Source organism: Buteo buteo, chromosome 2 (assembly GCF_964188355.1).
Source record: "Buteo buteo chromosome 2, bButBut1.hap1.1, whole genome shotgun sequence".
Lineage (NCBI taxonomy): Eukaryota > Metazoa > Chordata > Aves > Accipitriformes > Accipitridae > Buteo > Buteo buteo.
Window position 1 is genome coordinate 27,329,518 of NC_134172.1, and position 288,358 is coordinate 27,617,875.

The 288,358-nt window shown below is 40.7% G+C and overlaps 4 protein-coding genes across 7 annotated transcripts; 2 read left to right on the forward strand and 2 right to left on the reverse strand.

Moving 5' to 3' along the window:
* Nucleotides 1-6,542: 6,542 nt before the first annotated feature.
* TFPI2 (tissue factor pathway inhibitor 2) lies at nucleotides 6,543-12,697 on the reverse strand. 2 transcript variants are annotated; one of them, XM_075049410.1, is made up of 5 exons: nucleotides 12,403-12,697; nucleotides 12,108-12,287; nucleotides 11,501-11,680; nucleotides 10,052-10,225; nucleotides 6,543-7,660 (listed from the first exon to the last, which is right to left on the reverse strand). In XM_075049410.1, exons 1-5 carry the CDS (start codon nucleotides 12,482-12,484, stop codon nucleotides 7,560-7,562), a joined length of 717 nt encoding a protein of 238 aa, XP_074905511.1. In that variant the 5' UTR covers nucleotides 12,485-12,697; the 3' UTR covers nucleotides 6,543-7,559. The 2 variants fall into 2 exon arrangements, with proteins under 2 accessions (XP_074905511.1, XP_074905503.1); XM_075049402.1 differs by having other exon boundaries at nucleotides 6,543-7,663; nucleotides 12,403-12,675.
* Nucleotides 12,698-15,471: 2,774 nt separating this feature from the next.
* LOC142040964 (guanine nucleotide-binding protein G(I)/G(S)/G(O) subunit gamma-11) lies at nucleotides 15,472-19,913 on the forward strand. Of its 3 annotated transcripts, none has more exons than XM_075049442.1 (3): nucleotides 15,472-15,551; nucleotides 16,376-16,479; nucleotides 19,589-19,913. In XM_075049442.1, the coding sequence occupies exons 2-3, from the start codon at nucleotides 16,384-16,386 to the stop codon at nucleotides 19,712-19,714; spliced, it is 222 nt and encodes a 73-aa protein (XP_074905543.1). In that variant the 5' UTR covers nucleotides 15,472-15,551; nucleotides 16,376-16,383; the 3' UTR covers nucleotides 19,715-19,913. The 3 variants fall into 3 exon arrangements, with proteins under 3 accessions (XP_074905543.1, XP_074905535.1, XP_074905527.1); XM_075049434.1 differs by lacking the exon at nucleotides 15,472-15,551 and adding an exon at nucleotides 16,042-16,232 and having other exon boundaries at nucleotides 16,381-16,479; XM_075049426.1 differs by lacking the exon at nucleotides 15,472-15,551 and adding an exon at nucleotides 16,045-16,232.
* Nucleotides 19,914-20,105: 192 nt separating this feature from the next.
* Nucleotides 20,106-115,396, forward strand: LOC142040943 (putative acyl-CoA dehydrogenase 6). Its single transcript, XM_075049390.1, has 9 exons — nucleotides 20,106-20,371; nucleotides 37,130-37,250; nucleotides 79,031-79,160; nucleotides 87,338-87,444; nucleotides 93,291-93,458; nucleotides 99,694-99,867; nucleotides 105,963-106,124; nucleotides 106,275-106,425; nucleotides 114,539-115,396. The coding sequence occupies exons 1-9, from the start codon at nucleotides 20,240-20,242 to the stop codon at nucleotides 114,627-114,629; spliced, it is 1,236 nt and encodes a 411-aa protein (XP_074905491.1). The 5' UTR covers nucleotides 20,106-20,239; the 3' UTR covers nucleotides 114,630-115,396.
* A 2,503-nt stretch (nucleotides 115,397-117,899) lies between these two features.
* Nucleotides 117,900-125,705, reverse strand: BET1 (Bet1 golgi vesicular membrane trafficking protein). Its single transcript, XM_075049454.1, has 4 exons — nucleotides 125,508-125,705; nucleotides 122,229-122,344; nucleotides 119,724-119,780; nucleotides 117,900-119,175 (listed from the first exon to the last, which is right to left on the reverse strand). The coding sequence occupies exons 1-4, from the start codon at nucleotides 125,524-125,526 to the stop codon at nucleotides 119,020-119,022; spliced, it is 348 nt and encodes a 115-aa protein (XP_074905555.1). The 5' UTR covers nucleotides 125,527-125,705; the 3' UTR covers nucleotides 117,900-119,019.
* Nucleotides 125,706-288,358: the final 162,653 nt, after the last annotated feature.

Consider the following 288,358-nt stretch of genomic DNA (forward strand, 5'->3'; position numbering starts at 1 on the left):
CGGAGATTTATTGTATCCACTGGAAAACAAAATAGTCATTATTTTATGCTTTCAGATGTCTGAAGGAGGAAAATATTGCTTTTAGGCTTTTGCCAAGTGCAGTGATGCATTTCAAAGCTCTATTAATACTGTATGCTCCCACCTGAGAGGCCAGATAGATAGCTGAATTTTTTATTTCTTTTGCTTTTTGTACATTAGCTGGTGTATGACAGTGCTGTAATGACATGTGGCCAACAAGTTTATCACATAGTGCTCAAAGGATGTAAATCAATATTGTTCCTTAGAATAAAATACGCAGCTTTGACATAGGGCATAGAGTACAGAAAAGGCAGTGGGAGGGGTTTGCTGGAAGGGGCAAGGAAAGAGGGATCCATCGCCAGACTCAGCACCCCGGAAGGCCAGGTCCCATGGTGGGACCCCTCCGCTCACTCCTGCTCTCCTCCCCAGAGGCACCTCCCCACTCCCACCCAGAGTGATGGCCCAGTGCTGCGTCCCCCTCCATGCCTTGCACTTCTTGCTCTGCAACTCTCAGCCCGTGTCCCCAGCAGTGAGCTGCCCGTAGCTCTGCACAGGACTGGGACAGATGTCCTCCCCGAATCAAAGTGAAGCTCCCAGCACAGGCTGTGACTTGCACTGGGAATAGAAATTTCCCCAGGTAATGGCAAAGGGAAGTGCCCTGGCTGTCCAGAAGAATGGACTCAGTTGGATCCTTAGTTTTTCTGTGATGTCCTCAGAAAACTTGTTTGCATGTCCAGCATTACATTGCTCTTCACTCAAGACAGTCACTCATACTCACAGGAAAATTTGGGCTGAAGGGAGCTTGGAGGTCATCTGGCTCATAAGCACCAAAAACACAGTCAGGTCCAGTGTTTCCTGGCTGTTGCATGAACACGGTGCGGGCAGAGGCTGTTCATGAGGGCAAAGCAGGAGGAAGTGCAGTGAGTCAGAGAAGGCTCTCCCCTCCTCCTTCCAGCCTAGGCTTCTCTAGCTGGGGAATGAACATCGCTGCACAACTTGCAAACTGTCTCTCCTGAACAGGAAGGAGCCTGCAAGAGCTGTGACTATTTTATTTTCCTCTGGTTTACCTTTTTCAAGTGGTAAGATAAGTCCTACCTCTCTTTCTGTCCACGGACCCATATGAGTTGTTTTGCAGTGGTTTCTTCATGGGGCTGAGGGTTTCAACAATAAATAGTTTGAGGGCATTTTGTGCCTCTGAGGTCTGGAGCCTCACCGTCTGCAGCTGAGACTCTGCATGCTCCTCCCTAACACCTTTCAGGCTGAAATGAGAAAGCAATAACCTGAGAAAAAATAAAATGAGTTTTTTAAAGAAGAAAACCTCAATCCTAAGTGCTACTGAGTGCTCACTATCACTTTCAAAAGCATAATTCTGTCTGTTGGGGATGGAAATACTAACTACAAGTGCCTGTTCAAAAATGAGGCAATAAAGAGTTGGATGATTCTCTCTCAGCTCCATTGCAATAGGTTTGGAAAGAGCTTCTTTATTGTATATCTGGAGATCAAGATCAGCTCTCTATCAGCATAACTGCAGAGTACAGTGTGTAATCTTTTTCTGGTCTCAGTTTTAAAACGAAAATACAAAATTGAAAAACAAAATGAGGTGAGCTCTACTTCAGTGACACATTTACTTTTTTCAGGTGTTTGTAGCTTTAAATAGTTCTACAAGAATTAGAACTTATTGTGATTCATACTGTTCAGTTTTATTTTAGTACTGCTTAGATTAATTCACACTAGAACGATGCAAAGTTGCTATTACAAGATCAGTTAAGGAACCTAGTTTAATTGCCAGTACAAAAGTGACACTTAGAATAGGTGTCTACTAATGTATAATATATCAGAAGGAAGAATATCCAAACTATGTGATGACTTTAAACCAAACTACGGAGATTTAAAAATTCCTCCTTCAATATAAACCAATCTCTAATTATCTGAATATTGCTTTAGATTTTAAAAGAAGAGTCTTGAAAAAGTTGGAAGGAACAAACCCTGATAAAACCTAATCAAGGAAATGCCTTTAATATTAAAACAGATATTTTCCAGCATTTTTATATAATAGGCTTCCTAGCAGTTTAGGTCCTAATGATATTTGAAGGCATATTGGAGTAAAGAAATGACTTAGTTTCCCTTCCCACCTGAAAGGAACCTATTGCTCCACCAGAGCAAACAATCATTTGCATCATACATCCAGCAACTGTGAGGGCACTGAAATAAAGGTTGGAAATATTATTTGCTTGCACCCATTGATGAACATTGACAAAGAAGAGCTCAGGTAAAGCAGATACATATGCTGCTGCAGGAGAATGCTGCTCCGTGCAAGATTATGTTTCTGCACTTAAAGGAGGTTATTGAAGCCTTTGAACTCGCTCCAAGTCTTGTTGAAATCATGGTAGAGTCCCTCTGGCTGGCATAGCGGGAACTGTACAGGCTCCTTGTGCTCCAGTGCAGCAGCCTAGATCCATGAGAGAGCAGTAAATACCATTTTTCATCACTGTTTCTCATCAGAATTCCCTCCCATTTTCAGAGAAGAGAAAAAAAGGGGAAGAAAAGTCTTGCTAGTCTTGCTACTTTCTACTGGAGGCATTTTTATAAAGAATTCTTTTTTAACATCAGTAAAACTCAAGATTTCTCCTTGTTGAAAACCACTGTGATGATGGAAAGCTTTTTTCTGGTTTGATAATGAGGTATATTTTTCACCCTTACTCTCTTGACTCTTTAAATAGCTTTTATTAGTATAATCTATACTCTTAATCTTGCTTCCCACACACAGAGGAGAAATATATCCCATAGAGAATTGTGTTTGTATGCATTTATTAATTACTATGAGTTTTATTACTGCATTTCATACTAAGCTTTAAAAAAAATTAAACATGCATTGCCCCCTTAGAAAAGATGCTGCACACTTGCTAACCTTACCTCCAAGAAGGCTCACTGAGCAAAAACATTGTAATTCTGCTGGCAGATGTGTGAAAGAATTTAACCTGTAGTTAATGCATCAAGGCCTTTAATAAGGATCTAGCATGAGAAAAAAAATAAGGCTTAATATTACCGTATGCTCACCAGCTTGAAGTTCAGCCCCACCAAGTGAGACAATGTAATGTACTTTGAGTTTGAATTGCATTTAAAACCCTTCACATAAAAGCAGTTATGCACCTAACCAGATGTATCTGGAAGAGCACCCATTTTGTCCATATTGACCTGAAATTATGATCAGCGCTGCCAGTACAAAGGCAACCTTCATTAAAAGGGACTTGGTTTATTCCCATATAATAGATAGAATGTTTTACATTTCATAAATTAGTCTTTAACTTGGCCTGAACTATCTCTCTTCTATGAATAGTTCAGACATGAGCTGGGAATACTCATTTCTCTGGCATTTATTTGGAAATCACAGCTCATGATCACATCAGTCGCTAATATCTCAAACAGCATGCTTTTATGCATCTTGTTTACGTAGGTATTTTTTTAATATCATTGCTGTTCATTAGGCTTTATATACTATGATTAATACCCCTTCTCCTCAGCAATTAAGTAATTCATCAGATGATAGACATTACTGTACAGGACCACCACACACTGAAAAATTAGGCTCACTTCAACAGAAGCAAGTATCTCTGTGCTAATTATCACCAGTGATAGTCTTTCTTTCTAGAAAGATAATGAGGTAGATTTTGCTTTCAATAACACTGATGTAAATGCATAATAATTCTGGCACATCCGCAACGTGATGCTTCCAGATTTACATAGCCATAGCTGGACTGAGTTTATCTAGTAGAACAGATTTCTTGTCCCTGCCTGGATCCACAACAGCTGCCCAGACCCGGAACAGCTGCCCTCGGCTGTATAGCTGACTTCAAGCTTAGCAACAAAATCTTTCACCTGTGATCTGAGGCACAAGTTCAGTGATTTTTTTAATGTGGCCCATTGTGTCTAACAAATAATTTTTTTTTTAAATAAATATTCCGTGCTTTCCACCTCCTCAGCTGACGAGAAGCGATAGAGGAAAGGGAATGCTTCTGGCGGTCAGAAATCTGACTCCAGGGATACAAGCCAAACTCATTGCCGTATTGCTCCTAAAGTATGGAATTGTGAGAGAGGAATTTATTGGGGCTAGTCACTGTTAAATTGAGATGTGGTAAAATTTTGCTTGTCATCATTTAGCTTATCAGAAAAAAGGATGATGTGTTTCCACATGGATTTTTTTGTTTTCCCTTTTTGATACTTAAGATTCCCCTGAAATACAAAGATGAAACCACTCTGCTACTCTTGAAATACTTTACAAAGCAATTCCCTGAGTGTTGCCACAGACTAAGGATGAAGACTCAGCACAGATTTTCATTTTTATAGAGTCTTTGTTACAGTTCTTCACAAGATATCACTAAGAAAAGAACTGGAATTATGGGTTGCAATGGAAAGTTAGAGAGCAGTGATGTTATTTGCAATGGAGTTTAGTTGAATCTGCTTATTTCAGCAACCACTGTTTAGCTGCAGGTATGACTGTCCCATGCAAATCACTAGTCATGAGTGTCAGTGGCACTTTGGCTACGCAAGACGAGATGAACCCAACCAATTATAATCACAGCTTCCCTCCTCTGCAGTAGAAATTTGCACTGTGACACATGATACCAGCTGTTGGACACTGGCTACTATAATAAAAGTTAATTTGCAGGATGGTATGGGCTGCGTTAATTTTCAACGTGGCAAAATGCTAACAGTTGACCCAACCTTGGGCCAGTGTTGTTTCATCAGCAAACTGAAAAAGGAAGTAAGTCATGAGTCATATAAAATGCTGTAGATGATAGAGAATTATTTAGATTAGTCAAAGCCACAGGAGTCTGGAGGTATATTAGAGTAACTTAAGAACATGAAGCTGCTGCACAGTGGCAGCTGAAATTCTCTGTAGCTAAAAAAAAAAAGGAGATTAAGGCATTTACCTGGAAAGACAGTACAATTTATACAAAGTGAAACAGCTTCACCAAGGGACTGAAAGAACCTTCCATGGCCTTGCCTCCCCTCTTCCTCTCCCCCCCACCCCCCCCACCCCCAGTCCTCCAGAATATTGTACAGCCTGCTCACTAGGAAACCCTGCAGGAATTATGGATGGTTTAGGTTAAATTTCTGTGTGATATCAGGTAGATAAGGGATTAAAACCCAAGCCTCTGATATTTCACTGAGTACCCTAGCAGTAAGCCCTTGGACTTTGAATTTTGGTTTTATGCAAGAAAAGAAAGAGCATGTGGAGCAGCCTCATTGCAAAGGGCATCCTGGGTGGAACGTGATCCATCAAGCAAGCTCTTGCTGAGCCCCTGAGGGGGCACGAGCAGATTATTAAACTGTTGGATCCCTTCCAGGACACTAGCTGGGTATCCCATTGCCCAGGACATGTCATGATGTGTGACCAGGCACCCAGTCATGAGACCAAAAAGTCAAGAGAGATGGAACAGCTCTCAGATTTTGGGCTCCCTTTAAATCCCAGGTTCACTGTTGTATCCCACCCCAAGATACTCTTATCAAAGTCAGACCCAGAGAGGTAAGGAGTAATAGTCCATTTCTCAAACAGGTTACCAGAGCTTATACCCCTCCCATGATGCTGTTACAAGATGGCCATCCTCTAGAGTTCAAAACAGTGTTTCAACTGAACTTTGACTTCAAAACAGGCTTGTGGAGATTTTTAAGCCATGGTCAGAAATCTGCAACAAATGCAGCTAGGGTCCCCCAAATGACAGTGCTAGGTATGAAAAAATATTCAGATGGACACTCTGGGCTGCTGCTCTAAGCAGCATGGCTGAAATTCACAGCCCAAGGGAAGGGACATAGGCAGGGTCCATGGGTAGCATGTCCTAACCAATGAGGTTAGACTGACACGGTTTCTGTTCGAAGGCTGGTTACCAGAGAAGAAGTTTGGTATGGGACAAACACTTAAAACTGTGTCACTAGTTACCTGCAATTTTCTGTCACAGAGTGTGCTCACTCATCTGCACTAAGCAATAGATTAATTGAAACAAGGTGTTTTTTTGAGATCAAGAGCCAGAAATGGAGTGGTAGAAAGACTATGGCAAGCACAGCCGACTGCTTTAATTGAAAATCCAGTGGTGAGAGAAAAATCACTAAGAAAAACAAATCTTGACTAGTTTCCCCATCATGTTTTCTCTCCAAAATGGGGATAAAGCACACACCTGAATTTTTCTAACTGAAAGCCAGTGTCATTTCAAGCAAATAGCCCACTACTCACACAAAAGCTCTTCAGATAGATAGTGTAACATCAAACAGGAGACCCAGCAGCAATCAGCTTAACTAAGCACCCCTTTGAGAGCAACTCTTAAGGGAGAGCCAGCCGAGCCATAAAATCTGCTGGGGATGAATGACATCAATGCAATTTACTGGCTTTCTTCAAATGAGACCTTAGCATAAGGAAATGATTTAAGAGACAACTAAACTCTGCTAGAGTCATAATTAGTAAATAATAGGTTCCACTATACATATTGGTGTATACAACTAATTCAGGATAATGACAAAACAAGCTCTCCTTTTTTTCCCCAAAACCATTTTATTAACATTACTTATGAATTCATATTTAGAAAATATTGTAGGTGAAATTAATTGAAATTCAGACATGGCTTAAATACAAAACATAAAAGAAGGTGCAATAATATCACCATAGGCATAATCTACCATAAGAAATACAATAGTGCCTCAAAAGAGGGATTACACGAGATTTGCAGAAGCTTCTGCTTTTCTGCTTTAACAGCCACTGTATAAACACAAATATCAAGATCCTCAGCAGATGTAATCAGCGTAGCTTCATTAAAATCAATAAAAATATGCTGATTTATGCCATACGAGGATCTGGAGTGTAACTTAGCAGAAATTTCAAATGTCATGAAAAAGTAATGGGTACATTTTCATTCTAATACTCCAGCAGCTTATTCATTGCCTTTGTCAGAGTGTTTATCAAAGTATCCCTATTCCCAATTTTCTCTTGTGGGATGAGCCAGATTTAAGTTTATACTTCTTTTACTGTTATGAAGGCTTCTAAAGGCCTTGACTATCAACATAACCGTAAGGGACAGTCTCCTTAATGATAGTACCAAAGTGTGTAAAATGGCAGGGCAATAAACCTCTAAACACACTTCTGAAAGGTTCCTTTTCTTTAGCAAGCAGAGGATGCCAAAAAAAAATCCATCGTAGAGATTTAGCTTTGTACTCTCCTTAGTTTTACTAAGACAAATGATTTTTCAAATCTTAATTGATTTGTAACAACTGAAATATTCTCCCAAGGCAGTAGTAACATTCCCCCATAAAAACATGGAAATCTAAATACCTGGCTTTGCCAAAGTATTACTGCAAAGACAACAGAGCAGAAGAACCAAACTTAGGTTCATCCTTCTTCTATTAAATGCAGTTCTTCATAAAAAGTAAGTTGGAAGTAAAAAGCGGTTCTGAAAGACAGAACTACGTCGGTGTATAAAACTGTGTGGAAACTATCTTACAAAAGAAGAAAGTGGAATCAAAAGGTGTTGCAAACATCCAAGTGCACATCAGCTTTAAGACTTCGGGTTATAAATCTGAGGTTTTTTAATCAGTTTTCTCATCATTTTTCTGCGGAATACATTTGTTGGCTTGTTGATTCTTGGTTTCTGAGTCCCTGCTAAGAAAACAAAGGAAGCAGTTAGCGAAAGAGTATGACAAAACTGTTACTACTCTTTATTGTTTGGTTTGGGTTTTTTTCATGTTATGCTGTTTAAGCAGTTAATCCAATAATAACAAACATATCAGAAACCGTAAAATGTGTTCTGGACACCCTATTCTCACACACTGTAAGGTCTCCAATGTGTCCACCTTTGGCACTGGAGTCCTACTTTGCTGCTTTTTTCCTGAGCAAACATCAAAGTCTTTTCTAGCTGTCCTGCAGTGACAGCAGAACGGAAGTAAACACACTGCTCTATCTGCAAAAAAAATACCAAAACAAAAAAAAACCTATTACTTCATTTCTCTGAACAACAGTGGGGTAAAGTCTAAATGTAACCAGTGGTTGTGGGAGACAAAAATGTAAAATGATTTGGGTTTCTGCACAGAACTGGGTTTCACAAAGAAGCTGCAGAGTAGCCAAAGACAGTCGGGGTTATCTCCAGAAATGCTTATGAAGGCTGTATGAAACGTGTGAGTGCAGTTCAGAAAACAAGTACTTTGCAAATTTGACTGAAAATCTTTGTCTTTATGCTACCTATTTACCAGCACACAGAGCCCCTGTAGCCAGTTCCCAGTCCTTTCGCTGTCACCCCAACATATTTATTTTCTTTTCCAATATAAACTTTTTTTAATGAAATTAATCAGAAACCTTTTCACTCCAAAACCTATAGCTCAATTTCAACAGTAGTTGTATATTTGCACAGGGAACGTCAACTGAATTCAGCTTGAGACTCCAAAAGGTAACATGAAAGATGCTGGGGAGGGAATTATGGGAGTGGGAGAGGAGTGGCTTAAGCTGCCTGAAAGATTTGCTTAATGTTCCTGTACACTCCCAAGCTATAGAAATGAATATGTATAGCTCAACATTAATTAGTACTAATTATGCCTTTAACTATGGGCTTTGGTTGTACCAAGCCTTACTGAACTGTGAAATCCACAAGTTGGTGAAAAAGCTTATAACCGATCCTTTATACTATCTGGCTATCTGGTGCTCTAGTTAGGAGACTGGCAGCATTTCCTTAACTTCTTTCTTCCACGAAAAGAGTGAGGAAGGGAAAAACCCCAGGTGGCTCTGGCTGGCTGTGGGCAGGGGCAGAGCACGGAGGTGAGACGCTGAAGAGACAGTTTCCTTCCTCCTCTCTCTCTGCACACTTAGGCTGGAGCCTGGCCCTACCATTTCCCAGGTGGTAATAGATGCAAATTAGATAATCACGAGCATCTCAGATAGACTTAGCATTCTATTAAAGGCTCTCTTATAATACTAAAATAGCAGAGACACACTCAGACTTGTCACCCACAGAAATATTACTGTCATGACTAACTGGCAGACAATATTTTTACTTCTGAGGACTGTGCTCAGGGTGCAGTCCTTGCCCCAGCCCTGGATTTCCAGCCCAGAACTGAAGAATCATCTCCTGACTTAAGCCTTCTGACTACACATAATAAATACTGAAGTACCCAGACTTTGTATATATCTCATGTTTGAAACAGAGCTACTTTTTGGCTGGTTTGGTTTTGGGGTGGTTTTTTTTCATTTTCAAAGGCAATGTACATGCTAGATACAGCCTTAAATTTTTTTCCCGTTAGTATCAATTTTTTAAGTATTGTGCTGTGTCTGCTTCCTGAGTGCTCTGGGGATCAACATATAATTATGCTTTTCACTCTCTCATTGATTTACATATCAAATGAATTAAACCAGAGTATTAAAACTTGCAATAGCTGGCATGAACGTATGACTGCAGGTAAAAAAGCACAACTGTTTTGACTTACAAGCACAGCCAGTAGCTGATTTGAATAAAACCATTACGAAAAATCAATTATCATTCCCAACCCTTGCCCTCACGGCCACAGAAACGGTTGACTCAGCACAATTGCTGAGGCAGAAATCTTTAGTAATGGGAGTGGGGAATGGGAACAGGCATCAGGGAATCAAGGGAGGATGGTAACTGCTGAAAACGTGAAGGAAAAAAGTAAACTGATTTCACAACTTGCTTTAATCCTACTTAAAAATATCTAGAAGAAAATGATACCTTAATTAGTGTCCATGCTGGTACTGAACAGTTAAAAGACCCATTCCTTGTGGGCTCTAGGAAGTTAATTAGTCTTTTTGTGTGCCCTTCTCTACACTTCATTCAAAAATGGTGTAACCACCTTGCATCGCACTGTTCTTGTCCGAAGGATTTAGTGTTGCATCTCAGTTTTGCCTGCCTTTGAAAACACTGAGTCCAAAATGCAAAAAGCATATGCTTGTAGCAAGCCAAGGTGAGTAAAATAACACTGAACACCTGTTACTGGTATTTGGATTGCTTTACCTGCTTGTGACTGACAAAATACAAAAAACTCTTACCTTTTCTGCAGACATTGTAGCAATCTGTTTCAGTAACGAAGTTATTGGCATTTCCACCACAGCCGGTATATTTGAACTCTTTACATGATTTAGTCTTGCTGTCATAGTAATAGCGAGGCACAGAAGAAGAACACAGTCCTTCATCCTTTGGGCTATAGCATAGCAAGGGACCAGCTTGAGAGGAAAAAAAAAAAAGAAAAAAAAAGAGAGAGAAAGACAAATCACATAAATGTAATCTCTATGCCTGGCTTCTTAAAATGTAGCTTGCAACAAATTTTGTGGCTAAACAGCCCTTGTTCCCATTCAATTGACATGACTGTTACCAATGACTTCAGAGACTTACTACATCTTATTCCTGTGAGTTAGGAATTTGAGAAAGCAACAGACAGTCCCAGAAAATAGGATTACTATCCCACTAGTGAAATTCATCAGCTTTTCCTATTTGTGGTTCCATCCATATGACAGCCAAGATATTTACATAGTCTGGCCAGAAGTCTTATTCCATATATATAGAAATATAACAATTCCAGTGGAACTACCTCTGTAGAGGAAAAAGGCACTGTTTTGTTTATCCTTGCTATGATTTTGCCAGCAAATCCTGCCTGCTTGCAGCAAAAAGTACAAATGCCACCACTTCCCTCATAAGAATCACGTTTCATTTTGCTTCAACCAAATTTTACTTTTCTTGGTGGAAACCTTTTATCAATTTATTGGATGTGCAACAGAGAAATAAAAAATAATTCAGCACTCACCTAAGAAACACTGACAATCTGTCATCAGCCAAAAATAACTGTCTCATCAAGCACTAATAAAGCTTAGGCAGTGACAGCTTTTATACATGCTGGTAGATCTCTCTTCTTCCAAGATCCTACCTCACACTGGATATTAACCTGGTATTTATGACAACACTTAGCTATAGTCACCTGCTCATAATTACCACCTCTCTTCTTTCAAGCTCGTATGGAGAGACAGTGAAGAGTCATGTCAGGCAAAAAACTTTTATCAGAAGTTGAGCTGGCGAGTGCCAAAACCCCAAGCCACCTAACACCATCTCTCAGGCCTGAATTTTAGAAAGGCCCTTCTGCTTTATATTACAATATCACTGCCCCGAACATGACTGCCACTTCCCATACATCTGCCTCAACACAGATCTCCAACCTTATTTCTCTTCAGATTATGCATGTGCAGCTCTCTAGAAGTCAAGAGATCGGTTGGGTGTAGCTGTGGGCATATTTAAGGTCACTGTTAAACTAACACAGCATTTTTGCTCTTTCAGTAACAGCAGAGAGAAGTGACACCTGAAAGTCTGCAGACAATATAAACATCTGCTTCATAGAAGTCTTCAAAGACACCACTGTATGGGTATCCAGAGCAAAATATCAAATAACATATCATCTTCATATCGCTTTCAAACCATCTATTTTATTAAAAATTTGGAACAACCATTACTTTTCTCTGGCAGACAGTGGTCCACACAAGACTGCAAATCTCTGAAGTTGTTGCCATTTCCGTAACAGCCACCATAGATGAACTCCTCACACCTCATCGAGCTCAAGTTAAAGGCGTATCTTTTTAGATGACTCCTGCAAGGTCCTCCATCAGCCTCCATCCGGCATAATTTGGGCACTTCTGCAAACAAAAAAATTTCATCCTCTGTAAAACCAACCCTTCATGCTATGCTCCCCGTACTGAGCACCACGGTAAGTGGAGACAAAAAGCTATTACTGCGGTCGCAGGCAAGTCCCAGCTTGTCCCAGTACCTGCAGTCTTTAATAAAGTGGGATAAGATTTACAGGCGGAATCTGATGCATTAATTAGCAGCTAGGTGTAATACTAAATTGCATTTAAAATACTAATAGTTAAACTCCGCACGTCACCTCTGAGACGGCTCGCCCCGGCTTCTCTGCGTAAAACCGGCATCGGCGAGAAGCTGCGGCGAGCAGCAGGGACAGACGGGGCGGGCGCGAAGCGTCCCGCAAGCGGCGCAGCCTCCCCCGTGCTCCCACGGCCCCCTCCAGCCCCCTGCCAGCCCCGGGGAACCGGTCCCCCGACTCACTCTTGATGGTCCAGCAGCTCTTCTCGCAGTCGTCGAGGGTGAGGAAGTTGTTGGCGTTGCCGTGGCAGCCCCCGTAGGTGAACTCCTGGCAGCTCTGCGTGTACCTGTCGTAGTACCAGCGCGGCACCAGGGCGCGGCAGGGGCCGTCATCGGGGGGCAGCAGACAGGCGCGCTGCTTCTCTGCGGGAGACACCAGCGACGGGGGCTGAAGCCACCTCGGCGGCGGAGGCGGCCCCGGCCCCGGCCCCGGCCCCGCGCAGCCGCCCGCGGGGTCCCGCCGAGCGCCCGCTCCTACCTGTGAGGGTGCGCGGGGCCAGGGCCGCGCAGGCCAGCGGCAGCAGCAGCGCGGGCAGCGGGAGGCGGCGGCCGGCAGCCATGTCGCGGCGGCGGCGGGCGGACGGACGGACGGACGGGAGAGAGGGAGGGAGGGAGGGAGAGCGAGTGGCTGCGGGGTCCCGGGAGCGAGCGGCGCTGCCCGGCCCGCCGGCAGCGCTTTATATGCGCCGAGACGGCTTCCCCGGGCCGCCTCCCTCCTTGCGCATGTGGTGGGAGGGGAAGGGCTGATTCAGCGGGGCAGCAGGTCCCCGGTGACCCGGCCGTCACCGGGGCGCGGCAGGCCGCACGCCTGCGTGAAGCCCGAGCGCCGGGGGGCGCGGGCAGCCCCCTGCCCCGCCGCCGTCGGGGGGGCCACGGCCGCGGGGCGCAGCCGGGGCCAGGTGGGGGGCGTCGCCGGGGCCGGCTCGCCGTCGGGCTGCGCCGCCCACGGCGGAGGGGCCTCCGTCGCGGGGCTGCGCGGAGCTGGCCGGGGTGCGCGGCTGCCGCGGCTGCCCCGTCCCCCGTCCCCCGTCGTCGTCCCCCGCCCTCACATTACGGGATGATGCTCGAAGAGCATTTCCTGTTAATCACGGCGAAATCCGGGACGGGTCACTTAGCGAAAGTCCTCTCCCCCTTCGCCCGGGCCCCCCACGGCGGCCGCTCCCCATTTGGAAGCTCCGGGCAGAGGGCGGCAGGACGCTGGAAATCGAACACGGGAGCCTCGGGCACGGCCTGATCCAGCCGGGTCAAGCACAGGCCGCACAGCGAGTGCCAGCAGAGATAACACCAATCAACCCGCGTTCCTAGTTCAACACTAACGAACTTGAGAAAACCGAGGCAATGTCAGTGGGCTCGCACTCCTGGGAAACCCGAGGGCCTGAATGGATGAAACCTCTGGCTTAGTTCAAAGGGAGCTCGATTTCAGGAAATATCAGGATTTGTCTTATTCTGTAGATTTCAACCCCACCAGGCAATCCAGTGTGATCTGGGGGAGCAGGGGGTGAGCAGCAAACAGCATACTTTCTAATCTATTAGAGCCGTTACATTAATTAGTGTTTACTCCAGATTTAATACAGTAAGAGAGATAAGAGTGGCTGCAAATTAGGCGTGCTCTCTATAGATAACAATAAACTAATCTGATCTCCTATTGTGCTGCACTCCCTTTACAGCAAAGGTGTTGGGCCCCAGTCCTTCAGGCAGGCGCTGCCATCAATGGGATTGTGATACAGGGCTCTGGAAATCTGTGGCCTGCAGGAAAGAAGCCACAGTCTGTATGGGCTGTAAGGAGGAGAAACTTCATAGCACCCTCAGGAGCTGACTTTCTCTCTATGGGTTCTGTGCTTTTCTTAGATCACGGAGGATTATGACCCAGTTTTCTGACATTATTTTATTTTTCATAAAGAGAAGAAAGAGGAGCAAATTTAATCCCTACCCCACCTCCGGGCTCCTGAGAGGATATGCATGGCACCTCTCTGGCTCCTTTTTCAGCACCATTCCTGTTTTTCAGAATCTCTAGTTGCCAAAGGATAAGTGGGTGTTTAGTGACAAAAAAAAATAAACCCTGGTACAGCTCGAGGCATCACCATGGGACACATCAGCAATGTTTTAGAATCTTACAACTACATCTGTTAGTAACAGGTGTCCCCATTTTTAGGGGTTTTGTTCAGCTTATTAAGCACAGCAATAACGCTTATGTCCCTCCAGTAGGAAAGAATAAACAAACAAACAAACAACATACATTTTCTATTTCCAGAAAAAATCAAAAGGCCATCTTTCTAACATTAGAAAACTCTCAAGTGATTTTAATGTGACTAGACTGATGTCCTTTAGTTTTCATTGGATTTTGTTGGAATTGCAAAGCAAGTCATTGAAATACCACTTTAAACAATAGCAGCAATATGAATGCTGTCATGCAAATACCATTTTCCATATTTTCCATTTCCTCTGTGCACACACACATACCAATCAAAGTTTGAGCTAAACCCACGTATCCATCAATGCTGCTGCACAGTGCAGTATTTATTCAGCTGCTCCCTTACTATAACAGCAAAGAAGTTCACTTAGATTAGGTAAGTATCTTTAAAAATATATGAACTAGAGTAAAAGTTAACATAGCAAGTGGTAGAAAGTCCTTTACAAACTGCAATCAGCAGAGCTAGTCATGTCAGCAGGCAGCTCACTGCAGGCTTTCCGTTACAGGGTTATCGGTACCAAACTGCAACTGTGCTTCCCACCCCTAACCACGTTAACCGTGTCCCGGAGCCCACCTTCAGATCACTCCCGCACCCTGTGCCTGCGACCACCACACCACACACTTTCTACCTCTCCGCACCGCAGTGTTTCTGCTCCCACCAACAGCCCTGGCTCCCCTGGGCCCCTGGCCGGCCAGCTCCTTCCACCTCTTTTGACTGGCCCAGAGACCAGCAGCTGGTGGGGTTTGGGGCTGCAGCTGCCAGTATAGATCACGGGGGTGTAGAAGTTGCATACCACAGCTGCGAAGGGGGGGATAATAGCCAGAGGGAGGCAAAGAGGAACTGATGTTAATGACCTAGCTAAAATAAAACAAATACAAACCCCAAGAACGCTATTGGAGCAGCACTGGAGAAGAAAGATGTACCTCTTGCATACTGCTGACAGCTGCTTACATCTGGCGAGTGGAGAGAGGAGGAGAAGGGAGTGTCATTATGGGGAGAAGCCAGAGGTGGAAAGAAGGAGGGGCGACTGCCTGTAGGGACCTTTGAAGTGCCAGATAACAGAAAGACTCATACAGGCCCATTTTAATGGCCTGCAGCTTTGTTCAGTGTAAAGGGTCGTGAATTCTGCCTCCACTAGTATTGTAGGAAAACAGCTGCTAGGATCAGAGATGCTAGGTGCTGTACGAACATGCATGCAGGGATGACCACGTTCCAAAGAGCATGGCACCCTATTTGGGGTCTAGACCTCAAAAGTATATGCAACCACGGGAGAAGAGTTTCCTAGCTTCTTCTCGTGTCTTCTGAACCCATCTCTTCTGTTACAGGGAGTGCTCCATCCTCAGCACCCATCGTAACTCCATGACTCTAGAGACGCTCAAGTGCATGCCAGACACAACAGCCCTCTCACGCAGAGATGCAATTCTGCTTTGCAGAGGTATCTACCCACAAAAGTTGCTACATCTGCCATTGACGGGCTGGCCGCCTGCCAGGACACTTGACCTGAGAGCGGTTCCTTCCCCACTCTACCCTTTAGTCCGGTCCATTCGTACTTGTAACACACAAGTATGGAGGAACGTGCCCGTGCAAACCACCTGCTGCTGCCTTAACTGCTGTGCCGAGGAGCACAGAGCCCAGGGATGCCGGTGGCACAGGCAAACAAGAACCATCGCGAGGGCCAGGCGGGGCAGAAGGAGGTGGCAGGGGAGGAAAGTTCTCACTGCTGGGCCAAAACCCCCGGCCGGCCTCGCTGCCTTTGCCCCACCGTGGTGGCCGAGAGGGAGGGGAAGGCAGAGGCCACCACAGGAGGGTCGCTGCAGCTCCCCGCTCCTGGCCCGGCCGCCCCTCGGGGGGCCGGGGCGATGCGGCGGCGGCGGTGGGGGGGCCGAGCGCCCTTCCCGGGGGCCGCGCCGGGGCGGCCGGACCCTCCCTGTGCGGGCAGCGCCCGTGTCAACGCCCCGGCAGCGGGGCCGGGGCGGGCGGCGGGTTTTAATCCGGTTAGGGGGGATTAGCGTGGCGGTTTAAAGGCCGGAGCGGCGCGGGGAAGGGGTGCCAGGCGCGCCGGGGAGGAAGCGGCGGCCGCCGCCGCCGAGCAGCGGAGCAGCCCGAACGGCACCGTGTGAGTGAGCCCGGGGGCGGGCCGGGGGCGGCCGTCCCACCGCCCCGCCGCCCCGCGCCCGCCCGGGGGCTCCGGCCCCGGCGCCCTGGCTGCCCAGCGGTAACCTTTTGTCCTCCTCCCTCCTTCCCTCGGCGCTTTGGCAGTGTAGACGATGCCAGCCATCAACATCGAGGACCTGAGCGAGAAGGACAAACTGAAAATGGAAGTGGAGCAGCTCCGGAAAGAAGTCAAGCTGGAGAGGCAGCCGGTGAGTGGCCGCGGAGAAGGGGCCCGAGGCTTGCCCGGCCGCCGGGGCGGACGGCGGGGCCGGAGCGGCGAGAAGCCCGTTACTCCCCGGGCGGGGGTGCGGGGGGCTCAGGCGGCGCCCGGGGGCACGTCGGGCGGGCGGCGGGGCCGGGCGGGGCAGCCCAGCGCGGAGCGGGAGCGCCCCGTCCCGCCGCGGCGGGCCCGGCGAAGGCAGGGGCAGCGGGACCGCGGGAACCGCTCTCCGGGAGAGCCCCGGCTCCTGTGGTACGACCGCAGCTTGCCCCGACGGGCCCGGCCACCCCCTCTGGGGCAGGGACCGGCGGCGGCGCCGGCCACGTCCCACCGCCTGCACCGCGTAGGAGCGCCGGTCCTCCGCGGCGGGGGCTGCGGAGCGAGGGGGGAAGGGGCGCACCGCCCCCGGGATGAGGCGCCCCGAGGGGCCGGCGCGGGCCCGCCGGCTGCGGCTGTTCCCGTCGCGTTTGGCACCCCTTGGCTTCCCGTCTCTGGCCAGTCCCTGGAGGCCGGTGCCAGCACAAGGCAGCCTTGCCCGGCGAGGGAGGAGCGCGCCGAGCTCGGTTCCCCTCCTCCGTAAAAGGCGTTGGGATCTGCCCGTGCCGGGCGAGGGGGTGGTGTGCCGGCGGGGAGCCCTGCTGCGGCACCGCTCCCCGTCCCGTCCTGTCCCGTCCCGTCCCGTCCCGTGCGGGACCGCACCGCAGCCGGCCGGGCTGCGGGAGAAGTGGCACGGCTACGGCCGCCCTCTCCCCCCGGCACCGCTGCCCCGCTTCGCCTGCAGTGGAGTGCCCGGGGAGGGGGCAGGAGCCACAGGACTGCTGGTGCAGAGCCGTGATCCAGCCAGCCTCGTCCCACAGGAACATTGTACTTGTAGCTATTTACACTGATTGTTCCTTTCCACAGGCGAAGTAGTTTCCAGCGAAATTTTCGTATTTTTGCACATTTTCTATAGATGAAAGACATGCAGAACTGATCTTGCTCCGCGTTGAAACTAACATTCTTTTTCTTTTCTTTTTTGTATTCTTCATGCCAGCAGAAGCAAACTCCATCTAAATAAACACTTCCAGTTAGCGTTTCTAGTTATAAATACACTTATATGTGGGAATCGGTGGCATTAGTCACACTAATTCCATTGTAGGTGTAGGTGTTTAGCCCCAAAAATAAGAAAGCCACAGTTACGTTTTAGCTGTCGGTTAGGTTTGTTGATTGTAGATGTTATGGTATAGTCTAAAGCTCCAGCAGTATCAAGGGCTCCATGTCCAAGTACTATAGATACCTGTATCATCCCTCAGAGGGTTCCCAAGCAACTGAAATACGCTCTGTAGCATGTACAGCTTTTGATTTTCATGATAATAATAATTAAAAATTCTTGCCTGCATTTTTGGAATAAACCAAAAGCCTGATCACTTTAGGGAAATGGGTATTTTCAAATCACCTGTAGAAAAGCACAGACAACATCCTCAATTTTACCAGTGCATTATAACAGAAATTTCACAGTGCGAATGAAATCTGTGTTGTAGTTGTCACAGTCCCCTGCTACCTGAATGGGTGTAACAGGGATGGGGAAATGGAGAAGCCACACTTCTGTTGCTGCTGAAAGTAAAAAACGTGTAGCCAAAGTTTTCTTGACCCCTTCCTATACTTTTACAGCACAAAGAGGAAATATTCTTTGGAATAATTTCTTGAATAAAAATGTCTGAATGTGTATTTAAGCAGACATTTTTGTCTTCTATGTGAAAAAGATCCTGATAGTGCTGATTGAAGTAAAACAAACCCTGGTCCTGCATATACTTGGAGCACATCTTTGCTATAGCAAAAGGTGCCCCAGTTTGAATGAACAGGGTTTGCGAGGCACAGAAGAGCAAAGCACGTGTAATGGGATTTGTAGGTCCAAATTCTTCATTGCTGTAAGGCAGGCAGAGGTAGTTTAGACCTTATTTTATGCACTGTTTAATTGGGAATTAAGTCTTGAGTTCTTTCTGATGGCTTAAAGCTTAATTTTGCACAGGTCATGCTCCCTTGGTCTGTGGTACAGCAGGTAAATTCATTGGTTCTCTTGCCATAATTTTACCTATGGAGTAAAATATAATTAACAAAGGCAGCAAGGGGCCTTAAATTAGAAATACTAGTCATCTAGTAGCCTGGCCAACAGCTGGTTCCTGCTGCTGACTCTGCACTGCTGTGCCTCTGCAGGGATTGCGGGTAGGAAGGGAGGAGGTGGGGACGGAGCTGGGAGCGTGTCCTCAGACATGTCAGGTATTGGAGCACCTAAGGACAGTTTCTGCTGACACACGGGAGGGAAATGAGAGACACGTGTGGACAAGGATCCTCTGGAGCTGGTGGGATTTGCTTGTGCACCCTCAGGCTCCGCAGACACTATTACTACATGTGCTGCATGTGCTCCTGTCTCAGTGAACACAAGCTAAACCCATTTCTTCTTCACAGACGGATTCTATGCTGACATACCTACATCAGTGCTAGTTTACTATGAACATCATGCAAATTATGTTCTCTCATAACACAATAGGCTGCTTTATTAACAGTTGTTCAAAATAACCCCAGGTAACCTGTAAGGAAATTGTCTTTCCTAGCCAGGTCTTTGCTCCCATTCAAGACGCATGGTTGCTATTACAGAACCGCAAGGTGAGAATTTGTATTACCACTGAAAAATCATTACTGAATGTTTTGTTTGGGAAAAACACATGAAGTCGTAAATACTTTGAAATTGAATTGAAAGTTACTGATCCTGAACCCCTTGACCATAAGTCATGCTTACGCCGAGGGAGAGTGTGATCCGCAGCTTAATAAAACTATATTGGCAAATTGAAAAAAAAGTAAGTTTAACTATGCAGCAACTGCTGTTCTGAGTGGCGTATACATTCCCAGTGACACTCACATGTTCTGTGAATGTCGGGCTGTAGAAAAGTGGAGGGAAGCTGAGTCTGCACGTGCTTAGTGCTGGCTTTGTGGTCAGATCTTTTATGTTTGATGGGAAGGTAAGTAAGAGAAAGAAGGGCGCGAATTCACGGGTTTGCTGTTCTGATGGGCACGGTGAGCTCCGGCCGTAACGCAGCCACTTCTCTGCTCTTTCACTCGAGGTGTCCAAGTGCTCCGAAGAGATCAAGAACTACATCGAGGAGCGGTCGGGCGAGGACCCGCTGGTGAAGGGGGTTCCCGAGGAGAAGAACCCCTTTAAGGAGAAGGGAGGCTGTGTCATCGCTTAGGAAAACGAACCCAGCGCCTGCCACCGGAGCAGACACTCTCGTTGTACCTGTAGGGAGTCACTAGCGTGTCCCCACCGCCGCCGGTCCTTGTTGAACGAGCGCAGGAGCGGATTTCTTTTTTTTTTTCCCTTACAAAAATAAAGAAACCAACCCGAAAGCAGCCGGGACCCGCGTCGGTCGCTCGGCAGGGACGGCTGTCCCCCGCTCCCCGGCGCGGCCGTCCCTCCTCCCGCGGCGGGGACGGCTCCTTTCGCCTCGCGGCGCCCGCTTTCGCCACCCGTTTATCGGTTGCTTCATGGCTATTCGTTGGCATTAAAGGAAACCTGCCTGTAACCCGAGAGCCTGCCGTGGCTTGCTGCGGGGGAGAGGAGCCGCAGGAGGGGCGGGACGGGACGGGGCAGTGCAGGGGCCGCCGCGGCGACCCGCACCAGCCGTTAAAGCTCGCCCGGCCAGGCCGCGGCCCTGGCCCTGGCCCTGGGCCTGGCCGGCGCGGGCCTGAGGGGAGCGGGGCGGGCGGTGGCGGCCATGGCGCTGCGCGGCGGCCGGCGCTGGGCGCGCTTGGCCTCGGCGCTGCGCGGCGGCAGCTCGGGGCAGCGGCACGGCGGGCGCGTCGGCGACACGCCGCGGTACCACGACTTGCGGGCGGCCCTCAGGAAGGTACCGGGGCGGGAAGGGAAAGGGACGGGAGGGGGGGAGGCAAGCGGCGGCTCTTCCCCGCGGCGGGCGGGCCCCGGGGGGACACCCGGCCGCGCCGCCCCACCGCCCGGAGCGGCTCGGGCTGTGCTTAAATAAGTCAGCTTCCCCCTGCCGGTGTCCGAAACGACGCCATGCGTCCCCCGCATGTGACACGGCGAGTAGCGAAACGCTTCCCTGCTGTGTGCGCTGCCACGGGCTGAGCGGGTGGGTTTGGGCGAGCGCGCCCCGTCTGTCAGTGTGCCACAGCCGGGCCCTGCTGCTGTCTGCGAGCTGCTGCCGTGAGGGCCCTCCCCGCCCGCTGCAGAACGGCGGGTTAAGGTCTGGCTGTGGGTGCGGAGCAGAAGGAAGGGCAGAACAGAGCCCGTTTGCCATTGCGCTCTTTCTAGAGGGGAGTAGCGGGAGGTTCCTGTAAAACTGAACCATAAAGCAAGAGGGAAGGAGGCACTTCTGGTAAGGTAACGACACGTGTTAATGGAATGCCAGATGACAGTCTGCAAGTCGTGGTGGTGTTGGTGGACTCCCTAGGTTCCCAACAGGGAGATCAGTGTCACCTGTAGAAGACTGTGGTGTAAGCAAGCACACCTGTCAAAGTTAGAGAATTAGGTGGTTTGGAGGTGGAAAGCCCTGCTGTGGTGCACGTTGTGCGGGCCTGGGGCCACCTGTGTGTGAGAGACATCTGCCTGGATGAACCGATGAGAAAAGTGCTGAACTTCAGTACCTACTACAAGGAGTAAACAGCATTATCATGGCAGCCACACACGAACAACCAGGATGTGCATTCAGAAGTAGGCGTGATGGCGTGTAAGGACTCGTCCCTCATTTACCTGTAGCTAAGTTTACAAGTCCTAGCTCGTGCTGCAGTGCTCTGCTGTAGCTTTTTAAAAGCAGTACACGCTGTATTGCCAAATACTAACACGTTTATGTGACTTTAGAGCTGTGCTCTTGTATCTTTGATAGATGCTTTTTAAAATTACTTGAGGAATCTTATATACTCATGGATAAATCTAACCTTTTCCAAATTTCACCTCTTTCCCAGTTCACTGTGAGCGGAAGATAGTGGAACTGCTTCTGAGTCATGTGATTTTTACTTCAGTTTTCTTTTTAGGAAATAACTTTCACACTTCCAGTGTTAAAACAAGATATCCCAAAGGCTGTTTAATTAGTCAAGTTTTCTGTCGCTAACATGAGGCTTGTTATCCTTGAGCTTTAGCAGTTGTGGTTTCATCTTTGGTGTTATAAAAAAAGAAACCTGAGCAATAAGGAAAAGCGATGCATGGCCAGTCTGTTTCTTAAGAAATTAATTCATTATAAATTCCTGCACCTTCTGCAAAGCAAAAATAAGGTGATGGAAAGGATCAGTAGAAGAACTTGGAAATTAATCCTCTTCTCTCACCTGGATTAATAGTACAGGATTTTGTAGCTAGCACCATAGCGTCAAGTTTGAGCTGAAGCTGTCTGGAGTGAGCCTTTGCTCTGTGTATCTGTGGAGTCATCTGGCCGCTGAACTTGTTCCCTGGCACGCTGCTCCCTGTTACCTGCCTGAGCACTACAACTGCATTAGTGAAAAAAATCAATGTCCTCCTGAAATCCAGAGGACAAGGCCAGACCTTGTGAAGGCAGTAATCTGGATCTGAAGTCCTACTTTGTGTGGATAGGTTAAGGCACATGTTGTTTTGTATCTCAGGTGTTTGCAGCTATGTATTTACAGAGGGATCATATGGGGGGGGGGGAATGTGGCTGTATTAGTGTCTGCTGGTGCAATGTTTGCTGCTGTGCTGTGTGACGCAATGTATTTGTAAAAAAATGCAAATGCCTCCCCCGCCTTGTTTTTATTCCCCCCCCTGCCTGTTGAAGTACAGCTAACAGTATGCCCTACCTTGCTGGGTTTAGTGCAGATAATTGTATCTGAGCTAAGAGGGAATGTGATGTTACATTTATCACATAAATCCCTGTGATGAATATATTGTAGAAGAAATTATGGTAAGAAACATAAACCCGATTTTATCATTGTCCTGTATTTTACAAAATGTTTATATACCATTTATTTTAGATTTTAAGTGATCATATAGGAAAAAAAACCCACCAGTTTTGTCAAATCCAGTCTGATGTTGTTCACCCCAAAGCTTCTAGCAGTCAATGTTTATTTTAGCTTAAGTTAGGCCTGGCCCCAGTGACTTTAGGATAAACTGAAAACTAAAGTCTTTGGGAGAGAATGACTACTCAGGATCTGTAACATGTTTTAAGTGTACCTGTTAGGTAATTTGGGGCACTCTTTCCACTAGCTGAATCCAGATGCAGCTACCAGAGCGATGGGAGAAATGAGCAGTGCAGTTTCATAAGTGAGAACTGTTACTTTTTTGCCTCCATTAATTTTATTTTTTACTCTATTAAATTAATGTATTTTAAATGATCTGTAATTTTCCAATTGTTCTGAGCAGGATGAGGAAGAGACTCGTATAATTCCAGGGGGCTGTTTTTAGCAAGGGTATTGAAATAACCCTGTGAGTGGTTTCCTTTACAACTTCATAGGTCACCACCCTTCCTCTTGGAAATCGAAAACGTAACTTTTCCTTAACTTGTTGAACAATGCTTGCAGTGCACTGGTATCCTACAGCTTGCTGCAGTAATTAAATTATAGTATAACTGGCTTGAAGGAAAAAGGTTTAACCTACTCTGTGTGTGTATGCATAACAGCATGCATATATATATAGAGAGAGAGGATATATATATGCTGTCCATTTTTCTTTTCCTCTGGCATTAGTAGTAAGAAGCTTTGGGAAATAGGTTTGAAAGGATTGGCATATATTTTGCTGGAGTTGCATGTAATATAAATGAGATTTCATTTTATATCCAGTGGTGTCTTGGTCTAGTTACACTATGTTACATCTCTGTAGGATAAGAGGGGTTTCCTCTGTGGCAGTGAGACTCCACCAAAGGACACCATTACCTGATTTGCCACTCTTGGCTTATATGTCATGAGTTTCTGTTTATTATGTATTTTTACAAGAATTAAAGCTGCTTCATGTTAGAGCATCCAGGATCTATTAAATTAAATATTGACATTCACTTTAACTTTCCAGTAAAATTACTGTAAATTAGCTGTCAAAAGAATGTGGCTCTTTTTGACCTGCAAAATACTGAAGGGTGACCACCATTGCTGCTGGAGCACCTTGGATGGAGTTAGTTTATTTATCTTTGTAGCAAGTCATAAAAACCAGTAACAGAATAGCATAGTAGGTTGCTGGTATTACAAATAAATCACTTAAAAGTTAGTTTCTCGCTAAATTGGGAGGGAGAAAAGACACAGCTGAATCTGCAAAATACATGAGTTGCATCTGTAATTTTAAAACCTTATTTAACATGCACCTGAAGTAAAAGTTTCAGGAAGGAGACAGTTAAAAAATGTAACATCAGTAAGGCTCATAGATTTTGCACTGAGTGCCCTTCTGTCCAAGGGAAGCAAAATGTATTCCCAGATTCTGGGGTATTTGCAGTAGCCTTTGTCATCTTGTGTCTGACAGAAACATCATATAAACATTTAGGGGCTAGTTCTTTTGATGGTATAGATAAACAATATCCTTTACTACTGGCAAGAATTTTTGGTGGTAATTTAACAGAGAGCAAATTTTCATAATTGATTTTTATTGTTATTGGAAGGGGCAGCTGGGATATACCGCTGTAATAAGAAGGACCATTTTATAAGCAATGCTCTTATTTGTTACTCAGTGTCAGAGTAGTGCATATATCTGCAGTTGCTGTGCCCAAGCATTGGATTTTTTTTCCAACCCCATATTCATGTTAGAACAAATTTTCCACTGCATCTAGTTAGACTTTTCAATGAGCATCTTTTAATAGGAGAACTGGGCTTAAGAGATAGTTTTGTGGCTTGGGTCTAGCTATTATATTGCTTTATCATTGTCACACCTGCATGGATTAGGCAATATAGTTATGTGCTTCTGACAACTAAAATCATGTCTTAAGTAGTTTATGACTGAGTAAATGTCTGGGGTTTAAACAGATTTTGCCATGACTGTTCAGAAACTGTAACTTTGCTTAAATCTTTATAGGTCACGTTTGCTTGGAAATGTGCAATTAAATCTCTCCCCCTGCCTGTGTACCCATACTGATGAATGTGACATCTTCCAGCCAGCCGTCAGGGTGGTCTGGACATTGGTCTGTATTTCAGCTAGCCCTGCTTTGGACTTTGACTTTCTAGGAGACTTTTTCTTTTTTTTTCCCCTCTGCTTGGGCTTAGAAGGAGCATGAAAGCCTTACATTCAGCTCCAGTCCTTGAAGATGAAATTTCATGGATGAACACTGATAGATTACATGAGGAGATTTCCAGGACACTTGGTGTGCTTAAAATTATTTGCTGTCATGCAGCCAGGCTTGTGCAAAGATCACTGGTCACTAGCCCTGGTAGCACCACCTGAGCTGTATATTCCCTCAGACAGGTTTTTAACTTCTCATTAAAAAATAAGGGCATTAGTTTCTCTGTGGGAATAAGTTAGGACAAGCTTAATAATTTTAGGTATTTCCAGAAATGCCATTATATCTGCAATCTGCCATTTTATATATGGCAGCCTTCAAAATATGCCATGTAAACTTGAGATTGGGCAAACTGGTACGGGCTGCATACTGCATTCCTGAAAGTGCCAGAAGTGTCTGAAATAGTGAGATGCAGAGACCCTAAGGAGAAGGGAGGAGTGGGGAAGCCAAGTCGTTGCACTTGAAGCTGCTCTTCGGTGGTGGATGTTCCGCTCCCTGCCCACGCTGCGTGCCAGGCTGCCTGGGGGGAATGTGCTCCATGAAAGCTAAACGACAGAAAGGCTGGAGTATGGAGTGTGTTCTGATGCACTCTTGACCATGCCTGCTGGTGTCTGGTCTCTGGCACTGCTGCAGAACTGGCCAGGTTTTGTCTGTCACCAGGAGCCTTCTTTCTCCTCTGTCAGTATCACCCAAACCTGCTGTGGACAGGAGGCTGGGTTGGAGAAGTGCTGTGGTGTTTGAGAGTGGAGCTGCTCTTCAGGTAGATTTGGGAGGGTTTCTCGGGAGCAGGTCCTCTCAGACCCATTGTCACAAGTATTGCTGTTAGAAGCATGCAGTGGGATAAGCACAGTGGTGTATGTTGTGATTGCATTCGCAAAGGCAGAAAACGAAATTAGATACTCCTCTCTCATTCTTGAGAAGAAACCAAACTTTCCTGGGGAAGCTGATAAAATCCAGGAGAAAAATCACCTCATTTGGAGAGAAATGTGGAATGTTGTATTTCAGTTTAGCTTTCTCCCAGCCATAAAAAAAAAGGCAGAAGGAACTAGAACATGATGCTGGAGCAATACAGTAAGTAGATCCTGTGTAAGCTTCTTGTGGTTCAGATGCCAGTCCAAATCTTTAGCTGATGATTCAGTATTGCGAACTAGCAGACCTTCAATGAGGTCAGCTGTTTTAATCTGTGAGGACACCCCAAACTTACTAGGTGCTTGGCTGATATGGTGCTGAGCATAGGTTAAGTGCCAGCACATATATAAACTGCAGGTCTGTGGTGGGTCTCCATCTACAGTTTGGCATGTGCAGAGCCATTCTTTGAATAGCTCTAGAGACTATTTTTTTCTCTTTCAGTGATGCAAGACAAATAAAAGATGAGGGCAGCAACAGTTAGGATCAGTTCCTAGGGCTGAGTATTTTCTGGTTTAGGTAAAGGATTCAGTCATGATATGGGCCTCTTGGCCCATAAGTCAGTAAACCATGTCTTATGTCCAGGACTACTTCTCTGGGTACAGGTGTGACAGCATAGGTATCCCTGTCTGACTGTGGTCCAGTGATGCACTGGGAAGTCCTAGAAGTACGACAGGAGACTCTGGTTGCCACTTGTGGTCCTGGTTGGTGAAAAAGCTTCAGTGAACATTGGAAGCTCTGCTAATGGAGATGGATGACTTGAGGAAGGAAATCCATTAGTCCAGACGAATGGTATAGCCCAGCCAGCTCTTGATACATGGCTTAACAAAACCAATCTCTCCAATGGTTACCCAATTTTCAGGTTGCGCTTCTGCGTAGGTACTGCATTAAGTCCTGAGCCCTGTGATGGGCAGCAGTGTGTGCATGGCAAAGATGGATAAACTGCAGGGGCACATGCCTTTGAAGTTGGATCCCATCATATTATTCCATGATGTCCTAGTACCTTGCAGCGGAGAGGTGGCCTGGGATGGTGGGGCCACAGTGAGATAACTTGTTTTGTTCCTGCAGGGATGTAACCTAGAGGCAAAAGCAGGATCCAAGCCCCAACATCCCAACCTCTCGTGGGCATTGCACTATACCTCAGCTCCACATCTCTGTGTTGGAAAGTATGAGTTGCAGGGGCAAAAAAAAAAAAGCTTCACTTGCTCAGTTCTGCATCACTTTCACAACTGGGTACAAGTAGTCAGATCTCCCAGCCATCCTAAAGGCTTGTCTGAGATCAGCACCTAGACTGACATGGGACACATTTTTGCTCTTGTAGGACTACCCTGGTTTGAATGCAGATCCTAGGAATAGCCATGCCCTCGGCACTCACTTGTTCTCACTAATTCTGGGTTCCCTGTATGCCAGGCCAGGAAATAAAAAAGGTATTTGCCCATTATATTGTGACTGTGTGGTTTGTGCTCATTCTGGTTCCTTCTGGGGAAGGGGATGACCCCTCCTGTTGAAGGCCAAGTTGATTGGGACAGTCCCATGTGGGAGTTATTAGATATGTTGTTATTTGTGTGTATGGGAAGATTAGTGATAAGATTAAAATCTGGGGGTTGGTGCTGTGCACAGCCTCACAGGGCACCTGGAGATGTTGCTTTGTTGCCAAATAGAAAGAATTGTGCTTCTTATGAACAGAATTTGTGGTTGCTGTGGATGAGTCTGAACCCAGTCAATTGATGTCTGGTTGGAGGTTGGAAAGGGGATTTCTTTGACCTATTTTTTCCCCTACAATGACATCACGTGCACACATGGTTCTTGTCCAAGAAGAACACAGGGCCCCACATGGCTTAAAACCCATGGTGTTGAGTATCGAGTGAGAAATGCTCTTGATGGCATATTGCTTTGCCCTTTGCGGTATGGTTGAGTGGAAGATGCAGTAGATATTACAGGCAGAGAGGCAGCTTAAGTAAAATACAATCTGCATGGGTTTGAAGGAGAGAAGGTGAGAAATTCCATGGAACTAAACACAGAACTGGTTGCCTGATCTTGGGAGGCTTTGCAAATGTGTTCCTATCCTTATCTGCTGGAGAACAGATTTCAGTATGGTAGCTGCAGTTCTTGAAGTCCAGAGTGGGAAGCAATTTGGGGATCTTCCCTTTTCTTTCCCTTTTCTGCCATATTCTTGGATAGGGTAGCTGAAGGGGTTGTGGTTGGGAGTGTGCAGGGACTGCCAAGTCACTCAGGTCTGTACAGGAGGGATTTGCCTATGCAACTGTCCTGGGAAGGACATAGGGAGGGAGGAGGGGTTGGCTAGGATCACGTGGGTCCCTCCCCAGCTGGAGCTGGTCTTCCAGCATCTTATTCCTCAGGAAAAGGTTAAGCTGGGCTCAGCTCCTCCTGGACTGGATCTTTTATTTTCTTAGTATGGTGATGATGTGTGCCCTCTGCTCCAGCAGCCGGGCTCCCAGAAGCACTAGCAGCTGCACAGGGTGGAGGGGCAGCACATGCTTCTGCACTCCTTGGTGGACTTGTAGGTTTTTAAGTTTTTGGTAAGCGTTGGCAGAAACTTTGTGGTTGATTCAGGATTTGGGTTTTTTTGTTTCCTGAAGTAAAAATGTAGCCAGATGTATGGCACCAAAAGACTTGCAGTATTCAAATTTCTGAACCAATAGTCAGCTTTGCTTTATGTATTAGGTATGTTGCGAGGAACTGTGTTGCAGTGAAAGGGAAGAAATGCAATTGATTTAAACAGAAGTGTGTCCAGTTACTACCAAATGAATAGACCAGGCAAAATTGCAGAATAATCATAAAGTGCATGCTTTTGTTTCTGAAAATCAGATTTTGTAAAAATAGATGAGGACAGGTACGTTTTATTATATAATGAGATGCTGCCAACTCTTATGTTATAGGGTTTTTCCCTCCGCTAGTTTTTTTTCCCTTTGAGAAAGGGAAAATTTCATTTAGTAAGAGTTTGTTCCTGTATTTGCTGATCAGCACAGTCTTTGGTACCCAGTGCTGTAGCAGATTGCATGATTCCTTTTTTGCCTGTGGCATGGCTTAATTGAAGGTACAAAAAGGAATTGTGGTGCTCTAATTAATAAATTTTAGATACATGTCGTCCCATTTCAGCCATATATTTTCCAGCACTCTGGAAATTTTTCTGGTTTTCTCTTATATGAGCCTACTGAATATTGGTTTTAAATCCACTGAAAGCTTCTCTGGAAGCTCAGCTCTGGCCACAGTTATGTGCAATGGCAGTGGAGAAACCCAGACGTGAGCCAGGCCTGTTCACCCTTGCTTTGCAGCAATGAACAGAGAAGTAGAAGTATCCTAAAGATACCCGAGGTGCTAGTGATGGTATGTTACCTGCGCCTTTGAACCAGCTTTATAGTGCTAAGCTGGAATGACTTTTTTTTCCTCAATTCTTAATGTACAGCCCATTGGGAAAGGGAAAAGGGGAAAGCTAAACAACCTGAAATCCGTGTGTGTTTATGTCTAAATGCGTACATGTGCACAGAGTAGATTCAGGAGGGGTTGGTTATATGTAACATACGTGATGCAGTTGATGCGTCTCTTTATTCTGTCAAGTGCTTAGTACATTTACAGGCAAAATAAAAGATCAGCAATGCAGCGCATAGAAAAAGAGGGTGGTGAGCATAAGTGCCTGCCATGGAGCCCATGCTGAGCCAGGTGCTTCAGTGTGGTCCTAACCTTATCTCTGTGTAATCTCACCAAGGCAAGGTTACTGGCAATTCGTTTAAATAGGGTAGGTAGAACCATTATTTTGCTTTTCAACATTTGTTTAAGGTTTTTAGGTGTGGATTTTTTTTTTTAAAAAAAAAAAGGAGAAAATATAGTTGTATTTGACTTGGCTTTCTTTTTTCTCCTCACTGATATCTCCTGGCTGGCTTGAAGTGTCTTTTCATCCAGCAGGTTGTTTTCACTGGGCTGGTCACATCTTGTCGTGCAGGCGCCATGTAGAGCAGTTGGATTCTGCACATGAAATGCATGAAAAGTTGGGGAGACCAAAATGAACTGAAGGGCAAAGGCAGCAGAGCATGGTCTTCTGGACCTTTTCAAGAGGCGGGCATTGGCAACCATCCTGCCTGGTGTATGAGTGTCTGGCGTGTTCTTCAAAGTTCATGAAGGAAGGATGAGGTTTCGAGAGTGACTTTCCTACCGTCTCTTTTCAATTAATCCCGCGAGCACTCATTTCTTGCTCAGCAGTGTTTGTTTAGTGTTCAAAAAGATGCTGATAAGAACAGCCCATCCCACTGTTTAATACCATTCATTTACCCTGGGCTTCTATGCAATTGCTTTTTAGTCCATGAATTTCAGTCTGTGCATCTCTCCTCTATGGGATGTGCTTGGGGTGATATCAGTGAGCTTGTTTATATGGGCTAAATCAATCACATTTTGGGTTAGACCTGTTAGTCCTCAATTATAATGGGGAAAAATGTAATCAAAAGAGATAGAGAGTAAACCAACTATACAACTTGGGGGGCATTTTTTCCTTCAAAGGCAGTAAAGGCTTTTAAAAAAGACATGGATATGTGTGGTAATTCCTCATTCATTTTAGGTTTTCATGGGGTGAGGGGGTGGAAACAAGATTGAAAATTCTAAATAGAGTAGCAAAATGTTTTGAAAAAAATGTTTCCCGTAATTGTAGAGAAATATGGAAAGAAATCAAAGCTGTCTGAAATTAAAACCTTTATGTGAAAGTTTAGACCACAATGTCTAGATTCATTGCTACTAACTGTAAAGTTTTAAGTTAGACAGATACTTCAGTACTGTTTTGCCCTGCTGTTTCCTCCATATTCCATTTGCTGCACTCACATTATTATTATAGTATCTTGATGATGGCTTGAAAATATTGAGGCTTTACAAGGAACTGCCATCTAGATTATAATTTTATAGCTTGTTGGTTTGGGGTTTTTAAAATGAATCATGCTGCTTTAAAAAGCTTAAGTCAAAATTACTTCATTTTTGTTCTTTATTTTAATTATCTAGATATTCTGCTTTTAGGACTTTTTTTTTCTGCCAACAGTTTTTCACAAGGTCATGAAATGAATGTCTACACTTAAATTGAACTTTTCCAGTTCAACCATGTATCATTGTGGAAAACATTTTCTTGGCTTGTTCCCAGCAAGTCTGATGACAGCTCAGACTACAGAAGTTTCCATATCATCATTGAGGCCCAGTCCCAAATCCCATACTCAGATAGGCCAAATTCTTCAGTGGCAGCTCTTGTAGACAGTCATTTGCCCAGGTGTCGTGTCGTACGTTTGGCTGGGTAGTCAAGTGTGAATGCAGACTAAGAGACGCAGATGGTATCCAAATGCCAAATCTTCCATGTTGTGGGCAAGAGGGAGACTTGACTTACTCATGTAAAGGGGAGAAGTGTTTTGGCAGCATCTAGGACATTTGCTGCCTTAACAGGACCCTTTATGTAGTGGTGAGTCATTTTTTTTACTTAGATCTCCTAGGTGAGTCCTAACCAGTAAGACCATGTATGTTTTTATAAGAGAAGGAGTGAGGGCTATCCCCCTTGTTTTAATTAGTATATGTAGGGAAATCTTCACCCTGTGGTGGTGACACATCCTGGAAGAGGAAGTGGTAGGTTGCAGCTTTGCTCTCTAGATCACTTCAGACCTCAGAAGCTGGTAATGTTGGATTTTCATTGCCAGAAGAAAGTGCACTAAATAACTTTGTGTGAGCAGGCAAGGTTAGCACTGCAAGGAATGTTTTCTGCTTGCTGTGTGGTTAAATCATCTTTGTGCGATGGGGTTATTTTTAACCTGTTGTGGTCTTCTAAGTCACATACTGCCTCTGCTTCTGCACATGATGTCATTGGAGATCGAACGATTGCCTCTTCCACTGGGGTGCTGACCGCAGCAGGTCCAGGCTCGCCACCACCAATCTGGGTGGTCCGGGCATTTGGGCAGCTTCTGGATTCTGCTAGGCTCTCCTAGTATGTGTGATGGGGACTGGAAGCGCAGGAGCAGCTGCCATCCTGCCAGCGCTGGAGGGACCTCGTGAGTGCAGGAGGGACAGCAGGACCCTGCTTTGCCCACCATGTGCCGGTAGACATCCTCATCATTGAGGTGCCATGGCAGAAGTGTTGGTCTCTCCACAGCCTCTCTAGTAGGTAGCAGCTACAAGGAGCTGACCTCCTTCTCTCACGTGCCTGGACTCGCCCTGGTTCTGTCCTGAATGTGTTTCCACATCCCAGTCTCCTTCCCTCCGCCCTTTCCCTACTGGGAAAGGATTGGCCACCAAACTTTGTTTAGGGCTTTGGAGGAGTTGTGAGGGAGTTGAGGAGGGCCATGGCCTCCAAGCCCAGGAGGAGTGAGAAGAAACAGGGGATATATGCTGGAAAACTCATTCTGGTGTGCTTGGGATGCGTGCCTCAGGGGGACCCAAACGGAGACCAGCGTGTGCGAAATGAAGAGCTGCTGTTTGGATGTATAAGCCCCCTCCGGAGGAGCAGCTGAGAGGACCTGCACGGGCTGTGGTGCGGTGGCTGGTGAGGAGCTTGCCGGTGGGGTCCTGGCTGCCTTGCACCCATGGGGTGGGTTGTGGTGGTCAGGTTTGGTAGCACCCATGGGTGGCCCGTGGGTTTGACCACCTCAGCTCTGCCTTGTGTCTTGCTAAATGCTGCCTTGTCCTCAGCACCAGTATCCCTATGCTGCCGAGTTGTCTCACAGTGCAGTCGTTGCTGCAGGTGGTTGTGAATAAAACTACAAGGAGAAATGTTGTTTTGTGGGCTGTTAATTATTTTCTGGTGTTGAAGGCAAAGGGCTCTCTGGCCTGTTACCTGCTTCCTTTCAAGTCAGTGTTATGCTAATGGCTAGATATAACCACTGAAGAACTGTCATTAGTGGTTTGTTGCTTATTTATTTGCTTTTTTTTGTTACATTAAAGATCCCATTAATTGTGTCATCTTTCGTTACTATATTAATAGAGCTGAGTTCAATTACTGTAACTTGATTTAAGGAAAAAAAATGCTCCTCATAACATCATATGGTACAGTTAAAGTGGCACCACTAAATCAATTTAATCTTCTTAATACAAAATACCTTTTTCTCAGACATTTTCTCTTGCTTTTCTAGTAAGTCAGTCTAATCTCAGCTTAGGTATAACTCAGGAAGCTTTAGTAAAAAATTTCTGTAATTTTGTAAGAATTCAGGTTATTGTTTTCTTTTCAAGACTTGTCATCTTGCTAATTGTGTGCTGAAATATACTACCACTCTACAGTATTATAAGGGATAGATGTAAGAGGTATTGTGTGTAGAAGTGGTATGGCCTTTAATTTCTGATTTGAATTGCTTGGTAGAAGGTAAACTTGGTGGTAAATAATGGAAAGAAATCTTTAATTGCTGTGAAGGAGCACTCTGAGTACCCAAATTAATTCAATTACAGTTTCTACTGTTGTAGAAATAGTGTATTTATTTTAGAATACAGTGAGAATTAAATGGCAATTGCTAATTATTCTGAGTAGGTGTTGATACAATATCAGCACAAAATACTGAGCATCATGTGAAAGAAAATCCCCAATGTGTGTTTTTGTTTCTTTTCTCATTTAAAAAGTGTCCTAACTTCCAGTAGAATATAATCAAAATGTGCAACTCTCTGGTAATGTTTTGGGGAGATATTTTCATTGCTCTATTTTAGAGAGAAATTAGAACAATCTATAACAAAAAAAATCTGAATTTCTGTCTCTATCCTCCCCCCAGCCCTGCCACCCCATTTCCTGGTTCCTGGGCAGGAAGCTACAGGTGCTGTTTTCACAAAACTTTGTCAAGACTACTTGAAATAAAAACACTTCTATTTTTCTTACCATCATTCAACACAAAGCGAGTTTGTTGGCTCGATCAGTTTCCGACTGGGCAAATATCCAGAGTGTTTTTTGAAATCATTCACGGCTGATACTGGCCCTGAAGCCATTCTTTCAGAGGTTCCCCAGAGAGCAGCCTGAGCTCTTGCTGGGATGCAGGCTGAACCACGGGTGCCTCTAGAGCCAAGTCCTTCAGGTTTGCATCTTCATGGTTTGGATGAAGCAGCCTGAGAAAAACACCGATCCCATACATGAGACTTACCCTTGCCGTTAGGAAAATAAGTTTCTGTTGTGCTTTACTGGTACTTTATCACCAGGTGGAAAAGATATATGGCTCCTAAATCAACTTTACAGTCCAAATGCCACTGAGATTTGGCCAGCTAGATCAGGTGGAAAGATTTCCTTCATGTCTGGGAGTATCTGTCAGATAACATCTGTAGTATGCCGTGTTAAAATATTTCTGCTGAGAGGAGTTTTAGGTTTTGTTATAGTCAGTATCCTAGTGATGCAAGTCTAAATGCTGTCACCTGTGATTTCCACATTTCTCATGATAAAGCATATAAAAATAAGCAGACCAGCTGCTCACCTACTGCCAAAAGCTTGCTTCTGTATATTTGTCAAACATGGCACGTATACCTTATGATTTAGGTTAAGGTGCCTGCATAATTTTTTGCCTGCAGCTCTTTGTGTTTCCTTCTAAAAGCTGTGTGCATTAAAAAAATTTAAATTAATGCAAAGTTAATTAGTCAAGATTGAAATTAATTCACGCGTGAAATATTTCTCTGGGGGCACAGATGTGAGGAAGTGGCCAAAGCCAAAGGAAGGGACAAATTAAATGGTTAGGTATGCAGCATTATTTGACCTGCATCCACATAAACCTGTCTTGAGCAATGTTTTAAGCACACTTTCTGTAATTGCATGTGTTCTTCCAGTCTTTGGTCGCTTGGCCTTTTGAAAATATCTCTATTTCAGTTTGCATTTATATGAGGGGATGATAATATCCAATAATCAGTACTGAAGCATCAGCCAGTTGACCAGTGCTGCAGTTCTCCAGTGATGTGGGTTGTGTTTGTATGTGATAGTATAAGGGGAGATGTTGCCCCACATCCCCTCTTCCATCCAAGCCATCTGCCCTTGATTCCCCCACAGCCCACTCCTCCCCTCTGACTCTCTGCAAATTATCTAAGGATGTGTGTTTTCTGAAGGTTTATTTTGAGGAATGATACTTTTAAAGGAATGAGATTGCATGCCTGAAAGTAGGTTAGTTTTGTTTAGAGTCTTATTTATGATTGCAAATGGCATGTGTGATTTTTGCAAACAATTTGTGTCTAAAGTGTCAAAAGCTTTTGACAGAACTTATTTAATTTCTCTGCAAAAATACAGTTTCAAGTGGATGGTCCAGTGGCTAAGAAACAACTGTGGATATCAGTATCTGGACTGTGGTATTCTTTTTTTCTTGTTTTTCTTGAACCTAGAGGCATGCACTGTTTGTGGTTTGTGCAGTGAGGCTGTCTTCATTTTTTTGTTGTGTCATGCAAGGAAGATCTTGTTTTACTTGACATGGCAAACTTCACCTGGTAATAATTAAACTTCGGCTCTGTTAAACAATTTGAGTTTTACTGAAAGGCACAGGAGCAAGCAGGTCATAATCTGCAGAAATGATGTAAACCCACTTCTTTAATGCCTTAGCTATTCTTCTGACTCCGTTTAACTTCAAAGTTAGCTTTGTACGTAGGCTGTGAACCATTTGGCCCAGTACCAGCCATAAGAAGCACAAAACTCTGTTAGTACATTGACTTCGTACTTTTGCCAAGATCCATTAAAACACTGGGATAACTTTCTCTATGTACTACGTAACCTCTTTCAGGCATTTCCCTGGATCTTATCCGATGAGCATTACCAGATGTTATTACAAACAGTCAAAGAGGTGTTTCACCACCTGTAACTCAACATTGGGGGTCAGCATCCTAGAATCTGAGCATCTAGGATATGGGAATATAGAAGTTAAATGTGGGCTCTCCTAGATACTGTCCTGGTGAGTATTTTGTTACTATTGATCATGAGGCCTACGTTATTCAGTGTAAGAGAGGGAGAGAGATGATAATTACTGAATGAGTTGAACATTCAGTATATACATTTCTCAGAATTTGGTGAGAGAAGTGAAAAAGTGATTTTCCTGTTACCAACAGTGAAGTATCCTTATTTCTGTGGCCAGCTGGGAAGCAGAAAGCAGCCATATATGGGCTGAAATTCTCCGAAGAATGTGCAATAAATAGATAGTTCGGAAGAAGGCTCTGCAGGGTCTCATGAGCGCAGCAGTTTGGGAGGGAGAGGAGTCTATTTCCAGCTCAAGAAATAGTTAGCACCACAGGACTTGTTTATTTAGTGTGGAGGAAAGACTAAGAGGAGTAAGTTCTTAATAAATTCTCTCTTTATGAAACATTTTACCAGTAAAATTGTGGTCACAGATTAAAGGCATCAACTTTCTATTGGGAACTGGTGTTTGTTTTGGTGAGGTTTGGTTTGGGGGAAGGAGGGTGGCTTTTCTGTTTTGCATTTGGACCCTCTTGTTTACGTGCTGACCCAGGTGCACGGCGCACTTGGCAGCATGGCAGAAGCAGCCTGTGCCAACCCCTGGTTTGGCTTGTGGAGGTAGGCAGGGCTGGGCACTGTACAGCTGAGTCCTTTTGAGAGCTATTGAAACCGCGTCTGCCTTGTGCCAGGTTGGTAGGCATGGGGAGGAAGAACAAGGTGGCAGAAGCGTTAATGCCTGGTGCACCCTGCAGTGTGGGGCCCTTTGGCACGGAGCCGGCTCTGTCCGGGAGTTAATCCCAGGCTTAGAGGTCAACTCCAAAACTGCAGATTGCCCATTTCGCTCCCTTCCCAAGGCCATGGAAATCTGGGATTTTGTGGGGTGAGATGTCCAACGCTTGTGCTCTGAAACTCAAAAGTGTTGCTGAATGTAGTGGCTGTACTCCAGATGTGTTTTGCTGGCAACAGCTGGAAGGGAAGACAGCAGCCTGAATAGAGGAAGGGCAGTAACCAGGCAGCTTAGGACATTGACTTTTGGAAGGTGTGCGGCAATAGCCCAGTCATGGGTTGCCCAGGGGCTAGACTTGGAAATGCCGTAAAATCTGGAAGAAGACCAGATTTTTCCAGTATGTGTTTTGTCAGATCCTAGGGAAGTCTAAATGCAGACTGGACGCAAGTGCCCTGAACAGAGCTAATGTCCTTGAGAGTATTTCAGGCAAAGGGAGGGGAAATGAGGTCTCTCCTGCTTGCCTGTCTTGTGTACTGTGTGTGGTCATCGTGAAGGGATCATTAACCTTCTTTGGCAAGATCCCTCTGAGGACAATCCAGGTTTCCCTTCCTGTCACTTTCTAGAAACTGTACCCAGAAATGTAATAAATGATGAGGGGGAGCTTGCCACTTTCATAGGTCTTGAGAGGCTTAAACCAGCCCTGATGTCTTCCTGTTGTAGTAGTTGTAATTGCTAAAAGAATTGTTTATATTTGCCTCATTGCATCTGTTGTAATAGTTGTGGGTGGGTGGAGAATAAGAACATCCAACATGAAGTAAGAAAATTAGTGTGTTTTCAATTTTCCCTGTACAGTTTTTTTTCTTTTTAAATTAAAGTTTTTAGACAAAAGTAGTCAAAGGTGTTTCTGTTGGAATGTCTGTGTTAATAACTTTTCACATTTATTTTTCAAATCTAGATCATTGACAAGGAGATTAATCCTTTTGTGGACAAGTGGGAGGAAGAAGGACAGTTCCCAGCACATAAAGTATTTAAAACCCTGGGACAGGCTGGATTCCTTGGTGTGGATAAGCCAACAGGTAGGAGAGTGTATAATTCCTGGGTATTAATGTTGACAGTGATAGACTCATGACATTATCTCAGATTGCTTTTGCCCCAGATCAAAACATGGTTCAGAATTCAGTGTAAAGTTTACTTATATTTCTCAGTCACAGGTGTGCTGGTTACCAACTGTGCAAATACAGAAAATAATGTTGCTGAGTGCTGAAGTTGACATTTTCCTAAATATAAATGTTAAAACCATGTGTGACTGTTATTTTAAAGACAGTGAAATGAATGTCACTTCAATTTTCAACATTCAATCTGTATAATGACTTTTCTTCTGGATTCAGACACATATGGAATAATCTCAATCTTCATTAAAGAAAGTTTGAAGGCATTGAAAGTGTTGTAAGGTTTGCTTTATTATACTTCCTTAACCTGTAACCTCTACATCATTTTAATGTATTCTGTCTCGTCATTCAGAGGATGAGGTTTGTGTGGCTTTTGGGCCATTATATCCTAGACTGTCTTTAAAATGCACTATTCCAGCCCACAGAAACATGTACAGAAGAAGCAGTTGATGATATACACAGCAAGAACAGAGCAAGTTTCATCTGTACACATATATATTGGTGAGGAAAAAAGTCAAGAAGTCCAGAGGACTAGGAGGTGTTTCTGCTCTTCAGCTAAAATACCTATTCCCCTCTTTCTTTGTTTGTATGGGATGTAATTTATACTTCTTTTCTTTTCAAATGCTACTGTTATGTGTTCTTGTCAGAATTCTCTGGGGTTTTTTCCCCCATTTTCTTATTTGTGGTTAAAACTTTTAAAACAAAAGCAGGTTTGCATAGGCAAACCTTTAGCAATTGTGGTGAATTCAGAGTGGCCCGAAGTGACAATGTTTGAAAAGTTAACTGCAGATAATTGTCTATATGGAGCAGCTCACACAACCTTCGCTGTGCCGCACCACATCATTATGTTGCTAAGGGACAAGGTTTGAACTGTGGAACAAATTATGTCTTGTCACCACTTTCAGAAGAAATTTTTCCTCTTGAAATGAACTTTCTTACTCTTGTACATTCCAGTGTGAAAGGTTTTTTCTCTAGCTGTTCAGCTGTTGGAGCTTGCAGAACTGTTTAGCTGTGGTTGTCCAACAAATCCAATTAGGTCAGAGCTGGTATTTCTTTACAAAAATGCTGACAGTTTGAGACTATACTTAAGATCTATTTAAAGGACAAATGGGATTACTGGGGGAGGGAGAAAACCACCTCTACCTTCTGCTATAATTGTTTGACAGGCAGATTTGAAATGTGTCACAGTGGGGTCTCCTTCACACTGCTAGTATTCATGTTGGTTGTAATTATGGTGCATTGCATTGCTGCCAGATTACAGCCCTGTCTTGTTATGTTCATCTCAGGACATGCAGAGGCCTCGGCTGGGGTAAGGAACCTCGGTGCTGAGCATGCTGCTCATAAAACATTGTGGAGGTGGGAACTTTGTGTAATGCTCACAAAATAGCTAGGACGAGAAATAACTGGAGTGAAAACTAGCGAATAAGGCACTTGTGGAGGCAAAGATGGGTACAGAAGGTTGCGTGCACTGGCTACACTTGTCATACCCATGATTAATAATATTTTAGCTTTCGCTTTGACACTTGTATCTAGCTGTTAATCTAATTTGTTGGGCCTCTGCAGCTGCATTTTATAAAAGCTGTAAAAAAATGGATAATGCTCTCAGCAACATGTGGTCCATCTCAGTCCATTTTCTGGATCAAGGTATTTTTGGGTACAGAAAGTGCACCAACTCCCCGGAATGTGCTGCCTTTGCAGCATTCAGTTGTGCAACAGAATGTTACCAGATCCAGCTTTGCTCTGAAATGGTATAGTACTACCAGGTACATTCTGAAAGTCCTGCAACTTTCTCATGATAGTAAGTGAAACAGTCAGGTGTGTAACAGCGCAGTCTCAACAGCAGGACTTTGGCAAAGCCTGAAATTCTTTATCTTCTACGCTTCTACAAAGTGCTTATGCTTGCTGTATGATTAGTGTGTACTGGTAGTAGTAATTAAAAATAAAACTAAGAGGTATACCTTTTATACTCTGCTCAGCCACTTCTATTATTTACCTGCTGTGTGCAGGTCTTAAGAGATTTGAGGAAGCCAAGAGCAGCCGGGAGTTTTGGAGGGATGTTGGGGGAGGTCTGGAGAAGAGAGGTTAAGTGGATTTGAGGAGAGCAATTGCAACACAGAGCTATGTGAGTAACAACCTGCCCTACTTTCTCTTTCCAGCACAAACCAAAATTATAATTATCATGTTGTATCCCTTCAATCCCAGATCATAATGCATTCTTTTTAAAGGAGGATGAATTTTTCAAGTTAAATCACTTCAGTAGCAGCTGCAATTTTGAAATATAAGTTTTTCTGAATTTGTTTTCCAAGGTTATTCTGTCAACTACAGGGTTTTTTTTTCCTGTAAAATTAATTTTGAAGCTTTCTGATTGGGCAGAAACAGCTCACAAACTTGTTTTGCTTAGATAGAAGGAAACATCTGTTGGAACTTGGATTTGTTGAAACTGGACTTTTTCCTGTGTAAACACCATTCCCTTTATGAACAATGAGCTGCTTAACGGGAGTCAGGTTTTTAAAAGAACGTGCCTTACATGTGTCCCTTATCATTGGAAACTTTCTCTGTGTGGAGAACTGATTTGGGGCACTATTTGTATTGCAAAGGCTCCATCAATTCCCACCATATGCAGTTGTGAGCTACAAACTTGTCAAGGTTTTTCCTGTATATTTTTTCGCAGTTGTTTATGATTGTAGCCAGTATTGGCTGTAGTACAGTAGTTCAGGATGTTAGTTGGAGGTGTCCTGTAAACACTGTGGGCAAGGCCCAGCCATGCGCCCATAATGGGAGAATCTTTAAGATAGACAGTGGATTTAACTGACTACACTGTCTGGTCAGTCCTCTGCCAGAGAAAGATTCTTCTCTTTGAGCCATTTCTCCGCTCGGGTATTCCTTACATGACTCAAAAATAGTGCATATGCTGGTTTTCCTGGGGAAAAAGTGTGTGTTGTTCTGTTATACTAGGAAATTCTTCCTAATAGTAAAATACACGCTGAAAAAGTGAACATCATTTATGCATAAAAAGTGTCTTTTTGCTCTATGCAGAATGTGTTTTACAGAATTGCTCAGTTCAGCCTGAAGTATTTAGTTTGAGGGGGAAAAAAAGCCCCAACGTCTCTATATACTTATTATTCTTCATTTATGTTTACTGTGTGTTTCTCCTTAAATTATAAAGTTTCTGGGCTATTGAGGTACTGACAGTCCCAAAACTAAGGGCAGAAAATATTAGGGTAGGCAGCAAAAATATTTTAAACAGTCTTGGTAGTTGGCCATTGTCTGTTTTGCTAAGGGAAGTGGGCAAGACATGTTCTTTGGAGCGTTTTATGTGCAGATTAGATGAGATACTGGAGTAAAAGCTGAAAAGGTCTATGTGGTCATTTGTGATCTTATGGTTTATGAATCAAAGCTTTGGCTATTGCTAAATTTTAGGACGTGTTGCCAAAGACACAGGCTCAAAATGTACTGTTATGTGCCTGTGTATGCCAACGCAGATGATTAAAAGTTGGTTTTATCAGCTGATGCAAAAGTACACTAATCCTCCTGTAAAGGCTCAGGGGAAGCAAAGAGGAGGGGAGAGAAAGGTTTGTAAGAGGGCAGTGTCTGCTGTCCTGCATATTCACATAGCATCGCTGTGAGACATAAGCAATAATGATGCCTGCTCTAGTTATTTCATTAGTGTTTTCACTGGCAGTCCTGTAGGAATATTTAGCAGAATGTATTAGCATGTAGAAATAATTACGACAGATATGTCCAAATAGTAACCTTCACTTATTCCCATCAAACTCTTAGCAGTGCACTTGCAGAAATACGTTCTTAAATATATCAAGAAAATCAGGAAACTATGTGGTAAGACTTGTACATGGATGGGAAAGTACAGTTTCACACTATCTCCTTCCCCTACTGCTGGGATATATGCTGGATATGGGACTGGAGAAAGTCATAAGCAGTACATTCTTGTCACTTGAGACAGATAAGCATCTGAAGAAACAAACCAAATGTTTCAAATGATTGATTGCACTGCAATTGGAAAATGATGCAATATCTTTCCTTAAGAAAGCCTGTTTATTGCTAGTGTATCTGTGTCGAATGTGGGAATATAGATCTAGACTATCTTTTAAGGTTAATTTTGTTGTTTTCTTCACAAGTTTACATTTTTCTGGTAAGGTGAGACCTCACGAGAGTTTGGTAGTGGAGAGTCACTTGGAAAGAGTGTGGGGGGGTTCTTTCTCTTTTTTTTCCTTTTTCCCTTTCTGTAACACTAAGCCTTCTTAATATATGGAATGACCAAAAGAAAGACCTGGGAGGAGCAGTGAATTCTGTCACTAGAAAGGGACTTAGTAGTTCAGGTGAAACAGGGGTTTATGGCCTCCAAGAGTAACTGAAACAAACTTTTTCAGGTGTATGTATGGATAGAAGGTAAAAGGAATATATTTGGTAGAAAAGAATTCATTTGCCCAAAACCATTTCTGTATGGCAGGAGTGGACCAGCTGCAATGCTTGAGCTTGGTTTAGTACATTAGCTGAACTAATCGCTTGATCTCTTTCTCTCTTACAAAGGAGTGCAGTAGTAGTTAGTTAATAATAGTTGTGCTCTAAAAGTTTGAGAGAGAAGCCATTGTGCCACGTTTTCAGGTACCAATGAGCTGGTAAATCAGCACTCTGAAATGTTTACCAGCTATGAGATATATCTGGTTTGCCATCAAGAAATAACCTCAATAAGCCTCTAAAAAACAATAGACCAAAATTAGTCACCGCTTTATTTGAATCAAATTGATGACAAAGTTAGTGATGGATGGCAGTGGTTTGGAGACCTTGATCAGATAAGCATAAGAAACTTCAGGTGCTTATCTGACCACCTCATTTGGGTGGATTGCACTGAAATCTCAGGAAAACAGGTTTTTATATGTGTAGATATAAGTTCTGTGTGGGTGAGACTTTTTTTCCCTCTCCTCTTATGAAATGCTGACAATTCAAGTCCTGTCTAGCATCTTGCAAGTGCAGGATGAAATGCAATTGAAAATGGTAAGGAGGAGACAGTTTGTTTGCTGCACTTCACAGATCATCAGATATTTCTGATGAGACAAGGACGTAAGCACTTGAGTTCATCTTTGAGATTTCTTGACTCTGAATATGACTTAGAAACATGAGTGCTTCATTCTTCATGGATGGTTAGGAATTGCAGCAGTACCTCTGGGAATAGCTTGTTCAGCTATCAACAGCAGTTTTGTAAAACACTGAGCGGAGAACAGACTTACTGAAGGACAGCGAGTCTTTGTGGAAGAGATAATCTTCCTTTAAATGTGTTGTCAATAGAAGGATCGGATTAGCTCCTGGGATTCTGCTTTTGTAGTTGAGATAAGGCAAATCCTCACACTTGTGACTTGTAATGCAGGACACAGCAGTAACTCATCCAGTTCAGGTATGCATATACCAATACCTTACAGGTAGATTAGGAATTTCTGAAATCTGGTATGTGTACCACTGGTAGTTGCAGGTTATGTCAAAACAGTATTGAGAAAGAAATTAAAAATTCCTCTTTCCTGGAAGAAGTTAGAAGTGTCTAACTGGGAACAAATGCTCAGCTATGTATGTGCAATTAAGCACTTGAGCTCTTGATGCTCACTTCTCCTCTAGCATACTTGCCAGGCCAAATTTGCTTCTGTGTATCACAGGCTTCCCACAAACTGGCAGATCCATGTGGTGTCTTGAAGCTGAGGAGGAGAACTTAGTCTCCACTTGTAGCTAAGAGACAGTTAGAAACAGCCGTCCCTGTTCCATCCCCATTCTGCATGGTTTGCAGGGTTGTGCTCCAGGTGGTGGGGGAGAGTCCATCCTTCTCTTTTGTACTTGATTTTAGGTTAAGCATGCACCAACTTGAGTGCTTCGTATGAGGCTTGTTAATGAGGTTTCAAGGTTGCACAAAACTCTGTGTATTCACATACCAGTTATGTGTCTTTAGGGGAATGCAGTCCAGAAATAAAGATGGAAAAGCCAGGGAGGAAAAGTAAAGATACAACTGTGATGTTGTTGGAAGGTCACACTGAAATGGTGTCAGAACAAGAACCTTGGTTTCCAGAATCCAAACTATGGTCTTATCTACTGCCTAACTGGTTCTGTCTTTTTTTTATGTACTAGTGCCTCAAGCTTCAGGACAGACAAATCCCATCACTAGCTAGAGTTTTCTCTTCTCCCTAATGCTGAAGTTGCAACAATAATAGTTTTCTTACTTCTATAAAAGAGTGAAAAGAGGACCTCCATACTGCTCTGAGGTCCAGGTGCTGAATCAGGAGCCATATCTAACCTGTGAAAAAGAACTAATTTGACTAGTTGGCACTGAGCTGGACCAAAAGCCAGATGGTGTTTCTTGATATACCATCATGATTAAACACTGAAAGAAGCAATCAAGACTCTTAGTAGTATCTTGTGATCGTTTCTTTGGAGATCAGCCTGTTTCAGAAGCTGTGGACTAAACACTCTTAGATTGAGTAGAATACTTCAATTAACTTTTGTGACTTGTTTTATCCTTTTGTGGGGTGTTCTTGTTTTTGTTTTCCTCCTGTTCCCATGCTTCTGAAGCTCTCTGTATATAACTGTGGTTTGAATTTCCTTCAGTTTTGTGAAAAAAATTGTTGGGTTTGGGGGTTTTTGAAGAGGCAAATTCGGCAAAAAAACCCAAACTGATGTTCTTAAACTTATAATTGTGAATAGGAAAAGAGTACATACTAAAGAGAGCAGCTGAATAGATTAAAAAAATGCAAAATATAACACCTGAAAAGAATATAGGGGTTGAGACATTATTAAGTAAGACATACTCTTTGGGAGTTTCCATTAAAGGTATTGAGTATATCCTTGTACTTCTGTGGATCGAATAGCAAGACTGTCTCTTGACAGAACCTGGGTGAATGAATGAGCTTATACTAAAATAACCTTGGTATTATAAGTCTCCTTAATTTACACATAACTGTCTTTTCCCAGTCTCAAAAGTTTGATGCTAGATTCTTGACATCTGTCATATACCCAGATGGCATAATCGGAAAGCTTTTTGAAAGGTATAAATTCACCTTTTATGCTTTGAGACATGTCAGTACACTGAGTGTGGAGAGCATGGGAAAATTATGTTTCTGAAATGTAGGCTTGATTCTCTTTTACCCACTCACTTTTGCATTATTAACTGCTGGGACTGAAGGTTGATTTCTTTCCTGGGGCTGAAATGGGGAAAAATACTTGAAACGGTCATTCTGAGGTTGACATGGAAAATCTCTGAAGAGCTGTTGACTTGTCAACGCTTGCAGATCCCATAGGTCAATAACCAAATCACAAACTTTGAATGACATATGGCTTGAAGAGAAGGTTAACAAGATTGCAGTAAGACTGTGTTGTTCCTAGGTAAGTGTTTCTATCCCCAGCATTTGAGCAAGATAAGAAGCTGGTGTCCAGCCTGCGCAAACCAGAACACGTGTAGCTGAATAAGAAATGAGGAAAGAAAAAGACAAGAAATGTGTTCAATTTTGGTTCTCCTATTCTGATCGAACACTTCTAATTCCTAGTGACCCAATTCATGCAAAATCATAAGCATCATTAACAATCTAATCCCTGGAGATCTTGCATAAGCCCTTTAGTCACTCCAGCATCTGTAGGGAAGTTCAAAGGTCCCCATACCAGTGAAGTGCCTTTTCGTAGAAGTGAAAAACAGGTCTTTACAATATCTGTCTCTGTTTCTGACAGGTGGCTAACTTTGCAAGCCACCTTTGTAAATCTTGTCGTTACCCTTGCAACACAACTGTAGGGCTTCCCCTGCTGTAAAATGGACTCTGGGTGATAGCTTCAATCCTTTTTGGCATTTACCCCAGAAAGGAGGACAGGCAAAGGCACGGACCCAGTATTTGTGAATCTGCCTGTGACAGGCAACTTGCTTACAGGATAAGTAATGCACACAACACTTAATGACTTCATATGCTACACGGTAATAAAAAGATGTCAGGAAAGGATAGCAATATAAGGAATTTAGCTCCTTGGGGCTTAATACTTAGATAAGGTTAGAGCTGGCCGTTTGCAGCTCTCTCATTTGATGGACTGGAACAGCGAGTTTTGAGGTTAAGATGCAGAGAACTGAAATTGCTGTGGTTTTAATCATGCTGTATTGTGTGGAATAGATACCACCATTTCACAACAAACCTGGAAGTTAACCATATCCAGTTATATAGAATCATAGAATCATTTAGGTTGGAAAAGACCTTCAAGATCATCGAGTTCAACCATTAACCATGCCCACTAAATCATGTCCTGAAGTACCCTGTCCACTTGGTTTTTGAATATCTCCAGGGAAGGTGACTCAACCACTTCCCTGGGCAGCCCATTCCAATGTTTGACAACCCTCTCAGTAAAAAAATTCTTCCTAATATCTAACCTAAATCTCCTTTGCCTCAACTTGAGGCCATTTCCTCTTGTCCTATCTCCAGCCACCTGACAGAAGAGACCAGCACCCACCTCGCTACAACCCCCTTTCAGGTAGTTGTAGAGAGCGATAAGGTCTCCCCTCAGCCTCCTCTTCTCCAGACTAAACAGCCCCAGTTCCCTCAGCTGCTCCTCATAAGACTCCAGGCCCCTCACCAACTTGGTTGCCCTTCTCTGGACACGCTCCAGCACCTCAATGTCTTTCCTGTAGTGAGGGGCCCAAAACTGAACACAGCACTCGAGGTGCGGCCTCACCAGTGCCCAGTACAGGGGAACAATCACCTCCCTGCTCCTGCTGGCCACACTATTTCTGATACAGGCCAGGATGCCGTTGGCCTTCTTGGCCACCTGGGCACACTGCTGGCTCATATTCAGCCAGCTGTCAACCAGCACCCCCAGGTCCTTTTCCACCAGGCAGCTTTCCAGCCCCTCTTCCCCAAGCCTGTAGCACTGCATGGGGTTGTTGTGACCCAAGTGCAGGACCCGGCACTTGGCCTTGTTGAACCTCATACAACTGACCTCGGCCCATCGATCCAGCCTGTCCAGATCCCTCTGTAGAGCCTCCCTACGTAGGGCTCATGTTTATACTGCTTTTATGTCTACTTTGATTTCATTGTTTACCCTCATGTAATACTGACATGCACATCAGAGACTGTGTGATATCCTCTAGTAAGTGAAGGAGGAAATGAAAAAAATGGTTTTATTCCAAAATACTTCTAAAGTCTATTAAACTGGTCTGAGAAATATTTGGAGCCTACACTCTGGTGTGTTGGCACAACCATGTTGAAAGTCTTTTATAGGCTTAGTCTAAGTAATGCACTGATTTGTAGATCTGTGGTCAGTCCAAACAATCAGTCCATGTGCCCTCAGTTTCTCAGTTGATTAGTAAATGTTAAAAACATGTGAATTGTTTCTGAAGTGAAGATATCTTGGAGGCAGGAATGAGCGATGTTTTAAAACTTCAAAACTTGTTCTTTTGACTGGACGATCTGACCAGTGCAACTGTGTGGCTCATTTGTGGGGAGGCAAGCAGGTATTTGGTGCCATCATAACTTGAATTGCATTATTTACGGTGTGTTTTGCAACTCTGATGATTATGTAAACTCCCAAGTGGGGTGTGCAAACTGAGCTGGAGGCTCAGGTGTGTGTTACTGCTCTGTCTAGATGTAATGCATACCCCGTATGCAAAAGTAATATTCTGTCCTGCATAGTACTTTATAGTGATAAGCATGATTGTATATACATTACAAATATATATATATTGCAGTAAAGTATGTTTCATTTTATACATATATTTGTATATAGAGAGAAGGAATTTTTGATGATTTTTGTTCTTTTAAACCTCTATAAAGCTTTAAGGAAAGAAATATTTATCTAGTCAGTTTGGTCAAATGCTGCCCACTTGTTTGGTTTTAACATATTTCAAAGGCCTGTCCCTGTTTTCTGTGCAAAGTTCACATTTCAAATCTTACTATTTAAAGTAACACTGCTGTAGTCCAGTGCTGAGATACCATAAGCACTACTCAGGAGACTTGGTGCAATGGGGAGGCTTTCTACAGTGAAGACTCCACTACTACTTCTGTCAGACAGTTGCCACTGCTGTGGGGTTTGCTGGTGGGAAAGCTGCTTTGAGGTGCTCAGAGGTATATGCCTCAAACATCTGAATATATGGAAACCCACACTCAGATTTGGAGTTGGCAAGAGATTCGTGTTTGTCCCCCCACACATGTGGTTCCTTCGAGCAGAGGACAGTTGTCAGTTTGTGACCCAGCCATGAAGCTCGGTCTGGGGAGCACCATGCTGCCTGGTGCACCTTCCTGACCCCAAAGCTTTGGCAGACAGAGACTACTTGTCCTGGTCGTCTTTTAGGGCTCTTGCTGTTTCATTCACAGGGATAAACAAAAGTGATAAATGTAGTATTTTAAGTGCTCAAGAATGTATGGGTTGATTATTCACAGATACTGAGTAGTTCTGATCAACATTTTTTATTCTTTCCTGGATTCATTTTTTGATAATTTTTTTTCCTCTCTCCAGAGGAATGATGTCACATTGTGCCTCCATTGGATGAAAAAGGAGCTGTAAATTAGTGTTCAAAACCATGCCACTGAGATTGTCACCCATACCATCTCCCTACAGCCTCAGACAGCCGCACATACATACAGCAGAGGAGAAGCATGGGCTCTATGCTTCTCCTGTGGCGCTGTTATGAGAAGCAGTGTCCCGTTCCCCAGCATCGCTCTGACATTTGTTGGCAATTACTCAATTCCATAATGCTTCCCAGGAGCTGAGGTGTTCGGCAGTGCCTCGGGACTGGTAGTCTCCCGGGGGTGGCCGGGCTGAGCTGTGCCTGGAGCTTGGACTTACCAGAAGGAAGTTATCTGTCTGTCTGACCTGCAAGTTTTCTGTCCCAGCCAGTGGTCAGGGTTCTTGCCCGACACATAAAATTATCTAATCTGGAGTCTTCTGTACACCACTAGATGAGTAATCATTATTTTGGTTTATTTTCACATGAATAAGGATTATTCATGGGTCAGAGAGTCTTTACAATTAGGTTCATCACTCTGTTCCTAGAAACCATAAATGGTCTGCCAAGCAGACAACTTCTCAGCAAAGCACTTAGATATATGCCTAAATGTTGTGCTTTAAGAAAATAAGATGTGAGAGTGCCCTTTGCTAAAAGAAGAAATAAATCTGGAATGCAAGTTTATCCAGTCTTTTTAAATCTATCATAAAATAAATGTTTGGACTTTTTCTCATGGACAGCATGTTCCTGGCAGTTGACAGAGTCAACCAGAAAAGCTGGTGCTCCTTGGCCTGTCAGCTACTCCTCAAAACTTTGATCATGCAGCACAAGATACCTTTAGCCCTTTTATTTAAATATATGCTTAAATGCATTAAATGTCTGGTCCTACTGGTTTGGTTCCTAAGGGACATGGCTGTGAACTGGTTGCCACTTGGTATCAGGTAGTCATACTTCAGCTGTTTTTCCTAATGTAATCTATAATGTCCAAGGAGAACACCGCAAACATTTCCTGCAAACTGTAATCCAATAGAGAGGGAGCATTGATAAGATATGATGAATTGATAGCTGTTTTTCTTAGAATTTTGAACGAAAGCAAGGGAAATTCTTTGATTTGCACTCAAGTTTTTCAGCTTTTCCTTTTTTGTGCAGCTCAGGACCAAAAAAGAATATAAGTAAATGTGCCTTTTTGACGCTGCTGAGGGATTGGTTTGTTTGGTTTTGGCAGGGGGATTATTTGGGTTTTTGTTTTGGTTTGGGTTTTTTTGAGTCTGCTTAGGTAAGCTCTCTCTGCAGACTAGCATCAATATCCTGGAAGTTTTGTTTATCTGGTCTCTTGTATGTTTTAAAAGAATGGTGCAGAGATCATCTTTAAGTGGAAACGCACACAGTTAACATTCAGGGCAAACTGGATCAGGTGTCACTGCAATCTCAGTGAGGAATGGGTGTACAGTGGAATGTAAAAACAAAGGATGGGAAAATATCACAACTCCAAGGCTCTGAAACAATATCAGTCTTTAGGGGGGGAAGGAGCACTGAGCAGGAGTGGTCGATTAAGTCTGCTGGGCAGAGTTTGTTGCAGTCTTGCCTCTGTGGTGTGGTGCCAGTGAATTCCGAGCAGCTGTCTCAGTTATTTTGCAGCTGACCTTGCTGGTGGAGGCCTTGGGAGGAGACACATTAGAAGTTTATTGGGGCAGAGGTTGGGGAGTGGGCATGGGATAATGGGTTTCGGGAGGAAACAGGGAGAAGAAGCTGCAAGACTGTGTGAAGATTTGCTAAACACTTTTATTCCAGGTGTGTTTGGTTTTGTGCTGTCATTTCAAAGTCATGATCATCTGGAGGCGATACAGCTTCACCCTGTTTGAAGAGAAGAAAACAAAAAATAGGAGAAGTCTGTGTCTGTTAAAAAAAAAAAAATCATGAAAAGTAAGGCTGAATTAAAATTTCATTTTCTTATTGTTTTCCTTCTCTCCACTCAAGAAACCCTTTAAATACTTTAATCTTCTATTATTTTTTTTTTCAGTAACATAAAGAGCTTGGAGTCTTTTTGGAAATCAGGGAGTTGTTAAAAAGTATCTGTTTAAGTATTTGAAGTGTTGGCCAGCTGTAAAGGACAGTGTGACAAGGAAAGTGTTCTTCTAAACACCAGAGTTGTGCATACACTGAAATTTAATACCACTTTTCTGTTTTACAGAATCAGTTTTGAAATCAGACTTCAGTGTCACGTTTTTCTTTTTTTTGTTTTGTTTTGTTTCTCAAGCAGATGCATGGGAGACCGTTTGGGACAGACAAAGTATTTCTTTCAGGACAGTGGCATCTCATGAAGAACATGCATGTTTTTTATCTTTCTGCCTCTCCTGGGGTAGCCTAAAAGAGCTGGTTTCTCAGTCATCTCTAGTGCAATAGCTTTTGTTTTCCGTAAGACCACAAACCTGTTCTGTGGTCTTGTCTGCTCTGGGAAATGTCTTCAGTGCTGGGAAGCGGGAGCCAGGAACATGGCAAGGCTCTGGCAGAGGGGAGGGACTTTTTTTGCATAGGACCTTTGAAACACTATGACCTGTGTATGTGCACTTTCCTTGAGCCTGTGAAGCTGGCAGAAAATGTGCACTTGCCCAGAACTTCAAGCGTTTACAAATTAGCTTCATTTGTACAGCTGAATAAGGAAACGAAGGGTGGAATTAATGGAAAAATTTCCTTGAATGAGTATCACAGGGACAGGTATTTGAGTTTTTTTATGGCATCATTAACTGGTTTAAAAATCTCTGAAGGTGACTTTAGTCAGCATTTCTTCTGTTTCCTATTCTGTACGTCAGAGGAAATGAATGAGACTGTTTGGCTCACCCTCGCTTTACTATTCAAGAACTGGGGTCTCTTGGTGAGGTGGAGGATCAGTGAGTAATAAGCCTGCTGAAAGGAATTATTTTTTTTTCTTTTTTTTTTTTTCCCATTTTTACATTATGTATAACCTGTGAAACTCATCCCGCAGAAATCACAAGGAGCAAAGTTTAATAGGAATCCAGAAGCTATTACATACTTTTATAGATGGTGGGACCATCCACAGTTACTTCAGGGAGAGTAATTGTATTTCTGATCATCAGCTGCTCACTCACTCAGCTGGTGGATACACCATTTCACAGCTTCTTATACTCTGTGGCCTCTGCTGGCTCACTTAATACCCCCCTGAAGAGCACATCTAGCCCTGCTCTGTGTGCTGGGGTCTAAGTCTGGCAGGGGTAAAGTAGCACATAGGTGGATAGTAGCAACTAGGTGGATTGGAGCTTTAGTCCCAGGAAGAGGTTGTAGTTTTATGCCAGAAATCTGGACTTTACCTCATGACGTTAGTAACCCTCTGGGCTGAGATGTGGTATAGGAAGTTGGTCACGTCAACCTGCCTGAGATCAGAGTTCGGCCTTTGGTTATGGCAGACGATGCTCAAGGGTGGTTTGTGCTCCTCTGGGTGGAGTTTAGGGCTTCACTGAGATGAAAGGTGCAGTCTTGGTGCTTCGGCTGGGCAGCATGGGTACCACTGTGTAGTTGGGGAGGATGGCACATGGGCCTGAAGAGCTCTAGAAGAAGGTCCAATTTTCTTGACTGAAACATTTCTCTCTACCTGTTGACCCATGGGGAGCTTTGCAGCTGCGGGACTGTGATGGAAAGGGTTGAGTGCTCTTAGCCACTTGAGAGCTATGTGGTGAGCCCCATCTGAGGCCAGGCTCAGGTGGGCACCTCATCAGAGCCCTCTCTGTGCACTGGTGGAGAAGGAAGATGGCATCACCAGAGGGAAGATGACATCAGGCTGCAGCTAGCTGGTCCAGAGCTGCTAGGGGTTCAGGTGGAGCATGCCAGAGCCAGGGCTCGTGTGGGACGAAAATAATCTCCTGGGGACCTGCTTCTAGCAGGAAAATATTTGCTCCAGGCTCAGTTTTGTCAGGAATGAAAAGCTCAAGTAATTAAAAAAAAATAAAATACCACAATGGATATTTCAGCTTTTCAGGATACTCCCCCAGCCCAGGAGAGGAAGTTTTTAATTTTTGCACTTCCCTCCTTCATATATTGGAATGGTTATGATCACATTGTTTACAGGTCATGACTATCCATATTTGTTTCTTAAACCTTACCAGTTGTTTTCAGCCATCTCTGTCTACTCATGTTTTCTCACTGAGCCTCTTACCTCTTTCTTCTTGCATTTTTTCCCTCACTTAAGAGGATTCAGGTGGGTCCTTGTGTTACTTCTCTAACCACTGCTATTTGTGGTTTCTTCTTTTTTTAATTTACTTTGGAAGGACTGAGGGTAATAAAAATACTTTGCGAGAAACTAATGAAATTCTGGATGTAAGGGAGAAAAAAAATCATCTTATATGGTCAGATATTCTTGGTATTACTAAAGACCTTAAGGTCCTGAAGGCTGAGAAAACTGAGGGCTTTTTTATCATCTACTTGCTGTGGATTTATTTGTAAAAACCAGTGCCATTTAAAAGAAATTTAGACAGATGGACTTTACTTTGTGGGGGAAGCTTATTAAAGATTAAATTGCGTAGTTTTTCCTCGAGCTGGTAAAATGTTGTGTTTTCTTTACCTGGTCTTTTGTTTGTTCTTGCTCAATAACCTTTTAAGGAGTTTTATTTTGGAAGATAAGTAGAATACCTTACTCCTTCGGCATTCTAATAGAGATTTGCTTTCCAAGCTCAGGCTAAATCCTGGTATTGTGGAAGTCCATGTTTACAAACCAAAACAAAAAAACCCTCTGAATCCATTTTACTGGCTTTTTGGGCTTGCTTTGTTTTAGATAGAATACTGAGGGTTTTTTCCCCTTTTCTTCTAAGGGAAGCAGAACGGGAGCAATTTGCTCTTCTGTAGCTGATGGAAAGAAGCTGTTCGCTGAGCTCATCACTCTCAACGAGTCAGGAAATTCTTTCCAGTGTGTCCAGATGCTTCCTGTGCACAAGGCTGGTGTCATACTTGGCATGTGATAAAAAAAAAAAAAAAAAAAGAAAAAGAAAAAAATCACACTCAGACTGCTTTTTATTTTGTATTTAGCCAGGTCCTTTGGCACCATGGAGGGAGGATAGACTTGCTGGTTGAACAGTGTCACTGTGCTTGGGGTTGTTTGGAAGAACAAAAAGGAACTATGTAAAATGTAATAATCTTTTTTTTTTTAGCTGTTGAAAGCCTCCCTTGGCTTTCTTCTCCATGCCACCTGTATGCTGTCCTCCTTGAAGTAATAGACTAACTCCTATTCTGCATGTGTCAGGTTCTGCATTGCTAAAAATAGTAGTTACAGCAGCTGACTATTGTGGCAGTGCTGCATTTCAAAGGGGGAGGAGAAGATGTTGGCATCTTTGCACTCTGTGGGGGATTTGAGCTGACCACGATACGTCCTCTGACCCCTTTGTAGATTGTATTGTCTTCTTTACATGCCTCTGCATGGGAAAAGTTGTGTAAACCATATGTCCTGGTTTGTGTTTGTAAAACCTGTGGACTGGTGGACCTGTAAAAGAAAGTATGATGCACTGCTACCTTTGGACAGGTCTCTCCTGGATTTCCAGTCACCACGCTAATGAGATGTCTGGATAAACCAGATTCTCTCAAGGGTAAAAGCAGTTTCCTATGCTTTCTCCTTATCTCCTTCTGAGCACAGTGTTGGGAATCCCATCCCCTGTCTCTGCCGAAGTCGTAGCTGGATGTCATCAAGTCCCATAGTCCCCGAGGAGGATGTGGAGAGAGGAGAATACAAGAGGAAACAAATACCAGGAGGAAAATTCTTTAAGTAGGAATCATTTCAACAGGAAATGTTCTGCTACTTTCGGCAAACTTGCTTTCTAAGTATTTTCAAGATGGTAATTTCATTTTATTCTAGTTTTGCATTTATTTCTTGCTACTGAGAATCCAGTTTCTTCTGTCCTAGAATAGAGATGTGTATTTTGGTCTTTGAAAACCTTGTCTGCTATTACAGATCATCAGCTCTGAGTCACCAGCAGATCTTTAATGTACAGAGAAGGTGTTATGAGTTCTGCTGGGTGGTACTTTTAAAACTGAAGGAACCCTCAGTTTTGGAGATGCCCACTGAACGTGCTTGTGCAAACTGATGTGCACAAGAACTGACCTGGCCCATAGACTCACTGCACTGTGTAACCCCTAAGCAACTCCAGGGATTTCAGAGTTGCACCTGTCTGTGATAGACCAGAATCTGGCTGTCGCAGTTTCGGTGGTGCTGCCTGCTAAATTAGGGGAAGGAGGGAAAATGCCATTTTTCTGTTTGGAGAGAAGAGAAATAGAGTGGAACAAAATTAATCGGACTTTCTCTGAGGATATTTTTCAAGCAGTTTAGCTATATGTCTCAAACATAAAACATGTAAATGTAGAGAATTCCAAAATCTTCCAACTCTGATCTTGCTAAAGCTTTAACAGGTTTTAATTGCTCCCAGGTTTAAGGCAGGTGACTTTAAAACAATCTAATATTCCAAAACTAAAAATAGGAGATGATTAACTGGAGATTTTTACCATTGCAGCCAGTGACCATTATCTAGATCTGTAGCATAGTGTGGTTTCTGCAAGGAAAAGTGTGGAGCCAAGTGGGGAGAGTGGAGAGGGTGGGGCGTGCTATGATGTACCTTGTGCCTGCATGATAGGCAGGAGACAGCATCATGAATCAGGAGACAGCATCAGGTCTTCTGTCCTACTTGGGAGTTGTCTGGGGCTCGTGCCGAGTACTGTGGATGCAGCTGCCCTTCATGGCTTTAAAACGTTTTGCCTGGATTTGGGTAGATTTGTGTTTGTCCTTTGGTGTGCTGTGGATTGTCTTCCACTGATGGATTTAGTGAGGAAAAGCTGGATGGAGAGTGGGTATGTTGACATGGCTGGTGGTTTCGGGGGGTGAACCTGCCCCCTTGCTTGCCACCGAGTGCTGTAACAAGCTCGTCTGTAATGAAAGATGGAGACAACCTCCAGCAGAAACTTTCGGTGTCCTGATGTGGGGCTGGGGCAGCACCTGTCAAGGGTGGTGATCTCTAACATTAGTTACTATCATCCCCTTTGCTGTCTTTTGAATGAAAATGCTAATAGTGCTTAAAGGGAAAAATTTGTTGATATGTTAAAATAATTTTCCCTTCCTTTCAGTATTTTATTGATTCAATGGGTAGTAGTGAGCTGTATTCTGTAAATGCCTCCACATGCTGAATGATCTCATTTTCCATGTGGGAGTATAGAATAAACTTCAGAACACAAAAGATTGCATGAAAAGGTGGCATTAATTATACGAAATTACCATCAGAAGGCAGATTATTATACAGAACATTCTTTTTGACATTGTGAAACAGCTTTTAATTTAATATTAAGTTTAATCTGACAACACTCAGAAATAACCACAAAGCCCTGCAGTTGCGTTTCTGGCAAGGGAATATCCTTAAAGTTAGTTATTGAAGCATACTAACAGTTTTTGGGGGAAAAGGAGTTTAAATATAAATTCTGCTGAATAATAATGAAGAAGGGCTTAATTGAAATCAGTAATTTTTAGTCATAACATAGCTCGGTGAGAAAAAGTGGAATGGAACAATACCCCAATTCTTCTCAGAGTCCCAAGCTGTGAAGTAGTTAATGTCATGGACATGCAAATGTAAACATAAAAGTTTGCAAAAAGAATAGGTTGACTTTAGTTGATGTATTGTTTAAAAAGAAAGAGGAAAATTTATACAGCAAATAAGAGGATAAATCATAACTTAATGTAGATAGCAGGCACCAATTTGTCTGTGGTCACAGTTGCAAAATGCACAGTAAAGCAAACACTGGTGAGGTAAGGCTTGTGTTTTGCAATTATCCCTGGCTTTGGAGCTGCACGAGCCCTTACATGATTGCTTTTTATCTCTATTTATGCCAGAGAAATACCGGCTTATTTTAAAAGGCAAAAAAACAACCCAAGAGCTATGCTTGCAGGGTTATGAAAGTGGGATGGAAACTCTCATATGGTCATAATTAGTTTTGTTTGTGCCTGGAGGCCACCACTGTAGGCAGGGCCCATGATGCTGGGTGGTTGGTAGATGCCCACCCCGAGCTTGTTGCTGGCTTGAGCCAGCTGCCAGGAGGAGGCTTCACAGCTGGTGGCTGAAATGCAGAGGTGACAAAGGCAGTCTGGAGCAGAGCCAGAAACTGGACCCTAGTTTTAGGAGGCTGGGTAGCTGTAATGAACATGGAAGATGGGAAATTCCTGGTCAGGATGGTTTGTATTTACCTTCAGAAAATCTTGGGGGAATTACTGGAGTCAAAGCCTTGAAAGACCCCAGCAGATGAACCGTGCAGAGAAGTGCTTACCTCCAGCATCTCCTTACATACCTGCTCAGCTTCCCCTCTCCCTCCCCATTTTTTTCTGTGTTGTTTTTCAGTCAAGTTATTTTTGTTGAGAGTGGTTAATTTCAGAAAGATGGGGAATGTTTTTAAAACATTAAAAGATGTTCTTGCTGCTCAGACAGTGGGCTGTGAAATCACTTGGCAGGGGTGTTTTTATTTCAGCTGACCCTGGAGACTCTGAAGGATACCACAAATGCATTTTTAATGGTCAGCTGCAATTTTACTCATAAGTAATAAATTGCAACCAATCAGAGCATCATTTAGGGCAAAAAATAGCTCAACGATATGAAATCATTCTAAAGTGCAGGGCCAGATGAAAATATTGATGTTCAACATAGGCTTTGAACTCATCATGTTTGTGAAGATGGGCAATAAAAAGCAAAATCAAAGCACTGCTTCATTAGTTTTTGTGCGAGATGTGTGTCGCAACCTGCTCTGCAAAGGACACAGACTTGGGGGATTATAGTTAAGCTCGTTTTCAAGATGATACTCCGCGAAGACCATATGTCAGTGTTTTATCTTGTTCTTGCAGCAGTGCTTTAAACACTCAGACTGCTGGCTGAGACTCTCAGATAATGGAATATAGCATCCCTGTTGCTTACTTGGACCTTTTTATCTGCTTAGGGCTGAGTATCACCTTTGTTTAAATAACTTTGTGCAAGATAAACTTTCAAAGGCCTGAGTATTGGTTATTGTCTTTTTCCTATTGAACATCAATGGGTTTGGCACGTATTTGCAATTCTAGTTTTTTGGAAATTGAGCTTGTAATGAGAAAAAGGAAGTGATATGATGAATATTATGCTTCCTCTTTGTTTACTTTCTTAGCGTACCTTTCCTTATTTCTAACAAAGCCTCCAAGCTGCCTTGAACTGCATAACCAGCTCAATCGGTCTGCCCTAAGTATTTAACTGCTGCAGCTCTTTCTTCTCTCCCAGAACGATTACGCTGGTGCAATGCAGAGTAAGGGGGGAAGCAAGACAGGTGGCAAGTCCTGCTTGCAGTGATTTTAAAGGCAATATCCTCACTGACTTTAATGAGCCCTGGATTAAAGGGCAGGAAACGTCTCCTGCAACTTCTCTGTAACTGCGGGAAGCTCCCTGAGCCACCCATGGATGTGCCATCTCTGGGGACAGGCAGATATCACCATGGCCCCTTTCTTGTCCAGAACAGCTTTTAAAGTTTGGGCAGAGGTTTAGCTGTGATGACATAGCACTGATGCTACCTGGGCTGCAGTGGTGGTTGTTGGGAGGGAGGAGGGTGCTGAAAGCTGTTGTTATGAAGCTGTGATGTGTTTTAGCTTGATTTCCTAAAAAAAGGCTCTTACATTATTAAGTGCTTAGTTTCCTTTAATACTTTTGGATGTTACCAAGCTGAGCCAAGCATAATTCAAGGTCCCAAAGATAACTGGTTCCTGCATGTCTGAGAAAGTCGTCAACGGGTGAGAGGAGCGAGGCAGGAATGAATGCCACCAAGAAGAGAAACACCAAGAAGAGAAGGTGGTGGGAGCTGAAGTCGTCTGCTTTCTTGGCCCAATACCTGTCTTACCTCCTCCCGTGACACCAGCTTGGGCACCTTTGCGTGGAGCTGCTTACCGTGTGCGCTGCCTCTTGCCCGGCCCCTGCCTGAGGGTCTGGAGGGGGCAGCTGGTGGTACAGAGCCCTGAGGAGCACAGGGTGGTGGGAGCAGAGCACCTGGAGCTCTGCTTTTGGGACAGGATTTCCCTTAACGTGATGGCAAAAGATACCACAATCTAATTCTTCTTCCTTTGCTGGGTAGCCAGGCAGAGTAATGATCATCACTGATGCCATAAATATTTATGGAAAAAACCCCTCCATCCTATCTTTGGCTTTTACTGATGTTTTTTATCCTCACTGTTTCTCTGCTTATTGTCAAATTACCCATCTGATTCATTTTTCATCATGTGAACTCCTCACTCTGTGCTTGTGGGCTACTGTAATATTGCATATATTCAGGTTATTGTGAGAAGAGTTATTGTGCTATTTTTGGAGGAGTGCTTTTTTAGTATATATTGTGCACACTGGTAATAGAGCGTTTCTGTATTGCTTTGAGATAGTATGTTACTATTGTCAATTTTTTTTTTTCTACGTTAGCTACACAGCAATGAAGCTTTTTTGATACTTTAGAAAAGGTTTCACTGGTTTGTTTTTTCTAAGGAAATCTTTATAAAGCCATTTTCAGTAGCTGTGCTTTACATACTCATGCATTTATACATATTTTACACAGCCTAAATATGTTAAAGAAAAATTAAGGGTCAAGCAGAAGCTCACAGATCCAATTAATGAGTTCTAGTAAATGCCCTTCAATCCTTTGTGCATTGGGATTGGGGCATGAAAAAACCTCTCCTGATGCTTATTGCCACTTATTGCTTCAATATTTAATTAGCATGGCTTAGTCACTGTAATTCTCAGTGAGTTTTTAAAAGATTTAATTTGAAACTAATTGGACTAATGCACTGACTATTAATTACCCAGATGTAGGAATGGTAGGAAGTCAGTCTCTGTGAAGACACTGGGTGTGGTTGTAGGTCAAGACTGAAGCTCAGGTGTGGCTAAGTAGACTTAGGGAAATCTCTCCAAGTTTCTCTCTACCCCTTTTTGTCATCTGTAGAGGGGGAAGAGGTGAGTGGCATAACAGCCTTGATGCTGTGCTTGGCGTTTGTCCTACAAGCAGAACCAAGTAAGCCCTAAGCAGCAGTCTTCAGTCACGTTGTCCGTAATGTGGGCAGTAGTGTCAAGACATGTTGCTGACATGTGTATGTGCATACACTTTGTATACACGTGTGTCTTATTACACGTATATGTGTGTGTGTATATGCATGTTAAGACACATCACAAAATGTCTCAAGTTGAAAGGGACCCATAGGATCATTGAGTCCAACTCCCTGACCCTCGCAGGACTGCCTAAAACTAAACCATATGACTAAGAGCATCATCCAGACATACATATGTTTTCCAAGCTTTAAAGAAATGTTAATGAAAAATTTTTATTTTGCCACGAATTTTAAAGAGCAAAACAATTGCATTGCATGTGGAACATCATCTTTTTTCTGAGGCCCTTTCCTGACTGAGTTTACAGGTATGGGTGATCTGTGGGGGAGGCCTTATTTCTTACAAGGTCAGGGTGGTTTGTCTTTGGCTAGTAGACATACTGCTAGTTGGAGATGCTTGTCTTGTTAATCAGCAAGTGAAATTTCAGTGAAGTGTTACAAACTTAAGTTTTGCATTCTCGCTACTGGGTAGATGGATATTACTGTAAGTTTGCAATAAATGTGTCATATTGAAATTTGACAACTTGCCAGTTTGATTCGAGTGAGGAAGCTTGCTGCTCGTGTTTTATAACTCTTGCAGTTTTGTGTAAGCATTTCTTAAGCAATCTCAATTGATCATGAAGAGCATACACCTGAGTCTTCTTGCTAGGTCAGAAACAATGTGAAGTGGAGGCTCAGATCTCTGTTTTAGAAGAATAAAAAGTAAAATTTTGAATGTTTTTGTTCTGGACTTTTTTTTAACATTTTCCAAAACGATGCTGCCCATGGTTTCTGCTGATAGGGTAGTTCTTGCCTGTGACTTTAGTCCAAGGTCTTACATCTTGCTCAGTGTTCAGACGTGACTTGTTGGCAGTGGATTTGCAGATGCAGGAAGCATTGCTGTGGTGTGCTGTGCAAATTCCGCCTGGCTAGCTGTTCTCCTACATACCTGCAACCCTGCCAGGCAGCAAAAGGTGTGGATGGCAGAGCAGAGAGCAGGCTGTCTGAGGGACAGCTCCGCTGCTGTGGGGTCTAGTCATGTAGTGACATGGGCATTAGGCTTTTCTGTCCATCGTTCTGTTTGAATGGCAGCATGAACATCTTCCTGATTAAAACCAGTACAGTAGTAACTGTGATGGGAAAATATTAGCAAGACTTTTTTCTGCAAGTTTACAACTGTTCCTGGTGTGGTGGCAACACATATTTTGAAATTAATTACTATATGGAGGGGTGCTCCACGTTTTGGAGACCCTCAGCTGCTGTAAATCACAGCAACACAGTGTGTGTGTTTGTTCTTCACACAGACATCAAAACTGTGGCTGCTTTCACATTGGTCTCCCAACCTACCTGTATGTTTTCCTCATCTCAGGAGGGAATGAAGGAAGCAGAGCTGTCTTCTGAAACATGTGGGAGATCAGGTGTAGCTATTTTCATGTTTCTTGGAGGAGCTGGAGGCTGAACAACTTGAGTCTGTAGCAGGGAGGGTGACTGCAGTTTCTGTCACCCTTCATATTTAGGAAAAGGAACAGTAAGATTTTTTTTTACTTGCAGTAGAATTGGTTATTGGATCTCCATTTATTAGCTGCTCCAAATCCTAAGTAGTGACTCAGGATATTCTTAAGTGAGGTGTCTATTAGTCAATTATCTATAGTTAATGCAGTATACGTTATTGACCAGGAAAGGTGAGTTTTATGTGATTAAAAGGTTAGAAACAACAGATCCCTTTTCCTGGCATCTGCCATGTCTAGTGGTAATAGCAAGAACTTAGATCTGGTTTCAATCTTTTAATTCAGTCAGCTTAATTTCTTATGCTGCTTTTGTTTTTGCCAAATAAAAATATTGAAAAATTACCTTTTGTTTTTTTTTTTTACATTCTGCCAGAGACAAGTTTATATATATTCTTGATTTCAGACTTTTTTTTTTAATAAACCATCTTTCCATCAGCAAGAGAGACATTTTTGAAAGCTGTTTGTGTTTGACTGTTGGAATAACTTCTTCGCTGTGGTGCTGGACTGCTTCTGCCAGGAAAAGACCTGAGTTCAGTAAGTAGCACCAAACTGTGTTCTGAAGTTTGCAGTTATCCTTCATGTAAGTGCAAGCAAAATTTGATCCCTTCTTTATTTTAAGAAGTTGATTTCTCTCCCCTTTTTGCTACAAGGCTGCTTTCTGCAGCTGTTTACCACATATGTTGCAAGGGTCATCACTGTAATTACTGGTGAGAGCTCAAAAAAGAGGGAATCTACCTTTCCTGTGTTTCAGAGAATTTTCATCTACAGCTCTTTGTCCAAACCCAAAATTAACTGCATTTTTTACCAACACTGAGACAGATTTGGAATGGGAGCTCTTAGCTGGGCATATCTTGGCCTGAAAACTTTTGGCAAACTAATGAGTTTAGGGAAGAAATGAAGAAAGCTTGAAGGATTGATTTGTAGGAGCAATTAAAGAGCTCAGTAGTTGAGCTAGGGAGTGATTAAAGGTATGTGATTACAATGTATGTGTCAGGCATAAACGAGGAAAGGAGGAGCTGTTTAGGACAGTGGGAGAAAAGGAGAAATATAGCCTGAAAAACTGCCAGCAAATAAAACTGAGATTATTATTTACCACCAAAAGTTGGAAACCTTACTGCTGGAGACATACCAATTGTATTAAATGGCTAGGAGAAGATACGCAGCTGGGACTCACTCTTCTGGAACTCATGGGATTCTTTAATTTCTTTGATTCTTTTATTCAGATTTAGTGGCAAGCAGGGGACTGCTTGAGCATGTCATCTGACTTCAGGCTTAATATGGGTAATTAAGTTCCATGCAGTAATTAACTGATCAAAACCAGTACTTGTGTATAAATTAGAGAAGTAGGTTTCAGCCTGTGGCCTATGGATTGCCGTAGGTGACTTCCAAGATGAACACAAGAAGTTAATGTGGACAGCAAACTTCTTGTCAGTAGGCTCGAATATTTACTGTAAAAAATTATGTTGCTGAAGGAGGGGGATAAAAACCCCAACAAAACAAAGAAATCAGTAAAGATACTGTATATGTCTGTATATGCTTTAAAAGACATCAGACTTCCATTTTTGTAGAGGAATGGTCAGCACACTATTTGGCATGATTGTTATAGTGGTTAGCTGTACTCATTGATGAAAAGCTGTGTCTAGTTTCAAGACTCAATTTTGCTGTTTTCAGCTTCTGGCTGTTGGATCATGCATTACCTACATTCTCCTGAACCATTACTTTGGTCATGGAGTCAAGATAACAGCAGGGAGACCAAAAACTACCACAGAGGTATCAAAAAGTAACATACCAATGCAAGTTTACTAGCAAATATTTGACGGGGTAACATCTCAAGCAGTTTTCAGGCCAGATCAGGTAGCATCTTTCATTTTTGGAGCTGGTATAGAGCGGGTAATCTCATAGTGTGTGCTCTGGCTAATGTGACAGAAATATGCTCCTGCCTGACCCAGGCTGAATTTTTACCATGATGGAGCTGCTAAAGCACTGACCTAGTATCAGTGACTGGGCCGTCCTGGCTTCTACTAATCTTCAGTGGTGCAACTATCTATGATGCTTTGTGTTACGATGCTATCTAATTTTTTTTATGATTTTTTTCAGATTTTTTTAAAAACCACTGACAATTAATTCTCTCCATATATTTTTTTCCATTAAACTCAGGAAATGCTTTAAAGGTTTTGCATTTGAAAAAACAATGAAATAACAGTGCAATGAGTCATTTCAAATCCAGTTTTCATAACTTAGCATAGGAAGTAAGTCAAGATAAAAACAGAGGAGGTCCTATGGTCAATATTAATACATATATATGAAATATATAAGTAGGAATTCAAGAAATTAATATTCTTTTATTTATATACAGACTACTTTTGCATTTAATATATCTGTAGAGTTACTTGGCTTTATTTCTTATGTCCTCAAGTCTTTATTATTTAATCATCAGTAAGAGCATCTGTCTTTATAGATAAGATAGATATAAATAAGTCTCTTTTCAGTGAACAGTGTAACAGTATGAATAATGAAAAGGGAATCAAGTTGGTATTGACAACAGGCAGTTCATCTTCAGATTCTTCATAAATTTGTTCAGAGAAAGTGTTTATTAAACAATTTCAAATACATGTTTATAAGTTAGTTCTCTGTGAACAAACAGACAGAAAGACCACCCATTTCTGACTGCAAACTATTTGCTATGAACATTTAAATCACATATGTAACTTCAGGTATAAATTATCATTAGTGAATTCTGTTGTGAGTTTTTGTTTGTTTGTTTGTTAATGTTTTGCTCTGTTTCTGTGTAAAAGAAACCTGGCTCATAGTATAATTGAAAGTAGTGAAAAATGTGAAGTCATTTATTGTGAAACTAATGAGGAAATAATCTTAGCTGTAAACAGAAAAAGATAAACAAGAAAAATATCAGTCTGTAGTTTTCTTGTTACTCCCTCTAGACAGCTTGTTAAGTCACATTGAAGTTCAAGAGTATATGCAATGGGAAGACTTTTAAAGTAAATTTTGTTGAACAAACCACCAAAATTGGTGTGATTTTGTTCATGTTTGCTATTCTGTCATCTAAAAGACCCAAGTAGGGTTTTAAACGGACAAATCTGAAACTTCCTGTATAGAGTTTGGATATGGGACAGGAGGTTTTTCATATTCATCTAGTTTGATTTTGCATTATTTGGACAGTCCTTCTGTTGTGGTTAGTGGCACTTTATTAAAGAGTGTGTAGCATGGCTATTAGCATTAGAAAAAGGGAGGTTTTTAAGTGGAAGCATACCTTCTTGTCACAAAGGTTCTTTGAAAGCTGATGTAAATATTATAAATACATTTAAAAAAAAAAAAGGAAAGACAAGTATTCTTCTAAGAATTAAAAGTAGGGACCCACTATGTTGTGCAGTGAGACAGAGTAAACACTGAAGTATACTGTAGCATAATTTAAACCATTCTGCCACTTCTTAGTACCAGTTACTTCCTAACTCTTTCTGTTGTGTTCAGGCAGTTGTGACTGTATGGCTGTGGGATGAGGAAACAGGAGGAGGCAAATTATGCTTAGGTTGAAATAGCAGCAGTGCTGCTGACAGCAGGATGGTGTGCTGGTCACAGTGCTCCAGGAGTCAAAAGTTCTCCACCTGCTGACTTCTGCTTGCAGAAGGGGCAGTGGTTCATACTTACTTAGGGATAATCTGTTATCTTCAAATGAGTCTTCACAGTGGGATGAAGAAAATGATGGTCCCAGCTGGTAAAAGTCCCAAATTCGTGTTTGGGGTGGCAGTTTCTGCAGGGCTGTGTGCCCTCACCCTGCAGTTAGGTTTGTCCTGTGTCTGCCCATTTCCATGGAGGCCACTTTTTATACCAGACAAAGTTATGGGATGGCAATAAAAAAGCTTAATCTATTAAAGCATGCAACTAGATGCCTGGCTGAAAAATTGGAAATGCAGAAAAGATTTTTATTTTTTTAAATTCTGGATTTAACTTAGCAAGAAGATCTCAGTGGTGTTCATATCACCTCTCTGGACAGTGGACACTTGCAACTCCTCTGCACCTGAAGGCTGGTTTCCTCTGGAGGTCTCCAGCCTGTGTCTTGCCCTGCCGGTGTTTGAGGAGTGCCTCTGAGTTTACTCCAGGCAGTGGAGCTGGGTTGTGTTTCTCCAGGGTCCCCAAGGCTGCCTCTCAAGCAGCCTTCTCTTACTGTTTGTTTTTATCAAGAGGAATCTCCAGTTAGAGCACATACCAAGTTGGTTGTGAGGATTCATATTTCCTTCCACCCCTTGCTTCATTGAATTAGGTTTAAAAATAAAATACTTTTATTCTTAAACTTCCTTCTCCTTTGTTTTGTGCGATGGAGAGCATCACTCTTCCCATCTGTCTGCCTGCCTTTCCCATGCACTTCCCTGAAATTACTCCTCCATTGTGTTCCTTAATTAATTACACTCTTCCCAGCTTCAGGCTTTTTTTCTCCTTTGACTTCTTCAAGATTGTGGCAAAATCCCGTAATCTGTGTATCAAGAGACTTGCTCATTATACCTCTGTTAGGTATCTTGCAGCATCTACTTTGCCATAGAGACCATAAACAACACAATATTAAATTGCAGGCAGCACATCTTTTTCTAAATTACTTTGTCCTTCCACACCATCCTCTTCCATGCCTTTTACCAGTTTTGTCAATCCTGCTGTCATCATTAAAGGGAAAGAATTTTTGTCTTTTTACGAAGTAGTAAGGCATTTTAAAAGAAAGTCTGTGGTATAATATCACGGCTTTATTGCCTCACTGGCCATTTATTTTAAAGGCATACAAAATGCTTCTGTGCTTATGCAAGGAGAAGAGAAAATGAAGGTAGATGAGTGGGTAAATGAGGAATAAAAGGTATGAGTGTTTGGCCCCTCTCTTTCATATGATGTTTTCTCAGCAGGAAGGACCTGATAGCAGGTAGTAAACCTGTATCTCCAAAGTGAAACCTGACCATCAAGAAATGGGGACAGCAGCGAGGCAGTGTGGGGAGGTGAGGACTTTTTGCTCAGCAATCAGCAGAGCACAGCAGTGTGGCTGTTGTTGACCACAGTTGAGAAACCTAGCTAGAGGTCAGATTAAAAAAAAAAAAAAAAAAAAGAAAAAAAAGAAAAAAGGGTCAACAGGGAAACGTTAGGGATAATGAAATTCCAATATGATTAGTTTTTATATAACCTTGTTGTTGCACATTCTCCATTGCTGGCAGGCTAAACAGAGAGGTCTCCTGATCCAGCTGTAAAATCTGTATGAATTTGTTTTGGCTTTTTCCATCTTTTCTGTGTTTGTAATCAACAAAACAATCAGATCAGCAATGCCCATTCACCTCACTAGGACATTCCAAAAGCATCCTAAATGTGGCAAAAAAGAAGATAAATCTTCACTAGCATAAGGAACAGGGCTGGGTGATGCACAGCACCCAAAGCTGGGTTTACACTGATGACCTTTCAATGAGGGAGAAATGAGGAAGCAGTTTTATCCCAGGTCAGGATGGGAAACACAAACCAGAGGACAGGATTTGCCTGAAGACTCATCCTGGCTCTGTAAAGTCAGCATGGAAGGACACACTGAGAGGTAGAAAACAACAAAAATAAAAATCATATCATTCATCTGTACTTGTCTTCAAATAAGAGTAACCGGTTTCTTAAAGCTCTTCATTCCAATATAGTAAAATCTGTTAGGGTTTTTTTCTATTTTGCTGAAAGTTATTTAGCAAAAAGACTAATTTTTGTGGAAGCTGGCAGGCTGCACACATCTTTTCATCTTGCAGGGCTCGATTAAACAGGACTCCAACAGCACCAACCACTCCAACACAAAATCCGGAGCAAGCCAAATCTTGCAGAGTGAATTGCAATTAAATAGCAAGTGGGAGACATTTTCTAGTGGTAAAATATTAGCCAGGGTAACCTCAGTCTGCAGCACCAGAGTTCCCACACACAGGAATTTCCCTAAAATGGTAATAGGGTGGGGTTTCTTTTGTGGTTTTTTTTCCTCTTCATGGCAATACTTCTAACACATAAGAAGAATCTGTGCAATAAGGAAATGTATCTGATTCTTTTGTGTAAACCTCCTTAAAATGCAGGGAGTAGTGACTTGGTTTGGTTTAAAAGTGTAATTGCCAAGGTCTGTGTTTTAGCATGCTATCTAGATGAGTTTGTGTTTGGGGCATTTTTCATGTCTTGCTTTAATTGATCATTTTCAGTTTAGTCCATACTTTACCAGTGCTATTCTAAAATTTAGAAAACAGCATTAGCCACAGTCACAATGTGAGGATTTCAAACAAGAAAAGACCGTTCACCAACACTTGGTGTTGTAAGACAAACAGATAAACTTTAGCTCAGTTGTTACAGTTACCATGTTTGCATGAATGTGAGCAAAATAAATGAGCTAGGTTTTTTTCCTTTGTTTCTGGTGGGTTTTTTTTTGGAGGAAGAAGATATGCATTAATTCACATTTTACTTCTTTTATGTCCCTTAACTTGAAGTGGTGAGGCTGTAGCCTAGGAGATGCTGTGATCTTTTCCAGATAGAAAAACTTATCTCACTTTTTCCCCCTTTTTTTTCTTTTCTTTCTTTTTTTTTTTTTTTAATGGAAAGAGTATTTCAGCTTTACATTTGAGGAATAGTTCATGTAACTTTCCATTGTTTCAGTGAAATATAGCATGGTCTTAAACCTTTATTGCTAATTTGAGGCCATTCAGTATTCAATAAATGATGTTTTTGTTCTCTCCTCAACTATTTTAAACACAGAGTGAGAGTTGAGCATAAATTCATGTCTTTGGTGTGGGCTTTCTCGTTCTTTGTGGCTCAGTATAATGATGTAGTTGGGAGAAAGAAGGCACAGACATTGCTGTTTTGCTCACTGTTAATTTAGAGTTGCTGGAATCGCTCAATTTGGGACTACCTAATGCTGAGAGATCCTATAAACTGGATTTTCATTAAGCATAATGAGTTAGCAAATAGTCGTAGTCTTTAAAAGAAGGAGAGAAAATATGATAATAATGCAGCACTGAAAGGATATGCAGTATGCTCAGCATCGTGAAGCTTATGAGATTTAATACATTTATTATAATTTCATGTGAGACATTGCAGAAGCTTCAGAATGGGTCACTGATTAAAATCTGTGGCTGCTTATATATCACTTTGCTGCTTCTGCATCTAGCTCTGGACTTTCATCATGCTAACATTGCTGAAAAAGCTGCTTCCCAAACTTGAACAACTGATCTGGCTCTTGGGCAGTTCATGAAGACAGTCTGCAGTCAGTGTGGGATTGGTGTCTCTGCCAGACTAAGGATATGCAGAGATATTGAATGTGCTATGTTTTTCCATGGGTGTGAGATACAACCTTTATACTGGAAATTTATCTTTAAGCCAGAGCCATTCCAGGGCAGACGTGCACATCTGCTGCCTCTCCTGAGCAATGTGGAAAGCCCACAGCATCTCAGCTGCAGGTAAACTCCAAAGGTCCAGTAGCAATGGGCTCCTTGTGTGGTTCAGAGGGATGATCCCTGCATGCCCAGTCACCTCCCGTGTCATGCACTGCCCATAAATGAGCAAACAAGTTCAACCCAGCACCTCTCTAGGGTGTCTCTGAAATACTGGCAAGCTTATCAGTCAGCTCTTTGGAGATGTGGCTTAAGAGTAACAAGGAGGTGGTGGAAAATATTTCTCTCTCTGAACAGAAATAGTGTCTAGGAGACCATGGGAAAACAAAGGATGCATCAGCAACCTTAGTAGAGTGGCTACACAGTGAGCTGTCTAACCATGATAAAAGGTGCCTGTGGTAATAAAATCTTGAGTTCCCTTTCTTTCAGCCCTGTGCTACTGAGTGGGGTCTCATGGCCACAGAAGCCTGTTGTGTTACAGCTGGATAGATGAGGGCATGTGAAAATGAGGCAAATATTTTTGTGACTATTGGATGTGTTTCTAAAATAGTGCCTCTTATGAGATGGAAAGGAATGTAACTCTCAAAACACATACCAAAAAGCCTTAATATATTAACATAATTTTATAATTGTGTGTTCTGTTTCTGGAGATTATTACACCTACATACCAATAAATTGACTGGGATTTTCTTTTTTATTTCAGATGTTTCAGTTACTCATTTAGGAACAGTACACACAACACTATAATAAAGCCCTGGTTTGGGGGTTGCCAAGCCTATCACATTTTTAAAATTGTTTGAAATTAGATGGATCTAATGGAAAGTACATGGTACAAGACCAACTTAAAAAAAAAATAGTAATAATATGTAGTTTTGCCAAGTACTTTTTCCTCTGTGAAAAAGCTACCTTTCCTTACCTCATCCTCCCCATTTTCCATCTACTTGTAGATGTGTGGGAGAGGTGTGGGAAGCATGATGACTCTGGAACATTTGTCTCGGGATGTGGAATGTGGAGAGGACTCTAGCATCACTGGTATTTTTCTTTTGATTTGAAAGGAAGGTGTATTATTGGCTAGATTACTGAGCCATGAAGATACATAACTCAGGTGCTTGGCAACACTTCTAAGATTATTTTTCAAATATCTCCTGGAATAATTTATTAATTTCTGGGAAGAAGGATTTTTTTTTCTCCATATATATGAATTTGTTTTGCTGCTTTTATTTTCAAATATGAATATTTAAATCTCAGTTTGAGAGCCATCTCATAAGTATGAATATATACAATACAATATATATGTTAATATACTTTCCCTTTCAGAATTACTCAGCGTACACAATAAAATTTAATTCCTTTGAAAATTTACTACGGGACCACATATTCAACGTATTCTTTTTCCTGAAGAATACTTTTATTGTTATGTAACTCTAGTGTGATATTTTAAGAACAAGAATTTGAGATGTAATTTGTTGTATAGCTACTTATAAAAAAGCAAATGACTGAGATGAATAGCCAGCCTTTGAAGTCCTTGGAGCTCCTGAGTGGTAGCTGAATGCATGAATGTCTCTGCCTGGCTTCCTTAATGGTCCGTAAATAGCAGAGATAGTATTCATGATTGGGAGAGGTCTGACTTTAGCTGCAAGTGTTAATATGGTGAGTAGGGCAAATACACTTTTGGTGTAGACTTTGAGTTGCTATGGCCAAATTTGTTTTCTATTTCTGTTGTAAAAAAATACAGTTAAACTGTTCACTATATGTAGGAGGTTCTTTTGAAGACAATAATCTTGAACGGGGAATTTGATTTCCAGTATGCTTTGCACTATACTGAAAATCCTTTCATTTGTGTCCAGTACTACATATAAGGCACGCTCTCCAATTTCAACGTAAATAAAAATAGTGATGTAGCGTATTTCACATTGGAGGTTGCAGTTCAGATTAGAATCCTGTTGTGTTAGCTCTTCTACAAACAGAGAGCGATAATCTGTTTTATGGTATGGTACGGCTGAAAAATCTTAAGGGCAAGGATGCACACAGAATTATAGGCAAAAATGAGAACTAAACCAGGTATTTTCAGCTTTAGAATAGTGCTTAAAGTGTTTGTCCACACTCCTTAATCTGAATAGAAGTTGTCAATGAATTTTTTTTCCATTACAATTATTAAGAATAGAGCAAGCATGAGAATATGTCAGTTTTACTGAAATATCTATTTTGCTGGAGAAAAAGAAGGGGAAATGCATTGTATTGATACTGTGAAAAATCTTCCGTTTTCATCCCAGAAGGGGATTTCCTTTGTATGTCTTTGGGGAAAACAAACAAACAAACAAAACCAACCACAAAACACTGACAAAAGAATACAATTTCATATTTTAAAAATATTCAGAATATTGCAAAAAATTGCATTTTTATTTGACTTTTGTTCCCAGTCTGAGATCAAACTCATGACGTTTCCTGGAAAACTGAAAATTTGGGGTTTGTCTTAAACAGCTAACCACACTCTATTGCTCAGAAATAGGGATGCTTTTTTTATCGCTTTGCTTTTGCTAACTCAGAGTGGTTTCAAAACCAAGCAGATTTCACAAACAATAACAAAATACGGAAGATGCTCTCCTTCGGTCTCAGCTGTACTCAGGAACTGAAACATTTGGAATGCTCCAGCAGTGCAACAGGCTGTCCGGCAGGGTGAGGGCTTGGGAGTTGCTGGGGACGAGGAGCTGTGGAACTGGAGGTCCCAGCTCTGCCCGTGCTGATGGCTGCATCAGCTTGTGGATGCAGACATTGCCAGCTGAAAAGAATCCTGCCTGTTAATACTTATAAACAAGGAAATTGCCTAATGACAGAGAGATGTGCTTCTAGCTGCGGCATTAGTTGATAGATGTCTCTAATAATTTGTTTGCTGTGACCATGCTAAGAACATGTTGATCTGTAATGTGGCAGGTATTCTGGGATGGCATGGCATGGTTTTTTTCAGTATCTGACCCAGCTTCTCAAGGACTTAAGGAGTCAGGCACTGGAAAATCATTTGGTCCTGTAAGCCTGTGCTGATCAGAAATTCCTGTGGAAGCCTCCTGCAGTGTGCTTCTGTTTCGAGTTTAGTGCTACTGAATTAAAACCCCTGTGCTAGCCAGGCTAGCTCCAGAGCATGTCCAAAGCTCATTTAATTGTTCACTGCACACACATTCTAAACCCCTTTTTTTTCTGGAATTTATTCAAAACCAGCATTTGTGAAGTTTCTACCCCCATGCCCACAATTTCAGTTCTCAGTTTGTAACTCCATTTGGAGATGGCAAGTTTTGGAACTTGTGATCTAGTAAAATTTATCCCTTTGGGTGTGACATCTTGAGCTAAGTGGCTAAAGTTTTCCATGTCAGACAAATGTGGATTTCCAACAAGCTATTTATCAGCTTGGACTGGAATAAAAGATCTTGTAGGGAAGAAAGTTAAATACAGCTTTCAGCTGATAAATAGTCAGCCTTTGTATTAAATCTTAGCATAGAAATTTTAATAAGTAGCAAATGTAATAAATCTGTTTAATCCCTGAATTTCTTCCTATTTCAGATCTTGATGTCTTTTCATTCAGCTTTTAAAAAATCCTTACCAATATACATACTTGTATACAGTCCTGTTACTCATCTTTTTTTCTCTGTTGTGCTTAAACTGGAGAATGTTCTTTGGGCGCTCTCTGTAACCTGTTGATAAGTCTATTCCCGTTTTCTTTCCCTGTTCACCTGTGGGATGTTGAATGTCTGTACATAACTGTAGATTCCTTATAATATCTATTTGTGTATTCATGCTTCAGATCCTGTTGGAGGAAATTTGCCGCGATGCAGAGTAATGTGAACTCTTTGCAGTAGTTTGTGCTAATTCATGTGAGAGGAAGAGTCTTGAATAGGACCACCAGCAGCACATAAAGATTATGTACCCACTTCATTCTTGTACAGGTGTGAGATTAATTGATTTATTACCTGTTCAAAATCAATGAACATGTTTAAAAGAAGCTAGCTGAGCAGCTGTACAGTTGTTTTCTTGGGAGGAAGAGGACATTGTATATGGGGCTGACATGCCTCATCAAGCCTGAAGGCAGATTTCGGTGCCTCTGAGGGCTGATTCACAGTGGTGTCAGTAGGACCGCCTTGGACACGCACCGTGTCGAAGGATGTTGATGTAATGTTGGCCTGTTTGTCAGAAGGGTGGCAGCCTTCAGGCTGGAGAGAAGCAGTATTCCCTGCTGGATGAGCCTGACTCAGAGAATTAAACTGAGCATCCAAAAGCAAATCTTAAACCAGGGAAATGTGCAACAGGTTGTAGGAATGTATATGTTCAGTGTGTGTAAGGAGGTTGGCAATTGTTGCTGATTGACTGACTTCAAGCAGCTGGGGGGTTGCAGAGGTGATATTCTTGAAACCTAGGCTATGGTTTGTTTATGAGCTTGTCTGAAGAGAAGCCCTGTGAGAAGTAGCGTGGCTTTGCCACTGAAGCTCAGGGGGTGTGATGTGTTCAGCCTATACACTTCTTGACTCATTTTTCCATGTGGTTTTTTTCTTGTTTTCTTCGTGCTGTGGATTTAGTTAGACTGACGTTTTCAAATGTACAATAATTGAGATCTGTACTTTTTAACCTTGAAATAAAAAAAAGTAGTATGGTTTAACTAGGCTTCTGTGGAATTGATGTTGGGTCAGAGCTGAGGGGGAAAAATAATCTCAGTTTAAAAGCAGGCAGGAGGCTATTGAGGAATCTGTGACCAGTGATTGCACAAAGTTTTTCTCTGAGTTGGAGCTGACTCAATAGCTGGTGCTTGGGACTGTGTGCAATCTTGGATTTTATTTTTTCTTTTTTTCTTTTTTCTTTTTTTTTTCTTTTTTTTTTTTTTTTGCTACTGCATCTTTTTACACTGTTAATGTTTCTTGTGTTGCCATGTGGACATTTTATTCTATTGTACTGTGCAGCTTAGCTTTTGCTTCCCCATAACATTGTTTGAATACAATTTTGGGGGTTTGTGTGATTTTTGTTGTTGGTTTTTTTTTTTTAAGAGGTCAGATATCCTTCTGAGTTTGAAGATTTATGTAGATGTGATTGCTGACTTAGATGGCACTTGGTGACACTCCATAACCATTTAGAAAATAAAGAAAACTTATGAATTTGTGAGGGTGGTTTTTGGAAGTCAGAGGGTAACAAGTGCAGCTGTTCTCAACTAGTAATTTAGAATATACTGCTCTGGCTTTCTAAAGCAGTGTCCTATACAACTTTGAACCCTCTTTAAATGTGTCCATGCTGCCCCCAGCTAGGGCCAGTTCTGCATGGTGCATTTATCTGCTCAGTGGCAGGCACTGCCAAGTTCTTACTTGGCATTTTGTGTTGTTTTTATAGGTTTTTTTATCTTTACACTCTGGTGGAAGTTTCTCCTGTATTTTCCAGTGTAGCTCTGTCTTAATCTAAAACAGCGCTAGACAGATCCAATCACCTTACTCATCTCAATAAATTTAGTTTCTGAAGTAGCAGCCGTGATAACTTCTATAGCAATGAGTGTTGCAGGAACACACAATTTGCACTGTTAATTGCTCAGAGGTTGTACTTGTGCTGCTAACTATGTATGTTTGAAAAAGTATGAGCAGGCAATCCATATTTTAATTTTTCCAAAGAATACTGGATCACAAAAGTGATGTTACAAGTAAAACTTTGGTTAGCAGAAGAGGTCCTTATCTGCCTTGGATTTTTTGGATGAACTAGGGAGTATCTGTGAGAGATCAAGTACTCTATGTGGTTGTGATCTTTCTAGGATCAACCAAACAAAATTGTAAAGCACTATAATTTTTCCTGGTTTGGGACAAACTTTCAGTCAAACTGAGGGAGTTTGATCCATCCGACTAAGGTTATCTGTTAAGGGGAACTTTGCATCTGGTACAAGGGTTTTATTTGTTTCTTTTGGGGGTTTTTTTTGGTTGGTGTGTGGATTTTTGGTGTTTTGGGGTTTTTTTTCTGAATTGATCCGGGGGAAATAGCCAAAAAATATGTATGTGTTCATCTCAACAAGACTAAAGTAGACTCATAGTGTTTCTGTTACACAAAAGGAGAGTATTTTCCACTACACCCAGCAAGAAGCAAATAACCAAGAAGACAGGAGGTGTTTTCTGAGCTTGATCAGCCTCAGCTTTTCAGAATGGGTTCATGGGAAATTATACAACCCAGAGAGTACACCTTTGGTAATTCTTTAAAGTCCTTTTATATAAAGAGGAGCAAAGGTATTACAGTAGGATGTCTATACTGTCCTGCCTGATAACTTTTGAAATTATGTAACTTCAGGGCTCTTTGTAGTCCTCTGGAGCTGAAATTCTTGAACTGTATTTGAGTAAGGTTTGAACACTTACATTTTCCTTCTGTTGATTTTAAAATTGTAGGCTATGATTAAAACTGGCAAGTAGCTCTGTCATCCTAGTCTCAGATGTAGGAGTCTCTCAGACCTGTCTTCAAAATGGGAGTTGAATCATGTTTTATGTGTCTTTCTAGTCACTAGAAATAAGAACACACATTTGTTTTTTCTTGTTAGGTGCCAATAATAGAAATAACACTGTGTGATTTCCTTTGGTGTAGATACACTTTCTGTGAACTTTGGAAGCTATGTAAACAAACAAGATAATTTATATAAGCATTTAAGATTGAGTTACCTATACGGCTGTATTGTGTTTTCATCATTACTTTTTCCAAGCTCACTCACATTCTTAAAACCCTTTGAAGATGCCCTGTTTCACCTTGGTTCAACTCACTTAGACCCTTTTCACCACAGATGTTGTCATTCCCACTGACAGCTACTAGATGGGGTTCAGAAGCAAATTGCAAACAGAGACACTTCTAAACTCTTACAAAATTTGGACTAGAGACTTCAAGCCTGTCTCATCATTGAACAGAGATTAATTTGAACAGGGAGCCTGTGGCTGAACAAGTGACAAGAAACATGTTGGTCTTCATGAAAATGAAACGATTGTATCAAAGACCTCAGCTTCTCCTTTGCCTTTATAAGTCCTTTTTCACAGACGTTCTTTGCCTTTGTTTTCCCAACTGATCTCAGCAGCGTTTCTGTTTTGACATGTTGCAGCTGAAGATCAGATAGTCCTGCTCTTTCATTTGTATTTTTGGGCATTGTCTCTTGTCTGCCTATATTCATATATAAAGGTCCTGATACCCTAAATTGTCAGATTTAGTAGAATGTACATCTGCATCCTTTAAAAATGATGCTTTTTAAAATTTGCTGGTTTCTCTTGGACTCCCACTCCACTGGCAGTGTCACAAACTTAACATGTAGAAATAAGCTGGTCTATATAAAATAAGGAGGGTTGGTTTGGGGGGTTTTGGGGATTAAAATAATATGGTGGTGGTGATTAGTAGAAAAGCACAGAGCCAATGTAAAAGAAAAATAGGTTAATATACTGACCATGGTGTGGTGGGTTCACCTTGGCCAGCAGCCAGACATGCACCCAGCCACTCGCCCACTCCCCCTCCTCAACAGGGCAGGGGAGAAAATACGATGGCAAGGCTTAGCTGTCGAGAGAAAGTCAGGGAGACCGCTCACCAGTTACCATCATGGGCAAAGCAGACTTGGCTTGGGGAGAATGAATTTAATTTGCTGCCAATTAAAACAGATTTGTGTAGTGAGAAACAAAGCCAAATTAAAACGTGTTCTGCCCATCCTCTCCACCTTCTTCCCAGGCTCAGCTTCAGTCCTTCATTCCCGAGTCATCTACCTCCCTCCCCACCCCAAGCAGCGCAGGGGGATGAGGATGGGGGTTGCAGTCAGTCCACAGCAGACCCTCTCTGCTGCTCCTTCCTCCTCACACTGTTCCCCTACTACAGCGTGGGTCCTGCCCATGCTCTGCAGTGCAGAAGCTTTATTTATGTGCGTGTTCATGTGTTCTTGCTTTGGGCTTTGTAATTTAATTTCTTTGTAAAAGAACCTAAAATCAAGCAAAAGATAAGATATCAAATTAAGCCATTTAACAGCTGGAAGTTGTGCTATTGTCAGCAAAACAGTAAAAATTTGAATCTAGCAGAGTTGTCTTTTTCTACCCGTTTTGAATTGTGAAAGCATTAGTGCATTAGACACTCTGCCTAGTTTTGCCTTGCTTTGTTCTTTTAATATTTCTTGCAAATTAAAGATGGAAATGTAGCCAAACTGTTCGCTGAAGGTCACTCATCTCATTTTAAAGTTAAATGAAATGAAATATTAAATGAAATATTTACCCTAGAAATGTTTTACCTGTGTATATTTACAAATAGCTTGTTATTCTTTTTTTTTTTAAAAGCAATAGATCTGAAATGGATTTAGTTCTTTTCATTTTATGGATTTTTCACCAAAAATTATATTAGGCATGGCGTTAGCTTTTCTGAACGGACATTATATTGACCTATTAGCATTACCTTATTGTACAGATACTGCCAGGTGGTGGTATTTGTTGATGAGACTGGCGAACACAATCTTCCTACTACCAGCTTATTCCCTTATTGCAAATAAGGGTTATTCCAAAAAGAGTGAGTCTTATTCTAAATAAAAATTAAACATTCACCATCATTGCTGCAGCAGGTGGAAATAAGAACAGCCTAGTGGTTTTGTCTCGGTTAAAGAGCTGAGTCCTGTGGCATGCAGGGTGATGTGCTCAGACCAGTCCCAAAATAGCTGGCTGGAGTGCTGGCAGCGGGGCTGTGAAAGCCAGGCTGCCACCATGTGCTGGGGAAAAAAGAAAGCTGCATCGGTGCTCAGAGCCAGCACTGCCTGCTATTGTTGTGTGTGACACTGCTGGCGGCGTGTCTCGGTGCAGAGATCCAGTTCTCCAAAGAGATGGGACCCAACTGTCTTTAGCCATGGCATAAGTTACCCAAATTACTTGGGGATATAGCTGCACCGACTGCATGGACAAGTGAATCTCTGTTTTGATCAAGTACTTTGGGTTTGAAAGAGGTGTACCCTATAATCGCCTGTCAAACCACTCACATTTCTCCATGAAACTCTTTCTCCTGGGCTCCTGGAACAGAACTGATGAAAAGTTAGGTGTTGTCTGATTAATGTTTTTACCATTTGCTTCTGCCCTTCCTGCCTGTCTGCATCTGTGGTTGTTTCTTGCATTATCTATCCCCAGATTATAAAATCTTTGCAGGGTGCATCATCTCTTTGCCTGGTGGGGCTTCTCCCCTCCACCTTCTCAGCTCCTAAGGCTTCATTCTGATTGTTTCCTCCCTTTGGTAGGAAATTCCTCCCTTTGGTAGTTAATCACTTCGAGAGCTGGCCTTTTGCAGCATTTTGTTTTTAAAATGTACCACTTAGTAACTAATCTCAAATGAGAACAAGGCAAGCCTGTTATACTACAATTCATGATATATTATTATATGAACAAAGAATGTAAGCTGTACGCCTGCATAAAACTGTCCTTCTTTGGGTCAGTTTTGTGCATAGCATTCCTCCTGTGAAGTTGCTTTGGGTGAATCAAGAGACTAAGGTTTTGATTTGTGAAATTAAGTGAAAGACAGAAATGTAACTGCTTGGTAGACAAAACCAAAGACAAAATTAGTAATAACTGTAGTTTGGCAAAAAAATGATTGACATTTAAAAAAAAAAATCAAATGGAAAGCATTTGAGTGGTGCCAGAACTGAGGTTATCTATTATAACTCTGCTATAGTTTCATATAAAATTAGCAAAAATTCTCTCATACCACACATCTCTAAATAGCCTTGCCTTTGCATGCACATACATTCCTTACTGTTCCTCAGACCATTTATTTATTGATGGAGGCTTTGTGAAGGCAAGAGAATTGGATTATATATTATGCTAAATGCATTGCGATGTTACTGTTGTTTCACTGTACTGATTAAACTCCCAGTAAGAATTTTAACCTTGTGTATATTTTTAAGAAACATTCATTATTTTCAGGTAAAAGTTTGGAAAAGTAGCTATTTTTTTAATTCTGACAATCCAGACTATTCAGGATGACGGAAGGAGAAATGTTATTTGAAAATTGAACTTCACACTTAGCCTTTTCTATTTGTGTTTTCCTTTCTTTCTGCAGAAAAAGGATGCACAAAGACAGTTTTTGTGGGTTTAGGAAACAGATGATAGCACACCAGGCCCTGTGTTTATATGCACTGTGGTGTTTTGATTTTTAATTAATGGTGTTTTTTGAAAACTTCAAAGGAGGTCAGTAGAGGGGTGAGCTCAGATAGTGTTTGATGTCAGCAAGTGAAAATGGAAGAGGGTTGTCTGCCCCTTACTGTGTGTGTGAGGGGTAGGGGATTGTATCTTTTTTTTTTTTTTTAAACTTTCATAGCTGGTTTTCAAAAGAGTTAAAAAAAAAGAGGAAAACGCTATCTAATCAAAGCTTCTCAGTCAACTAATGACGTCCAACAGTCTTTCTCTTTCTCACCGTATTTCCTTTGGACTATAAACTGTTTAGTACAGCTAGAAATTACCTCATCCATCATAGCAATGTAGCCGTTTTCTGTGTTTCACTGCATGGTGGGTTTATCAGCACTGGGCATGGGAAGGAGATGAAGAATAATATCCTCTGTAATTGAATTTGCAGATTGGAATGTGGGGAGGAGGAGCGGCCCATGCTGGCACCCAGCCAGCACCCGGGGTTGTCAGCTGCCTGCTAATGAAAAATGCTTTAATGACTGCACCGACCAGGTGCCAGGATATGAAATATGCGTGTTCGGTATCGTACTTGTGTCTAACATGGATTTTGAGCTACAGCAGTAACTTAACATAGGGGCACTTGGTCTTGCTTTGTGCTGACTTGACTGCTGCGTGTGAACGATGAGCTCCACTTGAGTGTCTTGGGGGGAGAGAGTGAGTGTCAGGCATTATCTTGGAGAAATAAAAGCACTTCTTACCTTGTGGTGATTTGTTCATATGACCTTGCTGTTAGAAAGCATAATTTTGCCTTCTAATGTCATTTTCAGCAGCACGTCACTTTTTCCTGTGGTTTCAAGTAAAAGTAATGATGCCACTTAGGGTATTCAGAGGTGACCTGATGTGCACATGGGTAATTAGAGCAGGTGTAATTTTAAATTCAGGTTTTGTAAAGAATAGTATGACATCATTTTTCTGAAAGGAAAGCTGATAATTGTCCAATATTTAAAAATTAGCAGTGAAATTACAGTTGGCAAGTCCTTGCAGTAGCAATATTTTTTTTTTTTCTTGTTGCTTATGCCAGTCTAGAACATGAGTGTCATAGATTTGTTTTTTTCTCAGAATATGGCGGCATGGGCTTGGACTTCTCCTATAACATTGCAGTGGCAGAAGAGCTGGGAAATATCCGCTGTGGAGGTATTCCTATGGCTATTGGAGTGCAAGCTGGCATGGCTACTCCTGCTCTTACAAGGTAATTTTCAGAAAGTTTGGTTTAGCCTAAAACCCAAATTGGATTGTGTTTAGGCATAAAACTCAATCTGTATAAGAGCAGGAAAAAACATGACTGTTCAGATTTACTGTCTAGTTGCTCTTCAGTAACACCTGAGGAAGGAACCTCCTTTCTACCACTCTCAGATAGTTTGGTTTAGAGGAGAAAATACTTTCTTTTTTTTTCTTAATGTTAGAATATTATATATTAAAACATAGGCCTTGTTTAATAGTAGATTATATGTTTACAAGCACAGAACCTTGGTGCCACAACCAATAAAACAATTTTAATTCCAGAATTCCCTTATTCATGTTTGTGTTTTTTCATAGCCAGATATCCCAGTGCAGTCATACTAAGGATGCATTTAGTTGTAATGATTAGGATCAGTCTAATTCTATTTTACAATTTACTTGCTTTTTTCCAGCTTTACAAGGTGCTCCTCTCAGACTATGACTTTTCAGAAATAATGATCAATATTGGTGTAAATCCTAAAGTTGTAGCACATGTATCATGCTTCCTTAATACGCCCACTCCGGGCAATTACTCATTTTGCTTTTTTTTACCTGCTTGTGTCAGTGTTCCCCTTTTATATCCCTTGCTATCATTGAGGCTCCTGCACTTTCTGAATCTGTTTTGCTGGTTTTTTTTTTTTCCTCTGTCAATAAAAGTGGCAGTTACCAAATTGTTCATGCAGTAGTTTCAAAGACATTCTGTGTCAAAACAGCAGTTTGCAAAACTAGAAGGACGCGACAGGCTGGATCAGCAGTTTTCCCCTGGAATATGGATACACCTAAAATTCTGGAAGGTAGTAGTGGGGATTGAATTCAAATAATGATTATGAAGTCAGGAATTTCTCTGCACAAAACAGATATACAAGAGGGGAACTTCTGCACAAAAGAGCATTTTAGGGTTGGGTTGTTTGTTGGTGTGGGGTTTGGTTTGGTTTTTGTTGGGGTTTTTTTTTCCCCATTGTGGATGAAAAGGCCTGTAAATCCACTGTAGAGTCTGGAATGTAGGCTCTGTTCCCTTGACATCCATTTATCCTTCTGCTAGGTATGTGCAATGTTGGAAGTCTCAGTCATGGCAAATCTTTCTAAAAGTTTTCTTCTCCTTTGTGTAATACACCAAAAGCTTGCTGAAAGCATGGAGTTCAGTATGTCTGTTGCAACAGTAGCTTGGTTATAGTCCAACTGAGAATAAAACTAGTATTTTAAAAGACTTCAGAAAATAGTACCTTGCCCGCATGATAGCCTTTTATTCCCAGGCATTTTAAAAAAAGCTGTGGGTAAAAGAAGATGGGATTTTGTTCCATTGCCATTTTTTGGCCTTCCTATACTCTGTTCTGCTGTAGTAAAGCAGTGAAGCTACATACATTTGTGCTAGTGAAATCCTACAGTGGATGTGCTTGGAAAGTAAAGGTTAAAATGTCGTTAACATGATGAAATCTGTAATTGAATTTGCATCTGTATTAGTGAACTTTTCCTCCACTGTTAAGTCAATTCCACTGACTAGTTACACAGTACAGTGTCCCACTCTTTAAGATGTAAAAGTGAAACTTGATACTGAAAAGAGAAAGCTGGTTGCTACAGGAAATTTTGCATGGGTGCAGCTTTACTTCATGCAGTATAGTGAGAGGGTTAACTGCTTGCCCTGCGTCATGGATTCAAATTACATGCACAACCTGAATGGTTTCTTTGAAGGTATTTGTGTACTGTGGTGATCCTAACCAAGTTCAAAGAGATAATCCAAATTTTGCGTCTTAACTATGCATTGTTACACATGATGCATCAGCAATGCACAAAGTAAACAGTAATATGGGAATCAACCATCATCCCCTAAAAAACTTATAAAAAGAAGTCTGGAGCCCTTTGTTGGCTTTCCTAACTTTGGGCTTTATTCAGCATTCATCAGGCATGTACTGAGTGCACCCGAGAACCAACTCAGTGAACGTGATAAGTCATGAAGATGCTCTGCCACTATAAATTGGAGATGTTCCCTCAATTAGATATATAGATAGTGCAGTAGTTTGAACAGATGGATACATATATGCACATGCATGTGCGCATGCACAGGCACAGAGCTTTTAAAATTTTCATACTTTGGAAAAATAGTCTTAAAATATCTAGAGTCAGGATGCCTCCTGATGCTGTTTTTGCAACTTCCATGGGTTTCTTGCTTCAGTGACAAGCTGTTGCAAGGCTCAGTTTGTGAAAGTCATTGAGATATTTGATAAATGGGAAGTACATTGTAGTAACAGTTTCAATTATATAAATAATAACTTTTGAAAATGTTACCCGTATCTGTTTGCCTGTTCACTGTTCCTGCCCCTTTTTACTTCATTCTTTATGATGTTTGGTTTTTTGGTTTTTTTTGGTTTTTTTTTTACAACCTTCAGAAAGTTATATTCATGGTCATACTTGGAAACAACCCTGCAGATTTTGCTTTATATGCATTTCTATTGTGCAGACACATATAGGAGAAAACAGTTTTGTTTCACTTGAAGATGCCCAGACTGCTCCATTTCTTTTCCCCCAGTTTCTTGTAAATGAAGCAGTAGCACTTTCTAAATTTGAGAACTAAATGCAAAATGTTTTGTCAGCAGTGATCTGACCTTTGATGTATGTGGTTCTGAACATAACTCTCTGTCAGGTCTTTCAAATGAATTCAGATATAATACTTCACTTGCTTTCATGCTTACAATTCGGGTGGAGGAAGCAGCTCTCAGCTGAGGTAGTGAATGAGATACATTTCCCTGGGCTTGTAAACAAAGCTATAGGGTGACACATCCATAGTGATACCAGATCAGTGTAAAGCTCCTTTATCTCGGCACTAGGCAGTAGATGTTCCTTTTCTCCGCCCCCTGCTATTATTTATAGGAAGACGGTAAGGATAATGATTATTTAGTGGGAAGAGAGTGCTCTTCTATTTCATCAGCTTACTTGTTATTGATTCTTTCTCCACCCTGAACAGCAGCATACCTGAGAATTAATGTCCAAAAAGTTAGTTTTACTGTCTCTTTTCCTGTTTGCTGTAAAGGAGAGAAGCTGCAGCTGACAATCACAACAGCAGTTTTGAAAAGCAGGATCATCCACCTGATCGCCTGAGAAAAGGGTGAAAATGAGAAGGGGTCATTCAAGAGCTGAGTGGCTTTCCCACTGGCATAGTGTAAGGGAAACTTGGTTTTGTGCTTCTTCAAGAACAGACATACTGAGTTTTCTTGCTCTCACATTTGGTACTTAATTTGTATAGTGCACATAAGGTAGGCCAGGTCTTGCCCTGAGCCAGAGCAGAGACTGTTATAGGTGCAGCTTTCAACACATCATTAATAAAAGTATCATTAAGCATTGCTGTCATGATGGCTAGTTATGTTGCATCCATAGACAGTTGTGCTGCTTTATGGTTTTGAATACCTGTGAGGGTCTAACCTGGCCAGAGCCATACAGCGGGGCAATGTGAAGTCAAGTAGCTACTCCTGAACTAGCTTTCCTCAGAACAGCTTCACACTGTTCCTGTAAGTTTGAGGTTTATCCAGCTCCTGATGACAACTTGGCCATGCTACGGTGGCAGGTTGTCTGGTGGGCAGCCTTGAGGTCTCCAGAGCTGGCGTGGTAGCAGCAGGACACCAACCACATGAGGAGCTCTTAAAAACTGCATGATATGAAGAGGGTAATCTTTAATATGACTCCTCTTTTACAATACCTGCATTTTAGTGCAAAATGCATTCCTAAATAAATAAAATATTGATGTACTCATTCTTAACCAAAACCCTTCAGGTAGTCTCATCTGCACGAGGTAGTCATACCCATCAGGTAGTCTCATACAGGCTTCTCATATGTATTCCTTTCAGAACATAGCAGTAGTTCGAACTGAAAAATTTATTTCATAAAATCTTCAAATAACTGAAGCTTAAAGGCTTGATAAAAACTGGGAGCCAGAGCACTTTCCTTAATGCTTTTTTTCTTATGCTGTCTTTCACAAAAAGTAAATAAGTTTTCTAAATGTGGGGTTTCTAAACTCCCATGTTGTCTTACCTTGACTGAAATTAGGGACTCAAGGAGAGGAAGCTGATTGCAGTGTGGATTTGTTTCAGTCCAGGTTATGTAAATTACTGAATTTAATGAGGCTTGCTTCCATACTGCCCAAGGGTGCTTGCTGCTGTTCACCACGCATTTCTAACCCTTTCTGTGCCTGTAAAGAGTATCTCTTCCCTTTTTGTTTTTTTCCTTGCTTCTTTTCCTGTATCTTGAAGATCCAAGGAGTACTGCTAAGCTAGACCTGGACTTCAGATGGCAGGATGCCTGTGCAGGGCTACAATGAAGCAAAAGTGTGGCACGTGGCTGCTGCATTATTAATAGTTTGAGTCTAGGAGCAGAACAGAAAGACAACTGGGAGAAATTCACCTCTTGCTAGTATGTAAGAAGGAAAATGACAGTAGGTTAGAGTTACCCTTTTCTTTGCCTAAAGGAAATCTTTATATTCCTAGGAAGTCCATGAGTAAACTATTGTGTCATCTTTGAGATACTGTAGAATGATGGATAGATCATCTGAAAACTTATCTTTTTTTTTTTCTTTTTTTTTTTCTTCTTCTTCTTTATTTTTGCTTTGGTGGTGAATAGTGCTCAAATGTGTGAGCTCCAGTGCAAGAAAGCTTGAGTTGATCAAACGCTGAGAGCCGTGTTAGAACTGCCTGCAGCTGTTCATATTCAGAATTTCAATTTGCACTTAATAGTGTATCATACTAGTGTATCTGTCAGTTCTACTCGAACTTTTCTTATTAATTTAATTAATTCACTTCAGCTCAGCTTTTTGCCCCAGAAGAAACAGAAGGAAGATCTGCAGTTCTACCAAGATGAATATCAGCCCAATTAAGTCAGAATAGTGATTTGTGATAGACATATTTTCATTCAATGTAGCAATCTAACCTGTCAGAAGCCAGATTTTTATATATATTTGAGATGAATAAAGGCGACTTCAAATTTCTAATTGGCAGAGCACATAAACAGAACTGTGTGGATCAAGGAAGTGTTCTTACATCTGTATTTTGCCATGGTTTTATTTTCATCTTACCCACCATTTAAAAAATTGTATACCGTTGTCATTTTTGTGTTTGGATTAATGACATTCCACCAATGTTATTTATGAAGTGCGGAGCAAGAAAGAGTGGACCACTTTCATGCAACTCTTCATGTGTCAGAATCTCACACTTGAGGATTCTTGGTTACCCAGCGTCAACAGTTTATTGACTGTAGACTCATGTGTATGTGTATACATACACACATGCATGAAAATATATTTTAGAGCAATGCTAAGGCTGCACAGTTAATCACATGGGAAACTATGCTCTGGGGTATGGCCCCGGCCCAGAAAACAGACATGCTCTGGCTCAAGACAGACGACCAGACTATGATCTCATTGCGGAGTTTTCTAATTCTGGAGCTGTTAAACTGGAAAGACGTGGGTATTGCATTTATGCAAACCCAAGATTTTGCTGGGATACATTTAAAATAGGTAGAATTTTACAGAAACAACATATTTCTAACACAATAGCTAGTTGCTTGCTGAGCTGCGTGTCCTTCTTGCAAGGCACGGAGACCCATGATCTTCTGAAGATAGTGTTGCCAGACTGTTTTTTTAATTGCAAAATAACTTCTTCTGTAGCCTCATTTTTGGGAAGAGCTGAACCGTTTTCTGGAATTTCAACCAACCAAACAAAGATATCAAACCAAAAACATTATTCTGAGAGAAGTTCTTCTCATGGAAATCCTCTGTTGAAATGACTAAAGGTTGGCAAAGTTTTAAGCATCAGAAAGCATTGCCAAAAATATCTGCTAGCTCCTCTCATAATCTGATTTTTCATGTTGTTGATTGGGGTTTTTTTGTTTAATGAATGTTCAGCTGGCCATACTAGATCATGTCCCAAGGAAAGGAAAAAAAAAAAAAAAAATGTACATTGCATAACAGAGCAGGGGACTTTGTCCCAGTATGCTGGAGGAAGGAATAAACACTCCAAGCTGGCTTCTTGTATTTATTTGGGATTGCTGCCACGATTATCAGCGGGGACAGGACTAGGAATTGAGCTCCCTGTGTGCACGAAGTGAAAGTGTCTGCCAGCTTCCACTCTGTTCTCTGGCCGTCCCATGTCCTTTGACTGTTTTGTGTCAGGGTTGGAGTGGAGAAGAAGGAGTCTTAGCTAAAATGGCATCCCTCCTTTGGAAGTACTGGGACATTGTTTTAGGAGGGCCCAGGTAACTGCAGCCTGCTTTGGCAGCCAGCGAGCCTAAGATGAGTGGAGATGCTGACCTGAGAAGCCTCATATCAAAGAGGAGACTGAGGAGGAACGTGACTTTTATGGATTTCTGCTCACAGAAGAGACATCTCATGACCCGAGGAATTTTTTAGTCTAGCACAAGAGAGTTTCAAGAACTAGACCATGAACTCACCATTCATGCTGAAAGACCACATCAGTGAATGTTAATTAGGACAAAATCAACCATGAAATGAGGTGGACCATGTTTTGAATCGATGAAAGCACCTAAACGTTGGAAAAAAAGAGGGTGCCTCTTAACTGAATTGAAATATGGCCAAGTGAATTTTTTGTGTTGAAATGCCATCAACAGTTTGCTGTTTCCCTTTTTATTTTTGTGGGGACTAAAACAATGGCTGGGAAGAAGCACTAAAGGATTTTACTGTGTGATTTAAATGCAGATGTGAAATATTAACAACATAAATAGAGATATTTGCAGAGGGTGGCCATCGCGTGTCATAACTTTTCAGTCACCACTAAAATCTGGCAAAGAGCTGGTGCAAAAGTCAGAAGATATACAGACAGCAGGTCCTCCATCCTGGCTGACTGCGGACTGGTGCAGGAGCATTGAGGGGAAACCCCAGGGACTATGTTTGTTTGGATCTGATAGCTCTCAAAACAACAGTCATAAAGATCAGATTTGGGGCATCTAGACCACACTTTTCTGTGGGAGTACGATGCCTGAATACTTGTAAAAGCTGTGTTGTTTGGGGGTTTTGGTAGTGGGGGAGGGGCTGCAGGGCCGGCTTCTGTGAGAAGCTGCTAGAAGCTTCCCCACCTCCAAGTCGGACCCGCCTCTGGCCCAGGCTGAGCCCATCAGCAGCCGTGGTAGCGCCTCTGGGAGAACAGATTTAAGAAGGGAAACCTGCAGCGGAGAAGGAGGTTGGAATGTGAGAGAAACCCCTCTGCAGACACCAAGGTCAGTGAGGAAGGAGGGGAGGAGGTGCACCAGAGGAGGGGATGCCCCTGCAGCCCCTGGTGAGACGGCAGGCTGTGTCCCCCAGCCCATGGAGGGGAGCGGGGGAGCAGATGCCCACCTGCAGCCCGGGGAGGAGCCCACGCCGGAGCAGGGGGATGCCCCCCAAGATGGCCGTGACTCTGTGGGAAAGCCTGCGCTGGAGCAGTCTGTGACTGAAGGACTGCAGCCCGTGGGAAGGACCCATGACGGAGAAGTTCATGGAGGACTGTCTCCCGTGGGAGGGACCGCACACTGGAGCAGGGGAAGAGTGTGAGGAGTCCTGCCCCTGAGGAGGAAGGAGCGGCAGAGACAATGTGTGATGAACTGACTGTAAACCCCATTCCCTGTCCCCCTGCGCTGCTGGGGGGGAAGAGGCAGAGAGAACCGGGAGTGGGGTTGAGCCAGGAAGGAGGGAGGGTTGGGGGGGGAAGGTGTTCTAAGGTTTGGTTTTACATCTCATTATCCTTGTTTTGATTTGATCTGTAGCAAATTAATATTTTTTTTCCCCAAGTTGAGTCTCTTTTGCCCATGACCATAAGTGGTGAATGATCTCTTCCTGTCCTTGTCTTGACCCACGAGCATTTCTTGCTATTTTCTCTGCTTCATCCCACAAGGGCCGAGGGGGAGAGGAGTGAGTGAGCGTCTTAGTGGTGCTTTGTTGCTGGCTGGGGTTAAACCACGACGCTTGTTAAAATGATTATGGCTGCACTTCTGGTGAAGGCTCTGAATCATAGCTTTGGAGGGTATCTATTCTGCCCTTTGGCTCTGGGACAGGTTTTACCTAGTCATAGGAACACTGATTACTGTGTGGGTAGAACAAAAGTTGTAACTAACCTGTAAATAAAGTTTACCTTCAAAAGCTTTTAATAGCCTATCTTTTTCATTATATTGTTGCAGGTTTGGTTCTGTTGAGTTGAAAAAACAGTTCCTCGTACCAACTATAGCTGGAGATTTTGTGGCCTGCTTGGGAATCAGTGAAGCTGGAGCTGGGTCAGATGTCGCAAGTAAGTTAACCTAGCAAATCGCCAATTTTAGATAGCCTGGTATTTTAGTGGAAAGAATCTGGTTTCCCTGACCCTTCACTTTGCCACTATCATTTGTAAGAAATACAAAGGAAGGAAAGTCTCATGTGGTAAGGGCAAAAAGTAATCTTCCAGGAGCAGTAATGCATGCCTCTGACGCATCAAAAAGCAGTCGAATTGAATGGATTTGTCAGTGAATCAATAGCTGTAACCCTGTATAGGCTGAGCACAACAGATTAATATGCAGCTGTCATGCTGGCCCTGGATTTCTCCTAATGTTTGTCCTGCTGCTGCCTCCTGTGTTCCTGAGCTCACCACTGGCAAGGAGCACTCCTGTACCTCCTGTAGTTGCACAGCCACTGTCAGTTGTGCAAACCTGCAGACGTACACGATAGGGGATGTGGCCTGTTCAATTGTACTAAAACTTGCACTTCCTTAAAACAGACCTCTCCACTGAACGTGGGCAAATTGCAGAGCTAAGTCTGTTCTGACAATGATGGCATCACTTCCACAATGGGTTCCTCTCACTCATTCTTACCTCACCTCAGCCCCTTGCATTGTTCCTGTGCAACAAAAATGAACTGGTGATTGTTTTAGTTAGAGCTAATGAAGAATTTGCCATGTCATATCTATTAGCTCTGTGATTTAATTACTTTGCATGCAACTATTTTTCTTGGTTTAGTGCAAGGATATTTTTAAAATCATGGACAAATGAAACTATTATTCTAAGTGCCTGAGACAGTATATAATTTGAACAATTAAGTTAAAACAGATATTGTAGAAAAAGTAGAAGATATCTCATCTGACTGTGAATCGTGGACTTCAAGGAAAAGGAAATGACAAGAAACCACTTTTAGAGGTTTTGTTGTTGGGCGCTGGATGGCTAGGTTGAACACATTGTGCTCTTACAAATTACTGAGACAACATCTTCCTGCAGACAAAATTGCCAAATTCAACAGAAGTTTTTTGATCAGCAGAGTCCTATGTCCATCTCCTTGACCAAACTCGTGGTTTTCTCAAGATAAATAAATAATTATTCAGTGTTAGAGCAAGGGTGCAGCAGGTAGCTTTCAAGAGAGTTAATGGGGATAAAGAAACAATGAGACTAACTCTTCCTGCATGATCCGTTGCTGGTTTCTTTTCTAGTTAATTGATTTTGTTCAAATGAAAAATTCCATAATTTTTATAGCCTTGTTTTTCATTAAAATAATTTGAAATTTGAATGTTGTTAATGTAGGAAATACAACATAATTTATTTTAATTAATGCCTCTCAAGTTTAATTAGATGATTATTAGAACTTTCTAAATATGGTTTTAATTTTTTGATGCACTGTTCCAGATAATAAGTAACATAAATATTCTTTTAGCTGCATGTTGTTTATCATCTAGTTTAATTGGTATGATACACTTGGATTAATACAGTTAAAGAGAAATTTGGAATCAACTAGGATTATCTGATGAGCCCAGAGTGCAGCTGGGAGGCAGACTGCAGGATGAAATGATGATACTTTTTCACCTGTCATGAAAGATCTGATCCCTGGTATAAATCCAGAAACCAGTTTACAGTGCTTCTAAAGGATAATTAAATGGACAACTTAGGCATGAGCGGTGCTAGCTTGTGTTCTGAGTAGCACTGGTTTGCACAAGACAGAGAGAACATATCTCCAGGTGGCCCAGCTTTAAAGTGGACTGAACTGCATGAAACTGCGCTTGATACTTCCTTTGGTTTCTCATGCTATTGGGATGTTTGTCTCAAATAAGTGAAGCGGTAGTAAAGCATAGGAACTGTTCATATGTGAAGGCTGGGGACATGCTTCTGCCATGTCAGCCATTATATTTTAAACTGAAGAATGACACAGCATAAGGTGTATCTAGCATTTCCTTTTGCCAGTTCCAAAATTTCTGAAGGCGGTGTGAACACAGGAAAATGTTTCTCTGCATGAGAAGTGAAAGGTGCCTGGAATTAATTTATTCAAAATTTAACAGAACAAAAAGGACTGTGTATATTAGTCTAATAAAAATTTCAAGTCAATTTGAAGGAGCACCTGTCTGCTTTCAAATGTAGTTGTTGTACATAGTATTGACCATGCACAACAAAACTAGCAGAGGTGACTTGAGAAGCAGAACAGTACAGACCAGTTGGTATAGAAAGAGTCTGTCTTTAATTTCAGGATTCTTGGTACCACAAAGCATACACATTTGTGTCGGGTTTAATGATTTTAGCTCATTCTATCTCAATACTATGCCGCAATTTATGTAATGTTTTGCTGATAGTCTGGGGGGGATATTCATGTCTACCTCTTCAACATAGATATCTTGCCCCATTTTGTCTCAGTGGATTCCAGTCTTTCTGCTTTTCTGGGTTTAGGTCATCTTTTTTGAGCACAAAAAACCAAAATTGCACATGGCGTCTATAACAGTACAAATACTTCTCCAACTGTAATAGAAATATTACCCTCTGATATGTAATGTTACACAACAGTTTGCTGGCTTGTGAATCTTGTGATTAACTATGCAGATCATCTTCATTAGTGGTTTGCTACTGAAACATTGTAAGATACTGCAGTCATTACTTTGTGCGTAGGCACTTGTACTTGCCATGTTGAATTTGAAATCTCAAGATCATTCCTTTCTTGCTGAGCGATACCTCAGTTATCTGTGTTGGTGATGTCTCCCAAGTTTGTGTCACCAGCAAATTTCATTAGTGTATTCTTACTCTTATTTTAAAGATAATTAATGGAAAAATTCAATAGGTTTTGTCCAAAGGCTGATATCCAAAGGGCAGCTCCAATAGTACCCTCCCTGCATGTCAGGACTTCCTCTTTTAAAGCAACCTGATGCAATTTCCCTTTGCCAGGTTCCTTACCCACATTTCCACTTTTGTCCTTATCTTTTCAAAATTTTAACTCATAGTTACCTGTTAGCATCAGTTTTAGTTTGCTTGGGTCCAACAGCATTTTTCCTGTTCTGCTTTTCTCTAGAAAATCCATTTTCATCATAAATAAATCAGGTTGGTTTTAAATAAGGTACCACTGGTAAATTGAATTATCTTTTCTTTCCAAATGTATTCTGAGGCTGTGCAGATTGCCAAAACCAACAACCGCTGTTTTCACTAATTTTAATTTCTGTACAGTCATTCCTGTAGATGTCTTGCTTTGTCAGTTATATTGTGAATCTTTTTGTAATCTCCTGTGAAATATTTCTGTAGTTTTGAGGCGTCCTCTATATGCCTCATGTTTTTTCTCATTCCCTTTTCGTTTCTGTGGCTGAAACATTTTTGTTTGCCGCCTCAATCTTCTTCAGTTTTGTTGGTTTTCATCTGCAAGATTTAACTTAGTTTGACCTGTGGCAGTTCTTACCTTCTGACCTCCAAACTGTAGCTTATTTTGATGATTAATCTCCTTCCTTTCCTTAGGCCATCTCCTGTTTTTTTGAAGTGATTATTCATTCAGTTAGAATTGAAGCTACTTCATGCAAGTTTGGTTTGTTTTTTTTTTTCCTGTGCTGAAGATGTAAATTCCATATATGCGTTCTTTGTTTTTTACTTTAAGGATATGCATTGCCTGTCTTTGATCATAGCATTGACCTTAAAAGTTGAAGCCAATCTTGCCTTTTGTCAAATCTATTTAGGTGCGTGGCTGGACTCAAGAGCACAGTGGAGAAGAAAACTTGAGGCTCAAGTATGTTGTGATTTGAACGGTGAAGTGACCAGCCCTGATTCCTTATATGGCACTAGCTGTAGCATATGCCCTTCAATGATGCCTTGTGGCCTTTCCTAGAAGGGGCCCTCACAGCATGCTCTGTAAGTTGTTGAGTTATAGGCACTACAGGGACAGTGGTATGGACCTGCCAAAAATGAGTTATGGAGCACCCACTGAAGTAGCCATTTCCCAGAGCTATGCTCTATCAAGGAGAATAATTACAGTAAAATATTTCAAATTATTTTCATAGCCATATCGCTGACACTGAGTGCACTTGACTTTAGTAAATTGTTAAGTAGGTTTTCAAAGCCTGCTGTATTTTGAACATAAAACTTACTTACTGACTTGATCATCTTTCTTCTAATTACAGCTAAAGAGAATCAACTCTTATTAAGTTGATTTTAAATAGTTGTTTCTCAAGTGTTTGAAGCAAACAGACAACCAGCACATGGGGAAGTACTTGAACGTTCCCATTAGTAAGGCATTTGTTCTTTAATCTGTATTTGGGTGGTTAGTCCCCTGTGATGCCATGCTTGCAAGAACTGTTTACATTTGTGATAACATCATAGTGCTCATTGTTCCTCTGCAGACCTTCCATGGGACCTCTATCTAATCTCTTTAGTAGCTGTTCCACAACAAAGGGATGTGTGATGTAAATCCCTGCGTATGCTCCCATCCTTTTCACTCTACTTCAGTACAGTGTCGTATTTCTTGTTCTTGTGTGTCCTTCATTTATTATTTAGTCTCCATGTACATGAGATTGTCCAGTGTCTGTGTCTGTGTATTATGAGCATCAGTACTTTAGATTCCTTCAGTTTGTTGGCCTTCATTATTACACAGATTTCATATCAAGTCCCTTGGACAGATTTGGCATAGTCCTTTCATTGACTGACTAGCTATATGGCCACTGTGTTTATCCACAGTAGTACTATCTCTTTCCCTTGCCATTCATCATTATCTGCATGTAAGTTCCTTTAGCCATAGCTATATCCAACATTCCCTTGTCTTATACCTTATACAATTTTCTCCCATCATTTTTCCCCAGTTCCTTCATCAAACAGACTTCTTTTCAGCCATGCTGGCCTCAGTCCCAGTTTATCTTGTAAATGAAGATCAGATACTTGGTTTTGCTTTGTTTTATATTTAGAGCCTTTGGGAAGAAGGTTCGTGTGCAGATTGAGGTGGGTGTGTATGAAGGTATAACCAGCTGACTTAAATATGCCTGCTCACTCCACTTGGTATCTGACTCCTACCCTCCAAGTCTACTCCCTCTCTCAGTAGGTGGGCTCTTACAGACTTTATAGTCTCATTAGATTTACAGGTGCTATTAGGGGGGTGGTAGGGTTCTCTTATACATTCACCTACTTATAGCTAGGTATCTGCTGAAGAGTGTTCTTCACTTGGGGTTTTAGTTGAGGAAGTTCAATTGCAGGGGAAAGAAGCCAGCCCTTTAGAAATTCTGCTGGAGTGTAAATAATAACTACTGATTCACTCCAGCTGTCTGTTGCAGCTAGGGCTGCTTGCAGTGTGATGTGAACACTCGTGGATTAAAATAAGATTGTTTTTTGCCAGGGGGTATAAATAGCAGGTGTTCAGAACTCCTTCATGTACAGACATTCTTAGCATTTAGACTTGGCCTTTTGAAAGTTTACTAGCTTTGAATTTATTACGCCATTCTGACCAAGAACATGCAGGAAGTGCGTGTATGTATATCTTTATGCATACACAGATACTGACGCTTATGTTTGTTTAAGTCAGGACTGTGAAATTAATGGCATTCTGAGTGACTAACGTGCATAGTAACAGAAACATGTAACGGATCACCTCAGACTGAAATGTTTCTGGCCCGTTTCTGACGACCAAATTTGCTTAGGGAAAGTTTTCTGCTTTCATCCACTGGAATGGAGAGGGTGAGAGAAGCGGTCTGGTTTCCCTCGCTTGCCTTCCAAGGGTTGTCCAGATGGGTCTGCCTTGTGCAGCCTGGAAGGATTAGAGGACTTCTGGGGTATGAAGGGAGAACCAAATATTAGTTGTCTGTCTGAAAGCAAGCAAGTGACTCTACCAGTCATACAGGGACCAGCTTACTCTTCAGAAGAATAACCCTTCATTTCCTATGTTTTGAAATAGATATCAAGACGACAGCTGTGAGAAAAGGCGATGAATATGTCATAAATGGTGGTAAGATGTGGACTACATCGGGGTGTCAAGCAGACTGGATGTGCCTGCTGGCAAACACCAGTGAAGGACCTCCCCATCAAAATAAATCTCTCATATGTCTGCCAATGAATCTACCTGGTAATAACAGAGAACTCTTTGTCTTCTAATTTGTTTTCATTGGTGGTTTTGTGTATGCCCGGTACAAGAAGGAAAGGTGTTTGACAGAAAGGACTGCACCCATAAACACTCTTCTAAGTTAGGTGTTTCACTGTCATACAAAGTTGATTCTGAAATGCATTTGCAGGCTTCCACAAAAAAGTAAGGGACAAGAAGAAACAAGAAGGAAGTTAAATATTTTGCAGACTTCAGCTTGTGACTCCCAAATAATTTTATGTGAAGAGTCCTTTTCACCAAAAATAAATTTATAAAAGTTGTTCAGATACATTTGCATGGAAATATTTCATAACCTTCTGTGAGAATGAATAGACAAGTCAAAGCCAAGGACAAAATTAATGCCTCAAAGAAATAATTAAAAATAAGGCCAACATTTTTTTTTAAAGTTATAACATCCAGTGTCTTTCAGTTTTGGAGGAGTTCCACAAAACTTTTATCTTGGTTTTCTGTCCCCAAAAGGCATGAAGACACAAACAGTATGCAAAATAAATAACATATTACCCTATTTACATAGATCTTTGCTACATATGAACTATATGTAAAATGTTCTTAAATTATCTTTCCAAAATAGTGTTAAACTCTTTCCTGTTTTGTATGAGGACTGGGGAGCAGAATATATACTTCTTTTTTCAATGAATGGAGAAGTATTTTTAAGCTTGCTGTCTTATTTCTTCAGAAAATATTGAAAGTGATTCTCAAACATGTGAAAATAGAAAGATAGAGTTTAGAGATTTCAAACTTGGGAAATACCTGCCAAACCAATCTTATCCCACATGCCAACACCTGCCTCTCAGGAGCCCATGGGCAGTATCTCACTCTGTTAGGGTGGGTTTACTGACCAGCTGTATTGAATACTAGAAGGATGCAATGCTGTGCTGTGATTGTATTGTGTGGATGGTCCTATCTTCCTCCCATAACCATCCTCCACCACCCAACCTGGTGGGCTTGCTGAAGAGAAGTGCAGGCATACCCAGGGTGCTTCATGGCTGTGCTCTGCAAAGGGATGTTTTTGCCAGGGCGCTACTATCATTATCAGTTTAAATTACAAGAAGAGTCTGTGAGTTAAATGTGGGCTGGAGTGAAAGTTTCAAAGATCTTGGAAGCAGGGATTTGTTTTTGAAGACAACTAGTAATTTGGGTGAAGACATTGAAGAAATACATCCTGATCTAAGGGTACAAGTTTCAGTGGTACAGTCTACATGGTGTCTGTTCCTGAGTACTGCTGCAAGGTCTGCAGACTAATGTGCTGTATGCATAAAGGACATAATTCAGAGAGGATACAGTCAAAGTGATGTTGGCAAGGATCTTTTGCGGTTTTAACACCTGTTCAAAAGTTTTTAAACTTTTTTGGTTTTCACTCTTAATATTTAAAAATTTATGTAATATATTAATTTATTTAATAAATAATGTATAATCTATTTTAACACATTTTAAATATATAGTATCTATTTAATATATAATAATGTATATTAATGTAATTATATATTACTAGAAAATATTTTTATTCATTCAATTTGGAGTATTTTACATACAAAATATATGTCATTATCAGCATTTCACACATAGGGACACCACCATGGCAGTGAAGTGAAGGTCCATATGTTCACTTAATGGGTCAGACTGAGAACAAAACCCGCATCTCCAATGTTGCAAAAGAGCGTGATGAGAGCTACGTAAGGGAAAGTCTTGTAAGTGAATTTCAGTATGGAATAAGTCAAGCAAGTAAGTGAGTTGCCCTGGGAATTAAGCAAGTTCTGAGTGCGTTGTGAGTTTCTGCAACCTCTGCTCATGCAAGACGGGCTTTGAATGGAAACTCACAGAAGGTGGACCTGAGCTATTTCACTAGTTGTTGACTTTGTCCTTATTGATAAGTGATGAGCGAACATGTAACTCAGAGCCAGAATCTCCCTGAACTTCCAGGTAAATTCACTTTTCAGCCATCTGCATGAAGTCCTCCTTGTGATTTTTCGTGAAAGGTTCAGAGCGCAAATGCAATATTACTTCTCTGAGATCAGTTTTCCAAAAATGACAAAGTAGGCCAACCCACTGTTTAGAGGCAGATTGAATATATAGGAATCGACTTGGAGGTTTTCAGCTACTTTGCTTATTCCAAAAAGACAGGTGAGTCATTGTAGCTTTAGGAGGGATGTCATTAGGTCACACAGCCTATACACAGACCTTCTTTACCTGCAGTAAAAGGACTTTGAGTAGAAAAATTGCCTGAATCTCCTGAAGCTGACCTGCAGAAGTGTAGAAGTCTTCCTAGAAACAAAGATTTAACTCTGCAAAGTGTATATGCTTCCATTCTTCTGTGTGGTACAGATACTGACCTCCAAAATGGTCACTGTACCAAGATGGGTGACCTTTTGAAATGAAGTATTAAGATGGTTGATTGTGCTCAATGGGTGGGTCATATCAGAAGTGAGATTTCTCAGGAAGACAAAGAGGAAAAGTATGGAAAAGGCTGCCATTTGACACAGATGTGAGGAGGAAGCTCCAGCTGGTTTGATACATCCTAAGGATGTCTGTCTGCCAGAGATTGTGCTCCTTGGAGGGCAGCAGAGAGGGACTGTACAGGAAGTGTCTGGAGGACGTTGCTGAATGATGCACTATCAGGCGTCTGTAGACGTATGTGTATCAAAGCTCAAGAACAAGTGCAATGGAGAACGAGTGTGTTATGTCTGACTTTACTGCTGCAGTCACCAGCCTATATGGCAGGGTAAGGAAGGGATTCAGGGCGCAGCAGTAACTTATTCCTTACTAGCAGCTGGAAGGACATGGGAGACTAGTCCAGCATTTTTCATGAAAATATTGGTTTGTACTTGTATAATGTGGTGATAAAAAAAAAAGTTCCAAGTCTGAAAGCATGTTACTAACTACAACTAGTAGTTTATTGGAGACATGAAGTAGGATTTGCTTCTTCTAATTTTAGGTGTGTACAGTGTCCTGGGCTGAAGCAAAGCATGGTCTAGATTTGATACTGTTGAGTAGATTTCTCGTAAAGGGAATTTGGATAACGGCAGTGTGGATTCATAGTAGATATCCGAATTAGGTGAATAGTCCTCATACTAATGATGTCTTAAAAAAAAAGCTGAATTTCTCATATGATGAAAGAGAATCTAACAAGTCGTGAAATGTCTATATGCAAGATATATAGACAAATGACTTACAGCCCTAATCTGGTAACTATTTGTGCGCTGGTTTGTCCTCCGAGTCCTCAGAGAGCACTAGGGTAGATTGCAAGAAGGAGATAATAAAGTGAAGAGCATCCAGGAAAGGGGAGAGAGCATGTTTCTCAGGCTGCAGTTTAAAATGTGCTTCTTTCCATTTGTAATGGCACTAAATGGTGTCAGGGAAGAGTGACTGCCTTTCTCTCAAGATAGAATATAGGAAATAAAAGACATTGTCAGAAAGCTGGAGGAGCGGGGGAAAATGAAAAATCAAAGATACTTGGGAAGAACTGCCCAGGAAGAGGTATAGCAATCTATCTCAGTGATACTGGTGCAAATAGCACAAATGGCTCTGTTAGAGTGATTTTTAGTAAGTCAGGGACTTGGCCTTGCTGGATTGAGATTTGTGTGTTATTGGATGGCTTGTGGTTTATTTAATACAGACAAACTCCAGGAGTTACCTGGGCAGATGATTTCTACTGCTGCTGGTATTTTTTAGTATACAGTACCCTTTGTGAAGAAAATGAAGATAATTAAACTAAGTAAAGGAAGATTTTGATGCCCATATTGTAGCCAAAGGGATGATTATGTATCATTGTCTTCAAAAAAGAGGAAATGTAAAGTATGTGCTAGCAGCAGAGAAGGCACTACATGAGGCTGATGCAGTTTTGCCTCCCTCTGAGTGAGAAACATGAATTAATCTAAGAGCAAGTGAAACTGGTAAGGCACAACAAAGCGGGAATGCTGCTGGATTCAGGAAACTTAAACACACAACCCAATCTGGAAGAAGTATGGGTAACACATGTAGCTCCTCTAACCAAACCTGTAAGAGCTTTCTTCAGTAGTTGTTGTTTTGTGTGGATCTGGGGGAATAGACAACAGGATTGATTTAGCAATAAAAAGAACTGGCGGCAGTTGTACTTTTTCCAGCAGAGTCCTTAGTAAACCACCCACTACCGAGCAGTAAGTGCATTTTCATATGGGTGAGGAGCAGTGATTGCATAAAACCAGCTGGAAGTAGTCTGAAGACATGATCTCTGAGACTCTCAAAGAAACCAAGCAGCAATATTCCAACAGGAAAAGATGTTCCAGAAATCATTTGGGCCTGTAAATGGTTCAGTGTGTGTGTTTGTTTAGCTCTGATTTTAATACAGAAACAAATGACAAATGCTTTTTTGGCATGACTGGGTGCAAATTGCTGGATAATTTTCTATCCAAGAGTCAAAAAATTTTTATACAGCTGTCCTGATTTTCTTCCTGCATTGAACACATATCAAAGCAAGTATTCCTAACACATAATCTGTTTAGAGATTGGCTGGTGGAGAAAAGTCTTGAGTACAAGGTGTGGAAGTCTATGTGGACCTTATTCTGAGAGCAGTCTTGGCATTTGGAAATAGTGTCAGTATTTCATCTCTGTGGAGAGATGAAACTTTCCATAACCTTATTCAATGCAGCCAGAGGGAGTGAATTTGAAGGGAATGACTGCCAACTTCTTCTGCTTGCAAAACCAAAGTAATTTTCACATGGCTGAAGGCCTCCTGTTGGTAGAAGTTGAGGCATCTATATTAGTTCAGAAAGAGATGTTCACCGAAAGCCATGAAGGGGAGCAAGGTACAAACAAGTACAGAGAGGGACCACAACAATTTGTGCGGTGACTAAGCCGTGTTAGAGAATAGTAGAGGATTGGAAAAAAAAATAATAAAGAGGAAAATATTACCAGAATACCTCCTCATCGCAAAACTGGTTAGAGTACTATGTATGTGGGTAGTAAAATGTTTGGTTTTCTGCACAGGCATATATGCTGATTTGGAGGACTGTTTTTCTATGTATATTTACTTGGCAGATGTAATCAGTATGTTTTGCACAAATCCTCATACCTGGTTGTTGGCCTCAGTTTACCTCTGAAACATTCTTGACTTCCATCCCAAATGTTCACATTAGCCCCAGAACAACAAGGAGGTAAAAACTGAAGACAAAGGAATTGCCACAAAAAATCAGTGGATGTCTATTAAATTCTCATGGCACAGTGGTAGGCCACGCTTGTATCTGAACAATAGCAAGAAAGAACATGTAGCTAGGAAAAAACAAAAACAGGAAGGAGTCCTACCTGATGCGACTAGGCTGCTGAAATCTTAGGTGGCCAAACCTGAAGGAACTGGGTTCATCTCTAATAGACCATTGCATGTGGGATCAGAGTCAGTGCTGTGTAAAGAGAGGTCTTTGGGGAATTAAACCCTCTTCACAAGCATGTCCACGTGAAAACTCAGAGGAATGAATTGAGATCATTATGAACCCTTCTATGACTACTTAGATGAACTAAACAGTATTGTGTAGGCCATCATAAAATACATAGTTTTAACAAAATTTGGAGTTGATATGGAATTGTTGGATGTTTGTAGCAGTTATGAATTTGAGTCTAATTTTTTACTATTAGGAAAAAGTGGTATGGTGTGATTATAAACTTTGTCTCCTACAGGTACCAGAAAAAATAAGGATAGGCTAGAAAAGAGAGGATAAATGTGGACAAGAGGGAAGGAAGAGGATTTCCAGGAGGAGAAATTCTCTAGCTGCACCTTAAAACATAGCTCTGTTTTTGTCATTATTTCTCTACTGTTTCACAGCAGTGCAGGTACTCAGCAAATACTGCTAAATTGAATTCCAGCTTTTTATTATAGTGCACTAAAAATGAAACATAAGCAAATAAATATTGCATTGTTTCAAGATGTGCATGAAGTAAGATTATTACTACTAGTAAACAATTATTGTTTGGGGACATAATCGAAAGTGGGACTTTTACAATTACAGTTTCTGATTTGCTGGTTAAATAAAATGGAAAAAGTCTTAAAAATACAATGTGGGCCATTTTGCTCTTAAATTCCAGAATACTGTTGGGTTTTTTTCCTAAAGGTAGGTTTCACTGTAGTCTTGGCATATACCTTCACTTCTGTAAACCTCGCTTTCTTAAAATGCTGTACTTGTACATAGTGCTCCTATTTTTTGTGACCTTTCTAATACCCCTTTTTCTTCAGGCATTCATGTTGCTAAAAAGATAGACAAACTGGGCATGAGGTCATCAGACACAGCTCAGATCTTTTTTGAAGACGTAAGGGTCCCCAGCAAAAACCTCATCGGTGAGGAAGGAAAGGGTTTTACGTATCAGATGTTGCAATTCCAAGAAGAGCGGCTGTGGGCAGTAGCCACTGGTAAGTCATAATTTGTGATTCTGGAGCCAGCCAGGGACACGGGTCACCCTTTGCATGACTAACAGCACTTTCCTTTTATTGTAAATTCCAAAACCTCTTACAATCTGTTTCTGAAGTCTGTCATAGCCTGGATGCAGACAACCTTCCCTTTCTGTAGGAAAACTTGAAATAGAATATATTTTATGAGGCATCACAGAGGCTGGGTTTGCCTTGTTTCTTTTTCTTGGTGCTTTTCTGCTGATAAGAAAATACGGTATCATGTTATGTCTGCTACAAATATAGCACAAAGGCTATCAAAATACTGGCACGAAATAGAAGGACAGTGATTTTTCCTGTAGCACAATAAGCTATAATGTTTATCCTGGATTTTAGAAAATTAACTTAGTGGCTGTGTAAAGAAGTGACTCTTACAGGATGTAAGAGCTTTGTTTTGCAGTTCTGTTTTACCTCCGTAAATTTTGAACGTAAGTGGTACAGCACCAAATTCCTTCCCCTGAAGTTATGCTGTCACAGAGTTCCTGTTACTCTGAACTCAGGCCGTACTCGAATCCATATATTTGAGTAACATGGATTCTGGATATTCCAGGTAACCACATCCAAGTCTGGATTGTCCATTTTCAGTGTCCTAACCTTCCCCCCCACCCCACAGTGTTTGCTTCTTCAACTTAAATATAAAGTGGTTCACTGTGAGAAGATTGGTCCTCTTTAAGTTTCAGGGTTGTATAAATAATCTCACCAAATTTGTGCTCCTGTGCATACCCCGTCTGTTGCTGTCTGTATGTGGCTGGGGAATCGGGTACTCTAAGAAGGGATTTTCTGATTAAGTGACCAAATAAAAAAAATCACTCCCTGTTGTGGGTTGATCCCAGACTAAATATTTTAGAGTTCAAAAGCTTTACAAAAATCTTTGGTTTGGGCTAAAATTCTTAGTTCAGCCTGAGATAAACAGTAAAAGTGAGAGTAGTTTTAGCAAAGAGCAGGAGGTTAGACTTGCAAGGGGTGCCACGGCAGACTAGGACAAAGAGGAGACATGGTCCTACTGCTGGTCCTGTTTTATTTGGGACGTACGCAGACTGCAAGGACATGCATTGTACATTTTTATGCTCAGTTTGAAGTCTAAGTTAAACAAAACAATCAGAAACTTTGGGTTGCAGCGATACTCCTCAGGCAGCAGAGTAGCCCACGACATTAGTCATGCCCCAGGCAAAAGTGACGCGCACTGACAGCATCAAAACACAAAGCCTGGCAGGTTAGATCACTCCTGTTAAAACCACTGGCAGCTTGGTACTGTCCAGCCTTGCACAACCGCCTGGCAGTCACCGTGCTCTGCCAGGAAGTCAGACACCAGGTTTCAATTCTTCTTTTTGCCCAGAACCAACACAGCAGGAGCAGGCGAACCCTCCCCCTGGATGAGCGGTCTGGGAAGGGCATCTTCGCTCCCCCCACCATGGCCAGGCAGGGGCCATCAGGGACGAAGAGCCTTGAGCTCACCAAGGGGAGGGAGCTGCCTCCTGCAGCGTGCTGGCCAGTGTGTTATACCTTGCTAAGCCCCCTGGTTTTGCTTTTGTCCGCTATCTGATAAAAATGCACAAAAGCACTGGGACCAGGGGCGAGACCCATGGTTTGGGCCAAGTTGCAAACTTCAGAGGTAACCAGTAGTGGTAAACAAGAAAAAAGAGTAATCGATGCTCAGAAGGGAGCCAGGTGCTTGGTGGATGCGGATTGTTACACCACGACATCTAGCTGTTAACTTCCAGTCCTGCAAATGGTTTTACCTATGTTCAACCACAAGTGTTTTGCTGAAGGCTCAGATGTGCAAAACTATGGACGTGCCTTCAGTAGTTTTGTGCTTAGGTCTGCACGTGTAACCCTAGTCCTCACTTCTGGCCCTCAGAAGGACATTTCTGTTCCTTCCCAGTTCATGACTATTTATGTGACATTGAAAATCATCAGTCTGCTTTTAAACACTTTAGGGACCAGTCCTGGTATCCTTGCCTTCACTGCTTTCTAAAACTTGGAAGAGGCAGTTGAATGCCATTCTTTTCTCTTTTTTCTTTTTGGGTGTTGTTTTGTTTTGTTGTGTTTGGGGGGTTTTGTTTTAGTTTTTATGTATTTTTAGTATCAAGTACCACGTGCTTCAGCCTTCTCTCTGTTTATTAATTATCTTCTTTTGTGGCCAGATTTCAGAATGTGTGGGGAGTTTTCTTCCTTCTTTACCTTTTCTTTTCTTTTCTTTTCTTTTCTTTTCTTTTCTTTTCTTTTCTTTTCTTTTCTTTTCTTTTTTTCTTTTAAAACAAATTTTCAGTCAAACAGATTTAAAATATAAATGGAAAACTAATTTCCTGGAATTGCAAAATCTCGTCACAGGTGTGGTCTTTTGTGCCAAGTGACACGTTACCAAAGGCATCGGTAAAAGTCACTGTGTTTCTTGCTTCATTGAAATAGAAGAGCTGCCACGTATCTCTCCCATGTTGTGACACTTGGTAAACACCATCCACTTGTGGACCTGTTGCACTGATCACAGGAAAAGAATGTTGCTATGGCAAGAAAGCAAACGGTTCTTATGTGAATTGCTTAACTTGGAGGTAAAAAGGGAGTTCAGTGTGTGTGAGAGAGCAGAATGGCACTTTTCTAATGACTTCTGTCTGCTCCTGTAGTCTCAGTTTTATGAGCACCATTGAGTCATGGCCAGTAAGCAGGATGACAGATCCTCTGCATGGGCAATGTGTGTCCTTAAGATACAGATTGCTTGGCTTGGAGCTCACTGCACATCTCACTAGAGAGTGATCAGCCACAGCCTAGGAAAAATGTATTAACTTCCTTTTGTTCCGAGAGGACACATAGCAAGGCAAAGTGTGTTTACAGTGAGCAGAAGTTTCAAGTGGAAAAATGTAAGTTGGATGGAAGTATGAGAAGAAGATTATTCTGCATCTGGCACCTTCAAGTGCTTTCACAATACTCAGCTGTGTGGTAGACTGTGCGTTCCTTAGGCTGCCCTAGAGTGACATTTCCTGCACGTGCTGTCAGTTGAAACCCGTGGGGCCAAGTTTGTCTGAGGATGTGGAGAACACTGAATGACAAAAGAGGAAACAAATATACAGAAAGAAAAAAAAAAGTTCAGAGAGGAGTTTCACTGTTAAGAATGGCATTTCTCTGTACTTATATGACTGACCAAGTATTGTGTGCTGTTAGGTTGTATAAGGCTGTTGGCAGTCATGGTATTCGTGATATCCTGCGTTTCATTGCTGTTTGCTGCACAGCTAAGCTTTGCCATGTTAGCTATGCATCACAGAATGGTTTGGGTTGGAAGGGACCTTTAAAGATCATCGTGTCTCATCCCCCTGCCATGGGCAGAGACATATTTCACTAGATCAGGTTGCTGAAAGCCCTGTCTTGTCTGATCTTGAACACTTCCAATGGTGGGGCATCCACCACCTCTGGGCAACCTGCTCCAGTGCCTCAGCACCCTCATCTCATCATCATAGAGAATTTCTTAGAATCATGGAACAGTTTGGGTTGGAAGGGACCTTAAAGTCGTCTAGTTCCAACTCCAAAACATTCTTCCTTATGTTCAATCTAAACCTACCCTCTTTCAGTTTAAAACCGGTGCCCCTTGTCCTTTTACTACAGGGTCTGGTAAAAAGTCTCTCTCTGTCTTTCTTTTAAGCCCCCTTTATATATTGAAAGGCTGCAGCAAGGTCCTCCCGGAGCCTTCCCTTCTTCAGGCTGAACAACCCCAATCTCTCAGCCTTTCTTCATAGGAGAGGTGCTCCAGTCCTCTGATCATTTTTGTGGCCATCCTCTGGACCTGCTCAAGCAGGTCCATGTCTTTTTTGTACTGTGGGCTCCAGAGGTGGATGCAGTACTCCAGGTGGGGTCTCACCAGCATGGAGTAGAGGGGCAGAATCACCTCCTTTGACGTGGTAGCCACGCTTCTTTTGATGCAGCCCAGGACTGTCCTTAGAAGATTTCCTCTGTTTATTTCTGCGTGCTAATGGCAGTTCCAGGAATAAGCTGAAGGGTGGTGATGGCAGCTAAGGAAACAGGAGCGTGGATCAGCTGGGGCAGGAAGGAGGCAGTGAAGCAGAGAGGGACACACTGTGAGAGCAGTTTTCTCAGGTCCCCCACTCCCAGCCCTGATGTGTGGTGACAGCCTGAGCAGAGATGGGCCAAAACCCCTTCATGATCTTCAGCCCTTTTGCAAGCAAGACCTAAATAGGTGCTGTTCTCTTCCTTCCCACGCAGCCCTGCTCCTGCATCCTCTTTGCTGTTTCCCGTCTCTTCTTTCCCTGGTGTTGGATGCTGGGTACCACATGAGTCATGCTGGAGCACCTTGCTCTGACAGACCAACACAAGACTAACCCTTGTCCTTATCCCTCCCACCTCCCTTCTGCTCTTCTAGCACTGTCATGTACTGTTTAGTTTCTCTCCCAGAAGCTCAGACTCAGCTGTATGCTTCCCACGTATTAGTCCAGGGGCAAGGGACCAGAAGTCCCTAGGAACTTCTTGCTGTTTCTTTAGCATCTTTCAAGCTGGAGACCGCAGACACACAAGTGAAAAAGCTGTTAGTGTTATACATGCTACAGTGTTGTGTTACATGGTCCTTTGGAAGAATAGGCATGTTCCTCTGTGCAAGAGGTGTCCCTGAATACAGCAATTTATTTTCCTGTCCAGAAAACCAGCATTAGGGTGGCAGCATAGTGTATTAACACAGAAGAAATGAGGACATTATTGTATATGCTCTTTTGAAGAATAAGCATTGAGGCTAGTGTTTGAGAAAGGAGGGGAAAATATTTAAGGAATGAGAAAAGTTGATCACATTATGGAATGTGGGGACAGCATGTGAAAAAGAGTGCTCTGCAGAAGAACTGGTGAATGATCATGGCAGGGGGCAATTGGTTGGATGCAGAGTCTTGCATATGAGAGCAGTATAGGGATGACGTTTAAATAGTGGTGAACTTGAAAGTGATGCAAAAAGGAATATGGCAGCACACCAGGTTCCTGTAAGGCACTGTCATGCGAGTAACTGGCAGGTGGGAAAAGGGATTTTGTCGTAGTCCAGGGCTTGGTTGTATTTTGCATTTCAGATTCAGAGTTTTGTCATTTAGATTCTAAATGTGAATGGATGTGGTTATGCATATTTTGAAAAGAGAAAATGTGACCCTTCTCATACAGATAGATTTGTGAACTCTCTCCCTCTCCCTACTGCTTGCCATAGTGGCATGGGCCCACATTTGCCAAATGAAGTTCTCCACAAATTCAGCACCTGCTATTATCCTAGCTGAGCTGCAAGAGACTGGTAGCCTAGCCCTTCACTTCAAGGCTGGTTTGCCTTGGCAGCAAAACTTTTCCCTTTTCTTCTTGTTTAAAACAGGGTATCTCTAAGTTTGCTTAAAAAGTAGCAGCGAACTATTTCTCTTGCTTTAAAGCAGTGTCTGCCATCTTTCTTGCCCATCTTCTAGCAGTATCCTATTTTGATTGTTTCCATTAGAAACACTGTTTAGCATTTACTAAAAGTGGCTGTGAATCTTAATGTTTTTCCCTTCCTTTCTATGCTGGGATCTGATCACAGAATGCAGACGTAATAAGCAATCTGTTGGTGTTCCTTGATCTCTGAATACGTTTCTGCCTTCTCCTTGAAAGCTTCCTTGAATTTGAATTTCTACAGCATTTCGCAGTGAGCATACTGTCTGCGTTCAGATTTTCTTTTGGGATTGTAACAGACCTTCAGGAAATGGGTAGCATGGAAAGCAGGAGTTGCCACAAGCTTTTTCTAGGGCCCTGAGTTTACATACTCATCATTACATAATGTGTTCTATGACTTTCCTTCCCTCCTCTCTGCCCCTCTTCACTCTCCTCTGAGTTTTGGTAGTTGGGGCTCAGGTGAAATAGGGATAAAGAGGTCTTCAAGGTACAAGGAAATACCAGGCATTTTTCAGAATTGAAACTGCACCCAAACTGAGCGTATGGAATAATTTACTTTAGAAAACCAAATGTATTGTCTGTACAATGTGAAAAAAAGATCTTTTTCGACAAGAAGAAAAACAACAGATCTGGCTAAAATGATGTCTTGTTCTGTGCTTTGCTTCTTCAAGTCCTGACACCGCTGGAAACTGTAATACAAGAAACTATTGACTACACTCGCCAGCGGAAAGTGTTTGACCAGTCCGTCCTGCACAACCAAGCTGTGCATTTCCGCCTGGCCGAGCTGGCAACTGAAGTGGAGCTCCTTCGCTCGCTGCTGTACCGTACTGTGGGTGAGCTCCCACATCTGCCTTCCCAGATGTGCTTCTCTTTATGCAAAGAACATTGTCAGGCTAAAGGAACATGGGGAGGTGATTGCCAGATGTGATCAGTGACTGTGTGTGTATAAGTGTGCTTTTTTATTTCTTCTTTTTTTTTTTTAGCTCTCTATGTGGAAGGCAATGATGTGACAAAATTTGCTTCCATGGCTAAGTTAAAGGCAGGTCGTCTGGCCCGTGAAGTGACTGATAGCTGTCTCCAGTTTTGGGGAGGAATGGGATTCACCAGCGAGGTTCTGGTGAGCAGGTTTTACAGGTAAGCAAGTGGTGAAAATAGGAAATGGCTTTACTGAAATTCGGCCTCTTAAATGTCCTGCTAAAAGATCACCCACTTGAAAAGGGCACTGGCTTCTAGCCGGCATGAATGGTTTTGTTCCACTGAATGGCGTGTCACTGATGTACATTGTGGATGCAAGGGCATCCACAGTCCCATTGACTTTGGGGTGACGTGTGAGTGTAAGGATGTAGGCTGACTATTCCTTTGCCAAATCTTGGCTTTGCATTGTGTAGTTTGAACTACTTACAGCTTAGCTTGAATGTCAGGTGAAATAAGTAAACTCCATGTTTTCCCTGATGGTCCTCTGGTACCTGCCAGACAATAGGACAAGGGAAAAAAGGGGAAGCCTACCAACAAGTGATTATTTTTCGCTTTGCTCTTTGTTTGCTTGTAGTCTTGATTACAAGAACAGAACTAAAACAAAACAGAAGACTTCTTCCAAAACCAATGAAAGTCAGCTTTATCTTTTTCCCCAAATATATGTGTGAAACTGGAGTTCACCATTAGGCTCCTGCAGTAGTCTTTTCTGATAGCAGTCTCCACCTGATTAGTCACACCAGGTACCGTGTGAGTTATGCGTATGAGAGATGTAGCTGCTTCCAGCAAGTTGTTAGATCATTAAAATGGTACAGAGGCCTTTTTGCAAATGAATTGAAGTCCCTTCAAATTTTACCATATATCTACTTAGAGCAAAATTCTCTCTAAGCGAACAGTTTTCTTGGCAGCTGTTAGGAAAATTCTGGCCTCGGTGTTTTATATTCTGTAGAAGGACCAAAATGGAACTAGCATTTTCTTGCAGTAACAGATTTCAGTTCAGCCCTTATATATATGATAACTAATCAAAGGTTAGCAAAATCAGCTAGTGGTTCAGTTAGTTGAAAGTTTTGGTAAATATTTCTGTATAAAGTGAGAGCAAAACACTTGAAAAAAAATCTGTAAAAAGCTTGTTTCTTTTTAGTAGATTGAATTACTTTTTCTATTGTTCATAAACTGCTATTAAAAAGAATGCCATTGTGGTAGGTCAGAAAGATCCTCAGTCTTTTTTGATTTGTGGATTCCTGAAATTTTCTGGTGAAGGTACAGACAGCTATATGGTGGTGGCTTTAAACCAGCTGTCAATATAATAGTTTTTATTAGTTATTTTTTTCACAGCATCTTTATTAGCAGCTAATGGTCTGTGGTGATGCAGATGCTAAAAGCTACTGCAGTAGGCACTCTGAATAAAATGAATCCATGTCTTGAAGTGCTTACTGTCAGTGTAGTAATGTGTACAGATTAATGTGCATGTGCTTTTATATAGCTTTAATTTGTCTTTAGATTTCCTAGCCCAGTATATTATTGCTAACTGTGGGCAGGGCTTTTCTATGTGAATTCCAGAGTGGTTTCTAAGTGCACCAGCACAGTCATATTTTTCCTGAGAAGAAATCCAGAGTATTTCCTATTGGTATTAACTGTGTCAGCTGGCTAAAGGAACATATCTTTCTGCCTCTAAAACAAACACTGATATAAATGAGGCTAAAGGTGGTGTGATATTTATACTCTAAAATTTTTCTATGAATCAGTGAAATTTCCATCATTGAGTAACCATAAGCTCCAGAAAGAGAGAAGAATAGTATTACCTAAATAAACAATTACAGGTTCAAGTCAGAATCTGTTAATCTGTAATGATAACAACTGACTTTTCTAAAGTGCAGTATTCTCTAGAAGGCATAAAGATAGCTGTTTCACCATGTAGGTGCCTACACTGGGATGGTTTTATATATGCAAATGTCTCATTTTCAGTTGTAGGAATTCTGAGGAGAAAGGGTTTGGAAAAGAGTTTCGAGCCCAAATATCAAAGGGTTTAATAGAAAAATACATGTCAATATAAAAAATAATAGAACTTTCCAGACTCTACCTGACTAGTAGGATTCTGGAGCAGGAGAGCGCCAGACTGGAGTTGTGTTTGTTTATTTTTCTCTCCCCTGTATGAAATGCTTCAAAGACATCATGACTTAAGAGGAACCAATTATTGAACAAATCTACATGAAAACCCCAGGTTGTGAGAGATCACAGGGAGGAAAACTTTTTGTGGCAGTATATTGCAATTTTTTAGACTTCGTGAGTTTTAAAAAAATTCGGGTGTTGATCTATATATTTTAATGGTAATTATGTACACTTCAGTTGTTATAGGAAGAATTTGTCTGGCCTTCTTAAAAAAGTTTGTTTTTTTTTTTTAATTTAAGCTTGTTTCTAAGTACTAACCACTGTGCCTAACTCCTGCCAGTTCTTACAAGTTTTATTCTCGTGGGGTGTGATGTGGAGAATGCTACCATTTCTTTACTTGCTGCATTGTGAAAGACTTGAGAAAGCAGTACGAAAAATATTGATTGACTGCTCATGTGAAATAGATAAAAGCGTAAATAGCATTGCAAATGCACATAGCTGCATAAGAAAAACATTTCTTTTTCTTCCCTCAACTGTCACCTAGATACTGCAATATGAAGTTTTATTTGTAATTCAGGATAGTTAAAAATCAAACTTCTATGTAGTTTTAAGTGGATTTTTTTTAATAAGTAATGCATTTCCTTCTAAACTATTTTTGTATTCCTCACATGTTTAAAAAGTCAATTGAAATATTTTATTTGGGTTCATTCTTTATTTCATTTTTTGTATTCTTTCATTCTTCACAAAGCATGTCTAAACTAGAATGAGTCTAGACAATTGGGGTTTTTTTTATCAGTCTTTGTCATAATCACAATTTATGGTTGTACGAAGCGAAACCTATCAATTTCTGCTGACAAAAACAATTTGCTTTGAAGTCAGTAGCTAACTGTTGGGACAAGACTTAATAATGATTCCTCAGTCATCTGTGAAAGCAAATCCGCAGTTTCAACCTTTTTCTGCAGGGGTTTTGAGACAGATGCCTGTCTTTGGTTGACTTTTATGAATACCTCAAAACGGAATTTAGGAGATGAAGCACATGATGTCTAGCTCTAATATGGCAAATCAAAGTAGGTAACTGTACAGTGATGACTTTTAAAGCGGAGCTGTGCTCCAGAGCAGGGCAGGGTGATGCCCACTCCTGCTCAGCTGTCCCTTCAGAATGCCCCTTAGGGGAAACAGGCAGCGCCATGCGAACGGGCAGGCATGGCTGATGGTGCCTGGGCTGTGCCAGCCTGGCTGGAGGCCTGCCACACTGGGTGGTATCAGCTCAAACTTCTCCCTCTAGATCAGAGGCTCCTTTAGATGCTGCTTAATTTGGACAGCCTATAAGCACTCTAGCTGAGTCTGAAGATGGAAGAAGTCACAAAATATTAAACTTGAGGGTACATCAATATATTTTGTGGAGAAAAATCTTGCCCATAATACAACTTCAAAATAGTAAGTGTGAGAAAAAGGGGTAAATGTTTTGTAACCAAGTGCAATTTGTGCTGAAAGGAAGCAGCGTGTAAATGGCCTTCTGGGAAACAGTGATACTCCGAGACACATAAACCTTGGGAAGGATTTACCAAGAGCCTCCTAACCAGGGAAGCAGGGAGCAGCATCTCTGAGGGACCGCTGCCATGAAGCCAGGCTGTTAGGGAAAACCAGAGTCACCAAAACTTGCTTTCTTCCCCATGTCTGACCAGCACTGACCACTGCTGGAAAAGGGAAAGAAAATGACTTAGTTTATTTTCTCGGGACTTATAAGTTATGTGAAGACATCTGTATTGAAGATAGATGGTGCAGCTGGCTCCTCTCAGGGTGTTTGTGAAAAGAAAGGGTTTTCTAGATCCCAATGCCATATGGCTTTCAAGAGAAAAGTGTAGCGTAGAGTGGCTCCCTGAGCAGGCACAGCTTCTCGGCTGCAGGTAGTAAATGGTGGTGGGATGCACAACTGCAAAGACCATCACATTGTATCAGCTTGAGGCTACAGACAGATGTAGCATGCCATTAGCTCCAGCCTTAGCGCCTGTATAGCACGTTACAAGGTCAAAAGCTTTCCTCTCGCTGTGAGGTAGGTAAATGTCCCTACTTTGTGGCTAGTGAAATCGCATGCAAGGGAGAGCTCGGACTGGAGCAAGGACTCAGCCCTGATTTTCAGGATAACTGGGACCAAAAGGTTTACAGGCAGGGTGATGGACGTGGCTTTGCTTGTGCAAAATCAAGGGCTTAATGGTGCTCTGGATGCGGAGGGATCAACACCAGCCAAAAGAGGAACATTAAACTGAAGGACTATACTGGATTATACTACTCAGGAACACATTCAGGCTGTAAATAAGAGGGTTCCTAATCATTAGAACAACTTTGTTATGTGACAGCCTTCAAATTAGGATAGTCTAAGATTAAAGGGACCTTGTTTTTTCTCCTTAAAGCAGTGCTCGATGCATTTCTGAAGGAGGTTTTATGATGGAGACGGGAAACTTGATTTGACAACATGGAGGGTCCTTTTTGTTCCTTTTGCTGCCTAATAGGAAATTATTGATAACTTGGATTGAGTTGGATGGGTGCGAAGGGCTCCTCACCCTCCCTCGTAAGCGCAGTTTTTTAAAACAGCTTTGAAATTATTTATGTTTTTTTGAATCCATCAAAAAGTGGATTGCTTTTTAACATTTACATCTCTTGATTTGGTTGAGTAGAATAAGTCTTATAATCTACAGTGGATGTTTCAGATGCATGGGATTTCCTGAATGAGAGGAAACTCTTTGTAGGGAGTGCTTTAGGAGGGGCACAACACAATGGTCAGGATTTATCTCTTTCATGGGGCAAACTCCCACTCCCTAAGGAAAACAGCATTCAACAAGCAGCTAGAAGTTTGGTCCCTCAAAATGACACCTTTACATAACTGTATGGTGCATTGCAGGCTGGTTCCTCACTGTCCTTGGTCAGGGCGAAGCCATCGCAGGTTGGTGCTCACCTCAGCAGGGCTGCAGGTAGTGCAGGACGTGCTGCTCTGTCACAGGGGCAGCAACAAGGCGATGAAGAAATCAAAAAGCAAAGTGTTGCTGTGCCAGATCAAAGGCATTCCAGGGGTAGCCTACCTAAAGCAATAACATTCTAGTATTTATATATATTAAAATATTTATATGCTGTATTAATAATGCATTATTGATATAATATAAACTATCAAACCATAAACTTACAATAAATAGCTGATAACACAAGCTTACTTTACTACGTCATCTTCCCCAGCTTCCTCACAGAGTTCCTGGCAGGATAGTTAGTCCTGTGGTTTTGTTTTCTTAGGCTGAAAGAAAGTGTCTTTCCCAGAAGGGGACTGCTGGATTAAAACCATTTGAGTCCTTTGTTATCTCAATCCTCTTAAACTAGGTGAAACCTTCTGTCCTGTCTCCCCAGAGAAGAGATTGGCATTAGTCACCTGCCTGTACATTCTGTAGGAAATATTCCTTATCTCACCCATAGAGACAAAATTACAATCACAAGCAATTTTGTAAAAACACACACACACACTCACACACAAAACATAAGTGAAAGGTGTTTTGGTTTTTTAAAACATATATTTATATGTGATAGCCTGACATGTCTGTCACATACCACCAAACCACTGCCTATTTATAACTTCATATAAACAAGCCAGATGTGTCGATTCCTGCTGCAAATGGAGGATTTTTATCAGTGTATTGGTTTTATGTGGCAAGGTTTTGGTAGCGGGGGGGGTTACAGGGGTGGCTTCTGTAAGAAGCTGCTGGAAGCTTCCCCTGTGTTCGAGAGAGAGCGAGCCCATACCAGCCGGCTCTAAGACGGACCCGCCGCCGGCCAAGGCCGAGCCAATCAGTGATAGTGGTAACGCCTCTGTGATAACATTTTTAAGAAGGAAAAAAAAAGTTGGGATGCGGAAACAACCGCTGGAGAGAGGAGTGAGAACATGTAAGAGAAACAAGCCTGAGGACACCAAGGTCAGTGAAGAAGGAGGGGGAGGAGATGCTCCAGGCGCCAGAGCGAAGATTCCCCTGCAGCCCGTGGGGAAGACCCTGGTGAGGCAGGCTGTCCCCCTGCAGCCCAGGGAGGTCCACGGTGGAGCAGATCTCCACCTGCAGCCCGGGGAGGACCCCACACCGGAGCAGGTGGGTTCCCAAAGGAGGCTGTGACCCCGTGGGAACCCCACGCTGGAGCAGGTTCCTGGCAGGACCTGCGGATCTGTGGAGAGAGGAGCCCGTGGAGCAGGTTTTCTGGCAGGACTTGTGACCCCGTGGGGGACCCGCGCTGGAGCAGTGTGCTCCTGAAGGACTGCACACCATGGAAAGGACCCATGCTGGAGCAGTTCGTGAAGAGCTGCAGCCCGTGGGAATGGCCCACGTTGGAGATGTTCGTGGAGGACTGTCTCCCGTGGGTGGGACCCCACGCTGGAGCAGGGCAAGAGTGTGATGAGCCCTCACCCTGGGGAGGTGAAGCAGCAGAAAATAACGTGTGATGACCGTAAACCCCATCCCTGTCCCCCTTGTGCCGCTGGGAGGGCTTGGTGGAGAAATCCAGGAGTGAAGTTGTGCCCGGGAAGAAGGGAGGGGTGGTGGGAAGGTGTTCTGAGATTTCGTTTTATTTCTCATTACCTTACTCTGGCTGATTTGTAATAAATTGAGCTAATTTTCCCTAAGCTGAGTCTGTTTTGCCCGTGACAGTAATTAGTGAATGATCTCTCCTGTCCTTATCTCGACCCGCAAGCTTTATGTTATATATTTCTCTCCCCTGTCCAGCTGAGGATGGGGGAGTGATAGAACGGCTTTGGTGGGCACCTGGCGTTCAGCCAGGGTCAACCCACCACAATCAGCATCACAGAGGAGTTCTGAGGATTAATTACTTACTGTTGCTACAGTGCTGTGAAGATGCAAGATGCTAAGCATTGGCAGGGGCTTTCTGCAGCTCAAAAAAGCAGATAGCACCACAGCACGAAGAACAAGTAATCTACCATTGTTCCAGCTCTGCTGCCTTCAACAAGGCCCATAGGAAGATGAGGAATCTTCAGGTTATTGAATTAAGTAGAGGTAGTTTAGCAGAACTGTCTCAGTGGTTTGGGTTTTTTTTTTCTTCTCCCCAAAGGAGAAAATAAATTTCTGAAGAAAACCGCTTAAGGTTGCAGTAGTTTGCAATGTGGCTAGCACAACGAACTTAGGCAATACTGTTAGGGATGACTCAGTGATATTAATGGCAGTTTTTAAATGAGTGTGATTAGAAATATCAAATCAAAAGTAAATATGCTTAGAGCAACCATTCATTTAAAGCAGAGAAGCTTTGTATACTATGTAAGACTATACTACTATATAATACTATACTATAATACTAATACGGATTATGCCAGATCTCACGTAGCCATTAGGGAGACCAGGATGCTTGTTGGTTAAAAAACTTGAATGAAAATTGTACCTTCTCCATATAATCCTCCAATACTTCATGTACTGATTGACTAATATTCTTTTTACCATGGAGTTAGGGGAAGTTAAATGCTGCAACACTTTTTGCTGCTGCTGGCCCTCCAAAAGCTCCCTCCCCTCCTAAAATTCAACTGCAGGCTTAGGCACCTACAGCTTTGGCAAAGGAACAGCAGGGATGTTGCGGGAAGTATTGCGGACCATCTCACCAGGAGGAGGCAGTGGATGAGGTGTTCTGCAGACAACTGGCATTAGTATGTGACGTGCAGGTAATTTAAGCAGGCAGTCCAGCAGAAAACCTTGGGAAGGGCCTGTGATGCTTTCTATGCCAGTCCAAAGTGGTAAGACCTAAACAGAAGTCTGTATGGAGTTCAGCTGCAGGAGCCCTAGCTGGCCTTAAGCAGGGGCAGTTGTATGCTAGGAGAGGTTTTAACTTATTTCAAGATGAAAATACAGCACTACACCAAGTTAAGGTTATTTTTTAAAGAATCTGAAAATTGGACGTGCCAAATTGTGTCTTAAGCCTTTCGATTTTGAATTAGCAGCATCCCTGTACACAAAAGGGTATTTATGGTGCTGACAACAGATTTGTCCACACGATGTACGTACTTCTGTAAACAAGGGGTTTCAATATAATGAAAGCAGCTCCATAATAAATGCATAGAATAAATAGGTATGTACAGTTCTGTACTTGTTCCATCAGTATGGCATGCAAATGTCTAAATTTACTCTTCGTATTTCTACAGAGACTTGAGATTAATGTCAATAGGAGGTGGCACAGATGAAACCATGCTTTCCATCATATGCAAATACATGGAAACACTTCCAAGCAAGTGACGCATTTCCACTCTTCCTTGAAAATTAAGAAAGCAAGAGCATGACTTGTACTGCACACCGAAAGTAACAGCCAGTACGTTTCAAGGATTAAATAAGTAGAAAACGTAACAGTAATTTTGCCATTGAAATGCTTGTCAAGTTCTTTAACCATTGTCATTCTACGTGTTCTCCAATGTCAAGTTTCTGTTGATACAAAGCAGTCTGAAATCATGTGGCCTCCTGCAAGATTTTTTTTCCATTATTTTTTCAGTGAGTTACTGCTTTGGGGAGTCTAGTGATCCACACTAAGCACCTAGCAAAAATGTCTTCTTTAATCAAGGTGTATCTACATTTTAGAGCATCTAAGTTGCGAGCTAAGAAACAGAACTTCCATATGGATACAGCTATGATTTCACTAGTAGCTTAATCTTATTTCAGTGTAGCTTTGCTTTCAGGATTCATAATTAAGGCACAAATTATTCCCTGCCATATTAAAACACTGGGCCAGTGATTTTGCTCTCAATTACAAGTACCTTCCCTATCTTATGCTTTTAGCAAGTACTCATCAAAATGAGCTCTGTCTTCTTTGCCAAGTTCACATTGACTTGTTCTACACTGTCATGGATGTTTGGTGATGGGAGTGGGGGTTGATTTTTATTTGTAGAATTCTCCAAACAACTGTTTAATTGTATCTCAAGCTTTTGGAGGCCTGAACTTCAGCAGTAAGGTATTATGGTTTGTGTGTAATTAAAGAAAAATGTTAAAAATAAACACATTAATATGAAAAATGTGTGTAATTAACTCTTCTTAAAACAGCCATTTAAGCCAGAAGAGACAGCCTGTATTATTGCAAAAAAAAAAAAAAAAAAACTTCAGTGGAATTGTCCTTGTAATCAAATGGAATGTCAATTAAGCATTTTCTAAGGAATCTCCATGATACTTCAAGGTTAACAGTTTGATATTTAAAAGATGAAATTTCCCTCCACTTGGAAGTGATCTGCATGTTTGCTAGATAGAGTCTAATTTACAGTAAACTGAGAAAAACAATATATAAATATTGTGTAAAAGTTACAGACAAAAGATTGCAAAAACAATAACAATTGCAGTATTCTTACATAGCTGCTATTAACCGCAACTTTGTAAAAGTACAATTAATGCTACTAGTATTTTCCTATCACTCCATTATGTAGTGTATTTTATTCTGCAAGGTCATACAATGGCATCCTGAAACCTTGCTATTTGTGAATCTTAAGTCCTGTCAGAGTAATACTTTTCTAACAGAAAATGACCAGTAAAGCAAGCACAGATGCTGAAGAACATTCTAAGGCTGCAAGGCATGGTTCCCACCAATTGCCATTCCCCTTCCCCGAGTGAAGTATTCTCAAAGCAGTTTCACCTTTACATAAAGTCACCTTAACCATTCTAAGCAAACTTGCAGGATTCCAGTTCAGATTTTAAACTGAACATCAACCTTTTACTGGAATTGAAGAAAGGGAAATGTGCTACATCCTGTAAAACAACAAAACCATACAGAAATGTCACAGTTTTGAGCATGTAACTTCTAGTTACATTTCAGACACATTCATGTTAAAAGAGCCTAATGGAGCTCTGTTTCAGCACTTAATTAAAAAAGCCCTTGTCTGTTTTCTAAGAAACATACAGATGTAGACGGTTGGAGGCTTTGTATATTCCTTGTGCTTAAGCTTTATCTCCATTTCCTGCCCTATTTAGACAACAGCAAAAAAAAATTTACAACCCTTCTTAAATGAAGAAACACAGAAAGGAAGACATAGGCTTAAGATCTTTTCCCCCAGTTCAGTTCCCCTCACTCCTCCACACCACTGAAGACTGGGGGGAATGGGGGTAAAAAGGAAGACGACCTAGTTCTTATTCTCCATTAATTATTTTTTAATCTGGTTTGACATTTAAAATGAAAATCCTGTTGGTTTTATACATGATCTGAAGGACTGGTAAAAGATTTTTACCAATAAGTGCTCTGTAAGGACTTACTTAAGGCACCCTAGCATATTCTTCAGAACAAAGACAGGAACTGCAACGACCATGTAACTAGCTGCATCTACCCATTTTTCTACTTTATATTAGGTAGGTAGTTAAAAACTTTTCCATTTATTGGTATGACAGATTAATTGCTAAAAAAAAAATAAATCTCTAGAAATTGTTCAGATACTGTCATGGTTTAACCCCAGCCAGCAACTAAGCACCACGCAGCCACTCACTCACTCCCCCCCCACCCAGTGGGATGGGGGAGAAAATCAGGAAAAGATTTTTGAGATAAGAGCAGTTTAATAGAACAGAAAAGAAGCTAATAATGATGACACTAATAACATGACAGAAGTAATAATAAAAGAATTGGAATATACAAATGATGCACAGTGCAATTGCTTACCACCTGCCAATCAACACCCAGTTAATCCCTGAGCAACGATTCCCCCCACCCCCAGCCCCCCCCAGTTTACATACTGGGTGTGACGTCCCATGGTATGGAATACACCATTGGCCAGTTTGGGTCAGCTGCCCTGGCTGTGTCCCCTCCCAACTTCTTGTGCCCCTCCAGTTTTCTCTCTGGCTGGGCATCAGAAGCTGAAAAATCCTTGACTTTAGACTAAACATTACTTACTTAGCAACAGCTGAAAACATCAGTGTGTTACCAACATTCTTCTCATACTGAACTCAAAACATAGCACTGTACCAGCTACTAGGAAGACAATTAACTCTATCCCAGCTGAAACCAGGACAGATACCATGTTTAAGAGCCAGAAAGGTACTTCTCAAAGATGATCCAACTGTCAGGGGAGATATCAGTAATTATCATCTCACTTGTTAGGTACCTTGCACTCCACTGTCTCATTAAAATTATAGAAATGCATCAATTTTGGATGGCAAGCTATATACTCTTGACCAGCTTTCGGAGTGCTGTACTGGTTTAACAAGCCTAGCAATTCTCATCTAAAGACAATGCATCATCCTGGTGTTAGTACTTAGATGTTATTTGTAGAAGTATTGTAGACCTTTTAACAGGCAAAGATTAAATAGGCTAGAAATATTTGAGCTTTAATTACTTTTACACATTCTGTGTGTTCTGTATTAGGTGATTTACACATCGTATTTCCATTATATATGAATTTTAACATGAAAGAAATGTAGCATACCCCTCCATTTCTTATTTTAATAGTGGTCCCCACACAAGTAGAGCCCCTTAAATGCAGCACCATTTCCAAAAAATACACTGGTATTCTACAGTAGAAAAGAATGTATACAAACAGCACTAGCTAGAATACTACAGGACACTTTATTTGTCAGTTCATAATTAGTTATTAATGGTAACACATTACACAGTATTTCTAGAAAAGTTTTTCAAAAATTGTAGATACAACTCCAATATTTAGGAAACTTAATTTTTTGAATGTTAAACTCAGCAATGTAATAGCTTCAACTATTAGAAACTATCTATCTGGTGAGCCAAAGCTAAGTCTTCAAAATAAAAAACCTTAATATGACAGCACCTCCAAGAGGTGAATCATAATATAAATTCAATATAAAATTCAAAATATCTGACCTCATGTTTCAGACATCATGCAGTGTAAATTTAGGGATCATCACAGATTGAAAAGTAAACATATTAAAAGTTTAGTGATTCAATGGAATCATTAAGTTTTAGATACTTTAAATATAAAGAAAACATTTGTACTGTGTCCATATTGGTTGATCCCAATGACCAAAGGCATTTGCTTAAAAGAGCAGATGTGTAAGCATGATTTGTCACATTTAAATAACAAATTAAAAAAAATAATCCAGTTTTAAGTAACTTCTTCTCCCCAAAATACACAGTTTAAGCTACTTAAACACATGCACTATAAGACCTATCCACAAACATAACTTTTGGGGGTACCACTATTACATTTGTTAGCTTCAGGCCAGTCTTTTAGAAATCCACAGATAAAACCAATATAGGAAGATCCAAGTATTCTTCATGCTTTTGAAACCTAGAAATTACTGTATGCCTGGAACTGGAGCTCTAATTTAGAGCATGGCCCAGAATGAAAAGCAGAATGAAAGAGAAAGCCTTGTAATTCTGTAATTACTTCATATCCAAACAACCGTTATTTTCTGTATTTTTTTTAAATCAATTCAAAAAACTATTTTCCCCTAAAAAAGCAACCTACTATGATAGCAGTTTTTGCATATTTACAAATAATCCCCCCAAAACAGGGGATGATGGGAGAAATTCTGATACATTAAGAAAACTATATATAACATCGCATTAATAGTTAATGCAATTTACAACAATTTCACTGTGTTTTATCAACAGAATATGCCACTTTAGATCAATGTCTTCATTAAGACTGGTTTATAGTTGAAATTACACAATTTAAACCGAAGGTAACATGCATCACCTCAGTTTAATAATCCAGTATATTACAAAGAAAACAAACAATGCAAAGAGCATCATGTAGCATAACAGCTTTGTCTGGCTTCCCCTGGAGAGTGTTCTCAGTCTGCCCATAGTTGCACCTAGAAGTCCACCCGTAGAGTCAAAATCGTTATCCTACATTTAAAAAAAAAAAAACAACAACACACAAAACAACAAAAAACATGTTACTCTGAGAAAAGAACCCCTAAAGCTTGCTAAGTGTAGTTTTTCCTGTTTTTTCAAATTTTCCAACACTAAAATTATTTCAGAGGCAGTTTCTGAAAATTAGCCAGGAAAAACTTTCACCCATCTACCCAGAGATACTTTTTTCCCCCAAGCCAAAGCAAAATATAAGCAAAAAAGGCATTTCTGACTTCGCTATCTTGTGCTTCCCTCTTCTATTTTTAAATACAATTAAATATAAAACTGCCTTTTTCATAATACTATACATTTTCTAATTGAAAACAAATAGTCATATCTGAAGTATAAAGACCTTGCTTGTGCCTTGGAAGTAAATGCATTTGCACATCTATCTTTTTGAACAGAAATACTGCTGCTGAATTAGTCACACAGTCAACAATAAGCTGTCAACATTTTAATACAAATGTTCATACTAAAAGAAGGAATGCTTTACTAACTTCTTAATCCTGCCCCATATTTAAAGTTAGTGACTAAATACTTACCATTTCTGATAACATTTTATTTTGGTTTTTAACTTCTGTTCCAATTTCAATGGAAAGCTATTAAAAAAACCAAAAAGTCATCAGCTACACATAGATTAGAGAAACCAGTCTAATACACATGACATGACTAGCATTTCCCCAGCTAAAATGTGAAAACAGTACCTGGTATTTTCAAAAAAACCAACATGCACAGTATTCTGTCAATAACCCTTAGGAGAGCCTGGGCTTAAGAGCAGCTCCAAAGTGAAACAGGGGAGAACCCACAGAGGCTTCTTATCAGCACACTGACCTTGAACTCCTGAGCTGAACTCCTACAAGGGAGGGAAATGTGCTCCAGGCCCCTATGCTTTGGATTAGCCAAAACCCATGTGGTTTTTGTGACACAACCTAAATCTCGTTATTTCTTACTGCTACATTTCACTGCAATCTATAATCAAGTCAAGAGTGGATCTGATCTTACATGAGGCTTCTAGGAAGATTATCTGAAGACTATTCCATACCCCAAGATTATTACATTGCACTAAAAGATGCAAAGGCTTGAAAGAGCACACAGTCTACTCCATGGGGCACTATCAACTGCACTGTTGACACACTGATTTTGAAGTGTAACATACCAGAGAAGGAGACCAGAAATGAAATTCTATAAAAAAGGTCAAAGCTTTTTCTACCCCTTAACTTATTCTAAATTATTATTCTAAACCTAAGGTTTTAGATTCTATTTGAGGCTAAACAAATAACTTCTAAGCGGTAGCATTAGCAATAGGACTTCAAATGAGTTTGGGCCTAAGAATTCATTGGCTCGTACTACATATAGAGAAACAGCACCTATTGCTAAGAATGTATTTTACAAAATCTTAAGTTGTTAAGAAAAATACACCCACGCAATTTTAATCATAGAGCTGTCTTTCAGTTAGACTTGCTTGATATAAGTCCTCAATCTCTGGAAGGAATCAGAATCATTAAAACAAACATCTCTTTCAGAGGATATTAGCACACTATTTCTAAGAGCTGTTTTCACATTACAGATTTATCTGGAGATACAGCAGAAACTGATGAGCCACAATGGTAACACCAAAAAGACATAGTGCATTTTCTTAAATGAGACAGTTTACTAAAGTCAAAGTTTCTAGTTTCTGCAGGGACAGTAATTCATTCTGTAGGACAGTAAGCTGTAATACCACAGCTGTCCAAGATTAGCAAAAAAGGACACCTTTAGCTTAAAAATATAATTAAAAGGACAAATCAGTTATACAAATGAATGATTGTGCATTTTGGCTGACAATAACTCTTTATTTTATTTGTATTGGGTTTGTGTGGCAAGGTTTTGGCGGGGGGGGGGGGGGGGGGGGGAGGGGGCTACAGGCGTGGCTTCTATGAGAAGCTGCTGGAAGCTTCTCCTGTGTCTGATAGCGCCAGTGCCAGCCAGCTCCAAGACAGACCCACCACTGGCCAAGGCCGAGCCCATCAGTGATGGTGGTAGTGCCTCTGAGATAACAGATTTAAAAAGGGTAGAAAAACCTGCACAATTGTATCTGGAGAGAGGAGTGAGTATATGCAAGAGAAACAACCCTGCAGACACCAAGATCAGTGAAGAAGGAGGGGGAGGAGGTGCTTCAGGAGCTGGAGCAGAGATTCCCCTCCAGCCCGTGGAGGTCCACAGTGGAGCAGATATCCACCTGCAGCCCGTGAGGACCCCAAACCAGAGCAGGTGCGTTCCTGAAGGAGGCTGTGACCCCGTGGGAACCCCGCGCTGGAGCAGGATCCTGGCAGGAACTGTGGGCCCGTGGAGAGAGGAGCCCACACTGGAGCAGGTTTTCTGGCAGGACTTGTGACCCTACGGGGGACCCATGCTGGAGCAGTGTGCTCCTGAAGGACTGCACCCTGTGGAAGGGACCCACGCTGGAGCAGTTTGTGAAGAACTGCAGCCCGCGGGAAGGACTCACATTGGAGAAGTTCGTGAAGGACTGCCTCTCATGGGAGGGACCCCACACTGGAGCAGGGGAAGAGTGAGGAGTCCTCCCCCTGAGGACAAAGGAGCAGCAGAAACAACGTGTGATGAACGGACTGCAACCTCCATTCCCTGTCCCCCTGGCTGCTACAGGGGAGGACGTAGAGAAAATCGGGAGTAAAGTTGTGCCCAGGAAGAAGGGAGAGGTGGGCAGAAGGTGTTTTAAGATTTAGTTTTTATTTCTCATTATCCTACTCTGATTTGACTGGTAATAAATTAAGCTAATTTCCCCAAGTTGAGTCTGTTTTGCCCATGATGCCAATTGGTGAGTGATCTCTCCCTGTCCTTATCTCCACCCTCGAGTTTTTGTTACATTTTCTCTCTCCTGTCCAGTTGAGGAAGGGGAGTGATAGCAGGGCTTTGGTGGGCACCTGGCATCCATCTAGGATCAACCCACCACAGTATTAAATTTATCTTTAAAACTAAGCCTACTGCTTCACTGGTCCATATAATTTAATTCAATAAACATGATGATATCACTATAATTAAATACTTACTGATTTAATGGCACTGACTTTTGTACGCAGACTTTCTGTTAACCTCTCATTTTCTTCTTCATAAACACTGTATCCACTATTGGTATAGCCATAGTTACCAGCAGGTGCTCCATCGCCTATGAACACAATAGTCAGTAGTTACAGACAGAACACACCATTGGAGCAAGTGCTCTTCACATGTTGAAAAGCACTCTTTCAATTTAAAAATGCATTTCCTTAATGTCACCCTTGGCAATCGGGAAGAGGCACTGCATGCTCCTGAGACACAAATTCAACTTTTGGCAAACGTGTAAGTTATCTTTCAATATGCAAATCAAAGAAGGAAAATTGAGGAATGGCTGTAATGTAAATACTATCGAATTTTTCCCCAGATAGTGTTTTCAGATTACTTCTATGGAAATCAACCTAGGCATTACATGGAGATGTGAAGGAAGCATTGAGGCCACTACACAGAGTGGTAAACCTAACCAATAATAGGAAAGTTGAGATCATTCTCTAACAAATACAAATACCACTTGATCACACATTTAAAGGAGAGATCACATGCACTTAAAGGAGAGAGCATACTCCGATCCTTACACGTTTCTCTACAAACAAGACCTCAGACCAGAAGCCAGGCCTCTGACCAGAACACTGCCATTTCTGCCACCATTCTGCAGTTCTATTCTCACTCCCGCCTTTGCTTTTTGGGCAATGGAGCTTCAGGACTGTTACCCAGACAACTGACCCTGCAGAGTACGTAGGGCAGAAGGGAATGAAAGCTCCTCAGCTCCACACATTCACTCAGCTCCAACCTCTAATAAAGATCTCCTACAGACAGCCACTGGACAGCAGCATGGGCACAAGAGAATTAAAGCCGTGTCCAGTCTAGACAAAAATCAGTCTTAGACCTCAAACCTAAGATTTGAAATGAAAGAAGAGAGGCCAAGACTGAAAAAGGCAAACAGAAAAGAACTATTATAAGCTTTGTGATAAAGATCTTACTAGATTAATTCAACTAACAAACCAGTTATAACATTAATCAATATTTATATGGCTAGTCAGAATGCCACACTAAAATTGCCTGAATGCCTTTGGTTAACTCCTCTTCAACGCACTTTAAAGATTTTTGTGTTTGGGTGCCTTTTATCTTTTTGAGGAAAAAGGGAGAGAAGAGAGACACCAACTACATTCACAGATAAAGCTCTGTATCAAACAGTTTCATTGTGTGCTTGGCATACATAAGATTTTAAAAGAGAGAATTACAATGCTACTTTGACAACAGGTATCATTTTATATTAAACCATAAAGCTGTTCTTTAAACCTACGTAATGACACTTTTTTTAAGTTTGTACTTGTAAATTGTTTTAATGTTATTCTATAAGTTCGGCTAATGACAAATTCTCAACAAGACTGGGTGAAATGTATGTTTCCATTTCATCCCACTGGGAGTCAAGAAGTTTTTTTACCCCCGCCTACATCAAAAGTACCAATGCCAAATACAGAAAGTTGACTAAAACAACATCATTTAGAGAGTCAGGGTTGTTCTCACTGTGTCTTATTTTACAAATGCATCTAATTATAGTACTTCCTACCAAGTGATGCACAATTTTGAATAAGTTTATAAGTTAATATACCACATAGCTTCAGGCCAAAATACCATAACTATGATTCTTACATAGACTGTGACATAGCAGATATGAAGAACTGCCCCAAAGCTTTTAAACAGGCACAGCTGCTTATGTATATGGAATAGAAAGCACAGTGAAGAAGCCTGGCTACAACTGTTTACAGGAAGGACAGAAACTTCAGCATGGCAGTTCTATGGGCTGTCTTGCAACACAGATCATTGACATGTAACATGGACATGACCATAACATAATCGCAGGGTAAAAAAGAAGTAGCAGGTAGCTGGTGGCAACTGCAGAAGTATTGGTGCCCAGCTTCTATTTCCAGCCTACTAAATAAAAAGTAACTCTGGACAGTTGAAATGTCACGGCAAAGCAGCGAATTTTACTGCAGCTGAAAACAGACATTTAAGTCTTCTGCTTTACCTTCCAGCAGATTTTTTAAGTAGTTTCAGGATGTGCCTTAAGGCACTCTTTGCCAGAGACATGCTAAAAGAAGGCATGCTCTTTCCCCTGCTCTCCTTCCATAAACATCCATCACTTCACTTTTTCAGAAGCAGCACACTGAGCTGGATGGCCTTCAGCGTAACCCCTCTCAGTTCATAGCCAAGAGTGAGCTGTTAGTCTGTCAAAGAACAGGATAGTAGACCTATGCATTATCAAGTGCCTACCTTTTTGTGATAAGCATCCCAACACCTCTCTCGATCTAGTAAGAGGCGTATCCAAGACTTGTTTTATCTTGTGAAAAGATATTACACAACACAAATCAGAAGTGTAGAAGTAAATCTAGGGTGGTGTTACAGACACACCTGGTTTAGCCATATGGCATTTACTACCTCCTAAATACTCACTTTCTAGGAAGAAGTACCAGAACTCAGTCATAAACTTCTGAGGCATAAACATTACCTAAGCTTTACAGTGAGGTCACAGCACCTACCTGGTTCTAGAGCATGACATGGGAGTTCAAAGTTTCTTTATAGTCATCAGCGTGACTGCTGGTTGAAAAACGAGGCCTAAGCTTCTCAAAACACTCAACAGAAACTCTGCAGAGATTTCTGCATTTGCACCAGATTGCATTTGTAACAAATTGACAATAGTAGGGGTTCCCCCCCCACCCAAACATAGCAGGAAAACACACAGAAGTACCAAAATTAAAAAAACAACTCGGAATTTGTAAAGGACATGCCTCTGTGAGAACCATTCATGAACGCAGTTAACTACAAATCCCAGTGCTCCTCTGTAAATCCAGCTGAGCTAGAAAGGAAAGGGAGACAGAGGCGCGGGCCACGGCTCTTCCCACGCGAACCTCCCGGGCTCTGCTGCAAGCCTACACCCACCGGCACAGCCCCCCCCACGCAGAGGGCCCAGCCCCCACCCCCACCCCCGAAGCCCCCACCCGGGGACGGGTCGGGCCTTGCCCCGTCGGCTCTCGGCAGCGGCTCCCGCAGGCCCGGGCACGGTCTGCCCCGACCCGCTCCGCTGAGCTTTTCACCGCCCCTCCCTCTCCGTTTAACCCTCCAGCACCAGCCGGGGGGGGGGCACGCAGCCGCTGCCCGCCGCCGAAGCCCCGCCAGGCCGGGCGGGGCGGGGCGGGGTGGGGTGGGCGCCGCGGCCCGGCCCGCTGGGCGGCTGCAGGCCCCGCCGCCGAGGCCCGCCCGCCCGCCGCGCTTACCCAGCCCCGCGCGCCTCATGGCTGTGCCCGGAGCTGCCGAAGGAAGAGGAGGAGGAGGGTGGGAGCGGCTCCCGCGCCCACAGCGCCGGAGGGAAGCGGGGCTCGGCGGGGCGGCCGCGGCCCGGCTCTGGCTCCTCCGGCTCCGGCCCAGCCGCCCGCCTCATTCACCCGGCGAGCGCCACGACAGCGCTCCGCGCGGCCCGCTGGGTACCGCGAGCTCCGGCGGGGCGGCCCGCGCGGGGGCTGACGGGGGCTGTAGTTCCGCGCCAAAGGCGGGGCGGGGCGGGGAGGCGGCGTCGCTGAGGAGAGGCCCGGCCCGGCCCCGGTGGCGGCGGGCGGGCTGGGGACGCGTCCCTGACAGAAGCCGTCCCGCTCAGAGCCTCTGGCTCCTCCAGCCCTGGGGGGCACCGGTCCTCCGGGCTGGAGCACGGTGTCCCCGCAGCGGCCTGAGGCGTCGAACCAGCGTGGCGTTCGTCAGGGGGCAACGTGACAGGCCGTTCGGCCCCGCCACTGCCCCTGCGCCCGGCTGGCCCCGAAAATGGCGTGGTGTACTCGAAGCGTACGCTTCAGGGGAGCGGGACTGTGGGACGGCGGTTTCGGGGGGCAGACGAAGGCGTCAGGGTAGCACGGCGGGGGAGCCCGGCCGCCGCTGGAGCGAGGGCCGGCAGAGCGGCTTGCTCCCCCCACAGCCACCGCCCCGCGGCTTCAGAGGAGCAAGTTCTATTAAATACAACCAGCCGCGAATTTACTCAATACACTACCTGTTCCAGCTTGCATTAAACTTTTAAGAATTGATCCCGAAAGGCAAAAAGAATCTCGGCTTTCGTTTCAGGACACCGTCAGTATGTTACCATTTTATGGTTTGAAAAAGAAAGATTCTCAGCTGTTGTAACAGTCAAAAAATTAAAATTCAGTGCTGAATGGAGCTTTACCACCTTTTTTTTCCCCCCACTGCCTATTGAGAAGTAGCAGGAATGCTACTGCAGCATACAGCAACTCGAGTTGGAAACCTGCAGATTTCATTATTATTGAATCTTCAGTTCTCTGAATGATTTAAATTTCATTTGCAAGGATAATTTCTTCTTTATTCTTTAATCCCTTGCAATGCTTCACCAGAAATGGGTTTCACCTGCTTTTATTAAGGATGTGACTCACGCTGTATACCAGTGGATTGAATTTATTTCCCAGGATGATACCAGAATGATTTATCAGTACTCCAGCATAAAGCAAACAAAATCATGGAGTCCATTCAGAGTTTGCTATTTCAGGTGTGGCATCCACTGGACTAAAGAAGCTGCACTGGCTTTTCCAATTATGACATGCTGCCACAGCATTAATTGCTTTGGTATTTGGGTTCTGGTAGGAACTAAGACACTCAGTATTGGACCAAGACCCACTTGTATCATACGAGCTATATAAATGCAGACCAAAGGTCCTACTTTAATGAGCTTGCAGTATAACAGGAGTCTTCATCTAGGCAGGTGAAGTTGTAGAAGGAAGAATAAACCAGCTCTTGTCAATGAGCAGGCCTGTGCCCTCCTCCTGACATCCTGTGTAATTGCTGTAAGACACCACATATATCTTTTTGCTGTGGATAAAAACACAAATAATTGCAGCGGTTTTTTTCTCGCTACTTGTCAAAGTTCAATTGAGATGTTAGTCTTCTACCAGCCCAACTTTAAGACAGACATTGAGAAGCTGTTGTTCATTTATTTACTTCTCAGTCACATCTGGATGCCTACATCTCAAATAGCATTATAAAGAGTAAATTGAGTATAATTTAGAAACTGGCCCTTTATTTAATATTTGATAATTAAAGCAGCTTATCCAAAATTTCGACTAAGGCATTAGTTGCACATACAAAACAGAAGAGAAGGCCAAGGAGAAGAAATGAACTGCGTAACTGTCACCCATACTGCGCAGTGTGAAGCTAATCTCCGTGGGATTTTGTCTGGAACGCAGCAATTCTTACAGGAGTTTGCAAGCTGCCATCACTGATGACTTGAGACTTGATTTACATAATTTCAGGGAAATACGTCAGTTGTTTCAAAGAAGGGAAAAGTACTATCACCAGATTAAAGATGCTGTTCATGCTAAACCCATCTGAAGTTCACAGATAGGCTCATTTCTTACCTAGGACAAAGAGGTCTCTTAATGGATTACATGCTTAAAACAGCAAAATTCAGATGCTGTAAAATTTAGAGAAAATTAACAGATTGTGAGAAAACCTTCTTCATGAGTGCTTCAGATTTGAACTAGGACTCTCTTAGAAGCAATATCCTCATCAAACACACAATTTTTGAAGGAGGGTTAGGGTGACAGTCTGTGCAGTTACTGAATAACCAGAGAGTAAAATTGAGGCTCCAGGAGGCAGTAGGAAAATGTCTTTTAGTAACAGCTGGGCTCAGTCTGTCATTGATATGTATCATTTTATTTACATTTTTTTCTTCATGCAGTATCCAAGAAAATGATTACATTTGGTGGCATTGCTATATGAAAAGATTATTGTTTACTGTATTTGCTATTCTATGTCACTCTTCCCCCCCCATGACTCTTCTTCCATTTTTCATTAAGTACGGATTTATACATAACAAGGTAAAAAAAGTACATCTCCCCACTAGGGTTGTAGTTATAATTCACTGTTAAGGGGCTCATTGTTCATTTTTACTTAAATTTTCTGTAAAATAAAATCCCAATTAGCCACAGGCAAGGTGTTCACAACTCATAGTGTTTATATCTGTAATCTGCTTATGATGTTTTGAAATAACATATTGAGCCTATATGCAATTTATAAATAGGACATTTAATTCTTCACAGTATCTTACAGCAAAGCATGGAAATTATACTGACTTGATTAATGTTCCAAATCCATTTACATCGTATTGAATTTATGTTTTTTTCATAGACTGAAAGTGCCTGGTAGAAAAGTTAATTTTATAGTTCTCCTGACATTACAATAATGAAATCATGATTGCATGTGACAACAGAGGCTGGACATAGAGGTCGACTGGTTATCATTAATATTCACTACGTTTATGTTGTATTTCCATTGATTGGTTTTATTCATATTAAATAGTTTCACAGAATGAGTCTGTGAAATAAACACCATTTTTCTGTTGACGTGGTTAATTGTACTCCTCTTGGCTTTCCGGCCCATTCCTGGCAGCTCTCCCACACAGAGGCCATGCCTTAGGCTCTCCAGCTTTGTAAACCAGCTGTGCATGGTTAGCAGGTGTGGCTGCAGCTGTTCCTTAGCATCTGCAGTTCTTCCTGCCAGGAAGCCTGAAGGAGTAGTCAGCAAGTGGTTTTAAGATGACTGACTCATCAACATTTTGTTCATCAGTGATAACATATAGGAAGAAAAAGCACATAAAAAAAAATAAGGACGTATGCAGTCTGCAAGCTTATCTGTCTCGACCGTGTTTTTATAATCTTTTAATAGTAGCCTACTCAGGTGTGTCATTGTCAGACACCCTGCTTAGGCAATGTGTATGTCAGTCTCTTTTCCCCAAAATATTAATGAACAATTACTCCTTCTTATAAAAAAACCCCAAAACAACAAAACCCCCATATCTTTTATAAAAGGGGTGTTTCACATGTCCTACCAACTGTTCTACCACTGCTACCATTTTCTGGTTCTCTTTACTGTCTCCCGTTAAACTAGATTAATACATTTACATAGCAAACAGCCCATATATTTGATTAGTAGATTACTCCATGACTCCATCGCAAAAGCAATAAAAAGGAAAAAAAAAACCAGGGAAGCTGTCCAAAAAGATCCTGTATAATCAAACTTCCAACGCACAACTGAAAGCCCAGGAATCTTATTAACATGATAATAATAATGACGTGATTATCACTGAATTTTTAAATAAGTAACCAGAATGTCAATGTTCTTACATGTTTGATAAACAGGTTTTCACAGTCGTCATGATTAACTTGCTACTTTCAACAATTATAGGCTGTGAAAACAGCCTAACAAGTCACAGGCATCATTAGAGAGTTGAAAAGCTGATATTGCATGATATTATGTTAGTATCAAATATTTCAATCACTGTTTTTTTAAGCAGTAAGCTTCAATCATTAAATATTTGCTAGTTAAATCTTGATCCGTTGTGCAATTAAGTAACAGCTGACAAGACATATCTAAGTAAAACTAATACATTAACCAAATAGAAGCAGAGCTAGATCACAGAATATTTTTAATTAGGATTCAGTATCTTCAAAAAGGAGTCATGTCAGCATCTTTCATCAGTATCCTTGTCACTTAATATCCTGGTTTATTCTAAGGCTATTTAGCAAATGAGAGCCCTCAAAACGCTTCTATGCCAGCGAACTCAGTCAGATCACAATATGTTTCCTCCCATATTTTGAAAGCTGACAAAACTGACACTGGACTTAGGATGTCATCAGCCTTCTTCCTGGTTGTATTCTCCAAATGGCATCCTCATGAAAAACAGAAGTTGCCATGTCAAACCACACCTTCCGTAAGACTTTAAATAGGGGGCTGATCACAGCTGCTGCTCATTGCCACCTACACTGTCAAGCAAAGAATCAATCATCCTAGTCACAAGTGGAATAGTATGTGCAGTCATTATTCAAGTTCTTTAATGATGAGAACATATGTGAATCACTGCAAGTACTGACAAAGCTATCAGTTTCACCCATCAGAATGATTCAAAACGTTATTAAATACCGTCAAAGAGAACCATGGCTGTTTCTGGTCTTAATGCATTTCCATCATAGATGGCAACTTCTTTCTGGGATAGTAACGTTTGGAGTCATCTTATCTGCCAAAATAGCCTTTTATCGTTTTTAAAGATAACAAGAAGGTACTTGGACAAGACTCTGGGAACTCCTGTTATCTTTGATAAAACCGTGTTGCTGGGAATCAGGGGAGCTTCCTTGAACATAGGCAATTGTCCTCATCCATGCCTGGTCATCCGAGGCTTTTCCATACAGAGATTCAAAGGATCATTAACATTTTGTACCTCTAAAGACTTCCTATCTCATAGCTTTGCGTGTGTATATGATTACAGGTTGAAAAATCATGTAAACTCCTAATAAGATTTTGCAACTCAGCAAATGTGCTTAGAACAAAATTTACAATGTGTATTTACGTGAAGTTGTGGCTGTAATGCATTCCATGTTATTTACTTGTTCCTGATTTCAGTATCATCTCAGTTTTTCCAGTCACAGTAAATGTAATCCTGAGGGAGGCCTCAGGAAGCTTGCTTGGTTGGTCAGACACGCGTCAGCAGCAAAGGACCAGTGAGGGGAGGACAACCAACATGTATGGTTGCATCAGCAGGAAGTATCTAGTAAGAAAGTACAGTCTTTTTCACTTTTACAGCACTTATTAACAGTGAAGGCATCTTCCTCCTCACTTTGATATAAGCTATGTTGGGGAAATACTGAGCTTTATATAAGTCCATGGATAATGTAATTATTATTTATTTGATTGTTGTTGCTAAATACTGTGATTCTGTTTATTCTTTCCTTTAGTTACTTTTTAGTAGCATAAGCTGCTCCATCTCTTGTTTGATTCTGCAGGGAACACACCCAGAAATCTCTGCTGTATTTTTATAGATTTCTTGTCAGTGCTGTTAAATTACATTGAAATAGAGAAGGAAGGCTATAGACACAACTGCTGATCTCCCTCCTAAATTTCATTACGTAGGGCTAGAATCAAAATTTACTGAAGTCATGGAGAATTTTTGTATTGACTTTGGATCAGGTTATAAATTTTTATTAAAAAAACAGCTCTGCTGATTCTTTGTCTTCCAAGTAGTGTATGCTGTGTAGTCTATGAATAATTCCAGTCATGATTTCTTTCTCTAATATTAAGGTACCATTTCTGTTGTCAGCTTTGACTGGGTAATAATATCAGCTGAATGAGTGATAAGAATTCAGAGCCATTGCAGCAGCCTGAGCATTAATAACTGTAAAGTCTAAAGAGGAGGACTAATACATTTAAAATAAAAAGCGGAAGTCAAAGTAATTTTTCATTTCAGTAAAACAAATGTACAGGATGAATGGAGCATACAGTTCCAATGCTTTGTAAGATGCAATTAAACAGTAATTTGATGATTTGCATTGTTTATTTTGGCCTTTCAGACATGTGGGAAAGGCTTTCACCAGTGACAATAGAGAATTCAATAAAAGCAAAGCATTTAAGCACAATGAATTTCAGCGAGGGGAGAGCTGTTTTGCAGACTTGTATCTAGGCAGAGCATTTTACTGCAGCACATTTCCCAAGACAAATGGGGCAGACATCATCCTTGTTTCCTCGTCCAGCAAAGCAAAACTGAGAATGTGAATCAAGATTCCTGGATGCTAGAGCTAGCTTTGTGCTAGCTTTGTACTTGGCCACTGGAGAGTTACTTAAAAAAAAAAGTAAAACCATCATGTACTTCTTTAATTCTCTTTAGTTTTCTCATAGGTCAACAAATTATGCACAAAACAATTTGTTTGATGACTAATTTGAGAAGCTAATGCCCGAACATAAATCTGCAAAAGCTCTTGCAAGTCCCTTGTTTTCCAGAAAGACCATTACAAATAAATTACCCATTCAAAGCACCTTTATGAAGATCATTTTCTTCATCTGTTGCATGGACTGCAGCAGCAGGGCTAATTACCTGTACTGGATGGAGCATGGTGCTAATGGGATGACATGGCTCCCTGTACTGTGGTGGCTCATTCAGAGTTTACTTGTGTGTTTCTGCAGAGCACTACATTATGCCACAAGAATATATATTTAATTTCTGTATTCATATTATTTGCCAGATGCAGTGTAGCAACTGGGAGGAAAGTGTAACATTGTTCTCCATAAAGATGCATCAATGCACTTCTAAGAAAAAGCTCTTTTAATGTTCTGAAAATCTGAGCACCTTATCTAGCTTTTAATGAAGTCAGTAATAAAATTTCATCAATTTTTATGGCTGAAGTAATTATAGTGTGGAAAGGATCATTAATTATAGTGTAGAAAGGATCATTATATTTCAGAATTAAGTCATAGGTTCTTTTCATGGTTTTCTGTAAATGTAGATAAAAGCAAACTTGCATTATGTTTTATGGTATACCATGAAGAAAGATTTCCTCTCCCACAACCCATTCACCAACAGAAGTAATCTTTGCTTGAAAATAACATGAAAAGGCATTGTCACTTGTACGGTCAAAAAGGACACGATATATGAGTTAGAATTAAATGACAGTCTACACGTTTATGCCACCACATACAAACATCTATTGTGGCATACATGCCATACTTGTAAACCCATAATTGGACAATAACCAGAATCCTCTGTCCCTTTAGGGATCATGTTAGGCAGAAGGTCTGGGGAACTGCCTGAAGGATAAAAAGGTTTCTACCCTGTTTAACCCCAGTTCAGGTCCACCAAACCAGCATCCTGTTGTGGATGTCTTGAGGTCCACCAGCCTGTGTCCAGTGGTGGGTTACTCCTTGGTTCAAGGTCCACCAGCTAGTACTTTGTTGTGGATTGGATCCTGGTTTACGGCTCAAAGGCTTCCCAGACTGCTCTTATGCCTTACCTCTGAGTGCCGGCCTTGGCCTGATGGAACTCTATACCCCCCTGTTTGACTTGTGACAAATTAAGCAGCTATCTTATCCAACACATTTTCCTTCCCTTTTATGCTTTGCTACGGAGGCCTTATTCAGCTTATCCATCCTAGAAAACACCATTTTTATATCCCTGCTGCTCAGATGACCACCATCTTGAATAATTGCTATCTTTAGTTCTACATAGCCGAGTAAAGATGGGTTGGTATCTTTTAATCCTTTTACCCAGGAAATCCAATTATTTAGCTGAACCCCCATATCCAAATCTCTTTCCTGATCCTGAATGAGGGGAAAGGGTCAGGTTGATGGTTTCTAGAGACTAACTTTCCCCAGAAGGGTTCAGGAAGGATGGAGAGCACACTATACACAAGTAAACTGTACTCAGAGTGATGGTCCTGAGTTGAATCCATATGCTACATGATCATTCTAATTAATTATACTTCAATTGGAAACTCATAAAGCTAAAATGCAAATGTTAGTTTACTACAGCAATGCTGAGTGTCCATATACCCTACTGATGTAAAAGAAAACGTAAATAGCATATCTGAATTTCATACTCATGAATCCTTATTTATAAAGATAATTTTTCTTTAAATGAGATTACTAGGATAACCTCATATATTAAAAATAAAAACTGTTATTCAGTAAGACTGTCTTTTAAGTTATGTATTCCATATATATTTAAAGGCTATGCTTTAGTAATTACTAAATGAAGTATTCTGCCAGTGCCTCAGTCAGCATCCCTATTTTCTGACAGGATACATGGCCATGGATCTAGTTTCATGAGCATTTCTGATGGCTTCCTGCTGAACAGTACAGACCAACAGTAGAGTCAGCAGTATAAACTTCAGACCACGTTCCTCCTTCATGGATCAGCACTGACCACAGTAAAGGTAGGGATGATTCTGGCCACATGATTCTGCCTTAGGAAATGCAGTTCTCTGTATCTGGACAAATCATGACCAGCTGCAACGTGACTGACTGCATATTGCTTTAGGCTATTTCCAGAGATTACAGTTCTTAAGAAATTAATAGAAAGAAGTCTGGAAAAGACAACAAAACCAGACAGCAAACAAGGTGGGTCTGAGGCACCTGGCTCTCATGTGTTGCATTTTGCACAGCTCGTCCTGTGCCAAAGCTCAGACTGGAGAGGCACTGGAGCCACTGCTGGTGTGCAGTTGATCTGATGTAAGTCTAACATATCCAGCGTGTGCTGTGTGTGTGCAAGTTCAACATGCTTGTGCACGTGACGCTGGCTCTACCGCTCTCGGATCTGACTCATGCTCTTAATGAATCGTAGGAAACACAAAAGATCCTGGGCCAGGTCCCAGAGAAAAATCTTGGTGATCTGCCAGGAGAGCAGGTCTAGCTCTAATTCTAGATTTGTGCCTCCTAACATGGTGGCACATGAGAGGTGAGATTCAGTGTAGGCTCACAAGCTACTGCCTGGAGAAAGGGCAGTATTTCCTCATTTCTCCTGCAGCACACAGTGCAGATGCCAGCTCAGAAAGTGTGGCTAGAAAGTGATACACAGGATGGAGAATGAGGATAATTGGATTCTAAACTTTCAGAATAAATTCTGGGATGAAGCCAAATCTTTAACATCTCTGTTCCTCTGTTTCCCTGTCACTAAAACATTAATTTCTTGCCAAGGATGTTAAGAGGCTTATTTAATCATTTTTACTAATATGCTCTAATGGCTTGAAATGTGGCTTAGGAAAGAAGAGTATTCTTCAAAGTCAGTGGAAGAAGAATATCCATTCTTTGCATTACAGTAGCATCAAATAACCCAATCCACTGTGTAAATTGTATAGGAAGACACGATTCCTCCCTCAGAGTCAGTGGGAGAGGAATGATCATTTTCTGTATTACAATAGAGTCAGATGATACGTATGTATATCTTGTAAGTTATATACAAAGGCATGATACCTGTCCCAGATACCTTATAACCCTTGTAACTCCTGTAGTATCTATTATGTTGTTGTGAGTATTACATTTTCTGCCCCATTTTAGCAAAGAAGCCATTTGAAGGCAAAATAAGTAGAAGTACAAACTTAATAAAAATGGATTAATATAATATATAAAATATATTAATATATGTAAGTTTTTAGAATAAATTGGAAAAACTTTTTGTTAGAAATAATGTACATCTTGGTAAAAGAAGCTGTATGTTTTCATGGTGCTGCACTGGATTTTCGAGTTTTATGAAAAAAATATGGAATGTGCAGACAAGTTTGCAAAATCATGTTCACCCATATCACCAAACAACTATACATGAAGAGCTTTCATGTGAGGCTGGCTGTTCAAGGTCATGATTTATTATGGACTAAATGCAAGTTCTGTGTATGCACTTACACTGCTGGTAATGAGAATCTATTCTAGGAATCACATAATTTATGGAGCAAAAGTCCATTGTAAGAATTGTCAAGAAATATTTGACACCTGTCACCCTTCAACCGATTTATAATAAGAACTTTTTAAAATTTGGACAAAGATAGTTTGGGTTAAAAATAGGTAGATGTGCTGCATTGTATTCTACCAATTGATTTTGTCAAAGCTTTCTCCTGACCTTTCCTGCATCCCCCAAACACAGTGATTGTCAGAAGGGGGGAAATTCATCTCTCCCTTATGGCCCTGAGTGGCTGTACTTCCAACAGGGAAAGAAGTAGTCGGTAACATTCAGGAGGATCCCTGCACCCCGACATGCCAGCCGGTGCGAGAACTGAAGCACCCAGCTGCCAACGGGTGGAGAACTGAAGGCAGAGGAGATGCACCTTTCACTGCTGTCTCAGGCTGGACTTCTCCAGCATCAGCCTGGGTGATTTATGCCTGCTGCTCCTCAGGTGCCCGGGATAAAGCCCGGTGCCCCAGGTGAGCGCACGCACTGCCCTCTCGTTGGCCAAATCAGACAGCGGCCTCAGTGCTGATACCGAGAGAAACCAGGAGCAGAGAGGGAAGGAAGGAAGGAAGGAAGAAAGAAAGAAAGAAAGGGGTGAGGGAGGGACCTTGCGAACTGCCTGGGGTGTAGTCAGCTCCAAGCTTTACCGTGAGCAATGAAGGTAATTAAATCTTTCTCCTCTGTTTTTTCTCTGTTGCCTAAAAAACTTAAGAACTTGCGTAAGAGCTTTCCCTCCACCAGCCTGTTATTATGGTTTTTTTTTTACTAGTCAGGTATTTTCAGGATACTTGTGGGAATTGAAGATCTTTAAGGCCATAACCCTTCTCAGATTCGACAGCACTTAGCTAGTGCTTGTGTTCAAATGGGTTCGGGGGACTGGAGGCAGTGTGACTGGGAAACAGATATCCTCCCAATAGCTGGGCAAGACTCCTCTACTGGGGAAGTGGAGGGAAAAAAGGGAGAGAGACTTCCTTAGGCTGGAAGAAAATATGTGGGGAGGCAGAAAGAACTTAAAGCCTTGTGTATGGTCAGTACAATCACACAAGCAAGGAGGTTGTGCTGTGTAGGAGGCGTCCTAAGGGAGCTGAGATATTCAACCGTCCCTACCTGACAGAATTCTCAAAAGACGTTGAATCCTAGCTGGACGGTCACACATGGCATAAGGGATGTGAATAACTTAGGCGCCTGCACATGAGAATATGATCCTTTGTGGTTCACTTTTACCACCTATTAGCTAAGAGGTTAATTAGATGAGTTGTTACAGCTTAACTTTGAGGTTCTTCAGTGAACTGTATTATATATAACTGGTTTTCAGGAATATCCTGTGTGAACTTTGATAGCAATAAATTCTAGACAAGATTTTTAAAATAGTCCAACTGTTCATCTTCAATCTTTTAAGACCTTATTTTTCCTAAAACTCTGGACAATATAAACTTAAAGTCAAATTAAATTGTTTACATATACTGTGAATGATCAGCAAAACAATTGAAACTCTTACTGGGAGACCATAACACACTGACGGTTAAGATTTTATTTAATGGAATACTCCTGAGGATTTTAAATTACATTTAAGAAGAGAATATGAAAAGATTGTTTTCTTTCCAGAGCTGAATTATTAGTAGGTTTGTACTGAGTTGCAGGACATCATTATTATTTTTACATCAGTAAGGCCTTTCTAACCTCAATTAGCAGGAGACCAGAAGCCACACTATGAATCTTTCACTGAAATGCAGTTGTCAGCTATGTAAATGGCTTTATAAATGCATCCCCAAAATGGTAATGTTTTATGCAAATTAACCTGAACCACAGTGTGCAAGATGAGAGGTGTAAGAAATGATGGAATTAACTCAGTGGTGTTGGGAAGCATCATTGGACTCCACCTGAAAGGAAAAGCATCACTTGGAGAATCAACTGAGTTCCACCAGAGGGGTGAAAGGAGACCTAGCTAACGGTTTTCAGAAGTGCTAGGGTAGGTGGAGGACATTTCTCCCACTCAACCGTTTCCCTTGTAAAAGTATTTTTTCATTCTCAGAGTGTTTCCTCTCACGTAAAAAGAAGCATAATTTTAAATATATGCTGACCTCCTGGAAAAACCCTAATACAAATGGAAATAGATTTAAAATTAAGGGTAATGTTTCACACTCTTTACTGGTAGTTGGCTCTTGAAAAGGCTTGGAAATAAATATAAGAATCCTTGAAACCATTCACTTTGAGTTATTTGAGAGCTGGCAGCCTGACAAAAAGAAATATAAATCTTTTTCCTTCCTTCACAAGTCCCAAATATTTGCTAATATTTGGTGTTTTATCCATTATATTAAAGACTCATCATGAGCTCCTGCTCTGAATTTGCTTTAGCCATTGATTGTTAATGTCTTACATACTGTCATGTAAGACATTATTACTCGATGACTTTAGTAGGTTTAAGTCAGTAAAAGCTGCAATTGCTGCTCCTTGGACAGTCTTTATTTTGCCTGTGTTCATACAACTCAGGGAGAATTTCTGACCCAAGAGGTATTAAAGGAAGTATCAGTATTGACCCTAAAGAAGGCAGAATTTCAGTCCTGAAATCAGAATGAATAGCTGAAAGAGGACCAGAAAGCTGTCTGCTGTGAAAGAGATTCAGGTGTTAGGTTTTAGCTTGTACATATGTAATAGTATAGATTAAAAAATACATCTTCCTCAATTCTAACAGTCATATTTTTCTTCTGTATAAAATAGGGACCCTGTCCTAGATGCTTTCTTGAGGGTTTTATTGATTCTTTTAAATTTATTGATTCAAAAATGCTGATAACCTTTTGTTAAATGAATTATAGTTTCTGTCAAGTTAAATGAAAATAGCAAACCATGGTGATTTTAGAAGTTGGCAATCACAGTGGCTTCCCCCCCAAAATGTAAGGCCAGTGCCGCTTAATAAGCTGTTATTTTTTGTACAAATTAGTTTCTCTTCTAACTTTATTCTTTGCATTTTAATGAAATTGCCAGTTCACTGTTACAAATATGTCATGTTGATGCGTTCTTTATCTTCAACCTTGAAAACGCTCAGATAAAGCGAGATATTGCACCAAGTACCACAAGTTATTTGTAACATTAAAATTTCCCTAAGTATCAAAAATGTATATGACAAATTGATTAAAAAGTCTCCAGGTGAAGGGGCTTCAAAGGTAATCTGTGCAACTAAAAACACAGACCACTTACTGATAAAGTAAAAATAAAGACTGACAGCTTCACAGAAGAGATCAACTTCACAGTTAGTCTACAAGGCTTGTAGATTAAGGCTTGTGGGGATGATATACAGTGTGATGTGCTCCACACTGTGATTTGAACCTTGACTTCTAACAGCAGTGTGAAGTTGCTATTTATAGTCTGTAATAGGTATACATGTACTGTGATAAGCATGGGGATTTTATTTTCTTTAATCTTCATCTTGTTGCCTTGTCTCTCAGTTAAAAAAACCCCCAAGGATAAAACAGCAGAAGGAACGAGCAAAGCAGCTAAACTAGAAGACTGACAATAAGGCAGTGGATAATATTTATACATCTGGGTCTGACAGAGCATAACACAACTATAATAATCACTAGAGGCTTCTGAGATAGCTGTTTACCATATCCAGGGTTGGTCATAATTAAAGGTACTGTTTCTGATGATGCCACATACCATACACAAGTAGCCCACACAAGAGGCTGTGCTGCTTAGGATGAGTGTGCTGTTCAGAGTGGAGTAATGGGAGGGGGTGACTTGTGGAGGCAAAGTGCTAACACAGTGTATGGTGTACAGCTATGAGGAAAGATGACATTTAGGAAACAGAGGAGAAATGAACAGCCCTTTTTATTTATTTACTTATTTTTTAATCCTTTGGCATCTAGCTTTGTCAAATATCTCAGTTTCTGCTCAAACCTACTCTTCATTCCCGGAATAATTTTTTCTTCCCCTGGAAATCAGGCCATCTCTGAACTATTAACTTTTAGTTCTAGGAGTCTGGAAAAATTTCAGTCTCTACATTATACTGAAATATTTCTGATTTTTGTTTTAACATACAAAACCATCTGTTACATTTCTGAAGGTAAGATCATCATATTTTATTTTCTACTGATACCACAAAATCAGAGAGCCTTTCTGAGTGGTCTGAGACTCAAAGTTAATGACATAATTTTTAAGAGTCCAATTGGCACACAAGTCGTGATTCTGAGCAGAATCGAGACAACAGAAAACGTAACATTTTTATTTGAGTTTCATGCTTTATAGCAATGGCTATCCTGTTCTACATTGCTGGAGACCAGAAATAACTAATGATTTCAACTACGGTGAAATCATTCCACTGTAGTAAGGGATGTGCCAACTGTGTTTCAGACTGTGGTCTACATTTACTTTCTGGCAAAAGATTTTAGAGATTGGTAGGCCTTTAGCAGATGTGGCAAACAGCAGATTGGAAACTGAAGCTATACCCATGTAAACTAGACAAGGTACAGCTCTTAGTGGAAAGGACATTCAATAGCACAACTTACTTAGCAGCATGGATTAAGTTAGTTGAGACTTGATAGTCAGAATTAGGTGGCTTTACTTGACAGTTTAAATAGAAGTTAGGGCCTTAATGACATAGCTACTATAGCTTCAGTGTGATGACCATTTAATTCCCTTTGTGCTTGCCTGTGTGAATCTGAAAAAATAGACGGTTTTGTAGAGGTGATAAAAGGGCATCAGTTCAGCTTAAACTTCTAAGTTCCTTATAAAAATTATTCACAGAATCACAGAAGGGTTGAGGTTGGAAGGGAGATCTTGAGGTCAGCTGGTCCAACCCCTGCTCAAGCTGAGTCACCACCAGCAGGCTGCCCAGGACACCATCCAGACAGCTTTTGAATACCTCCAAGGATGGAGATTGTGAATCGATTACCTTGTGTCTTTCATTGTTGCTTAAAAATATTCTGCAGCAGGCTTAACATTTTTGAGAAAGCCCCCAAGACAATTTTGACTACTTCAGAGCTGTGATATACGCAATGATCACACTGCTCGCTGTACAGAGGGGTTACCTGAGAGTCTGCGTTGAGATTCATGTTTTCCTGAACACACCGGAATGGTCCAGTTATATCTTAAGTTCAATATTTGCCTCCCACTGTGTTTCAGTTGTGTCACTGAGAGAAATCTGCTGAGGAGTTTCATGGACAGTTATAGGTTTTTATGAGTTTTCAAATTACATTTCCAGTACAGCCTCTTTGTCAAACACAACAGCTTGCTGACAGCATTCACTGCTTCATTTCAAACACTCCACTTATCGCCTGGTTTCTGCTGGATGCTTTCCCTGTCTTTTACAAAAAGCTTCATCTGAGATACCAAGCAGCTTGCTTAGTACTGAATATATATTAGTCAATACGGTGACAAATAACACACATCTATTACACCAGACAAATCTGCAAATGAAAAACTTATTTAGCAGCAATTTCTTATAGCATCAGGAAATAACACTGATTTTAGGGCAGAGTATTTTTTCGAAGTGAATGAATAAATAACCCTTTATACAATTCTATCATATATAGTTAATTCTATTTTATGCTTTTATTAAACTATGTCAGTTGGGTTTATCATTGAATAATGGCACATTAATAGGGAAAATAAGACTGTTAGGCTGTTCATTTGTTATACAGCACAAAATTAGAGCCCTTTTTCTTTCAGTTGACAGATTTGGACCTTTTATACTGTGTGTATAGTATCCTAGCAGGGATGTGTCTTTTTATACCTCACAGAAACAATTGTTTAATTGCCATTTGCTAACTACAAAGATCCATGTGGTCAGTGAAAGTGTTAGGAGTGAAAAACATGCTGAAAATTAACAATCACATTTTTTCATGTGCTTCCTATTAAATAAACTGGCAGAACTGATGCACTACCCCAGACCAAAGACCAAGGGACAAGGTGGAGTATTCAGTGGTTGTGTTGGCACTGAGCATTTAATCACATTCAGTAAGAGCTATGAGTATGCAGGTCTTTGAATTTGCACAAGTATAATTCTGTGTTCCCTTGTACTATCACACACAATTAGAAATTGATAGCTAACTGCTGCAGTCTGACTTACAGAAAGTAGAAGATAGATAGCAATACTGGACCCAGCATCAGCAATGGGAGAGCAACAACAACCTCACAGTTACTGCGAAGGAGGCTCTGGGAGCAATTTCTGTGCACAGAATAATAGGGCTGCGTATGTTCGCATACCTGTGCCCTATACATTCAGCAGTATGCAAGCCAGCATTTGCATGGCTTTATGTCCAGCAATTGGAAAGTATTTCTGAGGCTATGGTCAGGTCACTCACAACAAACTAATAGATATAATTTAGTTTTGCAATTACATTTAAAGATAGGGGGAAAAAAAATTGATCCGGTAGTTGCGTAAGTAGTAATTAGATTCTATTACCAATAATCTGTTGTAGTTTTATAAATTATTAAGAGAGAATTAACAAAAACTATGAAAAATCTCTTTGAGGGCAGTATTCCATAAGAACAAGGCAATAATAATTGTGTTTAAGAAAATGAAGACCTCAAAGAAGATCTATTTGCCTATGGAGGCAAATCCAAACTGGAAAGTTGAAAGGATGTGTAACTACAGAAGTACTAGAGAGTGCTAAAAAGCTACAGACAGAAGTAATTAGAAACCTAGGTGGAAGAAGTAGCCTAGACAGAGGAAAGAAAAAGTTAATCTCTCCATCTATGCTGAATAAAGATTTTTTTACTGCTACTTGATGAAAAAGCAAAGATATTATTTTCTCTGTTAATATTTAGTATCTTACTATTGCACATATCAGAGATATGAATAGATGTGTAATTAGAGTCAGCTAAATGTTGGTTTTCTGTGTTCATTTCCATTGTCTGGTTTTTAAATGTCCATTTAGTGCCTGTCCAGTAGATTCAGGAATCATAGCTGGTTTATTACTTGTTTCTGCCTAAGGCCCAGGCTGCAAGTCTGTCTCCTGTAGTTTACAGAACCATTGCATTATGCTTCTTAGTGTCAGTCTTCCACATGCAAGGGCAATTAATCTGTCCTGAGACAATCTAGGAGAAAATACGTATTTCATATATATTTGAATATCTAAATAAGTGGTTAGGAATTATTTTGTCAGAAAGCCCACTGCTTTTCTCAACAGAAAATGTAAATTGTATCTTATTTCTCTAGGGTTCACCACTTTTGAGGCCTTTTTCAAATATTTTGTAAAGTGTTAAATGTCTGTTCAAGTTTACTCTGCACAAGAATGCTTATATATTATTACACATTAAGTGAGTGTCCAAGTCTTCAGATGCTTGGAAGGCTGGAGCTGCTATGGGGTGAATTGGTTCTTCTTCAGTACTTGCATAGGCCAGGCTGCTGCTGTGTCTGGATCATCTTGCAGTCCTTAACGTTTTCATTCACAGTGTCTGAGTGATGCAAGAAGCACTGCTATCTCTGCTTTGTGGGTGGAAAATAAAAAACTTAAAGTTTAATTATGGGCATTTAAAAAAAAAGTTTATCTATCTCTGAAAGAGGGAATTAGGCAACATTTAGCCCTGAAATCCCAAACCGCAATCCCAAGAACCTCTCCATAGCTTCTATCTCATAATGCACACACCTAAACTCATAAGCCCCTCAGTCTTCCAGACTCTTAAGTCCTCCCACACATACCCAGAAGCATTTCTGCTTGGACAAGGCTGACCAGCTCAGCATCTTTCAATTTAGAGATCAGATACGTAAGATTTTTGGTGCATGCAGATACACAGCCATGCCTGGGCTGTGCACAAAGGCTGTAGACCAATGCAGCAGCAGTGCTGCTTCTTATAAATAAGTGGCTTTTTTTTTTTTTTTTTTTTTTTCAAATAAGACCCAACAAGTGAGAGCTCTTGTCAAATAAAAGCAGAGAAAAATGTGGCTGGGATAATACATCTGGTATAAATTTCACTGGCCTGGCTTTGCAGTTCTGGACCCTTCTTTCCAAATCCACTTTGGACAAATCAGCACTGCTGTGGCCAGCATCAATAAGTTTTCTGATACTTTTTCAAGCTTCAGGAGGTTAACTCAAACACAACTGAACTTCTTGTGCCTCATCATCATTTATTCTCCATTGGTCGACAGCCATGAAAAAAATGGATAAAAAAAGCTTGTCTGGTTACGGGCTGTGAGATTCATATGCAGGAGCTGTACATGAGTTAGCATGTGTGTATGTGTGTGTTTTGATGACTGATACATACTAAGGCCTGCAAAATCCTGACTTCTGAAAGACAGAATGGACACTGAATAATGAATTTGGGTCTTCCTTCCTTCAGTGAAGCAGCAGAGTGAGCTCAACTATTTGGTAGTCTCTTGTTACTGTCGTTCCACAATGGCCTTTTTTTTTAATGTTTCGTATTTGTTTTCCTATTTATGCTGGTGACTAGTAGCCAGTACCCTGACTTGGCTAGTTCTGTTGATTGCTGTATGGAATACTTAATCTCATTTTGCCACTCATACCTTTTATAGCAAACCTAATTTAATTACTGATTTTTTTTTTCCTCCTTTGTGTGTTTTTTGCCTTGGAGTGATTTCTGGAGATGTTTACCAGTAACTCTGATTTCTTTATTAAAATATCATTGCTTCTTCAGTAACTTGAAAATATTTAGCTAATATATGAGCTTGCAAAAAGATTCCTTCCTCTCACTTTGTTCTAAGCAATTCTTGCTAATATATACAAAGTTTTTGCTTGTGGACTATAAGCATATTTTTTGGTATTCTGACTTTCAATAAGCTGAATAAAAAATCTGGAGCAATCATTATAGAGATAGCAGATTTCACTGATGAATAACTGAGTTGCTAGAAGGGTGAAATCTTAGCCACACTGAAAAAGTCCCCTAGATGTATAAGTCCCCTCATATATAGGGGTCATTCCAGTTTGGGGTATATGCCAATAAGTCAATGTGATAAAAAATTGGGCTTTCTGGCTTGAATGTCTAAGGACTTGAGAGCTCATTTTTTAAAAAATTGGGTATTATGAAATATATACATAATGATAGCCCAAAGTTTTAATGGAAAAAAAAAAGCTGCTAATTAGAATCAAGGACAATATAACTTCTTACAAAGTCAGAAATATTATACACCACAAAATTAAATACATATTTCTGTCAGACACTGAAGGAGAGTAATGTTTCATTAATTTGGCTGAATCTGCCCATTTTCAAGTTCTTTCCACTTCCTTCTAACCAAATAACTTATTTCAAATTTGACAGTTTTCTATATTATGATCTTGAACACCCTCCAAAAATTTGTTGGCAGATAATAAATTTTAAGTCACGTCTGACTCAGAAGGTGTTTTTCTCTGGTAAATAAATGTTTGTGTCTCTGGGTAAGAGAAGTTCAGAAGATATGACATTTGTGAAGAAAAAATAGGGAAAATAGCTGCTAAAAATCATTCTTCCTGGCTATTTACAGTATCTGTATGTTAAAAATAGCTGCTCTTTAGGCTACCATATGGATAGTCTTCATTTTCAGAACAGCTGTCTTTAAGTTTCAGAAACACAGAAGAAAAGGTATTGGAAGACCTTTCAGAGATAGTGCCTTTGTTTTCTGTCAGATGACTGACTCTAAATGGGTGATGCTATTATAGAGACATCCTCCTGTAGATCTAAAGTGTTGTAGAAATACCAGGTGGGAATAGGAGCTGATTTTTATCTTTAAAAGAAAAAATGTGTTTTTTCATGTAATTCAAATGAGAAACCATTAAAGTATATTCTAGCTGTTGGGAGTTTGGGATTTGTGTGTGTCTGTGTGTATGTTTTATGAATCTATAAAATAGCCTGTGCTTTTCCTTTGGGTATTATAGTCCATGTTTATGATTACTGAGCTTATTTACTTTCTAATCAATGTGCTAGTCACTTCCAAAGTGGTGGCTATTAGCAAGTCACTATGAGCTAGCAGCAAGTAAATTAAATAGATGTAAAGAGCCACATGGTTCCTCATTTGTTTAGAACAGTAGCTCTGCAGGGAAAAGGTGCAAGGCTTAAAGAAGCACTGACAAGAAGTAATTTTGTGTAATGCTGGAAGTACCAAGTTTGCTATGTTTGCCTTCCTCAACAGCTCTGAATAGCGATGTATCATAGGTAGCTACATTGTGATTATCTGGTGACTGTGCTATGATTGCATTTCTTTTGCAACAGGAATACGTGCAAAGTTAAGTGATTAGTCTCCAGACCGTTTCCTAGTGTCTAGGATGGATACAGCTGGTTGTAGGTGGGGATTTTCAGGGTAGAGGGGAAAGCCAAACACAGCTTCTTTTTTTTTCCCCTCTTCCCCCTCCCTCCTTTTTTTTTTTCCTTCCCTTCCTTCTCCCACCCCGCCACCCGCCGGGAGTACTGCTTCCCTCTGGACTAGCAAAAACTGTTGTAGGACAAATGAGTTACTGCCAAATTTCATAACTTGCAGTCTAGACTAGATTCAGCTGAATACTAGCCATAGTCAGGTTTGGCTCTAGTGTCCATTGTAAACAAAAATCATACAAAATCTGGACCCATGTTTTTAGTGCTCACAAAGTTCTGTTGTAGCCTGAACTGATGGGTTGGTTTATGGCTTCATAACTTGACTAATGTCTACGGTATGTCCAAGTAATGTGTTGGTGGAATATTATTGGCAGTATCTGGTATGTGTTCTATGGATGCAGTAAGCTAAGGCACATAATGTTCAAATTACTTGTTCAGGCCCATTTGAAATGTCACAGGGAAAAATAGAATCAAATCCAGAAATACTAAGTCCCATCTTTTATCAAATAAACTGAATTGTCTGTGAGTAGGGAAGAAAGACAACCTTCAAAACAGTTTTTTTCTGGATTGCTTGAGTATCATGTCTGCTGTCTTTAATTAAACTGAGATGTTAATTGTGTGTGCCTTCATATCTTAAGATTTCAGTAAAAACAGTAAAGGTGAATACTGAATATAGGGTGAGCAGTTCAAGTGAAAGCTTGCTAGTGAGGCTTAACTCAGGGTATTCTGTTACCTGGCTTTTCCCAAAGTCTTCATCTCTTCTTTTTACCACTTAGCTGAGAATCTTTGTTTAATATCGTTGAGTAGATAGTAATAAAAAATAAAATTTGGCTTGGAAATATACACCCCATGAAATTTCAAGCATGCAGAGGCATGCCTGCAGTCAGACATGCCTTCAGCAAGCAAGGAGTTAACTCTTGAAGAGATATGATTTCATTTGCTCTGATCAACAATAGTTGTGAATCGACTGTGGTTTGGGGCCTAATTAGGTGATTGTTATTTGCTTAATGTGTTAAGGAAAAGTTAGTGATACATAAGAGAAGCTTCTGTTGCTGATCTCAAAAAGCATGAGTAATTCTTAAGATCAGCAGTGGGACCATGGCTGACTCAGCTGTATGTAATATCTATAAACCTGTTAGCAAAGCAACAAGCTGATGAATTATTCTGGAGAGAACTCGAGGGGAAAGTGATTTCCTCTGTCATTAGTCAAGACAGAGCAATGAATGTGGTCTTACTTTGATTCAGTGTCTCTGGTAGACTGCAGCTTTTTCATTGACCTCTATCATCTTCTCCTTCAACACCTGCTCTGTGCTTACCCCACCAGCCAGCCGTGAGATAGAAAATGCATAGGCTCTGACTCTTGTTAAAGCAGAGAGCAATTATAATGCATTGGATAGTTTGGCAAGGCAGAAGGAACAAAATCAAAGGTAACTTAAGGCTAGGGGAAGTCCAGCAGGTGTGGTAGAAGCTTGTTTTGACTGGGAGCCTGAATAGAGGAAGGGATGGGTTAGGGAAGCAGAACCACTGCTCCGGGCAGAAAATGGTTCTTAAACTGCCCTTGAATACAGACCAGCATAGGGTAAGCATTCCCATGGTGACATTTAAGGAAGTAGAATAGAGTTCATCATTAAGAGAGACGTTTTTTATCCCTTTTCTCATTTCGGGGGCAGAGATGCATAAGGCTTTCCAGAACTGTGAGGCAGGAAAAAAAATGAATTGGGAATCAAATACTTTCTGCAAAGTGCATCAGCTTTGATGGATACATTTTCCACTATAAAAATACTTAAAATTAGAAATAAATAGATTTTTTTATTATTATTAAGATCTCTAAGTATATCAGAGTATGTTCCACATCTGAAGGACCATATGTCTTTTTGGCTATAGAGATAATAACAAAACACATATATGTTATTTTTAAATCAAGAGGAGGTATACAGATGCTAGCATTCAAATCACACTGTCATGACCCAGACTGGACAGACCAGGGAGTTGTGTTTAATTCGAAATTCCCTCGGGCTAAATTAAGGTGAAATGACACCAAGCGATCAGTTTAAGATTTTATTCATGACAGAAGCAAACTTAATTGGGGAGGCGTGGTAGTAGGTGGCAGGGTTTCTCAGAACAGGAATTGGCATAAGACTACTTCTGTAAACTGTGTAACCATAAACATCAATTCAGGGAATAAGGAGATCCCTCCCGTTGAGTCAGGAGGTTCAGAGCAGACCCCCTTGCTTTCTGGACTCCTCCTCAGAGAAGGGCCCAGGGGCAGCTGGATCCACTCTTAGTCTCAGACTTGGTCAACGGTTTATATCTTGAAACAGATGAGGTGTAGGGATTGTGGAAAACGAAAAGGAAAGAGAGAAGAAGACAGAGAGAGAAAGGAAGAGAGAAAGATTTCACTGGTCCTGGGTCCAGCGTTGGTCCAGTCAGCCGAGGGGTCCAGTCCCGGTGGGCTTGCACACCCAGGGCTTCAGTTGGTGTCCTTTTATCATCCTTGCCCCTCCTTCGGGCGGGCACCCGAACTCCTCTGGCTAATGAACAGTTTGTGAGCCTTTGGGCTTGGGGGTTGTTTGTGGAGTAACTTCTCCTTCCCTGCAGACCATGGCCGCTGTTTGATCTTTGTATCAGAACAGCTTATCAGAACAGGGAGCTGCGCACCCTCCAGCACGCCCTCCCCCTCCTGTTGCTGATGTCTGAGCTGATGGGCTTTTCACCTTGGCTCCTTGCTGTGCAGGGTTTGTCTTTAAGCAGAACTTGCCCCACCATGATGTTTGAGACATTAACTCTTTCAGTCTCTCACACACACTACTTGAAATCAGCATGCATTTAGATCGTAGACTTACGTACTCTGCTGAAAATTAATGTGTTTTAGCATCCTCACTATAATTTTTTTGTAGGTACAAAGCTGGTTTGTGTACCAGTATTGGACAGTATGGCCTGTTGATAGACTCACAGAGCTGGTAACTGGAATGTTTTTATTTGACTGAAGAACAGTATGTACTAGCCTACTGTGCTCATATCAAGGAAGTAATTTTCTGCATCTGCATGGTCAGTCTTTAGTAGTATTTATCTCAATTGTAAATGCAAAAGATTTTGCTGTTTCTTCTGTTGTAATTTCTTCTCAGCAAGCCTCAACTGAAAATTATAATTTAAGACTTCTTACTGCACAAGGTATTAATTCTCATAATATTTGGTGTTCTGTCAAAAATGGAAAAGTCTCACCATGAAGACTTTTACAATAAAGACAGTTATATCTGTGTCCTGGTTTCGGCTGGGATGGAGTTAATTTTCTTTCTAGTAGCTGGTATAGTGCTGGTTTGGGTTCAGTATGAGAAGAATGTTGATAACACACTGATGTTTCCAGTTGTTGCCAAGTAGAGTTTAGACTAAGTCAAGGATTTTTTCAGCTTCTCATGCCCAGCCTGCATGAAGGCTGGAGGGGCACAAGAAGTTGGGAGGGGGGACAGCCAGGGCAGCTGACACAAAATGGCCAAAGGGGTATTCCATACCATGTGACATCATGTCCAGTATATAAACTGGGGGGAATTGGCCTAAGGGGATCGCTGCCTGGGAACTAACGGGGCATCAGTCGGCGAGTGGTGAGCAATTGCATTGTGCATTACTTGTTTTGTATATTCCTATTCTTTTATTGTTATTACTGTCATTTTATTATTGTTATTATTGTTATTATTATAATTATTAATTTTTTCCTTTCTGTTCTATTAAACTGTTCTTATCTCAACCTAGGAGTTTTACTTTTTTTTCCTGATTCTCTCCCCCATCCCACTGCATGGGGGGAAGTGAATGAGCGGCTGCGTGGTGCTTAGTTGCTGGCTGGGGTTAAACCATGACAATCTGCAATTTTCAATTCAGTCCCACCAGTATCAGATAAATAACATATTTAGATATCAATTTCAATGCTATATTAATGCAGATACAAACTGCTCAGTATAAAGAAATGTTTTCCTTGCACTAGAATCAAACTGAAGAGGAACGTCTTTATCTTCAAGGGTAAGAAGGCTTTTTTGCTGTGAAGCTTTGGAAGCTACATGCAATTGCAGCATGAACTGTGTAGGCATGGCTCTTTCAGGGTGAGTTCTGATGTCTCTTCACAAGCAAAGCTCTAACTTAGCCACCCTGCCAGGGACTGTTTTGGTGACCTGGACTGCTGTAGTTTGTGGAACATGCTTTGGGAATATGCATGTGTTAAGACTATGACTTATTTTTTTGGAACTAGGGCCCATCTTCTAGAAAATAAACATGTTCATACTTAATGTCTGTAAGTAATGGAGTATCCTCCTGTCTTTAAGTCATTTCAGTGTATTTTTGGCAGTGCTTGTCATGCATTATTTCCAGTCTAATCTTGTTTGGATTTGGTGTACGGTCTCTAGAGCTCATCAGTGTCTCTTAAAGATCCATCTGCTTTTCTACATTTGTTCAGGTTACCTTTACGTAAATGAAATTACCTTCACAGCATAGCTTCATGACTGTTAAGCAATCATCACTGCTTCCCCCTCCCCACTGTTCCAAAGTAGTCATGCCAGATGTCAGCCTGTTATTGCTTTCTTAGTGGTAACACATACCTCCATGTTGGCTGTGCAATGAACCTGTCAGGCAAATGGAGCCAAGTTAAAACCATCTTTCTTTTAAATTTAGCTATTGTCTTTTAACTAGCCTGCTTAAAAGTGCCTCACAGTGAAAACTTGTATTGGGCCAGAAATGATTGCTCAGCAACAGGCAGGAGGGCTTCTTTCAGATGCAGTATGTCGTGATTTAACCCCAGCCAGCAACTAAGAACCACACCACTGCTCACTCACTCCTCCCCTCTCCTCCCTGGTGGCATGGGGAAGAGAATCGAAAACAAGTAAAACTCGTGGGTTGAGATAAGAACAGTTTAATAATTGAAATAAAAAATAAAATAATAATAATAATCTTAATGAAAATGAAGATAACAAAAAGAGAGTGAAATATAACACAGGCAAGACAAGTGATGCACAATGCAATTACTCACCACCTGCTGACCAATGCTCAGCCAGTCTCTGAGCAGTGATCTACCCCCCCTGGCTAACTCCCTGCAGTTTATATATTGGACATGATGTCATATGGTATGGAATACCCCTATGGCCAGTTTGAGTCAGCTGCCCTGGCTGTGTCCCCTCCCAACTTCTTGTGCCCCTCCAGCCTTCTTGCTTGCAGGGCATGAGAAGCTGAAAAAACCCTTGACTTAGTCTAAACACTACTTAGCAACAAATGAAAACATCAGTATGTCGTCAGCATTATTCTCATACTAAATCCAAAACACAACATTATACCAGCTACTAGAAAGAAAATTAACTCTATCCCAGCCGAAACCAGGACACAGTACCAGCTCAAAACAATGGGGAAGTAACAGCACTAGTTTGCTGCCAGAAGGCATGCTTTTCGGGCACAGAGGATGATAGTGTTTTTTTCTGAAAGTAAGTTGGACAAATCAAAAAACAAACTACAAATCCAAATTCAAGACTTCCCACAGGCTCATGTGAGAGCAGAGCTTCATCAGTTTGTACTTATGTACTCTTTATTACCTCTAATGGAGATAACCCTCTACTTGGGCAAATAACTTCTTGCTTGGCTATCAGCATGGGTTGTGAGGTAATCTGGTTTTTCCTACCCTTACCCCTTCTTTTCTGAAGCATGGATTGCTGTGAGTCATCATCCGGGTTTTCTAGCTTTCTAAAGGTGCCTTGCTCGAAATCTATATGAAGGAAACATTTTTGATTGGGCTTACTATTCTGTAATACATGTAATCCTCGACCAAAAGCATTGGGTTGATTGTGCTCTCAGCAGCTGTTTCATCTGAACTGCACTTTCGTAGACATCACTCTTGGGTTGATTCTAGCAGTTGTGAGATAAAGAAGGGAGAAGTTCAAGCAAAGAAGTAGTTCAAATATGAAAATATATTTTTGAAAGGCAAACTGATTATTTGCAGAGTTCATGATCACACTGTGGCCAGCAGAGTAAAAAAGCTACTGAGATTAATAGTTTCGTCCATACTGTACCAGATGATAAACAATTTGAATGTCTCTGGGAAACAGCCCTTTGTGGCTGTCTGTTTTAATGAGCTTTCAAAACAATTGCCCAAGTTTCCATTTCAGATGCTAGAAAGTCTTCAACTTTACTGCCAATTGAGGCAAATCCGATAACATTAGGTTAAAGCACCCTTGAGATTCTTTGCTGGCTGACAAAGCTGTTTGTTAGTATCTGTTTAGAGTACAAACACCCGGGCTGATTTTTTTTATTTTTTTTTTTAATCTAAATGCAAAGCACCAAAAGCATAACTAAAGGAGGTGGGTGCTCAGCATCTTGGTAAGCCAGGCCTATCAAAAGTGTACAGATTCATTAATGGCTTATTCTGAGTCACAAAACACCATTTTATAGTGAAATGACTTTTTTTCAGTAAACATTAACTAGATGTAAATGTGTTCTGCTGTGGTTGCAAAGTATGGGACTTGAAGAGGTGGTCTTGGTAGTCAAAAAACTTGATTCTTCAAAAAAGTTTAAAAAACTCCGTCTAGTAAATCAATCAAAAGATAAAAAGGGGATGGGCAACAGGGAAGATCAGTGCAGTCATGCAGCAAGAGAAATACCACATAAAGAGTGTTTATACTGCAGACCTGTGTGTACAAAAGCAGTGCTCAGTTTCCTCACCAAATTCTTTAACTGTATGTGTTCACCTCCTACAAAAGTCATTACAGTATTTCTTTCTAATTCTACAGTTGCTTTATATGGAAGTTAGCAAGGTAAGTGAGGCTAGCAGAGGCTGTTTTAAAAAAGCAGTCTTTTTCTGTAGCTGCTATAGACATAAATACACACCAATTCCCATCATCACGCAACCAAGAGCAGCATGAGCTGTGGACCTTATACAAATGCACTGGGTACTCTTGTGGGTGGGTGGGAGGGAGCTTTGTCCTCATTGGGAACTAAAAGGATATCCGGTGTCACTCCACTAGCAGCTAAAAAGCACATCTAAGTCCCACCTTGCTTTACTGGTTCAACTCTGTCTTGAATTTGAACAGCTGCTTACTTTCTAGCTGCACTGTGAAACAACGAAGTAGGTGTGATGCCAACTTTAAAGACTAACTCAAGTTGTTTGTACTGGAGCACTACCGTATTTGTAAACTCAACAGAACACATAAAATAGACAGCTCTAGTCCAAGATCCTGTATCCTCTGTTTCTGTCACATCTTGGAGAAGTTGTTTCTTGACTGATAAGTTAATCATTAAGTCCTGCTCATTCAGCTCTTCAGTTATGTGCTACAGGTGTCAGGATAGCGGATTTCTGTGATCTTGTTTGATGCTTTCTGACACATACCAACTGAGGCATCTTAGAAATTATAAGCCAAAAAAGAAAATTTAGGGTCTTAAGGGAAATCATCCATTCAAAAGAAAAGTGGTATTTTAATCTTCCACTTCTTACAAAATAATGAATGTTTATTTAAAGATTCCTCACAGAAATTTAAGCAAATAAATAACTGAAATGCTCCACAAATAAGAGCAGAGATTACAGGATTTCAGCTGCATGTAAGCAAATGATTTCCATGCATGTGATGACTGCCTAAACAAACAGGCACTTAAACACGCAAGTGATAATTATATATGGTAATGTCTTGTTCTTATCTACCAAATCACGTATATTGCATGTGTAAGTGCTTTTTGTGTAGGAACATATTTGTGTAACCTCTGCCTAGGGCATTTTTCTCTGTCTTCTCTCAGCTCATGGGAGAAGGTTAATTCAGCTCATGTCATTGGGTGCTCGGTGCCTTCTGCAGCTTTTGCCCATTTGATTCAATTTGCCTATTCTTGAAAGACTAAATTTTCAACAGAATTTTACGAATTAGATAGTGAAGTTCCCATTTTTAATACTTTTTGTAGCCGTCTTTTAAAAAGGATAATTTCCAGTTTTATTAAGAATTAGAGAAAACAGAGAAGGAAGAATCGGAGGTGCAGGTCCTCCACTGAGGAGTCAGGGCACACTGTACTGTCTCCACACAGAACAGCATTACCCTCCTAGGTCTGCATCTACATTGTACTAGTACTTTATTAAATACCCTTCTCCAGCCTACCTCCTGCTTCTGGGCAATGAGAACTTCAATATAGACTTTGCTTGAAGAGCTCTTGCGCTAGCATTACATCACACATGGACTGCCTAGTTGCTCTGGAAATACTAGTCCATGCAGTGTATCCCTTGCACACAGTAAAATGTAGGCTGTTAGTCATGAAACAGATCAAAAGTTGATCTGTACTGCAGTTTTCTCATTTGAAGAAAAAGCTTTAAGAATGTTAATTTTAATGTTTCTCAACATATATCGTTTCAAATGAAATAAAGTCAAGTAACAAGCCTTCGAATATGTGATAACACAGAGCAGGAGAAAAGTGAGGACTGGGCAGGTATGGTGGTGACTCTGCTATTCAGTAAAGGAAGATCTGATGCTGAGCAGTAGGTGCTAGTTTCCTCACTTTTAAACCTCTTCTTTCATATTGGGCTAAATCCATAACCTTCTTTCAAAGAGTAGTATTAACTGAGTTCTTACATAGCTGTACAGTAATGTGTAATGGACTCTTCCATCCTTAGGGGAAAGTCTGCTTTAGTTTAAGAACTGCATCTCACCTTGAACTATTACAAATTAATGAAGGGTCTAACTTTACACACAAACAAGCCAGATAGGTCCTGAGACTCTTCAGTAGTCTATCGTGGTTTTTACCTGGATAGAGCTCGCTCTTTCTCCCCTGCTCTCCCCTGCCGATCTCTCATCTTAGTGATACTGGTAGCTTTCTTGATGTGTTGTTTTTGGAAGTCTTTGTTAAATCCTGTGCTTGTAAACTAAGAAGGCTGTCAACCCAGTGTGCCTTCTGGTCATGTTCTCACAACACTTCCTGTAGTTCAGCATAACTTCTAGGAAGACAGCATTATAAAGCATGTATGCAAGATCTTTTATCAGAAATTATTATACTGGAGTATTAATGTTTCCACATCTGTCTTGAATCACTTTGTTTCAGTAAATTTGAACTGAAGGAAATGAGTCTGCATAAAAGGGGATTCTTCTGTCCTGCAGAGAAATCCTCTTTAATTTGAATGTTGACTGTGGCTTGGTGCCAGTACATCAAGCTGTGTTGCAGCGCAATAAAGTATAAAATAGGACCTTAGCTGTATGAAATTGCTCTGGCCTCTTCCCCCTACTGCATTGTTCTAAGAAAACTGAATGTGGAAGGAAACTAATTAGTAAGGAGAAATGCTGGAGGCTGGCTTCTCTGGTCTGTTAGAGCGTTTCAGGATGTGCTTCTCCGGATAGGGGACAGCTGCTCCGTCTGCAGGAACCGCTTTCTTCCAGCAGACGTCTGCAGAGAAGGGTAACCCAGGCCCATGCACCTGGTTCTGTTGCAATGTTTTATCTTCCCAGGTGCTTCATAGTACAGCCAGCAGAGTGAACAGCCTCAGAATAAAGAATACTTTACAACGTCTGTCGTTTTAGCTAGCCAGAGAAACCTCGTGGTGGTATGCATGTTGTACATGTTTAACTGGAGCAGTTACATCTTTATGTTCTCAGGAATATATTTAGGAGTATTTATCCGAAAGAACCGCTACATCGAATGATTAATTATGTAATGCCTATAAATGTAATTGCCAGCTATATTTTAATTAGGCATCTCTTAACCTCATGTTTCAAAATGAGTGTAGTAATCATTGCATTACAGGTTTTTTCCCTTTATATAAGATGCTACCTAGCCTGCAACAGGCTTTATTGATTGAAAAAATACTTCCTGTAACAAGCAACAGCTTGGCATTTGTAGGCATGTAGGAGATCCAGGTTTAATTCCATATCTGAAGGTCCTTGGTGACTTGAATCAGTCCTAGGTAAGTGACCCAATTTCTGGGCTATTTAGGAGGTACATGGAATGATTGTTTTGGGGGCCTGAGGCTGAGAAATATTTGATGTCACTTTGCGTGGGGGAGAGGAGGAATACTCTGAAAGGAGCTCCTGTTTGCTCTGAAGCAGAATAACTTCCAGATACCTCCCTGCCTTTCGCAGGACAGATTCTTCTTTTGCCTAATTCACCTAATGATTCTAAAATGCTGGGATCTCTGAAATGCAATTTTTGTCCATTCACAATGATAAGAAAACTACTACTAGATCTTGGTAGCAGTTATTTGCATAAAGACTTGGAGTAAGTGAAAATTTTCTCAGCTTTGAGATACTATTTCTGACAGCTTACAATAAATCTCAGAGAAATGAATGCTTATGTTCCTGCAGAGGTCTCATACTATTTGTCTTAGGAAGCATGAGTTTGTCATTTTGAACTGTATAGCTTCGGCTTTACTTAGCCAGATTCTGTGCAACTCTAGGGAATACAAAAATGTTGGCCTTTCTTTGATGCCAAGATATAAAAGTGACAAACTGGGAAGATGAAATAACATGGATTCAATGGAGAAAAATATCTGAGTTGAACTTGTCCAAATTCTAGACACTGCACTTGATTTGTTACTGTGGCTTATTTTAAACATGATTCCTAAGTAATGTTTGCATTTGCCAATGAAGTTTATTCAGCCTCGAAGTTAACAGCACAAAAAATTCCAAGGATCATTTTTAACCTTTATGTTAATGTGTCATTGCTGCCAGATGGAAGCCACCATCCAGTGGAAAATATTTGCTTATAACAATTCAAGATCAAATCCTAAGTCATTATAGCAGGCCTAGAATCAGTGCACAGCTGGAATGTGAGCATCGCTGCCACATGCTGAAATGTACGGAGGTGGAAGAGCAAGCCAGGAGGGTGTTGCTGGCTTCTCACCAGCCCATTTTGCATCCAGTGTGATCTAGGCATACCAGAAACCTGGGGGCTGCTCTCAGAATTTTCTGCTTGCAAATGTATAAGCACTTGAGACAAAGTAATTAATGGGAGACTAGAACCCCCCTCTGTCTCAAATACTTAATGCACCACATTAATACTACTTAAATGCCAGAGACTGGCACTTCATTTTTTGCATCCTAGTAACATGAATTGTTCCTATGCTTGCCTTCATTTTCTTGACTCTTTACCTCTAAGCAGCACAAGAAAAAATTGATAGTGCTTACTACATAGCGGGAAGAAAGGGCGTTTATGTGGGTAGAGAAAGCCTTGAAACAAGCCACTGTTGCCACTGTTTCAACAGAAAGCAAAAAACATTTTGACATGTCACATCAGCACCTTTCAAAAAAATTCAGTTTGATAGTTTAAGAAATATTTACAAATACTGTGTCAAAATAAGATTGTTGTAACAATAGTAACATATACGTTGAATATTAGACTCTTACTTAATCTCCTTGGGTGTTCATTGAGTTGAACCATCCCAAACAAAACAGTAACAACTTCCCCACCCCGATATAACTTCCTTCTACCTCGCTACATTCCTCGTGTCATTTTATTAAAGAAGGAATTCGATAGAGAATGGGAGGAGGCAGACTGAAATCTGTCTTCTAATATTTTGACCAGGGATACATCTACTACTGATATAATTTGAACACAGTTGAATTTACGAATTTGCCTACACTGGAATTTATTTATTTGTTTTCCTCAACATTGAAACTTGCACTATGTGATAAAATGTACAGTAAATAACTGTGCTGGTTTTCTGATTTTTTAATCTTCTTTTTCCTCCAGTACTCAGTTTTGTTTGAGTACTCAGTTTCATTTGAACTAGGATTCTACTACTGATAACCTTGACTGCCAGCAAAACCTCCCACTTAGGCCTCTGCAAATAGTGACTAGTGACATCAGCTTTTATTTAAAGTTTAACCTAGGAGAGCAATCTACTTCCTAGTGAAAACTGAAGGTAGCATCAGATTTTTCCTTGCTGATAATAGCACCACAAATTGTGTTAGTCTAGTCTTTATATAGTAAAGTTTTGACTTTTCCAGTAGCTGGCAGATGATGCTTTCATGCTCGAGTCATCTGTTTAATCTCAGAGCTTTGTTGTACTAGGCAAATGACATTGCAAAAATCTTTCTGTAACGAAAATTGGAATACTAGCTGCTACAACTACAACCTATTACCTAATTGTTATTAAATGCCAACATGCTGTGGTGACACCTTGTTAGATGTGATGCGGTGTTGTACACAGCAATTACCAGCTCTCCACTTACTTTTTCACCAGCTGGGACCCAGCTAGGAATATAAGTTTTGCTACTGTTTTCCCAGCAAGAGAGTCACCATCTTGACATCAACCTGGCTTTCTCTGATCTCCTCTCAGGCACTTGAGTATAGAAAGAGTTGCCTGGACTGTCAGTCTGAGAGAAAGGAACTTCTTACTGTAACTGCTGACCCAGGAGATTATGACTCAAAAACTAATAAATAGCTAGACCCGATTCCATCAGCTTTGAATCTGGTCATACAACATCAATCACCTTTACATAGCTTATAAATGCATGTTTTAAGAGTAGTTTCTGGGCTGTACTTGTGGAAACTCAATCAGCAGTGAATTAAGCCCCTATCCCAGTCTAATCAGCCGTACAAAGAGCAGGATGAAACCAGACCCCGCTGGATAGGTCTCACAGTGAGTTAACTGCTCCCCTCACAAACACCAGCACCCCTTCAACACTGAAACAAAACACATGTAAATCAGCTGCAAAGTAAAGTCAAGGTCAATAACATGGACTAACTCCGTTCAATGCGCAGCTCATCAGCAGTGTATGCCTGTTTCAGCTAAAAGTGGCTAAATAAAGAATCTCACCAAAAAAAGCACTGAGGGTGGGGAAAAATCCCAGCTTTGTCATTCTCAAGGCTGTAGGCTGAGATGCCATCAAGTCCAGACAGGAGGTAGCCCATGCCAACACATGGTGGAAGGAGAAGATCACCCTGCTCTTTTTCTTCTTTCTCCTATTAGTAAAATGGCTATGGCTTTCTCCACGTGTTCAGGCTGCCTGCAAACGCTGCCCCTTGGATCATGGCTATCTTGTCAAATATTGCCTTTTGATAGTGTTGAAAGTATGGGTGTTGTGTATGGAGTCATCCAAGATATAACGATTTAGCAGGTACCATGGCCTCTCAGGTGGTAGGTTTGGATGTAATGTGGCTAGATGGTGCGTTTGCCTTGAATCTTACTGCATTCAGTACTGGTGCTATAGTCCCTTCCCCATGATGCAATCTTCCCTTTCAGGTTTCAAATGCAATAACCAGATTATGAGTATTGTTTCCAACCTTAATTGATTTAATTTTATTAGTTTAGCATTAGCTCTGGATCAGGACCTTGCTGCAGTACTCTCTCTGCTATGCTTCATTTAATTATATTTAATGCAATCTCTTAGTTTCCCCAGAGGCTAAATAAGCCTGCAGCCAAAGACTCAAAATCAATACAGGGGGCTATTCTCAGCCCCTGTGTTTTCAGGTAGGTCTGGAAGAGCCAGGCTTAAAACATGCCTTGCATCTACTGTTTAGTTCCCTGTCTCTCCATAGTACTGCATGAGCCCCTAACCTGGCAGCAGGAAACCAACCCAATTTAATATGAAGAAATTATTCTTCCTCTCTGTATAGCTAATAACCTGGTCTGGTACCTGGTTTTGCTGTTTTACCTTCCTTTGCACCATTTCTTCCTGCCTGATCATTCTACATTCAAACGATTATTTTAACTGAAGACTTTAGTTTTATTTGAAACGTCTGCAGGAGACATGCATGGTACTGAGCACCTCCGCAGAGCATGTGGGTGTTCAGTTAAGTCTCATTTCCACATTTATGAGCTGTAATTGTTAGTTTCCTAACACTACTTACTAGATGTGTCCAGTTTATCAGTTTTCTTTCCATTCTCCAGCACAAGTGGAATTCTGCCATTGCCAGTAAGTTCCTATGTTTGCCACCATTGCTGTGGCTCCATTTCCCATACAAGAAAAGATAGTTTTCATGCTCTGGGGGCTATCCTGCTGTTTCATAGGATACTTCTCACAGAAGCCCAGAGATGCCTCCTCCAGCAAAAGAAGTATTGCTGGTTGCCTACAGGTAGGGTGAAAAGGGCAAGAGAGCAACTGGTTTGAGCTGAAGACAAGGGAAAACAGTACGAGGAGTAAAAAACTGACAGAATCTGATACTGCAGAAATTTGCACCCATCTCTCTTTCCATATCTGCTTTTTTAGAGGAGCAACAGCTCCTATTTGCCTATTTTTACTGCCTCCACACACACTCCCTACAACAAAGGAGTCCTGAATTGCAAAGTACGTCTTCAGGTTTCACTGCTGGGCATGCTGCAGGAGAAGGGGATCACTGCGAATGAAGCTTCTCAGGAACAAAGCAATTACCAAGAGTGTACAAATTAGCATTTCCTTAAAAACATGGAACATCTACAAACATGAGAGGTGTGAAGACTAAGTGGGGATGTGACTGGAGGTGAAGGGAAAATATAGATCCTCTGTCCTTGCTGGGCCAGATGCTCAGAGGAGGGCTGAATTTCCTCTGCTTTGGAGAGAACCTGGCTTCCTAATATGTCTCACATGTCACCGTCTTCTATTTTTGCAGGTGGGTTTGGTTCAGTAGTAAAAGCCAACAAGGGACTAAGTAAGAGTCTGGTTAAAACCTCTCTCATCCAGAAGAATTACATGTTCCTCTGGATGTTTCTGTAGCGGTACCAGGACCCTTTACCCATGCTTCCATTAGTATAAACCTGTAATAGCACATTTCACACAGAAATGCCAAAGGGTTTCATCAAATTAGCTCTATGGTTTTGCTGAGATGTACGCTAGAGATTTTTTTGTAATTAAAGCTCATTGAAAATGTTCCAATGAAATTATTTTCTATTGGATTATGTATACTTGCAGCATTACAATGTTTCCTTTTATTTCATCCCAGGAACTCAGGGAGCCTTGAGGGAGAAGGCTGCCACATGGTGTAGAGCCAACCTTGAGCACTCAAGACGTAGCCTTTCTCCAAAGCAGAAAGTCTTAAATGGCAGCCCAAGAGGACTTGAACAAGACTGCCAAGGCTGCAAGTGTTCTTGGCTGCATGGAAGGAAACCTGAAGGCAGAGGCTATGGGAAAGAGAGATCACTGTCATTTTGAAAGGCTGAAATAAATCTTTTGCAATTCTTCTTCTGTGATGACAGATTGCAACAGTCTTTCTGATTAAAAACTACTTTTTTGTTTTTTCTTCTGGAACTTCAGACTTCTTTATTCCAGCCTACCCTCCTTCTCTCCTCATACACAGAGGAGTGGAGGAATTACCAATGTCTTTAGCTTTTCCAGAATCTCCTGGGAAACATAGGATATAGCCAGCAATAAAGGCCAGCAGCTGTTATCATTGCTTTCTGTTATGATAAGAATACAGTCCCCGACACTCTCATTTTTAAAAGGCTACCTCCCTTCCATAATGTGCTTAGAAAGTTTCTTTTAATAAATGGATAAGATTAGTCAGTAATGATTCTTGGACTGAATTGCCTTTGGACTAGCAAACCACTTTTTTCTACTGGGATTTATTGTAGGAATGGGGGCTTTTAATTTGCTAATAGGTGAATAAAAATGCAAATTTTTTTTAGAACTTCAGACTCTGTGTGTATGGAATCACACTGTGTTCCTTCTTCAAAGAGACATCACGTAATCCTTGCTTTCTTCAGATTCAGTAGAGTCACTCATGACCTTACATCAACTCTCAGAGTATGTTGTGTCACTCTGCTGTAACTAATATCATTAGTACTAATCATGACCCACAAACCCACTAATTTTTACTAGAAGCAAGGAACAATTATGCATTTGAAAGCCACTGTGCTTGGACATACTTTAATTATCCTGTATATTCATATTTTTCAACATCAGCATCTCACTAATGTGTCAGTTTAAAAATACTAATCATCATACTTTTATTTAAGACCTACAGCAAGCCAAAGTTATAGTTGACTGTTTTCAGGTGTCTGCCAGCAGCTCCAATAATTATAAAGAACCAGAACAGCAAGCCTTATTTATAGACATCAATTCAAAATAAGTACACAATAAGGAAGAATTATGACTTTGAGAACTGCTGCTTTTAAAACCAGCTATGGAAGCATAACCTACTGCTGAAATGATAAGGTAGACTCATGAATATATTGTATGCTATATGGCTGAGCTAAAGTCAGTACTTGGAAATCATTATCTTTTTAAAGAAATGCTACTTTTGGAAAGAGAAGTTGCCTGAACAATCTTTAAAACAGGCAACATATTTTCTTTAATTCCTTTATAACTTCTGAACCAAAATGTTTGTGACTGAATCCTGTTTTTCACTGTCTTTTCTTTAAAGACTTTTATGCCATCGTAAGAAAACATTTACTGTGTTGTATGTGAGAAAAGATTTGCAAAACAAATGAAAAGACTTTACAAGTGTGGGAAGTACGATACAGAAGTATAGAGGCAATAGTCAAAGTCATCCCAGTGTAGTAGTCATGCTTAAATATATGCTGAATTTTAAGCAGATAGATTAATTGGATCAGGATGAAAAGTGGCCTACGGAGTGAGTTTGGAATGAACAAAGGAATTCCTAACCTCTTCATACTGTTTGTACTGTAAGAGAAAGCCATAGCAATTCTCAAAAAAATGACATGGAAAAGGAAACACTAGCAGAATCTTCTTCTTTGAGCATTACACAGCACAAAAATGTTAGAAGTCCTCCACCAGTAGGTATATGGAATACACATTTGTTTCGGGTTTCCACAAAGCTCTGGAAAGTGCTCAAGAAGGTGCAGTGGAAGCAAAGCAAGGTGAATAAAAGAAATCATGAGGGCAAAGCATGCTTAGTAGTACAAAACATTTAAAAGGTGGTGAAGTATATCATCATGCATTTAGTGAACAGGTTTTCGTATTAAAATATACTTTGCAGTAATGACTGCAGCATTGCTAGAGGGATATATTAGCATTAGACTGATGAGTTAAAGGTAAAATGAACTTAAAAAAATATGACTGGCTATTAAAGAGCAAGATACATAGGAGGAAGGAGTACTAAATTGCCAGATTGACATTCTCAGTCATCTTAACTGGAAGCTTAGGGAAAGAGACTCTTATACAATGTAACAAGGTAAATTGCAGTTTATTCACTGACAAGCATTCAGGTGGGAATTTTTTTGAATAACAGTTTATTCAGTTTAGAAGTTTGGAAGACATCTCTTTATTAGGCTGTAGGGTCTTTGATTCTCTTATTTGTGCAATGTACAGACTGCAAAATCATTGGTTTGTTCTTACAACTGAAAGTACCTCCTTTTCTATTTTGTTTTTAATGTTTCTGATAGCTGTTAGAACCATTCGAGGTTTTTTTCTGCTTCTTGAGACACTGAGATCAGAATTTCCACACTGTCTTGTCTTTGGTTGTTTTTTATTATGAAAGGTAACCAGAGTCGTTTGGATACCTCCCAGGAAGTTATTTCACAGGTTTATGAAAACTCAGGTAGAGCTGAGGATCTCCTCTCAGTAAATAATGTAACTGCGCATGGCTGTAGACAAATAGGCACATGGGCTTGAATCAAACACTATTGTCTTAAGCATAGAATCAGCTGCCAAGGTCCCTGAGCTCTGAAACTAGCAGCAGCTTTCGTCTTGCTTAACTTCAGATATAGCACTCACCATCTAAGCTAGTTGTGCTAAGCTCGGTTTATAGTCAAGACAATTAGGCACAACTGGGCCATGTTTCAGCTGAACTCTCTTGGCATCTACTGTGAGATGAGAAAAGTGGAGCCTTCCACCCTAGCGAGGAGGTTGCACTCTGTACTCTGCTTCCTGATGTCTGTTGGCTCAGATACATCTAGTCCAATGAATCACAGCATCATTTGTGCCACCAAGTAGTTAGGCCTGTCCTCATGTACAAGTTAAAGCTCTAATTAATGAGTCATTGAAATAGCTGACTCTCCTGTATCAGGCTGGTGCCTTTCATAGTCCTGTAAGATTGTGCCTGAAAAACCTGATGTCTTGAGGACAGGATATCAGCAGAGAGCCTACCCTGCTGTGAGAGGGGTGATGAGGGAGAAAGACAGTCTGGATCTCCCTGGTGTTTGCTGTGAGACTGATGAGCTACACACAAATAGCACTCTGCCAGCTTTCTGAGACATATGCCCAGGTCATAGTCTGAGCACGTCAACAGGATGTCACAAGGTTCATTGGACCAAGGATGAAGGCTCTGACAACAGTCAAATGCATACTATAAGTGTACTTCTGTGCCCTTGACTGAAACGTTTAAGCTCTGAAATGCTCTCTTCCACCTTCCCTGAGACATTTTAGGCAGCTTTGACATGTATTGATTATTATTTAATTCAGTTTTATTTTACTTTGCTGCCAATTAAAGCCTTAATTTATTACATAGCTGTTCTTGGTGTATTGTTGTGGCTCCTTTGTCATCACTTGTATCTGATAAGAACTTCTACTCATCTACTTTTCATTAGAAGGACAGGTTTTGCTTGTTTTAAATATAAAAGTGTTGGGCATTCAATGAGACAATGAAGATAACTTGGAATAGACCATGATAGGGTGCTTGATGGTCTTTATTTTGTCTGGCAATCTTGGTATGTCACTTTAAAGCTTTGTTTTATTGCAAGATCACAGCAGAACACTGCAACCTTCTGTATAACATCAGTCATAGGACTGATCAGTATTAACTCCTTATGATACTAGTACATCTGCTGTCAAAATATCTGACAGAATTGATCCCATTTAAGATTGAATGATGTTCCCAGGCAACTTGGGGCCATTACAGACTTTTCATTCCCTTCTCTATCAAAATAAAAACATGAATAGTTAGTTGAGAAGAAAAAAGAAAAATGAATGCTTGTCCTTCTGAGAAGAGAATGAAAAGGCAAACACCTGATATAGGCTGATTTAAGTACTGCAGGATGTCAAGACATATTGATATGAGTGCATAAGAACCTATATGGAATGCAAAAGAAGGAATATTTTTGTTTATCAAGGGCTAAATTTTTTTACTTGAAAGAGAAAACCCCTGTAAGGATTAAGGAAGGATGGAAAGAAAATGCAACTCTGGTTACCTTATGTCAAGGAGCTTAAAGGATGTGCAGATGACAGCTCTTTAAAAAATGGTTTCGAGTGACATTTTAAGCATCCATTTAGGAGTAAGCTAAGAGAAGTACCTGACATACTTTATCAGATTAGTAGCCTAAATCACTTCTCATCTTTAAAGAGTACCTTTTCTGAGTTATTGATAACAAAGAGTTTAAGGTATGTTTCAATCAAAAGTAGGACATATTTTCAGAATTTCTATTGTATTTGTCAGTGCTTGCTGAGCAGAAAAACTTCTGCTCAGGAAAACTGCAAGCAGACTTAAAGCAAAGATTTGAATTAAAGGACAAAATAAATAAGGAAGGAGGTGCTATGTGTCCTCAGATTACCAACCATTCACTCTCTGATTGCTGAAGAGAACCACACCTTTAGTTCTGTAAACTCTACTTCAAATGCAAAAGTCATAGATGATAACATTTCAGTTTAATGAAAGAGCTGGAAGTCATGAAGGGCCTTGGTAGTCTGGAAGCAGGTTTGTTTGACTGCAGTGTCAAATGTCTTTTGGTTCCTATTGTGTCATATTCACAACTGAATGTAGTTTGACTTCTCTCTGTAAATTCCCATAGCACATTTTTTTGTGTGCATTTGTCACTGTCAGTGCTTGGTCTGATTATATAGCAGTCCAAGACAAGTATATTCTCCATCTAATTCTCCCCCTCATGGACACTTCTGGTAACGGGGGTTGCCTTAGGAAGAACTGATGTTTTTCTCTTCCATTTATTTCAATCTCTGTTAGCCTTGACATTGGTCTTCTGCTTATTATTCTTCTATTTCTCTAGAGAAAAAAAAAAAGGTCTTATGTATTCCACCTTGAGTAGTAAGCTTTTCTCAAATAAACCCACATTCATTGCTAGTCTTCACAATTCTCTACTTGCAAATGTGTTGGGTAGCCTTTTCCCTTGCATTTTCCTTCTTGTTGTTTTTGTCTTCTGCTAGGAATTTTTAAATAGCTTATCTCTAGTATCCTCTTGATTGCATGAGACTTGGATTTGTGTCTTGAGTGACTTGAAAATAGCCTCATCTTCTAGAACTGATACTATATAAGAACTCTAAATGGGGATTTTTCCCAGCTGTAGCAGATGTGTGTTTTCCTGACTGCTGCTCTGCCTGTTCATTTTTTATTAGGAGGGGGAATCAATGTCCCTCTAGGTAATTTCTTTCACTTTCTTTAATAATTAAACCTTATGTTGAAAATGATGCAATTTCTCCATCAGGCTGCTAGCTTTAGGATGGAGCCCAAGAAGTGAGAAATGGTGACATAGCACATTACATTTCACACTGACTGCATCACTTGAATGTGTGAAGTGTCTCTTGCAGACAGCTCAACTTTAGCAATTTTGCAGTAACACTTTTAATGCCAGACTGGATTTTCTCTTTCAGCTTTTCTAGGAAGTCTTTCCATTCTGAAGTTGTACTCCTTGCTTTATTTTTCCTGACATCTGATTTTAAGCTGAATGCCCCTTTGTGCTCTGGCTGTGACTGCAGCTCTCTAGCTGTCTGCTTCCCATTGCCTCACTTCTCCATGGATAGCTTCAGGCACAGTAGTTAAGTCTTGCAAGTCAGTAACTTTACTTCTTACTACAAGAATCCTGAATGTCAGATTGCTCCTCAAATAATAAATAGCAGCTGGTCCCTAGTGCCTGCTTCAGGCCAGTTAATTTTATATTTCCCAATACCCTCCCTGTTTATCTCCACTGAGAGGCCTCTGTTCAGAGCAAGCTAAACCAGCCTCTTAGGTGAGATTTTGAGAATCAATATTTACCTTTTAATTTGAGAGCCATTCTTCACTAACACAGTGCTCTGTTGTTTTGTTGGGGTTTTTTTCCTGTGGGGTGTCATAGGGTCAAAGCTAATGGGCTTTTGCTGTCTTTTCAGAGCTCAATTGTAAATATTCATCTTAGTCCACAACTCTACAGTTCCCTGCAGCAGCAGAATCCAGAAGGGATATTACATACATGAGGATATTAATATATTTTATGCATTCCATTATGTTGACTTTTTAATGGCAAATTACTGATGGACTGAGGATGCATGTCACATGCACATTCTTTAGGGTAGTATTCATACCTATAATACCTATTATAGGTAATTTACACATTTTGTAGGTAATATAAATATAGGTAATACCTAGGACATTATTGATACCTGATACCTATTACTGGACCCTTTCAGCATGGGAAGGTGCCTTTCTGTGCACCCTGGCTGCTGGGCACAAAAACCGGGGACAGCTCTGCTGTGCTTCTGACCAGGGCAGTCTGTGGGGCTGGAGAAAGGGAATGGGCAGTGGGACTAGATCCCTTCCCTTTCCCTGCTCACAAGCTTCCCTGGCCCACGGTGCAGTGGCACAGAGCACCCATATGGTACGTGATCAGTGCACTGGATCAAGCCCGAGGTACAACTAGGCATCCTCTTTTCACTGCATCTGACAAGTCTCTGTCCAGTCTAAGGTAAACAACGTATGGCAGATAGCTGCTCATTGTGTGCATGTTATACTGCTTCCTTCTCTGCAGGTGAATCCATGAGCAGATGCAGTGCTGTTCTGACTGTGAGAGAGTATTGCCCATGGTGGTACTAGCCTGGGAAGGAGAGAAAGGTCTCCTTAGCAGGTGTCCTTTCCAGTAACACACCTGGGGTCACACAAGCCAGATCTATTGACAGCATCATAGCCCTTATAAGATCTCACTGATACAAAGCACTCTAGGACAGAGATGGTAGTCTTTACTACTTGCTGAACATCATGAGGCCATGAATTTACAGCTCATAGGTGTTACCTTAATGTAAGGAATAAATCAACCAGTTTCTACTTTCTATGATGTTATCATTCAGCAGCTTCTCATTACAGAAGGTTCACAGTACTATTTGCACAGGTTGTCATCACTAATCTTTGCCTCTGTGTGATGATTCATTGTCTAGCATTTTTTGTCTTTTGTCACTAAATAAATTTTAGGCATGGGTGAAAAACTCAGTGATGAATTAAAAAAAAAGGCTAATTGTACAATGGTTCCCAAAAAGCAGGTAAAAAGCGTACTTAAAGTACCTTATAGCATTCTCAGATTACCTTGTAAAGACTTCTTTTATCTTTAGGAAAACCCGTTACATCATCTGTGTAGAACATTTGGATTCCTTAGAATGGAGAAATGTTACTTTCTTTTTTCTCCTTGAGTTGACTGATTTTTCTTATTGTTCTCTAGAGCAGATTAGACAGAACAGAGAGAAATTTGATTATATTCTTGCCCTAAGCTCAGTCTGCTTCTGTAGTATTCATAAGAACAAATGATTTATGCATAAATGTGCATGAACATTCAGATTTTAAAAAAGAAAACCTATCCTAGAAATTTGATGAACTTCAGATTTTCATCTGGTAAGTCATAAACAGACTGTAGAAAATCCTTTATATTCCCATTTAGGCAATAGCTAATCCTCCAGCTTATTTAAGGTTATAGTTCTGTCAGAGGAAAAACTATGCCATGCTTATAGAAATAACAGGTGGGTGAGGTTCAAGAGCCACCCAGTGGTTTAAATTGCCTGCATATACCAATCAGAGACTTGTTAGAGCTTGGGAAAAATCTGGATCTATCCATCAATAGGAAAAAGACCAAAAATGAGCATATAAAACATCCATAGCTAATAATTAATTAGACCCAACTCTTAATACCTTGAGAAAAAATGATACTTTCCTTGGTTCTTAGTTAAAATGCAAGAAGCAAGTCTATTTTTCGTACAAACACACATAATGTGTTAAGATGCCACATCAAGGACCTACCTACATACACAGTTTTGGGCTTGTTTTTGACTAGGTTTTGTACTCTGTTTTATCTGTGGGTGGCTGACTACAGCCATCCTTCAAATGAGTTTTATCATTTTTATGTCTACCAAGCTGTCTGTGAGGCAAGTAGCAGGGCTGCAGACTCTGCCCTGAGTTCTCCATAGGGAATTCCTGTTACTGAGAATTCTGCTTCTCTTCTCAGCAATCCATTTCTCCTCAGCTTCCCCTGAAGTGCTCAGACTGGCAGAAGAAAACAGGCCCAAAAATGTTTCAGTAGGCGAGAGAATGATTAACCGGTAACTGTACTGAGAGACATGAAAGAAGCCCATCATTTATCCTAGTGAGATAATGCCAAACAGTATTAATCATGGTGCAAGGACAATATGGTTCATTGGTCACTCTGAAATACAAGAGATTTCTAACCAAAATCAATTATGACAAATTTGTTAATATTTGAAGTTTTTAAGTGTTTCGTCAAGCTATTTATTTTCTATGGATTTTATTTTGCTCAGATGTCACAATTGTTAACCATACATTATAGAACCTCTTGCTCCTGCTATGATAGTTTTCATTTTTTCCTTTAAATGAACAGCATTTCACTGTACCACTAAGCTAAAACAGTGTCCCTAGAAAAGCTTTTCTCCCTCCTCCTAAAACTAGGGTGTGAGGGAGAGGTAGATTGTCTCCCCACTCAGTTTCTTACAATCTCTTGTGTTAGTTATGCAAAGATGAATGTTCTGAATAGTTAAATAGTCAAAACTGATATCTATCTTTCCGTGGAAAGAATTTATTCTTTGATAAATCAACTTTTTTTTCCTTTAAAAAAACAAGAAGAAAAAGTACGACAAGGTAATTCTAGGACCAGCTGAAACCCTTTCCAAAAAAATGAATTGTTGTGTAGTGATCAGATTTTTCTTCCTTGTTCCTTATGCAGTTTTATGAACATCATTAAACTTTTATATCCATTGCAGATATTGTCTGAAGAGATCCCAACTATCTCCATGGATTAAGTAAACTTTGAGAAGGACACTAAAACCTCAAGTGTTCTGGAAATATTGAAGTTGTATTAACTGAAAAAAAATGTCATTTGTTTTGCATCTATGATTCCAAGCAAGTACCAGTTTATCTTAGCAAGCTGCACTTCCTTATTCACTCAAAACCAGAAATATCCAAATAATTAAGAAATTACAAAAATGGGGGAATGATGGGAAAAGGGGGAAAATTAAGTCCAAAGAGAATAGGCAAGGATAATAATTCAAAATATGTATTTAAGTTAAAAAAATTACACAGTGCTCTCTCACTATAAACTAGTCAAGGATTTTGTCCTGCTTCTAGGAAGGGCTGTCTTTTCATAGATGCAATAATAATAAATATATTTTATTTTCACTTGAAGTTGGCAAACATTTACAAATATCTTTTTCACTCTTCCTAGTTATTTAAATATTTGTAATAGAAGACCTTTAGTACAGTGGCCCATTATTTACAAGATTGGTTTGCCAAATGTTTCAAGTCTATGCAAAGTACTAAAACCTGCTTAATAAGAGGACCATAATATCACACAGATTATGTTACTTCAATTTTCACTGGACATGCCTAAACATATTACTCTTTTTTGAGAATAAATAGTTCATTTCTTCCATAACGTTGAGTGAAAATGTGATTATAGAAGTGTTGATACGATCCAGAAAGTACCAAGAGTGATAGCCTCCTGTGATAGGAGCAGTTCTTTGCTGAATGCCTAGATAAATGCCTGGTTTTGGACAGATAGCTAGCTATACATTAATCAATATAGCTATGTATCTCTCCAGGAGCTAGGATTTAGTGCTCCCTTAAAATTCATTTTGCACAACAACTTGAATGAAAAACTTATTTTTCTTTTGGCATCACAGGTTGCTCTTGGAGATGATGTATGTTCGGATCTGAGGTGAAAATAAGTACCATTTGCACATATGCCTTGCCCTCTCTGTGGGGGACAGCAGACTGTACAGTTATGGGCCTGTTGTCAGCACCGCAAAGGGGCCAGTCTTGCAGACATCAGTGGAACTGGCTGGCTCTCCAGCAGTGAGAGATGATTTTGGATTGGGAGCTCTGCTGCTGATTAAGCCTGTGGCTGTACTGCAAGGACAGAAAGGGAACACCCATCCTTCTGTATAAGGCCTGGGAATGACAGAGATTTCAGGTGTAAATAACATCAACAAACAGTACTAAAAATGCTGTGTTTTCTTTGATACATAATTGCAAAAGAAGGACAAGAGACAAGATGCAGTGGAATGTAAAAGAAACGCTTTTGCCAAGAAAGGTCATAGTCATCATGATGACCAGGTTCTTTTGACACATTGATATGCCTGCAAAGCTAGCTGTCTTCTGACTCCTATTATTCTGCTACCACCTGGTTTTGCTTTTTTTCCCTTAATGTAAATGTTTATGCATCTCTTAATCTCTTTTAGTCTAAAAAGAAAAAAATCACAGCATGTCAGTGTATTAAGAAAGGGTCCATATGTTCATGAGCATGGACATAAAAAGTTCTGTGAGAGTCTCAAGTGCTCTTAGGAAAGATGATTTTACTTCCTTTTATTTAGATCAGGACAGACTCTTCACGTCTTTAGTCTGTAGCAGCAATTCTATTAATTTCAATGGGGCAAGATAGCTCTTACCTGTGCTGAACAATAAAATACTTCACCTCATTTTGCTTAAAGTCCTTCTTCCTTTGTGTGCTTCACTATTTACAATCTCTCACACAGAAAACCATGCTAGTAATACTGCAACAGAATTAAATTTGTCATCTGCCATCTCTGATTACCAGAGCTTAACAATCAATCTGAGGGTTTTAGTTTGGGGTTTTTTTGGAGATAGACTGCTCAAGGTCAGATACCAGAAGGAATGAAAGCACAGGAAAAAAAAGCTGTGTGAAGAAACAGTTCCTGGGAATGCTTTTGTTGAAAATAAATATAGTCTCATACAAAAGTTAAGACCTAGGAACCTGATCTAATCTCCTGAAATGAATTTGAGATTCTGAAAGGACTTTCTGATGATATTACACAATCATTCACACTTCTGAACCAGGAAAGCCTCAGAGAATCTTTAAAAATATTTACTATCATTTTCTTATACATTGTCTGGATAAGAAATTCCTTTTAATGAAACCCATCAAGTTTTAAAACACAGAAAACCAAACTCTTTTCCCATTGGATTTCAAGTTGGATCTTTCAGAAATTGCAAGAATTGGAGCAAGCCTATTCAAGTCAGCAGTGGTTGGTGCACTCGTTTGGAAGAGGCCCCATTTCAGATTGCTCCTTTGGACCTGAGTGTGTGTCATGGGCAGAGGAGCCTCAACATTCTGCCTATTTTTAGGTGTATGTATCTGGCTTATGCCACAAACCTTATCCTAGAACTGAGAAACCTTTGTAAGGTAAATTAAAACCTGTTATTATTAAAAGCTATATTAAAAGGTAAATTAAAGCTGGACAGGAGCCAGCAATGTGCATTTGCAGCCCAGAAGGCCAACCATATTCTGAGCTGCATCAAAAGAAGCCTGGCCAGCAGGTCGAGGGAGGTGATTCTGCCCCTCTACTCCTCTCTGCTGAAAGCCTACCTGGAGTACTGCATCCAGCTCTGGAGTCCTCAGCACAGGAAAGACATGGACCTGTTGGAGCAGATCTGGAGGAGGGCCACAGAAATGATCAGAGGGATGGAACACCTCTCCTATGAAGACAAGCTGAGAGAGTTGGAGTTGTTAAGCCTGGAGAAGAGAAGGCTCCAGGGAGACCTTATAGCAGCCTTTCAGTACTTAAAGGGGGCCTACAAGAGAGCCGGAGAAGGACATTTTACAAGGGCATGTCATGATAGGACAAGGGGTAATGGTTTTAAACTGAAAGAAGGTAGATTTAGATTAGATGTATGGAAGAAGTTCTTTACTGTGAGGGTGCTGAAGCACTGGAACAGATTGCCCAGAGAAGTGGTGGATGCCCCATCCCTGGAAGTGTTCAAGGCCAGGCTGGATGGGGCTTTGAGCAACCTGGTCTAGTGGAAGGTGTCTCTGCCCATGGCAGGGGGGTTGGACTAGATGACCTTTAAAGGTCCCTTCCAACCCAAACGATTCTATGATTCTATGAAATGTCAGTGAACTAAATCTATTTTTATAACAAAAAGTGTGGTTACAAAGAATTGTCATCTTCTGCCAAAATTCTCACAGCTGTAATTAATTTCACTTTTGAAAGAGCTGAGTGCAGCTCCCATTTACATTATCAATTATCAATTAGTATTTCTGCCTTACAGCTTTCATTGTTCTGGCCTACCACATGCAACCAGCTATCATCACAGCTCAGTGAGTGCACAGCCAGTCTGGCTTCTATGGAGCAGCAGTGAGTAACATAATTATTATTATTATGAATGACAAAATATCTACCTTCCTATCTCTATATTTAATGATGCAGCATTAGCTGTGGGCCTTGTCACCCCTAAAGAGAGACAAATATAAGAAGTGCCTATATTTCATAGATAAAATTATTTAAGACTTCCCAAAGCTTCATTAGCACTAACATATTGTCTATGTTGCATAACAGTATAGAGGTGCCTAATCTGCTTTTAAGTGAGACACCTTAAGTACTACAAGGCGTATGGTGTTGCGCTCAGTATTTGGATAACATACGTAGCTAAGTTGACTTCAATGCTTGTAAAACTCAAGCTGACAGCTCATTTAGGGGATGCCTTGCAGTTCAGCATAACAGGTAGGGATACCTTTACTGCAAACAGAAAATGAACATTCACAAATCTCATCAATATATGAAAGATCTTGTACCCACAGTTCTTTTTAGCAGGCACTGTATAAACAACTGGAAAACTCTTTAGGGGAACTGTTTTAAAAACTGACATGACCTCCAACAGTTAAAAGTGCCCAAGATAGCAGATGTCATGTCTGTAGTATAAATCTGGTGAATGAATCAGTGGTGGTGCTGCACTGCCTGCTACAGACTTTGCCAAATGCAGACCTGGGGCCAAGGGCATGTGATGCATTCAATATGCCACCCTGAATCCACAAGGAACTACTGTCTCAAGGGTACCCAGCTTCTTCCCCACATGGCTCCTGCCACCCCTGGTAGAGGAGCCAACCCAAGAGATGGCAAAGCTGCTGCTGCCTCTGTCACTACTCAGCTGCCTCCTTGCAGCACAGGCTCTGGAGGCAGCCTCCTAGTGCACTGCTGTGCCTACAGCTTGGTCCTTGCCTTCTCTGTCCAGATCTTGCACCATGGTGCTTAGTGGTTTTACCTTTTAGAACTTCACTTTTAAAGCCCCCAGCACATTGCAGAGCTGAGCCTCAGCGAATGTGCTCAGACTTCCTTTTCTATGAATGATGCTGTGCAGGCTAGTTGGTCTTAGTGAAATACTGGAATAGTCAACTGATCTGGAAATGCAGTGTCTGGCAAAAGTTTCCTATTCTTCATTCATATATGCTGTGCCAGCAGTTTGTGAATGGCCCTCATATCCGTCAGCAGCAGCGGAACAAGAACGGAGGAAGACAAGCCCCGGTTGCTTCAGAGGGACCTGAATTTTGGAGGGGTGCATTGCAATTGTGGACAGAATGGCTGGGGAGGAGAAAGCAACTAAAATAATAAAAATATAATTCTTTTTCTTCATTGATACCAATAGCACAATAATGTAGCTTTTAAACATCAGGCCTCAAACATAAGTGTTTTCTTAGTGTTTTGTTCAGGACGCTGTGATGACAACTGAAAACCAGGATGCTTTATTCAGCAGTGGAGAATTTCCCTTCTAGTCATATCAGAATATTTTTATTATTAAGAACAAGTTTTGTCACCATATGAATTCAATTTGGAGTAGAAATGGAGACTCTTAATTTAGTTTTTCATTTGTGGAATTACAATTCCTTTGTATTCCATAGCTTTCTCCCTATTCTGTTTCTCCCATATTTTTTTTCTAGTACCCTTAGCTTCTAAAGCTAAAGCTAAGGTGAGTGAACTTCAAACTTTAATTTCTTCTTGAATTTTTCCTCTTCTCGCAGCACCCTTGTTGAGCTGCAGCCCCCTTGTTGAGTCACAGCCCTTTAGGATCTAAGTCCAGCAAAAGAACTGCTCAGAGAAAAGAAAAGCATACTATAGTTTGTGTGAAGAAAAAATGAACTTTCCATTCCACACCTTCCATCATAACCAGGTCACCAGGTGACATTTGGTGTAGTTCAGTTTAATTTCTGACCAGTGGCCTGGGGCAAAGTTGCTAGTATTAGCCCCCTTGTCACAGCCACCCAGCACAGGAGAGATCTCTTCTTTAGCTTGTTTAAAATAAATAAACAAATAAAGGCTTCAGGGTTCAGTGCACCTTAAACCAACCAAAACACAGACCTGCAGGGAGCAGTTTGGCTGTAATGCTTGGTTGTGAGCTGGGTGGGGAGATAGATCCTTCCAGGAACCTCGCCAGCATGTTGTTTGTTGAAGCCCCGGCAGCCAGGAGCAGGGGAACAGTTACAAGATCCTCAGCAAACAAGGCTTCAGGGAAACTGAGCTTTCCTACAGCTCAAAGTGCTACCTGCACCTTAGTGCCAAGAATGTGCTGTCAAGATGCTGAATATCACCATCCTGGTGAAAGTCTTTCCTTTCATTCAGCTACAGGTTTTTTTGGAGAAGCTTCTGGGAAAAATGCCAAATGCAAATATTTGCACCCTTCCTCACTTCCCTTCAGTGCAACAGCTGCAAAGCACAGCATTTTCCAAGACATGCATGCCTGTTTGCTAAGCTATAATCCTGACTGACTCTTTCTTCTTTTCCTTAGTTATCAGCTCAAGTTTAAAAATGCAACTCATTCTCATTCACATTAGTCTTCCACCACTCACGGTCCAAACTTTGCATGGCACTTGCAGGGAATGAGGACATGAAGTGGCATTAGCTGTCTGCCTGCAGCTGCGTAATCAGAACCAGAAATCCTCTCTTCTATGCTCATCTGCCTCATCCCCACCCCCTGCCCTGCTACAGAGATAGTAGAGGTCGCTTCCTTCAGCTTTGCTGTGTAGTTTTGCCTTACTGGAGATACTTTTGTTCCAAGGTATTTCATGTGCTCTCCTGGCTTTATCCCTACTTCCATCACCTTACTTAACTGGCTTCAGTTCAGACCATGGCTTTGCATACAACTCCCCAGGCACTGCTCTGGCACTGCATGGACATGCCACTGCACACTGAGAACACTACTGCTAGCTCAGGATGGGCGGGCAGTATCTGGGCAGAAAATGGAGTGGTCTGGGAAAATTTTGCTGCTAGCTAAACATTTACAGTCTCACAGGTGGCTTCTCAATATTAGGAGTGAAAAGGAAGAGGCAGAAGGGACAGCAAACATGAGCCAAGGTATCCCCAGAGCAAGGCCATGCACCAGCCTCTAGCTTGCAGCATGGAGGGGGCTAAAAAGGTGGCAAGTGCCCTTGGCAGAGTCCTGAAGCCCAGGGACCCCACAAGGTGAGCTGGAAGGGAGCATGGGAGCTGGGACCAAACCCAGAGAGCCAGCCCAGCCTACTGCTGAAGCATTTCTCTGGTACTGTAGTTGGATGCCTTAGAACAGATTTGTTAGAGAACAATAATTTATGCCTCCTTTCACATTTTGAGAAGTCTGTTGTCCTTTACTATCTCTGCTAATCCAACCTATCTCATTTGGTCCTTACAATATCACCTGTGAATGTGTTTATATGCTGCCTCTATTTCATTCTCATTTATCACTAAAAATCCACTTCCTCAGTTTCAGTTCAGCCAACATGAATCACACCATATCCTCTGGCAGATATTATTTGGTCTGCTGCAGCAAAATAATGTTTTTTGGAAGAATACAGAAGACCCAATCTATAAAGCATTTTTGTGGTATCTGTGTTGATACAAGATGACTGAGGACTCAGTATAAGAAATTGCAGCAGTCACTTAACCTGAAAACACCTCTGCCTTCCTGCTACATTTAAAGTACTGATTTTTAGCTATACTGATATATTTTGACACCAGAGTCCAAGAAAAACATCATTTAAAACAAAGAAAAAAATAAATTCTCTAAGATGCCTAATATGAATGACGTTAAGTTTCAGAACAGCAGCACAAAAATTTGAACAAGTACATTGCAAAGGAGATAGCTTGCAGAATTTCTTGCTGTCAAAGTAGGCAAAGCACTATTTTAATACTATAATGAAAAGGGATCTCTGCAGCAGCTTAAATGTAGCCCCAGGAGAGGGCTGTTGTTATATGCAGCTGCCTTCTAAAAACCACCCTAAGCCAGGCAGGAAATGTCCAGGCCCTTAAACAATGACATGACAAGATACAGGGAATTAGATAGATACAGAGCAGCTGGGCTGAGTTTCCTACCTTTCCACCCGGGATCTTGGAGCAAGAATGGAAACCTTCCACAGAATTGCAACAATGCTGGTTAATTTTTACATGTTTCATCTCAAGAACAACTGAAAAGAGACTTCAGCTCTGTTTTTTCACTTAGGTAACAAAATTGCCAGATTGTGCATATTCAGCTAGTTACTAAAAAATATTTCTATTAACAAAGGAGCTAGGGAGACACTGAACATCACTACAATACAATGTGTATAGTTTTAAATCTAGCTTATTCTAAGTGCTTCTTTTTCAAACACATTGAGTTTTTCACTAGCTGCCTAGATCTATAGATACAAGAAGGAAAGAGCCTGTTTCAAAGTGACAAATAATTTTTAAAAGACTGCTAAAACACAGGCAGAATCCAGTCCTGGAGTCAGATATTCAGCATCTGAATGAGGCTCTTCAGCTCCTTCATAGGCTGACTCATGCAAAATCAGTATACTGTAAATTTCTGAGAGATGGTGGTCTTAGCACATGAATCCTAATAATAATGTCTTATTAGGACAGACAAATCAATGTGTAGAAAAAACTTGACTAATATATTCATTATAAAGTGAATGCCGTTTTTAAAAAAAATCCTTTCTAAATATTCAGTTTTAGTGACAATGTGTATTGACATTTAGAAGAATAAGTTATTTTTAAGCAAGGTCCCTTTTGGGTTTCCCTTAATTATATGCGAGCTCATAAATTTTATTACATAGAGACAGGAATCTGTGGCTTCTATGTATTACACAGATGTGGGTGTAAAAAACTGTGCTGAAAGTTTTGAAATTCTTTCGGACTTCCAGTGTTGTAAATTAGAGAAGAATTCAAGAAAGAAAAAAATGAAAGCCTTAAGCCTCTAAACTTTTGCGGAGAGTATGGTTTGGCCATTAATCAAAGGAACCGTGGTAAAAGGAGGAGCTGTGAGAATGCTGGTGGTTGGATTAGGGACTGCTCTTTCTGTTGTGCTCTGACTACTTTTATGCACTCTCTTTGAACATGCTTACCAATATAACCTCCTGTCTGCAATATTACTTAGGTATTCAACCGGTTTGGCTGGAGCACATACAAGGAAAGTGAGCTTCAAACCTGTAAACATTCATACCAGAAATTTGACATACATCCAAAGCAAAACAGAAGCTTGAATGGCTTGTAGCTTAGACAAAAACCAGCATTTTGGCTATCTGATAGAGACCCAGAATATATACATTCATATCAACTACTGCATGACTATTTTTGAAAGTGAATGCTTGAGGAAATTACAGCCTACTACCCATTTGTATAGAAGGTTAAATTCCACAATAAATGACTTATTGTGTATTATTCACCTAGATCTAAACAGTGGTTTAGAACTGCTTATAAAAGGAAATTCACATGAAAATACTTACATAATCTATTGAAATCTCATGAGAGCAGAGAAAGTTGCAGCTATATTAATATTGTATATTCATTAAATGGAAGGACAGGACTGACAGCCCTAGAGAGAGAGAGAGATTTGCAATGAATAATTCTTTCAGAATTAAATGTGCAAATTAGAGCAATTAAACTATAAGCCACTCAGACACATTTCAAGGCTAAATGTTAACACCCTGTAGGAATAAGAACAGCCTGGCTTGCTGAGAGTGCAACAGGGTTTCTCAGATTGTACATCATATAGGCCTAAAGCTGATTGTTCTAACATTCTCTCTCGTGTGACTAGATAGGAGCCTTTTCTTTATCCACCCCTGTTAAATCTACAGTAATTCTACATAAGGCTAGATAACTTTAAGAGGGGACTAAGACATTTCTTAAAGCGAGATATAATTTCCTTTTGTTCTTCCTTTCCTCCTCATCCATCCTTATAGCCTATCAGATCACTCCCTATGGCCCTGGATGTTTCTCAAAGTAATTCATTCAGCCTTTGCTCTGCTTTTCAGTCAGCCATTGATCTGCTTACCTGCTTTCCAGTCTGCCTTCGACACTCACCTCTTACAGCCTCCAGACTCTGGAGGCACTTTTTTTCCCTTACTGTCTATATAGCCAAAGTCATAAAGTGCAGTAGCAGTTAAGAGGGCTCAGTTCACAACTGCAGTGCTCAGATTGCTCACTGCAATGAAGTGCCTGATGTGCTGTGGAAGAAGTCGGAAATAAGAAAAGATATGTATCACCTAACTCAGTTTTCAAATGCAAATACGAACAGCTTAAAAATGGTGGGATTAATATTAAAATAGCAAAAAGGGAAAGGAAAGTTTTAGGGATGTTCACTCTGATATTTCTCTTCAATGAAACCATGGTTGCTACTTAACATCACTGGCTGAAACTTACACTGAAACACAAGTATTTTAGGTAAAAGTCATGATGACCTTAGTCACCTAGAAATTAATGAAAAGTTGTAGTGGTACTAGTAGCTATTAATTAGCATGAGTAGAATAATGAGCTTTCTGGCTTTCTGATTTTTTACTTTCTGCTTGATATCTTTGTAAAGGGCAAGTAGAGGATGGCAATATGGAATAATGATTATTAATTTCTTTACACTTTCATAGATTACTCCATTACTCTTTGCTTGAAAAGAATGTACTGTGCTCTGTTCTGTCCCAGGAAAGTAGGACTGCCAATGATTTTCTATTTCATCCTAGCAACTGTTTACCTGACCAATACAGCAATTTGTAGTAAAATAAAAACCAAACAACTTCCTCATTTACAAATGGAAAATTGCCAGGTAAATTTTAAGTTGAAGAGCTAAGATAAGAGGTGACTTCAACAGAATCACAATTTTTAAAAGGGTTTTCCTACAAATCAGAAGTTTTCCTGTCTACTTTTGTTCTGCATACTTCACTGCCAATATAAATAGCAGAAGTAGGCATAAAGGTCAGTCAATATGCTAGGGAAGTATTAGTGATCTTTTGTTCTACATTTTTCTATTGCTTTATGAATTATAGGTGCTAAAACAAACAACAGGAGCCTTTTTTTGAGGCCACATCCACAAGTCTGGAGATCCACCCATCTTCCACTGAGTTCAGTGGAATGACTCCCATTTCCATCGGTGGGTTTTGACTCAATATTCCTTGCAAACCTGATTTCATTATTGTGAGCTTATAATTTTCAATATTCACATTTTCTCTGCCTTTTTTCCCATCCAGCCTTCTGCTTTTGCAATTGTATATGCCATCACTTCTCTGACTTTACTAGAAAGTCCTCTCTTGATACATCCTAATATCATGTTTGCTTTTTTTTACTACATCACATTTATGACTGTTGATTATCTTGTGGTAAACTCACGTATCTTGATCTTTTTCTGTTTGCTGTTTCCAACTAATGAGCTTCTCCCACTTACAGCAAAAACTTTTACTCTTAAATTCATGGCATTGCATATAGCATTGTTACATTTAATTTCATTTCTATTATTTTTGCCCTCTGGGTCATCTAGTTCTTGCAGCAGGATACTCTGATGTTCATCTATATTCCTAGAATCTTCCACCTTGTGTTATCAGCCAGTTTTATTCCCTCATTTCTAATGGGTCCAGGGTCATTAATGAAAACAGTAAATGTGCTGGGTCACTATAGGATTCTGTATCACAAGGGTGCTCTGGATGAGCTCTTTTTTTTGCCAGTCTTGATTTTTCTCCTGCTATGCTGTCAGCCTTAATTCCTTGAGAAATGCTGACAGCTACTTCCTCCAGTCCACCAGCTGCATTTTCTTTCTGTGAGTGGAACTGTCTGGAAGGTACCAGAGTCTTGGTTGGGGTTCTTTACCAGAAACTAGATACCATAGAGACAAAACAGAGAGTCTGATTTGGCTCTCAAAAGTTCTGCATTTTTAATTCAAGTGAAAGAAAGAGTGTTTGTTTGTAGCATACATGCTTATTTGCCATCCCTTACTTTTGATGCTAAACAATACAAGCCTTTTTTCTTCCTGACAGTCACAAGCACTGGCTTTATATAAAGATTGACCTTTACTTCATTACTGACGATAAGCAAGCTCTGAATGTGTGTTTGCTTGGCTCATAGATACCCACAGGGACTTCATACAAAAATAGACTGTGGCTCTGGAAATTGCACAGGAAGAAATGAAACATCTAACTTGAGGTCTTTTGATTTTACTTGCTAATCTCCAGGGGGAGGAACCCCTCTCATCTCTTCTGGACAGAGAATCAAAGACAATTCCTCACTTTGTATATGAGAAGGTCATAAAAGCTGATTAACCCAGCCTGAAAGCCCTAAAATATTCAGGAAAAAAAATAAGGCTGGGTGGGAGACACCAAAATTAATTTCTGGTTGAAAAAAAGAAAAAATAGTCTTGAAATATTCTGGATTTTACCATTCCAGAATGGAATACCTTGATTTTTCCACTTTGAAACAGCTTTTAAACTTTTTTAAAAAACATGTATATTGTAAAATATTGACTACTTATTTTGACTGTTTTTACAGCTTATCTTGATATAGGAAGAACTGATTTATGATGGAGTCAGATTTCACTCATAGATCTTGTTTATCTACAGATACACCAAATCTCTCTTTCTTGTGTACAGGAGGAACTGATAAAGTAAAGTCTTTTTTCTGCTCACACCAGCAAATGCCTTTAGGTCATGGTTCCACCTAAAAGCCATTTCCTGAAGTGTTTCTGAGATCTGGACACCAAGGTTGGCTCAGGCCATAACCTGAGGCTGGGGCTGGAGGTAGTTCAGCTTTGGAGCCTGTGGTCTCCTGCTTTGTCACCTGCTACGCAAGGAATAAACTCTTCAGATCTCCTACTACAGCTGTATCCATAAGCACTCCTAACCTGCTTCCACAAGAAGTGTTTGTTGGAGAGTGGCAGTAAAGACAGAAAGGTCTCAATTTACCACAAAACTGAAGAGGGTTTAGCACACACCTTTCCCTCTTGCAATACAGTCCAGGCCCTGTTGCTAAACAGCGATTGATAAAAGCATATACACAACTTCATCTGCTTTTTAGTATGAAGCTTCAGAGCTCTCGGTGGAAAGCATGAAGTCACTGCCTGATGCCACTGCGAACAGTGGAAATTGTGTACAGTCACACGTGGAGGAATTAAATTAAAAAATTGACATGCCGCAACCTTTTACACAGCCAATAGAAAATAGGCTGTTAGCAGAAAGGACAGGCTGGAGATGATAAAGTCAGTCAAAAGTAAAAGTGGTTTATATGGAATTGAAGTGCAGGGGCATCACAGTACCAGTATTCATAAAAGGCAAGTGCTTCTTACTAAGACTGGTGCTGCCATAAGGAGACACTTAATGAGAATTCACTGCCATGCTGAATTCTGTGCTGGTCTGGTTTAGTGCAGTGCTAGGAACATAAATCCTTTTGCTTAGTCTGAATTTAAACAGGTATTTTATCATAATTTTGTCTAAAGGGTCCAAATTATTTAACAGAGAGATTAAGCTCTGGGACACAAACTGTTTTATGTTACCAGAAAGGGAAATTAGGGAGTTCTGGTATTATATGTTTGTTTTAATTTTCCTTGAGGTCAAAACCTATATCTAAAAATATGCTTTTGTTGAAGCACAGTTTTGGAGTGAGGCATGAACTCCTTGTTGGTTTTCCGTAGCCTACAGTATGCAGGAAGTCAGATTAGATAATCAAAAATGTCCCTTTTGAGCTGTAGCAAACCTTAAAACTGTCAGAATTACTCTGTAGTGCCACCTAATGACACAGAGAGGTTCACGTGAGATCCATTCTCAGGATGCATAGCATGAAGGTCTGCAATACACAACAATCAATACTTTATGGATTCTACAAATATCTTTAAAATGTGTTTCTCTTCTAAAATGTATGAAACCATGTCCTTTTTATTCAGGTAGCATTCAGAAATACAAGCAAAACATATGTGCAAAAGGAAACCTTAGGTATCTACTATGTGCATAATAAACAAGCTATTAGTACTTTACCTTCCTGTTGCATACCTGCAAAGCTTTATAATTGGCAGCAAGAAAAACAGAAAATCCTCTTTAAGACATAGATCATATTTCAGCATATGGAAAGGAAGGCTTGTAATAAAATACTAGTAAAAATACTCTGTCCGCAGGGAAAAAAGGCAGATGTTTTGTAACATTCCTCTGGGATGCTGAAATTAGCTGTATTCAGAAACAGATACTTTCCATTAAAAATCTGTCAGCCCTGGGAATTTCCCTTGTTAACCTTGCTGGGAAATGTGTCATGATGCCTAAGTAACTACTTTCAGGCCATAGCAGATAACCAGGGTAATTTTCAGATGCTTGTGTTTGGTGTGGTACATCATCAGCTATCAATACTACCATCACCTAAGGAAACTGAATGACTTGAAAATATTTTGGAGTTAATTTGGTTATTTGTCTTTTTTCCTCTGGGTTCTATAGATTTCTTGACCACAAGAGAATATTTTTTGTCACAAAACTGGTCTTCCTACATAGAGTATGATGTGCTGGAATCTGTGCTGAACTGTGAGTGCATCCTACTGTGGTGTTCTGTGGTTTGAAACTGTTTCTGCTCACATAGACCATGTCTAAGAAGCAGCTGCTGTGACTGCTCTTGCACTGGCCAGCTCCTGTCGCTACACTATTCTATTGTATTTTTAATTTTCTGATTTGTGTGTGCTTCTTGATGTGGCCTCCTTGCATAGTCAGGGCTGTGGACCAGTGCTCTTGCTGGACTCAGGGGAGCAGATTCTCCAGTATGCAACAATCAAGTTGGAGATCCCTGAACAAGTTTCCAGAAAACAGGTATATCTGCATGATGCAGCAAGGCATCCATCAGAGCTGTCAGCAGCTGCCCTGAGGTCAGAATTGCCATGTTATTATATAGCTCTGTATTGGGGCCACTTCCAGAGCAGCTTATTCAGTAGTAGTTGGTCTAGTTCCAGCATGACCTGTGGAACGCCTGTGCTTCAATCCATGAAGACAGTGATGTATTTATGATAGGATTTTGTTGGCATAATTAGATGCCACCCTGAAAACCTTTTGAGAGCAAAATATTCTCTGCCAGCTAGTCATCTGATTAAATGGAATTGTTAACCAATCGAGTTACGAGCACTTAGAGGATAATAAGGTGGTAAATCAAGAGCTTAAATGTGTTTGTCAAAAACAAACACCGTCAAACCAGTTTCTTTCTTTACAGGGTAAATAGCTTAGCAGGAAAGGTGGCAGTAACAGACATTATACATTTGAACCTAAGAAGAGGTGCTGGTGATGCGGTAAAGAGGTCTGAATTGAACAGTCATAAAACAGATGCACAGAGAGCAGTTTGTAGCAGAGTTTGATGTCAAAATGGAAGACTGTCTCATGTGAGGCTCCACAAAGGTACAAACTGGAGTCACAACTGGTTGATATTTTCATCAGCAATCTGGATAATGGAATTTAGAATATGATTTATAAAGGTTTTAGCTGAAACTAAGCCCTGAGAAAGGCTTGGAGAACAGGCTCAAAATTCACATGATGAGACATGGCTCAGAAGCAGCTAGATGAAATAAAGATATATGTAAATTACTGCACTGAGAAATAAAATGCTAATGAAAATCAGCAAATGTTAGAACCAGATGCATGGATCTATGCCGGTCCTCTGAAGTCAGGAAAATTCTGCCCAAGAAACCTGCTCAGGCTCCTACACAGACCGGCTAAGTGCTGGCCAGTGTTAAAAGAGGCTGATGTTTGAATTATTGGACAAACGTGTACAGCATTTGGTATACCTCCAAATGAAGGAAGCAACAATAAAACGCTCGATCTCTGTGAAGAATGAGGTCATAGCCTGTGTTTAGATAGCCTTCCAATATTTTATTAGTTCAGTTTTGACAGAATGTTTGAGAATCTAAGTCAAACATCTCATCTGATGCTAATTTCTCTTTGCTATGATTGTTGGAATGGCAATTCTTATTCACTTTATCAGCTTGATAAGTGCTGCAAAGAAAAAAAAAGAGAAAAAAGATGAAAAAGAACTAAAAAAAAAATTATTCACAGTCCTCTTTCCAGTGATTTTTTCTATTGCTGTTCCTTCAGTTCAAGGTCTCATGGAAAGTGATTATGTAAATGCCAAAATTTGTTACTCAACAGATTTGATCATTAGTAAGTTCAAAGTTACTTCCTTCTTAGTCACTTCTTATGATGGTGAATGAGCAGAACTTGTTACTTCTTATATATCAACGGAAGTGTTTCCCAAGTGCCAAGCATTTCCATAGGCACAGTACCTACTGGGAGCATTAGGATTACACATGCTCAACCATGTATAAGTAGAATCAAAGGTTTCAGAGCCTGAATTAATTTGACCTTCTTTAGGGGCTCACCAAGTGGGTGCTTCTGGCTGAACTAGAAAAGAGATGAGGATTTGACTCATCTGACCTAAGTTGGATATGCACTTTAGGATGAGGAGCACTACACTGGAGTCCAATGAGACCAGTTTGGTCTGTGTTGGTTTTAAAGGGATTCCAAGGTAGCTAGTTCAGATGTAGATACTTGAGGTTAGGTGGAGATGAATCCTATCCAGGCAGACCTGGGTTATCTGTGAAAGAATCAGAACTCAGCTGGAATTTTCAGGATTAATCAGTAGAATATTTAGTCCTAAATGGAGCAAGTTTTTAATGAAAATAATTTAGAATCATTAAATATGGTTCCTATGCATAAACTTACAAGCCAACACAAACACATCACTATAAGGACACTATCAATAAGGGCACTGCATCATTTTGGTAGGCGATATCTAAATTGACATTTTCATACATGCTCTGCTGGCTAGAATTTCTAGGGAACTCTAGTCTTTATTGCAGTAATATGCAATATATAACTATAATGCAATTTCAAAATTTTAACACTTGCTACAGTTCTGTCACAGAGCTATTTGAAACAGTAACACTCTGAGGGAGTGATTAAGTTTAGCATAAGAAATCATTATACATGAAAGATCTGTTTGTTGCCAAGCATTCCCTTGTCAACAGTGAGTGCTCTTTTCCAGGTCTCCATTAAAATAATGGTGACTGTGGTGGAAATGGTTCTCAATAGTCTCAGACATTTGCTTAAATGTACTGATGACGAGTTAGAATGAAATTGAATGAAAGTAGTAAGTAGCTGGGAATAGAAAGATAAAGATACAGAAATCAACATGGTGGAAGGGACAACATTTCTGCAGTCAGATAATTATTGTGTTGTCCATATAAGTAGCCCTCTCCTAAAATCTATATCAAATGCCAGAAGTTGCCTCCCCATTGTAATTGATGACCTGTTGATGCATTGTTGAAAAGTGAACAGTCTTTCTAATGTTTATTCTAGCCAAAATATCACCTTGATTTGTAAATGTTGAAGCTTTAAAAAGCCCTTAGTATTAGTAAACCTTAAGACTCAGAGGACATGATAGCTCCCAAAGCTTCAATGTTCATTGGATGGAAAGTGATGGGAAAGAAATATTTAATTTGATTTCACAAAAACTTTTAAACCACAGTAGTTTTTTATGACGTCTGGGATTCAGTGATCCTGTTAAGGAAACCCATCATATTTTATATTAACCAGTTCCCATTTTGTATGGTAAATTCCTACCTATTATATTAATTTTCAATTTGATGTAGCCAAATTCCTTTGGTCCGCTAAGCTAAATAATAGTTTTGTTGATTAATTAAAAGCTGGTGTAAGTGTTTTCCATTGTTTTGTCTCACCTTCCCCTCCTTCTGTGCTTGCTTTTGAATAGATAATTCCTATAAAACCTTTTTATCCCCTCATTCCTCATTTTTCTTTGAACAGCAGCCAGTCATCATGAAGATTGACACTGTTTCATTAAATTGTCAGTGGTTATTATTTTGTAGATGATTTGTAAGACAAGTGGAAAGGCCAGATAAGCTTCATTTTCTTTGGCATACAGTGTTTTTTCACTGGCATATAAATGCTGCTAATCACCGTTTAAAATCATTCATGATTTTTCATTCATCTGTAATTACCATTTTAAAAATTAGATGCTGTATCAATAAGATGCAATAAAAAGTTACTACAACCTTTTTTGGTGCATTAGAGGACCAAAGCTCGAGGGGAGAGAAGACTAGTGTGGCTGCATTTCATACATTAAAAGGGGCGAGGACAATTTGTTTTAGGAACTTTCTGGAAAAAGATCATTCTGAAAGGAATAAAAGTCTCGTCTTTCATATAAACAAATTATTGTTTCAACCAAGCCATCCAACATCATTACTATAAATACCATGCCATAGAGTAGCATCTAATTAAACCAAGTAATCCCACTAAATTGTGTTCATTTTGGAAATTGTATTGCCACAGCACAACTTCCTAATTCAAGTTAAATTACTTTAATTAATGGATTTAATTTTGGAAACATTCAAAGTGAGTGCTGAATCCTTTGAGATTTATGCCAGTTTACTTCATGAACTTTGGTTATTCAAAGCTTGATGAGCTCAAACTTCAGTTATTTGTAATTGCCTTTTCCATGTTCTGGAAGCTACGGAAATGTTCACCATAATTACAGTGGGCTCAAAAGAGAAGAACAGAAGGGTAAGACGAAGTACCTTTGTCCTGGAAATGGGATGGGTTTCTCAGTAGACGGAAGCTGTATTCTTATATGTAACCATTTGATGTAGGACCAGCTATTCTCCCACTCCCTTCTGGGGTCTGATTGATTAACATCATTACCAGCACCATGAAATAAATGTACTGAAACAAATTGCAAAGAAACACTTTTAATGGAAAAGCAAGAGGTCTAAAATAATAGCAATAAGATCACGACAGTTACATACTTATTAATCAGGCTTCATAAAGCAAAAATAATTTAAAATATCTTTCTTGGAATCCTACCATTTGTGTTTCCTTTGGGTAAAGACAGGATGCCATATCAAGGCTCAAATGTTTCTGCAATATTCTGCAATACCATATCCTTGGCTGCATCAAAAGAAGCATGGCCAGCAGGACAAGGGAGGTGATTCTCTCCCTCTACTCTGCTCTGGTGAGACCCCACCGGGAGTACTACGTTCAGCTCTGGGGTCCCTAACATAAGAAAGACATGGACCTGTTGGAGCAAGTCTAGAGGAGGGCTGCAAAGATGATCAGAGGGCTGGAGCACCTCTCCTATGAAGACAGGCTGAGAGAGTTGGGGTTGTTCAGCATGGAGAAGAGCAGGGTCCAGGGACACCTTATAGCAGCCTTTCAGTACTTAAAGGGGGCCTACAAGAGAGCCGGAGAAGGACATTTTACAAGGGCATGTTGTGATAGGACAAGGTGTAATGACTTTAAACTGAAAGACGGTAGATTTAGATTAGATGTATGGAAGAAGTTCTTTACTGTGAGGGTGCTGAGGCACTGGAACAGGTTGCCCAGAGAGGCTGTGGATGCCCCATCCCTGGAAGTGTTCAAGGCCAGGTTGGATGGGGCTTTGAGCAACCTGGTCTAGTGGAAGGTGTCCCTGCCCATGGCAAGGGGGTTGGAACTAGATAATCTTTAATGTCTCTTCCAACCCAAACCATTCTATGATTCTGTGATTCATATGATTCTATGAATATTTTCGTCTTCACCCAGAAGGTATAAAAAGCTCATTATATGTTCAGAAATACAGGAAATGGATTAGCTAAAAAAAAAAAATTGTGCACATTTTCACATATAGTAAATGGCTTTGGACACTGCATTCTTTGCAAAGTTCAAAAAGAGTGAAAAAACAACAGTAGATTTTCTCCCAACTACAAAGGGGACAATGAGTGTAGACATTAAATAATTTTGTCTGCACAGTTTGAGACTGGGAGGAAGCCACCACAAAGGTTATTTCTGTTGCTTTTCTGACACAGAAACAGGGAAGATCTCTCAAGAAGTATATTTCCTGGAGATTTTCCCTCAGCATAGAGGAAAGAATGCAGTCTGATAAATCAATTATTTTTGGATTGTGAGTTGTCAGGCTTTTTTAGTCCAACTTCATAAGTCTGTTTCATATGCTACTTCCTTTCTAATTTCAGATCAGTGAACAGGTTGTTGATTTGCATGTTTAAAGTTTATTCTCCACATAGCCATGTGCTTAGAGCACACATACATAAAATGGTACGTTACCACAGCAACACATGGTCATGGCTGTCCTTGCAGAACTTTAGCTCTATCATGAAAGCCACTTGCATTACATAGTTTAAATTACAGAAGATAAGACAATTTCCTAGCTTTCCTATCATGGACCAGAAGAAGCTGCCATCCATCTTGTGATGTATAGTGGCTGCTATGCTTACAGGGATGTCATGATTTTTCTGCATGTTCGGACACTCTTTGTCTTGTTCTCACATTCAGAACAGGAGGCTATGGTCATCAAAATGGAGCAAACCCCTGGAGTAATGCATCTCACCAGCAACAACCTCATAAACAACACACAGAAGAAACAGGCAAAAGCCTCACTAAAAAAGACCTCACTCATATACCAGATCACAAAGGAAAAACAATAGGAAAAAGACACAGGTAGAATTTGAAGCTGTTTGTGTAACTCACCTAGCTTTAAAACTTATTGCCAAAAATTAAAACACTGCCAGTCTTAGGTATAAGAGGAATTGATGTCTGTGTTATCCCTCTCCACATGTAACTTGTTGGCCATCTAGAAAAAACAAGTGGATTTAAAACTAATAGGTTGTTTTCTGAGTTTTGGACTTTCGCTTTGGCTGACTGAGCTCAGACAATTTTAGGGAGATAGGAATCATTGGACTAGAGACCTGAATAATGCCCAAAACAGCACAAGTGGTTGTAAAACTGCAGCAAGTGGATATGCCAGAAATCAAGTGACTTCTGTACTGTGGAAAGCACAACAAATACTGACTAAAGGCCCCTGGTGCTTATTGCCGTCTAGAGAAAGAACTGACCAACACCACAACCCTTCCATTTGTTGGGTTGCCAAGAGTGTCATCAGGAACATAAAAGTATGCACAAGCATAGGCATTTCCAATGCAGCGTGTGCAGCACATCTCAAAAACTTACTGACAGCAGGTATTATTCTTATGCCACTGCAGCTTCAGAGTCTGGCTAAATACTTTAATGTCTGGCTAATAGGGGAAACCCTTATCTACTGTGATATTTTACTATGAAATTGATGAGAAATCCTGATCCACCTGGCCATAAAAAAAGGTTTGCTCTTCAAGTTAATGTGATATTTAGTCATCAAGAAAATTTCATCCAAAAAGACTGAAAAGGGGAGAAAAGTTAACACAGAGGAGTAATAATAAGAATCCCAGCCAGTGAGATCTACAGCCAAAACCGAGCCATAACTTTTCTATAGATTATAATTGTGCCTTGACTTAATCTGTTGGTAACAAATTGAAAAATAAGGACAGTAGATAAATGTAGAGCATGAGGATTTAATAAACTGATCAGAAAGGCTTCTTCCAGTAGAATGGTGGTGTAGTTACACATTTACGTCATTGTAACCCCAGGTGTTTCCATGGCATTTCTCCCATTCCTATGAGCTCCTTCCCAAACTCCAGGCATGATAAAATTCTCACAGAAACACATATTTAATGCCTTTGTCTGAGAATCACATTCTTTTCTTCTGTATCTCAGCAGAATAAGAAAGATTTAACTACATTTTCATATAATGCATCAAACAAAAAGGAATACTAATTTAGTCTTGTTCTTCTGTCTAGTCAATATAAATTCCAGACAAAGATCTCATACAAACATCCAGGGCATAAAAGATCTGGAACTAACAGAAACTTGAAAGCATAGTGGAGACTTGGATCCATCTTCATATCCTTTTTCATTCCACAATTGAGCAAAAATTTGATATTTCCACATGAGATGAAAAATAATTCCTTCAATCACATGTTGTCTTTCATAGGGTCAGTCATTTCTGACTTATACAAGACAACAAAACATGTATTTATTAGCTTTTTACAATGTTTTCATATAACATGGGAAGGACTTAAACTTCATGAGCATTTCAACATGTTTAAAAGCATTAAATTTGAAAACAAGAAAACAAAAGCCATTTAAGGTGTACATCCTGAGCCAAAACTCTGCTGAAGATCTCTGGCACTCGGACTACTTCAAGAGCAGCTCCCAGCCCCTTCTGCAGAAAAGTCCCAAAGATAAGCCCAAAGAAGTTTTAGTAAGGACAATCACCAAATGTGATTCAGACAGATGGAGTTAGGACAAGCTGGAGTGGAATGGCCATGGTAATGAATATAGAGTAGCCACCATGTGCCAGCTGCCTATCAAGGTCTGGAATTTTCAAGGAACTGAAGTGAGATACCCACATTTATTGCCCTAGGCTCATGTTATTATTGCCTATGGCATTATTAAAGCAAATACCTTTCTATGGTGATCACTATTCCTCTTTACTGACAGGGAAAGACAACCCAGTGTGACTAGTATCTTAATTTAAATAATAATTATCCAAAGGTCAGCAGGATGAATTGGGGCCAAAATCTCTACTTCTCCCTCCGCCCCCCCCCCCCCCCCCCCCCCCCCCCAGCATTTTGTTAGGAGTTGAAGGGGAGATTTAAAGGTAAAAAAATGAAGAGGGTTCACAAAATTTTGTGGAAGAGCCCTCCTGTACATAAAAGACAACACAGAAAAAAGCTCAAAGTTTTTTGTGGTAAAACTTGAATACAAGACAATTAAGTTCAGAATTTGGCATAATGAAGGTGGAAGTGGTTTGGGGAGGAGATTATTTACTCAGATTCTAAGACACGACAGGCCAGATGGGACTAAGTCTGCAAGAGAGGAATGGAAAACAGGAGACCAATGCAGGAAGTCAGAGAGGTAGCCATGTAATTCAAGCAATCAGTTTGATTTTTGCAGCAACAGTTTGAAAGCTTTCACATGAGACAGAGTTGTTTTATGCCAAAGCCAAAAAGAAGACCGTGGGACTGCAAAATTCAAGATGTAGCTGTTTGGGCAAAAAAAGAGGTGCTGGCCTTATGTTCTGAATAGGGAAAAAGATATTTTGGATAGGACTACAGTTCTGAAAGATCTCTAAATGCTTTTCACATAGCAAAAAAATCCCACAGAAATTATCTATAAGAAGCTTTCCACAGGGATAGACAGCTAGACAGGTACTAGACAACCTGACAGGTCTCAACTATAATCTTTTATTCAGACAAGCCTTTGTTATTTCTATCCCAGGATAAAAGCAGCAGTGGTTTCCAAGCGAGGACCAAGCACAGCACTAAAGATTGCAACTTCTTAGGTCTACATAAGCCCTGGAGGTAAGCTGAGCACAACTTCCACAAAAGGTGTACAAGCCATTTCCTGTAGTTGCAGAAGGTGCTGGTGCCTCGAATCATTTTTTCTGAAGTTCCACTCAGGCAGCATTTTGATTTAGGGCTTATGGACCTTCCAACACTGCTTGTGTCAGGAGTCAGTGGGAAGGACCTAATCCTTCTAAAATAAATCCAAAGGAAATAATTTGCAGAAGCCCTCTATGAGGTGAGGCAATTGATCTCTAGACAGGTTTATTTCAAACATAGGCAGCTTTTACTGACAGGTGTCATCCACATTCATTACAGCAGCATTTCAAATGAAGAAGCTGAAGAAACTGTCAGCTGCCATGGAAGAACTGTAAATGAAAGCAAATTCAGAAGTCATATTAATGAGAATGTCCATTTGGTCAAGTGCCTCAAACACATGTACAGTTCTTACCAAAGAAGAAATTCTGTTCCTATTCCAATATAAAAATATGAATATAGTGTTTTGATTTGTAATGCACCATCATAAATTATATTCTGTCTTTCACTGGTGTAGATCAAGATCAACCACATTATAAAATCAATATTATTAAATGCAGAATTATTCAGAGTATATCTAATAGTATTCTTTTTTGAAGACCACATATTCCAAGGTAGAAGCTCTTCTGGCCAAATTTTGAGATCTGCAATGGAGAGTACCAGCATTTGCTGAATTAGTGCTATCCAGTCTTTCATATTCTTATGGCTTAATGAAGCTAGAAATACTGCCTTCAGTATCTAAAGCAGTTCAGCCTTGTTTTTATGGAATCATGTCTGAGTTACTTTTTCCTGAAAGAGTTTTCTGGTTCTGCCATGAACACATTCAAAATTAGATCATATACCTGTGGCCTGTTCTGCACCATAGACGTGTGTCTTCACATCCTGGCATCTTGTGTCAAGATAAGAGCTCTTGCCTCATCCACTCTGTTTGAAAATTCACATGCAGAGACATACGGCTTCCAAAATAGAACATCTTAGCATCCCTGCCCCATACCTGTGGCTTAGTTTCTACTTAAAACAAAGATTTGATTCAACCTTAATTTAAATGGAGGGTGTGAAGTCACAATATACTGACTGAATCATGCTGAATCCTACTTTTGTCGTATGAGATGATGTTAATAGGGAACTGCAGCTTCCCTAACCTCAATGAATTCATGCTTGTGTACTCCAAAAAACAAAACTCCTGAACAATTCACTAAGTTTTTTTTTTCATTTATATCCAATGCAGAGGTGTATAGTCATTATCATAGTTTTCTAACAAAATAGATTAAATTGCTAAAATGCAAAGGAGTAAACTGAAGGATGACACAACCATGAGATAAAAATCTCCTAGCTATAATATAGAGAGAACTGTCAGCTTCACAAGGCATATGAAATCAATTTATAAGATTGAATCAGACGTTTTCACGTGAAAAGGGAATCAGAGGAAACTAATATGGTCCCCTTCATCACCATAAACAAAAGAGGTAATTCTCACACTAGTATGGTGTTAACCCCCTCCCACAGCAGTTTGTATCTCTGCTTTTTATTAGGTACTATATGTCAAGTATTGCTTAAGTTCTGTCACATTTTAGAAGATCTGACATCTTCACAGTGATTTTATCCCCCTCTGCCAGATTAATGAGATTTCCAGGAGAGTTTAGGCTCTAGAGTGGTATTTACAGCAGAAGAGTCAAAAGTTAAGCATTAATTATTAGTCATGAATATTTAATATAAGTGCTTTTAAAACTATTTTTAATAATTGAATTCATTAAGGTGTGTGGATGGAAGACATTTTACCAATGGAAGGCCACAATTTAACTATTGCCTTTTTTTTTTTCAGATAATAAAAGCATGGTCAACTGGCATAAATCTTTCCTGTATTCTATAGCTGCCTAGGATCAGAAGAAGGAAGCTCAGGATAGCATACACGCCTGCTGCTTCCCAAAGATTTGACTTGGTCTTTTTTTACCACTGTAAAGCAAAACCACCAACTAGTTAGCAATGCTATTTCCAGAGGTACCCTTGAGGTTATGCTTCTGAAGACCAACTATGCCTGCATATGCTTATGCTGGAAAAACTAATGAAGAAGTATGCAAATAGCAGATGAGCTTTAATTAAAACAGAATAAAAAGGAAAAGTAAAATTTTAATTGGTGTTCTCATGGTACGGTGGCAAACAAAATTGATTTTGTGAACCGTAAAGCAGTTGTTAAAAATTCCTTACATTTAAATGCTTTTCCAGTTCTTTCTCAGTTAGAAAGTGAATGAATGTATTTTGGTCTTTTTGGAGTTTTTATATACCATTCTTCTTCTTCTTTCAGTGGTCCAAAGTGTGAAAAAGCATGAAAAAAAAAAAGAAAAAGAAAAAACCATAAAGGAGATAGAAAGATTTTTTTCCTCATTTTTCCTAAAAATGATTTTTTTCATGGAAATGCATTTAAATAAAAAGTTTCCTGGTTTGGGGTTTGATTTTTTTTTCTTGGGAGAGGGGAATAATTTCATTCAGGAAACAGTTATGAAAAGATTTGATTAGATGAAATAATGTTTCTTTCAAGTCCATGGATTTTTCTCTGTAAATAAGACATTATAGGTCCTTTGCTGTGCAAATACTTCATGGGTGTTGTGTTAATGAGTTACCTCAGAGATATTTAGCAGGCATATCTCTGCTTTGTGGGATACCTGGTAATTTTGAAAGTTTACCTTTTGTACTCAGTGATACCAATGATGATTTAAAGCATAGATTAGTGGAGACACTGAAGAATAACTGCATACTGCACAACTGCATAGGCAAGGCTGTAACAAGCAAGTTGAAGGGGTTGATTTTCCCATCTGTTCAGCACATATGAGACCACATCTGGAGTGTTGTGTCCAGTTTTGGGCTCCCCAATACAAGAGAGACATGGATATACTTTAGCAAGTCTGAGGGAGGGCCACCAAGTTTATTAGCTGGAGCATATGACATATGAGAAGAGGCTGAGAGAACTAGTTTCCTTCAGCCTTAAAAGGAGAAGACTACAAGAGGATCTCACTGATGTCCTCAACTACCTGTTGGGAGATGGTAGAGAAGCTGAAGCCAGACTTCCCTGGCAAGTGCCCAGCAGGAGGGTAAGGGGCAACACACACAAGGGTTGTATGTGTCACTGCCACAGGGCTTTGTGCTGAAGCTTGGATATGGAGAGCTTCAGAGGAGAAAGTCTAATGACTTTTCATAAAAGCTGCTTTACAAAAAGCAGAGTTGACCTGTGAGGGACAGGTAGGAAATCGGCATTGTCTAACTGCAGTTAAGTCTCTTTGAGTTTCAGGAATCGCAAAGACGATACTAGAGGGGGTTTTCTTTTTAAACACTCCAAGTTACCCCTTTTCCCAGTTTCTATCATGCCAGGGGTTTCTAACCATTTTGCATCAGTGGATGGCTGTTAACCCTCTGAATTTCCTCACTAAACTCTATGAACCCTTTTCAGCCCTTTTCACTGAAGTCACTACAATGCAATGATGATTTCATATTTCACCATTTACCTTCACTGTGGTCTACCAGCACACCATGAACCAGAATATGCAAATCTTTCCCTACATGGTATTTAGGCAATAGGGCTCTACTCAGTCGTAGTTTGTCAAATTGATTGAATACTCAGAAAAAAAATCCACACCTATTTATTGAAACCAAAATGCAAATTTTCTTTCGCATTTAGAACTCTTTGTTCTCGTTTTCAAAAGCATTCATAGCAGTGGATATCTATTTGCATAAATGTTTCCCAAAGGGGTCATGAATATTCATGTGTGTATATGCCTCTATCTTGAAAGTTCTTGGGAGATTGGAGGAAGACAAAAAATTATTCAGCCTGAGAAAAAACAAAATCATGTGGCTCTGGTAATGAGTCACAAACTTACCAACTACAAACAGCCAAAATGGTGGTGGGAGCTTGTCTGGGAAGCTGAAACTTCTCCTACACATCATTCATCAGCTTCAGAAAAGTGAAGTTTATCTGTAATGATAAACAAAGACAACAGCTAAGTTAAAGCACTAAGCTGCCACTTACGACAATTTTCTTGCTCCTTTATTAATTGGAAGGAGAAGTGCTGAATACCCACAGCAGGTTTAAAGCTGGCCTTCACCTGCAACTTTCAGCATGACTGCTCCAGAGGCCAAAGAAATATCCCTGTGATCAGTCACCAATGTTGGGCCTATTCACATGCTCAGGCATGGACAACCACGGAGCATGAGCAAGTCTCGATCTGGAAACCATGTTGCCATATACATGTCAAGCTGTGTCTGTGTGATCAAATCCATCTGAAAGACACAATTTAGTAGATGTCTCCAGTCATGTGCAAACATGTTCAGATAGCTTTGAGATCTGGGTCTGGATGATTCTTAAGCATCTGGGCATGCAGGCAGAGCCAGGACATGACCATTTGCAGCACATAGTCCCAACCTCCTGTACCTGCAATACCGTCATTTTTATAGTGGAGGTTAATTTGCTAATGAGGTTATAGTATTCTGCTGCAATTGGTCAGGTTGAGCTGAACAAAGAAGTACCAAGCATGTATACACTTAAAAGTAACATATGAAAAATACAGTGAGGAAATGGCTTGTTGTTGTTTATTGCTGCCACTGCTCTCTGAGTTTTTACTTTTTCAGTTCATCATCCTGGATAAAATTATGCCTGGAATACTCAATTCTACTCCCATTAAGTTGGCAGCAAATCTGCCATTAAGTGCAGAGCTGGATGAAATTCCCTAATGGAGAGAATTTTCCATGGGAAAAATGTCATTCTGATGCAATCAGTTTGCCATCTAAAAGCCCCTAGTAAGATAGTTCCTTCTCATCTCCCATTTCTTGTACTAACACCTATCTTCTCCAGTTTACCCAAGAAGGTGTTCGATCTGAACACCTTAGCAAAAATTCCCTCAGACAAGTAAGATGCCAATATGTATCTATAATGTAAGTTACCATATCACTGACATCATTATCTTGGATTTAAATGATTTTTCACTTTAACTCCATGTTTTCAATTAACCTTGCTTCCAATTGGATTTAAAAGATTTTTCACTTTAACTCCATGTCTTCAATTAACCTTGCTTCCAAACTGTGTTTTAAAGCAATGTATGATATTGGAACTAGATAAAGGTGCCCAAATCACTTTATCCTCTTCTTAAAAACAGCTACTGCATTTGTTCTTCACCAGATATGTGCTACAGCTCTGACTTGGTAGATCTCTTTAAAATCTTTGCTGTCAAATCTATGTTTTTATTGTAGTCTTCCAAATTCTAGGCTGGAGTTTATCCAGTCACACTGGCATAGGCACAGTGGATTCCAGAACTTGTTCTTCCACCCTGTGAGTGCTTGTTCCCTTTCTTACTCCTAGCCTTCATCCCATCCTTTGCCCTTCTGCCCACTGAAACTGAGGTAAAGCATTCACTTATTCTGGGTTCATAGACTACTGTTTATCCTATACCATCCTACATGGAGAGAATTCTTCTTTCACTCCTTTTAAATCTAGATTGCTAAAGAACCTCTTGCTACTTGTTTTAATTCCATTCACAAATCTAGTATAGCTTGATATTTGGCAACTTTCCCTGTATCCATATACTTCTATGACTGTTTATAATCATCCTCACTTAATAAAACATAGCTTAAAATAACACCACTGAACATTGACTCAGTAACTGAAAATGAAATCTGTGGTCTATAATGTTCAGGATATATCTGGAACTTAGCATTGTTAGTAGTACTTTTTTCTCCAATTTGTGTCTGAAAGTTTAGAGCTTCCTTTAAAGAAATACTTTGCAGTGGCAGTTATCTTTCTATATTAGCACTATAGCTAGATCTATCTATAATCAGAACCAGACACCTCATATGTCCCCAGGAGATCCTTTCTTAACAACACTTCCCTAAATTAATTTTTGCACACACACAAAATAATTGTTTTATCTATGTAATACCTTTTTCTAAATATTGTCTATCATAGTAGTAATATGCAATGCTAATCCACCTTTACCTTTATTTTCTGAAGTTTACTCTCTGTAATAACTATTCCTTTCATCATTATTATTATTCTTCCATGTATCTTTTATCCTTTACAATATCCATTTTCATGTTCTTCAACCCTCCAGCTCTTATCTATGTTCTCCAAATTTATGTATGAATTTCTCAGTTGATTCTTATTGATCTCATTCAGCTTCCTGGCCAGATTGTGTACAGTCCCATCTCTGTAAGTATAGTTTATCTGACTGTTTCTTCTATTATTAGTTTCTTTCTCATCCTTTCATCTTGTAGAGTTTCTTTGTCTATTTTTCCTTTATCTCCTTTCACTGGAGATTTTTTCTGTATTGTAAAAATGTTCTAAGAGATCATCTGTCTTTCATATTCCTCTTGTCCTAGTTTAAAACTCATTAGGTCAATTGTGTCAGCCTTGAGTTCAGAAAAATATTCTTCCTGATCGGGTGGAGTCAGCCCACTGAGCTCTTCTTGTGAATACCTCGACATGTGCAAATATCCACAGGTCTCTTATAGCACTAATTCATGAGCTGAGTGTCCATAAGTATATTTGTGCCAAAACACATTACCCTTGATGTACTCAAGTGGGTATCTAGTGGTTAGTGTCATTTGTCTTGATGTGTGTAACACTAGTTCACAACGTTTTAGTCTTTTAGATTGTGAATAATAGCACCCTATAACTAGAACAGAATAGCATAGATTTCACGTTAGGTTATACTGTTACTACTGACAGGTTGTAAGAATAGTTATACTATGAACAACAAAACTGATAGAGACCTTGTGTCCCCTCCACTTTGTTGGAATAACTGTGGTTCTTCCCACACGATGGCCCTTTGTTCCAGTCCCAGTGTTTCCCATAGCTGTCTCTTCTGTACCTCTGCTTTGTCCCCAGTTCCCTCAGTTCTTTGGTCTGTAGCACCTTCTGATGCTTCGGCTCCTTTTGTGTCATCCTAGCTGCCTTTTCTAGCCTGTTGGCTGGCCAAGAGTCAGTACAGTCTGCAGGGTGTCTGGAAGTAGCTTTGTACTGTTTGTATGTAGTAACTGACTGTGGGTTAGTGCCTGGCAGAAAGGATAACAGTGCGTTCCTCTTCCTGGTCCCTCAGAGAGGGCACCAATTAATTTTTCTTTACAAAGCCACCGATTCCAGTGAAACTTTTCAGATGGCATGGAAATTTTACTTATTTGACAGCTGGGGAGTCAGACAGATGGGAAGTCCATGTGATTGTACAAGCCTCACTTCCTTAGGAAACCAGATTAAAAATAATAAACCAAAAATCAGAAGAAAAGTAAAGAATGCAGAGTACACACAAGAACAATTTTGAAAATAAATGTTGAGTTTTTATAACTTTCAAATTGATTTTTTTCAAAATTTATGCTCTTCAGTTTTTTTATTTTTTTATTTTTTTTCATTTTTTTCAAATGCCAAAAAACTTATGGAGAGGCAGTTCTGGGTTCAGTTCAGTTCTGGGTTCAAGCACAGACTCCTATGTTCCTTGGGCATCAGCAGGCAGAATTTGAGATAACAGGAAGGAGAGAGACAGGGTAGGAATCACTTGTTTGTACAAAGAGAGGGCTGTAGACATGTTTGAAGTGCTCCAACCTGACCGTCAACTATTGCCCCTGAAAGGCATCCTGTAAGTCCTCTGTTGTACGTGCCAGCCCTGTGCTCATGTCTCAGATTCCTTAGCGTGTCTCAAAGTAAGAAGTAGGCGGCTATATTCAGGTGACCAAATAGAGCCTTCATGTTCAGCAGATATTGAATGTCACACCCCTGTATTGTAACCATAATTGTTTTCCCTTTCTCTATGTCTTCTCAGAACCTCTACTCAGGCTCCAAATTGAAGGAAGTACTAAGCTGGCATTGAATGAGCTGTTTTGATGGGGTCACCTGAGTGCTCAAATACTACAAAATGAAGAGCTATGTAACTGTAATTAACTGACATTAATTAAGCTGAATGTTGACATTCTGCTTAGCCTCCTTGTTAAAAATAATATTGACATTATTTCTGCATGGGATACAAGTGTAGCCTATTCATTTCTATAAACAGTAGCAGTTGGGGCAGGAAAGTCTAATTTACGACTAATTTTCTACATACAGAAATGCCTTCACAAATTGATCACTCTTCAGTATCTATTTCTGCTTCCTGTTATTTAAATATCTCATGAAAAAATACTCAGAAACAGTCTATTTACATTGCTGTTCCACAGAAAGAATGATCATACCTGAGGCCACATAAATTACAGCCGATGGAGAATTTTACACAACTTTACACTGAAGGGTTACAGCACATGAAGAAAGTACTGTTATTTGTTAATTCATGTCAAATCTCTTGAACTGGTTTAGAAGAGAGCAGACTTTTATCTTGAGCTTGTGATAAGCCAGATTCTCAGAGGTCAGTATGTTATGGAAATACAGACACTATCTTCAAAATAACAGCTTTTTGGATATCTATGGTGGTGAGGACAGAATCACTAGGTGTCTATAATAATAAGATGATTCAAATGTTTCTCCTCCATCTTCACTCAAATTCCATTCTGCAGCACTGGTATTTGGAGAGGTGTTTTTACTTCCTTCCGTGACAGATAATGTTCCTATATTCTTCACAAAGACTGGTATTGTCTCTGATATTTTCATTTGTTTTGGTATTTGACTTAGTCAGTGTTAGAGCACAGCAGAAAGCAAGCAAGCTGATATAATATGTATTCAATACAAGCTAAACTTCACTCTAAGGAAAGTCTCCTGATTTTTCTTGCATTTTGATGGTGGTACCAAAATTAATATCCAGCACCATTAAATAATTTCTTAGAAGGTAACTGGTTATTTTTTTGAGAAGCATGTAGCATTAAAAATCAATTAAACAAGCATAGCTAAATTTCAATTGTCACTGCATGTTATACTCCTAAATTTTCCACACAACACAGATATTGCTCCTATTAAAAGCAAATAGGTTTCCTATCAGAAGTATCATTGAGGGAGATTTAAACATGTTGAAAACTAACTGTTCACACTCAGGATTTTAGCATCCTAACAGAAAAAGGAGACATTTCAGGATTTGGCACACTGGAGATTTCTGTCACTGGGAAGTGGCATAAGTCCTCTCTTCACTACTTTTGATATACTTTTAGGGATCTTACATGACTGTTTTCATCCTTATGAGATCACTCTCCACGTTAATCTTTAAAAACAAAAAATGATCCCAAGGATAATGTTCCTGGGGCATACCACTGGCATACCACTAGTTTCCAGAGTTAACAGACCTCTGAGGTAAACAGGAACTCTTAGAGTTGTTTCAGGCATTCTGTCAGCACACTGACAAAGAAAAGACTTAATCAGTTTATCTTTGATTAAAATTAGGAAGCCTTAAGTTTGGAACACATTTGAGCTAATTAATGACCAAAGAACTACTGAAAACATGGAACACTAATTACTCCTCTACAGTTTATCAGGCACATGTTAAAGCTCTCTGTATATGCTTCTAAGGCACATAATCTGCAAAGTAGATGAGTTTCAGTCCATTCATTCAATTCAATTTTCTTCACCAATTTATTTTCTGCTAGATTAGTGAGAATCTTAGAAAATTAAACTTATAAATACAAAAAGGGCTGTTTTACTGACTGAATACTTCCATATTCTAATGCTTTCCTTGTAAACATATTAGAATTGGAAATATGCAACTTCTGAAATAGAATATTTCCTTTCCTTGTCAATTTACATATTAACATTTTATCTTTTTTTTTTTAAATGACACTAAAAGTCATTATATGAACTTTCCCTAACTTCTCATCAGGAAAATTTAAAAACTACTTCTATGTAAAACTTTTCTCTAGGGAGAGTTTTGTACACTTTAAAGCTTATTAATCATAGATATCATGGGGAAAAGGGATACAAGAGTCCTTCTTGCCTTAGCTGTGCTTGGCTTTCACCTGTTCACAAGCTGAGCCTCAAACTGAAAAAAGAAGGAAACTGAGTATAAAAATTTCATTTTACTTCTTCCCACACAAACAGCTCTGAAGGAAAAGTTTCTGTCAACAAAGCCCGTAAGTTAGTTTGTTCGTGAACATTTATTGATCATAGGAGATAGTCTGCTATCAGTGTTCATCCTTTGGATACAAGAGCCACCATATTGAAGTATATTTGGCTACATAGTCCCTTCTATTGCTTTGGGTATTTTTTTCTTCTTAATTTTCTCCATGATTGACTTGGAGAAATACACTTAGGAATTTATCTTAATTCATCCTAAGTCATTATTCTTTCCCATTTTCAGCCTAATGAAAGAGAACATGCTTTCTCTTTCTAAGCACATTTGTCTTAGTTTATAGCAGGGGTCCTGCTATAGTCCTGTGGGTCTTAGGAGAGAAAAAAGAGATTACCTAGGACTGTAGGCAATGTTGGCATATCATCATTTAGTTTATAAATAAAATTTGTTAACGACAACTTTGTTTCCTTCTTTTTTATGTAAAAGGTAGAAGAGTAGTTTTCTCATTCCTCTGTATTTTACAGAGCATAAAGGAAATTTCTCAGTAACTTCAAAGACTCCAGGAGTCTGGAAACACCTGAGGAGGAGAGAAGAGAAATGCGTTGGGCTTGGCTAGGCAGAAATGCGCTCTGGAACTGTACATTTGAGATGCATGTGGCTTTCATTAGCCCATAAGCTGGATCCAGCATTTACTAGGATTGAAAGAGGCAGAACTAAGCACAAGGGACTGAGCATCCTCTGTCCCCTGAGATTTATAAGAACAGAGCAGCATGGGCTTATAATGCTATTACTAAACTCTTATATAGCTCTTTGCTTTTGCACAGTCTAATATGCTTTACAAATGAGGTTTGTAGAAGTATCCCATTTTTATACGGCAGAAATGAGGTACTGGAGTAGCAAGCCCTGGAATAGCACACAGGTTTCCTGACTCCTAGCGTTTTGATCCCAGCTTGTGATTAAGGGCTTAGAAAATGCAGCTAAAGTGGAGAGAAGCTGCTAAAATTGCCCAGATTTACTGTAGATAAGCAGAATTTATGAACCTAACAGAGAAATCCCCATCTTTTCTATGGAACACTGGAGGAAAAGACCATGGATCCCTGGGGGGCATGCTTACAGCTTATTTTTCTAAGGCTACGAGGTCTCACACACCAACAGTTTTTCTCTCCACGTGCATTTATACTTGTTCCTTTGAGCGTGCATGTCAGGGTTCTGCATGGGCTGGTGGCTCCGAGGGCTGGTGGCTCCGTGGGGCCTCCCTGGGAGGGCAGGGCAGGGCAGGCCCTCACAGCCAGGCCCTGTCCCACTGCCCCAGCAGAGGAGCAGGGAGGTAGGAAGGCAGCCAGGGCTGCCACAGCCCTGGCCATCAGGAACCTCCCTGGGGATGGGCCGAGGCCAGGCTGGGACATCAGCCCACAGGTGTGCCTGGGTCTGGCTCAGCAGGGCCCATGGCGGGCCCAGGCCTGACTGCGACGTGGCGGGGCTGGAGCTCAGGGATGCCGCCAGTGGGGCCTCAGGTGAGAGCAGCCCCCGTGGGTCGGGGGTTGGCCCTGGATGAAGCCTCCCCACCACACGTCTAGGAGCCTCTCCCCAGCTCACAGAAGAACAGGGTCACCCTGGGCTGCATCAGCGCTGAGCAGGCCCTGCCCTGCAGCCAGCCCCAGAGGGGGATGTGCTCAGGGCCTTGACAGCACGTTGCCAAAAAATTCCTTACAACAAGCTCACTTTTGACTCCAAGAAACAACTTCATAACAAATCTGAGACAGGGCCAAAATGTCTCCAGGGCAGCAGGGGCCCTGCAAGCTGTGTGGGCCTGGCCGGGAGACCCTTGTGCCCTGAGGACAGGGCCCTCGGCGGGGCAGAGCCAAACAGGCCCATGGCTGTTGCTTGTAGAGAAAAACCTCATCAACCTTGGAAATACATTAGAAAAATATGAATTAAAACTGATAAAAATACAGCTCAGGCACTGCTTTTACAGGTCTCCCACCCTAGGTGACACTGAAGTTATAAAAGCACAGTGACAGTAAAGCCTGCATATAATTAACTCAAGAAGAGCTTCTTCACAGAAACATTTGGATAAGCACTTGTAAAATATCATGGTCCCTACAGTAGGGGACAGTACAGAATATAGCGCTGATTTGTGTAAATTTTCACTGAACACAGTAAAAAAACCCTTGTCTTACAGATTTCTGTTGTGACTTGGGGAGACCGTAGGCAGTTATATGCAAATGAACTGGAGCAATCTGTGCTTGATGGAAGACTGACATTTATACTTTCAGCAGCTTTAAAATATACTCAAGGGTTAGAAGTATGTAGATACCTGATGAAACTTGCTTCTGCATCAGTACAGATTAATAGCCAGGACCCAGCCCCTGCCTGAAAGGAGAAAGCTAATATGAGGGCCATGCAATCATTCATGTTTCCTGTACAAGGTTCATCCTGAATTTTTTCCAGAATGCTACAAAACTTCTGTTGGTGTTATCATTGCAAGGGGCAGGATTTATGCCCACATACACACAGAGGAATCAACAGTCTGTTTTCTTCATACCCTGCAATCCTGCCAAGGCACCTAAGGAGCCTGGTAAACAAAAAAGCTAGTGGAAGAAAGACCAGTTCCTTGCTTTGACTCTGAGCTACCCTGCCATCTCCTTCTGTTTCCTGACAGCATGTCTCTAATAAAGATCTGCTGCCAGAGTTTTCTTCAGTTATGTGATTTCAGGTGTCTGTCCACAGCTAGCTTCTGCAGTGAAGGTGGGCTTTTTAAAGTTAACAGAACCTGAAGATGAGACCTTTAGTGGAGATTTGTTTTATGGCTGGTAAAGACCAGGTGCATGAGACCAGAAAAAGAGTAAGGACCTTAATTCTAGTTAGAGCACAAAGCAGAGAACAGAGAGGCTTAGATTTTTATCTGTGCTTTCAGGATAGTTTTGATTTTTGTCCAAAGATTTTTAAAGCTGAAATCAGTGGTTTTGTAAGTTTTACAAGCTTGTACAACTGCTAGTTCACAAGGGCCATTTTGCCTTTGGAAGGCAGGTCACTGATAAGATCCAGGGAGTATTAAAGTGGTTAATTAATTATTATAAAAACTGTAGTCCCCTGAGTATACTGCATCAATAAGCAAAGGAAGTAGTCCATTAGATGTGCTTGTGTTGCAGCATTTGGAAAATTCTGCTCCTTTTCCAAGTAAAAAGTTCAGAGTAGACATGCATTCATTGCCATAGATGTAAACTAGCTACTTCTTGCTCTCAGAAATACTTTGGGACTTAGCTCAGTTAAATATTTTTGTTCTTGTTTCTACAGGCTGCTTATGTATAAACCACTGCTTTTAAAATATAATTCATCAGCATTAGGAGTTGGTGATGTCCTATGGGTATATGAACACGTGGGGGAAAGATTTTGACTCTCTATCACAGATACAAGGTGTGGACTTAGATAATGTTTTTCAATTTTCTGTCCTTAACACTGGGAAAATGCTTATTTGCTCACAAGAATGTAATTTAGCAGAAATTAATTTATTTTGAAATGTTTATGCGATGTTAGGCTGGCTTTCAGACATTATGACTTGATAATGCTGTTCTATCAAAAGTGTCTTTAAACCATTACAATGAAAAATCAATTTATTCTGATTTTTGTGGTGGGATAGCTGGGTAGCTAGCAAATAATGTGAGATTACAAAGTAATCCAGGCAAAACACTTTGAAAGAGATGAAAATTTCTATAGAAAAGAATTCATTTAAAAATGTCAGTAATACAGGGAGGGTTTTCCATTGTAAAGATCTACGAATGCATTAGTGAAGATGCTTTTGTTAATAATGTTACCGTGGTCATGAACGAAAGCTGTTGTGTGTATATTGGGTAAAGATTAGAGGAAAAATGAGATGCAGAAACCCAATCTCCTAGTTGAACAGCAAAAGCAGAACATACCAAAATAAAGAAATAAGACTTCAAGCAAAGCCAAGCTGGCCATATGGTGCAGTAATTTAAAACAAACTAAAAAGGGCAAAAACATTGTTTCAACAGGTATTTGTAAAGGCAGAAAGAATCTACTGGCAGAACAACCATGGAAATACTGCTGGAAGTTTTTTGCTGTAGGAGAGCAGAGAGGAGATCAGCGAAGGGAAGGGCTTAGGGTGGAGATACTCCTGGTTTGGTCAGGTCTCTGCTCAATATAAACAGCAGGCTAATTGCAACTGTCATTCCTAGTTTAAATGAGCCTCTCTGAGCCTTCTGACAGAAAAGTGATAATGGTATTCATGAGACAGACACAGGAGGAATGAATAGCAGAAGTGGCAGTAGAAAAAACAGAAAATCCTTATTTCCAGAATTTTTTGTTCAGTGCCCTGTAAGTAACAACTGTATCTGTATACCATTGCCCATTTTGTGGGCTGAGAACGTTTGGTTATTCCACAGAGAATTTATCTTACTTCTTATAAGTAATATGTGAAAAGATCTGCAGATCCAGGTAACAATATTAGAAGGAGTTGCTGCAGATTTTAGATGACTGATTTACTATCCATTTGAGACCATCAGATCAACCAATTAGTCTTGGTCTTGCAATTTAAGTATCAGCTGTAGTTGAATCATTCAGTAATCATTACAACAATCAGCTGATATATTCTAAAAATAGCAGCACATATTCCATAATAAATTCCAACTTTATCAGTGTCAACTGCATCCTAAATTGGAAGAAAATGAAGCAGCTTAGCTCTCAAGACTTAATCATTATCTAACCTTAGAGATATCTAACCTAAAGCTTCCTCCTTGAAGCTAAATTTTGAAATGAAGACTTTTAAAATTACTTCCCATCAAAGCATCTGTTTACATGTCTAGCTGCAGCTGTGTGGATGGTGAGGGGCTGCAGCAGAGACACGTCCCATTCCAAAGAGCTCCTCTGGGTAAGGGTACCGTGTGAGGCCAACTAGCTGCTTCTGCCATGTAGGTGTCTGCCAAGACACACATCTTCAGTGTGATCCTGCCTGTAGATAAATGTCTATAGTGCTCCATATAGTAACGCTCCTTTGGCCCCCAACAAAGCAATTAAACCAAGGATAGGAATAGAAAGCTCTTTTTAAATTTCTGCTTCTCAGCATTTATGAACCAGGAACTGCAGGTGAAAATCTAAGGATTGTCAACATTCTAATATAAAATACGGAACAAAACATCTTCCTGGGTTGGAAGAAACATAAGATGATCTCACGTATTGTGAGGTAACCTGAGGTAACTTTCTGCTGCTGAAGCTACCTTTACAACAATGTGCATAGCCTGACTTCTGATCTTTCCTCCCACATATTCCATGTTGCAATCTTTCCATGTTGCTCTTCCCTCCATGCATTTAGTTCTTTTTCTTTGTAGGACAGATTGTAGGTGCATTTAAACCTGAGAGCATTTCCTTCAGGCACATTTCTTAGAGGAATTTTATAGGTGTTTTTACAGAATCACATTACTTAGCATGCTCTAAAAATATAAAAGTTGGGTAGTTTCTGTTCAGTGCAATGGTTTTCCCAATCACATATTCTTTGGACACAATGAGAGATTGATCAAAACTGGACTGATCTCTCTATTGTTGTTATTTCTTCCTCTTTTGATGAGAGTTAGCTTGACAAATTCTAGACAAATTACTTCCCTTTGGGTGGTTTGTTGAACACTTCTTACTTATATACTCCAGATTCATATAGGGTTTGCAGGCAGTTTTACTGTGCAGTTCTTCCTTACAAAGTCCTGAGTGAAACCAAAGTCTGTCTCAAAGGCATTCACCATGATCTCTGTTCATGGTCAAAGGTGCAAGTATCAATTTGGGAAATATGTATTTAAATAAAAATTAAAAACCCCACAGAACTTAATAAAGTTTATACAATTTTAAAGTTTGTAAATATATAAGCTTAAAGTTTTAAAATTTGTTTTAGGTACTACAGAGGATGTGGTGTATTAGTCCCAGATATTCCATACACCCAATCTGAAAATATGGGAAAGGTCTGAAAGTCTTAACTTGGCATTGTACCTCTGGCTTTGGAAAATTCACCACAGTAGCTATTTGGGGAAAAAAAAAATGAAGTAACACCATCAGCCACTTGGTATTTTTTGCTATTAAAACTAAAGATTAGATTTATTCTCTGTTTCAGCATCTCCAGATGTCTAGTCTTCTGGGAAATGAGGCAAGGACTATGACCTTTCTACTTTGGAATTGTGTCAGAGAATTTATCTTCCAAAGCCTTCATCTTGATTAGAGCCAGAAAGAAACCTCCTGGGAAAACTCTTCCTTGGAGTATGCTGAGATGCCACATTCAAAACTGTCAGCTGAGCTGGTGGAGGCTGATCCAGGAGTGTCCCAGGGAAGGGGCATTTGGAGGCACCTGCCATATGGATGCAGGAGACTGGGACCACAGAGATCTGTGTACTAGTGGAGGAGAGCTCTAGCTGACAAAGATGCTTTCCTTCACTGCATGAGAAATGCCAAGAGGGGAAATTGCTTCAGATCAGGGGTTTGGATGTGGAACAGATCTGAGTGGGATTGTTTAGACAGAAAAGATGAGAGCAAATTCAGAGTTCAGTAAACATCCAAGAGTCAATGTAGCATCTGCTGTCTGTGCTACTCTTCTCAGAGAGAGAGAGAATTTACAGGCCAGAAGGGGAGGGATCCATGTCCCTTGAGGCCTGACTCTGGGTACCTGGGTATCCATCACACCCATGTGCTTTGTTTGTGTCACACTATGGCCCCCTTCCCTAATCTTTGCTGTTCACAGGGGCTGTGAATGCACTTTTCTACCCATGAGCTCAGCCTCACCTTAACTTTCTGCCAGGCTATGAGGGACCAAAAAGATGCTTTCATGAATCATGTCAAATTAATATGATCTAGAAGCCATCTCAAGGCCTGCAAAATGGTGCCTTCCAGATTATTTGAACTGTTTGTATGGCCAAACCGATAGCTGAAAAGATCTTTTAGGCAGGATATCATGGAAGGATCAATATTCAGGATTCTATTTCCTGGTAGTTTAACACAGTTTCAGTCAGTAAGATCAAGGATCCAAATTCAGTTTTCATTTAAAAAAGGAAATCCAGATGCAGACACAGATGTGTAGATGTACGTGGACATATTAATTTAGCAGCTTTGCAAGTCTTTACTGTTCTAAGGCATAAGTATTCTAAAGGCATTATTTCTGGTAAATCTATTTGACATTTTGGGGGCTCTTTTTCATTGTTTTGTCATTAAGACATGAAAATAACTCAGAAAATTCATTGGTTTATGACAGCTTAAGTGCATAGAGTAAAGAGTGCCATTATAAGTTGATAAACAGTAGTGTAAATAAGTGTATTTTTCATCAAACAGTCCTTTTCTTGTGGCAACATTAGGGATCATGGATAATTTTATTAGACTTTTAAAATGATTTATTATTTTTTAAATCATAAAATTATGAAAGAACAATATCAATATTTGTTTAAACCAAAAGAATAAGACATCAGAAGGATTTTTTTTTAATTTAAAAACTTAGATTTGGATAGTAACTTGTTAGACAACAGTACCAAACTCTTCATAATAAAAGCAGTTTCTACCATGAAGACTGTATCCTTTTTGATGCCATACAACTGATTCAGGGGACCTATGAACATTGCAGATCCATTATGCTTTCTTCATAATCCAAATACAAAAGCATTTCCAAATCTACCTTCGTGAAACTCTGTAAGAAAGATAATTTATACTAGAAATCACATACAAACTACCCCTACATTATAAAAACTAGGTAAAAAATCTGCAAAGAAACTTCAAAAAAAAATGTATCCATTATATTTGTTATATGATTGCTCATATTCAGTGTTTGCCTGTTACTGCAATGTTTACATTTAGATTCAACTGATATATTTAAAAAAGGTATTAACATTTATATTTTTTTTAATTGCTTAGAAATATTAGCCAAAGCAAATATGGGGGTTTTTTAATGTACTGTTGTGCTTGGTGCACAAAAGCAGCATCTCAGCACAGCTCTAACATTTCTTCAAAACTCTAATTAGAGTCATTTCCTGCAGACTCCTCAGCATGCTGAGCTTTTCTTGTAGCAAATTAGGCACAGAAGTTTTAGGGTGTATAAATGGGAAATCAATGGAAGCTCCTGACCTAATTATCTTTTAAGGTATGGACCTGAGAGTTTTCTGGTGGGTCCGTGACAAGATGTTCACTCTCAGTTCTCTCTGTTTTGGATGCCAGTTTGAGAGGCAACACTTCCATTTACAAGCTGCAACTACTTCAGAATGGTAATCTTTTACCTTTGTTTCATTCTTATCAGACTTTCCACCATCACCTTTATCTCCCACACTGTTTTTCTAACTTTTTTGCTGTACTGTTGAAGTGTTTCCAACCTCAAAAAGTCACAACTATAACTGACTTTCCTCCTTAACCCAATACGGTTGATAACTTTACCAACTGTAAAGCTTTACAAAAAATATTGAATGATTTTAAAAGTATCATCTAGTAGTTACATATTTTTTACCTTGAAATTTGTTATTTTTATTTAAAATATGTGTTTTGGGTAGGATACCTGATTCACTTGTTTAATGCTTGCTGTGACCCTCTTGAAACCTCTTCCAGGCTGCATGACCTGCAGGGAAAGTTGAGCTAAGCCAACAACCACTATTGCTCCTACAGACCAGGCAAGCAGCTATTTAGGAAATAAGATAATTCCAGGTGTGTGGGGACCACTGCAGGTCTCCACACTAAATCTTTCCGGGATTGCAAAGGTACTACCCATGTGGCATCCCATCACTACCATGGCCCATCCCAAACTCTGTCACCACATCATTGGACCCTGTTGGAAACTGTTGCTGAAATCCTGGAGGCAAAAGATGGGTGGAGTCATGGTAGGACACAAAGAAGAGATGGAGGCTGAGCATGCTGCAAAGCCATGGTGCTCATGTGAAGGAAGGAATGAGGGAACGTACAGTGAGAATGTGTGAGAGACTGAAAGAGTTAATGTCTCAAACATTGTGGTGGGGCAAGTTCTGCTTAAAGACAAACCCTGCACAGCAAGGAGCCAAGGTGAAACACCCATCAGCTCAGACATCAGCAACAGGAGGGGGAGGGCGTGCTGGAGGGTGCGCAGCTCCCTGTTCTGATAAGCTGTTCTGATACAAGATCAAACAGTGGCCCTGTCTGCAGGGAAGGAGAAGTTACTCCACAAACTGCTCATTAACCTGATAAGTTCAGGTGCCCGCCCGAAGGAGGGGCAAGGATGATAAAAGGACACCAGTTGAAGCCCGGGGTGTGCAAGCCCACTGGGACTGGATCCCTCGGCTGACTGGACCCCTCCGCTGACTGAACCAAAGCTGGACCCAGGACCGGTGAAATCTTTCTCTTTTCCTTTCTCTCTCTCTGTCTTCTTCTCTCTTTCCTTTTCCACAATCCCTACACCTCATCCATTTCAAGATATAAACCGTTGACCAAGTCTGAGACTAAGAGTGGATCTAGCCACCCCTAGACCCTTCTCTGAGGAGGAGTCTGGAAAGCAAGGGGGTCTGCTCTGAACCTCCTGACTCAATGGGAGGGATCTCCTTATTCCCTGAATTGATGTATATGGTGACACAGTTTACAGAAGTAGTCTTATGCCAATTCCTGTTGTGAGAAACCCTGCCACCTACTACCACGCCTCCCCACTTCAGTTTGCTTCTGTCATGAATAAAATCTTTAACTGATCGCTTGGTGTCATTTCACCTTAATTTAGCCCAAGGGAATTTCGAATTAAACATGAGTCCCTGGTCTGTCCAGTCTAGGTCGTGACAGAATGTTACAAAATGAAACCTTAACCCCAAATAAACAGAAGTCATGGTATGCGTACCTCTTCTGCTCTGCCTTGTACACAGTTCCCAATGACCAAATATCCTTGTCCACTTTGTCAAGCATTCCCCATAGATTTACCTAAATTGAGTTCCCTTTATTCCTTATTCTACCCTTCCTGTCCACAAACTACAAAGGAAGTTCTATCAATGAATCAAAAACAAAATAAAGAAGGAAAGAGAGGAAAAGATGCTGAAAGGTCATCTCATGGCAGTTTTTTCCAAATAAAAGACTCTTTATCAAAAGTAAGTAGATTTTTGTGAAGAAAGATTTGATTGTTCTCCAGTGAGGCTTTGGCTTACTTAGAGCGCTCTTACTCCATGACTATGCATAGATCCCAATAGATCCCAATTCATCAGGCTAACGAAAGGAACTATGTAAAAATAAAGAGCAAAACCATTACATTATATCAAATTAATAAAGTCCTCAGGTTTATTTATCCTGGACAGTTTAACCATCTTTCTGTCAATTGACTCCTAAGGCTGATTTGCCTTGAAAAGCTTAAGAGCGGATACATACTTCCCATCTATGGTTATTCACAGTACAAACTGGCATTTGACCCTATGGAAATTAAAATGTGGCTCCTGAAATTTATTGCATTAAAGCAAATGACAGCATGTAGGCTAATGACAAGTTGTTAGTGATTAGGTCACCTCCAGAATAAATTGTTTGGACATGGAAATGGTTTCTGTGCTGTTCTCTTGACAAGAAGCATATAACAGAAAAAGTGACACAAAAATATATTTGGAGGACTAATTTCAATAAAAATTATGGATACGAACAAGGCTAATTGGTAGTTTGCCTCAGGCTTTAACTTCATTTATGTATTAATGAGAAATGATCTGTGTAGATGTTACAATCTATTAGATTATAACAGAAGTAAAAAAGTATCAATGGAGGGGAAAATCCAACTGTTTTTCTGAAGCTAACTTGTTCCATACTGGTTGCTACAGATTTGGACATCTGTGGAGAGGAAGAAGAGGGTAAAAGCCAATCCAGTTACTCACAGTTTATAAATGCCTCCTCAACAGGTGCATCACTAATTGTAATAAAAAAAATTTCTATACATGATCATTTTATTTTCAAATATTAACAGCCAGCAATAATAGCCAAAAAGACACAGAAGCTGTAAAAGCATTGCTGCTCCTAATGTTCTTGCTTCCATCAGCCTGTATTCAAGAACAGGCTCACATGCTGCACTACTGCTGCAGCACAGGGACAAAACAGCAGGCAGTAGGCTGAGGAATAGAGCAACACAATTTTTTCCACTGTTATCATGAGTGGGAGACCAAGCTCTTGCAGTTGGATGATGAAAAAACTGCAAAAAGACTAAAAAAGCCTACTTTAACATTATCTATGGGGAATACTGGTTAAATATGTGTGAAATACCTAGGAGACATGGACACACTGGAATGCAAACAACCTGTCTATGTAAGACATAGTAGGCCCAGAGGAGAAAAAAGATTAACCAGCTGTTATGGAAATACGTAGGCAGACAATGGCTTTACATCGTGGGAAGATGAAGGCATACTTGAAGGTTGCTCTGTCATCAGAGCTGAAAGCAGTATGGTGGTGGGCGTGACATTATCCCTGTCCCCAAATTTCGGGCAAGTCTGAAACAGGCTCTGGGTTTGTTGCCTCTAGAGAAGGGACAGGAGGGCACCTTGAAATTAGTGTAGTCTTGGGAATAGTAATTGCACTCTGCATTCCTAACAATTGTTTCAACAAATAAATGATTAAAATATAAAATATATCTTCATTTGGGGGGGAAAAAAGCCAAGTATTTACATCCAAAAATATGGCTACAGTGCCTTAGAAGTGCTGTATTTTCTGTATCTTGTGACTTGCTTCTCAGATTTTACACTGAGGATGAATATCTTCCGCACAGAATTGTTCTAAAAAGGGTGACAAATAACTGCATCTCACCAACCCATGTACAGATTTTGTGAGTCTAGACCTCAAATCCAATTGCATTTCATTCCTGTCTTTCTGTCGTGGTTTAACCCCAGCCAGCAACTAAGCACCACGCAGCCACTCACACACTTCCCCTCCCACCCAGTGGGATGGGGGAGAAAATCAGGAAAAGAAGTAAAACTCGTGGGTTGAGATAAAAACAGTTTAATAGAACAGAAAAGAAGAAGCTAATAATGATAGTGATAACACTAATAAAATGACAACAGTAATAATAAAAGGATTGGAATATACAAATGATGCACAGTGCAATTGCTCACCACCCGCCGATCGACACCCAGCCAGTCCCCGAGCGGCAATCCCCCCACCCCCACTTCCTCCAGTTCCTAAACTAGATGGGACGTCCCAAGGTATGGAATACACCGTTGGCCAGTTTGGGTCAGGTGCCCTGGCTGTGTCCTGTGCCAACTTCTTGTGCCCCTCCAGCCTTCTTGCTGGCTGGGCATGAGAAGCTGAAAAATCCTTGACTTTAGTCTAAACACTACTTAGTAACAATTGAAAATATCAGTGTGTTATCAACATTCTTCTCATACCTAGCTCAAAAACATAGCACTATACCAGCTACTAGGAAGACAATCAACTCTATCCCAGCTGAAACCAGGACACTTTCAAACTGTAATATTTTGGTTTGGGCTAGAAGGAAAGGTTTATTTCACAACATAGAGATCATTCTTGGCAAATTTTAGTATGGTAAGAGTCCAAAATATTCAAACTTAAGGCTAAGCCAAAATTGTTTTGATTTCAGCTGCCGTGAACTGAAAAAGCACTTATCAGCTTGGTTCTATTACAGATAGCTAATCTTTTAGGACAGTAACATTAGAATCTTGCCATGATAAAATTACTTTATTGAGGAATGCAGGAACAATCCTTGACTTCAAATGTCCTGCTTTTCAAGGAAAACTCCAATATATAACTATTCACTGAAAAATGTTTCTGTAAGGTTGCTTTTTTTGTCATCGTATATCTTTTGTTGCTTCCTTGCATGTTTGGCATGTTGTAAGCAAAGGGTTGCAATGTCATGAGCTTGAAATGCCCATATGTCTTCCAAAGCTATCATTCCTGTTTCAAGTATGTTGTTTCCATGGTGAATGACAAACAAAGAGGCCCAAAGACAACAGCAGAAGAAAAAAATACAATTGGATGTGATTTTAATTGAAAAATATTTGTGTATAAAAAGTTAAGTGGATGATGGCAAAAGTAGGTCTTTATGTGCTAAGCTCAGTCCATGTTCTGTTACTGTATCTGTGCAGTGCAAGTCTGTCAGGACTTGGAAAGTATGTCTACAATAAAACATGGAAAGCAGAAATACCTGAGCTGACAGACCTGAGCTGATTTCTGAAGCACTAGAAATAGCATGTCCATGCTTCTGTATATAGCAGATATACCATGGCAGAGATGCTTGTTTTCTAAGGCAGGAGCTCTAGCACCTGGTTATGAGGGCAACTACCTAGTTTAATCTAACCATACAGACAGGGTGAAATTAGCACACAGGCACGAGGAAATGTTGTCACTGAGTTTGCATTTCATTTCGTCTTCTGAAGTTGACAGTGTTGATCACTACACCCAGAAAGGCACAGGAGGCAGGAAATACTTTGGCAGATTAAGTGGTTTCTGAGAGACCTTCTTCGAGGGCGATTTTCAAGTATTGCCATAATCTCCAATCACGTTACATCAGTCACACCAGTCTTCACTTAGAGCTGTGTGTATAGCGTGTACAGACCATTAACATTTGTTTCTTCAGACACTACAGATTCTTATTCCTGAACAGACCCCACCAGGTATGTTTTGGCGAGTCTTTTTATTTTCCATTCTCTTTTCCTACCTGTACCAATGTTTTCCTGCCTGCAGGCAGCTTTCAGATGAGCTACTGCTACAAACACACTACTGTGACCTTCTTCCTGGCCAAATGCTAATCAGATTTTCTCAGTGACTGTGAAGACACTATCACATTGTTGCTGGAAAAGTTTACAGATGGTACAGACAGATAGAGTGGTAAATAATGCTGTGGATCATTTGGTAAACAGGGCACTGTCAAATGTGTTTTATTACAGCCAAAGTCATGCCACGACAACAAAATAATGTAGATTGCACTTGCGGAGAGAAATGGCTGTGAAAAGAGCATTGTGGTCATGGTGTACAAATGTTTTGAGTGTAACCAGTTTTCGTAGCACTGTGACTACGAGCGCTAAGAGTCACTAGGATGCACAAACAATTGAAATCTTAGAAGTGGTACTACTGACAAGAGCCTGCAAAGTGCCATCTCTGTGAAATATAGCATATCCCAAGCACTGCTACTATCAGCAACCACCAAAAAAATTTGATGTGGGATCCTGTTCTCTAGCAGCTGGAGATTTGCAGAAGATTTTTCTGTTTTGGCTGCAGAAGAGTGAAGGTCATTATGTAGTAGCACTGACTAAATGTTCAGCCTCTTTAAGGCACATAACAGCAGCAGTTCAGGAATATGCATGCTGCCAAAGAGACTATCCTTTAGGTCACAGCAATAGAGGTTAAGGCTAACACAGAAGGTAATAGCCATCCATAAAAAGAGTTGGTGGCTTTATTTAACTTTAAAAACAAACTTTTTGCTACCTGACATATTGCCAGTTTGAACAGAGAGGCTAAGGACTGTTTGGTCATGACTGACTTTCAGAAGCTGTTGAAGCGTCTTGTTTCTCCAATTCCAAACTAAATTAATGATATAAAATTGAGAAGTGCAGCAGAGATTGAAATGAATTGATAACTACTCTATTCCTAGAGTTTTGGCCTCATGAGTGATATCGATTATACACAAAGTGACTCATTATGTGCATTAGATTTCCCACAGAATTTCATAGAAAATATCAAGCACAATGTTTACAAGCAACAATAAGTTTATTGGCTATTTTTGCTTGGCGATAGATGAAATCAAATGCTTAACTGAAATCTTTTAGTTCATAGTAATTAAATACAAAATATAAGAAAAGAATGTTCTTGGAGAGCCGGGAACAAAGGCCAGTGACACCAGTAAAAAGTTTTCTCACCTGAGTGGTCTTTCAGTCAGCTTATGCATCGAAGTTTGTGTGTGTGTGTGTGTGTAGCCAAAACATGATACTTCATCTGGCAAACCTCTTATTGGTATTAGTGAGATCTTGCTTGAAGAAAAACTGATTTATTTGCCTCTTGATATTTTGCCATGGGAATATAGTCACTAATCAAGCAGAAACCATCTAGCTCATTTCAGTGATACGGTTGTTGGGCCTCTGCTCTAGGAGGCAAAGAAATACAAATCCTTGATAAATCATAACCATATTGTATAAAGCAATTTGTTACTGGTTTTTCCTGTAGGCAAATGCAGTTTGAACTGACTGTTTCATCAAGGCACATGAAAAACAAAGCTTTATCTTTTAGAAAAGGAAGCAGTTTTCATTGTTTTATTGTTGTTGTCCTTAAAGCATTTAACATCACTACACACAGCGTTGTTCTGATCTAAACTACCTTAAAGAGAGGCTTTGCACCTGAAGCACTAGACGGGTTCTTTGGAGACCTGGCTTTGCCAGAGACTTTTTGTGATGATAGCAGACAAATGAGAGCCAAAGCCTGTTGAAGATGGACAGAGGAAAAGGTCCATTTCAATGAGCTAGGACATACAAAGACCTTGTAGCTTTTTTCTTTTACTGGGAGACTCTGATTGCCATGGTCTTACCTTCTAGTATTTTGGCACAGTTCTCTAAGTTTCCTATACTATGGTTGATGAGGGAAAGCAGTACTATGACATATTGATGTATTTCTGATTTATGTTTAACCTTGGAATAGCGACACAAGGAAAGATTTCTGTTCCTTTGTGATCCAGAAGGACTGGTGACCATGAGACCTCCAGAGCACAAGCAAGTTTTGCAGGTAAATAACTTCATTACTGTATTTCAGTAAAGCTTGCAATACAGACCTTAAAGCTAGTAAGTAGTGAAATTGGTAATAAACCATTTCAGTCATAACTCAAGAGATTCATGGGATAAGTGGACTGTCTTTAGTAGGTAGGCAGTAGAGGCATTTATCTCTGTTCTGGCTAGGCCAAATGGCTATCTAGTGAAGGATGGAGTCCCTGACAGAAAGAACTGTTCCTGAGTGCTGAGAGACTGAGGAATTAAACAGTGTTGATTATTGGTAAAATTTCTCTAACAGATGGAAGGCAGATAGCTAAAACCTTAACAAGTAGATGGCAAAAGAAGAGAAACCTGGAGTAAAAATACTGTAGGAAGACTAGATAGAGATATTTATTTCAGGTACAGCCAAGGGGCACTTTATTACTTATCCATTCTAAAACGTAGCTTCATTCAGTCAAAAGAATTACCTTAAAATGCATTCCAGTGCTTGGAATGGAGTTTCAGGTCATTTGGCAGAAATGGCCTGAAGCTTTATTTCACATAGCAGGGTGACAACCATTACCAACAGAGAAATTGAAATAGGGATAAAACAAATTATAGTAACATTATTTTCTCATGTTTTCTGCAATTATTTTTGTTCCCATCTTAACCAGCTATATTTTAGAGCAGTACCAGGAGGTGTACAGTGACTTAAAACAGAAGTCTACCTGTATTCCTACTTCACCTGAAAGTAGCAAAGCTCAAATCACAGAACATATGCCTAAAGACAGATTATAAGCAGCATGTTTTCCACAGTTGAAAGGAGCAAATATTAATCACAGACCTTGGTGCGGTGAGTTTGCACCACATGGTGATGTAACTACTTTTTTTTATGCCAGTGCTTCATAGTGATTCCAACCTTAGCGCAGGAGCTGGGAGATGAACATCCTCAAAGCAAGGGAAGCTTCTGAAGTTGCTGTAGCAGCCTGTTAGGGTACTGATGGTGATCTCTTGGGGAGGGAAAAAAACCCTCTCATTGTCCAGTAATTTAAATGAAAAGACCACGGAATCACAGAACCACAGGTTCGTTGAAGTTGGAAGGGACTTGTGGAGGTCTTCTGGTCCAAGCCCCCTACTCAAGCAAGGCCACCTAGAACTGGTTGCCCAGGACCATGTGCAGATGGTTTCTGAGTACCATCTCCAAGGATGGAGACTCCACAACCTCTCTGGGCAACCTGTGCCAGTACTCAGTCACCCTCAGAGGGAAAAAGTGTTTCCTGATGTTCAGACAGAACCTCCTGTGTTTCAGTTTGTGCCCACCACCTCTGATCCTGTCACTGGGCACCACTGAAAAGAGCCTGGCTCCATCTTCTTTGCACCCTCTCTTCAGGTATTTATACATATTAGTAAGATCCCCCCAACCTTCTCTTCTCTAGGCTAAACAGTCCCAGCTCTCTCAGCCTTTCCTCATAGGAGAGATGCTCCAGTCCTGTAATTATCTTCCTGGACCTTTGTTGGACTATCTCCAGTACATCCATGTCTCTCTTGTACTGGGGAGCCCAGAACAGGAACCAGTACTCCAGGTGTGGCCTCACCAATGCTAAATAGAGAGGAAGAATCACCTCCTTTAACCTGCTGGCAACACTCCTCCTAACACAGCCCAGGATACCATTAGCCTTCCTTGCTACAAGGGCACATTGCTGGCTCATGTTCAACTTGGTATTCACCAAGACCCCTAGGTCCTCTTCTGCAAAGCCATTTTCCAGACAGACAGCCCCTAGCCTGTACTGGTGCATGGGGTTGTTTCTCCCCAGGTGCAGGACTTTGCATTTCCCTTTGCTGAACTTCAAGAGGTTCCTGTCTGCCCACTTCTCCAGCCTGTTGAGATCCCTCTGGACAGCAGCATGACCCTCTGGTATATCAGCCACTCCTCCCAGATTTGTGTCATCCATACACTTGCTAAGGGCACACTCTGCGCCTCATCAAGATCATTAATGAAGTAATTAAACAGGATTGGATGTAGTATTGACCCCTGGGGTACAATGCTAGTTATTGGCATCTGGCTAGACTTCATGTCATTGATCACCACACTCTGGGCTCAGCTGTCCAGCCAGTTTTCAATCCACCTCACCATCTGCTCATCCAGCCCATACTTCAACAGCTTCTCTAAGAGGACCTTATGGGATAGAGTGCCAAAGGCCTTACTGAAGTCCAGGTAAACAATATCCACTGCTGTCTCCTCATCTACCAGGCCAGTCATTTCATCATAGGAGGTTATCAGGATGGTCAAGCATGACCTCCCCTTGAGGAATCCATGCTGACTACTCCTGATGATTTTCTTATTGATCATGTGCCTGGAAATGGTTTCCAGGATTAGCTGCTCCATCACCTGCCCAGAGATTGAGGTGAGGCTGACTAGCTTGTAGTTCCCTGGGTCCTCCTTCTTGCCCTTTTTGAAGATAGGAGTGACATTTACTTTCTTCTAGTCTTCAGGCACTTTCCGCAGTTGCCATGATCCATCAAAGATTATCAAGAGCGGCCTTGCAATGACATCTGCCAGGTCTTTCAGCACTTGTTGGTGCACCCCATCAGGGCCCATGGACTTATGGATGTCCAATTTGCTTAAGTATTCCCTGACCTGATCCTAAAGCTTAACACCTAAGTAAGTCAGGATTTCTACAACACTGCTTCATTTTTCATAGTTGTGTGGTCTTGCTGGGGAAAGACTGAGAACAGAAAAAAACAGGAACTGAATTGAACAGAGTAGGAAATAGAATAGAGTTGGGCATGCCCAACTTTATCTAGACTATGTAAAAAGACTGGCTCCTTGTAGTTGAAAGACAGTACCTGTTGGTTGCTACTGGCCATGTCTATGCTTTGGGTAAGTCAATGCCTCTAAAAAGTGAGTTGAGAGACAAAACCTTTCTGTGTCCTTTCAGTTTTGTATACATGCTATCAAAATTCACAAATTTATTCTTATTTGTTTGAGACTTGATTTTTGTCCCCAAGTTTTTTATCATGGTGTAACCCCAGGCAGCAACTAAGCACCACGCAGCCACTCACACACTTCCCCTCCCACCCAGATGGGGGAGGGAATCGGGGAAAAAAAAGTAAAACTCATGGGTTGAGATAAAAACAATTTAATAGAACAGAAAAGAAGAAGCTAATAATGATAGTGATAACACTAATAAAATGACAACAGTGGTAATAAAAGGATTGGAATGTACAAATGATGCACAGTGCAACTGCTCATCACCCGCTGACCGACACCCAGCTAGTCCCCAAGGGGCGATTCCCTGCCCCCACTCTCCCCAGTTCCTATACTAGATGGGACGTCCCAAGGTATGGAATACACCGTTGGCCACTGGGTCAGCTGCCCTGGCTGTGTCCTGTGCCAACTTCTTGTGCCCCTCCAGCCTTCTTGCTGTCTGGGAATCAGAAGCTGAAAGATTCTTGACTTTAGACTAAACATTACTTAGCAACAACTGAAAATATCAGTGTTAGCAACATTCTTCTCATACCAAACTCAAAAACATAGCACTACGTCAGCTACTAGGAAGACAATCAACTCTATCCCAGCTGAAACCAGGACATAATGTAGAATGCCTCTGTACATCTTTCAGGTGAGATGTGAGTAGGGCTGTCTAATCAAAACAGGAAACATCTCCCTGTGCAGTCACCACAGAGCTCCACCAAAAAGCTTGAGCAAGCCAGGCCTTCCTATTGGCACCCTACCACAAAGATGCATACAGCCATTTCCCTCTGAAAATATCAGTCCTTGAGATAGGAATCAAGTGAAAGCCAAACTGCTGTCAAATGCAATAGAGCTGTTAGCTGATATTCTAAATGTCAGTGAGAACTAAAAACAATTTTGTAATTACAGTTTATTTTGCTTCCCTTCACTTTGTTGCTATTAAATTAACTTTATAAATTTCTTCAGAGACCTCTCATAAATTTCTTCTGACATGAAAGAAAAATATATCTAATTTTCTCTCCCTAGGGATAAGATTTGCTCTCAATATTTAAAACATCACCTGTTTTAGTAATTTTTTTCATTAGCCAGGAATACTCTGAGCGGCATCTAGACATTCTACGTTAAATCTACTATAACACATCCAGTTCAGACTTGAAACAGAGTTTTCATGCACTTGCACAAAGAGTATTTATCCTTCTTTTAATGCCATGACAAAGTAGCTTTATAATATTAAATTCCAGCAGAGCCATCTGAAATGATCAAAAATTTATTTAGTCTCTTGGTAACAATAGTGGTGTTGTCTTTGGTTTGCATATTGTTAGTAGCATAATTTATTTGTAAATAGCTGTTACTTTTTACAATGCATTGAATATAGTAAACAGAAAGGGTCCATAAAGAGCACAAAGAAAAGATCAAGTGATTACACTACTGTAAAATCTTGTTACAATTCTGAATAAGGTGATTTAATTCTCCCCTCTTCAGAAAGTCCCATGCTCTCTTTGATACATAATAGCTTCAAACATTTCAAACACTTTGTAGCATTTGTTAGACAATGTGCTGGGAAAACTATGCCTCAGAGTCTGACACTCTTGAAGCAGTGAGAAAACAAGAGACTTGTTGAAGCAATGAGAAAACAGAGAGAGAGAAAAAGAGGGAGAAGCAGTGTAAGCAAACCCTGCCCTCACTGGGGATGCTGCTGCAGCCCCAGCGAGGGCAGGCTGGGCTGGTGAGGAGCTCATCTGTTAGCTGTGCTCAGTGCTGGATACTGAAGAGGATAAGCATGAAGAGAAAGCCTCCACCAAAATCTTGAGACCTCCTGGGAGAACTGCCAAATGTGGGTGTCCCAGCCTGCTCCACTCACCAATGTGGGAGGTGATTTGGGGGTGAGGGGAACTGAGGTCTCCCTGCGCAGGTCTGTGCTCAAGGTCCATCCCCACACAGGTTGTTGCGGACAGGGATCATTCATCTCTCCGTTTTTTTAGTCTATTCAGTGCACTGGAACACACTAAAATTGCACAGATATATTAGGAAGAAAGGTGAAAAAAACCATTAAACCATTCATTTCATGGGCAAAATATTCCTTTCAGAATATTATTAAGATTTAGTAACAAGTTTAGTCCTTTCCATCATCAGAAATCCCACTGGCTATTTGGTGTGGGCTTCATGGCCCCATGCTGTGGACCTATGGGATATCACTGAGAAGGATGGGGTAGAGGGAGCAGGGAGAGGGACACAGTGCCCTCCTGCCACTTGCCTTATGGGAAGGAAGGATGAAACCCAGCCAAGAGAATTCCAAATCTTCCAGTTAACATGAAAATGGAGGAGTGACTCAGTGATTACAAACTCATTAGTTTCTCAACCTGTTCTGTCCAGCAAAGACTTTTATTAATGATCGCTTTAAAGAACTTATCTTTTCTTCACATTTCCAAGTGATTTATGATGAGCTTTTCTTCAGCCATGGAGTCTTGGATAAAAGTTATACAGACAAATTGTGAAGCATATGCGAATTTCAGAAGATGCTAGTAGCAGAAAACACTTTGTAAATCAAGTGTTTGATTAATGCCTCCTAGTGGACCTTTGTACATAAAGATACAGCAGAAAAACTGAGAGAATGCTGTAGACAATCAAGATGAGATTTTTTAAAAAATTAAGTGCATTAAGAGGCCAGCCTATAGGCAGAGACCCAGCATTCTCAATGACTTTGGCAGCACCATTGGAAAAGTGGTTTTGTTAGGGGTTGGCTGCTTCCTGCAGTTTTCTTCCAGTTCCTCATACCAAAATATGCTTTAAATAAACAGTTTCTTTCCTCTCCTATCTTGTTTGTTTTCTTCACACACAACTTTTGTAGTTATTAGAAAACAAACACCATCAAGTTATTTAAATCCAAAGTCACTAAATGCAAGATCTTGGGCTTCCCTTGCAACAGTTCTTTTGATGCTGGATATAGTTATGTAAACATTAGAGCCTCGAGGAAAAAATTACACACACGGCTGTACATATATGGTACACAGGGGACAAAATGATGTCACTGAAGGATGTCATATTGAGGATACCTACAAATAAGTTCTGAAGTGAGAGCAATAAAAAGAAATTTACAGTAATAAACATTAACATATTTACAACAGAATATTTAAAACAATATATCCTCGTTATTGTCCACCACTGACATAATGATGAAGATGTGGTAATGCAGATCTATACAGTAATTGACATGCCAGATCAATCTAGCGAAGATTCACACTTATCACAGCACACCTCACAAACCCTGCTATAAGTGTATGAGTGCTCTAAACACCTAGTCAGCAAAACGGTGGACCTTAATAGTCGTCTGTGGTAGTTACAGTCTGTGCATGTTTATGACATTTTTAAAGTAGGTTTAAGGTACAAATTTAAAGTGAAAAGGAAAATAATTTGGCATGGTATAAAAAAGAAAATATGACTGTCAAACTAGATTCTTGTAAAAAACACACTAAGTTATGATATCTGAGCCAGATATTTAACAAGCTTCCTCTAATTTGCCTGGAGTTCATAAGTGAAATCCTGCTGCTTTTCTGCATGCTGAACTACTGTTTTTCCATTCCATTGCAGAGGAAAGACAGAAGGCAAAAGACCATTTCACTTCATTATTATATTTCACTGGGCCTTCTCATTATCACTGCCTTTCATTTTTCTAAATAGAAACAATGAAAGACTTACATTATGGAGAAATTTAACAAGTATCAGATTAAAGATCAAATTAGCTAATATTTCTGTCAATTTCAGAAATTGACATTTCTAAAGCAGGGAACAGCTCCCAAGACATCTGAATTAGATCAATAGAATAGTATTGAATTGAATGAACAGACCAGTATATGCTTATTAGCAAATTCTGAATGACTAACTGAATGGATGATTGTAGCTGTTAATGTACAGTGATTTCAGAATACAAAATATTTAACAAATTACATCTTAATGCACCTTACTAAAAGCAGTGATTTGCTTCAGAAAAATTTTAAATATTAGTATGGCTAGTCTGCAGTTAACTATTTGCAGTCAACTTGTCTACAGGCTTTTCTGCAGGCTTTGGTATCAGAGAATAAATTTTACATTAATTTGCAATTTTATTTTCAACTTTGCCACCTCATAGTAACAAGATAGCCTTCACTAATCCATAAAGAATCAAATTACTATTATCCTGAAAAATTAGTAATGTCTCAAATCCATCACAAAGAAAAGTCTGGCTAGCTACTCACCAAGAATATTAGGGGGAATATGCAACATTAATAGGTATGTAAACTGAGAAATTACAACCCCAATTATTATGAGTGATTTGATTTGACATTTTGAACTTTTAAAGTTTAGAATTTCCTTTGGAAAATGGTTCCCATGTGCAATATTTAGTTGTACTGAGCAGAACATGTGCTAAAAACATGAAATACCTTGTCATATTTTAAAATGAAAGTTAATTAAAAAAAAAATTGACTGTAGACAGATATGTGCAGCACATGTCTGCGCACTGGAGAATCTAATGCCATTTGTGCTTTTAAATCTAATCCGATGTTTGTTTACCAAAGGCAGGTCAAAACTCAGAGCACTAACATCTACACCAAACTTGTGTTAACTCTTTCATGCCCAGGGAAGGAGGAATGGCTTAACGCATTCACAATTTACATTTAAAATGTTGAATTTTGCTGCCTCACAGAAAGTACAACCTCAGTGTATTTTTTTTTACTATGTATTTTAAGGCAGGTTCTGAAATATTTAGTATCATTGTAGTCAGTGTCTCCTAAATTGTTAAGAAGTTTGTTTAAAAGGAGACATTTGTCTTTAAGCCTAGAAAAGAAGGTTAGGCTGCTTTATTCTGCTTATTAATGCAGACAAAAGAATAGTGCTGGCATATCCATATTGACAAGGTTGCTATCACTGTACTCAGTCATTCACTGGAACTTCTTTGTGCTCAATACCTCTGCAAAAGTGCCTCTTAGGCACCAAAAATAGATGTAGACAGCAGGCTTTGGAAGGCAATTTTAAAATGCAAACCTATGGCTATAATATTATCAGGCTCCTAAAGGAGACATGGTTATTTTCCAGTCTGCTAGTTCACTACCTGTTAGAGAAATGGAAATGCCAGTTTTAAAACCTGTAAGGCTTTGATGTTTCGAGGCTAGGAGACAGTGCTGTGCCCTCTGCCAAGCTGGGGAAGTCTCTCTGCAGGGGTATGTAATGTTCCGCTTATTGACACAGCAGGGCCAGAGCAGCTCAGCCAGCCACAATCCAGCAACAAACTGTCCTTGTAAAAATGTCAGAGAAACCCATGCTGGGAAGGGAAGCTACAGCAACTTCACCCTCCTACACATTAATACCACTACATGTGGCAGGTGCTTTTGTCACCCTACAAGAAGAGGCTGCCCAGACACCTCCCTTCACCCCCAGTGGATGCGGAAGGCCTATATGTGTCTCTAGGCAACCGCTTCCATTACCCTACATAGTCCTTGTGCAGGACTTTGTAAAACTATCCCAGAACATCTTAGAATTAGCTGGGATGCACAGTTTGTGAAGACTCTACAAATGAGTGGATAGGTAAATCTCTTAAACATTTGTGTTGCATATGATTGCGTAGCTATTAAGGGAAATATTGTTGTTCTTTAACTCTAATGTAAGTAAATGCAACTAGAATATGTAATTATTCTCATCTGTAAGCTATAGAGTTGCTAAATGCACCTGGTTTTTCCTTTGTCTCCTTGGTAAACAATTCAAACAGGAATTAGTTGTTATACACAACAAAACTATTCAAGTGTTAAAAGTAGCAGGCAGGACTTGAGGCTTCTGAGCTCTGAAGAGGTAAGAGATTGTGATGCAAGATGAAGATCAAAATAAGGCTCAGGAAGAGCCTTACTTGACACTTCCGTAGATTTCATCCATTGAGGGGGCTGCTCTGTGACAGGGAGTGAATCATTCTCTTCTATCCTTAGTGTTCTGTGGCATGTTTAGGGAGATTTGTGTGAATTTACAGATTTCCTTTTGATCACATACAATTTCCAAAAACGGTGCTGAATTAAATTTAACACAGATTAGATATTATTGTCAAAGTTTCTTATCACTGATTTCTGACTAACTGACTTGAACCCATGTGTACCCCATTTTATTAATACAACACTCGCTTGCATTGGAACCAGCAAAAATGAACAAGGTTCTTTGTGCATGTGTGTAGAATGAGGGGGGGAAACAGTGGAATTTGGAAGTACATACCCTATTAAAAAGTCTCCTGCTGGTATCTCATTGTATGTGCATGCATGACTTCACGAAACAGCTCCCACATGCAATATTCAGTTTTAATGGCCATTCAGGGAAAGTCATACATGGATCATGTAAGAATAATTAACAAAGGCAGCAGCAATGGATCTTTTACTGTTACTATTGTTGTGCCAGTGACTTAATAATTTTTTCACTACCTGTAGGTGAAGCCTAATGTTTTTGGAGAACACCTTGGCTCACGATATTGAAAAGCAAGCACCTTTGTAACCTGGTCACAAATTTAAGATAGGCACCATGATAATTACAGATGTTATTATATAAACACTCCTCTTGTCTTCTGGATGATAAGAATTTATCAGATTTCTTCATATGGCATGTCAATTGATATTATTTCTTCAGAGGACTCTTGTTGTGATACACATGTCGTGCTTTTTGAGCAAAACCTACTTAAAATTAAGGCATAATTATGCTCAATGCATGTTTCACTATATGTATAAAATTAAACATTTCAAATAATTTTTTTCCCCTTTCACACAATTCAAGTTGTCAAGCAACATATTACAATGAAGACTGGAAAAAAGGTCACAATACTTAAGAAGGTATCTGAACAGTACAACTTAAAAAGACTTGTCTTAATTTCTTGGAGATATTAGTAAGACCACAGCAATATTCCTTCAGTTTAAATCAAATTATGTATTATAAAACCACTATATAAAATAGCAAACAGTATGCTGCTATTATAATGACAGAAACTGTAGGTGGTTTTTTTCTTTAGAAAATCAACCAATACCAACATCTTTGAGGTCAAGGGGTTTTTGTTAAATTCATGAGTAACCAGAAGTTGGAATTGTGCTGGAGAGTCTTACAACTTATGGAAAAAAATAGCTGTAAAAATAGGAGCTCTAAATAAAGTAAGTGAATATTTAATACCTAAATTATGCCCTTGCTCTCTTTTCTTCTTTTAATCATTTAATTTCAAACTTATTCTTAGGGTAAGTCAGTCATGCATCCAAGAAAGTTACAAAAGATTTAGACACAACTCATAAATCTTCAAGAGCGAAAAATAAGGTTATACCAAAGTGTGAAACTTGGAATCTCTCAGTTTTTTTCAGCCAAGTTAGGTATCACATTCAAAAGTAGTGTTACTCTTGGTCAAACCTATCTATTTACTTCAATAACATACATGATAATTGCCTTCTGGCAACTGTTTCAAATATAGCCAGTAGTATTTTGACAAATCCTTTTCTTCTTTAGTATCTGGTTTTGGCTTGTGAGTTTTTTTCCCAGGGTTACTCCTCTGACTTCATGAGAATTGTATGTTTTACATAAATGTGAGAGCAGAAGCCAGTCCTTTATATCTAAATTTAATTTACTTACTAAGGGTAAGTAATTACTAAAGGTAATTTATATCTAAATTTAATTTACTTACTAAAGGTGTGCTGTTTCACCTGAGGTATGGAATAATCAGTCAAGCTTCATGTACCATCACACAGAAAGAAACAGCGGAATACAGCAGGTAAGGCTCATCTTTTTGAAACTCTCTTCTCAAAGTGCTCTAAAGTATTCCAGAGACCAATGTGCCCCAATATCCATCAATCACGAAAGATACAAATATGGTTTGCAGCCTTTGTCACACATCCTTCCCTCTGAATCATACAGAGAGCAGTAGGAATGCTGTCCAGTGACTGGAGCAACAACATTTTGCTTTTATGCTCTGATATTTACCACAGGCATTCCTTCTGGCCTTTTCTTCTTCACAAGAAGTAGTAAGAAGGCAGCAAATATTTTGTTAGGAAGTAGGCCTGTACCCTTAAAACTTACAAGAAAAAGACTGACTTGTAGTCAGTGGCCAGCTTGTAAGTGGTGGGCCACACCAGTCGGTCCTTGCTTTGAGTTCTTCAAGTACGCTGGGCTTTCGTGACTTTGATTTGGTGTGGAGAAACCAAGTGCTAGCTCATCACTCCATGCAAGGGGTGGGGGTTGTCACGGCACAGTTGTCTAGGTGCTATATAGAGTATGGGATATACTGGTCACCATTAATCATCTATTCAAATACAATCAGCTTTTGGGAAAGAAGAGTGTCTCTAAAGTATAACAGCAATGACACTCTTTGCAAATTACTCTGCCAGTTGGTGCTGAAGCCATAAAATTCATGCATGATTGAATGACAAAGTCCACAGTGAAGATAAACAAGAAAGGCCACATAGACTAACTGCTTTTGCATTAGCTTTTTGTATTGGGAAAATAACAGGAAGAATATTTTTATAGTTGACCACAAGAATCCATAGTCTGCCAACTACAGCTTTGCTTATCCAGCATTAAAAAGCATTCCTCTCAGAAGGTAGGCTTTGATGCTGAAAATTGTCTATTGTGGTTTTCATGTTTCTGTTCTACATAATGATATCATTAATGCCTACATTTTGTCTTTTCACAGTTATGCCCCAATAGAGGTATAAGAAAGCTATTTGCATTGCTGTTTTAGTGCAGCTAAGAGAAGAAGAATGTCAGTTTCTGCTCTGCTTAATGTAAATGAAATGCTCATTCTGAGTATTAATGTACTAAAAAAGAGCAGCCAGTGTAGGAAAACCATCAGATTTAATCCGTCAGATTTAAGGGATGTAATGAATATTCAGACGGGACTTGGGGAGCAGACAATACATAATCCTCCATCCAAGCATGCCTAAGACAAACAGATTCAATATCCAGGTGATGAGAAAAAATTCACCTCTTGACAGTGGAGGCAACAGGGATCAGTAAAACAGTCATTTGTGGAGAATTTTGAGAATAGGGTTTCTAGGAACAAGAATTGGACAGCGGTAGTACCTGAAGCAACAGGAAAGGAGACCAAAACTAAAGACACTGAAGACAGCTGGATGCGGCATCTGCAGGAGGCATTATGTATGGGTAGAATCTGGTGGAAGTGATTTCTACAGTGAAGCGATGCCCACCAGCAGGTGGAGATGCAACTGGAGATTGTGGTAGAGCTCAGATAGGGCTTTTAGTGTGATGGAAGAGAGGAGAGGATGCATGGACACCCCTAAAGTTGCTGACCCCCAAAATGGGTTTTCTGAACATTAACATGAGACGTAATCTATAGAAATGTGTAACATCTGCAAAAAGATGTTAGTATAATTAATTGGCATTCAGCAAACAAAATACCATATCATATTGCTGTACTGCAGACATAGTATTTGAGGAAATATTATTAATGAAAAATAGCTTGCATTTTTTACTTTATTAATGACATGACTTCTGTATAAAGTCTAACCCAGTTAGACAACCTACTGCCACTAAAACATTATTAAAGACAGAAAGACTGAAATTGACCTGTCTTTAGAGAGTTCAGATCTTTCTATTAAATGTCCAGTTTTACCTTTACCTATTCTACATGGTGCTTTTGGAGCAAGCAATTCCAGCCATTACTGGAAAAGCTGACACAGTAAGATTCTCCTAAAGGTGAATAAATGTACAGTTCAATTCAAATTAGCATATAAGGATAACTTGAGAAAAAACCTCCCACCCTTCATATGGACATTAATTCAGTCTACATTATCTTAACATGTTAAAAAAGGCCTTTAGCTTTCATCTTGAGCAAAAGGTAACATCTGCTTATAACATTTGTACTCTTGAATCATTCAATCAAAAAAAGCTGGCTTTTGACCTTTGCATTGTATTTAGTAACATGACCAAAATAATAAAATAGAGGTTAATTTTGACTTCTGCTGCTTGATTGTAAACCATGAATAACAGATCCGAATCGAAAACGTGATTTTGTATTGCAAGGTAAATGATGAGAACAGTTACAGGAAAAAGCTGCTTTGTTTATTGTTACATACTTCAAAGAAGCCAAGATATTACCATTAATAAAGAGATAACTGCACAATCACAATAAACAAATAGTCATTTTTTTATTCAAAGGAATAATAAGAATTTTCATTTGGAGTTAATAATTTTTATATTCCTTGAACATCGTGTTACAATTTAATAGATTATTGAAAAATAACATTGTTTGCTAAAAACCAAACATTGCCATTGACATGATAATTGGTATATTTTTTCAATGTAAAAGATCCATTATTTCACAAACTCTTTGTATAAACCCAATAATGAAAGAAAAGGTGACTGAGGAACTTACTTGAAGGGTGCTCTGCAACTTTAATTCTCACTAATAATTATAATAAAGTTAAAGGTATTGATAATGAATTCTTTAAAACTTATTCTTAGAAACATTTCTATGTAGAAATGAAAACAGATGAAAGTAATAAAAACTTGGAATGTGGCCAAATCTGATGTCCAGGGAAGACAGTAAAAACAGCATATAGTCTCGTAGCATCTACAGATTCTAAAGTAGAAATGATATTATTGAATTTAATAGTCCTTGATAGTTTGTTCTTCCATTAATGTGTCTTGGGTTTAATTCAGTCAATGTCTGGAATTCACAAAGTGATCCACAGCTTATATTGTCTGTGAAAAAAGACTATGTTTTGAGCCTGATGCCTGATATTTTCATTTGAGGCTACTGAGCTCATATATTATGATGGACAAAAAACAACTGTTCCCTAGTCATGTTCATCACATTATATGTGGCTTGTAGACCTGTATCATGTGTCCTCTCAAGTATCTCTTAACAGGGCTGAGGAATTCTAGCCTCTCAGCTTGCCTTGTGCACAGCAAATACTGTGATACAGACATGGCAGCTGGTTGGTGACGGTCTGAGACTGAGCCTGTAGAGGTTCAGATTAGTCAGTGCTATTCACCTGCAGCCATCCCTCAGAGTTGCTGAGAATAAGTAGGAAAATCTGAATTAGCTGAGGAGTTGTTCCACTGGCAGAGCCTAACTTTCGGCCCCCAAGCTTCGCAAGAAGTGATCAATAACAGGAAAAGTGAGAGAGAAAAGAACTGCAGTGTTAATTGCTAAACAGAGGAATGGATAGACAGAGGCAGCTGTGTAAGAGGGACAGAACTTCCTTCCTCTGCCTGTTCTCATCTAAGATACTGATAAAAATAGGGGTTTGCAGGACTCACTATCTGGCAGATTGAAGGACAGGTTGCCCATCACAGAACACCAGCAGCCAATCTTCATCAGTTTTACATTACACTCCAAAATATAGCTTGGGAGCTTCAAGTAGTACCAAACTTGGTATCTAACTTACTTCTGTGCTGCAGTATGTTCCCTGTGTGATTCCAGACACTCATTTTCACCTATAAGCCTCTTGAGGCAAGATTCATCATAAAGGCAGTTGCAGTCTACTCCAGTAATACCCACATTTTTTTCCCAGAGTTTGCCAATAAAAATTAGAGTAGGGCACATTAGGTGGATCTCTTCTCAGCTACTGAGAATGTGCTGCTCATTTTCAGATGGGTGATTATTATGTCATGCAGCTGTCACCAGTGCAGTTATTGTATCTTTCTCACCTGTCATTAAAGAGGCCAAAATGTAGTGTCTCAGAATATCCTCCCTTACACAGTGAAGGCAAAGTGTTCTCAGAAATGTGTTCATTCCTCCAAGAGTGTTCATCAAAGTCTACATTTATAAGATTGAAGGAAACAAAACCTGCACCCCTTTATTTAAGATTAAGGCTTTTACTGACTGACCTCTGAGATATGATTGCACCGGGCTGATGGGGGCATCCTGGGGAAAGACTCCCAGTGGGCCAATCCAATAAGCTTGCACTGTGTCTCCAATATTACCTTAAAAATTGCTGCTGCTGCCATTTAATCTAAAGGTCAGCTAATAGCCAAGGTATTCCAAATGTAGAATTGCTGTTTACTGTCTTCAATATAAATTTAACAGGATACAGTACAACAGACATGACAGTTGTTTGGCAGTGGACTGAAAATAAGTCTGGAAATCATCACATTAGTTTTTGGTAGGGCTCCTAGCATTGCAGTTTCCCATTCAATGCTCAGTATTTTTATTTGGAAGAATACTGTGAAATATCTCTATCTGCCATCTGAAGGTCATGTCTTTCCACTGCTGATAACTTGTAGTATTTCTGGCATCTTCCTATCAGGATACTTTATTATTACAAAGTAGCTGGAATAAAGTTTCCAGGAAGGAGGCAGAAATATGATTATTTTCCCATTTCCTTTACAATAAATTGGCAAGGTCTGGCCATTAAAGAGGAAAATAAATAAACAAATAAATATGAAAAACCAAAACCAAGCTGCCATAATTTAGCCTCAATGACAACTGAAAAAATAAGGAAGCTCTCGGACCTTAGGAGAACAAAGGAAGGAATACATAAGTTGTTTTGTGCAGTTATGCAAGAGCTTATGTAAACTGGATGAAGCATGTGGATTCAAGGAGACATTTAAACAGGAAGATACATGGTGCAGAAGGTTACCATTTTTTGATAAGTAATTACGGTTTTGGCTGCTTGACAGGTTGTGTACTGGGAAGGAGTCCATTAGGAACATTCAAAGCTGGAAGTGATAAGGTAACAGAGTTATGTATAAAGAAAAATATTAGCCTCATATATTTTTCAAACCTGTAATATACTTATTATGGGCACATTTCTGAATTATTTGCTGCATTGGTATCTTGGTGTCACATACCCCATTTTAAAAAACCTAAGTTCTTGTAATTTCATCTGACAAACCTTCTTTGTCCTCCCATGTTGTGGTGACACAACTGGCACCTGCCACTGGAGCAAGGCTGTAGCTTGCATCTGCTGCAATATGGAGAGATGCAGATTTAGCTGACCCCAGCATAGGCTGCAACGCCATTTTTCAGGAGACGTTTTACCTCCTTATGGCAAAATGGATAAAATAATAGTATTTGTTCTAACTGTCTTACCTATTTAGATTGTAAACTCATCATATAAAGGGACTGACATTCAGTATTAGCACCCTGAGTATGCAGAAAAACTGGGCCATCGCTTCCATAATGGCTTTGAGGTACAACTGCAGGACGTAAATTAACAGGTAAAGGGCTGCCTCGTTTATCCTTACCTCTTACATATCAGGGATGCAGTTCCCGCTCTCATTTTTTTTAGGGGTATGCCAGTTTCTAGCAGAGTAGAAAGGATGAGGGAGGAAAGAGTCCATTCACATAGCCAGGCTATAGCACACATGATGCTCGGTATGCTTTCCACTGAAAGAATTAATACCTATCTGGCAATTAAAGTCAATTAAAGGCCTGTAGTGTTGCACATGTGGGCTGTTTCATTCCTCAGCTAACCTGAACCCTGGCAAGCTCACATCCCAGAACAGCAGCCTGCACAGCTGCTTGTATTTTTCCTGCTTGCTGAGCAAAGGAATTGAGAGAGAAAAGGTTTTAGTCCTGTTTTGAATTCAAAGAAAGGGAATTGGTGGAAGGGTAGGAAAAGTGATTATCTACAAAAGCCACAAGAGCATTCATCAAAGTAAGCCATCATTCTCATTCTGTTCTTAATGCTCTAATGCTTCATTTATGGATATAATTCTTATTTCCCAGGACTGTCCTCTCTCTACCCATCAGAATTCAGTCTTGTGTCCAAAGAAATTCTTTTTCTCCAAAAAAAATTGCCTCTGTATAGCATAGCAAGCACTTTTGAGACTTTTTTTAATTTAAAATGTAATAAATTCTAATAATAAGACTTGCCACCATTTGGAACTTCATAACATCAGCATTTTGGGGAAAACTTGTCAATGAACACTGCATATATACATTCAAACTCATTAGTGGCCAAGCCATAAATGTACTTTAAGTTTGTGCAAATTTGTAATGTTTGTAGACAAACTGGGCTTTGAAGTGATTTGGCCACTTTGGAGAACAAACATTGAGTGAGGACCCCCGATGCTTGCTGAGGTGGTACAGAGGAGGAGCTTTGAGCCTTTCCAGGTAGGAAAACATGGCTTGGATGCCTGCCTGCCAGATTTATGCTAGCCTCTTTCCCCTGCAAGAATATTATTTTTTTAATTTCTGCCACCTGAGAGAATCTGGTTCTTTCCAAAGATAAGCCATTCACTCCTTAGAAATATTGTAGAAACCTCACAGACCAACTTTCTCAGGGGAATGGTCCCAACCCCACCTTTGCTTTGGAAAAGGAACCATCCATAACTTCCCCTCAGTGCACTGTTAGCAAGCTCTGATTTAAGACATCAAGGGCTGGCATGCTCAGTGTTCAGTATGTGCACATTACTGCTGTGAATTTATGGCACTGATGTCAATATTCCTATTTTGGTTTCACTGATTCTTTCCCACAAAAGCCACAAGACTTCAGACTGGTATGCTGTTCTTCAGGATTCCTGCCAAAGGACTTTGGGTGAATCTGACAGATCTTTCAGCCATCCAAACTAGAAGCGTAAAAAGACTGGTAATATTTCACTTATGCTTTTAAAATTACTGATAATTTTTGGTATTGACCTTTTGATATTTTCAAAGCTTCAGAGTAGTCTTGGAGAAATCTTGTTTCATATAAGTGCTGTATAAAAAGAACTATTTTTTATGGGCACATGAAAAAACAGGGAAATAGGGTGAGGCATGAATGATCTTGGGCACAGCAACGCTAAGCTGAAAAGGAATTGGCTAGTGGGGCTAAGGAAGAGAAGAACAAAACTCTTGTAGGACAGAAAAGGGAAAAATTGAGCAGAACAATGTAGTTGATGCAACAGAGAAGGGTAAAATGGGAGGGTCTGAATGGAGCAACTCAGATGAGCTCTTCCCTATGGATAGAAAAGGACAAGCTTACTGAATATTTTGCACAAAACTAGCACTTTGGGAGAAAGGAGATAGACTAAGGAGACCTAAATTTACATTTCTTACAACTAGCATTTCTCTCCCAGCTCTCCAGCTAAACTGTGGCTCAGTATTCATTAGCAACTTCAGGAGGACAAATCAGCTAAATCTCACAGAGGTTCATGAAGACAAGTACTCCTTGATAGTGATAAAGCCCATGCCTAGAATTAGCATCTCAGTGGGAGCCTGCTTGCTTTGCCTAGTTTCTCACTCGTGGGGGCTTTCTCTCCGTTGCAGTCTCACACTCACTGATGTTATATGGTGATACCATATAAAGGCTCCTGCACTAATTTCCAAGACCTCCATTCCAAAAGCTGACCTCTTGTTCAGTTACTAGCTGTGAAGTTTCCCAGCCATTGCTGTCACACTCCATTCAAAAAATAAATTTTCTGAGGATTGTTGCGCACTTAGTGTTGCTATCTACACTGTCCCCTTCTAGGCTAATGCATCTTCCACTCTTATTTTCAGGTCAGCATAACACTGGTTGCTCTCATTCATCCCTTCTTAAGGTCTTGAATTTCTTTTTTCCCTTCCCACCAAAACTGTGGCTGTTACAAGTATTTGGACTAGTTTCCAAACACGAACACAAGAAAGAACTCTGCTACTCTAAAACTGACTTCTATTCCAGTGAATGTCTGGGGAAAAATAGTATTTTATACTTTCTGAAGCAGAAGTTGCAGCAATGTAGAGCTCCTGACTGAATCGATTCTTCCACTAGGACATAATTTAAAATTTAGTTGGTGAACTTAATTCTTGTCAGTTTATGTATTTCTACTGCTTTCACTTATAGGCTGAGTATAGGAAAGATCTGATTTTGGGACACCCTCTTTATTTTACTACCTTTTGTTCTGAAGAGACAAAATGGCTCATCAGTCATCTCACAGTCAGTGACTGTAGCTAACCAAATCTTTCTAACATTATTGTTGTTAATAAGGGTTTGTCTTTAAATAGTCTGTTTATGACTACCAAACAGATCTAAAGAACTATGGCAAACAGAATAAAAATAGAACCCTATAAATGAAAGCAAACAAGGTTCATCTCATATGAGATCTGCTCAGTAGGCATTATATAGATTGAGATATGGACAAGGAAGATGCCATGAGATTACTATCTGCATCACCTGAAGCCTTCTGAATTAGGCCATGTTAATGGGATGCTTTCACCCTAGTCTACCAGGAGACATGCCAAAAAGTAAGATCTGACTAATTATGGATCTTTTCATCTAAGCACGTAAAATCAGCACGGTGTGACACGAATAGTGTGTAGCTTATTGTCAGAAGTGATGGCTTTTCTGTGTGATGTTAGTACTCATTTAAAATAAAAATAAAAGACAAAACAAAAACAAAAAATGAAGAGAACAATTGCAAAACAAGTGGTGAATACAAATATCTTCTCAGTCACCTCAGCAATAACAATATGTTTTAACATGGGTTCCCAGGTGTGAAAATTGAGTGTTTTTCAAGCAGGGTTTGTTATACCCACTACCTGGATGGAAAGACTGAACTGTATTTTGACCTGTCCTCCATCGCTTGACAGGGGTGGCATGTCATAGCAGCAGCAGTGGCTATAGCCTGATGTCTTTCTTTAGAGTTTTCCTACAGAAATGTAATGTGACATTTGTTGATGGTTTCCTCCCCAGAACTTCAGGCACACCTTGAGCCAGCGAATATCTTTGCTGAAAGAAATGCAAGTTTCAGTTGCAGATAGCAAAGAGGGAAAATATGGAGGATTGATCCCACATAAGTCAGGACTTCATCATTTGTGCTTCTGGTTCAACACATAAACTACACAACTCAGGCCCTCAGGGTCCTGACAGATTCTGCAATGTGTGACATTTCTAATAAAAATCCATATTTTCAAGTGTGCATAACGTATCATTAAAGATGCTGTTCTTAAACTGGTTATTGCTTTTGGTTTTAGCTGAAAATTAGACAGAAGTTATGCAGACATGCATGAACAGTACTTAAAGTTTTGGTGGTGTTTGAGATTGAGTTATGACTATATGCCTCTAGCCAAGCCCCATGCAGTAATGCCAGTGAATCCATTGCATACGGAATGGGAAGACCACCTAGATTCTGCCTTGATTCAGCCCTCACAACTTTATGTGTCTAGTCAGGATACTTAAGTTATAACCTTATCCACCTCTATAGGTGATGGAGAGAAAGATGCATGTCTAAAGGCTATTTCAGCCCACCCAAGCTCTGGATGTCCCAAGGTAAGTTTGGAACTGTATTGGCTTTGTGTGGCAAGGTTGGGGGGGGGGGGCTGTTAGAGGGGGGGCTTCTGTGAGAAGCTGCTGGAAGCTTCCCCTGTGTCTGACAGAGCCCATACCAGCCGGCTCTGAGACGGACCCACCGCCGGCCAAGGCTGAGCCAATCAGCGATAGTGGTAGTGCCTCTGGGATAACAGATTTAAGAAGGGAAAAAAAGTTAGGACAGACGGAAACGGCAGCCGGAGAGAGGAGTGAGAACGTGTAAGAGAAACAGCCCTGCAGACCCCAAGGTCAGTGAAGAAGGAGGCGGAGGAGATGCTCCAGGCGCTGGAGCAGAGATTCCCCTGCAGCCCGTGGGGAAGACCCTGGTGAGGCAGGCTGTCCCCCTGCAGCCCAGGGAGGTCCACAGTGGAGCAGATCTCCACCTGCAGCCCGGGGAGGACCCCACGCTGGAGCAGGTCGGTTCCCGAAGGAGGCTGTGACCCTGTGGGAACCCCACGCTGGAGCAGGTTCCTGGCAGGACCTGCGGATCTGTGGAGAGAGGAGCCCACGGAGCAGGTTTTCTGGCAGGACTTGTGACCCCGTGGGGGACCCGCGCTGGAGCAGTGTGCTCCTGAAGGACTGCACGCCGTGGAAAGGACCCACGCTGGAGCAGTTTGTGAAGAGCTGCAGCCTGTGGGAAGGACCCACGTTGGAGAAGTTCGTGGAGGACTGTCTGCCATGGGAGGGACCCCACACTGGAGCAGGGGAAGAGTGTGATGAGTCCTCCCCCTGAGGAGGATGAAGTGGCAGAAAATAATGTGTGATGAAATGACCATAAACCCCATTCCCCGTCCCCCTGCGCCACTGGGGGGGTTGGTAGAGAATCCAGGAGTGAAGTTGTGCCCATGAAGAAGGGAGGGGTGGAGGGAAGGTGTTCTGAGATTTGGGTTTATTTCTCATTACCCTACTCTGGTTGATTTGTAATAAATTGAGTTAATTTTCCCCAAGCTGAGTCTGTTTTGCCCATGACTGTAATTGGTGAGTGATCTTTCCTGTCCTTATCTCGACCCACAAGCTCTTTGTTATATTTTCTCTCCCCTGTCCAGCTGAGGAGGGGAGTGATAGAGCAGATTTGGTGGGCACCTGGCATCCAGCCAGGGTCAACCCACCACAGGAACACATCCAAATGTTCTGGTTTCAGCTGGGATAGAGCTAACTTTATTCCTAGTATCTGGTATAGTGTTATGTTTTGGATTCAGTATGAGAATTATGTTGATAACACACTGATGTTTCCAGTTGTTGCTAAGGAATGTTTAGACTAAGTCAAGGATTTTTCAGCTTCTCATGCCCAGCCTGCAAGAAGGCTGGAGGGGCACAAGAAGTTGGGAGGGGACACAGCCAGGACAGCTAACCCAAACTGGCCAACAGGGATATTCCATACCATGTGATGTCATGTCCAGTATATAAACTGGGGGGCAAGTGGGGGTGAGAGCTATCACCTTTCAAGGACTAGCTGAGTGCCGGTCGGCGAGTGATAAGCAATTACATTGTGCATCACTAGTTTGTTATATTCCAATTCTTTTATTATTATTATTATTGTAAATTTTTAATTATTATTATAATTTTTATTTTCTTCCTTTGTCTCCTATTAAACTGTCTTTATCTCAACCCACAAGTTTTACTTTTTATCTGCCACTCTCCCCCATCGCACTGGGTGGGGAGGGAGGGAGTGAGCAGCTGTATGGCTCTTAGCTGCTGGCTGGAGTTAAACCACGACACCAAACCATGTGTTCCACATGGATTTGTTCATGTTTTGTGTATGACCCTTAGCTGTCATTTTGTGTATGACAGCTTTCAAACAGAGAAATCAAGGCAGTTAGCAATACTACTGCTGATGTATCAACCAATATAGCTGATAAATAAGTTAGGATGGAGGCCAGCTGTGTCATCTACGTATTCTTTCTGCTACCCAACTGATTCATGAATTAGAGGGCCACAGACTAAGCTAGTAATGTTCTGATTGTATCACCAGTTGCAGCTAAGGAATTGCAACTAGTAAGCAATCCCTTCCTGGTGTTCCTCAACATTTTCCCCTTTGCATAACCCTAAGGGAACATCTGGTTACTGATTTACATCTACCTGCTTCCATAGTCATTTAACAACTTCTAAAGCATACCAGTAATATCAAGGACTAAATATTGCCCAAGGGCAAATTTTTTTAGTAGAAGATCAGGGAAAGCTCATAGCAAAAGCAGCCTAGAATGCGTCAGGAACAATCTTCAGATAGAATAAGGTTCACCATTCTTATATTAATGCAGTCATTTTGTATAGTGTAGCTAAGCACAAGTTGTATTGCCTCAACGCCTGTCCTAAAGTCAATCTATGGTCAAGTGAAGGGCCTCAAATTCAAGCCCTGTCGGGTTAACTGCAAGCTGCTTTGGAAGTTAAACCCTAACTTTTGTCCCCTGTGTAACATACATTGTGAATGAGACTTATGACACCTCCTGATAAAAAAAACCCTGGGGTCCCACCGTTCCTCAGTTAGATGGAATAAGTCTTGGCCGATATAAGCAGATCTCAAGGGCTAATGTCTGGGGCTGCTTGTCCAATGACAACCTGGAGCCTAAAGAAGATCGTTGGTACATACATGCTTGTGAGAAACATCTTTGATACTTCAACTGTATCTTCGGATATCTAAAAGTTTAAAAATTCATCTTGGGATGGTATTCTGAAACTTGTTATTCACAGTCAGTGTTCAGATTTTTAGGAAGAGAAAATTATTTGAAACAGTCAATAAGCTCAGATAATCTGCAATTCAAATTCTTTCTCAAGTCACTTAGCTTTCTTTTCCATGTTTTGAAAACCCTCAAGCAAGCCTCTCATATTCGGTGTGTGGGTGTGTGCATCGTGTGGGCTGTAACTGTGCTGATTTTTCTTTGGAGTCAGCTGTTGCCTAGAAGCAGTAGAGGAGAAACCATTGGTGGTTAAGCTTGAAGCTGCTCAGCTGCAGAAGACAGCCCACACCTTTTAACTTAGGACCAAGAAGATTCCAGTACTCAGGTAGGTAGAAACAGTTGAGAGAAAACAGCTCCGTAAAATCATAACTGACTGCAGGTGCTAGTCTTATTTATTGGTTCCAGAAAATAATATGAAGCTTCCATGGATACATTTAGAAAGCCCCAAACTTAGGAAACACTTGCAAAGGGATCACCATAAAGCAGAAAAAGCCCCTTAACTGCCAGTGCAGGGCAGATAAGATTTCAACCCAGCTGCTGTTGCAGCCTGAGGTTTTCCCTGCATCCAGTTTTACACTGGCTAGTCAATATATAATATTTCTAACTAAAGCTTTGTCACTGAGGTGGCAACATCTCTCTAACCAGCTTCTGCCCAGTCTCCCAAACTTCACATTCACACAGCAAGGCTAGCTGTGCTCTGCTGCACTCTGCAGCTCTCTACAGAGGTCTGCCCTAACCCAAAAATTCCTGAGGCTACCACAGAGAAAATGAAATTTAGTCAAGAGGAGGTTATCTGAAAGCAGGAAGTAACTTATTTCAATTAGCATTAAACAACAAAGTCATTAACGGTTTGTGTTTGAACTGTAATCATATAACTTCACACCATGGAATAAAGAACTAATGGACCATTTCCAAACAGTTCTGGAGCAAAATTTAGAAACTTTGGAACAAAACAATCCCAGGGAACAAAACCTGAGAAATATTTGGAGTGAGTTCCAAATATCTAAGGCTTATTTCTTTTCCATGTACCCTGACATTTATATTCAGATTTAAAAGTTAGGATGAACAACTCTGAGTTTTATCATCATCCAGTCAGTTTGGGTGATTCATAAAAATAGAATTTCTAATGCCACCAGAGGTAAAGAGTGGGGAACAAAATGTGGTCCTAAAGACAGTCTTTTTTTTTTTTTTTCCTTTTTACTATCCTAAAATTTCTTTTCTGTTTCAAATTTCCTTTCAGTCCTACCTTTACTTGAAAAATACTGTTCTTGTGAGTCAGCACACTCTGCTGGTAGACCAAGAGAATGTGACTGACACAGTAAAAAAAACCTCCAAAAAGAAAGCATGACATGCAATTAAAAAGTAATCAGTTGTATCTTCTGAGAAAAGGAAATAAATGCAATAATACGTAAACTACAGCTCTCCTACACAGTGGAGTTAATTCGTTAATACATTTTGATTCATATAACTATATTAAAAAGGAGTTGGTTCATACCCTTTATCTGTAAGGCAACAACTGCTTCAGAAGGAACTAATTAGATGTGAGGCAATTAGACCATGGAGTGTGCAGTGCTCCAGTGGGCCCAGATTCAGCTATCAGCTTTTCAAGCTTGAAAGATGAGAAAGGAGCCTGAAATATATCTTCAGATCCTGTCTTTGAATGTAAGGGGTTGGGGACATGAGGAAACTCCCTGAATCCAAGTGTGACCTGGGGGCTCTAGTTCTACTTCTGATCTCTAATCAGCTGTGCAAGGAAGAAGCCTTTGAAAGCTGATGAACATCAATATTTTCTATGCTCTTTGTTCAACAGCTGAGGAGATTTTAGCACCAACCATTGTCGAACCCAGTCAGGAAGACTTGAATTCCCTGAATTTACATGATGAAATCCTGGATAAATGTTTACTATTCTCATCATATCACATGTTTTATAAATAGATAATATTTACACAAAGCATTATCTCTGAAATTGCAGGAGATTTCTATGAAGACTCTTTGTGTGTTTCTGACTAGCTTTGCTGTTTCACCAAGAAGCTCCTAAATCCAAGTTCTTTTGGTCTTATTTGCTGCTAGCTGTTATACTCCTACTGCATTTCACTCTACTTTTGGATAAGCTAATTCAGTGACATTAACCTATACTGAAAAGGGCTTTGGAAGAGGCAATAAGAGAAAAGAACAGTAACTGGGAAGATGAGTTATGCGTGTGTTGCAGATACTCAGACATGCTTTTCTTACATACGCTATTTTACATTTTGAAATTCATTTGCAATACTGTGTCCAGAGCAAACCAGGTTATTCCATTTGCTGTGGGTCTACTAGAACAAAGTCTCTTATTTGTATGTGTCTGTCCTACGTCCTTGCACACACCCTTACCACCACAAACCTTGCTTTCCCCCTTTCCCGCTTTCTCTACGCCCTTCGCAGCACCTCAGATTCCTCTTGTTGCTTCACTACTGAACTGAGCAAGTGGTGGTGCCTACTATTGCCTCTCCAAAGTGGGGCATTGCTGCCTGACCAGGCAGTGCACAGCATGGGGACAGGCCCGCCCCAGGGTAAGTGCGTGCAGTGTAAGCCTGCCTAGGGATCTCACATGGCTATCACAGTGTAAGCACTACCAATTTTCACAAATCCCTTAGGAACCTGATTATCTTTAATCCTGCTGCCACAGCTAGTTGAAATTGCCCATCAGGTTCAAAAGATTCTGCAAAGAAGGTGCAGGAACTAATGGACATGCAAATTAAGTAAAGAACAGTCAGGTTAACCAAGGGGAAATAACGATGCAAATTCAAGTAAGTCAGTAGACAAGGAATGCTTTCCTTCTTTTCCATCATCAAAAGAAAGCAATATCCTTTTGATTAGAATTAGTCAGTTAAGATGTAAAAGAACTTAAGCCTATCAGAAGAAATCTCACCTGATTTAAAAATGCTGTAACTTTAGTCTTAATTTTAAGTGCATGAACCAGTTCCTTAAGCAGCATTAACTCTCAGCTATGTTTAGTGCAAAGTCAGCCATTGTTACCATTAACATTTTCCTGTTCAATCACTCTGTAACCAGCCACTAACAAGGATTAATAAGACAAATCTGCCTTGATTCAGTTTCAAGGAACCTGCAGGACTTCTGTCTCTCGGGAGAGTTTCATTTATTCACCACCTGTATCCTAAATGTGTTCTCTTAATTTTGGAAAACCCAGCAAATCTGCCAGTCTCTGCTTTGCTGTTGCTGTTCCTTGCATCAAGCTTTGCATTCCTCAGGGGCTTTCCTGTTAAAACCTCCTACTGTATGTAGCATATTTCTGAAAGGCAAACCCAGCCTCTTAAATCCCATGGACTCTGGAGGTCACACATGCCGTATGCATCCTCTGGAGTGAATAATCTTCTGTGTCTGCTGGAACTTGCCAAATGAGTTCAACTGGTTCCAGCACCTGGTCCAGCCAGACAATGTGGCGACAGCAAGGAGATGCAGAGCCAGAGGACACTGTGGAAGGATACCAGTATGAAAAACAGCATATTTGAAAGAGTACAGAGAATGAGGTATTCCCAAGACAAAAAAACAAGGTTACTTCAAAAGATCATTCCACCTCAGTAACCTTTCAAGTAATTCAGGAAGTCACTTCCTTGGGTTCATTCATTGTTACTACCGTTTTAGAACTTTTTTGTTTGTATAGCTGTCTTATTTCATCTTATACGTAACACTTTAGGGGCCAAAGACGGAAGGATTTGACAATCATAGAGTTCTGTCCTGGTGAGACCATCCCTTACTTGACTGCGGCAATGATTTCTCCTGTAATTCAGCTGTGTAGGCTTCCTTGTCCTAATCAGGTCCTGAAAACAGTATAAACACATTTGTTTTGAAGTGCTGAATTAATTGCAAAGATGCCTGTATTGTTAATGTCACAAAGTTTCTCAACTAGATGAAGAAATACAGAAATTGAAAATAGTAAAGCATTGGTTGGAAGATGGGCTACTCACCTCTACTAGGAAAAAACTTCTTTTTGAGTGTTACAACCTCCGGCCTCCTCAGCACAACAGAATACATGGCACTAATGCTTACAGGAGAAGAATGCAGGAAAGAATGTATTTTCCCAGATGTAGGTAATAGCTCCTGTAAGTGCTAATGGTATTTACATGCACATTCAGGGACAGCTGTATTCCATGAACTGGAAAACAGATGGTCAAAGGACTATTTAATAAAACCTTAAATGCACTGTTTACAAAATGTCAATTATGTTTTTGTTTTCTTAGGCCAGAAGAGGTTAAATAACAAAGGCAGAATAGAGGCAGAAAATTAAGAGAATAAATTAGCAACCAGTGCATTGGAAAAACCATATGCAAGTGTTATCAAGTTACAAAGTGATGTTACTAAAGAAGTAAGCTTGTGCTATGATAGGGACCTTTCAGCTAAAACTAATAAGAGTAGGAAGGCATTTTCCCAGAACCTTTGGACAGAATTTTATTTTGGATCCAATCTTTTTAGTGGCAAGGAAAAAAAAAAACAAAACTAAGTGAAACATGAAATTCTCCAAACTTGTGACGGGAAAGATCTGCTTCTGCCTTTCACCTCACTTTCTTCTTTTTCAGTGGGGAGAGGGAAGATAACAAAAAGAGAAACAAAGGGGAATGGACTGTTGCTACTCACACCACACTGCATTGCAAACAAAATTTAAAAAAAAGGTGTTGTAAAGCACACACACAGATTTTTGCAGATAGCTTTGTGCCAAATTTGTGTTAATAAATTAAATCCTTATTTTTAGTTTTTAGTTGCCAGGTACTGAAATGCCACGGCAACTGAATTGAATTGCCACAGCAAGTGAATTAAATTGCAGATTTGGTCCTTCTAGAAGAAAGTTGAAAGCAATTGTTAGAGGAGGAAGAATCTTGAATTTTTATAATTCATTTTAGTTTATATGTGAAGGACTTCTCTTCCCATTACAATAAGTTCTAAGGCTTTCATTTCAGCTATATGTTTATTTTGAAATAATTTAAATCTCATTGCAAATATGTACTTCCTTGAAGTCAGTATTAATTTCAAATATGTGTAGCTTCAATACATAAATGTAAATATGTAAATATAGTAAAATATAGCATGTATATAGTGAAGTGAACTAACACAGTGTGTTATCAAAAGGATGCCATTCCCTCCTGAGCAATGCCCCTGAAAATAACATCATTATAGATTATACAATATCCAGATGATCATTTTATTGACAGCTTTGCACCCTTGATGTCTGTTCTCAAAATTGTAAATCTGATCCCATCAGAGTCAGGGTTGGTAGGAAGCTGTGGCATTTAATTTCATACATTCTCTTCTTCCAGTTCACCAGTCCTCTTCACCTGCTAACTCCCTGCACTGCAGCTTGGATTTAATTAGCCATGAAGTCTTTTCTAAGATAAGAGTGAATCTTGCATCTGACAGGTTATACAGCCTTGAACATAGCTCCACATTCCCTCTCTATGGGTCTAGTATATGATTAGCATATGCTGATCTTCATCAATATGCTGAAAAGGGTCCCACACTGCCTTCTAATGCTAATATTCCTACATTATAATCTGGTACTGTCTGTTTGCCTCTGGCTTTTAATTTCTTTCATAAAATGATAATGTGTCATGTTTTAGTATGGTGGTTGTATAATTGTCTCTAGATGTGACTAGCAATTTCTCAACTATGATTTTTTTCATAGCAAAATGTACATTTACTGAAACCTAAATCATCCATGACAATCCTGCAACCTAACAAAATGGAGAAAATGTCAGAATACAATGTATTGACCCTTTTTCAAAAGAAAATTTTAATTTTCCACTTAAGAATGACTTGTTTATGCAGCACAGTTGATTTATATGAAAAATCTATTATTTAAAACCCATTAAAATTTAAACAAGATGTTTTGATATGTTCAAACCAATGATTTGGCTTAAATCCAGTTTTATTCAACTGAAAACACTCAACTCAAGAATATCTTTGAGATTTTTATTTTCTTGTGTCAGCTGACAATGGATGATAAACCTCAAACATTGCTGAATGGGGAACCCTCTTTCTTATCAGCCACTATGTGTCCTTTACACTTCAAGTCTCCTTTGGTGTGTTTAATGTCATCCTTTACCAAAATTTCCTTACTGTGCAAAGGCTGGTGATCTCCTTAGTGTGAGTACCACGTCTGCTCATTGCCATCTTGTGCTTGGATTACTGAACACTCCTGAGTTTTTGTCAGATTGACTTGACGCACCACTACCACCACCGCCCTTCATTTGACCTCAGCATGGACCACAGTGACCTAGGGTCTTCCCGATGCTTTGGTTTCTTTCCTATAGCATCACTGGAAGATGCAACTCTGACTTCTTTTCTAAGTAACACTTACGTGCATGTGAACCACAGAGTTAAAAAGCTGGTTTTTTCCCCTCCCTGGGCTGTAGTTTGTACTCTTCACTGGTGGACATCATGGAGCAGGACAGCAGGTACCTGTAGCCCAGACACTGTGCGGGAAAGTTTCAGATTGGGAAGGAGGTGAGAGTAGTAACAAGAGGACTGGTGGTAGTAGTTGCAATGCTGAGCAATAGGCTCACAGGTCTGTCAGAGGAAAGTGCCTTGATTTCAATCTACCTCAGCAAACACCTAAAGTTCACTCACTGGCCTAACCCTTCCCACCTGTCCCCAAAATGCACTGTGCCCACTAGCTTATTTTGCCCTCCAGAGTCTGACTCTGTCTCCTGGTAGCCAGACCCTCACTTTGGCCATCCTTGTTGAACATGTAGGATTGACCATGAAAAACAAAGAGGTGGGAATTTTGACTTTTTTTTTTAAATATTTTAAGGTGGATTGATTCAAAAGAAACTAGTCTGCTAGAGAATCAGAGCCATTCACAAGACCCACATTCTCCAATGTGACATACCTGAGCCTTCCCAAAGCTGATAACTGTACTATTAGCTGCTGTGTATTCAGTAACATTTTTGGTATGAACTGCTCAAAGCATGACCCCTCTTTCCCTGCAATAAAGAGCTGTGTGCAAAATCTGCAGAAACATAGAAGTCTGAAATTGCTTGCTGTCTCCTGAGGGCACATGTGTGAATGCTAGTTGATTTGAAGAATAAAGGACAAAATACCATTAGGATACAGCTGACTGATTCCATAGTCAAAATCCGTTATTTTACAACGTGCTTATATTTCTAAATCAGTATCGCTGTCAGTAAGAAATTGCCATTTCAGCACTTAGTAGCATTTAAAGCTGCTAAAGGACTTTTCTTTGATGCTGTGGCTTCATTATGCCATTTTTAGGAAGCAGTTGCATTTCTGATTGTTCTTTTTTCCCTTGATTGGGCAGGACTATTATCTGCTGCAGCTAGAAACCCTGGTATTTTTGCTGATGTTTGGAGCTAGATTTCTAATGCATTATAACACAGTTGTCACAAAAATACTGAGCCCAAAGCTCATTCCACCTGCAAACTCACCATCTGAAATTGCAAGGGAGTGAACACATTTCTCTATTTATAAACTCATTGCAAACCTCTTAACTTTCTATGGGACTGGTGTGAGAGAAGCCCATCTGGCTACACAAAGGAGAACAGTATGAAGGACTGGGCTGCAGATGGAACACCAGGAGTCCCCGTTCAATGAGGAGTCTCACCAGGAGACAAGTCACCCTGGGGACATGTCATGCTACAGGCTGTTGTCTTCTCGAGCATGAGCGGACGATGTTAATTATTTGTGTGATTAAGCATTGTCACCGCCCTGGTTGTCAAGTCAGTGCCTTCCTCAGCCAGGAGAGAGGTACTCATGTGACCCCACTTTTAGGCACAAAAGACTGTTGCCTTATTGTGCCTTCTCCCCCTGTATGGTCAATAGCTAGAAACAACTTGGCGTATCCAACACTCACACAAAATCCCCAAACCTCAGTTGCTGCAGTTCCCTGGGGCTTGGGACAAAGTCCCAGCACAGAATCACAGACCCTGGCAGACCATGCCTATGTGGCCTCAACATCTCCCTCCCTTTATGAGTAACCCAAAATCCCATCATTGCTTACAGAGGTTTTTCTGATTCTCTGAAACTTCACGTTTTTTTCCCTTGCAGTTAAAGTATTCTTCAAAGTTGTCTCCTCCTCCATAAAACATATCCTAATGACTTCAAGGGGGAGTGCTAAAGACAAAAAACATCATGAGCGTACAAAGAAGTGCACCTACTTTGTCAAAGTACAGCAAAACGTGACAGGAACAAAACATGGCTTCAGTAAAGGAACTGGCGTATTTATGGTGGAATCACTATGAAACTCAAAACGCCAGGCTCAAGGGTGGTGAGTAGTGTTGGATGGAGATTAATAAAATGAAACATGATTGCTCTAAGGCTTAGAAGGTGAATAATATGTCAGGAAATTCAATATAAAATTAATCTCACACATGAAACAAGGAAAAGCAGGATCCACTGCATAATATTGAAAGTTAATCACAAAGTTCTCCAAAGTAGTTACATGAGATGGTCAGAAAAGGTGATAAATAGCCATGGGAACTTCCTTCCCACTTCACAGAAGTGCTTCAGGTCTGGTTTTCCTAAAGCACTGTCCATCAGTGATGTTGGTGAGGTGAAGTAAAAACTAAATATTAAACAAAACGAGCTGTGGTGTGGATGGGCTGACCACACAGCAAGCTGCCTGGGCAGCAGCCAGCCTCCGGAGCTGCAGAGCGAGGCCTGGTGGACACAGCCACGGCGTCCACAAGGGACAGATGGGAAGGGCAAAATGCCCCCACAGTCGTCGGCAGGAGCCGTGCTGCTCCTGCCACTGTGCATGGAGACAGTTCAGCTCCTGCTCTGGGGCACTTTGCAGTTGCATGGCCCGTTTAAGACTCTTCCTGCTTTATTTGAAGCCGCTTGTTCCTGGACCCTTACTGCCTCCTCAGTCATATCCACTCGCCTCTCTCCGTGGCACCTTCCTGAACGGGACTTTCACGTGATGCTGTTTAAATGGAAGGAAAATGGATGGATGGGATTTCAGAGAGCCAGGCAGGTGTACAAGCATGTAGCTACACACAGCAGAGAGGAAGGCAATCTGCAGCAGAGGAAAAATGCCTGGAGGAGGCAGGACGTGACTAGGAGGACCTCTTACAATCTGCACTTCCAAGGCATCAAAGCAACTAGATGACTAAAATGCACACTAAGCCTAGCCCAGAGGGCTCCTACTGGGCTGGGGCTGGACAAACTAAAACCAACAGATAGTTCTGCTCCCAAAGTACCACCAGTTGAAAAAAAAAAAAATCTCCAAAGCTCCAAAGCAAAGCTGGTTTTTTTAATATTTATTAAAATATTAATTTTAATTTAATTAATTTAAATTAAATTTAATGCCCTGCCAGAACAACAGGGCATTAATTGTGGTCATGATTTAATGGTAATTTTTTGGCATGGCATGTGACTAGACTTTAAAGAGATATTCATAACACCTATTTGTCCTTCAAGCCCCATTAACAATATGGATGTCTCTCTTTGTAGCAAACACATTAACAAAGGACCAACCAGCTGTTCCCCCTCCTAGTTTGAATTTCCCCTATTTTCTTATCCAAAAATTGCAAACTATTGACTAAAGAGGATAACAATGCACTAACAGAATTCTGAGGGCCATAGCTTTTTGTATTCCTGACTTCACTTTCACAAAGTAGTCCTGCAGGCACCATTCAGTCTTAGAACAAGTATCTGTTACATAAAGAGCACTTTTTTGTGTATAACTCATCATTTCAGTTGCTGACAGTACACAGCCTGACTTGCTGCTTGCTGCATTACCTGTTTTGTTGCTAGGAAACTTTTGAACAGGAGTCAATTTGCCATTCTATTTGCTTCATGTGCAGTTATATAGAAGAGGACCTAAGCCAATCATTATTTTAAACAATGCCCTCCAGTTATTTTACATGGCACTGCTAGAAGCAGGGAATATGTGCTATGCAATAACATAAGTTATGTATATGATGATCTCCCAAAGTTCGAGAAAAAAAGCAGGATTGACATCCAGTTTGAATTCTTGCACAGAGAGCTCATTCATCTGGAAAGTGAAAATGCATCTGTATTGTGCCTAGCCTCTCCATTTGGGCAGCACTGTACATTTTATATTTTCATTATTTGTACTACAGTGAGAAGCATGGCCCCAGCCAGAATCACCACTCAATTGCGTGACCAAGCCCTTGCTTTGAAGAGCTTATAGTCTGACACTGTGCTGCTTGACTTTTATTAAGAAATTACAGCCTTTCACACTTTTTACAGACCTACTGAACAGAACTGGGCTGGTGAATAGGGAAGGCAATAAACCATTGCTAACAGGGAGGCTGCCACCTTTTGGGGACTAGAGCTCTCTGGCTATGTCCTGGTTTCAGCTGGGATGGAGTTAATTTTCTTCCTGGCAGCTAGTATGGTGCTATGTTTTAGATTCAGTATGAGAAGAATGTTGATAACACACTGATGTTTCCAGTTGTTGCTAAGGAATATTTAGTCTAAAGTCAAGGATTTTTCAGCTTCTCATGCCCAGCCAGCAAGAAGGCTGGAGGGGCACAAGAAGTTGGGAGGGGACACAGCCAGGACAGCTGACCCAAACTGGCCAAAGGGATATTCCATACCATGTGATGTCATGCCCAGTATATAATCTGGGGGGAGTTGCCCTGGGGGTGGATCGCTGCTTGGGAACTAACTGGGCATCGGTTGGCAAGTGGAATATAAAAAACTAGTGATGCACAATGCAATTACTCAATTGCATTGTGCATCACTAGTTTTTTATATTCCAATTCTTTTATTATTGTTATTGTAATTTTATTATTGTTATTATTATCATTATTATTTTCTTCCTTTCTGTTCTGATAAACCGTTCTTATCTCAACCCACCAGTTTTACTTTTTTTCCCAATTCTCTCCCCCATCCCACTGGGTGTGGGGGAGTAAGTGAGCGGCTGCCTGGTGCTTAGTTGCTGGCTGCGGTTAAACCATGACAGGCTACTAACCTCCAGCTGCAGTACAATTTCCCAGTGGTTTTGCTCCAGTGCTTCCCAGCCTGAGTCACCTTCGCTAGCAGGGAAATGGGCATGCTGAAGAGCCAGACACCCAAGACTCATGAGGGGGTGACAATCATGAAAACCTCTGTTCTTGATTGTGGTCACTGAGAAAGCCAATAGTTTCGTGGTTTGGAGGATCCACACAAATTTGTAATTGTAGTTAAAATTATCTGTACTTTTTTGTACCTAAAATATTATCAGTGATTTTGTTTTACTCCTTGGGAAAGGGACAGTTCCTGCAAGGCTAATTTTAAGACCATTTGAATACGTCTTGTGCTGTGAAACAACTAACTTTCAAAAATAGGGGAATCTTCCCTTAGTTCACATATGCAGTGATGGCCCAAAATCCGTAATAGTGACCTGGTAACACATAGTTTTTTTCTGAGTGCTGCACTCCAGAAAAGTGGAGGAGGGCAAGTAAATAAAACCAGGCTCATCTGCTTCACAAACACATGCAGGTTTTGAAGACCTTACTCTTCTAACTTTTGGGTGAGTCTAATAAATTTAGTGAGGTAGGATGGTGTGACCTGTCGGTGCGATGATTTGAGTAAGGCTTCCTAACACCGCCACCATGCCCTCCCTTCAAGAACAAGTCTTCAAACAGGTCACTAGGCATGGTGACTGCTGAAGCTGGCAATCTAGGCTGTGAGGAATGGCTTTTCTTGGAGCAGACTTAGATTAAAGGAAGATGTTTTCTGTCCCCATCTACCCTTTGCTATATCAGTTCTAGTTCTTTGATTTCATAGAGTTGTCTGCCATTTCATTGCATGTCCTTAACCATGCAGTTTAGGATATCCAAGTTTTTCAGTATCTATCCTAAGGTGCTCACCTATCCACAGAGATTCTTTAAAATTTTGAGGTTCACTGCAGATGCTGGTTATTGATAAATTGATTGAGTTCTGTTCTTTTCCTCTCTCACTTTTTTCTTTCATGCCACCACAAGCATAACATCAATATGCATCATACATAAATTTTGAAATAGCATCTACAAGAACATGGGGGGTTTTATGTTCACTGTCTCACTGTATATATCTAAAATTCTTCTGAAAGAGATGTTGCTGGATATTTTGCATGTTTTACACCTGCATCTAAATATTCATGTTACACTGCACCTTGCATTTGTCAAGATTTGTATGTGTCTTCCTCTCAGGGAGTATAATATTCTATTATCTTAATACATAATAAGGTATTACCATTATAGCAAATATCTCTATAGCAACATAACTTTGCTTCATGCTTTGTAAACCAGTAGTATTTGCTACAAAAACCTTACAGACTAAGTCAGATGATAACGCAAAGAAAAGGGGGAATAAAACACAAGCACTAACACAGCAAGCAAATGCTGAAATCCAGTATTCCAGAGCTACTACTAAGGCAAGAGGATGAATGTTAACCGGAGGATGTTGGATCCATTACATACCAGCTTTTCAAAACCACTTTTTATTCTGCATTGAATTTAGAACAAAACAGGAACAGAATTTTGCTGAAAAATGTATTTTGAGACTTTGTGATATGAAAACCTGATATTAAAGACCAGCTTGTGAAAGCATGCATGCATTTCAAATCTTTTGCATTCACAAACCATTCCAGTTAGGTTCAGTGAAGGCAGGGCAGCAGAAGTGGGGATGTCCATATAGAATCACAGAAGTATTGATTGGAGAGGATCTTGTCTAGTCCAAACTTCTGCTTGAAACAGGACTATTGCCAACAGAGGGTGAGATCAGTTGTAGCTTAATCTAGACAACTCTTGACACCTTCCAAGGATGGAGATCCCACAACCTTCCCAAGCAACCTCTTCCCGCCCTATACTAGCCCCCTAGAGAAAACATTTTCCTAATGCCCAACATGAACTTCCCAAGCTCTGTATGTGACTGCTGTCCCCTGCTATGTCATCTGGCACTACCTGGTGGAATTTGGCTCCAGTATCTTCGTAACTACCTTTCCAGTAGTTGTAGATGGCTGTTAGCTCACCTCTTTGTCTCCTCTTCATCAGACCAAAGAAGTTCAGCTCCCCAGCCTCTCCTTGCAGCTCACGTGCTCTCAGCCTGTGAACATCTCGGTACCTATCTGCTGGAGGCTTCTGCTGCTTCATCACTTCTTTCTTGAATTGGGTGCCCAAAACCAGGCAGAGGTGTGACCTCACCATGCTGATAGAGTGGGATAATCACTTTCCTCAGTCTCCTGGTCACTGTCCTTCTATGTAGCCCATACCAGTACACAAGTACTCCCCAAAGGGTCTTATACCCCCATTATCTCTGCAACAAATTAGCACCATCAAGGAAAACATTTAACAGGGTAGGTAGTTTCAGAGAGTTTGATTTTAATGGCTCAGGAAGTCCATCACAGCTTTATGTTCCTTTGTGCTTGGTTTCCTTTCTCTTCAATTTTCTCCTGAGTGGCAAATTGCATTTGCAATTTTACATTTTAATAAGTTGCTTTTTACAAATGAATAACTTCAGGTTCCTCTGTGTTAGAGAAAAAGTCAAAACCACAGAGGAGAAGATCATAGATGTTTTAGGTGATTCATTGATTCTGAAGAGGTTTTTCCACCCGCTTAGATTGTTCAACTTTTAGCTCTAATAAAAGGTGACTAGTGTAATGTGGATGTCAAAAACAGCAATGAAGACCATTCAAAGGTTCCTTTTCTGAAAGAAACAAAGTTTAGCCTGTAACTACAGGCAAATTTTTAATTCTGGCTTTGCAAATGCAAAATAAAATCCCCCTTTGAGGGGGGAATAAAATCTTCTTTGAGCAGCAAAACTGAAAAGAGAGGAAAAGGCAGCAAGACACCCATCTGTTCTTTAGCTGTAGTTAAGGAAATTTCATTACATAAGTCATTGCCTTAAATCGCTGTCATCGTAGTAATTAATTTATTCTTTCACATCTAAAACATGTTATTAAATATATCACCTTTATCTGCTAATTACTTGTTGGAAGGTAAAATTGATGACTCCTGCGTCGAATCCTTCAGTTTAACAAGGCCTATGATTTTCTCAGTAACAGGCATAGTGTAGCTTGGTTTCATCTTGTCCTACAGGATGACCAAATGAATCACACCGGGCAATAAAACTCCTTGAGAATACTCTGTATATACTTTACCAGAAATAAAAGCAATGTAGGTTTTTTGAGATTTTGGGGTTACCTCAGTGTGTGAGAAACCTCAGATCAGTATGGTCTGGAATATTAAATATGCTATGCACAGGAGACTTTTCCAGACATTATGCTAACTGAGTAAAGCACATTCAACTTCCATTAAATTTCTAATGAAAAATAAGTAACAGCAACTTCCAGTGCAAAAAGATTTAGCACATTAATTTTACTTAAATATGTCGGAAAAGAAAAGTGACAACTGAGAGTGGGCAGGAAAAGTTGATGTTTTACAAGGTCACCTTCCAGAGTTAGTTGAGCTCACAGATGAGGCACACTTACTGCATGGGTTCTCTTCTAGATGGGATTGCTGTCCCCTGGAAAGAAAGACAGCAGGTCCCTGTTTCTGCTGTGATTCTTCTTAAGCATACCTAAGGCCTTATTGAATATTCATATTTGAATATCATTGTGAAAACTGTTGTCATCTCAGATACTTCAGTGGCCCTGGGGAGATCTGCAGGTGAAAATGGGGTGAGCTCCAACCACTCATATGAAAGGCTTCAAATTATTTAAACAGTCAACTGAAAGTATCACGTGAGAGCAGCTCTCACAACATAACCTCCAAAAAGAAGGGTTTTTTGGTTAATTAGGACCTACATGGATGCTACAAGCTGGAGGATGCAATTAACTTGTCTAGCTTCCCTCAACTTGCATAATTTGTTTCTTTCATATTAAAATGTCTTATGCATTTCAGCTAGTGGCAGATAAAAGTAATGTGCTTTTTTCTCCCCCTTCCAGAGCGGTAACAGCTTGTAGTTCTCATTGAAATCAAGTGCTCAACACCTCATGAAATCAAGCCAGTGATGCCTCTTTGCTTCTTACAGAACTTGTCTGGGACTCGTGTTGAGAAAGAAAAAACTTCTATGGCAACAGTAGAGAAAGCTCACATCAAAACAAGTGGCAATTATCCAATAAAAACAATATATGTTAGTGGTATTTATGATATAAATAATATTGAGGGGAAAAAAACCAACCCACAAATATTTCAAGGAACAACTATGCATCATTAAACAAAATGAATGTGTTGGTATTGCTATCATGCAACATCAAGGGTTCATTTAACTGCATGGTGTACATCTTCTGTGAAATTTCTTGGGACACAGCTCCAAATTTGAAGATGACTTGAGAAAAAGTTAACATTTTAATTATGAATAGAATTTATTCTGTTATGCTTTTAGGGCAAGAGCAAGTCATCAACTCACGAAGAGACTCAAGACAGGCTAGAGCAAAAGACCAAAACTTCAGGAGAATTTAAATACAGCAGCACAACCTAGAGTCTGACAAGGTCCTCATGCTACTGCACTGAGAAGATCGAAAAAAATAAGCAAAATTTAAGAAAGGTTAAAAATTCAAGAGCAAAATATCAATTTTAACTTAAAAACATGGAGCTTTCTATTGAATATTTACTTCATAGCCAAGTGATATTTTGTCATTTAATATCACATATGGCAATGAATTATTATATCTATGAATTATTTTTTTTTTTATAGTTGGCATTCATTGCAGCTTCTGTAAACTGGGCTCAATAGTTCCTCTGCAATCACAAAAAGTTTGAAGGAAAGTAATAATTTGGGAGTTATGAGTGTTTAAAGAGGTATGACACTGTAGCTAGTCTGAAATGGTTTTCCAAGTGATACATGCTAGAGAGAAAAAAAACCACCAGTAAACTGAAATGAAATCCGCTGTGAGGGTGGCATCCAGCAGTTCACTGCACCAGATCTCAGATGGGCAGTTAAGGTTTATGTAGGGAAGGAACACACACAAATGCATGTGGAGAAGGCAGCTCTTCATCCTGAGATCTAAACCACCATCTCATGGCCAAAATGCTGAACCGGAGAACCTCAGGAGACACCAAGATGTGCCGTAGAGCAGTTCCACCCCCAGCTCATTCACCTCAAAGTATTCTGGGGAAAACGGAAAGAAAGAATCAAGACAGAGAGTAGGCAAAACTTCCCCCCACCCCAAGATGATGCTTATGAGCCCTCTTGCAATGAAAACACCCTTTCAAGGCTCATCATCACTGATGATAGGAAAACACAGCCAATGGTGGCAGAAGATTTGCTTTTCAGACACCTGTAGCTAAATATGTGATATCTGTGGATTTGACTGCTTAGTACAAAACTGGTGGAGCTCTTGAGATGTCTCCCAAAGCACCCTGGACTAAAGCTGGTTGTCAGGGGCCATGTGGATTGCAATGACAAAGACAGGGAGGGATGTGAGGTTCTTGAGGCAAAACGTGAGCTGTTAGGTAGGGGTTGGGATCAACACTTCCATGACAGCATCACTGAAATGCTCCCACATTCAAGTGCAAGCTCAGACAGGAGAAAGGTGAAGCACAGACCAATGCACAGCTGAGAAAGCAATCTTTGGGAAAATAATTTAGATTTACTAAGGACTGGAAAAGATCGTGAATACATGGAGTGTATGCAGCTAAAACAAATTGAATCAGTTATGAGTTAGACCAGGACTGAATGATCCCAACCTGCTAACTGGATTACCTTGAATTCTTCCTAGTGTAGTCATTTTTAGCTTGGCTCACAAAGTTTAAATTACTGGGCTAGTCCTCTTGGCTGCTTTTTAATTGAGCCAACCTTTACTCTGAGGTATTTTTTCAGTGTTGGTGGCTCTATTTTTAGTTTATAGTGACTCAGACAGAACACCTCCTGTATGGGCAAGTTGAAGTTCTGATAAAAATTGATCTTCTCAGCCTCAGGAAGGCAGTTAAATGTTAAAAGTCTCATAAAACTACTTGTGAGTTACACCCCAGTCACTTTGGAGTTAAATTTCTGGAGTGATCCAGATTTGAGCATTGTAACAATAACAGGAGTCTTTCTACTAACTGCATTGTATTCCCCCCAAATCCTGAAAGATCTGTTGTTTATAAGCAAAGCTATGCACTTTAGCCATGCATTTTAAATATCTGAAGTTTTAAGTGTGTTTTGTACCTGTAAGTTAGTCCAATTTAAAATAAAAAAAAATAGCTATAAACAAGTTTTGAATCACTATAATGATGCCAATGAGAAATCAATTTTGAACAAACCCTGTAGTTAGTAATTTTGAAAACACTTTGTTCCTCACAGCGTTACTTTAAAATCCTGGGAAGACTGCTGCCAGCAGAGTGTGCCCTCTTTCCGTTCAAGCTGTGTGAAGATGGTCCCAACCAAAGCTCCAGCAGTGTATATTTGCCTTTAGAAAACAGAGTGATACCATCCAAGAAGAAATGTGAGAGAAATGTTAATAAAATATGAGAATGAAAAATCCCCTGCTATTATTTTGCAACTGTGCTGTTTTATATAAAACTTTCCTTTAATTCAACAACGTAGAAGCATATGAGTTTATGGAAAAGATGCTATTCCTAATGTAGTGTAGGATATACCAGACTGCAAATTTTACAGCAGGTTAATTCAGCTCTAAAAAGTTACTGTGAGATGCTATTAGCATAAAGAAAAACTAGAGTACACATAACACACTGAAAAGTCAGGAGATGTAAGCCCGCTGCATTTGCTTTTTATGAGCACTGTGCTGGGTTTTTTAAAATATGTTGCTATCATTTACATAAGAATAGAAATAGACTTATATTTTGTATGTTATACTTCTGCAGACAAAAAAATTCCAAGCTGGATGACTGATTTGGGGTGGATACTTAAATATCTTGATGCTGCTGGATGCAAGGCCTTTCACTTCCACTATTCAGTACTTCTTTATCAAAACATGGATTTGGGCATCTAAGTCTGAAAAGGCTGACTTGCTTTTTGATTTTGGTTTAAAATATTTGTGCTCCTGATTTGAAGTACTTTGATTCAGGGGACCTGGGCCACCATGCACTGATAGCTGTGGCTCGTTGATGGCTTGATTTCATAAATGTGCCCTAACAATCTAATATTTGACAATGGCCCTGCTACACAACAGGATATGTAAAGGCATAAAATAATAGTGCCTGCTCAATAGAGCCTTCAGTCTTCCAGAGCCTCAGTTCAGATAGAAACAAGCATCTGAAAGTAGTTTTGAATTAGTCAGAGCCCATTCATTTCATGCCATAACAATTACAAGAATCTCCTTCTTGCCCCCTGCTACTGCCAAGACAATCTCTTCCCAGCAGCTGGTACCAGTTGCATGTCTGGTGTGTTGATGGCCCATAGGAAATTGTCAAGGGCAAAGAAGATGGATTTCTATCACTGAACAATTTTAATGTGTTTTTTGTTTCCCAGAGGTCACCACTGAGACTAGAACATTTGGTTTCACCGTGGCAGTTCACTGCAGGAAAGAGACAGGCACTCTGCCTCTTTTTCACCTCTCATTTGTTAAGGATGGGCTTTTGGTGGAGACAGTGAGGACATCGGCAGGCAGAGCTGCCACTGCACCTTCCGTAGGTAGGCTGCTTCTGAGCAGTGAGGGCTGGATCCATGGCCTCTGTGGCTACTAAAGGAAGCGACTCTCTGGCCTTAGTGGCACTTTATGAGTGTGGTTCCCAATCTGTCATTATTCTGGATTTCTCAAGTCAAAACTGGTGAGGCTCGCTGCACAATATTTTTGTGAGGTGTGGGGAAAGAAAGTCTTTAAATCTGTTTAGTCCAAATACTGCTATGCTGTGATGTGGGTTTTGTCACTATTGCCTATGGGTAAAACTGTAATAAACGCTGCACACTTTGATCTAATCAAAAGTTATGGGATGTGCAAACATCTTCCAAAGATGGCAACAACATTTCCACACACCTCCGGGTGAAGGCAGTTCTTCAAAATCTGCAGAGCTTGGAAGTCATTACCACACACAGCTCCTGCCCCTGCCAACTGCTGCAGTCAACTGATGGCTTTGCAGTTACTGTCTCTGTTGTGGTAAAGGACCCTGGCCTTCTCTGCTTTCAACTCTTAAAAATACTTTAAACACTAAAAGTCTCCTGTAAAGGTAGTGGGGTATGACAGCAAGAACTTAGTAGCTTGACTTTTGTGAGTTTTTTCAGTCGAGCTTTATCTTCAGTGATTTCTTTTCTTATTATAATTCTCCTCATAAATATCTCTTCGCCACTCCAAAATCAAGTTTTCAGCTGTGAATGTGATGTGGGTGGCTGATTAAATAATCTATGTTTACCAAGATTTTGATAATAAATCTTGAATCTTTATGTTCCAGGTGTCAGAGAGGAACCCCCAAAAGACAGAAGAGCATTAAGAAGAAAATGTATACCTTAAAAGCATCAGCAAGAAAATCATTCAACCACCAGCTCACTAATAAAAGTAATAATTTTATTATTATTCAGGGAGGACCAAAACTCCTGCTGTAAATCTGCAGACCTTGTTCTGCATCTCTTAGCATGGATCAGAAAGGATATGCATGCTATTTACAGGAATTAAGGATGACAGGATCAGGTTCCACTTCCCTTTTATCCCTTACTTTTTAAATGATTGCACATCTCAAATAGACTTTCATGGGTCTTAAATAATGTGCAATCTGTCCATGCAAATAATTTGTTCGTTAAGTGTGACTGTATTTCCAAATGAGGAATAAATTTCTTCCTGAAAATCAGTTAAAATAAGAGTGTTGTTAAATGTTGGAAGTGTGTAAACATGGTTAGAATGACAACACAAGCCAGCAATGTAGTGGAGAGTTTGGATGCCAAACCATGACTTGGAACAGAGACTGAGTGGAAGTCTAACCTGGGATTCACATAGATACACATTTTGTAACTAGCCTTCCACCAGTTTTAGCCATTCCTGCTTTTATGTGAGTTTAGTCATTTGTACCTTTACTTGCACATCGCCGTGGCTTGACGTTGCTGTCACAACAGAGACTTAGTGGGACAACTTATGGGAACAAATATTATCCTAAAAGTGTATAGCTTGTTCAGAAAGTAGAGGCAAGGCAAAAGGGAAGGAGGCTTTGCCCTTTAAGTCAAGGATACATACAAATGCTTTGATTTAGATGGTAGTGTGGTCTGCTGAAAGCTTCTCAGTGGTGATTAAAGAGGCAAACAGAGACACTTCATAATGGTGACCACATAAGGAAGAACACATGCGGGAAGATTTTTGTAAGCTCTTACAGAAACATCCCTATGGTACATGTTGCCATTAGTGGAGATTTTAATTACCCAGATACCAACTACAGATAGAGTACAGACCGTCCATCAAACCTCTGAAATATACCAGTAATAATTTGTGATACAGTAGATGGAGAGAGCAGCTAGAAGGGATCATCTTCTGCATATGCTTCTGATAAAGAGCAGAAAATGTCTCTCTCAAAGTAGAAGGTAACAGATTAGAATGGCCATTAAATGACAAAGTTCATGATCTTTAGAAAAGGAGAAATGAAACAAAAGGTAGAATTATAGATGTCAGAAAGGCAGACACCATTGAACTCAGAGGATTTGTTGATAACATCTGTCAGCACTAAAGGAAAAAGTTAAAGGGAGCAAGAATATTAGTTAATTAATATTAAGGACATGAGCTAATTATCTAGTTGTGAAGAGGGCATGGGAAGTATAGCATAAGATCGTTTTGACAAAATAATTAACAATCATGGAGCTCAGCTATAACACGCAAACAAAAAGAAAGGCCAAGCTACCAAGGATGAATACAGAGGTATAGCACAACTGCTTGGAAAGGCAAGGAACAGAATGAGCTGCAATTAGCACAAGACATCCAAAATAAAAGTACGTCCATAGTTAAAGGGAAGACTAAGACAACAATTTTCACTAAGATAATCTTCACTAAAAATAGTGCTGTCAAGCGAGATAGCATAATTAATATGTGGCAGAAAAGAAAGACCTAATCTTTGAGTATTTAATATGTTTGAAACATCTGGGTTTGATGACTTCATCCCATGATACTTAAAAAGGTTGGATAATAATTCTCATCACTGCTAACAATTATTTTTAGTTATTCAAGGAGAAAAGAGATACTCAGCAGTGTACAAGAGGCTTGTCTTTAAGAAACAGAAAAGGAAGAACTGGGGAATCGAAAACCCAGTAGCTTCACTTCAGTTAACCTGAAAAAATGCCAGTCATGATCCAACAAACTTCTTGTAACTCTCTAGAAAAAAAAACAGGAGACAAATTGCAATCAGCATTAATTAGTCCACCAGCACACTAGGTAAATATAGCCTAGATTAAACTATTGGAGGGTGAGTGGAAAGACATTCTCAGAGAGTAACTGTGATTAACTATAAGAATGGAAGACTGCATTGAGTGAGGTCCTGCAGAGGTCTCAGTTGCATCCAGATAGCCTCAATACAGTCACTAGTGATCTGGATCTGAAGACATGACCACTTTGAGAACCGCTCCAGTCATGCAGAAGACTGGAGTTCAATTGCATCCTTAAAAGTTGGAGATAAAGCTCTGAAGAATCATGGTGCAGGGACAAGAACAAGGTACTTCATTTGGTCCAGAAAAATTAACTGGACAAGAAACAAATGTCTGACTGTTACACAGAAGAAGAGAACAGAGATTTTTTAAAAGTGGAAAGCAGAATAAAAGTTAAAAGTTTTAAGGAAATGCAAATACCACCCTAAAATGAAAAATACAAGCAGAGCTAGCAAAGCACACAAGTCAATCCCTCTGCTCTGCTCAGGGGTCATAACTCAGCACAGGGTTGCTGTACTTTAAGGAAGATGTGGACCAGGTGGACAAAATTCACAGGAGAATAGTGAAAGGGTAAGGAAAAAAAAAATGGTTTTCTGAGTCGATAGTGACAGGACGTTGAGCAAAAAAAAAATTAGTTTAAAAAAAAATTCCATGCTAAGTCTAGTAAAGCCCTGGAAGACATTGCTTGAAGAGGTAGGGAAATTTTATTTCAATGTCTTCTTGTCTCATCACTCATGTATTTTTCTCAAACACTTGTCAAGAATGACATGGAGACAGCTGCAGAACCAGGCGACCCTTTGAAATCCCTCCCAGCCCTGTCTTTCCATGCTTCTAAGTTCTCAGCCCCTGACTCTTTCCTTTAATGTACCTATTAGAAAGCAGCAAATGTCTTATTACTTTCATCACTTGTAATCACTATGCCCTCTTTCCTGCTGTGCAAGTGTGGTCAGGTTTCCCAGAATATCCTCTTTTTAAAAATTTCCTTTATATCTCATGATTTCTTTTCTTTTGCACTACAGACACCGTGTGGTGCTTCTGATAAGTGCACAGTCTGTGATAGCACTTTGGTGTCAGGAATACCATACAGTAGGATTAAAACTAGTGAAGCTGTGCAGGTGCCCTTTTCTGCACGTCACGAAGGGATATCCTTCCAGCAACCATGTAAGACTGGAAAGAGAATCAAAGGTAGGAATCATTGTATTTGCCAGGAGAGTTAAATTCATACAAGTTGAGGTTACTCTGAGTTTCACAACTTACCGAGTCTGTGAAAAGGCTGCAATGATGGCTGAAACTTCAGAGATGCTCAGGCAGTCCTTTCTTTCATGAAATGCATTTTTCTCTGACATTTAAGCTCTAAAACTGGCAGAGTATCACCCACATGATTTCCTTAAATCATGTCCTTCCTTAGCCAAAGCAGCTAACTTTACAGTTCCTATAGAATGAAGAAACCATAACAGTGCCAGGCATTTGGTCTCTTACACACAACCCCTTGTATGATTTCTTAATTTTTAAAAAATGATGCATTAGTTAGCTAGTTCACTAATGATTTCAATTTTCCTAACATACTAAATATGAATAGTGTGGTGTTACAGCAAAAATACTATTTTGCATATCACACATTTCCACACCTTTTCCATTCATTAACATGATATTTATATGGAGTAGACACTGAGCAAGATTTGAAGCTGTATAATTTTAATAGACTAGTTTTCATTTATTTATTAAACAAACAATTATCACTACTGATTTATCCGTAAAAGGCTTAAAGTGCAGCACTATCCTTGTTTTGCAAAGAACTCTCACTAGTCACAGAGGAAGGCTACGTATTTTAAAAATGAAAGAGCAACCTATATTTTTCATTACTGCAAGTGTTTATAACTATATGTTTCTATCTTGATCCTGGATGACATCTAGATCTTCATTACATGATTTAAAATCTGGAATAGCTCCAGTGATTTGTAGTAAATTATTCATGCCTGGAGATAAACAGAAAAATATTCCAGACTATGATTTCTGCCATAATAAGTCCCTTATTTAACTCCCTATGATTTTCACCAGTCCATTACCTGTGAGATTGATGCTTTGTACTTTATTTTTGTTATGATTTCTCATATACAAAGGAAAACTATATGCTTCATTCTCAATTATCATAATTTTACATGATGAAAAAGAAGAAAACTACTAAATTTATGAGAAAAAGCAGAAAACCAAACATTAATAGAGGCCTTTATGTGTGTGTGTGACAGGTTTTTTTCTTGAAGAGAGACAGACTGGTTGCCTTTGAAGGTACATTAAGCCACAAGCAGTCACAGCTACAAAACATTGCATTTGTTTTTGAAAAGCAGTCTTCGAGTACATACATCCCATCAGCAGCTGTGCTAGTAGCAAAGTTGTGTATTTTAAAGCACAGCAGTTTGGACTTCAGTCCCATTAAAATCTGATAACACTCAGAGGAAAAGATCTCTGCTAGTAAGTACCTACTAGCCCAGTTGCTTCAAATCTGGCTTTTGTGTTTGCTGCTTTGGAAAGTACAGGGGCAACAGTTCTGGAGGGCAAACTTCTGTGTATTTATTCTCCTGTTAATCAGAAGGCCTCATCTCATCCGCGGTGACCATCATTAGAGCTCAAGAGGGCTGCCGCAATAGCCTTCAGGGGCCCACCACAAGCACACCTTCACAGCTCAAAAGGCAAGGTTGCAGCAAAACTACACGTAGGCAGAGGGAGCTGTATTCAACCTTCTCCCGGCACAGCTTCCCCCCTCTTCTCAAGACACCCCTCCCCCCTTTCTTCCTCCTCCTGCAACAACCGGCTTCAGAGATTTTTCTCAAAAAGCGTTATAACGGTCTGACATGAATGGGGGTCTCTCAACTTCATAGTCAGCCCGTGCCCAGAACCACCCCTTGTGCCACGTTACTGAAGAATTAGAGATATTTGGTCTGGCAGAGCAAGGCCTCTAAGGGCAAAGAGCTCTTTTGCAATAAACTCAGGCTAATTAGAGACACTTGGGCAGCTAACCCAGCAAACCACTGGCTAGTTTTCAGCTTGCACATCCCTGTGATCTTGTTCACATGAGCCACATGAGTGCTGGTGCCAGCAGAGGGAAGGAGGAGGAGGTGAGAGAAGATCTCCCTTTTAGGCAAAGAGCAGATTTACACTGGACAAAAGTGTTTATGGGATCTAGATCGTGGGATTCCCCACGTGGGATCGTGGCACATCGACACAGAGTACCAGAGCACCTGAATGCCGGCAGCGTTCTTATCCTCATTCATAACAATATTGTACAGTAGACCTATTTTTATTAAACTATGACTTTATGCAGTTGCTTTTTCCATGTGTCTCACTCTACCCCCAATAAATTCTGAACTGGTAACTAATCTCAGCCAGATCTGATGGAGCAGCAGCTATGTCAGAGAGATAGTTCCTGAAAACACCAGGAAAAGCATCTGGAGGGAGAAGACTTAAATTAGTGTCTTTATGGAGGCAGTTACACCAGGAGGGCCAGTCAGCATATCCTGGCTCATCATGTATGGATGGAGGACTACCTTGCTTCTTGCCTGATAAAGGATGCGGAGACAGAGTTATTGCGGTCTGGGCATAGAGGGCATAGGGAGGGCATAGGCAGAGTTTACAGAGTGAGCAGAACATAGTCACATCTATTCATTATAATGCGGCTGATGCACACCAGCACAAGACTAACAGTACCTGGCCTATCATTGACCAGAACAGAAAAACCTAAAGCCATAAGTTAAGAAATAAAGTAACTTTAAGAAGAAAGTAACTCGAATCAAAATACTTCATCATAGAAATCATTCTGAAGAATTGAACATTGCTCTCCAACTGAATTTGTTGTCCATTCTAAGGAAAAATATTTTACTGAAGTTCTTCTGATTTTTCCTACTTTTCTCCTACAAAATGTCTTGAAAAATTTGCTAATTTTCCAAATCTTTTTTCTAAAAGAACTCTCAAGTTTTTCTGCTAGCCCACACATCACTAACGGGGTCTCATTCATTTTTGTGCTGCAATTAAACATCATTTGTGGGTTGTTAAGTGCATATAGTAGAGACATAGACATTGTCTATAGTAAAACAATATCATATCTTAATGTGTTTACTGCTAAGTTTAATACAATATATTATCCTGCTGTAAAGATAATTATGGAACACAAACATTTTGACTTGGAATGAAAGCTGTGTCTTCGTGTCAATTAAATGGAGTAAGTTTCCCAGTTCAGGAGCATGTACCGGCATGGTGAAAGTTCAGAAAAGTTCAATTCCACAAAGCTAAAGAAAAAAAGAACTGTTTTTTAATACTCTTGCAAGATTTTAACCCTTTAGAAAAATATTGCTTAGAACTATTCCTTGTACTGTTTGTTCCACCCCATACAAGGTAAAGGCTATGCTTTGCTGTCCTGGTCCATGGGTTAGAGTATCTTTTAGGGAAAAATCACAGATTTTGTCCCACCTTAGTCCTCCCCATCAGCTGTGGGTCAGTAGGACATGTCCAGGCTTTCATTCTATCAATGAATCAACACATGAGCAGGGATTACATATAGTCTTGGAAGCTGAGGTGCAAGTATAAATGTATAAGATAAAAAGTACTGCATAGAATTCCTCTTAATTTGGACAAATGTTTGGATTGATATGAAATAAAATGCTTTGTTTAGGTTTTGGACATTTTTAAAATTCCTTTAAAATAAGGAAATTTTGATGTACAGTTTGAAATACATTTCATTTTGAAGTACTGAATGATTATTTTTCTCTTTTTTTCAGATATTTTGCCAGTTCTTCCTTTTTTGGCAAGCTGAACCATTTGGTCAATCAAAACACTTTCACAAACTGTTGTGATCATGCAAATGCTTCTTGTTTCAGAGAAAAAATCACCCAGATTAAATGCTGTGTAGCAGAATCCCCATTAATCAGACTTGTAGAGAGTACGTTCCTCTTTTCCCTCCCTCCATTGCCTCTAGATGTTCTTTTGAGGAATTTCTTATCTGCAAACTAAGATATACTCAACCCCTAGATTTCCTTAAGGCACTCCGCCTCTTTTATTTTTCTTTTCAAGTGGGATGAAATAGCCCTGGGATTCTAGCAAGTTAGCACAATTTACTAAAACCTGCTGTCCCGTTTACCTTTTAAATTCTGGATATAATCAAAAGTGTCCAAACATGGAAAGAGACACTACTGCCCTTCTGACTGGTATCCAACTATAAACGCTGACTATATTCTCAGAAAAGCTATTCTCCCCAAGCCTGCAGTCCTTTGCAGAAGCCTGACCCTCTGAGGGGCCAAATTTTTGACGGTAGAAAGAGAGCAGGAGGGGAAAGGCAGTACCCTATGGTGGAAGGGAAGGGCAACAGCATATGCTTGTTCCCTGGCCAAGGGTTCCTGTTATAGATGTGTGGGTGGGGATGAGGTATGTGGCAAGCATAGCCTTAACACCCGCAGCCCTGCCTCACAGCTCCTATTTCCACCCACATTTTCCCTTTCGTGAGCCTGGCTGGAGCCCAGCTTGCAGCCGTGTTATGCTCCCCTCCATCTCTTCTCCAGCACGTTGGAAATCCTCTCTCTCCTCCATCCTCCAGCTGACCCAGGAGCATCCTAATTCTCCGCTTTGTCACTCCTAAATCTCTCGGCGACCCCATCTCTCTCCTGCCAGCCTCCAGCTCAGCTCTCTGGCACAGCGTGGCCTGATCCTCCTGCCCAGACATCTCAGCTGCTGCCCTCCAAGCACCTGGTGCAGAGAAGAGCATGGGCTGCTGCGCAGGCAACGGCAGCTGCTGGGTGGTCTCAGAGAGGCTGGAAGGTACATTTATCGAAGGTGGAAACTTTGGACCTTCTGAAATCAAGTTCTTTTGTTCTCGCAACACTCAACGTCTTTTCCACTTTGCTTTAAAAAAATATGAGCTGAAAAGTAATGACGGATTCTCTGTGAATATATTGAAAAACACCGCTTTCATTTTCTTCAGAGCAGAACACCTAAAAAGACCACTCAAAAATACCTTTCTCATTTTATCAATCAGAACAGTTGAAAACTGGTTGCGGTGACCTGTAGAATTCAAGCAGTATTTTATTTCTTTCTCTGAATGCTTTTTAAGCCCCAAAGGGTAAAAAAACCCCACAAAACAAAGCAACAAAAAAAACCCAGAAGTAGAGATATTTAAGCCAGCACACTGCAGAACGTTGACAACTTTGTTATGCAGATAAAAGCCATTGCTGCCGTGGTGGGTGCAGGCTGAGAACACTAGATGGTCTCTGTGATCCAGCTTTACACTTTAGAGCACTCCGTAGTTGATGCAGCAAGTACAATTATGGCATGTCCTTGCAGCCAAGGGGAAAAAAACAACGTTGGCCATCGGAAGTTACCACCCAGAACCACATCAAGAACTGTAAAAGTAACCATGATGGTTTTCTCAGCCTTTAAAACTAGGGAGCGACGTGGCACTCTCAGTCTCCCAAACAGAGCAGCGCAGTCCTTTGGAAAGTTCCTCAAAAACAATCGGCCAGAAGTTTTTCTCTGAATTTGGATACACCCTGTAATACAGAGTGGTTGTTATACTGAAAAAGACTAGATGAAAAAGAGAATATAAAAATAAAATAGAGAGGGTTTGAAAATAATGGTATGTTGGGTTTTTTTCCACTCTCAGATGGATAAGTTTGAGGCTGCACTGCACACAGTAAGGGTTTATTAAAAAAAGCAGTAGTTTCCCATCTTATTTTTAGAATTAAAACTCTGGAACTCATGAAACAATCAATTGAGCCTAATTTATTGTGCAAATACTCTTTGGACCATGTTTTCAAGTCAGATTTATCTGTGGAGGTCCCACTCAAGGTTTAGAACACTTTTTTTCTGATATCACCAGTTTTTCACGATGTGAGACGTTAGAAAAGATTGTTATTTTTCAAAGCTATGGTCCTTATGATAATCAGATACATTTTCAAAGCCATGCTTGATCTCAGTTGCGTTATATGTTGCAGACACTTTAAATGTCTTTAAAGGGTTAACGAGGAATAGGTATCCTAAGTCAACCTTTACTGAAGTTTTCTGGATATACCAGAGTGAGTCCTGTCAAAACTAAATGGGTCACCATCGAAATTAAAGGAAAAATGTCAGGCAGGAGGAGCCTGGAAAGAGGTGGAAAAGCCTGCTGCCTTGCTACTGGGGAAGCAAAGGAGCCAGAAGCTGTTAATCATACAAGGATCCAGCTGACGTTATCAGTAAAAAAAAAATTGGCTAGGAAAGCAAGTCCCCCTTTTGCTTGCTTGGGTGTGAGGGGAGTCGGGGAATGAAGCACAGTACTTTTCTTGCCATGCGGTGTGAGCATCAAGACCTCAGGGCAGGGTGAGCACTGCTGTCAGTCCCCGCAGCCTCTCCCTCCCCTGCCTCCCCGTCTGCCCGAGTCCCTCCTGCGCAAAACCAGCCCCCCCGCCACGGACACGCTGGTGCTCCTCCGCCTGAAAGGGAGGAGGACTGGGCACCGGCCATGAGAGCTGGCTCCAAAATTTTGGATTTCCTCAGGCGCAGGCTACGGCCAACGTGGATGGGTTTGGCGCAAGGGCCACAGGCAGAGGAAAGCCTCACCTGGAAAAGGCTGTGCCGTTTTGCCACGGCATCCATGGCCTGGCTGACAGTCAGCGCAGTGATCCCAGCCGGGATGCCTACGCCGCACACCTCACCCAAAGGTGGTGGGCACCTTGAACAGGAGAGGTGTCAACAACAGCTGAGATTTCCTAACAAACAACAGGAAGGTCCCTCTGAACTGGGGAGAAGAGAAACTGCTTTGGTCTGTATTATGTCTCAGCCTCTGGAGACCTGGAGGCGATAGGCCATACCCTGCTACCCCTTGTATGATCTATCTTCACACAAAGCACAGTCACAAAGAATAACCTGCATCAGGGAGATCTTCTTCAGATGACAACTTTGGTCATATTACATACGGTGGTTTTTATGTTGCAACGCTGAACCCGTGACCTGTTTCTTCCTCTGCCCATGTCACTCTTCCTCTGATTATTTCCTCTCACACTACCAGAAACCCTCTTCAGCAGAAGACTTCTCTTCTCTGCACACTGCTCATGCCTTCCATCAGCTCACTGTCCTCCTTTGCTAATGAGCTGTCTTCCACACCTTCCTTCCCTGAATCATGCCTCCATCATCATACCCTGCTGAGCGTCATTCTTGACCCTCCAGGTTTGCTGATTTTCCTTCTCCATGTCAGCTTCTCACATCTGCCTTACCCTAGTCCTGATTGCCCTGGTATTGAACATCTCTGATTTCTCATTATCATCCAGAGAACAGCTAGAAGGCACAGCACCCTGCACATCCTGGTTGAGGATGGTTTGGTCGCTCTGTAGGTTGTCCCCACTGTGTCTTGGGTAGGAGATTGGGAAGGCTGGGAGAAGACACTTATGAACTGAATATCTCTGATCCAGTATGGGAATTTCAGATGGGGAGCGGAATGATGCACTACAGCTTCAGCTCAGGTGGTGCATGGCATTTCAGAAAGAACATGTGAGCCAGACGAGGTCAAACAACAACCATTAATATTTATTACAGTTGTCAGGTGTCCACATACTCATATCAAGTCTTTATCCCCTAAATCTACATTTGGTGTATAAGTGCACTGCTATCTGCAGCTATTTAGGGCATACGAATGCTGTGGTGCAAATACACTTTCTCACACATGGTGCCTAGGAAAATATAGATGTTTTTATGTGTATCTATAGATATTTTTTCTCTGTCAGGGAAATTTCCGGACTATCATTAAGAACAAAAAAAAATTGTTATAAAAATAAATGTAAAAATTTGAAGCAGGGATATTATTAGAAAAGTAAAAAGAAGAGCTTTAGAGCACTCTAAGAGAGTGCTCTTGAAGCACAAAGAAAAGTACAAAATGCTAGGGATAATTTGGGGTTAATGAAAGCCATCAGGCTTTACAGGGAAGGAGATGGAGAGCTCTGAAAGTTACCTCCAGTAACTTCCATTCTGGCACAGTCTAGGGGAACTGATTTGATGATACCTGACCGTATCTGAGTCGACGTTACCGTTACCACCAGTTAAACTCATTAACTGGATGCTGTGTGAGGCCTTAGCACTTTTACAGTCAGAGAGAGGGATGAAGACTCCTACAGAGATACTCTGGCTGACTTCCCAGGAGCAGCTCTGTAATGTAGCTGGTCTCCCCCAATACTGGCCTCTGCATTTTTCCAGCATTTTCTCTTCCTTTCCTTTCCACCGCCTACTCTTCTCAGTTTGAGTTCTGTTATCTCTATTATGTGCTCTATCACTTTCTTGCTTTCCTCAAGCATTTATTTAGTTATAGTCTGTATTTATCAGCTGCCCAGGGAATTTCATCGTTTCCTAAGAGGAGCCTAAGGCGGATAGGACCTCTTCAAGGGCTGGATCCATTTGGTATGGGTGTACCACTTTCCCAGTGGAAAAGGCATCAGCCTCTTTGTATATAAGTGCTCGCTGAGGTAGCTTAGCCCAGCTGCAAAGAGAAGTGACCTGGGATAAGGATGGAGGAACAGCTGCAGGAGGTTTTCAGAGCAGGAAGGTCACATAATTCCACCAAAGATGACAAAAATCTTTTAAGAAAATTACGTGGCCCTAAATCCCAAGTTCACTTCAGTTTGAGAAGCAAATTCTGCTTATGTTAGATCAAAGTGGGTCCCTGATGGAGATATCCTGTTGGGTTTATCTTCCCAGAAAAAAACAAAGCAGCTGTAGCTAGAGGGCTGAGTGCTTCTGATTTTCACTGCTGCAGGGATATCCTACAGAGACAGAAAAAAGTTGAAGTTTTGAAACATTTTTCCTTCCCTCTACCTGCTTTTGCCCTTTCTCACAATTTCTGAGAAAATTCTGCAGTTATTTGGTGATCACTTTTTTTTTTTCCCAGAGCCTGATGATACTCCCAGAGTTGCACCAAAAAGCCCCTGCATCTGATAGCACATTATCAACTCTCTCTGCGATACTTGCCAAACCATTACATTGTTCTTCCTTCTTGGCACCTAAAATGCCTTAAATATTTCACCAAACATCCTGAAGACAGTAACCCCCGTTCTGACAAATCTTCAGCAGGCTGGAGGGCTCTGTTATGCTTCCACACTACACCAACAAACTCTTGGCATAATCCTCTTGTCACAGATTCATGCCCCACAGTCATCCACAGTCCACTCCCACTCCTGCTCTGCTTTTCCAAATACAATTTCCAAGCACTCTGAGATTCCTATGCACATTACACGCATTTCTCACTTCAGCATGCAGCACATACATTTTTTGGTGATGACACCAAGCCAAAAGAACAGACAGTAACAATTAAAAATGCTTTTAGTGCAACACAACCTCTACATAAAAACTTTCACAGAGATTTGTGTGTCTTTATGATTAAGGGCCAGGCTGATTCCCCAAGGCACCTCTCACCTTGGGTAAACTGAACTATATCAAGCTATGTATGAAGCAATCAGCAGGGTTTATCAGCACTGGGATATGATCTGAGTTTCCCAAAGATATTGTCTAAGGGATTAGGGGCTAAGGGAGAAATGTGAAATGGTGCTACGAAAATGTTCCTGCCACACAGTCAAGCTGAAATTATTTGAGGCTGAAGATGTGGGAAATCACTACAGTTTCAGTGTGATAAATGCTCATTTGCAACTTTATTCCTTAAATTCTGTCTCTTTCCCTGGTAAATGTGGAGCTGTGAGAAGAATCACTAGAGCCGACATAGCTTTGTGAAAAGGGAGAAAAGCTCTGACATAGGACATACTTTTCTGTGTCCCTTGCCTCGGCCCTCCTCCACACAGTGTCCACGTAGTCAGTGGGCTGTACACCAAAAAAAAAAAGTGGGGGGAGGATGGACAGAAGGAGGAGCCCAACTAGGCAGTTACTGAGCTGCGTAATTTTTGTTCACCCTGTTCTAAGGACAGTGAAAGGAATTCAGGAAAAGCTGCATGAAGCAGGACTAACTCCTCTCAGTGATCCTCACTTCCCTCCAGGCACGGTTCTAGCAGCGGGCCAGCCACCAGCACCAGCGTGGCCAGGGGCTCTGCTGAGCAGTCCCAGCCCCTGGGAACAAGATAGCCTGGAAGCAGGGGAGAAATAGTGGTATGGGTAGCTGGGAAAATAGCTCCAAATTCTGTCTGAAGAGCTCTGGCATATTTTCTTTCTTTTTTTTTTTTCTTCTTTTTTTTGGTAGCTGGAGCCCAGTTAGTGCCTTTTCCTCAGCCCCTTTGTGCCCTGGAGGAATGTGCTGACCATACAGCTCCTGCTTGTGGATTAGCTTCTCATCCACACCTTTCTGTCTGGGATGAGGACCACGAAGAGACTAATGATTTTTCTGTTAATAAAGGGGGAAAAAACAATGACAAACATGTTGCTGTTGTGGCTAACTACTTCCACAGACACACAGCCAGCCCCCTTCTACTGCATGAAACAAAAATTTTGGAAGAAAGGGAGGACACACAGGTGTAGTTTAATGAAAAGCTGCAAAAGGGAAAATCTGGAGGAATTCCTTTCTCCCCCTGCTTCATCAGCCGTGTACTCACTTGCAAGTGATTACAGGCTTGCAGCAGAGAGGTGTTTTCATTGGGAAAGGTCCCAGCAGGCTGATTGGGTGGGCCTTTACCCTTTGAGTAAATGCCAAATCCAGCAGTCTTGTAAGGAGGAAATTTTTTAAAAATCTGTCCTGCTACAGGCCTAAACCAACAAAAACTGGAGTAGACATCACGAAAGTAGGTTTGACTGTGTTCAGGAGGGAAGGTAGTTGTAACCAAGATTTCTCTCCGCTCCCCTCTTCATCTGAAAGCTCTTCTTTCCTATAAAAGTCAAAATTATTTTGCAGGGGTCTGTTTCTTTTGCATTCAGCAACATTCTTCCCAGTAGAAACCGTGCAATGGAGAGTCTGCAAGAGCTCAGAGAGAGTGCATATGGCACCCGCTCCCTCTGCAATCTGCCTGCTGCTGTAGCTTGCCTCAAAGCAGCCCTCAGCTCGCTCTGCTGTGTGCCTCTTTCTAGGGAATGGTGAAAAGAAAATATGAGTGGCTAAGTAAGCACCAGCTGGGGAGTCTTGGAAGAAAAAAACTGACCACATATTCAAAATGTGGTAAATTGCAATAATTAGCAGCAAAATTATTCATAATTTAATGTTCTACTCTGATTCACCGCACAGGAAATGTTCTGGATCATCAGTTGACCTGTTTCTGGTGCAGCCATTATTTCAGCCTTGAACAGTTTATTTAGACTGCATGGCCCTCCTCCTTCTTGCTTAGTCAATTAATTTTGGATGGACAAGAAAGTAGTTCCTGATTCTTACTATGAAGGTTCAGTGTTTGCTATCAGAGATGCATTTCTTTTCCTAACATCTTTAAATACAGTCATCTATGAAAAAGGGACCATTCCGTAGTCTATTCAGTAGGGACCAGCACAAAGCAAACATGGACCCACATAATTATAGGTATGGACACACATGTATTTATAGGACTATGCTCTCATAAAAATTGTATTTCTCAGTTGTTTGCTCTTAGCACTTCAGACAAAGGTTATTCTGACTGACAGTACGTACTTGCTGGAATATGGGCCAAAATAATAAAAGAGAAATAATTGTCACACAAAATCTGCAAGTAAACTTCAAGGATGGCATGTAAGTCATGTATGCTTATAACCAGAGACAAGGGACTCAATGCTCGATCCTTGCTTGCCTTGAAGGAAAAATCAGTTCTTATCTTAGTTTTGTGGCATTGGACTAAGAAGTAGCCACTTCTTAGAAGAAGGCAGAAGTAGGAGCATGAAGCAGAGCTATTATTCTCTTTTACACATTTTCTGGATTCCCACTAATTTTAGTTTCTTTCTACAAGAGAAGCTGAAGGAGAATACATTGCTCTTAAAGTCTGCTTCACTTAGATTCAGCTGCTTTATTTCCATCCCTTTTGCTTTCCATTTATTGTCCTTAAAGCTCACATAAAACTTCCAATCTTTAAATTATATTTAAATTTTTTGACCATATATTCTCCATATATTCTCCATATATAGAGTGAGAAAATTGAAAGACAGCCTTACTGAGCACCCTTTTTTTAAAGATTTTGATAAAAAGAGTGAGTCTGCCCTCCTTCCTATTATTTGTGACTAATTACCTGCTTTTTAAATCATGAAAGGAAACTCTGGTCTTGCTGCACAACACAGGAATCAGTATAGATCCTTGGCTTGGACTTAGTGGATTCACATGAGGTATGTACAGTATCACCTGCTGAGGAATTAAAAAGTAGGAACTCCTTAAGGCTTCTGGTAAACTAGCTACATGAGACTGTTACAACAAAGGGGCTGCATAGATATGAATTGTCCCACCTTTTTGCATAAGTGAAGCAACGTGTATATGAAGGTGGGTTGAGTGAAACAGGCCCCTTACCCAAACATGGAAGAAGAAAGATTTGAACAAGAGGGAGCTCCCCACTGCTGCCATTTTTTGGTGAGCCTAATTGCCATGCCTCTGACTGCGGTCCAGTGAGATCTGAGCAGACTGGCCAGAGACTATTTGGAATTCCCACTCTATCATTTAGAAGAACTTTATTTGCCATGCTGAGGCTTAAGCTTGAACTCCTCTGGTTGATCCTAAATAGCTGTTGTTACTGACAGCCACGTCACTTCTCTTACCTCAGCTTGCATTTTTTGATTTCAGAAAATTCCCTGTCATCTTCATCCCACAGATCATTGCCTTGCTTCAGCAAAGCACTTAGGAAATATTTTCCATGTAGGTCTGTTTGCATTAGACAAAAGTCACATATCTAAATTGGATGTTAGTTTGATTTTGTAGCTGACTTCCCTTTATAGGCACTGCAGTAACTTCTATACTAAACAGTGCATAGCTACGCTAGGCTGGCACTGAAGACAGCCAGTTCTGGAACTCCTATAGAGAGCACTGATATGCACAATGATTGTATATAAAACAGGAGATGAACGATCCTCTCAGGCTAAAATTAAGGTGCTTTTAAAGCTGTGAAATATGAAGCTATTGCTTAGGCTTTCAAACTCAGTTCCTCTGTGAAAGGCTAAACTTACAGTATAGCAAAGTCAGTTATTTTGGCAGTATTTCACTTTCTACATTTCTGCCAATAGCTGAATTTAATTACTGTTGCATTTATGGAAATACTTACCTAACTGGAGGAGCTACATATGAATTTCATCAGTTTCATATAAAACGAAGCAAATGCAGAGACACTGGCCTTTAGAGAGAATGCAGAGAAGTTTAAAACATAAAGATTTGCACAATCACCTCTAGGTTTCATTTCTTTCCCTCTCTGGTTCAAATGAATTTTAGCCTGCCTGAAAAATGCAAGATCAAGGCTGGGGAAAATAAACTTCTCTGTCTATCTACAGTGAAGTCAGCGGTCCCTCCCATGCTGTAAGAGGTGAAGTCACTCTGGGAGAAAAAGGTGCTCAAGCTTTCAAGAGCAAAAAGGGCGAACTGCACCCCCACTCGCACAGCGTCTTTGGCAGTAGTTTTGTGCAAGGAGCACTGAGAGGAGGCATCTTGCTCATTCATCTTTAATCCAAATAACCAGCTGCATCATCTCATTTCCGCTCCCTTCAAAAGGTGGAATGGCTTGTGCAGAGCTCCACAGTCACAGACCTACCACCTAAGAGAGAGGCTCCTTGCAACTTCTTTCTGCTAAGGTCATATTTTTGTAGACTCCTTTTTGTTCTCTGCTCATCTGGCACAGCTCCACAGTATGAAAGTATATGCCCCAGTAGTACCATATTTTGCAGGGACAGCAGTCCTTGCTATCTTATAATACAGTGAATTATAGTTATTCATGGAAGATCACTGCACAATGAAATGTATTGCAATACAGAACCTCCTGGTCTGAGATCTACAGGAAAACTGACATAGAGGGTATATTCACGTGATGGCCTAAAAAGCATCTAATTGCATAATGCTTACAGGCCTTCCCATAAGTCTGTCCTATAGCTGAGGCTCTGCCTTTTTATTAGTCTCCAGATTTCTCCTGTGCTTGACACATACAGTGACGCAGTTACCTCCAGGGAAGGGAACAAGGCAAATAGAAGCAGGTTCATTTAATTTCATTTCATTTACAGTATTAGTGCTCTAAAGAATAGCTACTTGATGAAGAAAATCCTAATGAAGATGCATTTCTCTGTGGATTTAGGGTAGGACAGATCGTACTTCCTTGTGATTTAAAATTTCAGTGGAACTAAGGCAGACTGGTAACACAATTAAAAATATGATTTTCATTGGTGGCTTGAGTTATATTTGTCATGGACCAATTATTCTAGGTAGTGAGACAATAGCAACGGTAAAGTGCTAATGTCCTAACATTGATTTTAGCTGGATTTAAATCAGCCTTCTAAACTAGGACTGCAATTCATACTAGAATGAACTCATTCACTCTGCAGGAAACCTGGCAAATTTTAGTCACCTTGAAGCAGTAGAAATACCAGTTTTGGTGTAATGCTACTATTGCTTCTTTCTGTGAGAACTTACTCAAAGCATGTTACTGAACTAGTAGAAGAAAATCACTGAGCACTAATATCAATAGATGTGAAAGTGCTTTACAGCAGCAAAAGGTTAACAAAAGATTCAAGACAGCCTTTTGGCACCTTTAGGAAAAGTAGTGGCTGGAAATTTATCTGCTGTATATCTGGGGGTGAGTACACAAAAAAAACCATAGAAGTAGTAGAGAAAAGAAAAGGTTATTCATTCTTGTAGTGAGATGGAACAGCAAAATGTACAGGACTGGACTGTAAATGATGATACTATAATGGAAGCATAATAATGAAATATTTTGACTGAATGTGTTAGGCACTAAAATATATTCTCCAATGTAATTTGCTTGCTAAGAAGGGGCTGGTGGGGAATGTGTGTGAAGCTCAAGGGCAGACTTGCCTGCAGTGACCATGAAATGGTGGACTTCAAGATCCTTAGGTCAGTGAGGAGGGCGCACAGCAAGCTTTCTACCCTGGGCTTCAGGAGAGCAGACTTTGGCCTCTTCAGGGATCTGCCTGGTAGAGTACCATGGAATAAACTCCTCAAGGGAAGAGGGACCCGAGAAAGCTGGTTAATATTCAAGAATCACCTGCTCCAAGCTCAGGAGCAACGAATGCACCCCAACAAAGAGGAAGTCAGGCAAAAATGCCAGGACGCCTGAGTGGATGAACAAGGAGCTCCTGGACAAACTCAAACGCAAAAAGGAAGCCTACAGAGGGTGGAAGCAAGGACCGGTAGCCTGGGAGGAATACAGAGAAATTGTTTGAGCAGCCAGGGATCAGGTTAGGAAAGCTAAAGTCCCGATAGAATTAAATCTGGCCAGGGATGTCAAGGGCAACAAGAAAAGCTTCTATAGGTATGTCAGTGATAAAAGGAAGACTAGGGAAAACTCCAGACTAGGAGACTCCTTCTCCAGAAGGAAACGGGAGACCTAGTTACCCAGGATATGGAGAAGGCTGAGGTACTTAATGACTTTTTCGCCTCAGTCTTCACCAGCAAGTGCTCCAGCCACACTGCCCAAGTCGCAGAAGGCAAAGGCAGGGACTGAGAGAACCAAGAACTGCCCACTGTAGGAGAAGAGCAGGTTCGAGACCATCTAAGGAACCTGAAGGTGCACAAGTCCATGGCACCTGATGAGATGTATGCATGGGTCCTGAGGGAACTGGCAGATGAAGTGGCTAAGCCACTATCCATCATGTTTGAGAAGTTGTGGCAGTCCGGGGAAGTTCCCACTGACTGGAAAAGGGGAAACATAACCCCCAATTTTAAGAAGGGAAACAAGGAAGACTGAGGGAACTACAGGCCAGTCAGTCTCACCTCTGTGCTTGGCAAGATCATACAGCAGATCCTCCAGGACACTATGCTAGGGCACATGGAAAATAAGGAGTTGATTGGTGGCAGCCAACATGGCTTCACTAAGGGCAAATCATGCCTGACAAATTTGGTGGCCTTCTACAAGAGGGTTACAGCGTTGGTGGGTAAGGGAAGAGCATTTGACACTGTCCTGCATGACATCCTTGTCTCTAAATTACAAAGACATGGATTTGATGGATGGACCACTTGGTGGGTAAGGAATTGGCTGAATGGTCGCACTCAAAGAGTTGCAGTCAACATCTCAAAGTCCAAGTGAAGATGAGTGGTGTTCCTCAGGGGTCAGTATTGGGACCAGTGCTGTTTAACAGCTTTGTCAGTGACCTGGACAGTGGGATTGAGTGCACCATCAGCAAGTTTGCCAATGACACCAAGCTGTGTGGTACAGTCGACATGCCGGAGGGAAGGGATGCCATCCAGAGGGACCTTGACAGGCTTGAGAGGTGGGCCCCTGCAAACCTCATGAAGTTCAACAAGGCCAAGTGCAAGGTCCTGCACATGGGTCGGGGCAATCCCAAGCACAAATACAGGCTGGGCGATGAGTGGGTTGAGAGCAGCCCTACGGAGAAGGACTTGGGGGTACTGGTAGATGAAAAACTGAATATGAGCCAGGAATGTGCACTTGCAGCCCAAAAAGCCAACCGTATCCTGGGCTGCATCAAAAGAAGCATGGCCAGCAGGTTGAGGGAGGTGATTCTGCCCCTCTGCTCTGGTGAGACCCCACCTGGAGTACTGCATTCAGCTCTGGGGCCCCCAACAGAAGAAAGACATGGACTTGCTTGAGCAAGTCCAGAGGAGGGCCACAAAGATGATCAGAGGGCTGGAGCACCTCCCCTGTGAGGATAGTCTGAGAGTTGAGGTTGTTTAGCCTGGAGAAGAGAAGGCTCCAGGAAGACCTTAGAGCAGCCTTCTGGTCCTTAAAGGGGGCCTACAGGAAGGATGGGGAGGGATTCTTTATCAGGGAGTGTAGTGATAGGATGAGGGGTTACAGTTTTAAACTGAAAATGGGTAGATTTAGATTAGATATTAGGAAAAATTCTTTACTGTGAGGGTGGTGAGGCACTGGATCAGGTTGCCCAGAGAAGCTGTGGATGCCCCATTCCTGGAAGTGTTCAAGGCCAGGCTGGATGGGGCTTTGAGCAACCTGGTCTGGTGGAAGTGGTCTCTGCCCATGGCAGGGGGGTTGGAACTAAATGATCTTTAAGGTCCCTTCCAACCCAAACCATTCTATGATTCTATAACTTAGAATGTTTAAGAAGATGCATAGGTAGGCAAGCAAATTCTTTTTCCTCAGCTTCCAGAGACAGGAATTAAAATGTTTCCCACCTTATATTAGTGAACCAATTCTTCTGTTGTCAGAAAGGCTGCAGGTAACTGTATATATATAAATTTCAGTCTGGCTGAATTTTAATGTGTGAAGCTTTTCAGAACTGTCATTAAAGAAAATAATGTAACTTCTGAGGTCACTGTTGTCACCTTAAACACAGTCTACTGGTAATTATCATTAGCATTTTTTGTTACCCTCTTTCTCTCTAAGGTTCATTAACCAAAAATCAACTGCTTTCATTCAGATAAATCATTAAGTAGCATAGTATCAGTGTTATTGTAACTAAGGATGCAGAGGACAATGTGTTTGACACACAAAAAAGCCATAATTCCAATCACTTAGCATTTCATGTAACCATATAGGGAAGATGAACATCAGAGGGTGGACTTGCTATTTAACCCTGTAAATGATGTTGACACATGAAAAAATAGGTTTAAATGATTTGTTAATAAGTTTAAGCTGGAAATTTTCAGGCTTATAACCATCAGTTCAACATTCTCCAGTTCAGTAAAGCTATTTGGGAGCAACAGCTACAGCTCCCTCTTTTCTAAACAGACTGGAAACAGAGGCATAACAGAAGCATCCTCTGTCTTGCAGTGATGGCCACTGAAGAAACTGATAGCAAGTACCATGGGATGGGTGACATTTAGAGTTAAGGTAGGTTAAGTGTTGCTGTAAAGCTGTCAGGTTGAACATACTTCACATGTGTGCTAAGTATGAATCATCCACAAGAACTGTCAATGGGGTTCATCAAACCTATTTCTAAAAGCTAGAAAAATGCTCCCCTTTGGTGGACAGGCATCTAAGACACTCCATCTCAAAAGGTGCCTTTTCAGATGCTAAATTCAAGTGTACATACTTGACCTTGAAAAATCTCGAGTTAAGGGAATTGAACTCTGCCCTATGTGTTATGGTGGCTCTATCTTGGGCTGAAGAATGTACTGAAAAAATAATATGTAGCCCAAATTTTAAATTTTGAGTGAATGGCATACTTATGGATCTGACATTCTTTTCTACTAGCTTTCAAATAATTCATTTAATCACACACTGAGGGTAGGCCATTGCTTATCCTGACTTCCTAACATGCCTTCTTCATCTTCTCTCCTGTTAAGGAGACATGAGCTGAGAAGACCTTTCTTCAGCAGCGTATGTTCAGCACGAGAAAACTGGAGCACTTTCCCTTCAACTTTGTGCAACCAGGAAAAAAATTCCCCAAGTTTAAATATGGAGACTTGAGTGACACGTCAGCTTTCTCTGGAGACTTCACTAAAAACAATGCTCAAAATGTATTTTCAACACTGCTTTAAAAAAGAGGGAGAGAGGGAGAGAGTGTGAGTTTCAGGCGGAAAAGACTGAGACAGCTGCTGGACTGGTTTCAGGCTGGCAGTACAACAGCATAACTAAAAACAGAAGTCGCAGGATCAGGGGAAGGAAAAATGTACAAAAGAAAAGAAGCTCCTTAGCAAACACCCTCAGAGCAGAGAAGGCCTTACATTTATTACCAAGGTGTGTGTAGGGGTTTAGGGTTTATTTCCGTGGGGTCCGGATGATGGAACACCAATATGATGATCAAAGTAGTAGTAGTTTATTGAGCTTAGCCGATCATTTTTATACAATTCTATAAGTTGTTTAGAAATTCTAATTGGTTGCTGCATGCAAGCATTTGGTGTCCACGCGCACAAGCATAAACGGTGATTGGTTACATCGGTACTGTCCACACGCACAGACGTAAGAAAAGGTTAGTTATACACGCGCATAAACATAGGACATAATTGGCCGTATTAATTAGAGCATGCAAGACTTGTCTTAGTCCAATTGGTCGAGATAAGTCCCTGAATTGAGGTTGTTTGTGCCAAGTTCCCTTTATCGTGGAATGTGCACCTGTGTTTTTCTAATTGGGATCTTTCTTCTTCTATCTTCTTGTTTAGTCTGTTCAAAGCCTTCTAAAGGCGTCTGGAACACTCTTGTGACCATGAGCTACTTTCAGGCCCGATAACTAAGTTCCATATAATTGAACCCTACAGGTGTGTTTTATCATAAATCTCTTGGCAACATTGGAATTCACAGTGTAAGTGTAGGAAAAACATTTTCACCTTAGAGTTTTGTTTTCCCAAGAATGGCAGGAGATTTTACAGGCATCACTGTCATTACCATCTGGTTCCCAAAACGACTGATCAATAGCATACTGAAGCATAAAAGATCCCTTGAAGTAAAGAGAGCTAGTGACTGTGTCATCATTTTGACACAAATTTACTTACGCAGAAGAAATATAATGCCCCTTCACTGGGATGGAATCAGGCTCCTGCCAGTCTCACTCACAAGGTAGCAAAGCCTGCTGAAGTACTACAAGGGAAATGAAAAGCCTACCTTTTGAGGGTCACAAAAAACTCACTTGTATTTCACAACAGAATTTAATGAAGGTCACCAGGCTGCCTAGTGCCATCTGCACCCATCCAGAGGATAACAGCATTGCAGGAAAGGGCTTCATCTCACCTGACTACACTGTACCATTATTCAACTACTCTTTATTCCCAGAAAAAAAATTAAGTGGTAGTATAGATAAGTTCACTCCCTTCTTCTTGGGCACTCCTCTTCATTTTTAAAATTTAAACTGGTGAATGAAAAACTATGTTGCTTTACTGGCATGAAAATATCAGCCATTTTTTTATTCTTAGAAAAAATGAACATTAATGGGGCATGAGGGAACAAGAGTGAGCCTAAATAATATTAATATTGAGAAAGCTGCAGAATAAAACTTCAAGCTTTGCAAAGTGTTCACAGGATTCACAGTTACCCAACTGTCAGTCTCCTAAGGGATTACAGGTGGTCTTGCCTGAGATGTGCATGTTCCTAAAAAATCTCATGACAATCAGGTGGGATGGAGGGAATTCAGGGTATCCTTAATATTTCTTTCTCCTTGTTTTTCAGCGTTTCTACTCTTCCAAATTTTAAATGAGGCTGACAGCTTTATTGTGATTCCTTAGAACTGAAAGTATTGTTATGCAGCCATCTATGAAGCAAGGTTTATAGAGGACTCAGTATCTTTCATTAGGCCAGGTGACAGAGCTAGAAAATTACGGATATTTTTTTTGCAGTATTAATCCTGTTTCAGACCTGAAATAAACCAGTAAATGCCAGGATAAATACAGGCTGAGAAATGCAACTTGATCAATTAGACAATTTGAGGAAAGAAGGATAGCTGCTACCTATGGAGGAAGAGGGATGTTAGCAGGGGAAGAAGTAACAGACTTTTACCTATATGGAGCACTGGGAGAGGAAGGGGACAGGTAATTGTGGAACAATGAGGACTTAAATACATGTGAAGCATAAGAAAAATTATAATGTGCTACAAAGTCAATATCTCTACTGAGTTCCTGAGTATGACAGACAGCAGCATTATGTATTGTAGTTCCAAGGCTTTTCTTTAAAGGAGATTTATGTAAACTTCCCCATCAGTCCCTCTCAATGATCAGAACTGACAGGTCAAAGATAGAGTACCTATTTTTTGAAAAATAATCTCCCACTGGCCATTGGATGTTCCTGTTCTTAGTTTTCTGAGTGAGTTCATGCTATTTTATGTACAGCAATTGCTTGGTGTCCAGGACAGTGTTCTGTAAGGACATTTAGGGCACTAGACAAAGTACATAACTCCCTAAAGAATTGCATGTGTTTCAGCTATGGGTTTGCTGTCAAAGACGTTTCATGTGTGCCACATTTCCATTTGTTATTGGCACAGAGACACAAATATCCTCCACTTTGCAGCACTCAAGTGTGGTAGATGCACATCCATGTTTCCACCACTCTTTACTGCAGTCTGAAAAAGGAAGGAAGCAAATCCACACAGCAAGATGCTCACAATCAAATTCAAAACTCATGAATGCTTGTCAGCAAAATCCAACAGAACCATATAATCATAGAATCATTTAGGTTGGAAAAGACCTTCAAGATCATCAAGTCCAACCATCATCCATGCCCACTAAACCATGTTCTGGAGTGCCTTGTCTATGCGCTTTTTGAATACCTCCAGGGAAGGTGACTCAACCACTTCCCTGGGCAGCCTGTTCCAATGTCTGACAACCCTCTCAGTAAAGAAATTTTTCCTAATATCCAACCTAAACCTCCCTTGCTGCAACTTGAGGCCATTTCCTCTTGTCCTATCTCCAGCCACCTGACAGAAGAGACCAGCACCCACCTCACTACAACCCCCTTTCAGGTAGTTGTAGAGAGCGATAAGGTCTCCCCTCAGCCTCCTCTTCTCCAGACTAAACAGCCCCAGTTCCCTCAGCTGCTCCTCATAAGACTCCAGGCCCCTCACCAACTTGGTTGCCCTTCTCTGGACATACTCCAGCGCCCTAATGTCTTTCCTGTAGGGAGGGGCCCAAATACAGGGGAACGCTCACCTCCCTGCTCCTGCTGGCCACACTATTTCTGACACAGGCCAGGATGCCGTTGGCCTTCTTGGCCACCTGGGCACACTGCTGGCTCATATTCAGCTGGCTGTCAACCAACACTCCCAGGTCCTTTTCCATCAGGCAGCTTTCCAGCCACTCTTCCCCAAGCCTGTAGCGCTGCATGGGGTTGTTGTGACCCAAGTGCAGGACCCGGCACTTGGCCTCAACAATGTCAGTATTTCTCTTTAAGGTGGATTAGTGAGGCAGTTTTGCCAGCCAGCAACAGAGAGCTCCCAGGCACATGCCAAACCGAATGTCCTTTAAATGTGCCCCACTAGGTCAGCATACCCATCTTGCCCTCAGGGATGAGAGAAGGTGAGATCTACTTGGATCTATAGCCTAAGCCTAAATGTCTTGGAGAACATTCAAAGGGCTACAGAGGAAAGATCACTTCTATCATCACAGATGTACAACAGCTGTTGCAGTAGGTACCTGAGGATCCCTAACCAAAATTCCTTTCTTCATGCTTCTGTTGATTTAGAAACCTAGTCTTACATATGTAGTTTGTCTTATTTTGGCCAATATTGAAAATTAATTGGAGTTTGAAAATATATGAATATTTACATTTGCTCTGCAAAAGAAATCAGTTTGCTAAAAAGGCAAAAAAAGCTTGAACCATCTCAGCTAATATAACAACCTGTTGGTGTACCTCTCTTTCTCTCCCTGGCTCTACAATTTTTGCTTAAGGAGCTCTCCTGTCTATATGCCTTCTGTGATGTTCTGAGATGAAGCACTGTAAGCTTTTTTTTTTTTTTTTGGTCAGCTATCACATTCACTTTACAGTCTTACCAATGTGTAGGCAATTTCAAAGCCACTGCAGATGTAGTCCTGTCATAGTTCATACTTTGATTCTGAGTGATAGTGCTGCAGTGCAATGTCAAAATAACATCCTCCAATGACTGACTAGATCTTCTTCCACTATTATAGCAGGATGCCTAGTTCAGATACAAATTCCTTTGTTGTTGACATCTACCTTTAGAGAAACGAACTCTACCCTAGGACGTCCAAATCGGCAAACGTGCTGAGTGTATATAAGAAAACACTGGATAGGAGGGATCATCAGGTTCAACGAGCCCAGGTGCCAAAACATAAATTACACTGTAATAGGTGTCTGTTTCAGGAACATCTGCAGAACACCCACTCCACGTGACCCTGCTAAGGAAAGCATGTCCTATTGAATTTTCAGGGTTTTTTGGTTGCAGTATCTCTGCTGAAAATATCTTTCAGTATGTCAAAAGCAATATTGCTGACAAGTATATATGTGATAATCTTAAAAATAAATAAATTTAATTACTCAGGTTTTTTCATTGATGAAAAACACTCCTTATTCACCTTGTGAGGCTTTTAAATGGCAGTTCCATCTGCATTGTAATTCTGTTATACCAACTATGGAACTGAAAAAAGACTCTATAATATTTTGAGACTTCTTTATTGCAACCTAGCTGGATCCATCTTCAGCAGTTTCTTCTTCTGTTATGTTGCATGGAGTTTCACAAAAGCTGCAGATCTCCGTACGTCTCGCTGTAATAACATGTTGCAGGTAATTGTTGGTTTCTTGGAATGCATTTGCCTCTACTTCAAGCCATAATTAAAGGAATCACATAAACTTTGGAACGGTCTTTGGAAATCTGAAAATAGGAGTTTAATTTACAAATGTTAGGGTGGAATAGGAAATGAGTGAGCCAAAATCAGCACACTATCATGCTTATTTGTAATACTCTGAACAAGGCATCCCTTTTGTTTTGGCCACCAAGACTTATCCAAAGCATCTTGTATATATATATTGTGTAGTGAGAACAACAGCAGGTCCTCTCCAAAAAGAGCAGAGTACATTTGTTATCAAGACAGGAAGATATTGCTTGAAACTAAATGAAAGGCTACCTTCAAAGAGAGAATATTGCCATAGGGAAAATGAATTGTTAGAGGCAAGGCCTCTTCTTAGACCTGTTCGTCGGTGTTGCTCACAGACTGGGTGCTGAAGTCGACATTTAAAACCAGGCTCTGGGGGGTGTTTGATTTTAAACAAACAGACACTTTGAGGGCTGTGAAAGGGTTATGTGAAAGGATATGGTTTCTGCTGTGCTTTCTGCATCTATGCCTCCTTTATGCTAAGTGGCTGATTTTTGGACAGAAAAGTCTCAAAACTTTGTTAACAGAGCCTTGGCTAAACCCAGGTTACAATTTAGCAGGTGTACTTATTTTTCTCTAATTGTTTCTGTAGCTTTGCCAGCAATGCTTACTCCAGGATATAGGCCTGATATGATCAGTGAGGTAAGTCTCAGCAAAGATTCTTCAGAGAGTCCAGTTGCCTACATTAATTACACTGAAATAAGTTTCTGTCCCACTAGCCACTCAGTTACCAACAAGATCTGTCAATATCTCCCCCTTACTAAGTGCTGGGTTATATTCAGTTCAGAGAAAATTTTGGCAACCATCAGTTTTACAGGATGGTTTCTACAGATCTGGGAAGCTTCAGTATGAGATTAGGTGTCATAACAAGGCAGGCCCAGAAAGGGGAATGGTGCAAATAGCCTGGATTGATTCATTTGGATTGGCTTTTTTTTTAAGTTTTAATGTCAACATGAAATTTTTCTGAATTCTCAGCAAATAAAAGCATAACCTTCTTAATGAAGAATGAAGCAAAGTACTTGCCTATATCTTGATTTACAAATAACTCTTTTCTCTCTCATCTTTCACCTCTTTCTCACTGCTTACTAGCCCATTTCTTCTTGTCTGCTGCTCTCTTTCATTTATATAGTTGGAGGACATTTTAACATTTTTTTTAGGGTCTAACTCATTTTCTCTTTCCCCTCTCACTCCACTGCTCTCAGGACTTTGAGGTCATCTTTGAGGTTCAAATTAGAAGCCCTGTGACATCATTATTTCACCAGATCTCTCCCTTGCAGTTTTAAACAAAGTCCTCTAACTTAAAGGTTTTTCAGAAATCTCTCAGGGCTTTTTTTTCCCACCAGTTCATTCAGTATATGGAAGCCCAAGTATTCATTTTGTCCATTCTACTTTCCTTCACCTTCTTTACAGGATAAATGTTGCTTTTTGCATAACTTCTATATAATTAATTTTCATTTTAATCATCCACACAGTCTTTTACCCGTATCTAGGATGAAATATCCTCTCTTGTGCATCAAGCATCTTCTCTCATACTATAAGAATCTCACCCAACATCCCTCTGTACAAAAATTTTTGCTCAGTAATTTAGGGTGTTCTTTGTAATAGAAACATACACAGAAAAAGAAAATTTCTATCACTTTGTCTGAACATCTTGATTTTCTTTCCCTTATTTCCTGTACCCTGTGACAGGAGGGAAGATTAATGGCTGACCACTGGCTGGTTCCCAGATATGTCATTTCCTTCTGAAAAGGGATGATTTAACAGAGAAAAGCAAGAATTTGGGGTACTGAATTCCAACATCTAAGTTTTTGTTTTGACCCTGAGCAAGAATTTGGGTCTGTGTATCACACATCACAGCTAAATGTCCAACTCCACAGAATTACTTTGGAGTGTACCTCTATTCTTGTAGCATCTTCTTCCCTTTCTCCTTCCCACTTTTGTCCTGCATACTTTGAAGGGTAATTTCCAGGGTTCTTCAGTAACATTGAAAGAGGGAAATAATAACTCAACTTGTCAAACACCCTCACTTGACAGGCCTGAAGACTGAAACCCCCTGATTCCTCAGGACTGGAAAAGCAGTCCCCACACCTGGCATGCCTCATTCCCGATATGAAAATCTCACCTCTGGAAGAGTGGGTAACCTAGGGTAATTCATTCCTGAAATGGTGACAGGACTGCCGGTTTTGTTGGCAAATGGGCATTGTTGCTTGTGGGTTTCATGTCTGTCCCTGAGGAACTGGATAACTCTGCTCAAATGTAGGAATCTGTGTAATCATTTGTTTATATGATTACCAATACCTGATTACAAAGGTTGGGATGATACTGTCAAGGTAATTCACAGGAAGCTGTTTGCAAGGTGTTTTTTATTTACTCAGAACATATTCCATTTCCTTTGGGAAAGGTCAAAGCATGAAGAATGGGGGAATAAATGAGCATTATGCTAATAA

What these genes read in the sequence shown, in the direction of transcription:
- TFPI2 (XM_075049402.1), bottom strand. Translation starts at nt 12,484, where the DNA reads ATGGCTGCCGGCCGCCGCCTCCCGCTGCCCGCGCTGCTGCTGCCGCTG. An exon ending in GAGCTGCTGGACCATCAAGA is followed by an intron (nt 11,681 to 12,107) that starts GTGAGTCGGGGG and finishes TTTTGTTTGCAG; the next exon opens with AAGTGCCCAAATTATGCCGG. An exon ending in CCACTGTCTGCCAGAGAAAA is followed by an intron (nt 10,226 to 11,500) that starts GTAATGGTTGTT and finishes TTTCCTCTCAAG; the next exon opens with CTGGTCCCTTGCTATGCTAT.
- LOC142040964 (XM_075049442.1), top strand. Translation starts at nt 16,384, where the DNA reads ATGCCAGCCATCAACATCGAGGACCTGAGCGAGAAGGACAAACTGAAA. An exon ending in TCAAGCTGGAGAGGCAGCCG is followed by an intron (nt 16,480 to 19,588) that starts GTGAGTGGCCGC and finishes CTTTCACTCGAG; the next exon opens with GTGTCCAAGTGCTCCGAAGA.
- LOC142040943 (XM_075049390.1), top strand. Translation starts at nt 20,240, where the DNA reads ATGGCGCTGCGCGGCGGCCGGCGCTGGGCGCGCTTGGCCTCGGCGCTG. An exon ending in TGGTGTGGATAAGCCAACAG is followed by an intron (nt 37,251 to 79,030) that starts GTAGGAGAGTGT and finishes TTTTTTTCTCAG; the next exon opens with AATATGGCGGCATGGGCTTG. An exon ending in GCTACTCCTGCTCTTACAAG is followed by an intron (nt 79,161 to 87,337) that starts GTAATTTTCAGA and finishes ATATTGTTGCAG; the next exon opens with GTTTGGTTCTGTTGAGTTGA.
- BET1 (XM_075049454.1), bottom strand. An exon ending in AAGTCAGTGCCATTAAATCA is followed by an intron (nt 119,781 to 122,228) that starts GTAAGTATTTAA and finishes TTTTTTTAATAG; the next exon opens with CTTTCCATTGAAATTGGAAC. An exon ending in ATAAAATGTTATCAGAAATG is followed by an intron (nt 119,176 to 119,723) that starts GTAAGTATTTAG and finishes TTTTAAATGTAG; the next exon opens with GATAACGATTTTGACTCTAC.